Source organism: Pezoporus occidentalis, unplaced genomic scaffold (assembly GCF_034315485.1).
Source record: "Pezoporus occidentalis ecotype Australia unplaced genomic scaffold, CSIRO_AGI_Poc_V1 ctg61, whole genome shotgun sequence".
Lineage (NCBI taxonomy): Eukaryota > Metazoa > Chordata > Aves > Psittaciformes > Psittacidae > Pezoporus > Pezoporus occidentalis.
In genome coordinates this window covers 154965-443322 of record NW_026915955.1, presented here as the reverse complement: position 1 = coordinate 443322, position 288358 = coordinate 154965, and the positions used below count along the sequence as shown (strand labels likewise).

Genomic DNA, 288358 nt, shown 5'->3' with positions numbered 1-288358 from the left:
GCATCATGCACCTACTGTGGCCTTTATTGCACCATAATTATGTTGCAAGGTATTTCTGAGTCATAGTATAGCCTTGTCCTTCAACATTGACAGTGTCAGATGTTGCAAAGAGACAAAATCTTCAACATCTCAAACAGAAAGATAAGGAATAAGGATGGTGATTGTAAAGGCAGAAAACTTACATAGAAAAATCCCTTGGTCTGCCTTGGCTACGAAGTCCACTACTACAATTGGCTCCTGACAAGGGCTTATGTAGACTGAACTAGCTGTCTGTGGGGGATATTGGAAGACAGAGTGTGTTCACAACACTTGACCAGGATTATAAAAATCAAATCTTATAATCTATGAAGAATATCACATTTTCTAGAGGTCATCTCTGAAGATTGTTCTTCAGCGTAAGAAAGTCCAAGTCTTTTGTTACTAATGGTGACTGCAGGGATTGTGTTGCTATTGAAGTCAAATGGTTCCAGGATGCCACTTCTTTTGTGGGGTTATCTTTTTGGCTAATCTGTCTCATGCTAGCCCATAAAATTTGCAAACAGTCTGACTTCAATCTGGAAGAAACTAAAAGTAAAAAATTTCCCCCCCCAAAAGACAACAACTTTGTTCAATCTTTTTTGATTATCTTAGTCTCTGTAAAGGCTGATAGGATACACACATGCAGTCAAAAATAGCCTGTAGACTCAAGCAGATTCATAATGTGCCAATGCTTTCCTGAGTGGCTACAAATGAAACTAATTCAATAGCTTTTACTTGTTCTGTGGAATTAGAAATGGAATAATGAAAAGAAAAATACTCTGGGTATGTTACACTTGTGTGCAAGATCAGCTCCTGTAACATGATTCAGCTAATGGATAAAATATCAGCATGTTTGCTGATAATAGGTTGGAAACAGAAATCTTTCTCTCCATAAACCATCTGCATAGATTGCTCAAAATGAAGACTTTAAATGACTGCAAAAGAAATTACTTTATATTAAAAGAACAGTTATTGCTCAATAAGCTGTTGGAATACTCAAGATATAAAGGTCCTTTTGCAGCAAAGACAGAACGTTTAGTAAAGCATGGTGATTTCCAGTAGGGACACTATAAATTACAGCCAAAATAGAATTTAATTAACAGAAATCTTGCTAACTACCAGCAGTGGTTTATTCATCTTATGGCATTTCTTCTTAAACAAATTAAAATAGGTGTACTTTCCAATGGCACTGGCCGGAGTTGGAATTGTTATTCAATGGGCATGTATGAGCTGCAGTATTACATAGTTTGTTTACACAAAATTATTTCTATCAAGGACATGGTTTGGAGCTGACCACTACCTTAGAAACGACACTTTAAGCAACTCAGGGGTGGCTGTACCAGTGAGCTGATCAGGCTGTATCTAGAACAGACAGGCAGAACCATGCAAGAGAAGCTGTTTACTCTGCTATGTCATAGGAAACTGCAAATCCTGATTCATTTTATTACCTGAGGTCAAACCTGGTGTGTCTTGTGAATCAATCAATCAGAACATTAACATTAGGCCTCAAAACCACATCATAGATACTACATAGTGAAATTTATCTGTTAAACATTTCCTGTGTGTCTTAGGAGTGCCATTAAAATCGTCTTCCAGTTATAATGTAGCTATGCAATACTGTCCAGAAGGTGAGTCAGGAGCGTATGCATTTGCAGATAGTTTTTGAATGAACACAGCTGTATTGCTTAGTGATTCATCATGTTCAATTATGTTACCTAATTAGATGAAGCTCAAGATGAAGGCAAATACATTCTAAAAGTATTTGTTACCAGAACTGTTTAACAGGGTCATGAAAAAGGCTTTAGAAATTTTCTTCCAGGTATTTCAATATTTTATGTAGCATTTATTTTTAAACCTGGTGCGAATCTTTGTTATCCAGATTTTTATCCAGTCTTTTGTAGATTTGGTGCCGAATAAAATGTCATGTAGAAATAAAGAATAAGAACAAGCAAGGTACCTGTCATTGCTCATGCGTCAGCAACACCCTCACTAACCACTGCTAATCTTGAATATCATGAGATTCTTGCAGCTAAACCAAGACACCAGTTCTGTCTATGTGAATGAAGTAAGTAATGCAAATTATAGTCTCTGAAAATAGATGTCTGTATGAAACCCCTTTAACCCAGTAGTCATCCGTCCTGGTCTGAGTCTTGCTTAATCAAAGTAAAGAGGTATGCAGTTCCCAGGAACTCAAAAGAGTAGATACAGGGTCAGAAATGTCTCCATGGAGCCTTCAGCAGAGACAAAGTTTGTTTGTGGAGGCAAAGCTTTGTGTTCAATTGTGATGTAATTGCTGGGTGACGAGGGCTCATAGTGGGGGAATACATATGATGTGTAAAGTGTAAATAAATGCTGTTTTATGGAAGTAAGGAAAGAAGAGGTAGAAGGACTGCATTTTGATGAGTTATGGGAAAGGAAGATGAAGAAGAATGCAATGGTTATGGTGAAAAGCAGGGAGGGAGGTAAAAGGAAAAAAGAAGATTAAAATGATTAGAAAGGAGACACCAAAACTAGTCAGATAGACATTTTCAATTAATTTGATGCAATATAGAATCAGGAAAGTGTCATTCTTTCCTATTGATTTACCCATGTCCAATCTCCATTATCTGAATGAATATCAATTATAGTTCAAATTTTCAAAAAGATCTTTGACATATAATTTCACTTGAGATTACTATGAATCTGATATATCGAGAGAAAAGTATGCAGTTTTTTGTGGGCTGTTGAGAATAGCTTCCCTAGGCCATGTGCTGGCTACATGGCTAAGCTGGATGTGTTCAAGTGAAGGACCTGAAAAAAGGCACAAAAGGTCTAGAGCAGAGCAGGTGAGCAAACAGATTACTCTTGAGAAGGCCACACATGCAAAACCAGTTGGTGTGCTTTTTCTTAATTCAGGATGGTTCCTGAACCGTATCAGGATATGGAAGATTAACAAAGCTGCTAGCCAGCGTGCTGATGTAGCCCCTGCTCAGAAGTGAAATCCCTTATCAAATCATGACATTTAGAAAACTCCTAGAATTTATCCTGTGTCTGTAACATTTGGACACTGATTAAACCGGATCATCAAACAGGATCATCAGTATCCCGCTATACAGAGCAGTGTTTTCAAAAAAATAAGTCACTTCAGCTCACAACAGGTGGATTTGTGATGTGAGCTGCGGGAGTGAGCACTAGCAAAGAGCCTTGGACAGACACGTGAGCTCAGCAGCTACATCTGAAATACTGTATCATCAACTAGAACTGAAATAATTCGTTGACGTTCTCCTAGTAAGTGTCAAAAAGATAATATGCTTCCGAAAATGTATTTATTTTTTTATACTAATCAAGTATAAAATACTACTGTAATAAATAAATTATTACAGTGTGTCATAAATGATTATTAGGAAGCAAGTTTTTTAATAGAGAAAAAGTCAAGGATTTTGGGGGATGCAGGTTACTCCGGTGTATGTTTCAGACTGGCATTCTCTGTGCAGAGCCAACTGTGGTAGAGTGATTTATCGTCACCCCTGCCATCTGTATGATGTTTCGAAATGACTGTCGCATGTGTGTGTGCACATGTATGGAAGGGCCATCTGGTCACATCCTTACTGGTCGTAGAAGCTTTCAGTGTACATTCATAAAAAGAAGCTGAATATGCAGTTTCCACAGGAAGGTAAACGTGCTGTGGAAGCCTGTTGCAAGCTGCTTTGTTTGACAGGTCTCTCAAAACATTTTTTTAACATAGTGGGTTTTTTTCCACTTTTTTTTAAGTTACTATTTAAAAATTAATTTATTTTGTGTTTTAATTTTTCATGCAGGGATTGAAGGAAAGAAGATCTTACTATGAATAAAGAAAGACTGTTTTCAGTTGCTACATGGTGCAAGTTTTGTATTTTTAAGGTTTTGAGAGGGCTCCCAAAGACTGCTCTCTACCGTGAAACCTGCTCCTCACTTAAGTGACTTTGTCACAGTCTCTGAATGACATGGGCACACAGAGTTCCCGCATCTTTGATGTCAGTGCCTATGGGTAGTGTAAAATAACCTTGGTGTAGGGTTTCCTCCGGGGAGGGTTTAAGTAGTTTTCTTAGGATTTCATGCATCCAGTTCTGTGACTGGATTTTGCCAGGCAACAGGTTGTACTTTCAAATCTTCAGTGCAATTAATTCAGTCTACAGTTTGTACTGTACAACACATCTGTAAAAACAGGTGCAGAGGGCTGCAGGTCATTCTAGGTGTAGTACAGTACATTAGAACATGTTTGTACAGTAATGTATAGTTAAGTACGCAAAACAGGGAATTTTTCCAATTTTGAGGTAGATAATGCTGCCACTTCAGCTTCCCCGTGCTCTTGGGAATCATAGAATCATAGAATAGTTAGGGTTGGAAAGGACCTTAAGATCATCAAGTTCCAACCCCCCTGCCATGGGCAGGGACACCTCACACTAAACCATCTCACCCAAGGCTCTGTACAACCTGGCTTTGAAAACTTCCAGGGACGGAGCATTAAGAACTTCTCTGGGCAGCCCATTCCAGTGCCTCACCACCCTTACACTAAAGAACTTCTTCTTTATATCCAATCTAAACTTCCCCTGTTTAAGTTTTAACCCGTTACCCCTTGCCCTATCACTACCCTCCCTAATGAAGAGTCACTCCCCAGAATCCTTTTAGGCCCCCTTCAGATACCAGAAGTCTGCTATGAGGTCTCCACGCAGCCCTCTCTTCTCCAGGCTGAACAACCCCAACTTCCTCAGCCTGTCTTCATACAGGAGGTGCTCCAGTCCCCTGATCATCCTCATGGCCCTTCTCTGGACTTGTTCCAACAGTTCCATGTCCTTTTTATGTTGAGGACACCAGAACTGCACACAATACTCCAGCTGAGGTCTCACAAGAGCAGAGCAGAGGGTCAGGATCACCTCCTTTGACCTGCTGGTCACGCTCCTTTTGATGCAGCCCAGGATACGGTTGGCTTTCTGGGCTGCAAGCGCACACTGAAGCCGGTCCATGTTCATTTTCTCATCAGCCAACAGCCCCAAGTCCTTCTCTGCAGGGCTGCTCTGAATCTCTTCTCTGCCCAACCTGTAGCTGTGCCTGGGATTGCTCCAACCCAAGTGTAGGACCTTGCACTTGGCATGGTTAAACCTCATGAGGTTGGCATCAGCCCACCTCACAAGCGTGTCAAGGTCCCTCTGGATGGCATTCCTTCCCTCCAGCATATCAACCGAACCACACAGCTTGGTGTCATTGGCAAACTTGCTGAGGGCACACTCAATCCCACTGTCCATGTCAGCAACAAAGATGTTGAGCAAGACCGGTCCCCTGAGGGACACCACTCATTGCTGGTCTCCAGCCGGACATTGAGCCATTGACCACAACTCTGTGTGCGGCCATCCAGCCAGTTCTTTACTCACCAAGTGATCTCCCTATCAAATTGATGTCTCTCCAATTTAGAGACAAGGATGTCGTGTGGGACAGTGTTGAACGCTTTACACAAGTCCAGGTAGATGACATCAACTGCTCTACCCCTGTCCATCAGTTCTGTAGCCCCATCATAGAAGGCCACCAAATTGGTCAGGCAGGATTTCCCCTTAGTGAAGCCATGCTGGCTGTCACCAAGCACCTTGTTGATTTTCATGTGCCTTAGCATGCCATCCAGGAGAATCTGCTCCAAGATTTTGCCAGGCACGGAGGTGAGACTGACTGGTCTGTAATTCCCCAGGTCATCCATTTTCCCCTTCTTGAAAATGGGGGTTATATTTCCCTTTTTGCAGTCATCGGGAACTTCACCTGACTGACATGATTTTTTAAATATGATGGACAGTGGCTTAGCGACTTCATTTGCCAGCTCCTTCAGGACCCGAGGATGGATTTCATCAGGTCCCATGGACTTGTGCACGTTCAGGTTCTTAAGATGGTCTTGAAGCAGATCCTCTCCTCCAGTGGGCCTAAGGTCTTCATTCTCATAGTCAATATGTTGATGTGGAACTGATGGAAAAACAGGATGACTTTCTGCATTGTATTTCAACTTTATGTTGAAAGAAACAGAAGCTGAAAATTATCCAAAGGCTAATACTTCTCAGTCTGAATTCTCACGGAGGAGGTTTTGTTTTCCAAATAAATCCCAGAGTCTTCTTATGCAGCAGAGACTGGTTAATGCCTTGACTCAGTCAATGAAAAAATTTTTCAGCAGATACATTTTCAGCAAAGTGTGATTTGTTTTTGTTCACACATTTGAGATGAGGTAAACAAGAAAAGGTTCTTGTACCTTCCCACATCCTGTCTTTAAATGCTGATTTTAAGGAATTAAGCAAAACAGTGTTTCAGGATCTGTTTCTCTGCATTTGCACATACTTAAGTGGTCTTACTTAAGGTTTTATTGACCTGTGTGAATAACAGGCTACTTAGGCCACACCCCACCCAATATTGGATATTTTATGACATATCAGTTAAATATAGTTAACATTTTAATAAAAAAAAAAAAAATCCAAAGCCTGAGCAGAAACAGATCTTTCTCATGCTTTTCCTGAACCATGCAGGAGGAGTCTTTTAACAAAGTTGTTTGAACATGCACAATAATTGACCAACACATGTGTACAATATAAACTTCAATGAAAGTAATTTCTGTGTGCCTGTATGTTTCTTGTTTTTTCTTGTATATGTGCCCTGTATGCATATATTATTTTGTCTGAAGCACTTAACAGGTGTTGATCTTTAATTATTAAAGGTTCATTCAATAATTTACACATGCAAGACACCAAATGATTCTGTGAAGGTATTTAATATGTCCTTAGAATAGAAGAGGTGAAGTTCAAACAACTATAGCTTGAAAATTTCGCACTCCTTCACACAGAAAAAATTCCAGTCCTTTCTGTTCCTCCAGCTTTGCCCTTGTCTTACTTCTGTAAGGTACTGTGAGGGTTAAGTGGCTATTGCAATATGGAGCCCATTCTCAGCACTGCCCAAAGAAAGCTTCCAGCTAAATGCTACATAACAAGCATATGCAGAATGTAATAAACCCATCTGTGGGCATAATGATAGACAGTCTAATAATTCTGTTCAGTATAGCCTAAGATTTTCACCCAAGACTGTACTTGGGCATGTTTCGCTTTGTGTTACAGTCAGCAAGTGGTTCCAAATATTTGCAGAAGAGACATTAAATCGTAGCAAATTTTTACTGTTATTGATTTGCAGAGTATGCAAGTTTACCTGCCTTTAATTCTTTTTAGAATGTGGAAAAAACTTGGTATCTTGTTAGAGTGTAAGCGGATAAGCCCTAATTTATGATTTAGGGAAAAAAGATCAGCCTTCATTATAATGCACAAGTCTGGATTCCACTCAATTACGCTGGTATAGATCCACCGTAATTCCATTAGTCAATGAAGTTTTTTCCAGATTAATGCCAAAGTGACTGAAATTCAAATGCTTCCCATAATTTCTATTGCCATCTTGAAGCAAAAGGCAAAGTCTCTTGGTCTTTTTCTTTCTTCTCAGACAGTTTTTAAAGAAGGACTGAGAGAATGGTAGGTGAATATGAATGGATTTTTATTACATGAGGCAAAATTTTTGGATCCCTATTCGACAATGTGGAAATACTGCATATCTACATTTTTTGTCAGGGAACAGGTAAAATCATGCTGCACCTATTCCCTTGCACTGCAAGAAAGACCTGAGCAGACCCGAGCACTTATCAGGCTGGAGGCATTCCCAATGGGCAGAGGATGCCTTCAGTTCCCTCTGCTTAAATACATATGCTTGTCCTTTTCCAGGTGTAATTATGCAGTATCACTACTACTACTTCATTCATGTACCTAGAGCTGAACAGGCACCAAAGGCTGATGATTCCAGGCCTTTTTCCAGATACCCATCCATTAATTAGATGTTTGCCGCACATTTCTAAACCAGTTACCCTGGAGCTGCCCAATTATGTTTTTTCTAAATCAATTATAAGCAATAAAAAAATAAGTGAGATTATGGCTGTATTTAGAATATGATGATTAATACTATCAGTATGACAGGAAATTTAGTCCTGAAAAGCTGAAAAGTACTGTTAGACATAAAAATCATAGAATCATAGAATAGTTAGGGTTGGAAAGGACCTTAAGATCATCCAGTTCCAACCCCCCTGCCATGGGCAGGGACACCTCACACTAAACCATATCACCCAAGGGTCTGTCCAACCTGGTCTTGAACACTGCCAGGGATGGAGCATTCACAACCTCCCTGGGCAACCCATTCCAGTGCCTCACCACCCTAACAGGAAAGAATTTCCTCCTCATATCCAATCTAAACTTCCCCTGTTTAAGTTTTAACCCATTACCCCTTGTCCTGTCACTACAGTCCCTAATGAAGAGTCCCTCCCCAGCATCCCTATAGGCCCTCTTCAGATACTGGAAGGCTGCTATGAGGTCTCCACGCAGCCTTCTCTTCTCCAGGCTGAACAGCCCCAACTTTCTATATTGCCTTTATTATGAAGAAGTAAATGACATTCTATGGCCTAAGGAGAGCTTGAAAAATGGTAAAATAGCTACTAAGAATATTTTAAATTTAACTATCTTTTTAAAAAGTATTTTTATCAAAGTGTATCATCTGTTAGGAAGAACTTTTTCTGCATCAAGCATACTTCTGCAATCCATTCCAGAAAGTGTATGTGCACTTTTTTAGAAATTTCAAGAACCTCTAAAATAGAGAAATTACAGATGGAGCAGAATGTGACATCATGCCTGAAGCTACATGTTTATGTCTTTGTCCATTATGCACTTTAAGGAAGAAAAAGGTGCCTTTAAAAGAGACTTTTAGATGATATATCTAAATTATGTCAAATGAATGCTCAGACTGGCTGCTTTCTTCATCGCAATCATGCATTACTTTATCATGCAGTTGTATGAATTTTAACTTCTATTGTTCACTTGGTCACAGTTTCCTGAGGTGAGCTATTTGGAGTTGAGGTTTGAAGAACAATCATGTCAGATTGCTTTGAAAAATCTGGTCAAAACTTTCTGATGTTATTATTGTCGTGAAAACTTGAGGGAAGATGGTTCAGTTCCTCTTCCATTCTCTGGTGCTATGAAGGAGAGAAATCTCTTTGCCTTATAATCAAAGCCATTGGGCCAGGTGTTGTCTCTGCGTAATATCAATCATAGAAGTAACGCGCTTCAAATGATGAAGTCTGTGTGCCAGTTCTTGAAACAGATGGACTTTCACATTTGATATGGAAATGGGAGAAGGATATCAGGTACCTGCATCTTATGCTATTTTCACTAATGCTTGCGCATGGAAAGAACGAAATTTGCACTGATGCTCCTTCATGTAAAGAAGATACATTTAGAAGTAACAGTAAAGTCAACAGGAATAGCTAGGTGCTTCAGGGTGCTCATTTATTCAGGTTGTTTAGATGATTTTAAAAACATGCGTCATCTTCACCTTGAGAGATCTGACATTTGTTAAAGACTTCTTCCCTACCAGTTGACTTAAATTGGAAATAATTTCAATTTTGAATACAATGACATTAATAAAAATATTCTGAAGCATAAAATTCAAACTGAAACTAAGAGTGGTATTAGAAATTTACTCTCTGTACAAAAGTTATACCAGTTCAGTTCCATCCATTTCTATCAGACCTAATTTCTGCAACACTTGTTTTTATTTTAATAACTCCTATTTGTTTTGATTTTGGAATGTTAAAATTGTATGTTGTTGAACTTCAAAGATATGAAGCTGTGCCAGTATGCAGAATGGACACTGTAGATAGGAAAGTGTTGTCTAAGCAGTGATTGGGAAGATATTTATAATATGCAGAATGAGCTACTGGCATCACAATTTGCTTCCTTTCACTCAGCATGTTTTCTCTGTTACTAAATACGATTCTTGCTAGAAAGCCTGGCTAGCTTTAGTCAACAATGTAAACAAACTCACGAATGGGTCAGTGGTCATTCTGCTCGCTGATATGAAACACAGCTTAATTTCCACAAAGAAGCTGTTGTCACTGACACCTACATTTGCACCTTTTTCATGTTTCATGTTTCTTTTTTTTATGTTCATGTTTCTCTTCATGTTCTGAAATTAACAGTTTATATTGTGCAGGTATGCAAATGGAGAGTCCCAGGTTCAAAATCCTGTCCAAGCAGAAAACTGGTAGGCAGCTTAGGGAGTTTTAAGACTTCTGGCCTTTTCTAAACATGCAATTAATGTTTCATTGTTGCATATTTACAATCTCTTGCTATTTGAACTTTTTTGGAGGTTTTGACTTCTAGCTGAATGTCTGAGAAATGTGAAAATAACGCTGTAAACAGTAAAAAAGTGGAAGGAGGGATTTTTTTTGTGTTTCTTTTCATTTTAGATTTTTATCTAAATTATACTTTGTAAACAGTAAAGTGACCAATACTATGTGCTTCAGCGTGAAAGCTTCTTATTTAGGAAATAAAATGGTCTTAACTTGGTGGTGGCACAGAAACCAAAGTCATTGACAGCTTATCTGTAAGAGCATCAGAAAAAGAATCTTCGTATTTTTCAGTCAGTAGATAGTAGGATTTTACATTAATTTTTGTCATTATGACCAAGTGAAACAGCTAGAGCAGCACAGCAGCATTTCCTGCCTTCATCTCCTAACATGTGAAATCAGGACAAGGTTACAGCCACATCTATCTGTGGTAATGAAAGGAGGGCATGTGTTTCATACCAAAGTATAATGTTTTACTACAGAATGAGTTGTAACTATGAGCAGTTGCTCTGATAATCTGGTTGTACTAGTACTTTCCTGCAGAATTAGAGAGAGAATCAGGTGAGCAAAGAGACAGAAATGCACCTTCAGCCCTTCTCCATCATCTCTCCTTCAACTCTCATTAAAATTTCACTAGAAAACAAGGATGCAGAAAACCCCACATGTATTCTATTTTCCATACTAAGCTTTACCTAATCTCTTCACAGACTCTGAGACTCTGGTGATTGATAAGCTTTCACTGATATCAGTTAGTGATGCTTAATGGGGCATACAGCTGACCAACTGAGCTGTGAAGCTCTCCCTAAGAGGTTTCCATCTGGGAAAAAATTCTTGTCAACCTCAAGCTAATATCTCAGTTTGCAGATTAATTTCATTTGGACTGCTGTCATACCACATTACCTCTCTGAACATGTCTGATGGTAGCAAAATACAGATTTGTGGTATAAAAAATGACATAGGAAGCTACGTATTTTCTGTTATTGAGTGAAGTATAATCATTGGATAAAAATATAATTTCCCCAAATTACCTAATTGGTATCCTTAAGCCTCTAACTCAAGATCTTAAATCATAGCTCTTTCTGCAAGAGACAGTGGGTGATCAGCCAGCAGCTGCTCTCATCTGAATCCAGCTGTGGTGGTGGGAGAAGTGGTCCACTTATCCCTCACTTTACTTATTACTGTTTCTTTATGAGAAATTACTGCCCATCAGACTTGGTGGCTGAACTGCTTGTTTTCTGCTTGGTGTGTAAGCTGCTTCTTGTGTAAACTGTGCCTTAACTGGCTTCAAGGAAAGTGAGCTAATTTAAATAGTTTATGTAGCTTTACTAACCTGGATCTGCTTGGCGCGGTTATCACATGAACCTCATGAGGAGACCACAGTGGTCAGGATCAGCCAGGTGTGGCAGCAGGAGGTAACAAAAACTCATCCCTCGGCTCCGACAGAGTGTACATGTGTTTGTGACTGATTATGGTTAGAAGAGAGCATTTTGTGGTCAAGATGTTGGTATGCTCTGAAAAAAAGAAACCAAAAATTTATTAAAAAGTCACTGAAATCAGTAGAAGCCCATGTACTGCAACTGGGGTGAGAAGATAATGTTTTGAAATTATGATTTACCCTATTTTTGCACTTTAACAAGACTCTGTTACTTATGAACAGGGATTTTTTGCACTGTTTGTGTTTCCATGCTATGGCCAGAAACAATCTTTAATTGCATCTCACTCTTTGCTGTAGATGGCTGGCATTGAAATATCACCACTTTCCAAACACAGTGTTTTACCATTAATTTTTTTCTGGGAGGGTGCCTCCACCTGCTCTGGCACATTTCTACCATTTTTGTTCTAGTCCAAAAGCACAGACACAATGGGGCAGTTGGAAATATGCAGTGGCGTTTCCCCACTGAGACCTTTCCTAAAATGTCTGTTTGTTTCTTCTTTCACCCCACAGCACCAAGGAGGTTCTGTGCCAGGGTAGAGCTCATCTCAGTGTCATGTAATATTCTGCATAAAATTTTCAAATTCTGCTTTTAATGACTGTCTTTTAAAACTAAGGTCATTTTTTCAGTCTCCTGACATACTGTCCCTGGTCTCAGACTTGTAGTCCTGATTTACTATCTTCCTTTTAATTTTACTTCATTGCTTTCCGATTATATTCTTCAAGACTCTTTACAAGTTCTAAAACTCAAAATACACTATCCAAACTAGATCTTTGCTCTGCAACAGGTACTGATGGAGAGTTCGAAGCTTCAGCTACATGAAAGGCAATTTTTCACACTTTTTTTTTTTTTTCTCCAAAGTTGTCAGATGGAATAATTTGTGAGAATTTGCATGTGACTCACAATTGCTTGCTCTTCTCAGCTCCACCTGTACTCTACTTATTTCAGCATGGTTACAGCCGATTTACACATCAGGCTCAAGTGAAGTCAATGGAAGCTGGCCTTCAACATATAATGCCAAACATGCTGAAAAATCAGATTCTAGGTATTACAGTGTGGCTATTCAGGGTTACTAAATGCTATTTACCTTAAAATTTCTGGCCTACATCCATAAGGGGAATCTCTGGGAAGATATCCCGAGATGTAGAATCCAGCTGATATGCATAGCTAGACTTTCTATTTTTTGCTACTTTTATGCAGATGACCACTGCCATCTTGGCAGTTTTGAGTTGCATGAATCCTCTTCCACAGGTTAGCTTCAGCTCGGTTCACAAAAGAGGCTAAACCCTGATTCAGAATTGCTTATAAGAAGGGAACGGTTCCTGATAATGAGGCTGAGCATCAGGGAGACAGCAAACATGGGTTGTAGTTCCTGATCTGGTGAAGAGGTACTTACATAAGTGAGCTTCATAGGGAAATACTGACAGCTTGACTTAATCATGGACAGTATACCAATGCCATAGTAAGAAATGTCTGCTGATAATAAACGTATCATATTCTGCTGTGATGATGAATGGTCAGCCATGCTGGTTGGATGCCCTGCACTGGGGTGCAGTCGGGTGCCACGCTGCCCAAATCTGACTTCAACCCTCTGTTTTTCCAGATGTAGTTGAAGCAGTGTTGCTGTACAGTAAAGCACAGGTCTCTCGTCTTCTGAATCCACAGCATAGCAAGTCCAGAAAAGGTCTCTGCTTGGTTTGAAAATCCCATTGCTCTGAGGGCGGAAGGAGGGCAGAATTTCCTAGCAAAAAATTTAGAGTCAGGTCCCAGGTCCACAGCAAGAACAGAGCACTGGGAGAGCACTGGGGGAGTGAGGACAAAAGTAACACCCTCTGAACCCCTGTCTCACATAAACCTACAAGTTCTGCAATACCCAGTGGTGATGTATTTGTTTTCAATTTCAGTACCGCCATATCCAATTAGGATTGATCCACATTAAATCTAGTTATGCAGAAGAAGGATTTGCATCTGTTTTCTGTATGGTAGATAAAAGCTATTACCTACAAACTACAAAGCACAAGAAGAATGGCACAGACTGCATCACCCTGGTGCTCTCTTAATTAACCACAGAGGTAGGTCCTTGGCTGTGAACCTTGAGGGGAATGGAGATCTCCCACTCCTGGAAAAACAGTGCTGACTCTGTACCCTTCCTGGCAGTATTTTTCCTTGGCTAGCTAATGCTGTTCTTTGCTCTGTTTGCAGTGGGCCAGGCACTAAATGGCAGGGTATTTATAAAGTATATGCTACAAATTACACCCTAAATCCTCCTAAGAAAATAATTCCCATGTCCTGGTTCTCAATTTTGAACATAATTACTTCCACCTACCTTGCATGGATGTTAAAGAAATGCATTTAGGTCTAAGGAATACCCAGATACTGGGGAAATGCAGAAAAGTGTATAGAGGCTAATTCCAACTTTGGAAGAGGCTATAGAGTGTGGTAAATGATGCCCGGTGAGCTGCATACTGAGAAACAAGAAGAAAGCAAGTATTAAATAGCTGCTAGCTGCATGAGAATCTTGGTCTGGATAGGAGGGAGGTTGGAAAAAAACAGTATATCATAAAAGTGAGCCTTAATTTACAGTCATACAGTGAAATAATTAATGTTGTACAGGCTTTCCCTAAATGTCAAATGATTGCTTTTTTAAATTCTAAGTTTTGTTCTGGTATATACATATGCGTGTTTCACTTTGAAAATGAAGTCATGTATTTCCCTAGGGAGTTTTTACTCACCTTGTCCTACGAAAACTTTCTTACATAAAAGTAAACCTGAAGGGTGTCCTGTTGAAGGAATGGGCTGATTTCTTTCATTCCCTTTTATTCTGTGTATGACAGCTTTCTCCAGGGCAGACCTGCACAGACAGGTCTCTGCTTGAGCTCTGTATTTCACGCTGTGCTCACCTGGGTCACCAGGCTCCTGTCCCCTACCCCTGTGTCCTGGGTTCAGCAGTAGCAGTCATTTTTCCCCTTCTTGGTAGCTGGTGCAGTGCAATGTTTTGACTTTCAGCTCCAGAGCTGATAACAAGCGATGTTTTGGTTTGGCCAAGGACTTTGTGAGCCTCATGCTCTGCCAGGCAGAAGTGACCCAAACTGACCAAAGAGGTATTCCATACCACAGCACGTCATGCCCAGGATGTAACTGGGAGTTAGCCGGAAGGGCTGGGAGACTGGGTTGGAGGAGGTATCTGCATGATTGCTCTCTTCCCTTGTTATTTCCTTTATCATGTGGTAGCACCTTTGTGTTATACCTTAGTTACTAAACTGTTCTTATCTCAACCCGTGGGAGTTGCATTCTTTTTGAGCCCTCCGAGAGCAGGGGGAGGGCAAGAAAAGGGGGGGAAGTGAGCGAACGAGTTACCTGACTGGGTTTAAACCACGACACCCTGATACCAGCCCATAATTTGTTAGATGTGCACCACTGCCTCCCATGCAGAAGTGTACAGAACCCAGTTGTCTCTGATGGCTGCATGATGCTTTCCTCTCTGCATGTGTGCACCTAGCAGCTGGTTGGAGCAGATCAGAGAGGCTTCTGCATGTGCAGTGCCTACCCTCCTTAGAGCTTAGCTGGGTGAGCTTGAGATAGCTGGACAGCCGTCTAAGTGCAATTAGCTCTCCATTCCTGCTGCCTGCTGAAGGCAGGGTTTGTATATAAAAAATATATGGATGCATGTCTATACTTATCTCTTCCCAAGCTACTGCTACTTGCTCACCTTCTTTTTCTGCTGTCAACATACTATAATTGATTTTCAGGTTGGCATTTGTCTAAACTTAGATTTGACCTCAGGTTGCATAGATCACAGCAAGCAAGTAGGTGTTTTCTGCTAATTAGCTCTCTTCCTGCTCCCTTGAAAGACTCTCACTTCCATTGTTCACCCCTGTGACCCATATCCCGGCAGAAGGAACCAACGCATACAGTAAACAGCCTTGCAAAACTCAGTGACTTTTTCCAGTCTGGGCAGACTTCATAATGCAGAGCAAGTGCAGTCTCAGCTTCTCTCTCTAGTTATATTATTTACCAAGTTCTCTTGCACTGAAAACTTCATCATTTTGCATCAGCATACCCAGGCTTTGGCCTTTGTCAACTTTAATTAACATTTTGAAGAGCTCAGTATGGTTTCCTTTTGAGGTTATCACGCTGATGTAGGAGGCCTTAAGAGATGACTCCTGCTGCCACAGGCAGCTCTAGGAACAGTTCTGGCTAACTGCCCTGGGAATCTGATGGAAAAGAGAAGCTCTTTTAGAGCAAAAGATGAAAAAGGGAAGAATAATTTTATATGTCCTTCCTGCATGCACATTGACCTTCTGTTTGCCACTGAAAAGCAGAAGCTTGGAAACATGTAATTAACTTGTCTTTGTATGACTTTCATTTTCAAGCCGTGACAGTGAACAGAAAACCAGAGATAATCTGCTATCTGTAGCAGATACATCAAAGCAGCTTTCCCTTTGCTTGAAACACACTGGAACAAAGCTTCCAGAAGCAGCATCAAGGTATGAACTCCATACACCATAATCAGTGTACTGTCATATGCCAACCCCACCTGTCCTAGAGGAATTAATAAATAAGCATAAATTAATCTGCCCAAGAAAAAAAATAAGGGAGAGGGGAATTATAGTTTGTGAAGTGTCCCACACTGGCTTTAAAATCTTTTCATGTCACTAAGCCCAGACCTATGTTTTATATCAAGCCTTTCAAACCATTTATATTTGGATTAGTTGCAGACCCTGATACAGTAGCCAGAGCACGATGGCCTTGTGATTCCTGTATGTGGCAGAAGTAGCTCATCTTCCTCGTGTAGTGAGGTCCACTGTTTGTAAAAATGCCTAGTTTACCAAGCTGTTTCCTATGGGCTTAAGTGGAACTGGAAAAAAAGTAGGCAGCTCAGTTTTGGATTTACAGAAGATACAGAGAAATTATGCTTCAAAATTGAAAGAAAAATGATGATGAAACACACAGCTCCCTCCCCCACATACTAGACCAGCCTTATGTAGCACAACATGACATTATTACATGGTTAGCTGGCTTTTTGGCACTGAACATATTGTGTTCAGAGCATGGAGATGGGGAACTCTTTTTCATACCTTATCCATTGTGCCACTCTGTCACTACTGAAATGTGAGAAGGCTAAGAGTAGCAATGACTTCAACAACATCTGTGTATAGAAGTCAGTGAGAACCAACAGAAATGAAGACTTCATCTTTAGCATATCTAAAAGTATGTTACAGCATTAAAAGTTGGATTAACTACAGGGAATATGAGTAGATAGATAGCCACATGTATAATTTTATTTTTAAAGCTTTGGTAACTTCATGAAATAATGCCTTGTCTTGTTAGTACTATTCAGTTATTCTAATTTCAGAAGTTTTCTCTTGCTCTCTTTATTCAGGCATATAGTCTTTCAAGGCTTCATGAGGAGACAAATATTTGTGGTTGTGAGACAGAGCCAAAATTACTTCTATGATCTTTTAGGAGAGTGGCAAGTAGCATTCTTTAAGATCAACTCAGTTAAGAAGAACCTATAGGTAAGGGGTGAAGTTTTTCCTCACACTTTCTTCATGAAGTAACAGAGTTAATGCAGCTTTAGAGGGGCATATCTAATGATCTTTAACAACAAGTGGTAAAACTCACCCAGTTTAACCAATTTTGGCTGTAAATGAGGGTCCCTCAGGAGAACCAGTTACAGAATGGTTCACTTTTAATAATAGCAACCTCTGTTTCTATGGAAACAGCACATCATGTTTGCTGCTTGCAAGACATGTGTTTAGCCCCTTTTAAAATAAACTGTGCTCTCTTTACATTGTTTTTGAGACTGAAAGAATCACTCTGCTTCCAACACACTGAATTGTTAATGCCTTTCCCTTCCATCTAAACAAAAAAATAGTCATTGGACGTACAGCTTGTAATTGTTAATTACTGTGAGAAGTCATGGCCTTTTTGTAGTTTGCTGTTTCTAAGAACAATGGGTAGCTCACTGCTTTATGGCAGGGCATTAGAAATTTTGGAATTGCAGCAAAAAAACCCAAATGCTATCCTCTTAGAAAGGGTAACTGGTTGGGTTCATTAAACACAAGCTCCCCTGCACGCTTTTCCATATGTCAGAATTTGGTGATTTGCACCACTGCACTTTGAAAGTGCTTGCTCTTCATATTGCTAGATATTGGAAGATAGTAAAAGACCATCTGCCAAATACCTGAAAAGATATATGCGTGCATGTACTCACCTATATTTGTACTGGTCCTTCAGTTTTTCAGCTTGAGTGACTACTGAAGTTAATGGGGTTTTCCTCCCAGACTGCTGATACGAAGCAGCACTAGGTAATAAACAAAATAAGATGTTAAAAACTTGCTTATATGTCATTGATGGATGCTTAGATCATACTGAAACAATTTAATAATCTGATGAGTTTACCATGGAAGCTGTTTTTGTAGCTTTCCATATCTTGAGCGGTGAAGATAGACTGGTCTGTTTCAAGCTGTGATGGAATGAAGATTTACAGAGCTTGGACAGTGAAAAGGATGGCATTATAGGGTTGTCAGAGTAACAGGCCTTGGGAATCTGCACTGTTTACATTTAAAGGGAGAAGTCAGCTGGAGGCAGACATCTGAGGCATGTTGGATTGATTTGCAGCTTAAAAGCAGAATGTGTTTGGGGAGAGAAGAATGGAATTCTGTTTCGCATCTGTTTCATATAACGTAACAAAAAGAGGCTTTCATGAAAAAATGGTATTAATGCAGCCCCGGTTCAGCAGCAACTGTTTCAAACATCCAGTGAAACACAGCCCAATCTTTGCACTAGGTCAAGAAAATTGGTGTCATAACTGACATCAAAGCAAACCAGTCTAATCCAGTTAAAAATTAAACAAAATAAAAACAGAGAACTATTCAAAGTTTAGAGAAAGACACATCAAGCAGATTTCATACACCACTTCATATGGTATTTGAATACTGATTTTTGAAGTATGAAAGAAATTTGATCCTACATTTCTCACTCAGCAAGCTACCCTTTCTTCAATTATCATGTACAAAGTATAAAAGAATAATTTGCATATTGAACTTAAAATGGCATTGTGGTGAATATAGGTTGGGATGAGAGAAAAAAATTGCAGATGCTGTAGGGCATTGCCAAGATCAAATGAAGGATTTATGAAGTCTATATATTTACTCGCTTGATTCACAATACAAACATGGCTGATAGCAAGTCAAACGTCTCTTTCTTTTGTGGAAAATAGGAGTTTTACTGTGTTAGGAAGCTTTTTATGCTTCTGTTTCTCGAGTACTTCTTAGAGTTATTTGCTGCAATTCATTATTGAAATGGAAATCCTTGCCTGTTAGTTAAATAATACTGCTCCTTAGACAATTGGTGAAGATCTGCAATTTCCTGTCTGCTCTTATTGTGCTAAATTGCACTTCATCCCTTATTACTGTAGCATTTTCAGCACTGTTGAACAACATGGCACACTGTCATTTAAAGGAAACTTCCCTAGAGTTGAAAAGGTTTTGTACGGACACAATAATTTTCTCCCAGGACGAGTCCTCTTTCCCTCTGATTTTTCTATGCTATTTCTCTGGATCTTCCCTTTACAGAGAAAAATTTTAATATGAGCTTTTAAAGATGCAGGATTTGTCTCCATTACAGCTGGAACTGTTGATTAAATGGGTAGAGATATCATAAACTTTTTTAGTCAGTTCCTCATGGCTATTTTAACCCCCAATTCCACATAATACAAGCTACTTCCAGCAGAAACTTTTTAGTCTAGAGTAAGGTCTTTCAGTCTCTCCATTCTTAGTTACCATTTGAATGAAAGTATTTTCTGGAATCATCCAGGTATTTCTATGTAAATCCTGTGCTGGGGGATACAGAGCACCAATGAGCCTTTTGATTTGCCCTGATCTTTTCCAATATTTTTTTTTTCAGCTTTTTTTTTAAGCTTTTTTTTTTTTTTCATAGGTGCTGGGAAGAGTTGTGTGACTTGTACAGTGCATCTTCTGTCGACCCTCTATCAAACAGATCTATGCAAGAGTCAGTGACAGTGCTTTTATGTTCACTGAGCAGAACCTAAAGCATTAGAGCAATGCACTTTTGTGATTGATACATTGCAAACAAAACGAACAGGGCTGCAGGAAGGAGGAACCACACACAGCATGAGCTCTCTCCTCACACAGGAGAGCATCCCATTCCTGCCTCACTCTTAAGTGTCCCCTCACTGCAGCAGTTCCTCTGCTGGTAGCACATCCCACTCTTCAGCCACACAACCCTCTGACGTAATGGATGTTGTCAGGCTATGTATCATCTTTTCTAGCACAGCTATAGCAGTCTAAATCTTGCTTCCAATCTGGTCTTTATTGAGCCGACAGTTTCTCTGCTGGTATCCAGGATGTCAGAGAGCACTCTCCTTCCCTCAACATCTGTCTGAAGAGTCAGGACTGGATGCAGAAGGACTAGTACAGGTAGAAAAAAAAAATGCCTTTCTCTCACCAGCAATAGCTAGAGTAAAACACTTGGCCCCAGTTGTTGAAAAATGTAAGCCACTGAATGAAATTTTTCCAATCAACAGAAGAGGAAATACTGTTTTGTACATGTCATGGAGAATTATTCTAGGCTGTAATTGTTAAATTATTTCTTCTGGTTTCTTGATCCTCAGCAAATTTTGAAAGGCTGGCATGTGGGTTTTGACACACATTCAAAAATACCTCAAGTTTCACAAAGTCATTGCTTTAACACCAAGAGGTACTATGATTATGTTGATGTCCTGTGTAAGGTATACCAGGAAGATGGACCCAGTAAGTACAAATTCATGCTGAAAACCATCAGGTCTTCTTCAATCTTTCTTACATGATTAATGTCGATACTACGTGTTCACTCTCCAGTAACAATTGCAGCAGTGAGAGGATTACTTTTCGTATTTAAAATCTTATTTTCTTAAATCTCTACAATTATTTGACATGTTATGACAATGTTTGTTTAAACTCAGAATTGTAATTTTTGTGCTACCTTTGCACCAGTAATTGTAGTAATAGCCGTTTGTCCCATCCATGGGCCATGGCACAGCTGAGAAGCTGTAATGAGTTTAGAAACTGTACCCCTCAATGACCAAATGTGATTCTAATACACAGTTTGGGAAGGAAAAGGAGGATGTTTCTGCATCCGTGTTCACCAAAGAAGACAAGGAAAAATGTGATCATTAAAATGTGATCAGTGTGATCAAAGTTGTATGACAACACATAAAAGGCAACTTCCATTATAACAACCATTATCAAAATCTAAATTTTCATTGACGATAAGAACACAAGAAGGGAGAAAACACTGATGAAGCATTTAAATACAGATTTCTCTGATCTTAATAATTTTCTCATTTCCTTTTCATTTGAGCTATGTGAAATATTGCATGGGATGATTTGCAAGGACATCACCAGCTATTGCACTTCCTTGCAAATTATTTTGAAACAGAGACACTTTTTAGTAGTGCTGCCATGTTCATGTTTTCTTCTAGGTTGCCTTTATGGCCACAGCATCACAACACTGATCCAAACAGCATTACTAGAAACCCTAGTATGAGAAGATGAGTAGACACAGGGAGAAGTAGAGAGAAAGGATGCTTCCAGCTTTCCCTTCATCTCCTATTTAGTGAAAATGAGATAAACAGCATTCAAGCACAACAGTATAATCTGGATAAAATTAATTGCTTCAAACACAATCTGGTGATTTCAGCCACAAGATTTCTCCCATTTCTAGAACCTTTCAGATTTTTTTTCACAATCTTGAAGACCTTTCCACATAGCCTTTGTAACATAGGTTGTCCATTTGGCCCTCCCTTGGTTTTTCAGACTGGCCTACATAAGATTGTTTCACAATACCAAGTATGTTTCTGCTATCTCAGGCAACTTAGAATAGAAGTCCCATTCTCTGAATCTCATTTGGACCATTGGACACAGCTCAGCAGCAATTCCCAAAGCTAAATGTCAAGGTGGTGCTGTGAGCAAGCTGTGAACTTGATGAAGAGAAGAGACAAAAAATATGACATCCACCACTGCTTCCTATGTCCAGCAAATGCACCCAAGCAACTAAATCTGCAATTCTGTACTTCAGTTGTGCTCCCTTTTTCATTAATTAGAATCTTCCAGTGCAATTTTTGTGGTACTACTTAGTATTTAGCCTGGGTAGTGATGAGCAAGCACTAGGATTTAAAGGGGGAGAAAATTGAAAGTGTAATACAGAAATCTTTCAAGACAGTAATGAATTCATGAATATGGAATTGTGATAGTGATCAGCTTTCTCTAAATGCATGATTTCAAAACACTAGATTTACTTCAGAGTAGATTTCCTGTGGGAATACAAAGCCAGAACAGGCCTCCTGAATCATCAAGGCCAGTCTTCTGTTTTGTCTGCAGTCTCAGGCAATCACATCACACACTCTTAATAACTGTTTAAGTGCTGTCTTAAAGTTAAGATGCACTTAGATGTTTTGTGCATTAAGAGATGGTCCCAAAATGGTTTTGGGCTAAAATCTAATAATTTCTTAGTCTAACCAGCTAAGTAAAAGCATTTTCAATTGGATATACACTTTCATGACACAATAGGCTGTAGACTTCATGGGCTCCCTGAGTTAAAATCAGTCTTGTTTCCACCTCAGGCTGGGTCGCTCTCATTCCTATTCTTCACCCAGCCTTTGGCCTGCTGTCCCAGTTTTCATATTGGTCCTTTCCCCTGTCCTGTAAGCTCTTTTTGTGTTCTTAAATACTCTTCTTTTTTGAGATGGCTTAAAGATTTTCTGCAAATATTTCCCCTTATTGATGTGACTGAAGTTCCAGATATGTCGTGGTTGAATCTTTGACTGCAAATATTTGCTTTTAATCCCTTGAACACTCCAGGTTCCTTCACAAAATTTTGGATTTACCTCCATTGGCTTTGTCTCCATTCCACCCTCATGATTACTTCAAGAATTTGAAGTTCAGCAGAAAGGGTTAAAAGTGTCTGAGCTCATCATGGCACAGGCCTGAACGTGTGAAGTATGAAGTGGAATAAAAATGCTTGAGATAAGTATATGGAAGTCTGTCAACAACAAGAAACACAGAAAGTGGACCAGAAGATTTGGCCAGATTTATATCCTCATGACTCAGCTTTTATGCTGGGGAGGAGGAGGTTTGTTCCAGGGGAGAGAATAAGGAGGGCTGGCAAAAGGTCACACAAAGTCTGCTCAGGACAGCACGCAGTTACTTCCAAAAGCAGAAATTTTATGACTGAGCTGAGGGCATCTGGTGAGAAAGTAGGTGAAAAATGGTAAAACATGTAAATACAGAATACAATCAAATTGTAATCTAAGACAGCTTCTGCAATGTTCACACTGTGGATCCCACTGTGCCCACAAGTGATCAGTGGCACAGTCTGCAGAGGTCCAGCATGCAGTCAGTTTTACACTATGTCCTCTTCTAGCCTCTTTCTTTCTGTTAATCACAACAGCAGCTACTATGTTTAGAGTTGCCGGATCCTTTTCAGTGGTGCCCAGAAACAGGACAAGGAGCAATGGCCATAAAGTAAAACACAAGAACTTTCACCTTAACAGAAGGAAGAACTTCTTTGTGTTGAGTGTGCCAGAGCACTGAAACAGGCTGCCCAGGGAGGCTGTGGAGTCTCTCTCTCTGGAGACATTCAAACCTCACCTGGACATATGCCGTGTAACCTGCTTTAGGTGGCCCTGCCTTGGCAGGGGTTTTGGACTAGATAATCTCCAGAGGTTCCTTCTGACCCTAATGATTCTGTGATGAACTTGGAGCTACGTAAGACAATTCTGTAACTAAAGAATTGATTGAAATTTTTTTTTTTTGCCTTCATAATAATCTGTGAAAAAACTGAGCTGCACAGTACATGAGCATGCCTAGTACATAGTATTAGGGAGGCTTTGCCTTTTTACATACTTACTTAACAGATAGGAGACTGTGGGGGCCATGTTTTCTATTGGCTGAATTCAGTTGTATACATCTAGTGCATACCATCTGGCTGAAGGCATACTTACAATAATGATCCTCCCCAAGTAGTCTATGTATTCTTTAAATATTCAATTATTTTGGGTGTTTATGGTAATTATATGTCTCAGGCTCAGTACTGTGAGATGAAATTCACTTTAGTGCATGATTCAGTTTCTTAGTTTGTATCGCTCTAATATTTAAACATGGGAAATGAGTTGCTGATTATATTTCAGTCATTACTTTTGATTCCTTGGTTTTGTAGATTTAATCAGATCCCATTTATTTAAATACCCAAAATTACCTTGTGATTTTAAACAAGCAGCTAGTTATGCTGGTTAGTGTTTAATACAGTGAACAAATCACTGCTTTTTTGTGTTACAGTTTTTGTGATGTTTTATATCATAGCTAGTAAAATGTAATAATTTTCCTTCAGTATTTTTCATTTTAAAGAGCTGTAAAGTCATATCACAAGTATAATAGCAATGTGGCTTTTTGTATTTCCTTCATTTTACAATAGTAAAATAGTATGAAATCTGTTGGCACAATTCCAAGTTATGACTTTTCCAGTATATGCATATGTGAACTACTTTATGTATAGAAAAATCTCCTGTATGCACTGCATGCGGTCTGCTTAAATCGGGGGGGGGGGGGAGGACATCTTTAATGTTTGTCATACCAGTGAAAGTTTTATTCTTCCAACATTCTTTCTCTCCCATTAATCATTGTGGGAGTGGCCCTATAAGTAGAAAGCATATGCCACCAGCATCATAGTACCTAAATTCTTCTAAATGGCTGTGCTGTTGAGACTACCAATACAGATCCAAGTTTGATGAATTCCTCCAATATTTAGCATTCTATTCAAATGCAGTTATAATAGCTCAAATTAGGATAGATTAATTTTAAACTTTTGTCGTCTGTTTCATAAAATGAGGAAGAAAGTAACAATTCTGTATGTGCCTTAGTATGTTGTGCTGTGTTTAATTTATGGGATTTTTTTTTGCAGCTGACCACATCAGTGACAGGTAAGTCAATTAGATGAGAAAAATAAATCTATCTATCTGAGGCATCCTTCCCCATTCCTCCATACACAGCCGGCTTTGTCCTGAAAAATACCAGTAGCTAAGTACTTCATCCAGTTCCTGACTCAAAGGTTTTATATTAATAAAGAATAGATTCCTGTGTATGTGAGGATTCTGTACTCCACAGTAAACCCAAAAGACAATGCATGTGGCAAAAACATGATTCCCAAAGCATAGCGTAGGCAGCACTTTATTTTTCACAGCACCTGGTCTGTTGATCATTCTCAATCTTTTCCCATGATGATGCTTCATGAATGGGTAACTCAGGGTACCATCAAAGAACAGGCACACCAGCAGAGAGGAAGAGGAGGTTCAGGAGGTTCAGGAGAAGAACAAACCAGTAGCACCACCAGTTAGCCTGGGCTCTTATGCAGGGCTAGTGTTTTGCTCTGAACAGGTTCACCAGGAACTTCCCCACCTGAGAGGCCCATAGCTCTTCCCCATAGGGATCCCAGCTGTTTTGCAAGTCCCTCAGAGGGTTCGCTCCTCCAGGAGTCGTCCACCTTCACCTTTGCTAACAAAACACCACTAGGAAATATGAGGGAGGCCACATAACCCACATCTCTGACACAGAACATATGGTAAAGTACAACCAAAGCAGTGAACCTGGAAGAATGTGGTCTTCCCCATTGCAACAGTTAACAGAGGCAGCAAAGACCTGTGCTGCATAGCAGGCATCGCTGCAGAGAGAGAGATGAGCTTACCCTGCGATGAGAAAAGGTAGTTCTCCAAGAAATGCACAGAGGATCATTCGACTTGTCTTGCCAATATCTTTTGATGGTAAAACTATAAAGAAGCTTATGACAATGCAAGAAGCTGTTTACAATATTCTGGCAATAGAAGTTTTGAAAAATGGAGTTGAAACAGCCTGAGAAAATATGAAACAAACAGGTGCAAATGTTTCAAAGCAAAGCAGAAGTGTAAAAGTCGATACCTCAATCGGGAAAATAAACTCCACTCCATGAAGCAGCATTTTTTGCTGTAGTTTTAGAAGTAATCATAAGGATCCATGACTTTTTTCATAATAATACAATTTTTCATAATAATATAATATAATTCATATAATAATAGAATAATAAAAAGGTAATGTTTATATATCCTTTTGAACTAGAAATTGACAGAAAACAGGTTTTTCAAAAAAATGGCTAGCTGTTTTTTCCTAGCCCCTTTGAAGAGTAAATGATATTTTCAATTGTTTTTTAATCTTTTTTTTTTTAATGATGACCAGTTACTCGTTGTGTTTGTAAAGCATAAACTGACCAGGTTTGAGTTAGGGTGCAAATTAAATCCCAACATTGAAATTGTGGATTTATCACTAAGTATGCACTGGGGAGCAGCCACAGCCCCATAAGCATGAAATCACTTTCTATTTGCATTCATAAATCTTAAAAGTACTATTTTTATCAGCAAGAAAGATAAGTGATGACTCATTTTGACTTTATGCATTTGTATATAATCTTTTCTTTGTTTTTTTTCTCCTCTGCATGTATTCTTTTCAGGTGTTTAGAGCATTGTCTCTACCTAATTTATTCTCTAAATGCCACCAAAGCATATAGAATATTTAAAGTAAGGATTAAAAGTCTGTGCTTAGCACAAACTAAGATAGGTCAGTTAGCCTATCAGCTAGCAAAGGTATGGACAGGGTTCCCAGCAAAAAGTGCAGGAGCAGGAGATCAGGTGGGGAAACTGGGGATTTAATGTAGGATTGCACAGATTTACACGAGCTATGTAGCTCCTGCTCCACATGCACACCCCAATGTGATACAGGAAAGGCTGCTGAGGAAAAACTGGGAGCAATGGGGCAATTGGGAGCAAGATGTTAAATATTCCATATTAATGCATCCTGCCTGAAGCTGAATGTCTAAAGAGGCAGCCGGAAAGAGGACCAGTGGGCCAGATGACAAATTTTCTCAGGGGCTGGATTTGAGTCATAGACTGTGGGCTGGGTGCTTCTTACTTGGAGTGCTCATTTAACTTCACCACAGGCCACTGAAGGTTGGATCAGTTTCAGCTCACAGGAAAGAGGATATTTATGAAGTCAAAAGTACTGGTGTTTTTTGCATGATTCACCTGCTGTATATTCACTTGGTAGAGATGGCAAGGAGGAAGTGGTTGTAGGAGTGCTTCCTCACCAGTGCTGAGAGTGCCTTGAAGCCAAGCTGGACACATCCCCTGTGGTCTGTTTACATCTACATTTTCAGTGTGTTTGCTATACCTGCTCTGTAGTAATATGTACCTTGTCTGTCTCCAAATCTTTCTCTGCAATTGCTTATTGCTCAACATATCTGGTCTTCAGGTGTTAATTTAATAGAAGAATAATCAATTAATACTTTTGATAAAGAACAGGCTTTCCAGCCATTGCTCAAGCCAAACACAAATCACATTTTATAATTAAGGTGGCAGATGAAGAAATTGAACATGCCAGGGGTGAGCTCTGCAGTGAGCAATTCTAGCACTATACTTGTGTTTTCTTATTGCCATCCTCACATTTTCTAATTTCATTCCCCGGGATCTTTGTTAATGTCCAGATTATGATGTCATTGCATAACGTAGGTTGGAAGGCATCTCTGCAGGTATATCGTGTTGTGTTCTCCTTGAGAAAAAAATAGCGAGTGTCATTTTCAAATGTCATAAAAATAATTAGAGTGTTTGTTTTCCCTTCCTCTACACACAAGAAAAAGTTTCTTCAGAGCAAACTGTTTCTTAGTGATTGTACTTGGGTTCAATAAACGAGATCACTTGCTTAATAGAACCATCCCATTCATTCCTGGGACTACTAGGTCAAATGTGGTACTCGGTGGAGAAGTGCAAAAGTCATCAATGCTTCCTTCCGTCCCAGCCACCCTGGAATTCCTGCAGTCAAACATGCCTGCAAAACCAAGTGCAAGCTTTTTCACCAAGCAGATTGGTACTTGATTTATATGCTTACATCACTTTCAATATCTGTATATTTTCCAGCTCTCTTCACGCACTCATCACTAGCATAATATTCTCCAGGATAAAATAATGTCTAATTTGACTTGGAGTTTTCTATTTTCCTGTCAAAGAATCAATAAATTTCTAATAGATGAACAAATCATAATCTTAAATCTAGTACAGGAGCAATCCTAAATCCTCAAACCCTTTCTTCACTTCCCACCTTTAAAAGACAAGAAAGACAATGTGGTTATTCTTGGAAAATTTAGAGAAAGAGATGGAGGGAAATTAAACGGAATGATAAATGTACCTCATAGGATGTGTCTTTCAGTTCCAATTTAAGTCAGTCATTGCATCTCGGGGAATTTTCAAGGCTGTTAACCTGTTTTGGAAAGCAATCTCACAGATACAGTCACAATAAATTAGTTTAGTTTTGTACTTGCAAGGCTGCTTCTTCATACTTGTTAATATTTGCATTGTATCTTTGCTGCCGGAGGGACACAAGAAAAGAGAACTGGAAGAATAAAAGAGTTACCAAGTGACCATAACCTTAATAAGCATTTAATGATGCAAGAGATCCCCTAACAACTACCACTCCTGGCAGCATGGAGAGTTAGAGCCAGATCAGATTGTTCTTGCTTAGAACAGCTAAATCCTAAGCACTCGCAAACATCTCAGACCTAGCAAGTCTAGGAAGTCGAAGTGCAGGAACTGCAGTTTTGAAGGGGCTGCAGACCACAATACATGGTTTTTGATCACTTTTGCCACAGCTCGGCAGCAAACACCATCACAACCACTCTACTATTTTTACGGAGTCAGGAATACAATGTGAAGTTACCAGTTTTATTAGCACTGCAGGAAAGCATGATTTTCCCTAGAAGGAACAAGCACTTAAAGTGTTATCCTGCACATCTAAGCTTGGCAATGTCTGCCATTTTCTCATTAATCCATTTCACATGCCATTGTTTGGAAGACCACAGCTACTCAGCTCTTACGTGTTGCCTGAATTTCTCACCTTGCATCCAATATATAGGTAAACAACTACAAACACACAAAGCAGTAGGAAACAACCCACTTTTTATCTGCAGTCCTACTGCAAGGCTCATGACACTGGTGGATTTTTAATTTCACTTGGGTTTGTAAATACTTGTTGCAGAACTGCAACAGTCATCCAGAGAGGACAAGGGAGGACAAGGAAGGACGTAGTTTGCAACAACCATGAGGCAGGCCAGCACAGCAAGTGCTCCTGTAATTGCCATATACTATCTGAGTAGCATGAATTGATAACTACTGGAATTGTATATTTCCTTTTAGATATTTCTGTATTTTGTTGTTGAAAACTTTTTTAGTTAAATCATAATATGCAGTTCATTTTGCTATGCTGATGGTGGGCTACAGAACAATCCACCTTTCCTGCTTGCTTTATTGTACAAATCAAATCGTATTGTACTGTTTTACTGCTGCTTGCCTGATTTCCAAAATTCTGATTTATGATTATTTTCAGAACCTGGGCTGAGTCACACCTCTATTATCAGTAGTCACAGTACAAAGAATTTTGAATTGAGCATGTCTCACTCAGAAAGATCTCTGTTTCCCTAAGTCTCCCACAAGTTTGCACAGTGTCTGTTTAATTCAGCCTCTTCTGTTTAGTCCAGGTTTTTTTTGATTTCAATGGGATAAATTTTTTTTTCAGAAAAAGAGGACACAGAGTGGAATTGTTTACGAAAAAGGTCAATATAGTATTTTTGTAATAAATCCAGTGTTCCCAAGCTGTGTGGGAGCAACAGCGTATTTAATGACAGGAGAGCAGGCAGCCAGGAGAGCTCCCATGGGACTGGGCTGCCCACATGGATATTTCAGAATCAAGAGGCTGAAAATGCTCACATCAGTGAAGTTAGTTGGTCAGGAGAAACAATGCTAAGACAATTCCTAACTAGATTTGCTGCAGGGCCTCACAATAAATAGATTAAGGCTGGAGGGCTTAGGCAGGACAAAAATGGATACAGGGCACATGTATAGTCCTGGAGATTTTTTTTTGGCATATGTTTAGGGCAGCGTCCCAGCAGAAACCAACTCTCATGTCAGCTGCCTCGCATCTGCACACAAGAGACATAAGGTTGGGCTCAGCAGCACTCTACTGCCTGCAACCAGAGGTGCATTCCAGCTGATGCAGCTTTTTGCTTCTTGGTCTCTGCCTCAAGAAGAGGGGATGATTTAAAGAAGTTCTAGTTTTTCTCCATCTGATTTCATGACGGGAAATCTCAAGATAAAGAAGCTGTTTTGGAAGAGCCAAACTATTTTTGAAGTAAAGATCTTCAGCTCTGTTACTGGTTCTGTGCCTGGATTATCTTTATTTGTGCATGAACTTAAAGTCCTTTCAAACCCTAACTATTCTATGATTCTATGTGTAGAACCCAGGAGTTAGTAACATTATATTTAATCATCAGAAAGCCCTTTTGAAGTTAAGTTTATTTGGAACAGTGTCTGGCTTTATAACACTGATTTTACACGTCACTGGATTGATTGCTGTATTGCTATAGAAGAACCACAGCATTTTATGTATAATTACTTGGCAGTGTTGGGTTAACAGCTGGACTTGATGATCTTAAAGGTCTTGAAAAGCAGCTTTAAAGAATATTTCATCCAACTCCCTGCAATAAGTAGGGACGTCTTCAACTAGATCAGGTTGCTCAAAGCCCCATCCAACCTGAACACAAATGTTTCCTGTGATAGGGCACCTACTACCTCTCTGGGCAACCTATTACAGTGTTTCACCACTGTCATTGTAAAAAATCTCTTCTTTATGCCTAGTCTCAATCTACCCTTTTTTAGTTTAAATCACTTCCTCTGCACCCACCCCAACTTTCCTGCTGATCTTTATGACTTTTGACATGAACCCAAACATAATTGATAGTATTTGATGTAAAGTGCTGGTGTTTTCTTGTCTCTATATTAATATCCAGCACCAGTGCCTTGGGATCAAAGAGGAAACACAAAACCCTGAAGAGAACTGGCAAGAATAGAAAGTTCTTCCAAACAAAGCATGTCTATGTTTTCTTCCCCAAACCTCCCTCACATACCAGTTTAGGCAAGGAAAATGCCAGCTGATGTGTAGTACTGGTGAAAGAGTGTGGCTTATCCAAATAACAATGCATGAGTCCTAACGGGATTTAATGTACCTGTTGATAGCAAACTATCCTGCACCCACTTTAGCTAACTCATGTGGGAGGTATGAACATAGGCACAGGGACAAAAAAGATCAAATATTATTCCATACATTGTTCTTCATATGGTTAAAGGGGAAAACAGCTCTATTGTGCATTTTGATACAATGTATTCATTGAAGTACACAGGCACACCCCTGGAAGAATAGAAACGGTGGTTAGAGAGGGTAAAATAACAGAAACACTAATAAAAAAAATGCTTATTTTATTAATACTTTAAAAGTAACCTAACCAAAACGATTTATGTGACCAGATTTTGTTACCAACATAGTAATGGCTGTTTTTCTCCTTCTGTCCCTAGACTCTTTGTTTATTCGTGTATAGGAGCATTTTTGGGATCAAATGCCTTTTGGAGGCAGGTCCCATGTCTAAGTTATGCAAGTACATAAATAATAGTCAGGCTGTCTCTTTGAGCAAACAGCAGTGTAATAGGATGTGGGGGAAAATTGGGAGCTTGGAGATACTGTTGTTGAAGGGAGCAAAGCCTCTGCCTTGCCCAGAAGGTGAGGATGCCATACTCCTGAGACAAGAACAGAAGGTTGTGGGGTGGCTGGGAACTCCAGGATATATCCTATATGGCTCTTCTGCTTTCTTTTCTGTCTGCCAAGAGCTATTAGCCACGCACATACACAAACAAACCAAGAACAGTTAGACATGCTTTTAAAACTCTTGCACTTGTGTTGCCTCTTAAGAAAAGGTGTTGATACAGCTAACAAAGCCAACAATATCCCCCAGCCGGTCAGATGTACTCAGTATTTCTTGAAAATACACTTTACATACTTCCTTGCTCTCCCCAGTCAGCCCTCCCACACTATGGTGGGGGACCACTGTTTACATCTCCCTGCCATTGCACCCTGCTTTTGACTATATTCAGGCAGTACTAGAAACGTCATGCTCCATCTTGTCACTGGGTTGATCTCTGTACAGGAGCAATGGCATTTCTCTTTCGTGCAGCGAGAAGCAACACCCAGTTCTAGGGGGAAGAGGAAAATAAAGTTTCAGGTCCAATACTTTCCCATGTAAATTCACTCACACACCCAATGCAAAACTTGCTGTGGCTGTATCTGGCAGTGTTTTGTGCAGAAGAGCACCTTTGTGAAGGTCTAATAGGCTCCTGAAACATCTGCTGCACTTTAAAGTTTAAAATCTTTCACTGGGAAATAAGTGAAAAGTAAAGGATTCATAGGCAGGAAAACACTGAACAATTTGCAGGACACAAGAGTCACAGCAGGAATTGACTGAAGGTTTGATTAGGCTCATTAGTCTATAGATGTTGAAACTCACTAATTAATACCGAGTGGTGATTTCGATTATTTAATTAGAGGTCTCCAATGCACTGCAGCTCCTGAATTTTGTATTGCAGTTATTTCCTACAAAAGAGCATTGCCTTTCTTCCTTACCTCTTAGAAACTCAGTTAGGAAAAAACAGAATTTAGTGCAAAGTTCCAGAACAGCAATTCAAGGGAATCAGGTCTCCTTGATTATCTAAAGGAGACTTGATTATTTAGCCAATCTAAATTACCTAAAGCACTGCAGTGCAAACTTTTCCAATTGCCATGACAATGTGTCTAACACTGCCAAGCAGAAACACAACACAAGGTATTGAGTGGGTGTTTCATACTCCTTCATTATTAAAACCTTGGTATCTGCTCAAACTTCTACCAGGTCTTCCAATTAATGCCAACTGTAGTGATGGTTTCGACCATGTGGATGCTTTTCCTCCAGTAAACTGAGTGAGGTCCCACTGCAGATCTGAAACAAGAATTCCTTGGTAAGAAAACAAATCTAGGAGTTCTAAGAATAGCATCTCTGAATGGAATTTAAATTACATATATGCAGTGTATAAAAATCCTTCAGAAATCAGAATTATAAAAATATATTATGAGAAAACAATGATAAATAATAGTAATACCAAAATATATTCTGTTCTTTAAGATAGCAGTAGTAATTACTTTTCAGAAACCAGAGGAGAGCAGTGATAGGGAGCAGTTAATATTAGTGACAGGCTGCAAATGTGAGATAATTTTACACAAAGCCAGTGCTATCACAAGTTATTACTTAAATTATTTGTTCTAAAAATCATTTGGACCAGCCGTACCTGACTCTTAGTGCATATCAGCATCTGTTATTATTAAAATTCATCAATTCCCAAAAAATATTGTTGAAAGAACTCTCTGCATTTCAAAGAGACTTTGAGCAGTATTTCTTGGTTTACTTCTGAAATTAAGGCATGTAAATGATGAGCATTTCTATAGAGACAGAATGACTTGAGGTCAATGCAATTTTGTTTCCACCAAAATTCATTATACATGTGGGGAAATGTAACAATGAAAGAGGACTGGGAATCTTCAAATGGAATAGAATAAAAACAGAGAAACAGAATGGAAGAAAACTTCTGCATACGTGCATGCTAATCCATGTGAGCATGCAGAAAGCCGAAGTGGCAGCAGGGAGGATGTTACACAAGTACAGATTTCTTTGAAGATCCTTCTCACAACCAACTTATGCATCCCTGGATCTCCCTTGCCCTGTTAATCCAGAAACCTCATAGCAAAATTACTCTTGTAGAACACAAACTTCATCCTAGTTGGAAATACCCTGATGACTATGAGTAGTCATCATTTAGATATCGAGGACAAGGCAAAAGGCATCTCTGTTTCCTACTTCAGCTTATTTCTTGAAAACAGGATGTACTGTTTGTTGAACTATTAGGAAGATCAGTCACAGCAGGAAGAAGGTGGTAGCTATGTCAATGCACATGGAGAAATGCTATATTTTTTTTCTCTGTTAACTTTTTGTAACAGGAATTGCTTTGGTATCAGCATTTATGTCTTCTCATGTTCACACCACATACTCCCTCTGCATTTGAACTAAATTTGGCTCAGGTGATGATTTGGATTTTCTATGCAACTAGTGAAAACAGTAACAACTGAAAAAGAATGATGAGTAGACATATGTTCTGGAATAGATGTAATGTAGAAGGATGATTGAAAGACCCCTGTAATAATACTTTTTTTTAAATATTGAGGGATGTCCTGTATTTTCAGCTTCTGAAACATTTTCATTCAGCATCTTTCTGTTGGTTTAATGTTGTATTTATTGTTTTCACCACAGGCTGTTCTGAAAAAAAGTTACGGTTGGCTTTGCTTTAGAAAATCTAAAACCTGCCAGAGAGAAAGAAAATTGATATTTCCACATATTCAAGAGATGAAGTGGTCAAGTAATTGGATTTATGTGCTGTTAGCAAAGAAATGGGAAGTTCAGCACATACAAACTTCTGTTCTACCAGGGTGGCCAGTTCTTAGCACATAATCAGCTTTACAGCTCAGTCTGTGCCTGAGCAATACATAAATTTGGTCTTTCAGGCAGCAAAATCTATGTTCAGTCCTCTTCATATGTTGTAACTCTGGATTGAGCTACTAAGCAGAATTTGGTCGTCTTATTTTTCTTCCAGGAACAGCCAGCACAGTGGCAAAATTCTGCAACACATCAGGACTTCAGCTTACACTAGATGCTTGGAAAGAAATATGCTCAAGCTATTGCTCATAAACAGGAAGAGATTTCTTCCCATCTCATCCCACAGGGATCTCATGTGGCTGTTTATGCTCTTGTCACTGCCAGGCTGCTTCATTGGTCTTCAGGCCTGAAGGCCTCTGTCTTCAGAAAAGCATGAGCAGCCACAGCTGTCCTCTGCTGTGGATTTTGGTGAAACAGAGCTACGTTCAGGACGTTTGGAAAAAGCTGGGAACTTACATTCATAGTGAGTTTAGGCCTAGTATCCCTCTCCTAATTGGTAGACAGAGAAGGTTTCTGAGGTGCTCTGAATTGCCCTTCTGTAGATCCTGTTGTTTAGTGTATCTGTCTGGGTTGGAGGGAGCTAAACTGGGTTTCACATATGACTGAACAAGTGCACAGGGGTGAAATTCATTGACATCTACTAGACACAGATGCCATCTCTGATTGGGCTGCAAAACATCAAAAGCTAGAAGATTGTTCTAGGGAAGTAATTTTACACGTTTGCTCTATTTTTTTACTCTTTCTGGGTCATTTTCTGATGGTTATTTCTCTGAGTACTCTGCATATACTTACGTGTTACCTTGTGCCGCAGGCAGAACTCAGACAAGATGAAAATCTTCACCTGCCCCCAAAAGATAAATGATACACTGTAGTATGACTCCCCAGCGTACCAGAAATTTCCACAACAGTGATAAACCTTGACTATGGGGCTTTTGAAGATTGACTTGCACATACATCTCCTTCTCTAACTGCTGAGCAGTCTGATCACCAAACTTACGGCTGTGAATCCCACCAGCTGTGTAGATGCTGATGTACTCGTGTTGTGTATTAAGACTGAAGATACAGCTTTGTCTTCATCTCAGAAAGGCAGATACCAGAAAAAAAGAAAGTTGTAGGCACCCTGCCCAATAAAGTCTTCAATAAGCAGCCTGCAGGGAAAGAGACAAGAGCTCTAAGATGGAAAAGGATTAGCGCTCTGGAACATGCAAGGACACACGACACATTACTATGCTCAGGACAAAGGATGTGGTAGGCATGTGTTTCAGGTACTTAATATACAGTAACAATCTATTTTAAGGAAAAATGTTGTAGTTATTTTCTACACTTAGAATCCAATCATTTCAGAGTGCACTGAAGATAAAGAAGAAATGTTCATGAACTTTTCAGGGCTTTGGATCAGGCTGTTACAAACATCAAAACTTCAGAAAAACAGGTCACGTTGTGTTTTAGCTGTGCCCAGTGCAAAGGACTGCTTCCTTTTCTAAGACATTTTTTGGTATAATGAGATCATAAAGAGCATGCTGGGAATTAATTTTCTAAAACAAGACAATCTATTATATAATATAGATGACACTTTCAGGGCCTTTAGTGGCTTTCATACTTGGCTGTAAATCAGTCACTGCTGAGATGACAGGAAGGTTATAAAGAACACTGCAGTATAGCAAAGCTTTGAGGTGTGTTGATGTGTAGAGCAAACAAGAGCATAGCTGCAATATTCCTTCCTGAGTCAAAGCAGTGTTTCGTGTTCACATCGTGACCTACCTTAAATTCTCCATCAAGAAAGGAGGAATGGGAAATGGATAATTAAAATCTTCTGGTTTTATTACCACTGAAAATTGAGGGGGGAAAGACATTGAACATACCTCTTTGTATGCCATCTGCATTTTTTTCAAGCTCCCTTACATCTGCAAACCAACAATGCTCAGAAAAGTCCTAAGATTACATCTCAGAAACATTTTACCTAAAGTTGCAATGGCTAATTGTGTTGTAATGTAAGTTAAAAAGAATTCTTCCCACACCAGGCAACATATCATGCCAGGTTTATGAACCTTTATAGTATGTTCCCTCCACATTTGTTTCTCTGCCTGGGGACTATCAGAATAAGCTTCGTAAGGAATTCTGGCAACCATATTAAGTCAAGGAAAGGGAAAGTATGTTTTGTTGTGATGAGTGTCATTTTAGCCCTGCCATATGCTCAGTTCAAGGAAATATTTTACTCCTTCATTGCAGTTGTACAAAGAGGAATTTTTAGGTTATTTAACACTGAAGATTTCACAGACTAAACTCAAATATATTTTTTCTCCATTTTGACAGAAATGTACACCCACATGTGAGAAAGTATATCCCACAGCAAGAAACATTTATAGAAAATCCAGCTATACATATCGTGCTGCATCAACAATGATACCAATGGAAACAAAAAAAATCAAGTTCACATCTATGCTTTGCTTGTGTCCAATTATTGTCCGAGCTGAACAGAATGAAAGTTTGTAGCAATTGCTCAAAGCATACTTTGCTTCATGTCAAAGAGAATTGCCTTATGCAACAAGAACAGGTTTCAAGAAAATCTTGGCAGTGTTATTTAGGAACAAAAAAAATTTGTAAGCCTCTTGCATCCATCCTTACCCTGAAAACACAAATGAGTAGGTGCTTATAATAATAGATCTTAAAATAGAAAATTAAATACTAACTCAGAATAAATTAGGTCTGAAATGAAACAGCTACACTTGCTGCAAGCAGCTTAGATCTTAGCCTTGCTCCAAAAGTTTTCAGGTTTTGCTAGGCAACTGTACATGTAACTTTCAAATTTTAAAGACATTGCGTCTGTTGTCTGTGAGAGTAAAAAATAAATGTTTCACATCACTTGGCTAGCTGAGAAAGGTTTTATGTTGAGAAATTAACTATGTATGTGGGGTCAGTTTAGAGTAGCAAGGGAAAAAGTACAGAGAATTAAGCTGGCCATTTTCAACAAATAAAATACTTCAGACAAAACAGATTGGACAGCCTAGTGTAAATTAAGGCTGTTCATTTAGTATACGGAATAACACAGTCTGCAGCACTTCTAGCTCAGTGTTAGTGAAACATTTCTACTAGTTATGAAAAATAACGCTCTCTAATTAAAACTAGTATAAGTAAGATGTACACATACAACTTCGCCAAAGGAGAACATTCTGGTAAAATTCTGAAGAATTCCGATCAGAGGTAGTTCTTAGTGTGATTCTGGTTGTGAAGTCTTGGTTTACCAAATTAACTACATGACGAACAAGTTTGACTGCCAAATCCATAGTTTTTCGCTGAACATGGCATTAACTCTGAAAGGTTTCATCTGATTTAAAAAAAAAAAGAAAGTATGCAAGGTAGGACAGGTGTATTACAAGACCTTGCACTCATTATGTGTATCTTTTCGTCAGGCAGGAAACGGAGCAAGTCATTAAAGCCATGTAGTCCCATGAAAGACAAGACATGGTCTGACACAAGTAATGCAACAGATCATTTGAATTGGAAACAATTTATGTTCTAATCTCTAAATTACATGCATATTGATGTGATAGGATTAGATCTTCTTGCCAAACATTTTAGTGGTGTTTGGTTTATTATTACTAGTATTAACATTAATGGAGTGTTTGCAGGTTCTTATTCAGACTTCACACTGGGTTAATGCCAGAAATTCCTTACCACTGGTTTAAAGTTAACATTTTTTACCAGCTGTATTTCTTAGTTGTTTCAGTGAGTTATGAACCGAGCGCCATCATTAGTTTTCATCATTCTTTCCCTGGTTTCACTCTGCCTATTGGAACAGACCACTTAAATGTTAGAACAATACTATTACTACTACCATTTTGGTTATTAAGTTTGTTTAAAAGCAAGACCAAAGCATAATTGTCACTGTGAAAATAAACGTTGCAGCTTATTCTCACAATAAAGAGAGAACCTGAGACAGCAAAGTTTTATGTTCCTTTGAACAACAACAACAAAAAAGTGTATTTCTTTCCCTTCTGTTCCAGCAAGCATGAATATTCTCCCTCGCCCACAGTGGCAAGTGTGGGAGTGCAGAAGCTGGCAATTGCAGCTGGAATACCTGAGTGACTGAAGACATTGCTCTCAAAATAAGTTTGTTTTACCAGATAGCCATGAGATGATGAAGTAGATTTGCCCCTGACACCCACTAATGACTAACTCTCAGCACAATTAGAAAGCTTAAAGCTTTTCACTTCTAAAATTAAATGTCTGCAGGACCAAGCCTTAATAATTATGAAACTGGAGGAATCAGGCATAGTGAGTGGAAAATGTAAATGCTCCAAAAGGTGTCCTGCAGGTAGCTGAATTATTTTGGCATGCCTTGTTTAGTAACCACTGTGGCTGTGAGGAGGCTGCAGGCACTCAGGTCTGCCAGATGTGTTTCCTGAAATCAGTCACGTAACTAAACAGGAGGAGGAACCTAGAGAAGAGGTTGAGTTAGAAATTATACAGGAAGGCTCTATGTACCTGTCACCCCCTCAGATGCCCTTCAGACAGGAGTCTACAAGAGGCAGATGCCTTCAAAGCCTTGCAAACCATTTAGAAACTGTTCTCACTGAATCCATGCTTCTCTTTTGTGTACTTTCACTACACTGAGCTGAAAAAGTAAATGGCTTCGAATAATGGCTTGGAGTTGGCTCAAGTTCTAGAAAAAATACTGGTAAAATCATACTGTGCCAATTACTGGTGGGCAGATGTTTAAAGACAGAAGCATAAATAAGGAAACGTGCAGCAGTCAAGCATTACAAAATCCACTTAGAAATGCAGGCAAACTGGTGTCTAAGAAGACAGAAATTAAAGGTGAAATTTGATGTATAAACTAATTAGTCAACGTAGGAGTAATACATTGCAAAGTTTCACAGACTTTCAGAATCAGCTAAAGGCTTAGACACACTTTGTTCTATTGTATGATCAATACAAACACAGGCAGTTTCAGAAGTCACAGTGTTTAGTTACTTCAAATTCTCAGTGATGAATTTTCAAACCGAACTAATTCTGCATTAACAAGCAAGAAACCTGAAAGGTTTCTTGTTTATAAATTAGGTTTGGTTTAATCTGGAAGAGTTCAAAGAAAGCAGCTATGACTACTGAGGACATTGTATAGTTAATGGCTGTTTAAGCATTTCAATAATAAAAACATCTGTTTCCTTTCAGGTCCAGATTTTGGGAAACATTGCAGAAGCAACTCCCCACAAATATAAAAAAAGTATCTCAAGGGCAGAATCTCCCTCCGCAGGACACATTAAACACTTGCTCTAAGTTCAGACTATGCTTCTGCAGAGCTCAGAAGCCCTCATGAGTGACTGAAGATAGTTCCATTGTGCTATGTGCTTTGTGAATGCATAAAAATGACCATCCTTGCCTCTTGAAAACCATGACAACAGGCCTCAAGTGTGGGAGAGTACACAGAACATATGAAAAAATCTTTTTTACCACAGAATATGGTGACACCAGCAATTGAACCACTGTCAAGATTGGTTTGAAGGCATCATGACAAAGGAGATCCTACAAGGGGGCTTTCATGGTGATACCATGGATCTTTGGTTCTCAGGCAGGAGGGTCAACCATAATAATAACATGGCAAGGGAAAGTGGTCTTGCAGACCAGTTTAAACATGTAGGGTAAGGAGGCAGTGTGCACATGTAGCCTTCACAGTACTTAATGAGAACTTCAGCATCCCACTGTGTTCAAGAAGATTTTTACAATCTTTACTGAGATCAACTTCAGCAAGGCATAGATGCCAAATGGAGAGGTATGAGGACCAGGGCAGCAGTCCACAGGACACCCAAGGAACGGACACATGGATGGTAGGAGGGCAAAAGGGGCTGGAAGGGGAAGTGGATTCACTGGTCAATTTTAGATAGATTTGACTTGTGAGTGAAAAGTGTCAACTAAACATGAGTAGTAAAAGAAATCTGCAAATTACTAGTGCAAATGGAGAAGAGCCAAGCAAAGGAAAGCAGCCAATAAATCTCTAACTCTGTGTATTTCAGAAGTGAGATGAAAGAGTTGCAGGAGAGGAAGTTTAAAAAGGGATTAGATGAGAGGAAAGACAAGTACTCTGTCAACTTTCTCTTAGAGGAAAGCTACAAGATCCTATGCAGGAGACAGAAAAGGAAGATGTAAAAGAATTAACACAAACATAGCAGTAAACCAGCAGATTTACTAATCACTACGAAACAAAGATGCCTGGGACTGGGGCTGCTCCCATCTCCTCCCTGCCCTGCCCTTCTGCCTGGCTGGGGATGACCAGGCAGGGCACTGGCAGCCAGAGACCATCCCACCATCCCCTGCCCACCTGACCTGGGCTGTAGACACCATCATTATTGCCAGTCAGGTCAGGGGTGAGAAAGAGCTAGGGGCTTCCTAAATTTTGTTCTCCTTCAAACTTCTGAATTTAAACTCTCTCCAGTGACATTCCTTAAGTGTTTTTAAACAGTCTTTAATGTTTAAAGAATGTTTAAGGAATGCAGTGACTCCAAGTCTCTCACCCACTGCCTTACATAGTAGGTTCAACCCAGTGATCCTCCCGATGCCCCTGGGGATGAAGAACTGTGAGGTAAAATAAGGAAGGAGTTACCAACTGCATGATTTGGAGTTGGGTGTCTCAATTCTATCAGCTTCCTGCTTTAGTGGTCTGGCCTAAGTACCTTAAAATAGAGCTGCTTAAGGCCACATGTATCCCCCAAAATGGTAGCCTAAATTAGTCCAACTGAATCAAATAGTATGCCATTCCCTGGAGACACTGTATCTTTGTCATCAGCCAGAATTCTTATGCCACTAGTTATGAAAAATATAGGAGATTGATCATTATCAAATAACTTAAATTGAACTTCAAAGCTATATTTGAAGCTTTAAAATGTGCCCCTGTATCAGAAATCAGGATCAGAGTATATGTTGATTTAAGAGAGTAGGAAAAGAGTAATAAAATATGTTCTGGAAGTATATTACGTAGTTTGAAGGCACAACAGACCAACTTATGAGGCAGTGTGTTATCTTACTACTTCAAGATCATTATTATAGGAAACAGCACATTTGTCATGGGGTGTGTAGTATTTCTCCCAGGAAAAAGCGAGACAAATTTTCAGCAATTTTCCTTTAGGAAAAAACATAGTGTTCTCTGTTACTCCTTGAGTAATCACTCCTTAGTCAAAGCCCTACAAATAATGCCAACAGTTACAATGGGTGAGTTGAGATGAATTTACGTTTCTAGTAACGTTTGTCCAGAAAGCATTTCAAATACAAGCCCAACCCAGTTCTCACCAGGTGCTTTTCTTAAACAGTTCTTAAAGTATCTAATTCTTTAAGAAGTGTCTCCTGTGAAGTACTGAGTAATGTCAGTTTTCAGAGTCATCCATCATTTCTTCCAGCACAGAAATTCAGGATGCTTTCCCCTCTAAGGACCATTAAAGTCAATGAGGAACAGCAGATGGGTGAAGAGAGAGACAAATGCATGCAGAACTGCCACTGCTGATCTCAGGAACCAGGTACAGGGAATAGGAATCTAACTACTAAAGTGGTCTTTGTTAAGAAACCTGCTCTAGTACCCCTTTCTTATACCATCAGTGTCACAATTTTTTGAAAATATACTGATTGCTTTTGATACTCCCTGTGACTGCTGCATAAAACATTTAACCATGCTGTCTCTTAGAGCCTCCAAGGCTTTCACAGTCAGCTAAAGGCTTCAGTGCTTTCATTTGTAGTGTATGAATAATGCATACAGCTTTAACATCTCAGAAATCTTATTAGCCCTCCTGTAATGTGGCTTCTTATTAGCAGAACCAAAGTTTCTGTGAGGTTTTATGTGTGATAAAAGTAACAATGCTGTGTGAATCACATACCTCCCTGCTAGAATCAATAATCACTCAAATCTGTGCAAGTGAAATCTACATATAGAGGGAAAAGAATCCCTGCCAGTTTAAAAGAACACCTATCTTAACAGCTTTGTAATTACAGAAAATGGCCATCATCACTCATCTTCTTCCTTCTAAATGTGCTTTCACTTATGTATTTATTTTTTAATCCATATGATGATTACGGCACATCTAGTGCTGGCATGTGTTGTGAGTTTAAACAGCAAAGCCAGAAGCTGGTTACCACTATGTGTCTCCAGAACAAGGAATCAGTGATCAAAACCCTGACCTGAAGCTAGACTGTATGCACATAGAAATGGATCACTAAGACACCCAGCATCTTTTTATTTTCTGTCCTAGACTAGCAGTCAAATGTAAGCAGGTAGACTGGGAAGCCAGAGAGAGCAGTACGGGGTTCTGCTTTCTGTTGTAGTACAGTGGAATCCCACCAGATATGGCTGTTGCCACGTGCAACCATTTTGTCTGCAACACAGGTCTTTAACCCCTCCCAAATATTCTTTTTATTCTGGACCTGGGTAGGCATTATAAGCATGATAATATTCTTTTACTGGACTGTGGTTTCATGAAGATTTGGTAAATTTGTATTTCAGTTCAGTGCTTGCAACCCATGGATTAACACTAGGAAAATAAAATATTGTTTAAAATTCAGTCAGCAGAATCCACACATTTAAACATGTTCAACTAAATACTTCTAGTGTTAATCAGCTCTATCAGTGAATAAACAGTCTTTGCTGTAGACAGTATGAGGACACAAAAGAATGAAAAATGCTGTAAGAAAAGAATTTTCATCAAGAAAATATGAACAAATTCTTCCTGCATCTGAGTGATCTGTCAATAAATGTCATCCTGTAGAAACCATGGTTTGAGTACTGGCATCTGCCTTAGTACAGCTTATCTTCATTAAAGTCAGTGAGGTTTCTCATGAGTGGACCACAACATTTGATTTAAACCCCCTAGAAAGCAGCTGGGGACTGCTCTTTGGAGCATTCAAAGCGTCAGCAGATAGTATCCCTGGAACAAAGAAGATTCATTTAATTTTCAGTTGATAAATCATACTTACATGTAAAAAGTTTATCAGCCTTAAGAATACATTTTCATATTGACATACGGTTGTATTTGCCTAAGTAGTTTTCCTTCTATTTTTCAAAATAATACACAGAATCAGTTTTCTTCCCTGTTACATATTTGTTATTGAGTTCTAGGATGACATTCGGAAACACAGAACATTGCACAAGACCTTGATTTATTTTTAACATGCTATGTATCCATTTATTATACAATTTGAATTACTCTCAACATAATATCATCCCATGACTCAGCAAGGGAGCTGTCAGGAACATATGAGCAGATAACTCAATTTTTCTATGTAATTTACGATGTTTAGCTTAATTATTCACAGAACTTCTGTAGAAGACAAGCAAATTGATTCATGTCAGTCAGGGCAGGGAGAAACTAGAGAAAAACATTTGTCTAGTGATACATTCAAGTAAACATATATTAACAATAGCGTTTGAAGAATTTATACTGTATATATGCACTGACTACAAATTGATCTCTTCATGAGGCCAAAGGCAGAGGGTCATGATGGGAAACTTGTTAATAGAAGGTTTGAAGAAAACCTATTGATCTAGTTTGGTGTCTGTTGATTAAAGTATAAAATCATTCACGTTTCAATTCTTTGCATGCAAAGTATGACCAAAATTCTGCTATTCTTGCTTTGACAAAGTGTGTCATGTCACCATTAGACTCTTAGCCAAGCCAGTCTTTGCTGTTCAGGCACTACTGAGAAGAGCATAACTGTAGCCAGGTTAGAAATGTTTATGCATGTGCTTAATTATCTCCCAAGAATAGCCCTGCTGAAGCCACTGAAGCTATTCTCATCAGCAAAGTTAAACATGCACAAAAATGTAAGTGGTAGCAGGGATCCAACCTGAAGTTACATTCAGACAAGAACTGAAGTGGATTTAAGCTAAGTTTAGGCACAGGTGTCAAAAATAGTCAAAAATAGTTTTGGGATTACATTTCTGACTTTTCAGCTCCAAAAAATATTTACAACAACGAGTAACTCCTTTGTGTTCTCTGTATACCCTCAAGGAAAATATTTAGCAAGACTGTTATAAATGACATGATTTTCAAAAACACAGAGAGAAAAGGAGGGTCCTTTCTGTCATGCATAAGGGAAGGAAAGGAGAATTTCTAAAGGATTCCCTGTGCTGCAGAATGAAATGATAAAAGCTTGATTTTGAAAGAAAATAGACTTTCCCTGATTTGGGGGGGAAAGGATGCTTAGGTCTTCATAAAGCTAGGATGTTTGCGACTTGTTCCAGTGAAAGATGAAAGAAGAAGTAAGAGTAGGCTCTTGTGTAGAATTTCTTGTCCTCTTACTTACACCTACAGCAAACCACTGCAGTGCATGCATGCCTCGGTGTGGGATCCTATTCATGCATTCCATAGCCAAGAAAATGTAAGGCACTTGAGGAATAAACTGCAAGCCTCAGGGTATGCTTAGAAATCGTAATTTAGCAAAATCAGATTTAAATATGGCTCCAGATATGGAGCACATGACTGGTTCATCATACTAGCTTGCATTGGAGCAACTCCATTGAAATAAATGAGGTAAGATAAGGCAATCAGAAATCATCTACTATCCCCTTCTCCCATGCACAACTGCAAAATTAGATGAAGGGTTGTATTAGTGAAAAACTTTTATGTAGAAGCAATATGTTAAAACCTGTAATAACATGTAGACATTCACCAAAATATTCAGGATAGATACTCCATTCTCTCGAAAATATATGACCTTCATTCTTGCCATAAAACTTTTCATTATTTGAGAATTTTGGTGAGAGAAGGGGTACCTGTGGTAAAGAACTTCGAAGACTTTTGGTACAGGAAGGCACCAGTCTTATTCCCCTCCAGAAAATCCAGCATTTTGGATAGAATTAAATTTAAAAATTGATGGGCAGAAGAAAGAGACAAATCAAGGACCTACAGCCTTTCCCAAGATAAGTGTTTACTTATTAATCAGTAAGCTTTCCAGTTTAAGGAAGAATTACATCACATGGAACTACACAAAAGTAGAAGTGGAAGGAATTTTCAGACAGTGGCATTTGTCTCCCTTCTTTGTAGTAAAAACAGGCATGCCAATATCATTCATGACAAAAAATGAGTATCCTTTTCTTAAAATTGCCATCAGCTGAAAACCTTCAAGCAGTGTCCCTTGGATACAGAGGCAGGAAAAGTGGGAGATTCATGAAAAGGCATCAAGCATACCGCAAACCACTGAGCAGCAGCTCTTTTTCACCTGTAAGTGAGAACAAATTGTGACCACTGGCTGTGGTGGTTCATGGGAAACAGAGAGCTGGTAACCAACATTAAACACAGGTATATTGCAATTCTTCCCAGGGAGGAAAAAATGTTTTCAATGCAAGGCATCACATGGGAGCAAATGATCCAGAAAAAACACTTCCAAAAATCTGGAGAAGCACTGTTTTCAGATATCTATTTTCTATTTGAATTGCTAGCTAGTCTTTTCCACTTAATTGTAATACAGATCTTATTTACAATTTAATTGCAATAGAGATCTTATTTACAGTTTAAAGCTAATGCTTTTTATTCCATTCATACCTCCAGTCTTTCTTGATGAGCATTCTCACTGCTGGGTTCATTTTATTGGTCTTCATGTCTCTTAAACCGTTTTTCATACAGCTATTAGTTTCAGTGAGAATAAATTTTCTTGGATGGGTTATATGAGTACGTAATGAAACAATTCCAATACACACAAGGCATGGACTACTTTTCTCCCACTCACAAAGTATATTATCTTGTCCTAAAAGGAGTTTACAGTAGTCTGATGTGATTTGTTCTTGAAAAACATTTTTCTCATTTTCTGCTAATTCTCACCCATGCTTTGTTTATTTATTCCAGAATTTCAAGAGATGGAAATTTATTTGACCAGAGCCAGAACTCTGGCTCTTCTTTTCCCCTTTTTTAAGGACTACTACATTTAGATTTTTCCTCTCTTTCACAAGCCTACCCATCATCCACAGGTTTTTAGATCACTACTCTCTGTCCTGAAGTAGCCTTTCTCCATTCTCATGCTAGTGTAACTCATCTGAAACTGCTAACCAATTAGAAAAGATCTCAAAAAGAGTAACACAAACACCTAAATTTCTCATCCAAAACCTAGCCTAGTTTTGTACTCTTTTTTACTCTCATTTTATTTATAGAAGTTGACTGTTTATTGTAAGACTTTCAGAACGATATTAACCACTTCAGACTTCTTTCCTTCACCCATTAGTATAATCCATCAGTTCCTGAATAGATGGCAAATATTTTGTCTTCCTCTTAAGTCCTAACATGCCTTTTAAAGGAAGTATTTTTAGCTTTTCTTACTCTTTCTGTCTGCATAGCCTTTTATAACCTTCCATTTTTTCCATGTATGCTACAATTACTTAACTTTTAAATGAATCTTTCAAATCTAACACTTTTTTCTGCCTCATCTACACTTTCTCTATTTTTGTGAGGCCATTGCAGAGTTATCAATGCAGTTAGCTTAGTCTTCTAGTACCTTTCCATTGCTCCTCTCATTGGGACAGCTAGGATTTGGAGTTCTGGTGTTACTACTTTCTGGAACAACCAGTTTCCCAAAGTCTGGTCTATCCAGCAGTTTCACTCATAACTAATACAAGCTGAAAGTTGCCATAGCTATTCTGATATTTTAACACTTCTGAATGCTTTTTTCACTTGACACATTGAAGACCACATCTAGAAGTGGAGAAAAGCCAAGGCTGTTACACTTTTGATTCCGGATGGGAAAATGTTCTCTAATTGTACTCCTGAACAGAGAAATCTCTTCATTCTTTACAATTTTCTAAAAACAGGTAAGCATAGAAATTTTTTTCAACATTAAAAAAAAAATAGCCACAATAAAAATCTGTGAATACTTTCTTATTTCAAGGTTCAAACTTACACAGGGGAAGTTTAGATATAAGATTAGAGATAGATATAGATGTAAGATTAGGTTGGCTATAAGAAGGAAATTCTTTCCTGTTAGGGTGGTGAGGCACTGGAATGGGTTGCCCAGGGAGGTTGTGAATGCAGTGTTCAAGGCCGGGGTGGACAGAGCCTTGGGTGACATGGTTTAGTGTGAGGTGTCCCTGCCCATGGCAGGGAGGGTGGAACTAGATGATGTTAAGGTCCTTTCCAACCCTCACTATTCTATGATTTACCTAAAACCCTGTTTTGCTCAGCACTGAAGAAAAGTTTATACTATTCAAACAAAATTGACAACTGGTGTCAGTAACAATGCTTTATGCTCATTTTGGTAAATGCCATCTCTCCTACAAGGCACTGTTAAATTTTAAACTTTTCATGTATCAGGGAAGTGCATGAAAAACTGATCCTTAGGAACAAACAGAAGGAAAACTGGATTTTATACTCATTCAATGCTAATAGTAGGTCTTTGTACAGATCTAGCAGTACCAGGCAAATTCTGCTTTAGAAAAACATATTAATTTTGATATTCAGTTTTTATTAATGGATAACCTCAGGCTGACACTACAACTGTTAGACTGGTGACTGAGGCACAAGGAGTGATTTACTCGTAGAATACCTAAATTCGCTGCTGTTAGTGCTAACAAGATTAATTTTTTTGTATTTTAACTTTTTTTTTCACAGACTATTGTGAAATTAACATTTTATTTTGCCTAAAACTCTAAAAGCTTAGAGTAGGATTCTGTTTATAAATTTCCTTTTCTGTAATGGGTTGTAAAAATTCTCCTAGCACCAGCTGATGTACTTGGATTAAGCACGAAAACTGTCTATGGTTTGTTTGTTTAGAAGTTTCTGAATATTCCTGAATAGTCTTCAGTGTATCTATTTACAACCCACTGTGGCATGCATGACTCTGGGATGTGCTATATGGTTTTCTGTTTTCTCTTAGCAGCAAAAAATAACCAACCCACAAAAGAATATCCTTCTTGGACCACTGTCAAGAGGTAAGAGGAAGAACTTGACAAATATGGAGTTATTTTTTTCAGGGATGCTCAGCTACATTACGCTGGGCCATAATTAAATCAGCAGAAAGTGATATCTCTGGAACACCCATTGTAAATCAGACTGGTATTAATCATCTCCAAGGTGATCCCAGTTACTATGGGAACTACAATATTTGTTTGTGTTCTTAGCACTGGCTGGTTGCTGCCAAGTTTGGCAGCCTCCTTGTAGTAATCCAACAGATTAGAATGTTAAGTCTCTGTCATGAATTTTTCATTACTGCTGTCAGTATGAATCTGTCCTTTACAGAAATAATTACTAATTAATAAATCCTACCCTGTGTTCAGATAGGAAAGGTCTGTGCTAAACCTGCCATTTTATAACCAAGCTGTTTAAACTCTTTTGGATTTTGTCAAGAAAAGAAAGCATATTTTTTTTTCACTTGCTAAACTCTTCTTTCAAAAATGTGTAAACCCCTCACCATTCCTTTTTTTCGCCATGACTTTCAGAAATATTTGCCTGCTTCAGTGGGTATCTTTCCTCTGTGTAGATGCCATGCTTTACTTCCCTTTTTATTTTGACAGGAGGAAAATGAACAGCCCTTATAAAGCCAATTGCACTTGGATTATGCAAAAAATCTTATCTCACTTCACTATGAAGCAATATAAACTCTAAAAGACACCTTCATTGCAATGGTGAAGTATGGAGATATCACAGTGCCTCATGTTCATATGCTTCATTTTTTCTACAAAGACATGCTTACCCTGAAGAAATTGCAACCACCCTGCCCCTTCTCTTTTTTCTTTTATTTCTTTTTTTTTTTTTTTTTTATGTTAAAGGGCCTTTTTCAGCACCCATATCTAAACCTTACTCCAGCCTTTCAATTGATCTGAGCCAAAATCAGAAGAATTTCAGGAGCTCACTATAGAGATGTCTTGGAAGAATGGGGCCTTAATGACAATACTGGAGAGTAGTTCAGACCCCTAACAGGATGGCAAAAAAATCAGAGAGCAGCACACTGGAGCCAGGTAGAATGAGCTAGGAGCCAGAGTCAGGGCTGCTCTAAAGGAGAGCACTTGTAGGCAAAGTGGAAATTTTCATCTGAACTCTGTTGCTGATGTTCTGATGTAGCCAACTAAGTTCATTGGCAGCATTAATTTGTGCTGAGGAATTTGCATCTTCACTTTAAACAGAGCTGCCTTGCAAAATATTACCTGAACTCAGGATGTGTAAATGCTAAGGAACAACCAGTCAAGTGTTTAGAGCCAAGTGAAAGAAAACTTTGAACATCTGAAAACCTGTACAAGCAGCTTAAATAACCTAAACAACCTATATCACACACACAAAAAAACCAACCAACCAACCAAACAAAAAGGCCAAAAAAACCCAAGACACTTTCAAGAATCCCAGAAATAACAGTGTCAGGAAGTGTGGATTATTTACATTATGATAGAAACTCTTCGAAGTATGACTGCTCCACTCTACAGTTTTAATATAACAATGTATAAAGCTTATTGAAGCATAATAAAAATTGAGATATTCAGTAAGAATGAAGACAAAGAATTTCATTAAAAAATGAGACCCAAACCCAAATCTATAAAACTAATCTTGTGAAAACTTTATAATACTTTTATCATCATTCTGTAGAAATAATAAAATATAAATTAAAAAGGAGAAATTTTAACTCAAAATAAAATTTTCAGGTCCTTAACAAAGGATAAATTTTTAAAAGCATTTTATATTGAAAAATTAGCACAAAAAGGCTCTCTATTCTGTCACACCTTTCTAAATATTTTAACAATAAAATGTGTGACATGACATCCAGTAAGAATCACTGCAAATATTTACATCAACTTTGTAGCATCACAGAAAAACATCATCATTTGCAGCTTCAGAGACAAGGAAAATAACTGGTGAATTAATTGACCAAAATATTGGCCAGGGAAAATTCTACATTATTCAAAAAGCCAACAAGTGCTATCACAGTTCTGAGAACATTGATTCTTTGCGTATCACAGAGAACTGAAATCTTCGAAACCATAGATCTGTTACAGAAGTAGACAATGTTATGGAGTTTCTAAGTACGTAATTTACATTTCTCCAGTTATCTCTGCCATATATTATGGAGGTTGTTCTTTACTCCTATGAAATATTCATCATGAAGATTATTTTATACTGTCCAGCATTCACAGTTATTATAATTTTTTTTTCTTTTCTATTAAAATAGAATTTTATCAACATGAGTTTGATTTAATTTGCCTTGTTCCTTGGAGAAGGAGCTTTCCAAAGATGAAAAAAGCAGTAGCCACACAGACAGGCACCTAATCCAAGGCTCCTGACCTAATCCAATCATTCATCTAATATTCTGGCATTCTGCACATCACTTTAGATATAATAAATTAGAACTTTTGACACTCTTAATTTGGAAAGGCAAGGCAACCTCATAGTCACAATTCACTAAACTTCATGCTACCAGCAACTCAGTGCTTAACTGTACTTACCAAAGAAATGCCAAAGGTTTATACAGATGTATTCTCACCATCAGTACTTCAGCCCGATTTTAGCTACTTTAAATGTACATAGAGTATGTGAGTCAGACATGTAGATAAGCTAGAATTAATTAAGATCCTTAGTCACACTGAGTATGCCATAAATCAAAGCAAAAGTGAAAGAGAAAAACAAACTCATTTCCAGGTTTCTCTGACTGGATACTACACAGTATGAATTAGGAATTTGGGTTATTCTCTGCTCAGCCTACCATATTTTATGCCTGCGTTCAGTAAAATACTCACAGAGATTCAAAACTCATTTATGAGGATATTCTTCCCCATCAAAAATGAAAAAGCATATTACATGAATAACAATGAGACTGAAATTAGCTCTTGCTCTTCAGAGAACCACGAGCTCTGTCTAGTTCAGAGAAGTTATGGAAGAAAGGAGGTCCTGGTGTCACAACTGTTTTTTAAAATTCATGTTGTCCACAGGGTATGACCACTCTCTGTGCATCACTCATGCAAGACACCCTCATGAAAAGCACCCTTTTTCTGGGACTTCCTCATGGAAAGAAGCTGCTGTGAAGGGGATGATAGCTAAGCTGTTTAATCCTTTCTTAATGAATTTAGTACTTGTGAAATGTATCAGATGAAAGGGTCTTCAGAACTGCCTGTGCACATCATAGGTACAGCCAACCTCCCCACAGGGATCTGGCAGTGTGCCTTGCTTCTCAGAAAAAGCATCTTTAAAGGTAACAAGGCAGTTCAGCCTCTGTATCCAGCCACAATTTCTTTCCTCTGCCATCTACAGAGACAGTCAACTTGCCTTCCTGCAGCTCAGGCAGGGGAAACCACATCTTCCAGTAGTGCATCAATCATAAAACTAAGACTGCGTGATAACTCTGACACTTAGTATAGACATTTGAAAACTGTTCTGGTGGTAATTCAGTGATGCCAGACAAATATTTTGAAAAAAACCCTGTAGGTTTTGGTTGCATAAATGTATAAATTTTGGGGAGTTACTGTTCTTCATAAATGCCAGTATCTTTACATACAGAAAAAAAATCTTGTGTATAAAGAGGATTATTCAGTATTTGCTTTTCAATGTTCTTCTATTTAAAAAGCTTCTGGCACCTAGGCAGACAACAAAAAAATATTATGTAATGTAGGGCTGCAGTTGCCAAAGGCATCTTAGGAGTTAACTGACTGACATGGGAATCTGCAAACTCTCATGAGCTTCATTTAGAATGCCAGCTTGGATGAGCATTCAAATGTCTCTGCTATTGTACAACAACCAGCAACACAGAGAAAAATCAGGTTGCAAAAACCTCCTTGGGGCTAAACACAAAGGTACAATTTAAGTTCGACTAACCTACATTCAAATTATATGCTGAATTTTCTGAATATCTGCTGCTGTTAGTTTGAGTATTTCACTGGGTATCTCTTTTCCAAATCAATATTTCAGAACAAAGTATTTTTTTATGAAACTGCTAATAGACCTCACTGCAGGAAGCAGATTTTAAAGATAAAAGCTAAAAAAATGGGAAAATGGGATGTTATTTAAATCCTATCAGGAATCCTGTAAGTGTTTGTGTGAGTACAGGGCTTTTGGTGGGAAGGGAAGGAGGAGTTATGCTTTAGTATAGCTGTTCATGACAGAGAATTAACATTTAAGATTTACTTTTTTGTATTTTTGTCACCCCAAAACTGAAAAGAGAGATGGATATTTCATTTCAGGTCTGTTAGTGGACCTCTCCTGAAAAAGTACCAAATGGAAAATTGACCCTGTCACAACCAACCACGCTAGAAATAAAAATAAAAGTACTAGATGTATTGCATGTGTAGTAAGACAGCTCAGATATCAATCTCTCATTCTGATGTCTTTCCTCCACAGGAACGCATCATTCACTGTTCTCAGCAAAGACCAGCGTCGCATTGTGATGGATGTCAACTTGATGGAAAATTTAACTGAAGGTAACCTGGTGAATTCAACTGCTGGCTTCACCTGACCCGAGGTGCTCACCCTAGGATGTGCCTATCAGAGCCTCAGCTTTTCATGCTCACCAGTAATGCCTGAACTCCATAATGATATGAAGCTGCAGAAGACTGCAACCTGAGAAGCACTTCTGCAACTGAACAGCTCATATTCTAACATCAGCACTTTTAAAGATTTGACCTTAGGCAAAACTTGAAGTTGTATCTATCTCCCTCATTGTTGCCCTTTGGAAGGAGAAGAAGGCTAGGCAAAGTTTCTTGTAGAAAGTGTTGTGCAAGGCTTGCCATCCATGACTAATTTTTAGAAGAGCAGTATGCTGCCTTTGGAGAAAAAAAACCTCAAATTTGTCAAATACATTAAAATTTATTGAAAATTAAAAGAACAACTAATTTTGTTATTGAATTTAGTTTATTGGTTTAAGGCCAGTATTGGCCTTATGTATATTGGCTTATAGCTTAAGCTTGTAGACTAATGATCAATCATATGTAGCTAGATTAATTTTCTGTGTTTTTCCAGTAAAGGTGTAACAAGATGCAGTAATGGAGGAAGAGAGGTCACAGCTGAAGAAATCTGCTTCCACTGTCCCTGTTGCAGTGCAGGTCACTGTAAATCCTGATAAAAAAGCAGCGCTATGACCTGTGTATACAGTATGTCACTTCACTTACAGATGGATAAACCCCATGTGATATCACTGTTAGATGAACAGAACTCTTGCCCCAGTGATATCCTCAATAGTTAAACTACCATGTAAGATCTGGCTTCTAATAAGTTTTAAATTTCTGCACTGCTTAACTAGGGAGAGTAATTCTGAGGTTCCCTTCCCCACCAGCAAAAGAAATAGGCTCTTCCAGAAAGTTACTGGTGGTTTAGATATGCTGGATCACATCCTGTAGAGGTTTGTTTTGGTGGTTTTTTTTTCATTTATTTATTTAATGTAAAGGCATTGGGCAACTTAACCTCACTTTCAAGTTTGTTTACATGGAAGGGAAAGGAAAAGGTTTCAAACTCCTTTGCGTACCAAATAAGCTGCAATAGTTTAACATTACAGTTTATGTTAACTTCTGCAGCTATCAGCAGGAGTGCAAAAGGAACTTACAAGCTTGTGAATGTTTGTCAAGAAAAGTAACCCTCAAGCCAGTCTTTTTTAACCTTTGTGGATCATTTGCAAAAACATGGACAGAATTATTGGGCAGTTGGGATGCAAATCTTTTTTTCATTATAATATCATTTATCCCCACATTTTAGCACTCTGACAGTCAGACTGAATGCCACTAATAAGGGAATACTGTCAGAATGATAACAATGCAGTAACAGCACAGATCATCCAGAGAAATTAATAACAGAATGGCTCGCTTTTTCTTTTAATTGCTTTTCCTTTTACTGAAAGATTGAGGCTCTGCTTTCTATCCAAATCTTTTCACAAGTAATTACTGGGTGCAAACTTCTGTCAGAAGTTAATATTTTTCCATAGTCCTTAAACCAAAATAGGCAACAGAACATTAGGTCTGGCATTTCTAATTACAGCTCTAATTATATAAAACCTTTTTGCCCAAAACAGCAAGAAACAGTTCCTACTGCTTAATGAGAGTAGAGCTCTCACCAATCAACATTCTAGTACAGTATTCATCTATGTAAAAGTCTATTGCTATATACTACCCACTGCCTACTGTTACCCACATGTCGCTTGAGTGGCAAAATCCACCCAGCAGTGTATGATCCTTCCAGCTTGCTTTAAAATTCTGCCTCAGCATGGTGCTTTTCATTTTTTGGTAAGTATGTTATCAACAATAAACTAATATCAGAAGCAATAGGGAATCTCGGCTACAAGCCAGTGTTCTTTATACTATCACACAGAATCATAGAATCATTTAGGTTGGAAAAGACCCTTAAGACCATTGAATACAAACGTTAATACAGCACTGGTAAGTCCACCACTAAACCATGTCCCTAAGCACCACATCTACACATATTTTAAATACCTTTAGGGATGGTGACTCAACCACCTCCCTGAGCAGTCAGTTTCAATGCTTGACAATCTTTTGCGTGAAGAAATTTTTCCTAACATCCAATCTAAACCTCCGCTGGCGCAACTTGAGGCCATTTCCTCTTGTCCCATCAATAGTTACTGGGGAAGAGAGACTTTGTCCCAATCATTGATAAAGATACTAAACAGAACTGGCTGTAATACTGAGCCCTAGGGAACACCACTCAGTCTCTCAGTTCTATAGCAATTTATCACTGTTTCTGCATCTTATAGCCTGAAAGGCCACTGGCAGCTGATATTGCTCACAGATAAATACCATATAGCGTTACTCACCAAGACCTTTCACCCAGAAATAAAAAACAGGAATGGAACAAAATTAAACAAATACCAAGAATACCCAAGTAAGATGCCCTAAGAGGGAATAGCTTGCACTGTATGGAAAGGAGGGGGAGTGGGTTAGGAGTCTCATGATGATGCACTCTTGCCTACATTGTATCTTGCCTCCTCTAACTACCTGAGGAAACATGGAGCACTACAGGACAGAAAGATATCAGCAAACAGCATCATAACCAGGGTTTCTTCCACTTTTTTTTTCCTTAATCATATGTAAAAGAGTATTTGAGCTCATATAAGTAAAAGACAAAAAGAGAAGGCAAACTTCCCAGCAAAACACAGCTTTCTGCCATTAGGAAATGCCAAACAGCTGGCCAGGAAAGAAACACATCTTCCTAGCACAATAGACTCAGAAGCAACTAGCAAAAGTGAGTGACAATTTTATGCTCTTCATGTCCAGTGTTTGGATACATGTGAACTGCCTCAAGCTTATGCTACCTCTTACTTGCACCTAAAGACATAAGACCATACTCCTACCTAGATCGTTGTGCCAGGCTGTAATGCTGGTCATGTATAGACCAAAAAATTCTTGCAAAGAAGCAGAAGTGTCATTAATGCTGCCTTTACTACACACAGGCATCCCAGCTAAAGAGTCAGAGGAAATCTTCCCACCTGCTTTTGCAGAGCTTATGCTCAAATTCTGGAGCACAGTTTAAATAGCCAATTCTGACCAGAAGTTAATTTTTCTGGTATTCAGGTACCTGTTTCCCATTGCTGCCTTAAAAAAAAAAACCTACAGTGAACACTATAAACTTGGCTTCACCCATATACAGACTATTTTGCTTCCTGTGCTTATACGACATCAGATCTGTGGGCACATTTCCAGTGGTATGTTTGCAATTTCCAGCTGTATTCCCAGAGGCTCTGTCCTGCAGAAAGGCTTCTGATAAAAAATGATGATAAAATGGAAAAGATTCCATTGCAGTTTTGCTGTAGAGCTTCCACATCAAACATCTTTCCATGGGCTAAAAACAGACCTTTGGCCTCTGCTGGAAATAACAAAAGTATAGCCCCAAGTCTTTGTCTTACCAGCATAAATCTTTGTGTCAAGCCACTAAAATTCTCATGTTCACAGAGGTTGCTGAAGCAGTACAGAATGTTCCTTCGTTTGAGAAAACACAGAAAAAGAGAGGAATAACACATTTTTTCTTGATGCTTGAGGTTAGTGGTTAGGATACTATAGGTGTTGCCTAGATATCATTAGAAAAATTGGCAAATAGGGTTAGCAATTAGATAGCAGATCAGCACATACAACCAACTAATCTGAAAGGTCTCTCTGATGGAGAAACAAACACAGAAGAACAGCAGTGAGAGGGAGCCTTTGACAAAGGAACCCAGCAGCTCCATTCCCAAAAGACAGAAAGGCAATTCAAACCAGGAATGCCTGATCAATGCTATCAGTTTGTTAATTGCATTGTGTCGTGGTTTAAACCCAGTCAGGTAACTTGTTCACTCACTCCCAGTGAGTGGTGCCAAGCGGACAACAATCGAGGTCCGTGTCCCCCCCACCGGGGCTCTCCCCTTCCCCGCTCCCGGAAGAACGGGGAGGAGGATCGAAAGAGTACAACTCCTACGGGTTGAGACAAGAACAGTCCAGCAACCAATGTACAACACAAATCACCACCGCTACTTTCAACTACAATGACAAGGGAAAATAACAAGGGAAGAGAATACGATACCACCGGCCAATAAAACGAGTTCCACCCGTGTCCTTCCGGGTAACTCCCAGTTACCCCTCACCCCGGGCATGACGTGCTGTGGTATGGAATACCTCCTTGGCTAGCCCAGGTCAGGCGCCCCGTCTCTGCTTCCTCACAGCTTCCCCTCCTCCCTGGCAGAGCATGAGCCTCACAAAGTCCTTGGTCAGGGTAAACATCACTTAGCAACAACTGAAAACATCGGCTTCACCAACACTGTTCTCAGGCTGGAAGTCAAAACACAGCACTGCACCAGCTAACACAAAGGAAAAACATGACTGCTACTGCTGAACCCAGGAAAATTGTTCCTTACCCAGATCTCAAATATTGCCTTTTACATAAACCTCTGCCTTGACTGACAGGCTGAAGATGGTTTCTCCCTTGAATTTTTTAGGATCTCACCAGATTTTCTCACTTGCCTTAGTTATAAGAACAAGATATCAAATGCTTAACAGAAAACAACTGTCTCTTTTAGCTGGTTAAAGCATTTCTTCCTCTTCACCTTTTAATTTTCTTTTCACTTAAAAAATCATAATTATGCCTCACCATTATCCTTATGACTTTTTCTTCTCCAGACTGCAGGGGAGTCAGCCCCAGGATTGGTTTGGGAACACCTGCAGGGAATCAGCTTGCAGTGAACACTGCCCGGGTGGGAGGTTGCCTCTGGTCCTGCAAGAGCATATGAGCCCTTCAGGCCTCTGCCATGCAAGAAAGCAGCCTCTGTTTATGCTTTGGGGTGTGTTTGCTGCTATGCTCCCCAAATAAGGACAGCAGCCGTCTTCTGTAAATGGTGCTTTCTTGCATTCTGTATTTGCAGGGGAAATCAAAATACAAATTAATTTATCCTGCAAGTTATTCTTCTCACATAAGAAGCATCCTTTCCAATGTTGATTGCCCCAAGAGTCAGCACATACCTAATCGTCTGTGTCCCAGGGTCTCACAACTATTTTTGCCACCTTTGTGTTGTCTCTGTGTGGTGGTGTTTTCCATGTCCACGGGTGGTTGAAGGCTCTGCTGCAGTCTTCAAGGCAGGATGACACTGAGTGGGCAAGAATGTATATTTAGCTGTCAAGCACAGTTGTTTTGGAGCCACTCGGTCTGTCAAGTGCAAAGGAGGGCCAGATTTCAGGGCAGTGTAGACATAAATGGCAATGAATACATCTATTTAAGGGTGCTTACTCCACTTGCATCAGTCTTCAGACACCAGCACCAGCTGAAGCAGACAGTTGACTTGTGATCTAGGAGAGAAGCAGAACAGAGCCCCTTGTTTCCTCAGGATGTGGCCCCTTTGCAGGCTGGCAGGCTTGTGTATATTTGGTGTGTACATCAAGAATACGTTAGGGTCACACGTCTGGTCCCAGGCAGATTTACCCACAAAACGTTAGAGGCATATGACTCCATAGGATCCTTGCAGATTCCTGCATACCAGGTAGCATCAAAACAAATACTGAGACACCTTTTCTGAAAAGCTGATGAACTCTAGACACTTATATAGATCTATATACATCTATATAGATTTACAGGATCACAAGGATCTATAGACACTTACATATTTCTGCTGATCTTTGGAGTCATGCAGATGGACCCACACATGGAAGAAGAATGCTGTTCCCTTTTCCCAACACACATCAAATGACCCCTTTTCACATTGCTTTGCTTCAAAAAGATGTTCAATAAATAAGGGATCAAGAAGCCAAAGAAAGAAAATGAGAAAATAGACATCTAGGAAATCCTCAGCTTTCAACTTTTTCTGTTCACCAGCTCTGTGTTTTAATCCAGGACTCACTGAATTAAATGGTTCTTAGTATAGGTCTTAGTCCTACCAAATTCTGTCATCAGCCACTTCAGAGTAAAGAACTAGATCTTTCTGAAATCCAATATTGAAATAAATATAGTGTCATGAAAAACATCACTTTTTTTCCTATCTTTAGCACAGAAACTACGTTTTGAAATGAGGTTCCTCTCTCCTGCTCTCTCTTTCATATTTTCTTGTAAGGACACTAAAGAAAAAAAAAAAAGGCAAAAACTGGGGAAAAATCTGTTATAGGAGGAATCTCTCCACATACACCTGCAGTTGTGTGGTTTATTCAGAGGTTACAAACTCATCCACCCAGTTAGACTTTATGAATCCACTTTTCAGCTCCATATGCAGCCACAAGAGAGATTCAGACTCACTGCCGGGGTAATTATAACCTTTTCCACATCAGGTAGAATCATAGAATCATAGAACCATAGAATAGTTAGGGTTGGAAAGGACCTTAAGATCATCTAGTTCCAACCCCCCTGCCATGGCCAGGGACACCTCACACTAAACCCTACCACCCAAGGCTTTGTCCAGCCTGGCCTTGAACACTGCCAGAGATGGAGCATTCACAACTTCCTTCAGCAACCCATTCCAGTGCTTCACCACCCTCACAGGAAAGAATTTCTTCCTTATATCCAATCTAAGCTTCCCCTGCTCAAGTTTTAACCCATTACCCCTTGTCCTGTCACTACAGTCCCTAATGAAGAGTCCCTCCCCAGCACCCCTATAGGCCCCCTTCAGATACTGGAAGGCTGCTATGAGGTCTCCATGCAGCCTTCTCTTCTCCAGGCTGAACAGCCCCAACTTCCTCAGCCTGTCTTCATACAGGAGGTGCTCCAGTCCCCTGATCATCCTCATGGCCTCCAACAGTTCCATGTCCTTTTTATGTTGAGGACGCCAGAACTGCACACAATACTCCAGGTGAGGTCTCATGAGATGAACATGTATATTTTCTGCAGGAGCACACACCCTTACAAATAGTTCCCTGTCTCCGCAAGGAGCTAACCTTCCAAAAATGAGCCCTTCTACCTAGCCCAAATTCTCTTCAGGCTGAGGTCTTCAAAACTGGGCAAAGCCCCCAAAAAATCAAGAGCCTCCCTTTAAAAATTCTCAGATATTTTACAAATCACTTCTTAAACCTAAGTCTTTGCTTAAAACTTAAGGTTTTAAGTTTTTTTCTAAAACTTAAAGTTTTGCAGGACAGAAGGCAAAGAATGGAGTGGTTGTCGAGGGTTTGTTTTCCCCTCTAGTGAGAGCATGTATTCCCACAAACAGCAAGAAAATTAGCCTCCAAAATCCAGCACGATTTGCAACAAACCAATTGGCAATACGGTAAGACCAGCTACAGCAGACAATTATTTGGTTCCTGCTGCTTTCCAGGACTCTTTCCAGTGGCCCTCAACCCCCCACTTCCCAAAGTAAACAATTCCCAACATGATACTGGGGCATTGTCTTTGACAGAGCCCCTTGAGCTCTGTTCTCGGCCAGCTTGCCCCAATTCTGTGGAGAGCCACCCCTCTGACAGCTTTCTTGCTTACTCAGCAACCTGTCCAGTTTACTGTCACCAGACTCCTACCCAGTTCATAATCTAGGGCAGCCGAAACCTCAGGCATTTCTGCTATCTCTGGGCTTGAAATTGCCTGCTGACACTGATTTTTTCCAGGCTGAGCTTCTGCAGTGATCTGTTCTATCGTTGTTGATTCCCCAAGCTTACTGCCTGGCTGGGGGAACCGTAGCTCTGCAGTTTGCGTTTGGATGCAGATCCAAAACAACAGCATGCAGACCTCCAGCCCTCTCGAGTTCAGGAAACATTGGGCAAACTGGGAGGTGGGTGATTTCCTCTATGCAAGACTTTGAGGCAAAACAAACCCTAATAGTTTGCAAAAAATATGCCTATCAGACACTCCTTACTTAAAGCCCATTTCTTGGTGTCCAAAGCATAGATGCAGTTGTTGCTGTTGTTTGTTCCTGAGCTTCAGGGATACAAGGGCCAGCAGGAGGGCTATCTACCTTCCTTTTTTAACTCAGTTGCCTGTTTTCTCTCTTGAGGGATGCCACCTACCTCTAAGTGAAAAAAAGTGGACATTTCCTGCAGTCTGTCTATCTGTTAATTATTCCATTACTTCTGATCCTTTCTGGCAATTTTCCCTCCATTTTCCTTGGCACTGTCCCAGCAGTGCCGCCACTGCTCCTCAGCTGGCCGCCACAGCAGCTAGCTCCATTTGTCACCTTTTATGGCATTTATAGAAAAATGTGTATTGAACTAAGCAAATGTAGTGGCTGAAGTGTAGAAGGGGATGTGAGAGACTAGAGGAGTGCAGCTCCTGTGCCCCTTCAAAAAAAGAAAAAAGAAAAAAAGAAAAATAATGCTAAGTCTCCCTTTATTTAATAGCTTTTTGTGGGAGTAAAAATGAGAATTCACCTCCATTCTTTTCTCTTTCAAAATAAGCATCTTCAGAAACTTCTACTTTTCAGTTACTCCATTTTGAGATTTTATCATTTATTTTTCTTACTTTCACTCTTATTTTCATCAAATGAGTGAAGGAGAATAAACGTATTGTATGTGGAAGAAGCAAGGATGATTCCAGTGATGAAGTAACCAGCCTCCCTCTGTCTCCTGGTGCTGGTATATTCAGAGCTGTGGTCACACTCCAACAAGGCTTGATGATGAAAATGAGGTCAGACTGTGACTCCTGCCCTGCCAGGACTCTCTGTGGAGTTGAAAAGGCTGTTCCATCACCACCTTCCCCATGACTATTACTGAGGTTTGTGTTGGGTTTTTCTTTCAGGATATTAATCAGTGCCAGGCCAGTATCTGCAAGGGACATTAACACTAAGCAAAACACTTTCCATCCCACACGCAACATTTAACCCAAGCAAGAGATACATAAAACTGCAGGGACTTCTGTCTCTTTGAACTCAAATGTGAACAATGCCCTGTTGTGTGCATACAAGGTCTTTTTGTGGCTGCTTTAGAAATATTCCCAATAACATCAGTTCCTGGTTTCATAAGTGTTCGTGAAGTTCTGTGAACCCAACAGAAACTTGGATTTAACTTTCTAGAAAACCTACAAAGCCACATTTTTTCCTTTGCTCATTTCTCTAAGAGCAGAATGGATTTATATTTGGGATTCTACAAAGAGATGTTTAATAGGGATTAATGTGTTTCCAGCATGCACTGGTTTTGGTGGCACCTTTGAGTTTAGGAAATCTGTAGTCTGAGGCTTGTGACCTCCTTGTTGGAAGATGTGGGCTATGAAGGATAAGCAGAGATCCTGCAACAGATTTAGAAGGACATAGGGAAAAAAAATCAACTGAGCTGTTATTGCAATGGAAAGGCTGCAGGAAAGAAACCATCTGCAGAGGTATGAAGAAGACCACAAACATTAGAAGTAGAATGGAAACCCTAGTATATGCATAAAGTAACGCTGGGATGTGAAGTCCACTGTATAATAGGAAGTAATATCAGTTATGGACACCAAACCTTGCTTTTTCCACCCTTGTTTTGAGTCTGTATGTGGGCAAAATGAGAATATTTTAAACGTGAAAAGGTTTAATGGAGAAAACAGAATGAAGTAGGTGTACACTTTTCACTGCATGAAGGAGCATGTCAGGCACACTGCTCTGACTGCATTTTCTGCCATAACCCTGATTTTGTTTCATTCCCTTAAGTATCCAGTAAATCCTTTCTCCCAGTGAGCAACTAAAGATGCTGTTCTGTACCTGCTGAAAACAGCCACAGTTTGAAAATGACCGACAAAATCAGAAGAAAAAGTCAGTTAATTTTAAGGGTAGAAATTGGAATCGCAAGTGGCTGAAATAGGAAAGATTTAGACAATCTGCTGGGCAAAATGATTCTCTCTCATTTTCTTATCTATTAAAGCCAACAGTCACTGTGACAGGAAACATGGAGTAGTGACAGGGCTCAGAGAAAAAGCAATACAAATCTCAGTTCCTACCAATAGAAAATTGAATTTCTGTTACTATAACTAGTTAAACTTCTGCTATATCCAACCACATACATACTGTGGATGTTCATATACTTTCCAATATGTTATTTATGTTCCTTGGGGAAAGCAAATGTTGTTTTCCTTTTAGATAATATTATAGCAGTTATATATGTCCTTTGTCAGTATTACTTGTGTAGGAGAAAAAACAGATGGTTCCTTCATGCTGAAAAAGGCAAGTACTACATTCTGAGCCTTAGGATAACGCCTAGAGGCTTGAGTAACAGAAGAATCCTGAAGGAAATGATTGTAAATTAAACTATCCTGATTCAAAGAGAGATAAGCTTCAGTGGAAACTTAATGATAATTTCAAGGTTTCGATCCTGCTACTCCTGTTGTTGATTGCCTTTTCTGATAGTATTCTACTTTTCCCATGTTACTAGCTTGAAGTCCAGAAAATAAAGTTTTTATCAATTCTACTAGCCACTAAATGTCATTTTAAAATAGCTGAATCATTTGTACCATCAGATACTGGAGTTGCTGAAGATACGGCTGACTGCATGAAGATCTGTGCCCAATACTGACACAAACCTTATTATTAAAAACCTAATATTCAGTAAAAGCTTCTTTTACCTTGGTAAAGTTCCCAATGTACCTAATGTTCCTAAGATAGCAAAATGCTATTATCCCTTACGGTTTAGCAGCATATATAAGATAAATAAGGGGTTTTCAATCTGGTTTAGACACTTTCTTTTCACCATGACATTTTTGCTAAGTTTAGTTATTTTTTTTTCTACTGTTCCTACTACTAGTTCCTACTATTATCTACTAATAGAGATTCTATTAAAAGAAATAGAACACTTCAGTACTCTTTATATTCCTGAGAGGCTTTATTTTAAATAAAGCAGATGCCAGTTGATGAACAGATATGGAATGGCCTACACCTTCATGAAGAGATACTGCTGACCAGCTCCAAAAATCTAACACACAATATATATTTTAGGCAGTTGTATGCAGCAAAATATTGGCCAGAACACATTTCTTCAGCAGCTTCTGTTCTATAAATAGGAAAAGGAGAAAAATCCTTATTTCAAAGTTGTCCACATAATTTATATGCTCTCTAAAATGGCATGCGTCTAATTCTGTTAGCTGATGATATTTATGTATTTCCACTATACCAAATCTATTTAGAGTTCACTCAACATTGTGGGCTTTGACAAGAAACAAGAGAGTCTTTCAAAACGATGCTCATTCAATTTCTACAAGTTCTTTGACAGATTCATCACAGAGAAGCTGGGTTTGAAAGTTATTAAATTTTTATTCCTGTATGACATTATTTTCTTCTACACCCTTCAAAAAATAAGGCAAAAGACTACAACACCTTAAGGGAGAAAGAGTAAAGACAATGATAACAGGACCGTGTTTGTTCTCCAAGTGTCTATAGTTTTAAATTTATGTGCAATTTACAATTTTGTACCAGCAGACATAGTTACTCATGCAGGAAGAAAGCCATCTATAGACAGTAAAAGCAAAGCACTTCTCTAAACCAGTCTCTTGGCTGCTTAGGAGGATATTTTTGCAGGTTATAGTTGAGCTGAGATTTCTGGACACCTAGAAATGAACCATCATCCTTCCCACAGCACTCAAGCTGGATGACATTAAGTAGTTGCAGAGAATCTATCCACTTCAGCAGATTTAATTTCCCCTCTCAAGAAAACCAGTATCCTCTTCACATGTCACTGTGCTCAGGCTCTAAATGATTCATATCCTTTTGCCTCCCATTGTATGTGCTTGTTTATGCTGAACCTATATTTTAGGAAATAGAGAAGCTTTCCTTAGGTAGATAACATGAAGAAATCGAAAGTGAATGAAATTTTCTGCAGATACTAATTTGATAAATAAGGTCAGCTGAGCTGTGGACACGATCTGTGTATGTGCTTGCCAAGAGTACTGACACATTGCTTATCCTGGCACCTGTGATGGAAGTAATTTTAAGCATTGATATTATCAAAAGCAGATGTGAATAACATCCTTGCAAATCAGGTTACCTATGATTAATTATTTGTGCAGTTCAGTGAAAACTAGCCTTTCATTACCCTGACCAAATTTTAGCCATGATCCAGGCTACTGCATTGCATCTCACAGAGTTTGTCAAGTCACCTTCCTAGACTGCTTCAGGTGAAGCTGATACCTCCTCTTTACCTGATACTTTGCATTTGCAGATCATAGTTGAAACAAGGACTATGTCTGAGGCTTATGTAGCTATTTCTTGTATAAATTAAACTTTTTATGATGCAAACCATTGTTCTTTTACAATATGGGAGCATTTAAATGCCTTTCAAACTGCCAAAGCCTAAATATGCAAAGACTGGTGTCAGCATCTCTGAAAGTACGAGCTTCTTTACTGTTAAACAGATTCCTGATATCAGGGAAGAGACAAAGAGAAATCAGAAAGGGTGTGCAATTACAGTATTTACTGTTTATGTTGGTCGGTATTAACTCTGCAAGAACTCTTAGCCACTGACTTTCTCAGAGACCTGCCTCAAAGAGGCTGCAAATCTCTGTCACAGAGTCCAGTAGCCCTTACTGGTTTCAAGTCAACACACCAAGTTTCAGGATATCAAAAATAAAGAGTGAAGACAGGCTGAGAAAGTTGGGGCTGTTCAGCCTGGAGAAGAGAAACTGCATGGAGACCTCATAGCAGCCTTCCAGTATCTGAAGGGGGCCTACAAGGATGCTGGAGAGGGACTCTTCATCAGGGATTGTAGCGATAGGACAAGGGGTAAGGGTTTAAAATTAAACAGGGGAAGTTCAGGTTGTTACAAAGAAGTTCTTTACTGTGAGGGTGGTGAGGCATCGGAACAGGTTGCCCAAAGAAGTGGTAAATGCTCCATCCCTGTCAGTGTTCAAGGCCAGGCTGGACAGAGCCTTGGGCAACATGGTATGAGGTGTCCCTGTCCGTGGCAGGGGGGGTGGAACTAGATGATCTTAAGGTCCTTTTGAATCTTAACTATTCTATGATTCTACGATTGATTCTCCTATGGGGAATGTGGAATATTAATAATGCTTTATACTACATGTTAAGGGGGTCTTTCCTTCTCAAGGAATTTGTTCTTAAGGTGTTTTTTTTTGTTTGTTTTTGTTAATAGTGTATGATAACAGTACAACTAATGGACTATTCAAATCTACTGCCAGCAATAGATCACTTTGTGATTCAGTGCATTAACCTTTTATTTTTTCTGAGGTTCTCCAACAATGATGACATCAGAGTCATCACCTTATTTTTTAAAAATCAGAGAATCTGATAATGTGGTGGCCTGGATCCTTCAAGGGTCAATTTGGTGATATATTAGTCTGCATCTTCACAGACTCATTTTGGCAACCTAGCTTTTTTCTTTTTTTCAATTTTTTTTTTTAATCTCATCAATAATTTTCTCACTTTTCTAAGTCCTTGTTTAATGATTTATATTGCACTTACTTCCACTGAGGCAGGAATGGATGAACGCAACCCAGCATTTTAGACACAGGCATTTTCCTCTCCCCATCCACTTTGCACCATGCTGTTTACCTCTGCTGGGCAACAAAAGCAGAATGCTCTGAAGTAGATCGGCTTCCAGTTCCAATAAGGAATGTTGTGTGTATATACATATATACGTATGTATGTAAAAATACATATGCATATATGATCAGGGACATGATTCAAATTAAACAATTTCTTTAAAAAATAAACCTTTCAAGCTGTTTTGGAAATCAGTAAGACATACTGATGGCTCGGGGGTACATATTTTTCCATCTGTCTTAGGTTTGGAAAGCTACTTATAACATCAACTAATTATGATCTAAGGACCTCACCTCAGAGGAGAAAGTAAAAGACTGTCATAAACACAGAGTCATTAAAAAGCACCCCTGCTTACCTTTAGAAACAGAACAGAAGCTGAATTAAACATCTTACCAACAATACAGATCAAGCAAACTTTGCTCTTTTCTCTTTTCAGGAATGGATTTTGATTTCACCAGAAGGTGTGCCCATTCATATGCAATAACCAAGAAACTGGCTGCTTGAAAGACAACGAGTAAACAGAGACCAAAAAACATAGATAGGTTTTACACAGATTCACAGGGATTCATTACCAGAATGGATATTAGAATCTACAGATATGTTTCTCTAGAAGTCATTAGATATAGTGGTGTCCAAAATCACAGTTCATCTGAGTCAGTATGATATTATGAAGACAGGGTGGGGGTCACAATCAGCCAAAATCAATCTGCTGCCATGGCAGTCTAGCTCTTCCTCTGCACTTACACAGGTAAGTCTTCAAGCAGACCAGCTCTCTGATCCAGCTGAAATCTCTGAAGCAGTCTACCTCTCTGACCCTGTGCCTTTCTGCTGCTGCTGGTTCCTGCAACAAGTTGTTGCCCTGTAGTTGGTTTTGCTGAGGGCTTTTTTGTTTCAGTTCCTGACCTGGTTGATCACAGCTGCTAAGGGAGTAGGGGGAAAGGGTGGAAAGAAGGAAGGGAGTGGGAATCTGTCCCTTATGTTGGCAGAGAAGATCTTAGATCAGTTATGAGACTAGAGACGAAAGCATCACTGTATAGGTGCTACTGTAAACATCAGAGAGTGCTTAATGACTTCCAGAAATGCCCTAACCTGCCCTACCTGCAAAAGGAAAGTGCAGAGTAAAACAAAGTATTAAGAAATGAAAACTTTGCAAAACTGACAGTCAGAATAACTGAGATAGATATCAATGTTATAAGAATAAAAACATTCATTCAAAAAGACAGTAGAGAAACAGGTGTATTTTCTCCCTTAGAAGAATGACCAAGACCATCTTCTACAATAATAAGCAAGAATCCTCCATTTCAGTGTTAAGTTATAAGGCATATAGATTTAGAAAGTACAGTTTAATGAGAATCTAATGTCCATTTTATTAATTCTAAAGCCCTCCTAATCTCTGTACTCACCTGACTCCTCTACACAAGCATAAAAGGGTACTGCCATCTAATTAAGTTGTAAGTCTAATCCTCTTCCTAGTCACCATAGAGATAATACAGAACACTTGTTTGCTGGAGATAAAAAAATATGCTCACTTTGTGTATCACTGCTTCCTCTTCTTGAAAACTATAATGAATTCTCTATAGGTGCAAGATGAATTTAACTATATTATACCCTCTGTGTGACAGTAGCTGCTTCTCCATATTATTCATTCACATATTTTTATCTGAATCTATTGATACCCTTGAAAAACTAGTGACTGCAATAAGACAGTAACCACAACAGATTGGAGCAATATTCCTTCAAGGAGGAATAGAACGTGTCTAAATTGATAATTTTTTTCTGAAACATGCTACAAAACGCACCTTGGAAAGAGTTATGTGAAGTGCTTTTGTATGGTGATCATTTCAAAACTGCACTAGCTCTTCTCAGTGAAGGCAGCACAGATATATATGTTCAACAATCAGGCTGAAAAATGAAATTTTGGGATTATACTGAGGAAACTATAGAGGTTAATGCTGAAAATGCTATATTCCCTTAAATCTATTTCATTAAGTCCACATAACAATGTTTGTTATACTGTCATTTCAGATACTCAGTTTCAGCTCACCTTTCAGAATTATATTGCTCAAATATTTAAGACCTCCAGACAGTCAAGATAAGTAGCTAAAAGGCACAGGAATATTTTAACCTTGTGACAGTTGAATTAAAAAGCAGCAGTATATTGATGATTACTAACCAAGTTAAATATTGCCTTTAACTTGAATTTTTACCTTTGCCTTGTAGGAAACTTAACTTCCCAGAGAAAAAGGCTGTGAACAAATGGTGGTTGTGACAACTAGGCAGAAGAGCCAGCAGGCGTCTATCATAAACAATTGCCGTAGCAAATACTGACAGGCTTTTGTAAAGCACTGACTGTGCCATAGATAAGATGCTCCTAGAAACTCAAGTGCTCGTGAGCTGATCCAACGAGCATTAAACAAAAAGCATAAACTACAGTGGGACTCCAAGTAAAGTGCTGATTTCAGCTGAACAAATTTTGGTAATTTCAGGAGAAAAGTAGTTACTGAAATCAGCCAGGCAAGAAGGCTGCTGCTCTGACTCTCAGGTCAGGCAGAGCATTTTTTAAACCAAATGCGCACAAACATGTACCTTGACTGTAGAAAGCTTCTGGAGATAATTCCAGGTGTTGGTTAATGACAGCATCACCAAAGCAAAATAAATTAAAAAAAAAAAAAAAACAACAACTAACCAACCACCCAAACAAAAACCAAAAAACCCCAAACCAACCCAAAACCCACAAAGGAGGAAACGAAGTGGGGAAATGTATGTTCAGGCACACTTTAACCCATGTTAAAAATAAACAGCTTCCCCCAAACCACTAGAAGTGACTGGTTAAGTCTAGATTAAGCCTATACACTAAGTGAATACTTTGCCTCAGCTTGGTAAACTGTATTAGAAACAGATGAAAAGCAAGGTGACAGCAGGAAAAAAATAAAAAAGTCTGGAAATGGGAGATAAGAAAGTGTGGAAAGTGAAAGAAAGTAACTGTGAAAATGGAAGCTGTGTAAATCCTCACCTGTGAGAAAGCTAAACTCAGGTCCTGAATGCTCTCATGGTCTGGGGGCACACAAACTCTGCTACAGTAGCCTGAAAAAATTGGCATGTGAAATACATTGTAGCAAGGAATTCCAGTAAACATACTGAGCTGACAGAGAGAGGGAAGGCAACGTGTATTAAAAGTAGCAATCTTTTAAACTGTACTTATGAAATGGCAGAAGAAAGGAAAGGAGGAATTATCTGTTCACTTCCAAAACTGTCAGTAAGATACGGGTAGTATGGAAAGCTTCAGAAAAAGTAATTTCAAGGCACTAAAGACAAAAATGAAAATGGGAAATAGGATAAGATGCTGAGTAGCAATGCTGACGATAGATCATACCACACCGAGGTGATCTCTCTTTTTGAAATAGCTTTCTAGACAAAATATGCAGTATATCTCATCTACTCTGACTTCAGTGAAGCATTTCATACAGTGGCACATGTGAAATTATTAGCTGAGATGAAGAAGAGAATCAGAAGGAAAATATATGGAGTATTAACCAACAAATGAGGAGGTGACAAGTTAGTCTGGTAGGTGATGTGTAAGGCATGGAGAGGTTATTAGTGGAGTTTTTTTAGGATCTGACTTAGAATAATCTTACAAAATGGCATTTATTACCACATTGAAGAAAAATATGTATGTGTGCTGTTCCAGCACTCAGAATTCACTAAGGGTGCTGCTAAACATTTTCCAGGTTAGTACTGTTCTTTTGAAACAACTATCCAAGTTGGTTTCACATACAGCTCTTCCGTTCATGCCAAGGAGCAATCTCATAGCACATACTCAGCTCCTTTCAGAGGAAGATAAATGGGGAGATGTCCCATTTGCATGTTCCACTTGCAAACGGATGTTCAGTCCAACCAGCCCAGGTAGGAGCTAGTGAAATGAAACCAGTATGGACAATGAGTCCTTGGCACAAAACACAGACCTACTCCTCTTGGGCTGCACTGATTACCCATACAGCCCAAGTAAGTGTTACCAACATAAAAGAGATCAGAAGAAAAACTGAGTTGGCTTAATGGACTGGAATGAAATGGAATTTAATACTACAAGTGAAAAAAATACACCATTTGAGGCCAAAACACATGACATCTTGCCTACAAAGTTGGAATGTATTCTGAGAACAAAAAGATCTAATTGCTAAACTGGTTGTACAGTGAAACACAGCATAACTCTGAACAAGCAGAGTGATGAATTCCTTTAAAAATAAGAAAAACAACCCTCCAGAAATATCAATAAATTTACAACATATATCAGGTTATTCCTGATCTCTTATTTTTAATAGGAGAGCAGTTGGCTGTTGCAACAAAATTAAAATGCTTATAAGAATTTCCAGCTGATAGCAGAAATATATTTATTGGCAACTCATACTTAATCTGCAGTAGTCTGCAAAAAACAATATTGGTATTAGGGTTTAGTGGGATTTCAAAATGGATTAGCTGTTTTTATGAACGTCATCCTGAATAATTACACTAGCTGGAGTAAAAACCGATAAGGGACAAGAATGGTTCTATGATGCTTCCTACGGACAACTCACAGTCATTGTATGTTATTCTCCTCCAAAGCATTATCTACCCGAATTAGAACCAAGACAACAGATTAGACATACAGCTTTTTCTTTAATACAGTGGGTTCTTACATTTCAGTTTCAACAAAGTGTTCTAAAATAAAAGCATTGTAACTATTCTCTAAGAGTCTCAGGGTTGTAATTCTGCCAACTGTCATTCAGACAAGTAACACTATTAAAAACCAGGGTTTACTGAATGTGTAATATACTCCAGTGATCTTAATTTGAAATACCAAGTCCTAAAATATAAAACATCGCCATACATAGGACATTGATGTAAGAGTCAACAACTGTGACCTGAAAGTTAAACATGTGGTAGCTCTGTTAAGTACAATTAATTTGGTACTGAGTTTAATATGAAAAGGTTTAAACAAAGGGCATGAACTTGCCTTTCAGTGTTAAATCATACTAATTGAAGCACTCCTACATCCATCTGCATTCTCTTACACACCTGCACAGTCTCACTAAAGGATTTCTACTTGCTCATCAGGCTGTATTTGGTAGAAAAATTAACGAAAAAAATGTAGCTCTGGGAAGATAAAGGCAGAAGTTCCTGGTAAGGGTCAAAAAAGACTCATAAAAGAACTTGAGTGTGAAAGACTAAGGCAATCCAGGAACTCTACATGCTGCCTGAAAATGTTTCGAGAGAGAAAGCTGCTGCTGTAGGTTTAAACTATTACCCAAATTTCACTCAGCAGAAACCAAAGACAGTAATGCTGTATTTGAAGGATGCGTAAAATCAGGTCTAGGACCAAGAAAGGCACTCTGATAGGCCTGCACAAAAATACAGCCTCGAGAATTCTGCTCAGTTGTAATGTTAAAGTTAACTTTCTTTCAGAGCCAGACTGGTGGTGCTAGGTTGCCTTCCCATTCCTTAGAGTAAATGGTGCTCCCCAGAGGAGCAGTTAAAGCATCAGCCTGGCAAAAATCCAGTCCCTGTTTCAAGAATTTTATCCAGCAACCATTTTATGTAAAACATAGAAATAATCCCCCAAGAGACAACATCACCCAACATTTCTGCTCTATCACTGCAGAGCCATGCTCTTCATTTACTGATGAAACTTGTCCAATAAATGATCAGAGGGAAGCAGCTTTGCCCAGGAAGGAGGGACAGACCTTAACATCAGTCTAATACATAGACAGTGGTTAAGATGCTTACCTGAAAGGTTGGGTTTTTTTAATTAGTCTTAGTCAGCGGAAGGAGCAAACTTATTTCTTGCACAATCTAAATTATTTCTCTTTTGGAGTTATTACATACAGAGGATTCAGTATTGTAACATTTCCTCTGGCTAGATCTAGTGTTCAGCTTCTCATTCCAACAAAAGGCTTGTGGTGTGCCTATACAATTATTTTGTTTGATGATAAAACTAGTTTAGAAGGTCCTGTCTTTGGCTTATTTTTCACCCTGCAGTTGAACCAGAGCAACTCATTGTGGGGCTGCATAGAGCGCTGATAACAGAAACTAAATTAAGAAAAAAGTCTGTGAACTGAATCAGCAAGAGACTGAATATGATATGGGTGCCCTAAAGACACAATTTAAGACATGTTTTTGTCTTCACCAGTTTCTTACTTGCCAACTGTACATGGCTCCCATTTTGGCCACTGTAAGGTTCCTAACTCTCCTCATGTACTACTGCATCTCTGCGTTGGTGCAGTTTCTGACTTCTGTACATGAAGACTAGTGTTCAGGCCTTTTAAACTGTCTGCAAGCTTTCATGACTAGCTTGAGCTGGAACTACCAAGTAATATGGAAGGATGTGATGTCCTACATTACCATCAAGTGAGGGGATCCTTTCCCTCTACATGGCACTAGTGAGGCCACATCCGGAGTGCTGGGTGCAGTTCTGGGTTCCTCAATACAAGAGAAACATGGACACACTGGAGATGTACCAGTGAGGGGCCACAAAGGTAATGAAGGGACTGGGGCATGCTCTCCTCTGAGAGCAGGCTGAGAGACCTGGGAGCACTGCTTAGCCTGGAGAAAAGGCTTAGGGGGATCTTAACACCATATGTAGGTGTACAGACACCTTAATACCTAAAGGAGGGGGCAAAAATAAGGAGCCAAGCTCTGAAAAGAGCCTGGTGCCCAGTGACAGGACACAAGGCAATTGGCACAAACTGCAATACAGGAGGGTCCCTCTGAACATCAGATAACACTCTTACTTTGAGGGTGACCGAATACTGGCACAGGTCACTCAGGGAGATTGTTGGGTTTCCCTCCTTGGATTTACTCAGAAACCACCTGGACATAGTCCTGGTCAACCAACTCCAGGTGACCCTGCTTGAGCAGGGGATTGGACAAGATGACCTCCAGACATCCCTTCCAACAGCAACCATCTTGTGATTATCTCAATTAAATATTCCATTTTGGGGTTATCTGGGAATGTTTTGGTCTGTCAGCCATGGAGTTTCTTTGTATGGTATTATTTTGATTTCTTGCTTTAAGTCAGTAGCCTTACTCTGGTCCCCCAAATGGGTAATTTTTCCAAAGTGAGTATATTTTTCAGTAACAAGTACCTATGTTGAAATTAAAAGCTCATGCCCTGCTGTCCTTAGAAAAGAACCACTATTAAACATATGATGGTACCCCAAAACCAGTCTTTTAAGCTATGATTTAGTATAGCTATTAGGAAAATAAAAGCTTAAATCATTAATGTCTTTAATAGTGTTTTCCATTTTTGTAAGAAACCTACTGCAAATTAAAAAGAACAGGATGTTCTTTTTATAAAAAAATTCCTTATATCAAAACCGTATTTCACATTACATGAGGAAAAAACATCCAAGCCTTTACATCTACAAGGATGTCGTTGAAATCAGTTAGTCATAGACAAATATCTAGTGGCAAGAATATATATTAAGCACAATGTTATATACAATGTTACGATACCCAATTATACTTTGGTATGGAAGATTTGAGAGCATAGAGGAAAAATAGGTCTTAAACCAGATATATGTAGATAGACATTTTATTTCAAAAAATAGCAAATGTCTTAAGAACACAAACCAGAAAGTTATTAAAAGCTTCATAGCAAAATATTTAGCCAACTCTGTTACAATATATAGGCTTGAGGTTCTAACAGTTAACACTATGCCTCAATTCACTGAGCAAGTAATGCTCCTGATACATAAACATCACGCATCTGAAATACGGAGTTCAATATTAAAAAAAGAGAGAGGGTATTTTCATCTTTGATCTTCCATAATCAAAGTAAATGAACAACAACAACATTTTAACAGGTTTTATTCTTTTTGGGAAAAGCCATTAAAAAGAATTCCTGAGTATTTAGGTTAAGTAAAAATATCAAACCCAACCAATTAAGACCAACATCCTGTTAGGTGAGCCTTGCAACAAATGTCACTTGAAGTGACATTCTCTAGCATGGCTGTTGTGGCAGGACTGTGGACTAAATACCTTAGTGAAATACATGAAAACCTTCTGGTATGCACATTCAAATTTTCATTTTCTTTAGTAATACAACTGTCAACTGTGAAGATTGGTTTGCTGAGAAAAACATTGTTTTAAATGTCACTTCCTTTTGCAGAATCTTGTAATGCAAATTACCGCAGCTAAACCTTCAGTGAACTATCACACCAATAATTATGTGAAATACAGAAATCAAAATCTAGGCAAAGGTCTTTCATACTATGTTAGTATACATATTGAACTGTATGCTTTGTATCAGTATTTTGAACACAGAGATCTAGCTATTTAACTACTCGCTATTGTAATGAGAGGCAATATATTCATTTTCCATTATTCTCTTCAGATGCATGTCACAGTATAATCCTATTATACACTATGTTTCTAAAATCCTGCTGGCATTCATCATGTTCCTATGATTTTAATTGAATATGTATATTTTTATTTTAAAACTGCTGCCAATCAAAGTGGGTTAGATAACTAATCCCAGAAGAATTTTCAGATTTCTTACTTTATATATGCTTTCCCAGAATTACAAGATTAAATTACAATGGACGTAGAAATATTATTGTACAAAGCATAGTTAATAATTCACAACACTGGTATTCAACTCGACCGATTACAATGAATTTACAAAAATGGTTTTAATTATACCCACTCTTTTTTATCCACCCATCCCAATATGTAAACAAGTTTCTCACAATGACAATGGCAAGACTGCAGTTACTGAGATGTACCATATGTAAAAGACAACACCTAGGATATAGGCCTGGATTTGACAATTCCAGGGTGTGCTCCTGTTCACTTCCCATTCTAGACTGCAAGCACTGTTTTCAGACTCTTGCAGTTATTAAATAGATAGAATTTACAGGTAAATGGAGCTTTTTTCCTAATGCAGACTTCTGGAGTCAATTGATAAAAGATAGCATGCTTATATAGAACAAAATAATAATGACTCAGGGAAAATTAGAATCAGTTCTACCAAAAATCTCTGAGCAATTGATAATGTACAGTATTGCAGCTGTATGTTACTAAGACAAAAAACCTGGCATTAAGGTTGGTTTTTTTTAAGATGAAGATCTCTGTTCACACAAACCAGTTTTGATGGGCTATATTAAGCATTTGGTTAAAAACAGGCTAGTACTAGTGTCACTGAAAAGGAAACACTTGTCAAAATGTTTTTTTAAAAAATACTGTGTGACATCTTCTAAATTGCAATTTAAATATTAAAATCTTGTTTCAGATGTTCCTCTCTTCAGGTTGTTACTCAAAAACTCATCATGTTCAAAACTCAAATTATTATGAGATCTTGATATCATAAGAAGTTTTTCCTTATTAGTAAAGTCTTTCTTGACTGCCGCTTGTGGCACAAGTAACCTATCCATTGGGTCCTCTTTGTTTTCTAGTTTCATATATCCTTTACTGTTGCTCCGATCCAGTCTGGGCCAGCTAGGGTGCTTCCTTTGTTCAGCTTGGACAGTGAGCATAGACGGACCCCTGTCCAAGTCCAGGGACTTTGAATGCGAAGACAGAAGATGCAAAGATGTGTTGGACCCAAACTGTTTCCTGGCAGCACCAGGTGATAAAAGCTTTCCTGTGCTTGGTCCAAGAGTCATAGAAGATTTGAACTGATCAGATGGACTGTCCCCAAAAGAATTGTGTCTTGGCAGCATGGCAGAGGCTGGTCTATAAGATTCATTGGTATCAGTTAGTGGAATAGCCAGAGAATCCATCGACAGATTTCTAGACCGACTCCTAGTGATCTCTGAGTCCTCAGTTATGTTGTCTATATTGGGTTCATCAATAACACAGTTATTCAGTTTAATTACTGGCAGTGTGAAAGCACTAATGGAAGATGATACAATGGATTTTGTTTCACACTTTATAGAGCCAGTGTTTTTGTCATCTGAAGTCTTGCTGGAGTGAGGGTAAAGTCCAAAGACTGAACCAGATTGCTCAGTCAGCAGAGGTGGCAGGAGGCTACCAGTGGTCCTGTCTTCATTTAGGGTAGTCTCATCTTCTTCAGCAGAACTATCCATTCTAAAATTACTCTTGAAGCCAGAGAAAGGTGCAACTGTGTTTGCAGCCAGCCGTGAAGCACACAAGCTCCCGCTGTGCCCAAGTTCTCCTTCCCCCAACAAGCCAGTGAAGGCACCACTCAGCTGCTTTTGTTCCTTGATCCTCAGTGTGTGGATGTCTATTACAGTGGAGTATATGTCTCTCATGTGTATGATTTTTGTCTCCTTGTCACGGTTTTCATGCAGAATGGCATTTGCGCAAATAAAAATGAAGATTCCAATGCCCATAGTAAAAGGGCCCAGCATTTTCATCTTATCCGAGTGCACATGCTGCTCAAAGAAACGAAGTAAAATGCTTCCTTGGCTTCTCAGGACTTGGGTTTCATTTACAGAGAGATTATCTTCAGATCCTAAAAGCTGCTCCTTTTGGGGCCAGTATCCAAGGATAGCCATTGCAATTCCAAAGAATGCAATAAGCACTCCCAAAACAAGGAAGAATCCCGATGGAGAATAGAGGCGGATTTTGCCCCTGACAATAACTACATCTGCCCTAGGTCGGCATCTAACTGGTTTCTTCTCCTCAGTAGCTGGAGCTGTAGAAAGATTTACATGTTGCTGAGATCTTGCAGAGTCTTGCCTTTTTAAGGCAGCTAGTCCTGTTATGACTCCTCCGGTTGCTATCATAGTTCTATATTGTGCCCTGGGGAGGCAAAAAAAGAACAAAAAATATAAATATTGAGGCAAGCAAAGGCTGCGTCTGCAAATGAAAACAGCACTTTGTGAATCTGCAGATATTTCTAGATGATAATAATATTAATGAATTTTAAAAAGCTAACATATAAGAGCTAGTGCTCTTACTGGTGATATATCAGTATTAGAGATTAAATACTCAGAAGAGAGAGTTGAGAATTAGAGATTAAATTCTCTTAATAGACAATTTATCTCTGGATTGGTCTGCAGCAAAATCAGTAATATAGTTACCTTGTATGCATTTTAGACAATCTCAGCACTTTATTAGTTCTTTTGAAAACTTCTTTTAAAAACTTTTAAAAGACTATGAACATGGATTCACTCTACATAGGCCCTTTAGGAGATCTTTCCTTAAGGATTTCAGCATATATTAATACATATTTATTCCATCATTTAAAGATGTTTTTATTAAGCCTATTCAGATCACCTGAGTCTGAACTACACAGAGTAGTTCAAATTCAGAACCATTTTTGTCTTTCCTAATAAAGCTGATTCTCTTTTATGCATGTATAGATTTTTCTTCTCCCCTTCTTGGTTCCTCCTGGACTACAAGTAGCTGTAGTCCACAGTTTAATTTACCAGACAAGAAATCTTCATAAATTTAATCAATTCAAAGCTTCATCATTTATAAGGAAAATTATTCATTTTAGACATAGTTTCATGTCTGGCTGTCTATGACACAAGAAATATTAATGAGCATGTGTTTAAAAAGAGAAAGACATGTTTGACAGTTTCATATGAGTAAGAGTAATAAATGGAAAAACACAGTTAGGGTAACGGGTTCACACTTAAACAGGGGAAGTTTAGATTGGATATAAGGAAGAAGTTCTTTACTGTGAGGGTGGTGGAACAGGCTGTCCAAAGAAGCGGTAAATGCTCCATCCCTGGCAGTGTTCAAGGCCATGTTGGATGGAGCCTTGGGCAACATGGTCTAGCGTGTGGTGTCCCTGCTCATAGCAGGGGTGTCGGAACTAGATGATCTTAAGACGCTTTTGAACGCTAACCCTTCTATGATTCTGTGATTTTATAATTGTATTTTATTTTATAAGGCATCTTATAATCAGACTCAAAAATAGTTTCTGAGCTTTATTAATTAATATTAGAATGAATACTAGATAATAGAGTAAACTTGAGATATTGTAAGCCAGGTATGAAAAAATTATGTTCTCTTCAGTGGCATTACTAGGCTCAGAGATAAAGAAGGCTGACAGTCTGTTGCAGAGGAAAAGACTGTTGAAGCTGGGAATGGCTTAATGAGCAGACAGAGCTAAAGTTGGACTAGGTGAATAATGTGAGAGGCTGAAAAGCAGAGGCAAAGCAAGTCAGCGACTGCTTGCAATTCACAGGCCTCAATTTTCATCAGATCTTTTTAAAAACATATTTTAAAAAATCCCAGTAGTGCACCCACGGGAAAAAAACAATTAGATGTACCATGGCATGAGAAACAGACAGAGGTACATTGGGACATTAGCATAGATTTCCAACACTGCAAGCAAGTGTCACATAAGCATATCTATGAACAGAAATAGGTCCAACCCACCCCATATGAACTTGATTATGAAATTAACAGGGAATTTGAGAAAAGGGCCAAGAGGAAAGGCTAATAAAAAAAAAATAAAAATCCACTGTTCATTATTACCTGTTCAGTAGCAATTTAGATGAGAGACAGAAGATGTAGCAACCTGAACTCCCTCCCTGCACCAACTTTATTCTAGGACAGAGCACTTCCTTTCTCTGTGAGAAACCTTTGCTTTATGAAGAAAGACCTGAAAAAAGGCCTAGGGTGCTAAGTATACAGCATTTTCTAAACTTCTGAAGGAAATTCATAGCATTATTCCAAAAATCTCTGATATTTCACTCATACTGTCATGTTTCATGTTCCTCTGGAAATTCTCACCCTTTGCAATTCTCTTCCATTTTTATGCTGTCATCTGGGCAATTTCCATAGTTTGATGCCAATTAATCTCTTGAATGCTTCATGAAAAGCCTTTTTTTATGTAACAACAGAAAATCCCCCAAAGAAAGTTATTTGACATTGATAGACTTTAAAAATTAAGCCAAAACTTTCTCATATGCTGATGTGTTTAAGGGTTTCTGTCAAAAAAGAAAGATCATTATTCTGCAAAACAATGTTTTGAATCTCTAGACAGAAATAAATGCGACTTGTCCGTTATAAAAGCTGTTGTGTTTTGTTATTACTCAATTAAATGTAGTTATTTTTCTCTATGAAATAAATTTCAATAATGTTAGCATATCTTTACTGAAATGAATAATAATTTAGCTAGAATCTAGTTTATTCCATTATTCTTTTCCAAATCCCAGACCTCTGGGTGGGGGGGAAAAGGAGTTTCCATATTCATGTGGTATTTTACAGGCACACACCAACTCACCCTGTCCATTCTCAGGGCTGCCAAGGAACTCCACAGGTAAGGCAGGTTAGGGCTAAACCACACAAAGATTTGTTATTTTTGTTTACTGTACTGTGCTTATCACAGCTACCTGGATTACTCCAAAGGATGAACACTGTAAACTCACATTGTCTTGCTAATTATTTTAAACAAACCTCTAGCAAGAGCTCCTCTCTAACTCTGAAAAGAAGAACCAATAAAAACATTCTTAAAAATTACGTCTTGAAGTGTCTTTCTATAGAAAGTTCTCATTTGCAGATTTTGCAAAAAATTGCAGGAAAACCACATCTCAATTTCATTATTAACTGAAGGACATACAGAAACTGAGATCTCTTGAAGTAAGACAGGAAGCAAGATCTCTCAAGCCATGTGGCTGACTTCCTCCCAGCATTTCAGGAGAATATGTTGTTCCTCTGTTCATTTTACCTGCATCAGAACGTGAGCACAAGGGAGAGTAGGTCTGGCAGTAACAAGGTACAAGTATATTTTATACACAGAAAGACTCCTTTCCAACCCTAACTATTCTATGATTTTATGATTCTATATCAAGATGTAAACCTTTTTTTTTTTTAGGAAATGTTTAATTTAGAATAACGTGACATTGTATACACATTTGATTTATTCTGCAAAGCTTTTTAGTTTGCCCACATAACAGCCATAATGGGTGCCAGCAACAAATGCTGCTTCTATTATTTAACTTAGTACAGTGATTACATTTCATTTTACCCTCGAGTTTGAATTCAAACTTCTGAACAAGCAAAGACTTAAAAGACTGACTCAGAGGTAAATAAAGATTGCATGAAGAGCTCAGACAGCATCTCTTTGGTGGCACTGTGAATGACACAGGCTGGCTCTAAAACAAATGACAAAATGGATGTGGAATATAGAACAAAAAGGAAGAGTCAAGCCTGTAACTCACTTTATAAAACACAACTGTCTTGCTGATACAAAAGCACCACAGCTGCCAAATTTCTTTTGAACAAATTTTGAGTGACTCTCTAACCTCATAGCTGCTCTCTTTGTTTCATCTTCAACAAGAATATCAAGTCCAAAGGCCAGGACAGCTTAGTGTTTTAGTCTCGAAAGAAGCAGTGGCCCAGATTTACCTCTAGATTTAGCTTTGCTTTGCAATGTGGTGTTGTTATGGAGTGGCCTTGACACCAGCCCTTTCAGCCACTCAAAGATCGGCCAAGAAAAGCCTGTTTTGGTAGAGATTCTGCAAATCAGCTCCCACTCACCCTCGCTCTTAAACTCTCTTTCCATTGTTCACACAGGAGAATGACTCAGGCTCTTGATGCTTCAGCTCTAACCTCTTCAATAGCCATCATCAAGACGTACTTCCCACAGGCTGCAGTTCATCATGCACTGCTCCAGCCTGGGTCCCCCATGGGGTCACAAATACCCACCAGCAACCCTGCTCCAGCATGGGTTGTTCTCTCCATGTGCCACAGGTCCTGACAGGAGCCTGCACCAGCGTGGGTTTTTCATAGGGTCACAGCCTCCTTCAGACATCCACCTGATGTGGTGTAGGGTCCAAAGCTGGATATCTGCTCCCTTATGGAACCTCCATGGGCTGCAGGGGCACAGCTACCTCACCATGGGCTGCAGTGGAACCTCTGCTCTGGAGAATCTCCTGCCCTCCTTCTGCACTGACCTTGGCTTCTGCTGTTTCTCTCACATATTCTCACTCCTCTCTCTGGCTGAAGTGGCACAGCAACTTTTTCCCTTCTTAACTACATTATCCCAGAGTCACTACCATCATCACTGGTGGGCTCAGCCTTTGCCTTGTCCAGTAGTGGGTCTGACTTGGAGCTGGAATTGGCTATAACGGACATAGGGGAAGCTTCTAGCAGCTTCTCACAGAAACCACCCCTGTAGCTGCCCTGCTACCAAAACCTTGCCACGTAAACCCAGTACAATAACACCTGAAAAAGTACGGGTGGGTAAGGAGTCACAGGAGGGGCTGCAGACCACCTAACAAGAAAATAGTAGAGCCAGAGGACTAAAAGTTCATCCAGGAAAGGTTTGCAGACATGATGCAAAATGGGTAATGATAAAAGAAGTGTCACCTTGGGATATGGAGTGACATCTGCTTTTTCCTTATTTTACACTGGCTACCCAAGTCAAGGCTGCCAAAGAAGCTGAAAGGTATTCTCCTTTATTACCTTTCCATATGTTGCTCAGACGCTCAAGGAAAGGCTATCATAAAGGAAACATAAGAAAGAGGGTAAAAAAAGCTTCCACAAAACACTTTGTTGTGAGTAACCACTAGAATTGCGTTCACCAAGCAACAAAGTCAGGAGGTCAAACTCAAACCAACAAAGAAATGGTAGATTGACTCTGTGATACAAAGGTAAGGCATAGGTAAATTATCATAGACAAACTGCAATTTAGCACAAGTGGATGAGGATCCCTCTTTTCTACCAATACATCAGGCTATCACTGGTGATCAGACAGAAATATGGTGCATTTATGCTGCCAGCATTACCCACACCTGACTTTGCCAGCCTAGAGAAAGGAAGGGAGGCAGGTAACCTGGGATCTCACTAGAGTAGCTGCAGCACACAGAGCAACCTGAACAGCTTGGACATGTCCACAGGGAGGTATGGCAGATAAAAGGAGTGACTCAGAGTCCTTTTGAAGCTATGAATTGTCTGCAGAAGTAATACCCAGTTATCCTTTGGAAGCTAAGCAAATGACAGTGGGTGGGACAGGATTTCATGAGTCAATCAGTTGACTCACTGATTGATTATCCCAGATATAAGAGATGTGTCAACTGCAAGAACCAATTACAGACTGCACATTTCTGTTTTAACAGCAACTGAGGCAAGAGCTGCTATTTAGACAATGGCTCCAGTGCTAAGCAGCTTAGGAAAATATGGAAGATGTGTGTGCAAGAGCACAGATTCAGTGGAAGGAACTCCAGCGTGTTCTAGTGGCTCCAGCTAACTTCTCCTGGTTCCACAAACTATAAGCTACTTATCTTTTTTACCTAAGAGACTGCTACCTTAATATCCCTCTTTCTTAAAATCCCTATTTCTTCCTTAATGAGTAGCATCATCTTAACTGTACTGCTGTCAACTAACTTTTTTTCAGAGACATGACTGAAAGTGACTCAATTTCAAATTTTAACAAGAGGACAAATTTTAACATCAAAGAAAGTTTCTTTTACCTTTGAAAAACCTGGATGTCTCGAAATGAAACAGGTATGTAAGAGACTGCTTACTTATAAAATATTTCTCATAATCAAGAATGCAAATGATAAAGTAGTAATAGAACTGATAACATAACTGAGTAAACAAATCAATATTAAGCTGTATTTAATACATTCATACTTTCCTCCCGATTCACAATTATACATATCAATGTTATCGATGCATAGATGTTGTCATCTGGTACAATCTGTTCTTTTCCAAAGATAAAAATACACAACTTCTAGTCCCAAGGGAATTAATCATTCTGGTAGAGATGATAAAGCAACAGCAAAAAGAGGGTAGTTCCACAAGAAGCAGAAAAAAATCACCTCAAATTACATTTTTATTTAAAAGTTTAACAAGCAGCCCCCTTCAAGTGCCTAGCATACCAATGGGACTACCTTATAATGCACCTCTACTCACATCCATTCCTCAAAAAATGACCTGATGGAACAGATTAAAAAAAAGGAAGCAAGAATACAGATTTCCTCTGTATTCATGCTTATGGGGTATTTTAAATGTACTTTAATTGACAATAGGTGAGAAGAAAGCACGTGAAATGTGGTATCAAAAATCTTCATAACCTCAGCTGGGGTTTTAAAGTCATGCTAGCAAAAGGATAGGAAACGGCATGCCTATTTAAAACATTAAAGCTTTGACATTTTCAGCTGAAAAGTTCCTTTTTATCAAAGTGACTTTGATACAACTCTGAAGGAGCCACACTCAATATATCAAATCTCTGTTTGGACTAACATTCATCCTATTTTATTAGCAAGCCTGGGGCATGACATTGCCTATCCTGACCTTTAGGACTGCCCACTGCCTTGTGTTAAAACAGGACTCTCACAGCTAGGAAGATCCAAGTATGACTATGAGTAATACAACTTCCTAATCTAGCCTTCCTCAAGCTGTTACACTAAGTGTCTGCATAATGACTCAGTGGAAAGGTTATAAAATTACCACAATTCATAAAAATTACATTAAAAAACCAGAATCTTTAACCCTCTGTTATTATTGGGGGGGGGGGGGGGGGGACCAAAACCCCAATCAAATCCAAATCCAAACCAAAACAAAAAACCCAAACCCCACTAACCCATTTTTATAAAATCATACTTCATTACTATTAAGTGAACCTCTCAACTGGACAAGGAATAGAACTTATTTACAAAGATACAACTGATTGTTACCCAACCTTTCACAGGTAATCAGTTTGTGTCAGCAGCAGTGCAAGCCTTTCCTTCCTTTAGAAAACGCATGAAAGTGAGCTTAAAGACCATCATTTTATTTTTCAAACAAAATTTTGGGACATACTGTCCAAGACAGCTGACTCAGGAGGTCAGAGCCCTGGTTCATATACACAGTGTGAATATAGGATCATAAGATACTGGATAATCCAAGCTAGGCAGGAGCTGGGAGTCTCTAGTCCAACCTCCTGCTCACAGCAGAGCCAGCTGCACAGTCACACCAGGTTGCTTAGGGGTGTGTTCAGTTTGGCCTGGAAATGCCGCCCCCAGGACAGAGCTGGCATAGCCCTCTGGTCCCACTGCCCCACGGGCAGAAAATTCCTCCCTATATCCAGTCCAAACCTCTCTTGTTGCAACTGGTGTCCTAACACCATGCGGCACTGTGAAGAGCCTTTCTCTGTCTCCTCAGGAACTTCCCTGTAGGTACTGGGAGATGCTGTTAGGTCCTACCAGAGCTGTCTCTTCTGCAGGGCTGAACCAAACCCACTTGCTCGTTATCTTTGCTGAAGCTCTCTCAAGAGCTTCAGCTTCGGACCTCCCCAGGGGCTCCATGCCAAACTCACTCCAGTCTGCCAGTGTCTGTCTTAACATTTTATTAGTGTGAAATTCCTTTTTTAAAATCACCTGAGATTTTATTTGGCTCTAAACTGACTTGAAATAATCAACCAAAAACTATGAAATTTCAACTAAAAGTTACAAACTCAGAAATACTGATAAATATAATTGGAAGCTAAGTGAAGATGTCTATTACCCAGACTTGGGGAATGCTGTGTCTGCATTCTTGAAATCACACCAAAGAAAAATCCCTTTTGGATTCCTTCATCATTTACAGTATCTCTCATATACTTTAATTATTCCAACCATTATGCCAAGGTCAAAAGTAAGCTGAACACCCAGCAATATTGCACAAAGATGAATGCCTGAACTGCTTATCCTCTTTGCTCTTATTTCCTCAGCTAGAAAGTTTCAGTGGGTCATATATTGTAATTCTATGCAAAATCAGCAACATTCAATATTGGCAGCATTACACAGAGCTCGTTAGCCACTCACAAAAGCACAGAGCACACATCAAAGAGAGAAAGAAGGAACCTGACTTTCTATATTTGCTTTCAAGACACTGCTCTATGACTTGGCCTAGATTTGGTGTACAGGCTTTTGCCTGGCCCAGTTGCACTCACTTTTGAATTTGTTCCATCCTCAGATACATCTATAGCAGGCTGCAGTAAATCAGGTGTGAGTCTATAGAAGTTCATTAATTTTACCAGCATAAACCTCAAGTAACATGAGTTTGGCACTAGGTCTCTTATGTCTAGAATGGCTCCACGGGGGTCATGCACTAAAACAAACATGTTTTTGAGGCCACAAAACATCTGTCTCATGCAACCTAAACCCACCTGCCCCACCATTGTCATGTGGGATGTCCCAGATTTCCAGCTGTCCAGCTTAGGGCAGCTTTACCAGCTTAGCTCAGGTCTTTGATGACAGACTAAATAAATACAAGCTCTCAGACACTGGATGTATTTGTTTGTGGAATGCCTCCTGTAATCTCTGTATCCACGGTATTAAATTATCAATAAATTGAGAGCTGTAACTTGTTCTCAGATGTGTGCATTGGTAACTTCTTTACTTATGCATGGAAATTTTCACTTATGCACAGATACATCATGTCCTGTTCTGAAGTATGTTACAGAACTAAGTAAAAAACCAATAGGGAGCTAAAAATAAGACTGGAGAAACAAAAATTGGAAGAAGCTTTATTAAATTTGCAGACAAGGTGTTTAAAAGGTGGTTCCTACATGAAAAAAATAGAATATGCATATAGGAAAATAAAAGCCAGTATAGTAGGATTTACTTTTGCTTTTATTTGCTTGCATTCTCCAGTTTGCCTGAGTTTTTCCACTAAAAAGCAGCTAGGGTGTTTTGTTTGCTTTTTCTAGCCTAAACTGAATAAGGTGATAACTCTCCTGTATGACTAAAGTGACAAAACCTGTTTCTAAGCTATTTTAGCACTTCAGTTTGTCCATTTTCTAGTGAAAATCAATATTACAAGTGGAAGCAGATACTGGCTGTTTAGCCAAATATTCATAATTATTTTAGACATATTTGTCCATTCACATTAGTACTGTTCATATTTAGCCATTTACAAAGAACCTGGGTTATAGAATCATAGAATCATAGAATAGTTAGGGTTGGAAGGGACCTTAAGATCATCAAGTTCCAACCCCCCTGCCATGGGCAGGGACACCTCACACTAAACCATGCCACCCAATGCTTCATCTAACCTGCTCTTGAACAGCCCCCGGGATGGAGCATTCACAACCTCCCTGGTCAACCCATTCCAGTGCCTCACCACCCTCACAGGAAAGAATTTCCTCCTTATATCCAATCTAAACTTCCCCTATTTAACTTTTCACCTGTTACCCCTTGTCCTGTCACTACATTCCCTAATGAAGAGTCCCTCCCCAGCATCCCTATAGGCCCCCTTCAGATACTGGAAGGCTGCTATCTCTGTTTACAGGTGAAACAAGTAGACTATTTTAATTTTTTTTATGCCACACAATCTACCTGGTTTCAGTGTTAACAGAAAGTAAAGTTTTTCATTGAAAATAATCACTTTAGAAGCACAATCTAGTTTAAAATGTGTAAAATAAGCATCTGGATCTTAATGCATGTCTTCAAGTCTGCTTGTTTCACTTTTTATCTTTTAGACATTACAAAAAATTAAAAGAAGGAGCTTCTTTTAGAAGAAAGGAAGTGAAAACTGTGAGGTAATATTATAGCTAAGCAGCCCTAGAACTGAAATCCAAAATGTGCAGATCTAATAGGAATTCTAAAGCAAGCTCGAAAAACACAGGTCAGAGTATTGATCGGCTATCAACCACATCATAAAATAAATTTTATAAAGGTCTCTAGATGTTTCTGAAAGAATGAATGTGTAAAAGCAGAGTAAAAGGTATGCTCACTGTCATCTACTGCATGCCAAGGAAAGGCATGATTAAATACTCCAGGGCTCAGTGTGCCAGCTAAATTGAATTCCTAATACAAACTGAACATGAAACAAGATTGAAACTGTTAGGAAATATCTTCATTTACAAGTATTAGCATTTTGGGTTCTTCAGTCCTTATGCAAAAAAAATTCAAATAAAACTGTGGCAGGCACTTGGTGTGGAGGTATAAAAGCGCAAAAAATGCTGGAGTGCTCTGGCCACCATGTATACTCACATCATCTAGCTTAACTAGCAATCTGTTACTTGATTTAGTCAGAGGCAAAATCTCCAGCCTAGACACACACTTTTTACATAGGCAGTGACCAGCTGTCAGGAGACCAAACAACTGTCCTTATCTGCACTACATGCTCAGTTAATCATGTCAATTAGCAGGTTCTAACAACTGTAATTTCCCACTGTATACAAGTGCAATGATTGCAAGATCAAATAATATCGGGAACAGTTAGGCAGTAGGTATTTTAAAGAGGGTGTAAGTAATATAGCTATTAGATATGAAATAAAATCTATTTGCTCCACAACAAAGATGTCTGAGCAAAGCTTTTCCGCTGACCAAGGAAATACTTCTTGTTCTATAAAATGTACAAACTCAAAGGAGTAGAAGCCAGGATGCTCTGTTTACTGTCAGAGACCTAGAACCAATCTTTCAAACACACTCAAATAATGCAACCACAGTGTGTGGTTCTATTTGAAAATCTCAGTGCATGATAGAGGTACAAAAAACATGTGAAGTGCTCAACTTAGCAGAACTTAAGGACCTAAGATCAAAAGTAACTGTGAAAGCCACAGGCTTAAACCTGCTACTTGTCCACTAAACCTGGCAACATAGTTTTAAATTAGCGGCCAAGACATTTCCTGGTTCCCTGGGTGCCCCCAGCCACAAGGTGAGAATGTTTATATGGCCAAAAGGAACACCTGCTTCAGCACAGCTGAGCCCTATGCTATTGTTGCACTCATCTGCCCTGTCACTGCCTTCTGAAATGCTCTTTCACGCTATGATCTAAGGAACACTTACAAAACATGGCTCAGCGTCAGGAAGTTTTTCACACTGAAGACCTTTGTATGAGTTAATTCGCTCTGCCAAGAAGCAAGACAAATCAGCCCCTTCTAAGGTCTCTGTTCCCATAATTAGCAAAGCCATAGTATCTGAGCTGCCACATTTAAAGTCAGTTCCAGCACCTCTACACTCATGGGTGCAGGTGAACTCTCAGATAGTTACAATATAATTATATTAATCCATAGGGGCATAATAATCAGTGTATGAGGTTTAGGTTATTCTATCCAAATAGATTTTAATAATAAACCAAATAAGGCATCATTATATTATTAGGACATTAATAATGGAATGAAAATTTTCTTGATTCTCAGGAATCCCCTGAAAATAAGTAAACTGGTTAGTGTGATGCTATTCCCAGTAAGTCAACAATAGTTTCAAAAGCTAGATACAAAAAAGGGAGAGTCAAGCCCTGTTTCATAGAGAATGGAAGGCCCAGTTCAAAAATAGTTCTGGTATCCTTCACATTCAAACTTTTTTGCCCATTAATGGATGTCACAGAAATAAATGATGATCAAATTAACAGTAAAAGTCAACCATGTCTTCAAACGCAGGCTACAGTGATCGAGACACGCATCCACATGGGGGCATCAGTAGAACCTGTAAGCATCCACACTGCTGCTCAGCTTGTTGACTAGTAAACACAAGTTCCAAAGTACATACAGAAGCAGGAGTTTCAAGACACAAAATAGTATTTTACGTGTATAAAACAATAGAAATGTCAATATGAAGGCTTGAGATCACTCCCCTTATGTAAATTATCCCTCACAATTTCTTCTGTACTTCTAATCAACTCCATTTTCACTTCTGTTATAATAACCACTCTCCTTGTGCTGTAATACCCAAAACTAAGGATACTGTGAAAAGGAAGAACCCACACGGGGCCAAGTAACCCAAGAGTAGTGAGATGCTAAGAGAAAGACATCCTGAAATGCTGTGGGTCACATTTATAGAATTGTATCTTAACCTTTGATAAGCAGAATTCACTTACACAGATAAGTGGTTTGCTTAGTAAATCCTTTTTTTCCCTTTACCATGAATAATATGTGAACAGCATTGAGAGTTAAAGCCAAATAATTCCTTGGTAGTACACAAAGTAAGGCCAGTTAAGTAGAGCAAAACTGCTACCTGCCCACTTTTACTTGCTTCCAGAATGCCCAGGTGCTGTTCACACAGGGAACTTTACACCTAGCTCAAAACTTTCTTTCACAACCCTTAAAAGATCTGCCTCCCTCACCTCAAACATCTACACTCCATCCTGTTGGCCTACATTTCAAACATACACAGCTTTTCCATGAGACCAAAGTCTCTGAAATATGGCAGAGTTGCTGTTACTTCATTTTGCATCTGTGAATCAGCATATGCTTGTCCTGCTGTTTTGCAGAAAACCAGCTCCACCCAGTTGTTCCAGTTAGATTGAGTCACTTACAGAGAGTTTGTGGAATAACAGGCTGCCAGGCCTTAATAAAAAAGAGACTATTCCTTATACATGAGGAATGATTAATGGTACTGCTAGCTAAAGCATGGTGCCCTAGTTAAAGACCTATTAATGGCTGTGTTGCAGAGAGCATGATGGCTTATCCAGTATGTTGCACAATTTCAATGCCTTCCACTCATAAAGTCTATAAATCTCTGTTTTAACATCCTTGAGCTACCCTGTGTAATTTAAAACATCATCTGAGTTGACCCATATGATCAGGACAGACGTTAATACTGACTGATACTAGGTAACGTTTATTTTAGCAGATGACAACTTTTATTAGCATGTATTACAGGTTGCAATTTATTCACAAATGACTCACAGGACTCTTTCTTTTAGTTCCTTGAGGTGGTCACTTACATTGCTATTGGTACATCTTATACGCTATTAATATTTTACTTACTTTTAATTTGCCTGGATATGGTCACTCTTAATTAAAAAGACAAGTATCAGTTTATTTTAATGAATATCCTCCTGACTTATACAAAGCCAGCATAATGTTCAGAATGAAGCACTTATAAGTAAGGCACATTTAAACTAAAATCAATACAAAACTGAAGCTATTCGAGGTACCTTGTTACAAACTGTTCGTTGATCTGTGGCACATATAGATGGCATGAACAACTAAGAGATTATTTCAATCATGATTTTAAAGTCAAGACAGAAAATATACTGTCAAGTTTTTCCAGTTAGTGTAAAATTTACATTCTTGTCATATGTCTTTAGGGACTTCTAAACTCATCACGGAATATTTTATAGGTGTCAGTCAGTCTGGTATGCCTAAATCTTTAGCCTTAATTCTAAATTCACTGTTGAGGAGAAAAGAAAGTAAAGGTCAGTAAAACTCAGCAGACTACCGAGTACCAACAGATACAGCATGGGTTACTTTATTTTAATTTTAAGAAACTTTTGACAAAATGCCAGCTCTGTGTGTGAAAATCAGGATGAAGAAATGAGGAGAAGGAGGTAAGTCAAAAATATATTTATGGGTTGAGCAGCAGGAGGTTGCCAGCTGTCCACCATAAAGTTTTAAGTTCAGAGTATATGGGAAAGAATGAAATACAATATCACCAGTTACTTATTTTTCAGTAGAAGGCTAGCAATGTGTTAGCAATGTACCAAATGACTTGAAATAGATTTACTTAGACAGATAAAGCAACAAGAAAAACTAAAATGAAAATTATCCATGTATAATAGAATGTATTCTATAAAATTCATAGAAAATAATCAGAATACTTTTTAACTAATGTTTATTTATGATTCTTCTTCTCTCACAGTTGTGCTTAAAGGTTACGGTTCAATCCTTGTCCCTCCTAGTGGAAAGGCAGCAGCAATGTCAGTGAAAGTATGGAGTAACAGGCAACAGACATTAAAATACAGCAAACATTATGAAGTAGTTGGGACTATCCAGTTTAGTGAGGTTAACACCAACCAGCACATGCCTGAAGTGTAACCAGTCTCTAGTTTTGTTGAGATACTGTCCTAAAAGTTCAGGTCTTAAGACAGGTACTAAGTTAGCTCTTTTACTTCTTTGGGGAAGCCTTGAGAGCTTTGATTCTGCAGAAAAGACACTTCCTAGAAAACCAAGGGTAAAGTAAATGGGTTAGACAGCTGTATTACTATATATATGTACACAAGTTCAAGTTCATTATGTGACTAAAATGTGAATTAAGTAATTACTACTTGTTTAAGACAATGAAAGTACTGCAGCAATGTCACAGTAAGCCAGATACACAAGAAAGTAAAAGAACAACTGTTATTTTTTTCTAAAAATATGTCCAGGAATTAACAGAGCAAATATTAGAAGGAAAAGGTTCTGTACAACATGAACTCAGCTTGACATTTGAAATAGTGGCTGATAGAGCTGCAAACATTGAGGACCACCCAACGTGAATAAAGAGGTAGAGGACTATACAGTGATGAACCAGATAGTGCAACTATGTGCAAACAGCCTGGAATGTCACAGATAGAATGTAATTTAACCAATGCAAATGCCAGAAAAATGAAGATAATGAATGAGAACACACTAGGAGGCAAGGAAAACTCAAATCAACAGAGAGACCTATGCAAACAGTGGAAAAACATGACAGATGAGAATGAAACCAAAAGGGAAGGTAAAAGAAGCATCTGCTTATGAGAACTGTTTTATTCATAGGAAAAGTGTAGGGTCTGTGGGAGTTAACTAGTTGGATACATTTGCAGCTGCTGGCAGATTTGGAAGCTGATCACATCCCCCAGGTTCAGCTGGAGGATAAGACTACAGAACAAAATCCTTCTTCTTTCACATCACACTGTTGTTTTTCCTCTACAGAAAGGATCAACCATCACCTGCTCAGTGGCTGAAATAACCACTTCACAGGTGCTTCATTTAAGGCTTCTCATTTACCCTTCAGTTTTCCTTACCCTAGAGCATTGCTAAGATAGCAAGAAAATTTCCTACAGTCCTAGAAGTCAGGGACTGCTTTATACTCAGTATAACCAACTAGCATAGCCACCATTGGTCAGAGAAGTATGCAGTACTCTGAGCTGTTCATAAGCACCTAAGCCTCAGTCACTTGTGCCAGATGGCTCCCTTGGAAACATGCCTGCATTGCCCTGGTACATGAGTGCAGCTTCTCACACTGCCTTGACACCCCAGGGTGTGGTTCTAAGCGAGGCATATCCCAACTGAGAGTGTTCCAAATTCCAGCCAATTCTGACACTTCTGCCTTTCAAATAACTGTGAATTTGAGAAAAGGTTTAACACAAGCCCCCTGCAATTTTTCATGGCTGATTGCTGAGTGGGTGGAAGAATGGGTCAGAACAGAGCACTCACAACATCTCTGCTGTACCCCTCAAAAGCTAAATTCAGCAGACGAAGATCCAAAGATAAGATATCTACTACATAATTAGAAATATAATATCTGTACTTTCAGAAAATAAGATCGATCATGTTGGTTTATTTGTTGTTGTTCTTGTTGGCAAATTTCTGTTTGTCGTAATGTTTTATTTAGGACCTTTGAAGGAATTCTGGTCAGCTGCAAATGGCAACCATGAATATCCCCAGCTTTTCAGATTGGCTGAAAGCTGTGTTTAGATTTTTCACTTGGACAGTCCATCTCCATACAGTTCCAAGTCACATTTTCCAAGCCATGGAGAGATGCTTGTAGAGCAGACCTCTATTATGTGCTTGCTGATAACACACAGCAGTGTTTTTGTGCCACTTACACAGAAGAAGCTTTCCATACACCTAGGAACAGTCAGTGACAATACTGAACCTGATGGTTTCCCAAGGGCTCTTAAACATGCCTTTGCTGTTAACAGGAGCACAACATTTAGCTCACTGCTGCCAGACATGCTAAAAGCAGGAACACAGTATTATGATCTTAATGCTCAATATTTGTCTGCTTTATTTAAGCTGACTTAAATCTGCAAACAGAAACCCAGCTGAGCACTCTTTTCCTAACTTTTCAGTTCATAATCCATACATAGATCCATAAATATAGCCTGAAGATGTCACATCTGAGAAACAAACTATGACCCATTTTACATAAAGCTTTTGTGTGCACATCATATGGAGCCACGGTAGAATCTTAGCAGAGTGTGAAACCAAAAAACCCCAGATGAGTAAGCCTGCTTTGGGACCAAGGGAGCAGATTCCTAAATAATCCCTAAAACTGGAAGGAATTATTCCTTCTCCAGCTCTTACCAGTCATCTTAACAAAGATGACTCCCTTGCATGCAGTCTACATGCAGAAACCTTCTTGATGAAATATTCTGACTTACACTGAAATCATTACAGAAATGTCAGTAAACAGTTTTAGTGTTAATGAAATCATCATCCTCTGGTGCCATAAATATCATCCCATGTGATCCTGGCTCACAGAGCATCAACGTATGTAAGGAGATTCTAATTTTCTTTCCACCTAAGGTATGATAAAGATCACACAATTCCTAAAAGCAGCACCATGGTGTCACCTAAACTGCTTTCAGAACTGCTGGAACATTGATGTCACTCTGAAAGCCTCATGTCCTGTGAGCTGAGAGGTGGAGAAGAGTTGAGACAGCAATGTGCCAGTTTTTTCCAGCTTGGAAACTCACAATCCATGCATGACGTGGCACCCTATGCCACCCCTATTCTATTCTACTGTTGTTATACTCACAAATAAATATAGTGACACTTGTCCTTGGTGAGTGTCATGTAGTCCTAACCACGTAACACCACTGCGTAGTACTTGTTCTGAAAAAGCATTACTGAAGCACATTGATGAGGTGCAGTACAGCCAAGAGAGTATTTCTATGAAACCTTCAATTTTCCAGCACTTCCTGATTATCTTCTGATTTGAGCCATGTGACACAGCTGAGCATTAATATTGATTTTTGAATTTAATTACAGACACTTTGGCTTGGAGAGCTGTGACATGCTGAAATTCAATTGAACTGGGCTTGCCCTGGACTCCTTCAATATGCACTGTGCTGATTAATCCAATCCTGTTCTGATTTTCTGCAATGCAGGCTACACTTATTTGTTCCCATTCCTTCACAATGAATGCTGTCCAGCATTTGCATCCCTGATTCAGCACTGGTTAAACATATGCTCCTCCTCAGCTTGCTATACTTTGTGTTAACTGTTATTACAGAAACATATTGCTTCAAAAACAGGGTCAATAAGAACAAGACAAAGGAAGGGCAGATAGGCACTCCACATGTGTTTTAGGGAGGAACTTACAGATTTAGATTTGCATAGGCTGCAATAGACATATATTACTCAGAATACCTTTATTCTTCTACATCTTTATCCCTACCCTTTCCTTTTCAGAGCACGTGGTTGTTTTGTAGCTCTGTTTTTAAAAACCTTTATTTCACCAAAAATGTAAGTAGATTACATCCACTTAGTGCCAGCTCTTCAGGATTGATGTTAGCTATGGGATAGTGACAAATACTTGCTTACTCTGTTGGCTTACTGACGGGGTAAGGATGTTAAGAAGTCCTGATTCATGTTTCTTACCTATAAAATCATACCCAGACACCAGCATACTGGAATCTCCTTTTAGTCAATATCAAAATAAAATGGTGTTTCACGATGTCCAGAATACAGCTATAAAAATTATGTCATCAGGAGATTACTACCAGTAGAATTTAAAACAGTTTAAAAAGCTTAATATCCATTTCCTCTTCATAGAATAGCTAATGCATAAAAAAGCTTAGGGCAAAATTTTCGAGAGTCATTCAGAACCTCTTTCAGAAGTTACCTGGGAACCCTAATTCAAAATGGAAATTTTGTTCCCAAATTGCTTAAACGTTTTTGACACTTTCACCCTTAGGGTCTGAACCTTCAATTTCAGAAAGGTTCACCTTTAAGCATTTGACGATTAGAACTTCGCTGTTTCCGTTAACTGGGCCATGGCTCTTTTGCTCTGACCCTACAACACCCTCTTTAAATTCCTATTTACTAATCACCAAGTAATTAAGTTATAACTGTTCCCCCTAGACAGCTATTCCTTCCCCGTTTCTGCCTTTTCCTCCACATACATCAACCTTATAAAGAATCGGGTTTAAGACTTTCAGGCAAGCTTTCAACCAATGAATTCACATCTTGCTGTCTTTAGGTATGCAGATCTGTAGGGCTCTACAGTCTAATGCTCTTTATTGATGGGAAAAGGAGGAGAACCACTTCAAACAAGTATACCCAGGCCATACTGTTCACTGCCCTAAGGTGTTTATAGGATGGTGTCTGTCATTAATTTGGGACCAAATCTTTGCATTTTCCACTTTTATTTCAGCAGTTCACTCTGCTTGAGGTTTTGAGTTTTACACAAAAAGCAGATTTAAATGCTAAATGATGTCCAAATTCAGTAATACCTCCAAATTACAGTAGGCTTTATACAGCAACAAAATATAGGATGCATGATTGTATTAATGGAAAAAAAACAACCCAACCTGTTAATTCCAAAGGCATTCGTAAAGTTACTATCAAAGATTTACCAGTCTTTTGCTTAAAGGACCTTTCTAATTATAAAGTCTTTCAACTTTGCTTTTTGAAAATATGCTTCCTTGTAGTTCACAGCCCACCTGCGAATTTCTGAAGAGCTCTTCTGTAGAAAATTACAGGGGAGGGGGGAACAATAATAATATCCCATGAACGTACATGGAAAATATTATTTATTATAAAATATTAGTAAGACATATGGGCAGCAGCAATAGTTTCCTCAAAAGCTCTCTGTCAGTTGAGCATCTAACCTGGGGACTTAGCATCAATATTATTAACATGCTTAATAACAAAAATGCTGAAATATATGTAAATTCAAAATCATGTGTCTTTCTACTGTTGTAGCAATGATTATACAAGGGCTACGCTACTGAATATACCACACATTCGAAATTGATTTGTTTACACAAACAAAAAAAAATAACCATATTAACAGAATAAACAGATTATGTAAGGATTTGTGAATTTTTTTCCCTATATAGTCTGCCTTGCTAGAACACTGAAGCTGGTCCCTAGACAGTATCTTCTTCATAGGGATCATTTAATATTCAGCTGCACAGTAAACATTAATTGTGTTCTTCCTCTACACAAAATTAAAAAGAAAGCCATGCTTTGTACCATGTCAACTGCAGCACTTTAACATTCAAAATACCTTCTACAAATATAAACTCTTGCCAATTAGGTGAAAATGTGTTGTTGTTGGTTTTTTTTTTGCTTATTTTTTAATTACTCTCTCTTCAATTCTGATCTTAAAGCCAAACTAAAATCTAGGGAGAAAACAATTAGTTTAGTCCCTTTACCAATGGTAAAGATAGCACCAGATATTGTTTTAAAAATATAAGACTGGAAAAGATGTATGCTTCATTACTTTACAATCAAAACCCATTTATAATCTTTTTCAACAAATCTACAGCTACCACTTTAAAAGTGAAGTATTCGTTCCCACTGTCTCACTGGGATCACTTTACCCCAATGTCTAGAAACATTATTCTCACTTCCAGCTCCTTTTTATTCCTGGATTATGCTCATTTTATGCTCATTTGGGTTTGTGTAACATATTCTGAGGTAGTTGAAGACAACTATATTTTTGAGACGCATCTCTGTTGTTGAAACAACCCACTTCTGTTCCTCTCTCTAATGAAATAATTTGTTTCAGTACCTTCAGAATAGCCAGTAATACTAAACAGGACAGATCCATCACTTTTTACATTCTCAGAGCACTTGTTTGACCAATCAGTACATTTAAATGTATGCTAAACTTTATGAATATGAATACTGCGGCTGACCTTGACAGCATTACAAGTGTGCTTCACATTTTTAAGCTAAAATGCTCTGTGCACTGATGGGTTGAAGCAATATGCTCCTCAAATTGCAGACTGAGGCCAAGGGAGCAGGAGGTCAGGATCTGAAGCAGCCAACACAACAGCAGAAAGAGCCGATGCAGTGAGGACAAGCTTGTGCCTCAGTTACAGTAAAACATTTGCAGGGAAAGGAAGCACTGGTGACACAGTAACATTTATTTCTTTAATCATACTTACCTAATACTACTCTAGCAATCTATACCATATTCACATATAATTCAGATGCTGAATTAGAAATCAAAGAAGAATAAAGTACTCTACGTGGTATCAGTGAATATCTGGTGAACTGTAGCAGTGCAGCACCTAATCTGCATCTTCTCTGTGTCTGGTAAAATGTGCAAGAACTGCGCTGCCAGTTGTAAGGCATACTAACCACAGAAAACAGATTTACCCCTAGATGCCTTTATTATAACAAAAAGATACTTTAATTTTCATTATTATATAATAAAAAACTGTCAGCAAATATTTAATCTTTTGAAGCTTACAAAGCTTTTGATTTCAAATATGAACTGTGAAGTCTTGTTCCTTTTGATTTTTTTTTTTAAATGCAGTCTGGTTCTCATGTGGGTGAAGACAAAACACCCACATTCATTACACTCATTGATTTGTAACCCTTCACCTTATCTTCTATTGTATGTTACTTGTCTGATGTCCAACCCTTTCAGTCTAGTTTCTTCAAAGAATTTTGTACCTTATGAGAACAGATTTGATTAAAATTCTCCCATTGCCACTCTAAAGCCTGTTACTTATAGTCTTCTACAGTCTTCTCTTTAGTATTCTCACAGTCTTCCATGCTCATCAGCCACAAATGAAGAAAAGCTGAAGACGCACAAGTTATAGTGTAAAATCTATAGGGCAGGTACATTGTAGATGATTCTTTTTTGTCTTCCATGCTGTGCAGAAGTTCACCTTGATGTACACACAGCAGGTTATGTGGCAAGGCATCCCTTCCTGTTCCCTCAAGTCAACAGCAAAAATCTAAGTCAACTAAATTTTGAATAATTTTTAATTAACAGAAGATTTTAAAGTGTTTTCTGTTGCTAGAAACATCTCCAAAATTAAAGCAAATGCTCTGACTGAAGTTTGCTTTGACACTAACTAATGAAATCCTTTGAAAATACATAAAGCAAAACTTTTGGTTCAGTTCTAGTCACTGGGAAAAAGTGGCCTCATTGGAACCATCCTGACAGACACTTGCAAAATCTTGAGATCAGATTGTGTACTATATTCCTCAGGGGAACATTATTAAAAAAGAGATAAACTTGCAGCCAGTGAAATTTAGATGGACTGTGTGTACTAAGTATAAACACAGATGTTTTCTTGAGTCACTGTCTGCCAGGCACCCTCTATTAACAAAATTAAATTCTCCTATCCTCATAGACAAAACACAGATAAAGAACCGCCTGTGTACTCTCATAAGCCAAATATCATATACTTTAGAGTATCTGTTGCTCAACAACAGTGAATTTAATTATTTTGTTTCTACAGCAAATTTAATTATTTTGTTTATCTGTGAACATTTATGTGAAGATACATATCTTCGCATTTGCATCTTGACATGACTAATGAAAGTACAACGTTTTTTCTGCAACTAATTCATTTCACTTAATATGGCAATGACTGATTGATTTCATTTTCTGGTGTGGAGGACATCCTGTGACACAGCCAATGTTGCTTCAGAACCTCTGAACTTAATTATCTCAAAATAGAAGGCAAAGTAATAGATATTATTTTTCTGTCTCTTTTTATTTCTGAAATTACCTGCTGCATATCAGAAGATTTTTCAATGATGTTATAGTTAAGCAAATGCTACTGTTATTGGTGCTCAATTCACACCAGGAACTTTGCATTACTAAGGCATGTAAAATTATATCTGTAAATGTCTTTTAGGATTATGCTTAGTATAATTTATTGAAAACAAATTAGAAAAAAAATTCACCTACAATTAGAGGCCTACTTTTCTAAGTACATATAAAATTGTGATTGGCTTTTATGGAAGTTTTGAACATGCAAGGAATACAAAATGATATTAAGTTGCCCCTCTGAAACTATACAGGATTATGAATACCACATAATTACGTTGTGATCAAAGGACCCTGGTGATGAGATCTTTTAAATTTTGAGAACACAAATTTGCAAACCTGCCCTCTCAATGTAGAATGAAGTTAGGTATTTTAGTTCAATTTCTAATTGTTTTAAACAGCATTCAGAGACTTTGCACACTGTTGCCGAAGTGTCTTTCCACTTGTCAGTACTGGCTTAATGATTGGACTCAAGATTGATCTTGAAGGTCTTTCCAGCCTAAATAGCTCTATGATCCACAGCATTTCTTTCACACACAGTACCATAATTTGGAAGCTACACAAATGTGGGCAACACCATAGAGGAAATAAATAAAATATAGTATGAAAGAATTACTCTTCTTTTTTTTTAACAGTGCTAGTTTTTCAAAACCAAAATATAATTATATCTAATATTTTCTAGAGGATATTCGGTAACATACATGCCAACTCAGCATTCTGAATTTTAGTTGCTGATATGCTGGGAAATCTTAGGCCCAGCACCCTTGCAGTGATCCTAAAAATGGAATGATACAGAAAATTGTTTGGATGTGAACATAAATAGCTTTTAGCTTTCTTACCAAAATCTTAACTACGCAGAACTAGTTCTAGGTCAAACAACAGATTTTTTTCTATGTTTCATTACCATTTTTAAAAAAGTTATTTTTAGGGTGATTTTTGACTAAAAACATACTTTTGACAGGAAAAAAAAAAGAAGACGTTTCAGTTTCAACACTCAAAATGTATTTTGGCTGTTTCAACGTCTGTTTTCCATCATTACTGATGATTATACGGGTGCCCACACAAGGTATGTCTTCTTTTAATCTATACAGCATTTTTGCAAACAGACTTCATTAGCAAAAATGCTGTTCTGATATATATGTAGTGTATTCTCCATTTCAGTTCCATCCTACTTCAAAGTTTTGACAATTATTAAATAAAAAATATGATAAAAAGAAACTTTACAGCGGTTCTTCTTTCATATTATTGTCAACTCTGAGTGGGAGTGAAATGTTTCACATGTAAAAGTGATTTTTTAACCAAAATATTGCACATACAGAAAATGAGTCATATTATAAATCACACAACTTCTGTCAAAAGAAAGAAACACTTCACATAGAGCTGACATTCATCTGGTTAAAAAACTGTTTTTATGAAATATGATTTTGAACACCACAAATCATGCTGCTCATAAGAAACTTTTATACAATATGCACACCATTTTCAGATCCATACATTACCAGATGTCAGAGACTGCAGCCAGGCTGGCCCAGTTTTCCAAATTCTTTTCTTTGCAATGGAACATCCTACAAGCCTGCCAAGAGCTTAAAAGTTGCTGCCCAAATACAGGAGACTTATTAGAATTGAAGATGTTTATGGCAACGACCACTTATTTCCCCTTACTGTATACCATTGTTCTCTCACCAAAAGCTACTCTTGGTTGCCAAAATTTTTGGTTATTCCTGTTTGCTGAGGTTTATGAAGAATGGACTTTTAAATGGTAGCTGCAACGCTACTTTAAATCGGGAAGCTGTAGCAAATGGATATTCTCTAAGGGCAATTAACTTTCTGAACCTTATTTTAACTACAGCTTTTTGTTAGACAACATACTACTTATCCTAAATAGAAGCTCAGTCAGGAAAACTTCCTTGAAGGATATTAATCCTATTCATAGCAGCCCTGTTGCATCTTCCTTTTTGCCAGGCAAAAGACTGCATATATCCACAGAAGCTCCAATTGCTGCCTGGGGACTTCAGAACAGCATTCACTGAACTTCTACTGAAGTGTCCCCTTTGTCAGGCTACCAGCCTGGTATCATACATATCTGCTGGAATCTGCTTATCATAAGATAAGCAGAGAAGTAGAACAGGTGGTGACAACAGATGCCATTGCTTTAGACAGGTGAAAGGATATGGTTAAATTCACAATCACATAACTCCTATCAATCCCTCAACCAATGTATTGTTACTAATACAATTTGTCACTGGCAGTAGTTCTCTGTATGCACCCCAGCTGTAACTAACTTCCGTGCAATCTCATTTCCCAACTTTGACACTGGTTACAATAGTCAGCTTCATGATTAGCTTCAACATTCAAACTACTTAAATTTCTATAAAACATCATGTAACTGATTACAGCTGGCACTGGATAAATATTAACACATAACATGTAATTTAGAATTGAGATATCAGACACTGGTAAGACCCTGCTAAGACACTGCTATATGACCTCCAACTGAATGCACTAGTGAAATTACGAGATTTTTTTGATGCAGGATCAGCCTGTAAGTTGCCAGGAATCAGTACTGCAAGGAATTGAGCACTTTGGCATCCAGTGCTCTGAAATAAATTTTTTAGCCTGAGACACGTTATCAGGAGAGCAGGTTGCTTAACACCACATTCTCAGACCCACACAGGAATCTTCCAATTCAGAACAAAGCCAACACCTTGATCTGGCCTTACTCCACACTTAAATTTACACATATCTAACTAAAATAAAAACAAATTTCAAATACTTTCTACTGTTTGCATTACTTGTTGCAGCAACAATTGAGAGCAACTAGGAAAAGTCCACATTTTACCTTTTCTTATTTTTGTTTATTTGCCAAGTATTTTTTTACAGCAAGTTTCTCTTAAGTGTTTTTTTTTTCAACTGTTATTTTTAAGAGTCTTTTACATGACAATATAGAAAACAGAAAATAAGAGCATTAACATTTTCAGGAGCACTTGGAAGTCTAGCATTTGAAACTTTTATTAGGTACTGATTTCTAATGCATGTTGGCTTTTAATATTCTTTAATACACAGATAATACATACTTAAGCCAGAAGAACTTTACAATTATTTGCACTAGTCCCAACACCCAGCCATAAAACTCACAATGAAAAATAAAATGTGATGTCTTCCAGGAAAAGACTTCAAGAAAATTGCATCATGCCACCAGCCAAAAGGCAAATATCAAATTCCAGTTTCCAGAGCCAAAATGCCTAGGAAAGATTAAAAAGCAGAGGGCAAGCCTTAGAACCTGTAATTAAGCTAGCAAAATATTCATATTCTAAATCAGTGATTTTTCAAACTTCTGATGTTTGTAGGCACCTAAAAAATTTCCAATGCAACCACTGTATAGTTAATATATGTGAACTTTTTTTCCTCGGTCATATTCCAGAAGTAGTCTTAGAAGTTGTTCACAGACCACAGACCCTTCCACTCTCCATGGAGCCCAAAGATCACATTGTGAAAGCCAGACAGAAATTCAGCAGCCAAACGAACTCTCTTTTAAAAATAACTGACATCTTAGAAGGCAGGTTTGTGAGGGGAAATTACAGGGAAAAAAACAAAACAAAACAAAACAGAATCAAAACACGTACATAAAATGTCTTGATTGTACCTAAAAAAGATTCCATAGAGGTGTCTGGATATTGTAGCAAACTTTTTGACTTGCTATCTTCTCATGGTCAAACCCTATTGTCCTTATCCCACAGTAAGTTCAGATCTCCAAATTTCTTACGTCCTTAATGGATTGCTACTGAAAGTCAGTAGCTAAGTCTCATGTCGACTGACTTCCCGATGACAGAATTGGGGAGTGATCATATACCAAATCTCTTCATGCCTGTTGTGTCTCTGCCAAATAACTCCCTAAATCTTCATGGCAAACTGTTATTATAACAGCCAGATGTCTTAAACAGGCACACTTGTGCTATGAAGCAGATCTTCCACACAAGACAGGTCCAGGTGCTCCATGCTGATTCTGACTAAATCAGACATGGCAACATGTGCACTCCCTACACTCCTTGCTAGGAAACCCTTAGTTTCTGAGATAGCCCATTTCCTTCAGCCAGAGGGTGATTCAAATACATGTAAATGTGGGGAGTGTTATGACAAATTAAGAAAGATCTCTGCAACATAAAAATAAGTAGACCTGATCAGAAGTAATGAAAATAAGAAGCTAGAAGAAATCAGAAGAAACAAAATGCCTACTATGCCTATTCATAGGAAGGAAGCAACCATACATTAGCCTAAGAACTAGAAGGGGGGGGGGATAAAAAAAAAAAAAGAAAGGAAAAAGGGATAATGTCTATCTTTAAGAAGATTAGTTTTCCTGGAGTTCATGGAATTTTCAAAATATATAAATAGGCTGCTACTTTTGCACAAATTTTCACATTGGTTGCTTATTATTCAATTCATCTGTGTTAATGATTAACCCATCATAACTGATTTATCATTTTCATTAGTCTCAGAATTCAACATTCCACTCTGCAAATGCTGAATGGAAAAACACTTAGGCAATAAAGTAAAAAGTCCCTGGATGCTGTTTATCAAAGTAGTTACATCTGAAGATTAATTCAAATACAGAACATCTGCTGCCCTGGTGTCATAAAAATCCACAGCTGCATTATGAGCCACACACATTCTCTCAGGGTATCTGCTGAGACAGGGGAAAAAAAACCCTAATCCCACTAAGGAAGACCAGCTAAAAAAACTTCCGTCTGTAATCAAGATATTGATACAGACATGGCATCAACATAGAGCTGAAATTCAGCCATATTCTTGAACGCAGAGTAGCGACTTGCTGCCTACACTTGCAGGCATTCTTGCCGCAATCAGTACTTTGCTGTCTGGGGCTAGAATCTGTTGCTGTGACTCATCCGAGGTGTCACCACACCACAGGAGAAATCCTGCTGTGATCTACAGCCTCTTCAACGTAGGAGTACTACAGTAGCTCACAGAAATCACTCTGGGGCCCTTACAGACACCAACTAGTACCTTCTTCCGTTAGAAACAGTTCAAGTGGAAATGGGGCTACTTATTTAAGTAGAATTTTATTTACTGTTGGTACAGATGCAACAGCTAGACCTTTATCATTCTTAAGAAAAATCCATTTTCTAACACACTGTATAAGGCAAATTCTAAAATCCTTGAGGAGACTTGAGCACAGGCCAAACAACTAATACACTTGTCAATGTTCCCTATGAATGCTTTTGGTACTTCTGTAGAAGGCGGTGTCTCCTTACTCCACTGACAGTCCTAAACTTTCCTATGGGCCACTTTCTCATTAGGACCTGCCCACACCTTCCTCAGGCGGGACTTGACTGCCTCTCACTTGGTCACCAAGGGTCCCTCAAATCATACTGCTAGGCTTCCTTGCTCTCCCTTGCACTGGAATTATGGTTCTACATATCTCTCCCCACAACTCTGTACTTGGATATGTGTTCCTCTAGCTCTTCTCCATCCTATCTGTGCTAAATGTTTTCTTCATTCACTTTATTCAACCTTCCTCATTTTTTTCCTATTTAGGAGATGAACCATTCAGGATGTTAATTTTACTGGAAGGATTGTAAGATCTGAGATAAAGATCTGTTATGCCAAAAATGCTAGCAGCTGGCACCAACAAGCTCTTTGACCCACTGTAATGTTTCCCACACTCTGATTTGTGCACAATGGGCAAGTGGAGATCCAGGGAACAGAACAAAAACATTAAAAAAAAAAAAACAACCCACTCAAAAACAAACTTAACGAGATAAAACTCTAACGACAATTAAGAAACATGTAGATCGGATATGTTCACAAGGCTACTAAAACAGTGGCTGGAGCTCTTCTCAATTAAGCTGGGTCAGCTTCAGCTCAGTAGGGTTGGGTGCTGCTACCAGGGGAAGTACCCTCATGCATGAAGTCCAGTGGATTAAGTGCTTTGCCCTGCTACATCCAGCCCTAGAACTTCCCAATTCAGCCTTGCAGTGCCCTTGCAGAACATGAGAAACAGATGTGCCAGGACAAAATTACTGCAAGTTGCAGTGGAATATATGAACGCTTTGTTACTCTTCATTAACAACTCATGCTAAGACACTAAAATACAAACTGTAGCAAGGGAGGAGTCGGGTTCACCTGCTACTTGCAACAGAGAAAGCCTTTAATAAGCACAGCGATGGACAGTTTCAGAAGAAATATCTTAAATCACCATAGCTACATTTGCTACTGAACTGGGGTCAGAGGCCAGAAGTGCTGTCTAACCAGCCAGATGCCTGCTGGATGGAGCACAGGCTACTGAGCTCAAGTTGTTACTCTACCAGCACTGCATGAAGCCTGTTTGTGTAAGGACATATAAAAGGTGAGACTATCTGCTTTATTAACTTTATCCAATCAAGGACCTTTCCAATACATCAGGGGATAATAAGCAAAGAAGGAAGCAATAAACAAAAGCACACAAACTGATAGACAAGGGATAAACAGAGACAATGCCAAAGACCTCTGGATACTAATAATGATGCATTACGAAACTAACTCAGCATGACTGTGTATTCACCCACAACCTTCAAGTCGAACTAGTCAGTGAGTAGCAGGCTCTGGGGACCTAGTAGGGGTATCAAGTGGGCAGAGGGTTCATGCTGGTATTTGAGGGAGCCCATGAGTGCAGGGTGCCTGTGGGACAAGTGTGCGTACATGTGACTGCAACAAGCACTGAACTAGATCAGCTGGTGAGTGGCGTACCCAGGAGGAGGGGCTCCACCAGTGCTTGGGGGATCCATGAATGCATGTGCGCTTTCATTCACTAGGGAACGTCAATCCTTACCAGCCAAAGAGAAGGGGGACTTGGTTGTGAGCTCACTCCTAGAAGCATTACATGTGGGTGCTCCTGAAGGAATTGCCTTGCTTATGGCAATCTGTGTAGCCAGCCATGCACAAGTCCTCTCTCTGTGTGTGGCTCTGTGGTACATGTTTTGCCCCGCTAGTGGTTGAACTTGTAAATGGAAAAGTGGCAGCCATGCCCATCAGTCTGGGACGGAGACCTCTAGGTTTCAGGGCACCCTGCTGGGCTCCAGCAGTCATGCAGGAGGCATTTCCAGACTCTTGGAGCTGCTGGAAGCAATGGCTACTTATAGGATCCCTTAACTGTGCTTAAAGCTGATGTATATTTGGCTTCAATCCTATAGTCACATCAACATTTCTTAAGTAACAGCAAGGTCGTCTTTACATGCCCCATAATACAACTTCCCATTAAGAAAAAAATTTAATCCATGCTGATAGGTCTTAGCTCACTGCTCCTGGAAAACTGCTGAAGATTTTGAAATAGATGACAAAAGAAGTACGTCTTATCCATCCCAGCGGAAAGACAGTAAAGGTATGCCATAAAGATGAAGATAAGCCCACACTTTGTTTAGCCATTTAGTCCCAGAACTGTTACATGCATTAATCTTTAGTCGAGCAAAAAGTTTAGCAAGGAAGATGTATTGAAGCCACCAAATTCTAAGGTTAGCTTTGTTCTCCAGGCTTTCTATCGTTCATCTATATTTCCCTTTGCTCTGCATAATTTTCAGGTCATTGCATAATTTTCAGGTCATTTGTCTTATCAATTAGGTATCAAAGGCCCACATATGTGCTTTGAAAGTGTGTAACAAAACAAAAGGTTAAATCCCAGGTTCAAGCAACAGGAGGCTGGCATTAGTTTAAATGGGATCAGAATGTTATATGTGACTTCAAATTCTTTTTTTTTTCCTTCTCTTCCTGGTGTGCATTTCGCTGCCTTTTCAAAATAACTGCTACCATGTTTTATTATTTGTATGCTTTTGAGTCTTTGGACGCTGTCCATCTCAAATCTTAAGAGATCTGATCTTGTTATTCAGTCACACTTCAGTATTAAATTGGCTTATTAAACAATATGATGATAATTACCTTGGAACTTTAAAAAGCAAAAGACGCATTGTAATGGACCCACAGGAAGTACAGAAACTTAAATTATTATTTCTATAGTGACAAAACTATGCTTTATGTTTACAAATTTAACAAACTTCTACAGACAGCCTGATTTATAAACATCTGCTTACCTGCACTTTTTTCTTGATTTTAAGGTCATAAAGCTTTTACAGTAAATTCTTCAGAGTTATTGCACCTGTATGCAAAATAACATTATAATCTTACAAGTTGGATGCAGAATTTGTTCAGAAAGAAAATGCCCTTACTGCACCTAAATCCTCGAATTCCCTCCATTACAATTGGTGCAATTTTTCATGAAACTAATAGCTGCTAGAACTGGCAAGAATTTTTAGATCTGAGGCCAGAGTACTACAGCTTTTCATTCTGCTGCTTGGCAGGTAGAGAAAAATTCTGTCATTCCACATAAACTGGCAGATCTAATCATTTGTGTAATTTCATATGGTTTTGCTTATCAATGAAACACGAGCTGTTTAATTTTTCTAAGTTTGTATTCTATTTATTTGCAGGATTGATACTTTGACCAACTAGAATGAATTAATAGGAGACACATCACCAAAAAGTTGAAAAACTATTTTTTTTTTAAAGTAGTTCTGCTGTGTAAAGTTTCTTCCATTTTGAACTTAAGAAATAAAACTACTTCACAACTTGTCAGCAGCAGGTCATACACATTAACAACAGGACCTATGAGTTTCTTCAGCAACCAGGACCTTTCAGCAACACATGCTATAAAAATACAATGAATCAGTCCACATCTCAAAAATATTTGTTTCTTAAACCTTAAACGCGTTAATTTTCCTCACTGCTTTATACTTTTTATTTTCCTAATAAGTTCAATTTTGGGGAGAGAAAAACAGACAAAAAAACCCAGACAACTACTATGACCTCCCCATTTCCTTTACCTCACCTAATTGACTGCAGAGAACAAGCACCTTCCATCCTCCAGGCACATCTGTGTATATGCTCTCACCAAATGTAATATTACTATAGCTGCCTCAACTCCCCCTAGATTTTCACTTTCTATTACAGCACATCAACTATCCTGAGACGCTCTTCCTCATATTAAAATTAACTGAAATGTGCTTTCAGCAGTATATTTTCATGCTCAGAAAGCTGACTGCAGTTAAGTATGGCATGACCACAGAGAAAAATATTTTCTCTGAGTATCTTTTTAATCTAGGCTTGTCATATGGTTCTGCACAATAAAAGCCCTATTTTGGCTTGCTCCCAACCTTCTCTTGAAACAAAGCCTGATCTCTCTTTGGTAGATTACTTGTCAGTATGTTAGCATACATGTTCATATCCTAGAAATAAGGCTGGTTAAATTCTTGATTCTATAGAGGAACCAGGAAAACGCATGTGCTAGTTTTTATCAGTCAGTCTAAAATGCTGACTATTAGAATGATTGACATTTCCACTGAACATCTACTATTGCCTCATCTTCCCTCAGAAGCACTTATCGTTTCAGAGAGACAATAAAGGCCTCATCCAAAGCAACCTTACAACAAAGTAACCACTTAAGTCCACTACATGTGCATGATAAAGTAGACCACATGAAAAATAAAGAAAAAAAAAGATAATATGACCAAGTAAAAGGAGATAACATTACAGAAAGAACAGGAATTAATGAAAGTACTAGTTCACTTTGGATTATCACTGTTCGCACTAGCTCTCCCTGCTTCTCTTTTGCTTTTACTACATGACTCACTCATTCATCTCGAGACCTTAAGAGTTTCATGCAGCGCAGCACTGGACAGAATTTTTTGGTAAAGATAAATCACAGAATTACCTGAATTAATGTATGCTATAAGGGCGCAGAGTGGTATAGCTTTTACAGAAGTGGAAAAAGATGTACTTTATCTTCGGTGCACATGTTCTAATGTACACTGTGTACCTGTACATTAGTACAAATGTACTAATACTCAGTGAATGTGGAGACTGCAATAAATAAAAAATAGCAAATTGTTACTTTCAGTTAAAACTGGAAGTTTTATGGATAAAGCTAATACATATTACAAAATCTTTGGGTTTACAATGTTAATAACATTTTTACAACAATCACCGGATACTCCTTGTTGCCTGGCCTTTGAATAGAGATGCAGGATCTTTTGCATCTCTAAAAAATAGATTTTTCACTTTAATTATCAGTTAGAATTGCAGACACTGGGCATTATTTACACTATGCAATGAAGTGGGGTAAACTGAACTGAGCTACAGCTAAGGAAGCTCAAAACAAAGCACCATGCATGGGTGCTCAGTGTTACCTAAACTTGTAAGAAGCAGCTCCTACTGCTTTGGTTGCAACATCACTTTTCTATTTCTTTTTGCAGAGGTGCTACTTTCTCCAGATGGCATGATGCTGGTTAAGCAGATAACAAAATCTCTGACATTGCAATGTGTAGATACAACCAACTTTGTTTTGAAGAGCTAGCTATTAGCTGAAGGACTCTCACAAAAACTACTAGCCATGCCCTTCATACACTGGTATCGTGGTTTGCCATTTGTCTGAGGAAGCTGCATCCTAAAGAAAGTGCAAAAGAAAATTAATCCTCATGTCTGTCCTCGCATTTTGAGAGCCAGTGCTTGTCCTCTGCGTTCATCCAAAAGGAGTCATCTTTTAGCATGGCTCTGTGGGACTGACAGAGGCTAATTCTTTATAAAAACATATGACCAAGTTGAATATGAAATAAACAGTTTTAGGGGAAGATCTTTACGCAGAAGGTCCGTTACAGGCCACTTAGTATTTTGCAACAATCTGACATTAACTTAGATTTTGGGATACTGTATTAAGACAAAGTATGTCTGACTGCAAAACCTGTCATTCACTAACAGATAAATGAAGGATGAGAGTATACAATTGTAAAAATATTTAAATGATTGTGTATTATACAAATTCTCAGATTTTCAGAAAACCAACACAAAAGTAGAGCTTAAAGATGTATTTTTAAATTATTATGAAAAATCTGAAATCCCCATATCACAGCTGTTTGACATCCTCTCTGTAAAATCTCCTGCTTTCTCTGTTATCAGCATCTCAATTTAAAATGTAACCATTGTTAACAATTACTACAGTTAGATATACTCCAGATGAAGAGCTTTTGCAGATAAAGTCAAACTGAGCATATGGAAATCTCCCATAGTTCATTGAAAAAAAACACATACAGACTATGATTCATCCTCCTTTCTGCGACCTTTATAAAGAAGAAATGGTTATGAATATTTGTAATCCTTTGGCAATTCTTGTCTTCTTCCTGCTGATATTTGTCAAGATTATCCACTAAAGATACTCTGCTTCCTGAGTAGTTTTCTTGTACCTCACTGAAACCTTTGGTTTGCAGGAAAGATGAAAATTGGAACTAACTAGCTTAGAACCCCAGATCTAAATTATTTTCAAGTATTTTGCTTTAAAAGATAATCTGAGCCTCCAACTTTTAATGCTTCTTTTAATTATGTGCCAGGTATGAGAATGAAACATCATGGCTTGACAGTACCCAGTCCAGAAGTTCCGGCTGATTCTGCCACAGACCACAAGAAACCATAAAATGACCATTCTCAATGTCACCTCGTATCTGATTTTCTGTGATATATTATACTGTGTACCACTGCAAAGGAAACAGTTTCCTTCTCCAAAGTCCATTTAAAATGCTGCCAAGTTACCCAGTTGTCTGGTTATTTTCTTTGTAAATTCTTGTTTGTAATTTTACCAGAATTTAATAGCTATGGCCTTTTATGGAACAGGGCAGCCCTGCGTCTGTGATGCTTTTGAGAAAACCTCCCGAAAACTGGTTGCTTGACTACTAAATAAGATTGGGGAAAAATATACAGCAATGGTGATATTCATATTTGTAATTGTTTATTTCAAAATCTGCAACTCCTTACACATATGTAAATTCTCTGCAGACTGTTGGTATAATTTAAGTGGGACATGTGTTCTCTGATGTCAATTTTGTTCAGACTCTGCAATAACTTGAAAGAACAGGATACACACACACACACACAAAATATCTGTTTTGACCAAAATTATAAAATACTGTTTAAAGGGAGGGAAAAAAATAAAAAAATCATAAAACCTTTCTTTATATAATACAGATTTTGCAAATGAATACCTAAGATCTCCATTATTAACAAACTCACCTAGACAAGAACGGGAATAAATTTGAATGATTCATATAAAAATCTGTCAACCTTTCCTATAAATGATTCTTTTTCCTCAAAAAGGATACTTCAGAAAAAGAACTGTTGAATCATATTGAGTTACAAATCTGAATAATAGCAAAGTTTGCTCATGTAATTTTTGAAAATCAGACTTCGGGCCCAGCTGTAGAAGTTCTGCAAATATAAGGCTTTGGTGAAGTCATTTTGGGTAGCAAATGCAAATTTTAGAATTAACAAATCATTTATGATATTTAATTACGCATATGAAATTCTGGTCCCACTGAAATTAACAGGCAAACTGTTAATGATTCTTTGAGACCACCACACATCATGCATTGCTTTGTGACATGAATGAATATGAAGTGAAGAATATCACCCACACTTTGGTCTAAGCTTGCAAACATGTAAGCAACACAGTACTTCCGCTTCACAGTACCATCAGCAAGTGCTAGCTGCAAAACTTTTTCAATCTGTTAATTATCCCATAAACACGCCAAACCAATTTCTTCACAAAAACTGTGGCTTGTATATTTTTATACTCTTTGTTAGAAGAGCCAAAGTGTTATTTTGCTTATGAAAGCATATATTTCTCCTTAAATGAAGTATTTTTTTGAGGTAGTATTTATATGAGATTCTAGAGGGATCAGTATGTTTAAAAATAATACTTCATTCATAGTTATCCAGACCACACTGTCATCCAGCTTGTTTCTGTCTGGGAAGAACTGGAATGTCCAGTTTTCCTTCTCCTAAGTCTACCAATGGAAACAGTCCAATATTTCACCAAGAACAAAATACAAAGGTCATAATGCCCTGTTTCCAAAACTGTGATCCATCCTGATCGTTGCTTTGGGCAGAATCTCCAAATCCCACACCTGAGGCTTACCAGGAAACAGATACCTGTGACTCAGCCCACAGGCAAGAGGAAAGGTAGTCTTTTACAGCAAAAAAGACTAGCTTCCTACTTTTGTGTGCCAGTCACAGAGCTACCAAGGGTGCTAGCCCAGATAATATCCCCAGGAAAGGAAAGGAAAGAGCCTCCTCACTAACTGGACCACATATGCCATCCTCCCCTTCAGGGCAAACTTCCCATATAGCAGACAGGGTGTCTCCCTGCCTCCCCAGGCAGACTTGTTCCCAAAATTTCAGAAAAATACAGAACCTTATAACCTAAAATCTCTGACACTTGATATTGTGGTGATAAAATATACTCTTAAGTATCTCATCACAAATTTATTTAATTAAAAATTAACCTTGCAGTTAAATGGCCATAGTAACCAATTGTTCTCCTGCCCAATGCTTTTTCTGAGCAAGACAAGCAGTTAGCTATTGCCGCTTACTGGCAGATGTTTCCTGACAGTCAGAAGCCAAGCCAGGATATGGAATTAACACAAAGACCACACATGATGCTCCATCTGTCAAAAATCTATCAGAAAGGTAGCCCTGATAGACTTCTTGCAACATGAGGTAACACTGGGCATGAAAAAAAAAAAAAAAAAAAATCATATTCCAATAACAAGAGGTTTTAAGACACAAAAGTAGTGCCTGCCTTCAAGCTATTGTTCCTTTAATTCCCAGAAGCAAGGTCCAGGCTTTCCTGATGAACTGCTGAGACAAAGAGCAGCTGCCGAGAATTCAAGCAGAGAATTTCACAAGGCAAAAGCCATAACCTTCACAGAAGCACAATACAAACACTAGACCTCATCTCCACAGTCAATAAGGGTGTCTACAGACTCATCCACATCTGGAATGGCTCCAACTATATACATATACATATATGTGTATCTGTCCAACTATATGGCCCTGAAGCATGCAGACTCATGCATACAAAACAAACCCACTCTTAAATCACAGAAGTATAGAATAATTCAGGCTGGAAGAGATCTCCACCACTAACTCCAAACTCCAAAATATGCAATTCATATTTATTTTCCTATAAAACAGCAAAGGAAGGCAAAAGACTGTTATTTCAACTTAGAAACAGTTCAGAAAGTTCTGAGATGATCTAATCATGCGCTATATATGACACACAATTCTTCGTTCAGCCCATTAAGAATATTACCAAATCGCTTGTATTCGGTATTGTACATTAAACCTTGCACTTGTAGTGTGACAACTACTCCTGAACTCACAAGGTTTGTGTAAATTACCCAGTCTTATTTGGAGACATCTCCATATAGGAGACATACATGGAGACATATAATGGAGCAGACATGTAATAGCCATCCAATGTCTGTTGCCCCCATTAGCTCAGGCATCATTACAAAGTACTAAATTTCATTAGGCAGATTTACCAATACCCACCCTACTTTTGCCACACGAATAATGCATTAAAGGCATGGTCCGTCTGCAGAATTGTACCCCTGTGTAGACACGTTTGTTCCATTCACTACACTGAGCATGTGCATTCTAAACTTTATCCAAGGAGTTGTATGCTGGAGAACCACATCCAACTTCTCCAACATCTATTTATCAATACAGCTGGAGAGAGTTGCCTAAAATAAACAGCTAGGCCATTATGTTTATCTAAATAACGAGCTTACATTATACATTTCAAAGCAATAGCTTTGATGGAATTTAAATCCCTCTAGAGAAAAGCAGTATTTAGCCACAAGCATATAACTGTTCCACCAAAATATATATATGCATGAATATTTTAGGACAGAAAAGATCATTGTCATCTGCACACTGCATACATAAACAAGGAAATTCATCTCTGATTTCCACATCACACCTGTAACTCCTCAAGTTAGATATTTCAGAATGACAGCCTTGATTTTCAGAAAGCCAGCTCAGCTTTTGGAAGGTACTTTAAGAATTAATTCTTCTCACTCCTAGAAATGTTTCCAATTTCAATTGTTATTTTATTTTCCATTTCAGTATTTTAACTTCCAAGACATTTTGGTACATTAAGATTCCTTCCGCCATTAGTGTCTGCTCAGACATCAACATTCTCAGAGCTCTTCACTCAGGATATATAATACAGATTTGATTTTGCATAGCACCTTTCATTCAAGCATCTGAGAAATTCCTCATGTGTATTTATGAGTGTTAAACCGCCTATAGAAATATCCCCATTTTGCAGATAAGCAAACTGAAGGAAAAGACACTAAAAATAATATTCTTCAAGAGGATGAAAGTAACAAGTGATGAGACCAAGGTGCTTATGTATTTCTGGGAAGGCAGGGTCAGGAAAGCTCTCTGAAGTCACAGAGTGCCCCTGGCAGAGCCAAGAGTAAAACCCTCATGGTCAGATTCTTATACCTGGAGTTCTATAGCAAGGTCATTATGATTTGAATACATTACTTCTAGATACCATTGTATAAAGTTGAAGTGTACAAGTCTGTATTTAAAACAGCTCAGAAAGGCACTACAAATTTAATACTAACTTTTCAATTACATTAAGGGTACAAAGTATCCAGCACAGGAATGCAACAGGCTTTACACTGCCTAAGCAACTGGCTGTTTTCACCCTATTTCATACAGTAAGGCACTTTAAGCCTAATAACTCATAAACACCTGTACTTGCAGCAAGACCAAATTCGCCTTGGCAGCTGCTGAAACTTTGACCCATGGCAGAGACAATGAAGACCTCAGCCCAACAGTTTAGTCCCCAGTGACTCTGTCTCAACGGAAATGCACACACTCAGCTGCTTCTTTTCACATTTGAACCTGGAGGAAAGCTTTTTCTGGGTCAATGCACATTACTGAGTAGATGAAAGAACTTAATTGGCTTTCCCCAAAATGCAGCTAATAGCTATCAGAGTATATTTGGAGAGGAGTCTTATTAGGCACAGACCTCTTACTCTCACAGCCTTATGTCATATAAAGCAGTAGGTCAGATCATAGTAAGAGGCAGAAAATGACGGTGTCTCCCATCCCAGTAGATGGGATTGCATAACCAGAAGAAAGTAAATTTTCAGTACATTTATATAACCTTTCTTACAACTCCAATATTATTGCTCAAGCATGCTGGGACATAAAGGTTACTGAGATTTTACTACTATTTTTAAACTGAGGGACATGGGCTTTCATAAATGGCCAGCTTTATACAAAATGAACATCTGTCCTGAGATTTACACACCTCATAAAGTCCTTTCTATCTGCATTAAGGCATTTCTGAAAGTTCTCTAAAAAGTGTTTCCCCTTGACTGAAGATACATCTTCCCTATTGTGCTTCCATTAAGAGTCTGAATATCACTAATAAGAAAACTGAACATCTACTCCAAATCGTGATTAACTTAATTAACCTACCATACGCTTTCATAGTATTCTATTATAATCAATGCAATTAGATGGGGAAAAAGTATCTCTTACTTCCAAAGATACTCAGACATATTAGATATGCCATTTAGAGATTTTGAAGACAAATGTTTTAAAATGCAGACAATAAAAGCATATGTTTAGGGATGTTAAAACAACAACAGAAATACCACCTGAACATGGCTCAAATAAACTAGAAAGTCTTCTCTGCACATCCTGGATGGCTTTGGAGGTTTTTCCAGGATGGCAGCTTATTAGCTGTAACTGATTGTCACGGCTTTGAACTAAAACTATTCTAGCTCCTGAGAGCAGTTTTGGTTTGCTAGTGTAATAAAGGCATGATTCACAGAAAACATCTTTGACATTTCTGGGCTATGTAAGAACTAATACTAGGTCCCTGACCGCCTCACACACTGAAATCCTAACATCTTAAGGTCCTTTCCAACATGAAATCCTCATCTTGTTGAAATATGTAGGAATTCTGCATTTGATTTCATATGGTCAGGATCTCACCACACTACCAGAGCAACAGTAAGCAAACAAGAATAATTCAATCTTTTACAGTGTTCTTGAGACCACAGCAGGAGAGGCCATTTTTTACATCATCCAATTCTATCTGTAACCCTCCACCAGTTTTGTGACATATATTAAAACTTCCATTAAAATCAAGGATTTATACTGATACGTTAGTAATGATAGCAAAGAATCCAAATTCTTACCTCTTTGCCAACGTGAGTAATTTGTACAACTCTAAAAATTAATTTTGTAGGAGTCATTGAGTAGTCCAGTGTGCAGTTCCTGGCTGTGTGCACCCTAGCTATAAGCAAATCTAAATACCATTCACTTCCTGGCTGCTCTGTTGTAGGAAAAAAACAAAAAGGGAGAAGCAAAGCAAAGGAGGAGAGGATGGATCTCCTTTGATATAAATAGAGGAAAGACCATTGCAGAGACACAAAAAAAATGAAGGATTTAAAGGACTGTCTCAGGAATAGAGTAAGTCAGCTATTACCAAACCTTTCACATAACATCGTGTCCATGAGAATCTTATGTGTTGTACTACACTCTGGTATCTTGTCTATATCTATACAGGGGTGTGTCGGGTTCACATCATAAAGTAGGGCTACAGCATTAAGGAGCTTTACTGCTATCCTTTGAAGCACACAACAAAACTAGAGCCTACATGCCTCCATACGAGTCAAATACACTACCTGATTGGAGTTTGGTTTGGATTGTTTTTAAGAAAGAGAGGGAAAATAGTTCCATGGACTCCCCACTCTGCTTCCAAGATTAAATATGTACACACATATGCATACACAGCAAGTCCAGAGGACAGCCACAAGGATAAGGGGACTTGAGCACCTCCCATACAAAGACAGGCTGAGCAAATTGGGGCTGTTTAGCCTGGAGAAGAGAGGCTGTGTGGAGACCTCATAGCAGCCTTCCAGTATCTGAAGGGGGCCTACAAGGATGCCAGAGAGACTCTTCACTAGGGACTGTAGTGATAGGACAAGGGGTAATGAGTTCAAACTTAAACAGGGGAAATTCAGGTTACATATAAGGAAGAAATTCTTTCCTGTTAAGGTGGTGAGGCACTGGAACAGGCTGCCCAAAGAAGCTGTGAATGCTCCATCCCTGGCAGTGTTCAAGTTCAGGTCGGACAGAGCCTTTGGTAACATGGTTTAGTTTGAGGCGTCCCTGCCCATGGCAGGGGGGTTGGAACTAGTGGATCTTAAGGTCCTTTCCAACCCTAACTATTCTATGATTCTAAAACAGAAATTACTGTCAGATCAGACAGAAGAGCCATAGCAATTCAGATAAACATTTAAATAATGCAATACTGTCTTGGCTACATAGCCATGCTTTTTTCATGCTCTCTCTACATGAACTATCCAGGCAGAATGGAGAGAGTTGCTGCACTATAAATATACAGACTGTTTCAGTAAAAACAAACAAAACCTATATTGAGAACAAGCAATAAAAAAGTTCTACAATAAAGTATTCTGAAAACCAAACCACAAGCCAAATATAGAATCATTCACACAAGCCATTTATCAACCTCAATTTTATCATTCTCCCAAAGCCGTGACATGAAGTCGTATAATCTTTTGGGGTTTTATGAAATCCAGGATGGTTTCTCTGGCTGTTTTTCAGACCTCTGCTGTGGCTCTTACCTTCTTTTTTTACGGTTTGATCATTCTGACTGAGAGCTCTTCTGAAAAAGCAAGTTACACTCAGTCATCCTCTGGCTTTTGCACACAATGAAATTGTTTAATCACAGCCACCTGGTTTTATATGTGATGTATGTGAAAGTGATTTTAAATGCTTTTTAAACCATTTCTATTGTTTTGAACCAATCTCAAATTCTTTTCCTTCACTCCCTCTCCCCTCCAAGAAAACATGACTACGTCTAAAATAGTAAGAAATGCATAAAGTAAGGTCTGTAGACAATTGCTGTCTTATTCACCTCATTGACGTTTCCATCTGAGATAATTTCCTATCCAGATAGGATTTTAGGCACAGGTATTGTAGAAACCTGCCCAGCACCTTAACTTCAAAGTTCATGTGATTACATGGGCAAAATCTCATCTTTTGAAAACAAACTGCTTCAAGATCTTGACAAAAAATCTTGCAAGCCTGAACTTAGTGCTCATCTCAACAACCTCTGCAACTACCCCTTCCTCTTTTGTCTACCTTCCACACCGTGAAACAGCATATGTGGGCTGGAGCTTGTCTAGAATATACCCCTAGGACACACTATACATGATCAAGAACATCATAGTCTAAAAGGCAGAAGAAGTATGGTCAAAAGGCAGACAAGAAGCAGTACAAACATGCATATGACCATGCTAAAGGCAAACTTTCTGTACAGTGCATCTGCTACTGGAGAAGTTTTCCAGTTAAGTGTTTGTGAAGAGTTCAAAAGCCACAAGCTTCTGGAAAATAGTAGGGCACAACAGCAGATCAGACCCCTTTTCTAGGGCCTTTTAACTGCTGCATGTCAAAGTCTCTGTTGTCACTGCTGAAAACTCCAGTGTTACCCCACCACATCTTTTCTAAAATTTTAACCATGGCAAATGGCAATGACTCGCTTCATTGTTCCTTATGGATTTACTGAAAGACAAGAAGGAAAACAATGTTATGATATTAATGCCACACGTACTTCTAGTTACACTACTGCTTCTAGACCCGCTCCTCATACTTCCAGTTATTTACATAAGAGTCTCCCTACTACTTGTCTAAGACATTATTTGCAAAAATACAGTCTTGCCCCTACAGAATAATCAATGTTTGTGGTTGCTGCTATGCTACTGACCTATCTTTCTCTCTAGCTACCATCTGCTTTCATATCATTATATTCACAGTCCTGCAGTTGTCAAGGAATGAATAGTTTGCCTATGATTTTTTAGAAAAGTGTAATAAACTCTGTCAGTTTCAGAGTTTTCTGCGCAGCACAGAGCTACTGAATGCGTGCAACTGAATCAAATGCAGGCAGTTAGGCATAACAGTATTATTAATATAAAGCAACAGAAGAATCCACACAACAAACATTACCCAGACCTCAAAGCACCAAGTCTAGCCTAGGAATCTCCAAGCCTCCAAGTATTAGAAGCGTTTCAACCACATGCTGTTGGGAATATGGGTATTCCCAGACAAAGCCTCACTGTCAAAAGGCTAATTCCAGAGCACATGACTCCTCAGAAAAATCTTCCAACCCAAATTTCCGTAACATCAGCACTCTCTCACAGGACTATCTCTGTGTCAGACTAGTTTACCAGCCTGTCTCTCTGCCTCTCCATCTCTGAATTCACAGTTTGCTGTACTGGACCTTCATTTCTTTTTTCCTCCCCATTTTCCTCAGTAGATGCTTCTTGAACTGTAAAGTGGGAACAGCTAGATTAGGACAGAAGTTTGGAACTGAATTCTGAAGTCCATCCCTTCAGCCACAAAGTTTAACAAAAGCACACTTAGCTTGAGGGTGATGCTGATACTGGCTTCTCAAGGAGTCATAAGCAATGTGCTAGCCATATTTCCAAGGCAGTCAATATTCTGGGCTGAAAATTACCCCCTAAGCTCAAACCTGAAAGACATTGATGACAAACCTTATTCAAAATGAAAGTGTACCTACTAACAATTGGAATAGTCTGTACAAAAGAGAAGAAGTTGTCCTTGAGACCAGGTCTAAACTCTGGAAGGAGGGACTGCAGAAACTAAGGATCACACAGACGATCTTCTGCTCCAGGTTCCCCCTTTGGACTTTGCCTTCCCAAACACAGAGTAAATGCCTAGTAACATGCACACTGACAAAAACAGTTGTAAAAGCAAAGATTAAGTATTCCCAGAATTCTTTAATGTATGAAAAACAATGAATTTCACATGTCATGAAGTCATGTCACAAAGCACAATAATAATGTATTTGTATGAACTGCTATAAAGGCAGCACAAAAATACTTTGGTAAAGTTACCTAGAAAACATTACCAGAAAGCTATACTAGTTCATCTGAGCCCAGCTTCTCACAATGCAACCCTGAGTTGTGATAAACTTAGCTCTTTTACAGGAATTTTATACAATACCATCTAGTCATAACCTCCAAATCCCACTGGAAAATAAAAATAAAAATCTAACTGAAAGAAAACATTCACAAAATTAAGATCTAAAAAATAACCACAGTCTCAGCTATAACCTATTTTCCATTCCCATTTAAAATCTACAGCCAACAGGACAACGAGAAATTACAAACTGGAGTTTTTAAATGCTTCTGTGTGTAATGTCATTGGTATGACTTCTGTCTTTCTAATACAATATAGCCTATTGAACTATGTTCCAGCAAAGTATGTAGGACCTTGAAGATATTCTACCACAGGCATCAATTAATGAGGCCATGTCCTAGGAGGATAAAATTGAATTAGAAAAAGAATGGCAATAAATTCAGAATAGGCATCTGTGAAGTAATTTGAAAAGAAATTTCTTCCTGGCAAAGAACAAAGCAAACATTTTGCAGGGGTCATAAGAAGGGTTTGGGGAAAGCACTTTGTTACTCAATTAATGCAAAGTGATTCTACTGCTTTAAAATCTATAAACTGTATTAATAGCCAAGCCATTACTTCACAAGAAGCGTCTGTGAGGCCTCTGGATGTTTATTATTAATATTATCCTGGTCCAAAAATGGCTAGCAATTATTACCAGGCCATTAATTGCGACAAGCTAGTTTTATTTCGTGCGCAAGTCTGTGTTTGTTTGGTAAACCTCTTGTAACCCTTTTGGGATTATGGTGTCCCAGTATGTTCCACCAATTCCACATATATTGTGTATCCAAATACAATGTTCCATATTCCAGTTTCCATAATACCAAAGTTACTACTGAGATAGAAAATTGACATCAGATTTCTTTAAATGTAATTACAGCAAATAGTGGCTTCCAAACATAACTTTTAATATCTTACTTCTATTTCAAATCCAAGTGTATTAGAATTATTGTAGTAAGACTGTTTGGGCTGAGGTGGGAAATCATTTTAACACATCATGGATCTAGTGCCCAGTACCAGTTGCTGTGCCTGGGCATGTGGGCCCAGGCAGTGGGACTCCACCATGTCTCTTTCATACTATCAGAAGGATGACAGAGAATCTGTGGCTAAGGTCAGCTAGCACTCTCTCAGGCATTTAGCTGCTTCTGTCGAGAAGCTCCTTCCAATCAGGCAGTTGGGATGTGACCAACTCAAAGATGGTTTAATACCTGCACATAGCCAGACCATTCTGGCTCATTCCGGCTCATTCTGGCTGGAGAACAGATCTTTGCTTCATTAGTATCCTAACAGAGACATAGCTAACATGTATCAGAAAGAAAAATCTGTGCCAAGTACAGTAGGTAGCCAAGTATTCATTTGATAAATGCCACTTAATTATCCACCATTTTGAAGGAAGTCTCCAGTGTGCTTATTGTGCTCGCTAGTCTTCCTCTTCCGTGAGACAATGACAGATTACATAGATCTGCATGGTAGTAACTTCTGAGTTCAGAGTATTAAGCTGTTTGCAGATGGAAACAACAGTTCACCTAACTTGCAAGCATTTCAAAATCCAGTTTCTATATTCATAAGCGAACTATACTACCTAGATGCCTTTCCTTTCATATGTCTGAACTGATTTGCTTACAAGTATAACTTCTGTAAACAGTGTTTAACATCATTTTTGCAGATCATCGTTCTTTGACACACAAAGACAAATAGTTTAAAATGCATCTTAGAGAGACAAGAATTAATCTCTTAATTTTCCGAAGTCAAAAGACAGGAACGCTTAAAAAAAAAAAAAAGAAACACTACCATGTCTTTTGGTCTTACTATTTTATTCATTAGTTACATTCAGGGGTATAAACAACTTTCATCTTTACAACTGCAACTTGCTATACCTCATCCTTTTTCTGCCTTCCTTTTGTTTTGGGTTTGTTTTTTTTTTCCTATCTTCAATATTCCATTTTTACCATTTGCTCGATTTTCCACTTTCCCTTCTCCCCTGCCTTCTTCCTTGGTTTTTGTCTGTTATATGTAATTTAACTTCTTCCTACAGAAATAAAGTCACACTTCAGGTGAAAAAAGTTAACTGTTAAAAACACTGTAATTTATAGCAAGAAGTACACAACTGCCAAGTCTCAGACAGTGTATCAGCTTTACTCAGTTGACCTCCAACAGCCCTACCATGACATCCATGTCTCCAGAACAGCATAGTTCCATGGTGCATCTCTTTTTCTGAGTCCAGTGGGCTGCCTCATACTTTATGCACCAAGACTGTCTAGCACAAGATAATGCAAAAAAGAGAAGCTACAGCAGCTAAGATATGTACACCCTGTCCAAGTAACACTTCCTCAGGAAAGCTAGTCTGCTGCAGCAAAATGCTGCCCCAAGACATGATGCTGCCTTCACACTTTTCATAAAGGAACACAATGTACATCTAATGTACAGTGTCAATACATGCCAAATTTCACATTTGAGTAAAAGATAGTGTCTTTAAAGTATCATATCTAAAAATACAGGTAATAGGATCAAGTCAATTGCCAGGCTAGAATACACTTGGCAACCCTGCCAACTCGTATGAAGAACAGCAAGCACTACAAAGGAAATGTAATTCTCAATTTATGAGTTTTTCCAGTACAGAGGAAAATAGTTTGATATCCTAATAACTCTGAGAGCTATTGATTTATCTGCAGTGTCTTGCACACTGAACCCTAACAAATCATAAGTAGATTTTCAATAATAACAAACAAAAATTGGACTTTTTTTCATTACAACCTACCTTCTTCTGTATTTCCTCTGTATTTTAATATGTGATATGCTTTTGTTAGCTTGAATTACACAAAGGAGAGTGTACACTTCAGTGCTTTTTCAGCTGCAATTTTACACCTGCAACTAAATGGATGGACAAGTAATAGCACTTTTTTTTTTTCATTTAATACATAGCAAAATGTAAGTGATAAAATTAATACCATACAAACTCGTTCTTCAACAATAGGCAACTGGTTACAGATAAGCAGAGCCATTTACCATTTATTCAGGTTCCATTCAGATGGAGAATGTGAAAAAAAAAAAATCTAATTCTATTACTGTTACCACTAACACACCAAATTTAACACAAAAAGTGAAGCTTTTTAACTGCTTCCTAATTAATCTGCTTTGAAGGTGGTTTATATTGACAAAAACTAAAAGTACTTTTGGAATTCTGCCCTTTATTGGAAAAAAGTAGCATGGCTATCATTGGATAGATGTAAAAAAGCTTGTTTTGATTTCATATCCACTCTCTGAACTAAGGCTACAGATCCCAGCATAAGTTAGAGGCATCAAACTATAAACCCTTACCATGCTGAGTTAAAAAAATTAAGCTCCACTAACCAACTGCCAGAATGAGTAGGCTATTAGTGTCCAACTGTATCAATGCTTCATTGAAAATGTCTTTCCCACTTTCCAGCCAGAGTGAATTACAGAAGTATGCAGTTTCAACAGGCTCAAATTTTAGCCCTTTTTGTTGATGGGTTTAAAAACCATTGCACTGGTGTGCAATTAACTGTACTTGTGAAACAGCAAAGGAAAATAACAATGCATATAAAGCCACATTTTTTCCTCTTCCTCTGTAGTTCTTCATCTTTAAACTAGTTTCCCTGAAAAGTAACCTAAGCTATATTTTATACCTCTTGTGATTTTTAAAATCTGTTTGATTATATGTACCTAAAGCATTTTTCATTGAAGTGACAAAATCCTAATTTCTCTGATTCAATGAGAGTTTCATCATTTCGCTCAGTGGGACAGAATTAAAAGCAATGTAAAAAAAGTCTTTTGTTTCTACTTATTTTAGTTGGAGGAAAATGGTCACACTTCCAACAAAAGGAACAACTGACTAAAATTCTAGTGGGATATAAATAATGAGCCATTTATATAAATGCACACAAGAGTAAAGCAGCAACTGTCTTCTAAGACTTTTCAGAGACCTTATACACAAAAAGGTACTTCATTGTTTCACTTTACACGCCTATTTTCCTGAAAATCTCTGCTACATCATTACTTCTCACTGATGGTGTTTCTCAGATGCCCAGTTTTGGTAAGGTAGCCCTGCAATTCCCTGTCTCTCTTTTTTTTTTTAGGTACTGAAACATGGAGAATAAAAAAGAACAATAACCTTCCCCAGCGTGAAACACAGAAGAGCAGAGGAGATTACTGAACAACAACAACAACAAAAAAAAGCTTCTTTCTCAGGTCTTTTGGTCATTCTTTTCAAAAAATGCCAAGTGCTCCTTTTAATATTTCTGTCACCAAAAGACCAAAGTAAGAAAACTGAGCGATACAAACATGTTCTGCTACTGCTGCAGATAAAAGGTTTCAAGTAGCTCTGTATTACAGATATCCATCTCATTTGGCTAGCTGTACAAAAAAATAAGATAAAATTGATTTTTAAGAAAAGGCACCGAGGCAAAGTCATGAAGTTTAAAATTATTAATCCTGTAATAAAGTTTGGGAAAGAGAATGTAATTCCATTTATACTAAGAGACCAGTATAATCTGACTACTTCAGTACTAAGTTCAGTCATCAGGTCCACTTGAGCTGCTCCTGACAAGATTCACCCATGTGAAAAGCAATTACATATATACACCATTACTGTGGCGTGTATAAATGGTTAATGGTGGAATAGAGTAACAACTTCATGCTGCACAGTTACACTGAAGTCTCACCATGGAAGTTTAGAACAGCATTTATTCTCAAAAACTTCACAAAGAGTGGACACCCAGGAGCTAATCTAACTAGTGAGTAGGATAACAGCTGTGCAAAACATCTGTTCAGTAGTTTAATTCACTGATGTTGTCAGCATTTCACCTTTCCACACAATTGATAGTCCACTTATTACCTTATTACCCAGAGATTGTGGGGGGTTTTGTGTTACTGAGTAAAGAAGAAAAGCAGAAACTTTTCCTTACAATATTTTTATTTTAAAACCAAAGTACTAACTAAAAATAAAGCACTAACTGAAGCACTGTCTGTGATTTCCTCTTATTTCTAGTCAGCTTGGAGAGCATACACAGTTCTATTTTAAAATAAGTATCAAACTTCTCTATGAAGATTTCTAATTCTTAAACTATTGGTTAGTATCTTTGAGTAACTCAAAGGCAGTAACCAGTTAGCAGCACAGAAGTAATACAAGGATTCTGATGGTGAGTATCAAGAATGGATTTCTCTAAATCCTGATAGTAATAACATGTTTGGGATGTCTTCCCACATCTATCATACTCCGCTGCATCAGAAATCTTGACGACAATGTTTCAGAGAACAGGTTCAAGTCCTCTTAAAGGTTTTTATGTAGAACTGTAGTACAAACATTACCTAAAAGGATATTCTTCCTAGTCTTCTCTAGAAGTCTTTGGGTTCTTCTTGGGCCCTGTTTGCCAGCCTCATACATAGGTCTGAAACACCTTAGAGTGTCTAAACTGGCACACGATGCCTATGATTTAATGAATTAGCCCCACTTTTACTCTCTAATATTGCACGAGAAAATTATGCACAATTTCCTCTTTGTTCCAGTATCACAAGATCAAACATGTAGACTAAAAGTAACTGATCTGCTTATAAAGCATAATGGCATCAAATCAAATGGGACGCATCATCATAAGCTAGGGTATCAAGCTCCTCTTACTTCTACATTCTCTACCATTATCATAGACAAGACTGACAACATTCTTCTGTTAAACAAAAAAAAAAAATCATGACAGCGACCTTTAAGTTTCAGATTTTTTATACCATAACTTTGTCTGGTTTCAGCAGTTTCAGTGGGAGTTTTCACTGGTTTTCAGCATTTCAGATTTTTGGCTCTTAAAATACACTGAACAAGGCACAAGAAGTTGCAGTTTCCTCCTGCTTTTCCATACATGCACTTTACTCCTCAACCAATTTTCACTTTTCATTTTCCTCTTTTGCCCCCAGACAGGTAGGAGTCAATCAAGAATATATAATCTGTGAGATGTAGCCAAGGTGAGAATCTGCTTATGGCATAGGTAGTCTGTGTCATATACCCAGCATTCATGGAAATTGGAGCAGAACACACTGAAAGACTGCTTGGTTCAGGAAAAGTCCAGCAATGCAGTTAAGGCAGTGAAAAGTTTCACTGAAGTTACTAGGACCTATTGCTATGTGCAATGAACTCTCACCATAGGAGATCATTAGGGCTGGAGGTTGGAACTACACACCTGCTTGAGCATCAGCACACATCAGTGCTTTCTTAGAGCTTGCTTAGTCCATAGTTCATAGGATTAAATTCAGACAGCCCAACTTTTGTAATGTGATGACTGAGCTTCAATAAAAATGAAATTCTGTTACAATTCCAGCAAGGCTGTATTGGGCAAAACCATTTCTGTCTATGGAATAAAATAATTCTAATATGCTGAACTCTTGCATGGGTAGTCTTTTTTCCAACTTCCATTTGGATCATTGTTGCAATCCAACAAAGGAGCAACAAATAAAATGTGTTTCTATGCCGACAAAATATAAATTATATAGGATTTTATTTTCCAGATTACTACTTAAGTACCACATACCTTTTTCCATGAGGGTGTCTTTCTGTGCTCAGGACAAAAATCTAATTATAACTCATGTTTCAAATTACTAAGAATTGTCATATAATTATCTTCTAACAAGTATTTTGCTAAAAGTACATTTCCTGGCAACAGAAGAGGTGCATTAAAATGTTCCAAACCTGAAAGACCCTTTGGCTTAATTATCAAGTAATTTAAGTTATATTCAATGGAAATATAATTTTCTGATATAAACGGGCTTTTTTCCCCCCACATCTTCTGCAAAGCAACACAGACACAACTAAAGGAAAAAAAATGCACTATTTCTTTCTATCTGGACACTTACTTGATTTCCATCACATGGACTGGAAGTACCACCTCCTTGTAGAAAAATAACGGAACAGTTGCTAGTTGATCTAGCACCAGGGTTAACCACAAAAGGCAAAACCCTTGCTGATAGAATTTAATTGAACAATATAGTCCTTGCATCCTAAGAGCACTCTGAAGTGCAAGTCCACTACGCTGCTACAGGTTATTTTGTAGTTCATGTTACACAGAATGCTACACTAGAGGATCACTTTCGCCTGAATGGTTTTGCCTTTAAACAGGAAAACCCGTTTTATTTTTCACAACCACTGCATAAAATAGACTAGCAGCGGTTAATGACAGTTAGTCTTAAGTGTCAAGTAGATGCAGCAATTGCAGTCCCAGATCTGCAGAACAGCTGCACGCATATTGAACTGAAGCACAAGCACCGACAATGGTTATGTTAGGAAGGTATGAGAAGCATGTACCACGCACCCAAGCTGTTTGCAGTACTTTTGTTTCAAAGTCTACCTCACCAGTAAACTGATGTCTAGCCGACAGTGGATTTATTTAGCAGCGAGTTATTTCTAAACGCAAGGGAAGAGGGCAACCCCCGTGTAGTCCCCATCTGCCTCATCCATCCAGTTAACAAGCACACCACCATTTTTTCCTCAAACAAAGGTTAAGGAAAACCCAACTTCTATGCAAAGAGGAAACCCGCGGGGCGGGAGCGGCAAGGGGGGCGAAGACCGGGGCAGCCTCTCTGCAGGGCAGGGCAGGGCTCCCGTCCGGCGGGGCAGGCGATGCCAGCGCGTAAAGTACCTCGGAGCCGAGAGCAGACAAAAGAGGGTGTGTAGCAGCCGCACGGAGCGTGGAAGCCCGCGCCGCTCGGAGGCAGAAAGTCCGTTTCCGGCAGGGCAAAGCCCACCTACCCGTGCCAGCCCGCATCCTGCCCCCAGTCGCCCCAAGCAAGGGCGTGTCTCCCCGTTCCCCGCCACCGGCAGGAACGGACACGGCCCAACCCCTCCGCTGCCGGCCGGCTGCGGGCGGGCTGAAGTTTTGAGGCGACGGGCGGACCTCTCCACACACACCCCCCGCCCCGCCGCTTACCTCTGGGGAGGCGCGAGGTATCGGCAGCCCTCCGCGCCCGGCGGGGCTGCGCGGCACCCGTACCACAAGGGGCTTCTCCGGTGAGGCGGCGGCTGGCTCACGGAATGACAGGGCGGCGGCTCCCCTCGCCTTTCCCCGGTACCGTCCTCGGCGAGACGCGGGCGGGGGTAAGCATGGTGAACAGGCAGGCAAAGGGGCCGGGGCGGTCACTGCCGGCCGGAGGAGGACGCCCGCCGACCGGGGACTGCGCGCCCCCCCGCCGCCTCTGCACGGCCAGCCGGAGGCGGCCTCCCCCTGGTCGCCCCGCGGCGACGGGCGGGTGCCATAGCAGCGGGCTAGTCGGGCCGCCGGGAGCTGCGGAGGGGGAAACGGCAGTCAGACAGCTGTGGGCGGGCGGCTTCTCCGCGGAGCAAAACTTTCCCGGCTCCTCAGGTCGGTGCCCGGCCGCCGCCCCGAGGGAGGGCAGCGTGAGCCCTGTCCTCACGGCCGCCCCACGGGCCCGGGCCAGCCGCGCCCCTCAGCACCGCCAGAGGCAAAGTTTCACTCCGAGACCTCCGGGCTGCGGCCCCGGCGCCATAGGCACGACGCCCCCATTTCCAGCCACGGCCGGGAGGAGGGTGACGGGCGCCAGCAGAAGCGGCCCCCTCGCCCGCGGAGGCTGCACCCGGAGCTCTGAGGGGCTAAGCGGGCAGTAGGCAGATCTACTGGAACTAGGGACGAGGAGCCCCGCGGTGGGACATGACGGGACGGCGGCCAGGGAAAGGGGCAGGCGGAGCCGCGGTGTGGGAGCGTGGCTCCTTCTCTACCTCCCGGGGAAGTTTCCCTTCTCCCTAGAGAGAAGCGCGGCGAACACCCGAGACCAAGCGGCTGGGAAGCCTCCCCTGCGGAACCTCCATCCACCGCTCTGCGAGCAATCCCGCCGGAGCGGCGAATTTGTAGGGCGCCAGGTCCCGCCCCGGCGGGATGAGGGGCCGCGAGGGAGGAGTCGCCGGCAAGGGCGGAGGGAGGAGTGCGGGCTTGGAGGGGGCGCGGCGGGGGCGCTGGGGTGCACCCTTCTCTGCCTTCCCTTTTTCTCCCTTATGTGGAGCCGGACGGGAGCCATGGGAGCTCAGGGTGATTCACCGAGATGTGGGGGGTTTCACCTCAGACGCAACCGCACTTTTATGATTCAGTTCTTCTCTTTTTTTTATCCTTTTTTGCTTAATTTTTGTCGGTTTGGGGGTTTTTGTGATCGCCCGCCCACTCGTCCTGTCCAGCTAGGGAGCTGAACTACCTGCTGCTAGCATCTTCATCAGATGGGGTTGGAAGAGGTAGAGACTCCGGTCTGCATGGGAACTCCACATTTGTAAGTAGAACATACCTTTTTTGTTTTGGGAAAAAAAAAAACAACGCTTTGCACTTGCTTTTAGTTGGGAGGTTTTATTTAATTTTCAAAAATTGGTTGGACTTAAGCATTGCCATTGCCTTTTGTGTGACTTACCAAAATTCTACCTAATGCACCTCCCCAGAAGAGGTAAAAATGCTGAACTTGGCATAAGCATGTATAAATTTACCTCGGGTAATGCTCTCCTCAAGATAGGTAGTGGCTTAGTAGCTTCCATCCACCCTGCAGTAGGACTTTAAATCCTAAGTGTGTACTGTGGTTGTACAGTGTGTTGTCAGTTCTCAGTGTACATTTTGTAATGATTATACTCCTGCCTCATGGCTGCAATGGCTTCCACATTAAATATACCTTCTGTTACCACCTTATTCTAGCAAGGAGACACCCATGTCAGAAACTCTGGACTAGCAAAGAGAAGAGTAACATTCCTCAGAAGTTTGAAACATTTCCAGCTGTTCGGCATATTTTGATTCAAGGAACGAAGAATCACTTTCAAGTGTCAGATTTCTCTCTGTTCATTCAGGTATTACTGGATCTGTAATTTGGTTTGTGCATAATGTAGCATGTATTTGATGTCAGCTAGAGCAGGTCTTCAGGCATATGTGTACTTCAGGGATGTCAAACTCCCTAAGGCCCAGCTGTGCATCACAGAGGGAAGGAATAAAAGGATTATATATGCCCGCCAAATCCCTTTTAGATGCAGTGTCTTTACAAGTAAAAAATCAGAAATTTTCTCTAGAGTTTATGGAAAATGCCACTGTGGAAGAGATGGAAACTTCACCCTCCGGTGCTGTCAGTAGATGATGAAATGTGGACCAAAGGTGTGATGTGAACCAGTACCGGTTTGATGACTGCTCTTGCACTCTCTCTTGAAAGGCTGGGACTTGTAAATCTGCAAGGAAAGTGATCTGTTCAGTTCTTGCTAATGACCTCTGCTTTCTCTCCAGTACTGGATGAGGTACAGTATCACCTGTTAAATCATCATCTCTGCAACTAAGCCCCACACAGCCATTTGCTCACTCCCCTGAGGTGGGATGGGGGAGAGAATGACAGGAGTAAAAGTGATAAAACTCATGGGTTGAGATAAAGACAGTTTAATAAGTAAAGCAAAAGCCACACATGCAAGCAAAGTAAAACAAGGAATTCAGGCAGGTGTTCAGCCATCCCCAGGACAGCAGGGCTCCATCACACATACCAGTTACTTGGGAAGATGAACGTCATCACTTCAAATGTCTCTCCTTCCTTTTTCCCCCATCTTTATACGCTGAGCACAGCATCATATCATACGGAATATCTCTTTGGCCAGTTATCCAGCCTATGTCTCCTCCCAGCTCCTTGTGTACCCACAGCCTGGTTGCTAGTGGCATTAGGGTGAAAAGCAGAAAAGGCCTTGCTTGACTCTGTAAGCGCTGCTTCAGCAATAATGAAAACATCCCTGTGTTATCAGCTCCGTTTATAGCACAAATTCAACACAGCCCCATACAAGTTACTATGAAGAAAATTAACTACCCCAGCCAAAACCAGCGCACTTCTCTATTCATATTTTCATGCCTTCTCAGATAAATTTTATCCTTTTGTAAGTGCTGGCTTTTAAAATAAGTCCTCAGATGATTTATGCTTTCAAACAGCCACCCTCAAAAAAGATCCTAGGCAGGTGACGGGAAGAGCCAGTGTGATTTTGGGGACAGAGTGAGTAAGTTGCAGGACCAATTTCAGTAGCGCTTCAGGGTGAGAAGCATCTCTAGGACAGAATTACCCTTGCATTTACTGTGTGTGCAAAACCCATATTGCCACTGAACAGCAGGGTTGTTGTTTTTACATGTGGCCCATAAATTCTATGTAGGAAAATGTGACAAAAAATTTAAATGACTGTGGGCAACACAATTATACGGGAGATTGCTGTGGATTATGGTACGACAAGAGGGTCTTCCTGTGGGACAGACATCTGGGAGACGTGTCTTTCAAGCAGTGATTTTCAGCTTTGCTTGTTACTTGTGTTGCCTGGATTCTTCTAAAATTCTATCAGTGAATTTTTAAAGAGGGGTAGTGCCTGTTCCTTTTCCTACTTACAACAGTTTTATACTGATCTTAAGACCATTGATTTAAGGAATTTACTCCTCATCTGCAGTAGAAAAGATGACAGCACCCTTAACTCTTCAGATCTGAGTTGTCTGCACATCTCTGGAGAGTCGGCCAATGTCAAGACCAATATTTCAGGCTTTTAAAGTCAAAACTGATATTGCTAATGCCCATTAAAACAAATATTATAATGCATTAATTATGAAGGTGGTTGCTTTTGAGATTATAGCAAGAATCATTAATAGGCCTCATGAGTGAGATCCTCCCTTTTAATTTATTTAAAAGCATGGAGTACTTTTATTTGCAAGTTGGGATGTTAGTAGTGTTATACTAGTTTCCCTTCCAACCCACACCTTTCTGCTCATAGTATGAAAAGTCATTCATTTGCTGTATAAGCAAGGCTGTGGGAGGATTAAAGTGTAAGCCTATCTTCTGTAAATTTAATGCAATTAAAGAGAAGGCTGGCATTTTCTTTAGTTCTTGCCTTTGGACAGGAACTTCTTCTAAGATCTAGACTCCTTGCTACTTTGACTTTGGCCAGAATTTGACTAGAAATTATGACACTTAACTATCCTGTGTGATAAGGAGGTAAGTGTGAAATGTTCTAAATTTGGAACACAAATGAAATTGAAGGTTGGAAGGATCCCCACTAGAGATGAAGAGGTCTGTCAAGTCTGGACTATTACTGTTTTTATTTTTGCTAAGACTTAATGTGAATAGTACTGAGGATCAGTTATCTTACGCAGCTTACTTTCCACATCATATTAAACTTTTAAAAATACCCTAAAGCTGTTATCTCTTTAATTCTAATTAAGATGTAAAATGAATCTTCAATCCTTCATTTGTTCATACCTAATTTTTTACAGTTTAATCAGTTAGAATTTGAGCTCTCTAAGCAGTGAATATGAGTACCAAGAGTTCCTTGTTGTTAATAAATGACATGTTAGTCAATAAATAATAAACATGTAACTGCAAAATATGCCTAGGTCTTTGGTTTAATGGCTGGTTCCTTCTCCTAAACATACAAAATCTTAAGATCTTTGATCTGTACATGAGAAAATGCTTAAGCAATCAAAGCTCTAAATGGTGTCTAAATATTAAATCACAAGCGTATTATGTGTTATCAGGAAGTACAATCTAGTAAGCAAAATTCAGTCATAAAATACCTGAATCACTCCAATGCTTTCCATCAGGAAATGGGGTTAACAGTTAGGTTTTTTCTGTAATATACTTCTAGAGCACACAAAATGGCATTGTATTCCTTGCTGTATTTTTCCCTTGAACTAAGTGAAATTATTATTAGAGAGGAATGATGCCACAAAGGCTGTTGTTTTAACTTGTGATGCTGTCACTGCCTCCCGCTATCTGTCTCTTTGAAAATAAACAACCTTTCCTCTCCATCAGAGGTCTAGAAGCTGTGTCTTTCTTATCCTGTGTCCTTTTCTTATCCTATGCTGTACTGATAGGTCAGCTCCTGGCCAACTGCTAAGGTGTGTAACAAGCAATTAGCTCTTTATTTTACGGTGCTCCTGCCTATCAGGAGCTCATGGTAAGTGTTATTAGAGCTACTTCACTGGGTGTCCTTGTAACACTGGTGTGGAAGTCATTTCTATATTGCCCTAAAAAATCTTGAAAGTGGCTAAGCTGCTGCAATGTCGAAACCACCGACTCTCAGGCTGATGAGTTAATTTCCTGATACTAATGTTATATGCCTTCTTTACTCAGCCAGATACTTTTCATGGCAGATAGCATTTTTGGTTTGCATGTGTACGCCACCGTGAGAAATCAGTGAGGTCCCATTCAGCAGAATTATGGTGCAAATGTTTGGTAACAGCAATGTAAGCCGAGAAACATGGGGCCAGGAAAATGTCATAATCCTCTAAAATGATCCCGGCATGTGTCACTATCTTTATAATAGTTAAGCAGCATGGAATACTATGTAATTTACCATTTACTGAATTGAGCTTTACCTTGAACACTTTCTGAAGCTAGTGAGAATACAGATAGAAATGGCTGCTTCCAATGATTTGTGGGGTGTCAACAATATTTACAATGCTGGTTTAACTTAATCTTTTCCTGCTTTCCTGCAGTCTTAACTTTTTAAAAAAGAATAGGCGCTCTGCTCTCCAAGTGTGTAAAAAATGTTTATGTATAAAAATAATCCTTTGAAACTGTGTTACTAGTTTCTGTAAATAGAAAGTCAAATTTTTATCTGCTCAGCATTGAGAATATGTAGGGCTTTTTGTATATAAGGAATTTTCTGGAATATCTGTTCTCTTGTGAACAAGTGAAGTATGAACCAAGAGTTTGAGTTTAGTAGGTTTTAATCTGTCTTGAAGTGGTTTAAGAAATCAGGCTTTCTTAAACATGTTCCAACTCTGTAATAAAAGTTTATTGTGCCTTTATTTGAAATGTTTGTCTGAAGAAAGTGTTGTTATATTCTGAATAACTGTATATGTTGGATATATATGTATAATGTTGGTATCTGATAAAACCACACAGAAATCTTACCTAGAAATAGAACCATTATTTTTTATATCCACATGTAGGTGAAGAGACTCTGAATAGTACACTGAATAAAGGAAAGAAAGTTAAATGCATATGTCATGGTTTAAGCCCAGCTGGCAACCCAGAAGACCATGCAGCCGTTCGCTCACTCCCTCCCCCTTTCTCCCTCCGCTCCTGGAGAGATGGGGAGGAGAATCAAAAGAATGTAACTCCCACAGGTTGAGATAAGAACAGTCCAGTAACTAAGGTATAACACAAACCACTGCTGCTACCACCAATAATAATAATGATAAGGGGAGAGAATACAACCGCTCACCACCCGCTGACCAATACCCAGCCCGACTGAGCAGTGATCTACCCCTTCTGGGTAACTGCCCCCAGTTCTACATCCTGGGCATGACGTCCTGTGGCATGGAATCCCTCTTTGGCTAGAGTCAGGTGTCCTGTCTCTGCTTCCTCCCGGCTTCCCCTCCTCCCTGGCAGAGCATGAGACTCAGAAAGTCCTTGGTCAGACTAGACATTACTGAGCACCAACTAAAAACATCGGTGTTATCAGTGCTGTTCCCAGGCTGAAAGTCAAAACCACAGCACTGCACCAGCTACTAAGAAGGGGAAAAAAGACTGCTACTGCTGAACCCAGGACAGTATATGAACTAGAACTCGTTTAAGGCATAGGATGGTGAAGAAAAAAATTATTCCAGAAAGGTGTGTCTTTTATTTTCACCATTGCAATTTAAGCTTTGGTCTATGTCTAGGAGACTTTCTTGAGTTGGCATCTTTAAATAGCAGCACCATCTTGAAAGGAAGATGGAGAGTAATATGTAGCTCTTATATCCATTATAGCAGAAGCCCTCAATAAAAAAAGTACTAGTGGAATTTTTATTATTTTTTTTTAATTAAATATATAGAAAATGTAATCTTTTCTCAGATTACTGAATTGTTTGCAGCAGGCACTTTTTCTTCCCTGCATTAAAGTTTCCTGATACTCCATCATGAATCAAAACACACAGGTCTTCTCTTCAGGCTGTTTCAAGACAGGTAAGTGGGATGCTGCGACCACAGGTAGTATCTTTCCTTCTTTGCATAAGGACTTGTCTTTTTTTTTTTAAATGCTAACAGTAGTGCCAGCAAAAGAGAAGATGGCTTACAGAACTGCCGTCTTTTTATTGTGCATTTCTGGGAAGATAACAAAAAGCAATATTCTGTGTGATTTAAAATGCTAGTTTTGTAACAAGCTTCCCATGCAAGTGCTGTCATGAGCAGCAGTCATACTATCTCCATGTAAGATTCCACTGGGGACATTTGGAAATTGGAAGCAAGTGAAGCAGAACTATCTTTGAGAAAAGCATTGTTGCTCTTTTGAATGTAAATCTAAAAAAAACTGGTAAAATAGAATTTCTTCATAATTTTGAATGATGCCACTGAAGTATTTTATATGTCACATTGTATTTATCTGTGGTGATTTCAGTTGTGAGGTCAGACTTCATGCCATTCCATACCATCTCAAATTCTTCTCACTATCATTGTGGGTAAAAAGGTATGGAGCACTAGGAAAAGTGAACAGATGAGTCCCATTTGAATAAATATATCCCTATTAAAATGCATCATTAAGGAAAATATCAATTATTCCTCCTGCTGCCTACTTATGCAGGAAAAAAAAAAAAAAAGATCGTGTTATGTAATACATGTAATTAATTACCTACAGGTGCTACCAATGAGGTTCCTAAATATTACTGTTTCTTGAAAAAGAAACTAGAACTGAACTACAGCTTCCTTCATCAAGAAAACATGAGGGTGTTAAAAGCCTCCTGTGACATGACCAGATATGCTAGCTTTGCTAAAGCAGGAATTTTACAAAGTGACAGGTACCTCAAAGAAGGTGCTCCTCTCCCATAGTCATTAGCATTTTATTCCACATAACACATGCGATTACTGTCTATCCTTGATTAAAGAGCTAGATCTTAATGCTTAAATTACAGGAAATATTTTAGACAAATATTTATGTTCCGAGGAAAATAGCTAAAACATCTTCAGCAGAGAAAACTGTCACAAAATCATCTTTATAGATTCCCATTATGCTTAAAGATTGTTAGGATGGGTTTTAGGATTCCACATAATAGTGGAGTGTTGGAACATATTCTAATGGGGAGAAGTGTGTTTGTGCTAAATCTAGACTGATGTCATGAGGATCTCCCTGTCTGACATGATTATGCAAGTCTTCCAAATAATCGAGTCCTGCTGACAGTCTAGACAGTTGTGTTTTATTCAAACAGTTTAAGATGGTGCACAAAATCCTAAGCATCAGGTCTTCATAAAATGTACTGTAAAATGTAATTCAACAATTCCAAGCTTTATGAAAAAGAGATTGTGATTTGTTGTTCTGTTACTCTTTATGCCTCTTTCTGAAAGGCGAATGCTGTCTGTAACAAAGACTACCAAATGTGGCAATTAAAAAAAAACTCATTGATGGCACCAGGAAATTTACATTTACTATGAGAATGGTTATGAAAATGGTATTTATGCCAACATTTTGAGTGTAATCCAACATTTTATTTCCAACACAATACAAATCTATAGTCTATGTTACCTGGTATTTCAAGGACTTAACCCCATATAAAAGATCAGTCCATGTAGATCTTGTCTCAATAGTCTTCTCGTTGACCAGTTTTAGCCACCGTGCTCCCTGTTTTTTAATTCCAGTGAAGATTTAAGAAGGGACTGTCAGTTTACTGACAAATTTTTGCCTTAGTTTACTGAGGCAAATTTTTGAAGAAGCTCTGGTTTTGTTTTTTACATTTGAGTGGTGCTAGCAGCTAGAGTATGGAGCCAGAGAGCAATGGTCTTTGATTAAAACTGAAGGAAGAGAGTAAAACTAAGAATAAATGCAGTAGAATGAAGTGAATGATCCCATTTCTGTTGAAATCAACAGCAATGTTCCCTTTACATTTAGTACCCCAAATATTTCTTTTACTGAAGTGTTGCTTGAGCCTCCTGAAGGTGCAGAGTATTCAGCCACTATGCAGTAAAACATTTCAAGACATATTTAACTTTAAACATGAATAACGCAACTGAAAAAAATACCAAACCCTATTGCTGTTGGACAGTGTTCTCAGTGTCCTGCTAAACTGACTCAGTTTAAGCCTACAAAGCTATAAAAATAATAAGAGTCATGCTATAAAAAATATTGGAGTCTTACTTTATATTAGAAATTTACTAGAATATGGGTGCTAGATAAAAACTACTATTTTGTAGTTTTCAGAGTTCAGTTTAGCTCAGCAGTAAGGTTCATCACATAATCTGCTTGTTCTTCTCAGAAGGCATTCTGAAACAGTGGAGAAATATCCTAAACCACGAGTTAAAGAAGACAGGATGACTTCATGCATTTTTCATTTGGATCTCTATGGGAGATACTTCTGTAGTCATATGCCCCAAAGACAGATGCATGGTAACATGTTGCAATAACGTACTTTTTTTCCAAGCTCCTTAGAAAATGTTTTGGTTTTTTTTTCTGGTATGGAATTTGTACATGTAAATAGTGGATTTTTATTACATAGATACATGCATATATACATACATTTATATATTATAATTACTGGTTGGAAAACATGCATTATATTCAGGTTTCCCTCCTTTCAGAGAAATTTTGCAATGCTTAGGGATTTGAGTTTTCCCACTAGAATCAAGGAAAATATACTGGGAGGTGCAGTACCTTTAGAGGATTGTATACTAAAGCAAACCAATCTGAAAGATATGTCCTACCTCACAAAATTAAATGGAAAGACACCTGTGACATTTTTGGCCCATTTTAATGTGCATTCCACTGTCTTATCATTTTTGTAGTCATGAGTGAGAAGTCTGTAAACAATACTTTCATTTCTGAACACTGCAGATTCTCAGAATAGTTTATATCAGGAAAATATTTTAGATGAGACCGTGGAGGAAGCTACGATGCTAAAATGTAAAAAGAAAAATTAAGAGATAGGGCAGACCTCTATACAAACCTCTATACATCAAGGGATTTTCCTTATGTTTTTAAAGGTCGCTGTTCTGCTTAAAGAATTGTAAATGCCTGTTAGTGATGATCTAGATATGAACATGAAATCTGCTGCGTATTTCCAGTAAATTACTGGCATAAGATGCTTAAGAGGACAAGAAAAATAACAGTGGAGCCATTCATTAACGTCTAAAAATTTCTGTTATTAATAATTATGTAACAGTCATATCAATCTACCACTCAGCATATTTTATCACAGCATTGCGTCAAATCTCATTTATGAATGGGATTCAGTTATAACTGAATAGTTAGTTATGAATATTTGATTTGCTTAAATTGTAATTAACATAGAAGCTTGATAAAGGGGAGCCTGTTATTCATTATTTCCATATGTCTCCCAGGATTTATTATATCAAAATCCTGAGTACAGCAGAATTACTTTCAGAGAAGTATTGCTAACTTGTGATAATGATGGAAAGGGATCATGTCAAAATGTATTAACCTGATACTAGGAGAAGAATGCTTTAGAAGAACTTTCTTTTAAAGGTATTTGTAAGCAATTTTCCAAACATTTAAGTTAAAGGAGATACTCTGTAACAAAATGCTCAGCAGGATGAGCTTGACTGTCTTAACATATTGCTAATTGCTTCATCACATCTGCAGATGAGCACACAGCAGGCTGACTGGAGCCTCTGTTGATGAAGTTTGCCAAAATATCAATTTATTCGTTGTGTTGAAATGAAGCACAAGGATCTTTGTCAGTTTCACTTTGATTGTTTTACTGTCTGTTCTGAAAATATCTTTTTTCTTCACAGCTTGACCAGAGCTGGATAACATCTTCCTCAGGAGAGCAGTTCTGTTATGGTTATTTATACCTAACTAGACAGTTTGTTATGTACCCATCTGCTCCAATTCTCATTGACTTCAGTGTGAATTTATGGCAGAGGAGGTACTGCTTAGTGCTTACTTTCATTTTACCTATCAACAAAAGCCATCATGTTTATGCACAGGGTAATGACATTCTCTTTGTGGTATTTTTTCCGTCTGAAGAAATCTACTGATGTTAACCTTGGTCTCCAAGTTACATTCCAGCACACATATTTAACCTTTTTTTTATTATTATTATTATTCCCTCTACAATTTCCAGTTGTCACAGTACTCCTGTTTTCGCCAGAGCTGTTAAATGGCATGGCTGTACACTGCTGACTGAAACATGAGAGCCTCCTTTTTTCATTTAGTCATCAGCTGTGTTTCAGCTGTGTTTCAGCTCTACGGTTTACTTACCATGGGGTCTGAAGCATCTTACTATTCTCATAGAGTTTCTTCCATCGAGGGAAGCTTAAATCCGTATATTTAGGGGGAAAAAAATGCTTCTGAGTTGCAATAAATTTTAAAATCTATTCTGTTACTAACTTTGTTGGTAAACAGTTTAATTCAACTAAAATCCCCTTATCTGTGATGTGATTCTTTAAAAGCACTTGACTACACTGAGACCAATGTCAGGCATGCTGACCAGGCATGTTTCATAGTGTTTCCTAATTCGGTCTCTTTCACTGTGAGGTTAGACTGTGGTCCTCTGGAGTCACAGACTGTCATGGATAGAATAACATGGAAGAGTATGATTTCTATGAGTATGCTTTATATTCATTGCCAGGGCCTTTGTCTTCGGACCTTAAGACATGCAGTCTTGTGACATAAGTGTTCAAGTATGCTGGCTTAGGACCATGTGGAGTAATGAACTTTCATTATAAAAATGTTGGACTTTGTTAGTCCAAGTTTTTCACATATAGTATTAATTAGAGGGGTTTGGGTTGAAATGAGCACTCTGGAATAAAAGACAATGAAAAGGCAATACTCGAAAATGCAAGTACCAAACATAAAAGCATTACAATAGCAGTGGCATCAGGTGCAGCGAATGTTTGCCCTCCGTTGTTCAGAGAAGCCATCTGTTGCACAATAGGAAAGAAGGGGTGTTAGAAATCTGCTGGTATAGGAAACGTCCCAATTTTATGAAGTGCTTTGAAACTGCATCAAAGTAAAAATGTCTATGTAAATATAGGCACTAATTTATTTAAGGGCAATAAGTCTCCCATGTCATTCTAAGTGCACATTTTAGATAAGAAATGGCTGTGCAGCTGAGTCTGCAACACCTGTGCCAATCTGATTTGAACCTGCTCTTGGAACCAATGTTTCTGACAAAAAAATGTTTGAAAAATAACAAAGCTATTTTTTACAGATGTCTTTTTCAGGCCTATGGTGTGTTGAAAGGGGATGTTAGAAGTACTAGCAAAGTAGCTACCTTTTGTCCTGTAATGATGCATATGAACTCTACAGATTTGTGGATTCTGGAAATAGGAAAGCCTTTTGCTCCCTGAAATGCCTGTACACCAATCCACGCAGCATGGGGAATAAACAGGAGGAGTTAGAAGTCTGTGTGCGGTCTAAAGGTTATGATTTGCTGGCAATTGCAGAGACATGGTGGGACGGCTCACATGACTGGAATGTGGTCATGGATGGCTATGTCCTTTTTAGGAAAGATAGGTCAGCAAAGCGAGGTGGTGGAGTTGCTCTTTATGTGTGAGAAAGACTAGAATGTATTGAGTTCTGTTCAGGGGCAGATGAGGACCAAGTGGAAAGTCTGTGGGTAGGAATTAAGGGACCGGCTGGTATGGGTGATACAGTTGTGGGGGTCTATTGTAGACCTCCTGATCAGGACGAAGGAGTTGATGAGGCTTTCTACAGGCAACTGAAAGCAGCCTCACGACTACATGCCTTTGTTGTCATGGGGGATTTTAACTACCCCAGTATTTGCTGGAAGACTTACACAGCCAATCATTCACAGTCTAGGAGGTTCCTCCAGTGCATTGATGATAACTTCTTAATACAAATGGTGGACAAACCAACTAGGAGAGGAGCGCTGCTGGATCTGGTACTCACCAACAAGGAGGGTCTGGTTGAAGTGGTGATGGTCAATGGCAGCCTTGGCTGCAGTGACCATGAGATGGTGGAGTTTAGGATCCTGTGTGGGAGGAATAGAATACCTAGCAAGGCCACAATTCTGGATTTCCGAAGGGCCAACTTTGGCCTCTTCAATCAATTGCTAAGGGAAGTCTCATGGGAGAGGGTACTAGGTGGTAAAGGGGCTCAAGATAGTTGGTCAGCATTCAAGGACCACTTCTTCCAAGCTCAGAATCAGAGTGTCCCAATGGGTAGGAAGTCAGGTAGGGGAGCTAGGAGACCAGCATGGTTAAACAAGGAACTGCTGGGCAAACTCATGCAGAAAAAGAGAATCTATGGATTATGGAAGGAGGGGCTGGCCACTTGGGAGGAATATAGGACAGTTGTTAGAGAATGTAGGGAGGCAATTAGGACAGCTAAGGCATCCTTGGAACTTAATCTGGCATGTCAGGTCAAGGACAATAGAAAGGGCTTCTTCAAATACGTAGCAGATAAAACTAACACAAGAGGCAATATAGGCCCACTGCTGAACGAGGTGGGTGGCCTGGAGACAGAGGATATAAAGAAGGCAGAGGTGCTGAATGCCTTCTTTGCCGCTGTCTTTACCCCTGCAGACTCTCCCCGGGGGACCCAGATTCCTATAGCCCCGAAAGGAGTCAGGATAAAGGAGGAGTTTGCTTTGGTGGATGAGGATTGGGTTAGGGATCAGTTAAGCAATCTGGACATCTATAAATCGATGGGTCCGGATGGAATACACCCACGGGTGCTGAGGGAGCTGGCAGAGGTCATTGCTGGGCCACTCTCCATCATCTTTGGTAAGTTTTGGGAAACAGGAGAGGTGCCTGAGGATTGGAGGATGGCAAATGTCATGCCAGTCTATAAGAAGGGCAAGAAGGAGGTCCTGGGTAATTATAGACCGGTCAGCCTTACCTCCATCCCTGGAAAGGTGATGGAACAACTTATTCTTGACACCATCTCTAGACATATCAAGGATGAGGGGGTCATTAAGAGCAGCCAACATGACTTTACCAAGGGGAAGTCATGTTTGACCAACCTTATAGCCTTCTATGAGGAAGTAACTAGATGGCTGGATGATGGTAGAGCGGTAGATGCGGTTTTTCTTGATTTCAGTAAGGCATTTGATACTGTCTTCCACAGCATCCTCATAGATAAGCTAAGGAAGTGTGGGCTTGATGTTCAGGTAGTGAGGTGGATCAAGAACTGGTTGGAAGGAAGAAGGCAGAGAGTTGTGGTCAATGGGGCAGAATCTAGCTGGAGGTCTGTGACTAGTGGAGTCCCTCAGGGGTCGGTGCTGGGACCAGTGCTGTTTAATATTTTCATCAACGACCTGGATGAGGGAACTGAATGTACCCTCAGCAAGTTTGCTGATGATACTAAACTGGGAGGAGTGGCTGACACCCCAGAGGGCTGTGCTGCCATTCAGTGAGACCTGGACAGGCTGGAGAGTTGGGCAGGGAGAAACTTAATGAAATTCAACAAGGGCAAGTGCAGAGTCTTGCATCTGGGGAAGAACAACCCCATGTACCAGTACAGGTTGGGGGCTGACCTGCTGGACAGTAGTGAAGGGGAAAGGGACCTGGGGGTCCTGGTGGATAGGAGGATGATCATGAGCCAGCAATGTGCCCTTGGGGCCAAGAAGGCCAATGGCATCCTGGGGTGCATTAGAAAGGGTGTGGTCAAGAGAGGTTCTCCTCCCCCTCTACTCTGCCTTGGTGAGGCCGCATCTGGAATATTGTGTCCAGTTCTGGGCCCCTCAGTTCAAGAAGGACAGGGAATTGCTTGAAGGAGTCCAGCGCAGAGCCACAAAGATGATTAAGGGAGTGGAACATCTCCCTTATGAGGAGAGGCTGAGGGAGCTGGGTCTCTTTAGCTTGGAGAAGAGGAGACTGAGGGGTGACCTCATCAATGATTACAAATTGGGTGAGTAAGGGTGAGTGTCAGGATGATGGAGCTAGGTTTTTCAGTGATGTCCAGTGATAGGACAAGGGGCAATGGGTGTAAACTGGAGCACAGGAGGTTCCATGTGAACATCAGGAAAAATTTCTTTACTGTGAGAATGACAGAGCACTGGAACAGGTTGCCCAGGGGGGTTGTGGAGTCTCCTACATTGGAGATACTCAAGGCCCGCCTGGACAAGTTCCTGTGTGATGTACTCTAAGTTACCCTGCTCTTGCAGGAGGGTTGGACTAGATGATCTTTTGAGGTCACTTCCAACCCTTGGGATTCTGTGATTCTGTATGAGACATTCTGAAAAACATTTGAAACACTGGACTTCTTGAAACAGCTCTGTTTTTTTGACCTGTGGAGAAATTTGAAGTCTTATATCCATAACATGAAAATAACACAAGGTAAGCATGAATTTAAACTTCATTTGCTGTTTTACAGTCTCCACATAGATAAATTTATTTGGATTTAGGACCTCTATAGGATTCAGCTTAAGCCTCTTCTATGGGATAGATATTCTGCCTTCACTGTAGTGTGTCAACATGGATAGCTACTGCAAAACATATATTGATTACAGTGTCCCTTTTCAGTGGTCCTCAGTGACAGGACCAGAACTGATGGTCACAATGTGAAATGCAAGAGGGTCCCTCTGAACATGGGGAAGCACCTTCTTACTGCGAGGGTCATTGGAGCACTAGCAGAGGTTGGCCAGGGAGGCTGTGGAGTCTCCATCCTTGGGCAAATGGCTCTATGTGTCCCTGCTTGAGCAGGGGGAGTTGAACCAGATGACCTCCGGATGCCCCTTACAACCTCAATCACTCTTTGATTTACTCATTGCAGGAGGATTTATCAGATGAGGAGAGGGTAGAATTATTTTTTGTCCACATTACAGAAAAAAGGCTGATGATTTTCTTAACTAGTGAATGCTTTTTATCTCAAGTTAGCAAGCTGGAATTTATCCTTTGCAAAAGCTAAGGGAAAACACTGAAGGTAAGTTGAACCTAATGTGTTTCCAACAGGCTGGCATTACATATTTTCATATCAATTAAAGTTAATTGCAAGTACTCAGCATGGATGCACCAAGTTCCCTAGGTGAACTTTATCAATATATAATGTATTTATAACAATACAGCTGCAGCCACCTTACTGATACACCCATTTGGCTTTCCACTGGTTTCTAAACTTAAATATTATATTTCTCTTATTTTCTAATATCTCTGTCCTTACTGTTGTCTCAGGTTCCTTTAAAACCTATACACCACTTTCACTGTGTATATAAATTAAATTAAATTATTTTAAAATATTAATAAATAATAAATATTAGTAATAAGGGATAAATAATAATATATAATAAATAGTGAATAATGCTAATAAACAATACATAGTAATTACATTATAAATAAATAGTAAATAAATAATTATTGACAATTATTAAATACTGTCCAGCACTTTCCACAGCACTGATGATTTTGCAGGAGCTTCAACAGGAAAATTCTACATTTCATTAAATATACCTTACCTTACAAAGGTTTAAGTACAGCTTCCAAACTCGATGGCTTGCAAGTAACAATACAGAACCTAACACGTGATCAAGCACTTTCATTTATACAAAAATACCCCTTAACTTCAGAAACATTACTTGAATTGGAACACGTTGCCAGGGCCATAGCCTTACGTTTGAAGTACATGTCAAATATTAACATGTGTTTATACTGTTCAATGCCTCACTGATTTCCTAGCCTGTCCACTCCCCTCTGAACAAACACCTGGTAGTTTTCTTGTGTGAATGTTTGAATTGATTAGGCTTTTTCCTAGTCTTTGGGACTTCTAAATTACAGATTGATTCAAATCAAGCTTTAAATACTTTACCTATAACTGGATATCTCACAAAATCAAATCTCACTTCAAATACTCTTGTCCAGTGGACTGTTTTTCATTGGTCTCTAAATCATGGAAGTTTTTTAAACAACGATTTGTCTTTAACTTTTTGAGTTTGATTGCTTTCAAATTGAAGTCTCTTATATTTAGCAGTAAAGCAAAATAATACATTTCCAGCTCTCAATACTTAGTAGCAAATTGTTGTTTTTCTGTTTTTTTGTATTATAAATTTAGGCAATTTTATGTAGAATTATTTTAAAAACCTTCATCTTATAGGCCAAGGAAAGAAGGCAAAGAAGGGAATAACTTAATATTGTCATTTATGGCTATTGTGCAGTGGTAATCAGTGATATATATTTCAACTAATAGGAAGATAAATGGGTAAAGGAGATAAGAAAGATAATAGCAGAAAAATAATTTTATCATTTCCTAACAGATGTTTACTGAAAGAAAAATACCTTCTTTTCTTCAAACAGATGACATTTTACAGAGCTACAGATTCAGAGCTTGAAAGCAGGTGTGTGTTTAATGTTTCTTAATCTAAATTGTTTATACAGTTTTAGAGCTATACCTTTTGGCAAGAGCCTTTTACAAGGTGGACGGCATGCAGTTATTCTGCTTTCACAACACAGGAATCATATTTCCATGTTTCTCCCTTCTACAAGGCAAAAAACCGCAGTGTGTTTCCTAATTAGTTTTCAGTGGACTCTGGGTTTCTGCCGAAGCATGCTTAGATTTGACACCTGGCATGATAGAGAGTGGGCCAAGTACATCACTAGCCTGGCCCTGATCCATTACCCTTACTGAAAAGGAAGCATCAGTTCCTTAGCTAAAATACTGGCATCTCAGAATATTGACTTGTGAGATGCAGAAAGCAAGGTAGTATCTAAGTCCTGATGAACTGTCGCTGAAAGGAGACTCAAAGAAGCAAGAGAACCTTTCATGCTAGTTTGGTAGCAGCAGCAATACTTTCATGCACTTCAGTCAGAGTATCATCAAGACTTGAAATTTTGAGAGCTGATCTTCCAGTCCATGCTTAGGAAGAAAGGTTGATGATAGAATCAATTTTCCTCAAGAAAATGGATCTGAACAAATTAATTAATGTTTATATATCACACACCAGTTTATACAGTTTATAAAAATAAATACACATATTTAGGTGTTATATTTTATCTTTGTTCTACTGGACTTCACTAATTATGGTTACTATTTAAGCTGTGTTATGCTTAATTTGAATTAAAGTCACTAGAGTTTCTCTGAATACACTATTTTCTATCCCCTGAAATATATACAAGCTCTCTAAAAATACAAAATCCATTTCATTACAAACAGCAACATCTGCAACACACTACACATAATTTATGAGCTGTAGGTCCTCTGCTTGCCAAAAGTCTCAAAGCATACGTAAATCCTGATTGAATGAAACTGTAATTTCATCAGGGGATGATGCTGAGATCCTAAATCTCACATGCACAGCTCAAGCAGTTTGTGAACAGTAGTCAATCCCTGTGATTAAATTCCAGGACTGGAATTTAGCTCAGGACAGTGTTACTGTCACCCACCATCCTTGTTCCTTTCCGAGGTGAAAGAAAGGCACAAGAAGTAACTGTGAACGATACTGCAAAATTACCTTACAGAAACTGTTAAGAAAAAATGCTCATCTTGGCAGGGCAGGGATTAGTCCTAAAGACTGGAATATAAAGTAACCGATCTTGCAGCCATTAATGCAATTAATTGCAGAGGAAATTAGAAAGTCAAATAAAAGGTTGTCTGTACAGCTGGCTTCCCCATGTGCCAGCAGTGGCATTGCAAAAAAACCTCAAGTGTAACTGACAGACAGCAGCATGGCAGAACAGAGATTATTGGATAATGATGTTGATTCATACCAGCAAAGATCTTGCTTGCAAAATATTTTAGTAAGTCGTCATTATCCATTCTGAATTTATGATTGTTGATTGTAAGGTATGTACAGAGGAGAGAAAGGCCAATCAGTGCATCTGAGTCTTTAAAGTTGAATGGACTGAATTATTTCAGTCCATTTACTGATGTACTTTCATATCCATTTTCCCTGCTGAGAAGGTTTTAACCTAGTTTTTCCTCTAAAGACAAGGAAAAAGAAACTAAAAAAACCCAAACTGTAATTTACAGTAAACCCATGAAATCAGAGAGGATCTTGCAATCAGATGAGATCCATTTTCAGTCTCATACCCAACAAGACAAGGTAATGTCAGTTGTAAGTTCTCAACATAGCTCAGAAAATGGTCAGGCATGGAGGTAAGCTTCCTTCTCTGCTCTCTTAGTTCTGTCTGGCACAATATCACACATATATGTGATTTATCTCAGATACAAAACATAGCCTTAAATTAATACAAGTTCTGAAAGAATCATGTATTACATTTTTTTTCACTATGTTATAAATATTAACTCTCTTAGAGGCTGTTTTTTTCTCTGTTTTCATGTCCAGCTTGGCCAAAAAACGCCTAAAACATTCATGGAATATGAAGTAGATTTTTTTCAGAAAATTACTAACTGTGCTGCCACCTAGTGAGCCTGTGCTGTCTCTGATAATATTTTTGTTCATAAAGAGATTCAACTCCCATTTGGGGGGCAGAAGAAGCTTTATTTTAAGAACTGTTTCAATAAAATAAGAAGCTAGAAATTTATAAAATTAATTACAATTTGGTTTAAAATAACCAGATACAACTAATCCAAAATGCCAATGCGTTGAGCGTGGGCACTGTTGTTATTCATGAAAGATCCTTTTCTTGTAGGATCATTCCACAGAATTCCAAAAAATCTTAATCCTGAAGTCAAAGGCCACTCTCTAAGGTTTAAAATGTCACCATTTTAGCAACCATCCTGGGTTTATTCCTACACAACTAAACTCAATGTGCTTGCCATTTACTTTATTTGAACTTCATTCTTCTGTAGCTGCAATACTTAATTCATATGTTTGCCAAACTTACTAATAGAAATTATCTGCTCAACAATTATACCAGCCCCTGTTTGCAAACACTTTTTTAAGGAAGAAAGACTGCTTGGATTCATCTAAGGAAATCACACATTCAGATGGTTTGAATGTTTTTTTTTTTGGCTGCTATGCATCTTACTGCAGGAAAATGCTGAGTAAAATGATTATTACTGGGAAACAACAGCAGCTGATCCACAGCAAAATCAATTCTTGCTAACAGTAATTAGCATTCCATAAGGAAATTCATGGCATAGCCACTTATTATCTAACATTTAGAGTCTTTCCCATGTAACTGAATGGGAATCTGTGCAATCTTAATGCCCTATTCAAAATCTAGAAATACATCCTGAAACTTCTCATCCTATACACTTATTCTCCTGTCCTGGGTTCAGCAGCAGCAGTCATTTTTCTCCTCCTTGGTAGCTGGTGCACTGCTGTGTTTTTGACTTTCGGCCTGGGAACAGGGCTGATAACACTGATGTTTTGGTCTGGTCAAGGACTTTTCTGAGCTTCATGCTCTACCAGGGAGGAGGAGAAACTGGGAGGAAGCAGAGACAGGACACCTGACCCAAACTGACCAAAGAAGTATTCCATACCACAGCACGTCATGCCCAGGAGGTAACTGAGAGTTACCCGGGGGGGCTAGAGGGACTGGACGGTTGGACGAGGTATCGATTGGTCCTTGGTTGGGCTGGGGGGTGGCGAGTTATTGGTCGGCGGGTGGTGAGGTGCTGTACTCTCTTCCCTTGTTATTTCCTTTATCATTGTTATTATTGGTGGTAGCAGCAGTGATTTGTGTTATACCTTAGTTACTAAACTGTTTTTATCTCAACCCATGGGAGTTGCATTCTTTTCAGTTCTCCTCTCCGTCCCTCCAGGAGTAGGGGGAGGGCAAGAAGGGGGGGAGTGAGTGAACGAGCTGTCTGGCTGGGTTTAAACCATGACATCTCCCTATTCTGTACCAAAATAAGCCTAGAAAAACAAAGACAGTTGATCAAGGACTGTATAATACACATTTGTTTCAAGGCCAATTTTCTTCTTGCCAACCTGCAGTTAAGGATGTGCCTTGTTTGCCCTTTGTTTTCATAAAACTGTGTTCCACTTTGGCAAAGGGAAGTACTCTCTGGCCTCTGGTGCTGGAGCTGACATGTCCTGGAGAGTCTTACACCAGGCTGTTCCACAGCCTGGTAGTCCTACTGCCCTCAGATTGAAGATGGTCTAAATCCAGGTCATCTGTTTCCTAGATGAGTTACTGCACACTGTTTTTCACTTATAAAGGACAAACAGAAATGAATAAGGAATAGTCTGAGCAGGTCTAAAATGCTGGGAGGTTAATCCAAATTTGGATGTCATCAACTACCTCATAATCCTAATAGCGTTCAGATGTGTAGCTCCCCAGACCAAGTTTCATCAAAACATATATGAGCATGCACACAACGATGGCTCACAATAAAATCATTTCATATTGAAGATACATCTCTCATAAGTATTTTGAGGCTGATGTTAAGCACGTCTACAGCACAGTCATGAACAGGGGAGCATGAGCCAGCATTAGATTTAAGTCGGAATACTGCATAAGATTGGAATTTACATGAAATATAGGTTGACAGAAGCTGCTTCAATACTTTTCAACCCCTGTGTTTTATTTCCTAAATATATTATCACCACACTAATTAAGTATGTCTGTATAGTTCAGGCTGCTCTAATGAAGTGCAGGGCATGGCCAGACAATGCACTTTTAGCTCACAAAGCCTGAAGTGCATTTGATTTTACAGATCAGATGTAAAATGGAGTTCTTGAGAACTTATAGTCTTTAAAGGACTTTGCAATCCATTTTTATAAAAGTTGTTACTAATCATTATATCCTAAAATTTATCCTAACAAAGGTATCAACTGGTAAAGTTATTTTTCATCCTGTGTCTGTTAAAAAGTATCTATCTGTGGTATTAAAAAATATTGAAGAAACACTCCTGTGAACAAAGGCTGCACTTTTCTATTCAAGGTAGCTAAAAAAAAATGAATAGGAGAATGAGAAATTATCATGTAGTTAGTCAAACGTTGGGAACCTTCAGTACATAATGTAAGCTGTTCTAGGCATACCACTTTCCAATAGGCAATTATCTGCTTTTATTTCTGGTAAATCAGTAGCAGAATGCAGCGTGTAATCCTAAATGCAGAATTATATGATGTCCTGAGAACCAAAAGGCATAGTTTATAATAGTTCCATACAGTATGACATATATTTCCTGCTTTAGAGAGACTTTAGAACTATTTCTGTACTTAAAAAAAAAGCTATCAACTGCACAAATTAGCAGCAATAGCCAAGCAGAAAGCCTTAACTATGCCACATTAAATGATGTCTCAATTGACTATAACTTATTTCAGAATGCATCCGTAGTAATGTTATTTATTAACAGTAATGTCTTACACATGTATTTCTCTTGAGATGCAGTTCTGCAGGTGCATAACTCCTAAGGATAGTGTGCACTTAGCCACATTATCACTGTTTCTTTCAGAGATATATATCGATGCATATACTGATCTTGCTTTAACAGTTAAGTCACATTACTGCATAAAGCTAGTGTCTTATTTAGTCTTCAAAAAATATCATTAAAAGCACCTCCAGAATCAAATTTGGCAGCAGAAGCAGGTGACTACTGGAGGTACTGCAAGTGTAAAGTCCTGGCCATGGCAAAGTTTCAGTGAGGATTTGGTGTACGGTATACTACAGCGATATGCTTGTCACCTGGAAGTGCCAGTCATATAATTACCTAATGATATAACTTTGGTGATACTTTGCAGATTCCTCTAAAGGAATGAAAAGGGAGAAAGGTCAATCACGTGAGAACACAAAGTTAGTCAGACCTCACAGAAACCTTTCTACGCTGAAAACACACAGAAGAGGCTGAAAGGCAGGTAAACTGAGGCAGAAGGAAAGCTACTCCCTCACTGGTAAAAGCATGTAATCTGAATCCAAGCCATATTACCATTTCTGAATAGTCCTGTCAGGGTCCCTAAAAGCAATCTTTGTCTGGGATGCCTGGTAATGTAGGTTCAGTGCTACTGTTCTGAGAGTGAGAGGGAAAAGGTCTTTGGGCCATACAGCTCAGGGAAATATTATTCCAAGTTTTCTCCTGGTTATACTCAAGAGAGGGAAAGGCATGGCAGAAATTTGTATTGACATAGCAGCTCAGATGTGGCATTATCTAAGTGAAATTTCTGGGTAGGAGGATCTGTGGTTAGCAAAACTTACATGAGTAAGAGGTATTCAGTGCCATATCAGATGGAGCCATGTAAGGTAGGAGAGCTTCTTTCAGAGGAAAAAAATGGGGTAATATTGCATGTGTTCCAGAAGGCTTTTAGACTATTCACACTTTCCACAAATCACATTTCTTCATTGCCTAGCCATGAACCTTTCTGTCCAGTCTCCTTGGATATTGCATACTGCCAGCACCATGGTCACAGAGCCTCTCTTCTCATTCTCAGCTTAAGAGTCCTCAGCCTCTAAAAGACTAGCCAGTCTTTTAGTAGCTCACCAAATATTCCTCTTTTTACACGCTGATGTTACGATTTGCAGGTGCTGGATAAGGGTCATGTTACCACCACAAAGGAAGGGCAGTGAGGTGGGAGGAAGGAGCATCTAGCAGCCACATTTTTTATACTGCTGCAGGAGTCATTAATGAAGAACCAGGACAAATGCCTATTTTCAAAGGCCTAAAGGGAGCGCAGTGAGGAACACACTGACATCATCTACCAGCATTGTCCCACCTGACATCCTTTGGGTTTGAAAGGCCAGAGCTACCTATTCTGAAGTGAAAAACATTGACTTTCTGATGCTGGAGCTACAACAGAGTACTTTTATGCACAAAAGTTGCACTTTTTTACCCCCTGTAGACATGCAGAAAGTTTCTAGTGACATGAAAGGAGTTACAATTTTTGAAACTATTAGAAGGTGCAGTGACCTGTGCCTGTCACCTTACCGATGCCTTATTATTTGTGCCTGCTTAGGCATACAATAAGCAGAACACCAGAACTGCCAAGTTTTGAGTGAGACACCACCACTCCCTGCATGCACACAAAGCCATGCAGCTGTCCTGCTGAAACGCTGTGCTTTTGTGCTAAGAAACGTGAAAAGACTCGGTGTACTATTCCACTGAGCTTTACAAATTACTTTATAACTTTCTATGCAGTCTTAAAAGAGCACTGATTAAGTTTTGAGATAAATACAATTATTACCATAATTCAAAGTCTGCACTGTACATAGGGCAAGCAGGATCCAGCTTGCACACTGCATACATAAATGCATGCATGCATGAAGCATCCAGCTCCTCATAAGCAAGAATAAGTGTAACACAAGAAAGAAATTATTTCTGTCTGGAGACCAGGTTAGGTACAGAAAATCTTTTAATGCACAGGGAAGAACTTTTAGGTTACCCAGTATGGAGTCAGGATTTGGACTTGATGATCCTTGTGGGTTTCTTCTAATTCAGGATACTCTGTTATTCTATGATTCAAGTTTATTTTCTGAAGTAGCCATGAGGGTTTTACAAAGGGGTTTTTGTGGGGGTTTTGTTTCATTTCGATTTATGTTTTTACTTGAAATGAATGCAAACACTCATTTGCTTTTAACATAAGTAATATTTGAGAGTAGACATTATATGTATATATTTTTATTCACATATAAAATTACTGGAAAAGGTTTGTGAAATGTTCATTAAATATGCTGTCCTTGGGCTGAAGGTAAATCACAGTTTCTGATAAACTAGTCAGTCAAAGCTGTAAACACCCAGGAGCACTAAGAAGCCTGAGCTAGCTAGTAACAAATTGTTTTGACTACAGTTGATGTCTTAGTATGCATAAATAACTTAATAATAGCAACCCACTGAGATTATAGCAAAAACAGTTAATGCGTAACTTTGCATGGAATTAGAAAAATATCAGTCATAGGAAGGATAACTGACCAGTGTCCTGCATCAAAGCTTTAACAAGTTGACAGATGGCTTAGTTAACATATTCTTTTACCAGTCTACTGGACCAGTTTCCATGTCTCCATGTATGTTAGGAATAAGTGTAACTAAATCTATTGCTTCACATATAGCTTGAACTATAGATACTGATACAGCTATTGAATTGATCTCCATTCTTTCAAGCAGCTGCTTGTATCCCTTTTACTGGAGGAGCATAACTTAAAATAAAGCTCTGTTCTGAGACTATTTAAAGCATCTGTATTTTTTAAAGTTTGATCTCTTTCTCTCTCCTTACCCAGTAATGCAGTCATCAGGGTACTAGATACAGTATATGCTACTGGAAGATTAGATTATTTTAGTGTGGCTCAAACTTTTCAAAAAACATAAGGGAGAAAATCTATTGCCAACCAAATATGATTATCAACTGCTATGATTTCACACCAAGGTGAATCAATCACCACCATTTCAAGGTGTCACATACTTAATTCCTGGACAAACTATTGTGGCATAAAATCCTTCGTTCTGAGACATGCAGGTTGCCTATACAAGTGAGCAAACCATGTGGGGTATCAAATGAGGGGGTCTGCATAGAATGCTGTCAGCAAACTAAAAGCAGCAGCTTCATAGTGCTCCTGGCCAAACTGGGTTAGCCTGACCACAATGTTCCCTCAAGCAATTTATCTGTTCCTGGCCCCCAGGATTTTTTTGCTTGGAAGTCAGTCGAGCCCAGCAGTTTATTATTGCTGTCACTTGCAAAAGACATAAAGATGTCTTTCAGTCATACAATATCAGAACTGGAGAAAAAATAGCTAGCAATAATTTGCTGTCAATAAAAAACAGAAATAAACCCCGTTTTTATTTCCTGCTTATGTTGAATAAGGCTGGTAGCTCTGAAAGTGTTCTATGATGCTTTTTACTATGCTGAAATGCTATAAAGTTTGATCACTGTTTGGTCAAAACCAATGATACATGTGAGACGTGCTTGGCACAAAGGAGCACATTAATATTTTTGGCTATAAACTTTTAAACCCAGTTTTGTTCTGCTTTGTTCTTGTAGCTTTTGAATAGTTGGAGTTGTTCTGCTTGTTCCTGTTGTTTCCAGCCACAAGTATTTTGTTTGTACTATTTCAGCTCCTCTACTAGGGTCAAAATTCACACTCTCAGCCACCAAAATTTCCTTTGACTTCAATTCTTTTACTTTATCCTTCCAAAAAAGCCTACTGTAACAATATTACATACATTACACACACACACAAACACAGGCTGCAGGGGGGACTTTCCAGGGTTTCTTTTCTGAAATTTCCTGTCTGTATAGAAATGAAGGTTGAGGTGGTTGTGAAACAGTTCTTAAACTAACCTATTTAATAGCCTGGTATTTTAAAGTAATGCAGAATTAGCTGTGGCTTGCTTTTATCATTCACTACCCTAGCAGTGACATGCATTATAGAAATACTGATGAAAAGCTGTTTATCTCTTTGGAGGAGTTTGGTGTAATTATTTAACATCAAAAGATCCTAACAGTCAAAACTGGGAATGCAGCTAATTATTTCCTCTCAGTAAAACAGGTTTTGCAGACAGCTTTGTAAAACAAAATTGATAATATACCTTGTACCTTTACAAGCATTTATAAAAACTATAGAATAAGTATGAGAAATAGTTATTCTATACTTTGACCCAGGGAATTACAGACCAGTCAGTCTCACCCCTGTGCCTGCCAAAATCTTGGAGCAGATTCTCCTGGAAAGCATGCTAAGGCACATGAAAATCAACAAGGTGCTTGGTGACAGCCAGCATGGCTTCACTAAGGGGAAATCCTGCCTGACCAATTTGGTGGCCTTCTATGATGGGGCTACAGAACTAATGGACAGGGGTAGAGCAGTTGATGTCATCTACCTGGACTTCTGTAAAGTGTTCAACACTGTCCCACATGACATCCTTGTCTCTAAATTGGAGAGACATCAATTTGATGGATGGAGCACTCGGTGCACAAAGAACTGGCTGGATGGCTGCACACAAAGAGTTGTGGTCAATGGCTCAATGTCCGGCTGGAGACCAGTAACGAGTGGTGTCCCTCAGGGATCGGTGTTGGGACCGGTCTTCTTCAACATCTTTGTTGCTGACATGGACAGTGGGATTGAGTGCGCCCTCAGCAAGTTTGCCGATGACACCAAGCTGTGTGGTTTGGTTGATACGCTGGAGGGAAGGAATGTCATCCAGAGGGACCTCGACACACTTGTGAGGTGGGCTGATGTCAAGCTTATGAGGTTTAACCATGCCAAGTGCAAGGTCCTACACCTGGGTCAGGGCAATCCCAGGCACAGCTACAGGTTGGGCAGAGAAGAGATTCAGAGCAGCCCTGCAGAGAAGGACTTGGGGGTGTTGGTCGATGAGAAAATGAACATGAGCCGGCTTCAGTGTGTGCTTGCAGCCCAGAAACCAACCCTATCCTGGGCTGCATCAAAAGGAGCGTGACCAGCAGGTCGGAGGAGGTGATCCTGCCCCTCTACTCTGCTCTTGTGAGACCTCACCTGGAGTATTGTGTGCAGTTCTGGTGTCGTCAACATAAAAAGGACATGGAACTGTTGGAACAAGTCCAGAGAAGGGCCACGAGGATGATCAGGGGACTGGAGCACCTCCCGTATGAAGATAGGCTGAGAAAGTTGGGGCTGTTCATCCTGGAGAAGAGAAGGCTGCGTGGAGACCTCATAGCAGCCTTCCAGTATCTGAAGGGGGCCTATAGGGATGCTGGGGAGGGACTCTTCATTGGGGACTGTAGTGATAGGACAAGTGGTAAAGGGTTAAAACTTAAACAGGGGAAGTTTAGTTTGGATGTAAGGAAGAAATTCTTTCTTGTTAGGGTGGTGAGTCACTGGAATGGGCTGCCCAGGGAGGTTGTGAATGCTCCATCCCTGGTGGTGTTCAAGGCCAGGTTGGACAAAGCCTTGGGTGGCACGGTTTAGTGTGGGGTGTCCCTGCCCATGGCAGGGGGGTTGTAACTAGATGATCTTAAGGTCCTTTCCAACCCAAACTATTCTGTGATTCTATGAAATGCCTTACTGTATGGTAGCATTTGAAACTTCATTAGGAGTCACTGTGCTACCCTTTGATTGCCTTAATTACATAAGAAACAACAGTCAGCACTGGTTATTTTTAGCTCTTTAAGGTATAGCTGAGTTTCAGATACCTCATAAACTTTAAAGATGCAAAGATACATTCAACCATCTAATCTTAACATCCTCATATGACTGGCAATTAAGAACATGGACAAACCTTAGTTGACACAGGACAAGGCAATATGAAGGGCAAAGCAATCCTGAAGCTGTTAGAGTTTTTAAATAAAAAAAAAAAGAGAGAACACAAACAATTGCCAGGACCAGTTTTGAGGCTGCTTGTGCAGCTTTGCTTTCCCCACTATATCCCCTTCTCTGCACCAGGCAGGCAGACGAAAGTGCTGCTAAACTCTCTCCCCAGGTTCACCCAGGACCCCACAGCATGGACTGGAGGGATAACCACAGTGTCTGTAGGTCATACTGGATGAAATCAACCCTCCTCCATATTATGCAGAGATAAGTACACCCATTTTTGCAGGCACGCAGAACCTGTCCTGTGCTACACTCTAGACAGAGCCTTGCACAGTGCTGGACTTGCCTGAGCTACGACAGGACATCTGAGCTCCAGCACTACAGCAAGAAAGACCTCATGCTGTGGCAGGAAGACTCAAGGGTTTGTGGGTTTTATTAAAAATCCTAAACTCCCAGCTGTACTTAGACAAGAAGATATGAAGAAAAAAAAAAAAACATCTGTCTGCACTTGTAAGGAACACAAGATTTGCAAGTGTAATGTGAGAAATTCCAAATACAGCAGTCTTAAATAATTCAAGTTGCCTAGTAATGCTGATTTCCCTGTTCACCCTTCATCTATTGCTAAACGTTACCTCATCTATATCAAAATGGTAGTGAAACCTGTCTGCCCATCAGAGTCAAACAAGTTAAACTAACAAAGAGGATTTGACTTTATACTAAAGTGGCCATGAATACATCCTCTTCTACTGAGTGTTTGAGACCAGCGAATAATGAGCTGTCAAGCAGCAGTAAGGTGCAGCCAAATCACTGACTTCCTAAGTGACTGTCCCATCCATTTCTGCTGCAAACATGTAAATGGAGCTCCCTGGACCCACATCAAACCTAAAGACTGAATCTATTCTGCACTGAATTTGGGTCGATGAACACTCAGTTTCAGAAGACTGAGCCTGGGCTAACACCAGCAGCAGCATCACCTTCAGAAAAACAGAGAAACCACTGTACCAGCCACTGCCCAGGGCTCCAGGAGCAGTGAGGCATGGATGAGATCTGAGAACCCCAGAGAAGAGCCAGTCCCTAATCTACAGGAAATCCTTATTCACCCTTTACCAAACATTCCTACCAATATGATTTGTAAGAACTGCTGAAAATATCGAGATCTCTAAAGATGATAAAGGCTCACCCACTTGGCATCTGATGTTTCAGTCAGACTCATTGTGGAAAACAGCTGTAGTGATTTAAGGTATCATGCCTACTGTATCAGTGATTACCTACTGCATGGCTAACCTATGGAATACAGGAATACCCAAACAGCTCAGTTTTAACAGCTTTCCAGCCAAGAAACAATAAGCAGCTGGATGCAACACTTCACATCAGGGCAGCTCTTTCCAAAATGAGTGTTTGTAAACATTATTATTTAAATCAGGCACCAGTTCAACAGATATTTTAAGCCAACACAGTTGCCAAAACAAAGAAGTCTTAATCCATAAACCCTGGTAGCTCATTGCCACCTTTGTGCCACCAGCTCATTTTCATCAGCTCAAGTATTCATACAACTGTACAATGAACTGGATGAGGGACCAGATGTGACACAAAACTCACAATCTTCTCAGTTTTCAGTGGTGCTGGTCCTCTGATGTGGCTTATATGCCAGAGAGCACTTGTGCTGGCAGGGAGTGTGGAGGCAGTGTGGGCAGGAAAGTGAAGAGGTGGAAGAGTGGAGAGGGACAGCTTCTTTCAGTGTACTCCCAGTGTTCATACGAGCTGAGCAACAGAGCATCCAGAAGGGAGCTGCCAGGCAAAAGGACTGTGTAGGGCTTTTTATTTAATCAAACAATGAGAAAAGGGAAGAAGATAATGTTATTCTTTTTTTTTAATAACTTGAATTAGCATGAAACATGTTAATCTCCAAAAATTTTTTTATTCTATACTAAGCACTAAGTTTTCACATCACAGTGTCTCTCGTAAATGCCGTTTCAAATATTCAGCTAGGCTGCATGTGGCAGCTGAATTAGTAACATCTTAGTTCCTGAGTAGTAATATACCTAGTAACATACACATACCATATACAGTGAAACACAGGAGCAGCAAAAATCCCAAGCAGTTTACTTACTTACATACTTACATAAAGTTAATATAGTATTTTTAATTAGATCTTGGGTGTTTGGGGAAATTATTATTCTGCCCTTTCATTCAAAAATTAATTTTAATAGATCTTTTTGCATTCTCATCACAAATGCTATAATTCTATTGTGTCCATAAATACTATCTTTATATTACTGCATCCATAAAATCTTACTAGTATATCTGTGTGTGACTGTATATATACTGGCTGTGTGACAGTAAGCTGTGCTATCTTTTGGACAGATCCCAAGGATGCAAATGAGAGAAAAATGACTGGAAATATCAATATGACAATGTTGTTATGGAAAGAAAAAAGTATTACAAAATAAAATATTCCTGGTATTTGTCAAAGAAAGACAAAATACAGAACATGGCAACATTGACTGTCTGTCACAGAAGCACCCCCATACCATTTGCTGGGTAGAAATGTGCCTTCATTCCTGGTTTTATTAAAGCTAGACGATGTGACTTTGTGGTGTGTGTGTCAGGAAGATCTTGGCATACTTCTTATCCTTGACTGCTGAACTATGTATACCAAAATATGTTTTATTGTACTTGACCAGTGTACATAACTAAATACAAATAACTAGCAATGTGTGTAGCTGTTTAGGATACACGTTTGCTTAAAATTATTAGCATTTTAGCAGTGAAATGATATTTTGACATTAGCACTCTAATGACACACATGCAGAAGAATTTCACACCTCTTTTGGTGTTTTACTACTTCAGTCTGACTGTCTGCAGTGCAAACAAGACCTACAGTCAGAAAATATTTATTCTTATACTGTAACTGCCTAAGATTGAATCACAAAGCTGATTTCTTTTAGCTAGTTTGGGAAACAAGTTTAACTTCATTAATTCACCATACAAGTATAACACAAACATTATATGGATGTTTTGAATGCACAATATCTACCTATCTTAAGCCTGGAGCAAGGTGTTTTCTTCCCCCTGAGATCCTCACTCTAGGCCTTTCTCCTGCAGAAGAAAAGGTCTATTAACTAAGCTTGTGAATTCTTTTACTTATGTCATTACTACAGTATCACAACATAACAGGAGTGCATAGGTGTTCAAACTTTACAGTTCCCTATCTCCATCACGCAGGTAGAGATTATTGATTTTCTTTCCACTGGTGGCTTGAACTAGCGTTCTTCTACCAGATGAAGAAGTCATGTAAACACCCCACATCTGGATATGACAAGGAGACAGTAACACAGAAGCATTGGGCAGAAATACCAGTTTTGTATTGTAATACAGTAAGAAATTGACTGTGTGTGTCCTAAACATCGATGAATTAAATAAATGCAATCACTCTGTCCCTAATCCAAAACAGATGTGCAAACATCTATTTTGGATTAATACTGTTACTTAGGTCATCCTTTAGAACACCTTGTACATAAAGAGCTTGCACCAATGGATGCCAAATTAGTTAAGCTACTGCTTTTAGTGTATAAAATAGGTCTATGAGACAACCTGTTTTTTTTTTTTTTACCATCTAGCTCAACAATACCCAGCTCACCTGGTTACATATGCCAACTCTGTTCCTTAACACAAAAATGGATCTGTCATTATGAATTAATACTACAAAACCAAAAACATACATCATGTGTTAGAACTTAGTTATTCATCATTGCTTACATAGTCATATGATGGATAAGCTGGAGGAGGAGTACTGTCAGTGGTTAGTAACCATATAATTTAGGATTCCTCAATCATGCTGAAATAGAAATCCAAAAGTGGTAGGTGGCGGCTTGCACTGCTTAGCAGCGGTGCTCCACTCTGACTCAGTGATTCCTAAAGGCTATCAGTATTTCTTACCAAGGAGGTCCTGCCCAAGGGTGTCCTGCCCAGCTCTCTGTGGAAGGAAGGAAAGGCTAGTGCAGGAGAGACATACTGCGCCCCCAGCCTCCCCACGTCTGTCTAACTTCAGCATGAGCCAAACAAACCCCAGAGTTGTCTTTGCCTGATCTAGGCAGACCTGGGACCTTTGCTTCAAACACATTCACTTGCTTTATTCTTTCAAAGTGCTGATGAGCTGTGAGCATCCTACTAACTACTCATAAGGCGTAGCAAGCTCTAGTTTTCCTATCAATACAGTGAACGCCTGAAAAGGGACCTCTGCACAGATTCTCATTGGCTGAACAAAACTGATAGTGTGCAGTCACCTGTCTTTACCCATGAGCGTAGTTTGCTCCATTTCAGGGTTTCCTCCTATGTCTCTTCCCAGTAACTGTCACTCTTCTACCCGGCAGATTCATCCAGCTGATCAAATGCCAGCAGAATTCAAAAGCCTTTGCTAAGATTCTTGTTTCTTTGCTGTCTTGTAAACAGTTCTTGATCTAGCTAGTAGCTCTTTTTGAGGTTGAGCTATCTCAGACATGTGGCAGAGAGTAGTGACAATATATTTCATAGAGACTAGTAAAGACCGTTCTCAGTGAGAGGTCAGATCCTGACTTTGGGCACGATTGAGTCGTTGCTTGGCAAAATCTTGTGTTGATGCAAGACTTGTTTTAAAGATGTGCACTTGTTTGTTGCGGTCCCTGTGAATCTGGAAAGACAGTGCAAGTACAGAGTTCTGAGGGACAAATCCTCAAAAATATTTTTTTCCTCTTTAAAATTTATTCCAGCTGCACTGGTAGGTTGTTTCACTGCTCAAACGTGGCCAAAAAATTCTTACTTTGAGTGCAGGTTGTATTACAGACTAAAACCAATTACAGCAAATGTACAAAATTTAGGTGATAAGTTTCGTAACCCCTCTTAGGTAACGAAGGTGTAAGTGTTCTGTAGATCTGGGAAAACCGTGTAAATGCCATATATCCATGTGATTCCACATAGGAGACCAAATTTATGTCATAGCTCAGCTATGCAGACTCACTTAGGGATATGTATCTCTTTCTAGATGTCACCCAGGCTAAAAAGGTTTCTGTATTCATCCCTTAGGAGCAACAGAGTGGCTTTGTCAAACATTAGCAGCTTTGAGGTGCCAACTGAAGCACTTACAAATTGCCACCAACCCTTTTTTATCAGAATAGGTTGGGTAAGCTGTTATTTTTGGCTAACCTTAACCATTTTTTGTAAGGTCATGAAGACTGACTACTAGTTCAGCTCTCTGAACTGATTAATGATTCTAAATCAAGAATGGAGCAAGCAAATAATAGAAACTTACACCCATCCTTCTCAGTAATTAATGGATTAGCTCCACCACTATGAGTATTCCACATGTTATTCACCAGGAAAGCTTGAATGGGCTTCAAATGGGAATGAGAGTAATCCTGCAAGAAGCAGGGCCAGTATAATCCAAGAAAAATTATTTGAGGGAAAGGAGATGAGGATATTTCCCAATTGTTTTTGGAAGTGGAATAGTTGCTACTTACAGTTTGGGTTTCTGGCCTAACTTTACAAGTCAGTGGTCCATTAAGACAGAAATCTTTGTTGTTATAATTGATACAGGGTTAACCAATGTACGGGGGGGTTGTACAGGGGCGTTGTACAAGGGGGTTAGATGAATTTTCTTGCTTAAACAAAAGTATTGTCTGTACCTATCATGCCTACTAAGCAGAACAAAGGCACTAACCATTGGTAAGGAAAAGCAGACACCTGGTTCTACTGACAAGGAAAAGCAGAGGCCTGATTCTACTGATAAGCAGCTATTGATAAGGAAAAGCAGATGCCTGAAGGGGGAGATGCAGAGGGTTTATGGCTGGGACACCGACCAAACCCGAAGACTAAAAGATGAAAAGTTCAAGAAGAGGAAGACTCATTTACTTCATCTTGAAGACCCCTACCCACAGGAGGAAGACTCAGTTACTTCGTCTTGAGACCCCTGCCCATGACCAGAGGGGGCACTGCACAGGCGCAAAGGACCTTCTAACTCATTATAATACGAAGCAGGGATAGGACATGAATATGTATAGGCGTATTGTGCAACCTTATGAATATATATAACTTTAGAGAATAAATGTAGCGGGAAACAACACTGAGACATGCATGACTTAGAGGAATTATCCCCGCGTCTCAGCGCTGAATAAAAAGCATACCTACTTTACAACTTTAACGAGTTGTGGAGTCAATCCGCACATCATAATGCACTGTAACAATGATCAGCCTGCACCTTGATGACTCTAGGGATATAGTTCCACCACCTATTTTCACTCAGTTGGCCAGGGAGTTGTTTAAAGGCACTGATCCATTCAAAACCCACCATACCAAAATAATTATGTTTTCAGCTTAGCCTGCACTGCTGACTGCATGATCACACAGATGGCTGCAAAGAAGAGAGCTGGATTGTGACTGTTGTGATTTAGGCTGCTGTGAAATCACACTACAGGGCTTAACTATCAAATATCTCGGCATCTCTCAGTGACAGGAGCTGGAGTCCTTTGCTAAACCAACTTTGAGACCTGGCCCTTTACAATACGCACCACACAGCTGTGATGTATAGATATGCACATATCACATTCCTCAGTCTTGTATTAAAATGTACTAAAATTAACCTTAATTCCAACCTCAGTGACATTGACATGGAGGCCTGTTAAAGGCTGTGGTATTTGTAACCTGTGATGGCATAGAGTCTCTCACATATCAACACATATACTAGATATAATAATTCACTTTTCTTTTCTAAAATGTTTTGATGTATAGGCTTATTCATTTAGAAGTGTCACTTCAAGTTGATGGTAGCTCATCATATCTTCTCATAAAACAGCTGCACAGTAAATTAGTGCATGCATAATATGCCTTTGACAGCACAGGTGTGCTGGTCAGGAACCTCATCTCTTGCTATTGTGTAGAAATCTGTAGCATAGACGGTCTTTAGCTTGATCTGATTAAAACCACCAAGATTTTCACAGAATCATAGAATTAACCAGGCTGGAAAATCAACTACTGGATTTTACAGTAAAAACAAGTGTTATCTTGACTCATCATAGGGAAAATTAATTTTTATTAATTTCACTACTTAATTTCATAAACCACAGCTGGTTAAATCCTAATGATAAGCATTTACCTTAGGTGTTTGAAGAAATGGTTCACAATATTTACTATGGGCTGTAATAATGGGCTGTATTTATTAACAGACAGGGATCACTTATATGTAGAACTATTCTGAATTTTACTTTTAAGTTATGCTGTAAATACTGTGTCTTTAAAATGTTGCCATTGACTTTTAACATATTCAGATTTTTAAAAGTTAATTGAAGAATATAAATAATCCTGTGTTTTACTATGCCAAGCTCAGGGAACACTTCACCGGGTAGTCTTTTGTTGTTACTGTAATAAATAGAATCATTAATGAATACAAATCTCAGTATCCATGCTCAGTTTTTCTCGTTGCCTCCATAATGCTGATAGTAGTCTGATGTGCCCTTTTATTATCTCCTTTATCCATAGAATATGCAAGTAAGTGAAATAACTTTTGAGAAACATTTCAAAGTATTTGTGGGTAGTGACCCTTAACACATATTGTAAACAAAAATGCTGAGTTGTAAATTGGGACCACCCTGTTGAGAGCAAGATGTTAGGTAGTAAATTGGGACAACTTTGTTGAGAGTAAGATGGGTCGGTGTGACCTTGGGGTATGTATAAAACAAGAGTATCCTGTTAAGGTAAGAAAGGAATGAGGGAGACAGACTGGGTTCTTCAAGGAACAAATCAGAACAAACTAACCTAAAACACAGACACAATTGTTAAGTACTACACAAGAGTCTTTTCACATGCATAAGCACAGAGATCAGTCAGCAGAAGAGTATTGACGACCATCAGACACCCCTCGAGACTACCACTCGGCAAGAAAAACGCATGAATAATTAAAATGCAAATATTACAATTAGTTCCAGGAAATCTAATGAATATGTAAGACATTTTCCGGAAAGGTTGTAAATATGCATAAGTTTGTTGGGTTTGGATGCTGCTTGTAGACTCCAGGGGTGCTCACCTTCGCGAAATGATTCGCACGTGCACCCAGGGCTACAATAAAGAATGCCTACTGTCTAAAACTCCAAATCGAGTCCTAGAGAGTTTCTTCTTGCAGGATGAAGCAGGACATTTTCCATCATTTCAATGTATCTTGCTACTTTCACGCTGCTTGGCTGATAAGGCAAGTATCTTTCTGCTTTGCATTTGGTTTTATCTTTAAAGTTTTGGGAGCCTTTTCCTTTCCTTTCCTTTTTTTTTACCTTACTCTTTGCAAGGAAGTAAGAAGTGTGACAGGAAGGTGTGACTTTTAATTTACACCAGACTTCTCAACAAATAATGACTTTTCACACCCTGTTATTGCTGTTTAGCCTGGGGGAGGACTTGTATGGCTACTGTTGTCACATCAAATTAAATCCACTCATGTAATTCAGAAAGACATTCCTCTTAAGCTTAACCCTTCTAAAGTTGCTGAAGTCTAGTGGCACAAGAGCATAAGCTGAAGTGAATGTGTTTTGGGGGTCTCTCTTGCTGAAGGATGAAAACGAGGATGTTTTTATTCAAGAATGGTGCACGGGGCTTTTTCGGAGATTAGTTTTGGGTTTTCATAGTGCAGTGAGCCAGATCTTGGTGAGGTTTGTGTGGATGAACCCTCATGTTAGAGCCCACTGCAGGCTCAGAGGTTGTGCATGGGTACATTTCAGGAAAAGAAAGGTTTGGCCAATGATGCCAGACACTCGTGTTTTCATATGAAAAAAAAAAAAAACAAACAAACCCCAAAACAACAAACAAAAACCCAACAAACCCAAAAACCAAACAAGCCCTTGCCTGAATAAGTTCCTCTAATATTGTTTGTTGTGAATTGCAAGTATAGTCATAGAGCATTGGATGCTCCTTTATGTACTAGGGCTAAATCACCCTCAGAGAGTTTTCTACTGTCAAGAAGTTGGCAGAGTAGGACAAGCTTTGGCTTTGTAAATCATCTCCTGAGGTTGCAGCTCGTTTTGGTAGGCGATGTGCCCCCCTCACCTCTATTGAAGCAAACCCCTCGGGGAGGTTCACACGAGACGGGCTAAATAGACTTACCGGGGATAGGAACCGGGGTCTAGGTCCCGTCTCTGCGCCCTCTTCCTTCTCGGGGCTCCCAGAGCATTTTCCTAAGAAGCGCTGGAGCCTCAAAGACAGGACTAACAGGAGGAGCTGCCCCCTCCCCTACATTTTCCAGGAGCTTTATTGCTCCTAATTGCTGGTAATTGAGGGTTAAGTATTTGCCTGAGTACCTGCTTGGTGGTACTGAAAGGGTTAAGGTGCTTGATTGACTCTAAACATATGTGTGATAGAATCTTATCTGATGGTGGGGTGGTTTGGTTTTTTTTCTCTCCGTAAAATGTCAGCCGTTTCCTGAGGAGCGTGGTGGTGGTGAATTTCACACCTTTACTCTCCTCTGTGTGGAAACCTGGGTGTTAATGGTACTGGAGCAGGTCGTCTTTTACAAGAAATGAGACTGTCTTTTAAAACAGAGGGAAAGCAAGGAAGGGAGAGGAGGTGAAGGAAAGGATCCAGGGAGACTGCCACTTGTAGCAGGCATTAGTTGGATTATTTTGTGCTGGTTTTATTCAGAGCATGTAAGTGTAACATTATTTGCTAAGTACATTTTTTTTCCGTATGAAGTGTTGGAGCTTGACATAAAAATAATCCTTTCTTTTCATTTCATAGTGAAATTTTGCATTGCAACACCTGAAGATGGAAAATTGGTCGGTTGATCAAGTCTGCAACTGGTTGAGACAAAGAAATTTAGGTGAACTAGTTCCTAAGTTTCGGGGTAAGAATTTTTGTTGTTTGTGTGGGGTTTGTTTAGTATTTCTTTCTGTGCCTTTAAATTGGTACTGCCTACCTTTATTTTTTTTTTTTTTGGGGGGGGGGGGGGGGGGCGGCATGTGTATGTATGTATTAGCTTCAGACTTACAGAAGTTAATTATGACTAACATAGATATGATAAATCAAAATAAGTGTGCAAACTCTCTGAGAAATCCTGGGGGATGAGATTAAGCCTGAACGTAAATAGGTACACCTCAAATCAAGCTGCCAGTTTAAAAAGGCCTATTTTATATCATATTTATCTTTTGAAATAATGCAACTGTACTGTGTAAATGTTTTATGTCTGAGTATATAAACGGTCTACAAAAGAGTGCATGACCGTCTGTTATGTCAACAGGCTATTTTTTATGTGTTTTCTTCAAAGAAAATTTGCTTTTCTTCCTTAATCAAGTAACAGTCTGCTGTGGTCTAAGCAAGGCCTGATTTAAAGCATTAAAATAGCGCCCTGGTTTTTGGCTTTTTGTCAGGGGAAAGCATCTGGCCAGTGATTGGGACTCCTGGTGCTGCTAGGAAAAGGACAGTATCTAAACCAGCTTTTTAACAATTGAAGACCATCAGGAGTAGAAAGCAGCCTTGCCTCTGACCTGTCATGATGTTTTTAGGCATATAGAAGTTACTGTAACTGTAAAGTTATTTTTCAGAAATTCTTTAATTCCCTTTGCAGAAGAAGAAGTAAGTGGAGCAGCTCTTCTGGCTCTTAATGATCGTATGGTGCAGCAGCTGGTGAAGAAGATTGGGCACCAGGCAGTGCTGATGGACATGATCAATAAATATCAGCAACAAAAAAGTGGTCTAAAATCCCTTACATATGATTCTGAAACAGCTTCTCAAAAATTTCCAGAAGTAATTAGTGGGTGAGTTCATATATGGCACAGAAAGTATCAGTTTGGGTATAGCTGTATTCTTTCTGTAACACTTTAAAACTCACATTTACTAGCTCTTCAGCTCTAATATGTAGCTGATTTTTGTACTTTGAATACCTCTAACAACATGTGAAATGCAAAAAAAGGTTGTTACTTTGTGGTTTTAAACAGGGCAGCAGCATTCCTGAACAACACCATTAATTAAAGCTGCTCTTCATTTCCAGTTCTAGGACCTAGTTTGCATTTGGATGAAGCATCATCAAGCTTCAACTATAGCTAAAACTTTCTGTATTTGTGATATTAAGGTTGTGAAGCAGTTCTAAATATTTGCAAGTCTGGGGGTAAAATCGCGATTTAGCCAGAGATGGTATTTGTGTCACGGGTATTTAAACACAGTCTCTCCAAAAAAGCTCTGAATTTGCTCTAGGTGTAAGCATTTAATGATCCCACCATGTGGAACTAGATAGATTTTTAGAAATAAAATTCCACAGAGATTGTCTTAACTGGGCATGTTCTGGCTTTTTTTTTTTTTATTTCTTTCTTGTCTGTGGTTTCTTTCGTGGGGGCAGAGGTTGGTGGTTTTGTGGCTGGGTTTTGAGGGGTTTTTTGGTTATGTGTTTTGGTGTGGGTTGGTTGGGGGTTTTGGGGTAGGTGGGTTGACTGGTTTCTCCCCTATCCCACCCCTTCATTCTGATCTATTGTAAATCTTGCAGGATTATTTTTTTTCTGATGTATTGGCTGAAGAGAGACATGCTGAGCTCTGAGTGCTCTCTTCTAAGCCAAAGAATTCTGACAGCAGAGAATGTCTTGTCATGGATGCAAAATGCCCTTTTTTGAGGGAAGGACTCTAGCTCTAAGTCTGTATTAGTACACAGTTGTAGCCAAGTAGGAATAGATCTGTAGAGCATTCTTTGTTGCATTTGGCTTGATCCTAAAGGAGTCCAGTTTGTGCATTCTGAGATGACTCTATGGTGCAAACCAAAGCATGGTAAAGGATGACTGGGTTATTTCCAGGCAAATTGCACTCGTGAGCATAACTTAACTTGCTCATACGATACATCCTCTTGTCCTTATATTTATGAAACCCCTTGGGTAAATTGTCCTGCATCATTACAGGGAAAGAGGGTACAGGAAGAATATGGTGTTACCGCATGTATGATTTATCAGAGACCTGAAGTATGCAATCACAGCCAGTCTTGTTTCCCTGCTCCAGGGTCTTGCCTCACTTGATTTACAGGAAGCCTCCTCTTTGGAGGTAGAGCAAGTGTCTGTTGTGAAGACTGCTGCATGTGGGCCCTGTACTTCATGAGAAGGGTGGTAGACGCATAGTGATTTCAGCAGTGAGATTCAGAAGAAAACCTGTCCTTCTGTTTAAGGCAGTGCGAATGCTGCTCTGAATATTTAGATTTTATTCTTGACTGTCAGAAAAATTTGACTAGACTGTATCTCAGATGTGACTGTTTCCTGTGTACTTCTCAGCTCCTGTAAATCAGGCCTTACTGTCTCACAAAGGGCATAGAGCTGCAGCAGTGTGAAGGCACACCTTTTCTGTGAAGTTCTGCAGACTCCAAAAAATAAAATGCTGAAATTCTCAACTATTGGTGAATATAATAGAATATACCTTAAAATCTGTCTTACCTAGAGGTCTTGCCTGGAAAAGAAGTTGCTGGTATTCTTCTGTTTATTGGGAAGAAAAGTAAATAAGCTGCTGTTTCTGAAATATTTTCTGTGTCAGAGTCAAGAACAGTAGAATAAAACTCAAGCAAGTTTAAGAAATGCATTGAGTCATGTATTTTTGGATGAATAAAAAATCATGATATTCTATGCAGCTTGCAGTATAGAGTGATGCAAAAGCTCCTGTGGTAAACCCAGTATTTTTTTATAGGCTGTATCTTCATACGCAGATGGCTCTAACTCTCATTTCTTAACTCGGGAGTGCTTGTGTTTGTGATGTAGTTAGAAATTATTTTGTCTGGTACATCTTGAACAAACTCTCATAAGAATAATTCATTTTGACCTAATTCAAGGACTCATGACTAGAAGAAAGTGTATGAGGCACTGTTTTAAAGTAGCTTTTATTTTTTTTCTTGGTATGCTGCTTTGACACAGAGGAACAGAATATACAACAAAACACAAAATTAATGGATCCACAATATATGAGAAGTGAACTCACATTTCCTTTGTTGCCCAGTTATGTGAGGCTGAATTGCAGTCTTGGTCCCTGTCACATTTCTTACATGGATGCTATCTCCAGTGCTTGTTGGTGCACCCCGGGCTAGTCACTTCTTTATCCTGCTGTCCTTAACATGTCTTCTAACTGCATGCGAATTGTGCTCACCTCACCTTTCTTCTAGAAACAGAAGTCATTGGCTGGCATGGAGTTTTGAGTATGGTAGGTGAACACTTTCTGTGTGGAAGTAGCAGACTTGTGAAAGGACACCAAATGTGACTTGCCTCTCCAGCAGTTTGGATTAGGACATAGAAGAAACATCTGTCTTGTGTCTCTCTAGTAAGTGGAAGTGTTCTGGGTCATGCAATAGAAACTGTGTTTATGTGTGTCCTGGGTTCAGCAGTAGCAGTCATTTTTCCCCTTCTTGGTAGCTGGTGCAGTGCAGTGTTTTGACTTTCAGCTCGGGAACAGAGCTGATAACAATGATGTTTTGGTTTGGCCAAGGACTTTGTGAGCCTCATGCTCTGCCAGGGAGGAGGGGGAGCCAGGAGGAAGCAGAGACAGGACACCTGACCCAAGGTAGCCAAAGAGGTATTCCATACCACAGCACGTCATGCCCAGGATGTGACTGGGAGTTAGCCGGAAGGGCTGTGAGACGGCAGGGTTGGAGGAGGTATCGGTCGGAGCTTGGTCGGGCTTGGGGGGCTAGTTATCGGTCGGCTGGTGGTGAGATGATGTATTCTCTTCCCTTGTTATTTCCTTTATCATTATTATCATTGGTGGTAGCAGTAGTGATTTGTGTTATACCTTAGTTACTAAACTGTTCTTATCTCAACCTGTGGGAGTTGCATTCTTTTTGATTCTCCTCTCCGTCCCTCCGAGAGCCAAGAAAGGGGGGGAAGTGAGTTACCTGACTGGGTTTAAACCACGACAATGTGCATATGAGGAGCTTGCCCGTAGATGTTACCAGGTAATAGCAAGATCTTTTCCAATTCAAGACTGATTGTTTCTAAAACCAACATAGAGAACATACTGGATTTTTTTTTTTTTTTTAACTAGAAAGCTGAAAAATACTGATTTGTGAAAAGCCTGTGGCTTCCAATAGTAATCTTTCATGTGTGAGAGCAGCTGAGGCTGGAACAGTTTATAAAGCATCTTTGAAGTTGGGAGGTTCTGAGGAGATGAGGTTCAGAAAGGAAGCTGTATCATCCCCCCCTCCCCAGATGGCTGATGACAGCTATGAATTCTTGGCAGCATAACAATAGCCCCTATCTTAGCTCTGCCTTTCCCCCAGTGCAGGGTAAAAATGCTGATGTTTGCTTCTACCAACAAAAGGAGAAGAAATAGATGGGAAAATGAGGCTGACTTGAAGGTTTAATATGGACTTACTTAAACTCCGGAAGAAACAACACTTCAAAGTTCTAGTTGAATAGAAACTGCCTTATAATACCATGTAAATCACTCTTTCACCCCTCTCCTTGCATATTGTAATGTTTAGTTATTCCCAGAGATGCCAGGTTATGAAGATGGCAGTTATCCTGCAGCTCTGAGAAGGTTTATTTTCTTGGGTTTTGTATCAGTATAGTGATTACTACACTACAGAATATTATTAACAATTTTTCTTTTAACTTCTCAGAGTCTGATAATTGAACTGAAAGGCTGATTAAGAGATATCTGCATCACATAAAATCATAACTGTTCAATAAGTATGTTAATTTCTCTCCTTTTCTATTTCTGCCACTAGTATTTTAAAAACCTAAAATATCTTTTTCTATAAGTTGCTCAAAATGTGGCAATGAAAATATTTATTTATTAAATAAATTAATAATAATTAATATTAAATATGTATTTATTTAAATAATTTATTTATTCATTCTTTCAGGGTTACTGACAGACAAATGTTAAATTCTTCTGGTCCTGTAGAGCAGAAAAAACATCTGTGCTCAACTGAAAGGGAAGAAGGACTAATTGATCACAGAGTGCTAAAGCAAAAGTGAGTCATTTCTAATGCATTTACTAAATCTTTGTTACCTTTCAAAACCCACATAAGCACTTCTTTTTTCTTTGTTAAGACTAAAGAGATAATTTTTCATAAAAATAATCCTAATTATTGGAGGACAGGTTCAAGTATATCCAGGTATATTTAGAAAACAGCCGAAGCAGGAATTTATTAAGATCTTACTGAATTAAATAGTCTAATAGTATTTTTTCTGCCCCCCCCCCCCCCCCATCCTCAGCCCTTGCTCACTGTCTCATATGTTACCTTATGCAGAGGGTAATTTATAGGTTTGTTTTTGTCTAGTTTTTAAAAAGCCTTTTTTGCAGATGTGTCTTCAACAGCAATCTGGTAAATTAATCACTACAGAGTGGAATATGGCTATAAAAATATTCACACTTGAGTCATCTTAAATATAGCACTTGGGAAGATAAGCAAGGCAATTGCACTTGTATGCTCATTTTCCTTGGGCATCAAAATGAGGCTCCCTAAAAACTGGAGGTGAGATGAAGTGCTGGGGGTGGTTTCTTTCCCCCTTTTTTTTCCTACATACTCTTTTCTCCTTTGAGATAGGCACTTAGTATTGGAAGAGCCCCATTCCTCTTTCAAGGCAATCGTTTTCTTGTTTGCGAAGCTTAGTTATCCCCCCGTGTTCCCACCTTCTATAATTTCTACTCCTGCTATCATTCTCCCGCCCCCCCCGGTTTGACTGATATGTTCACTATACTGGTATAAGGGAAGGTCTTCTTGCAAAAAGAAGTCTATTTTTATAACTTTAAAAAAAGTAACAAGGAGTTGGGGATAAGGCTGTCTGGGAACAGAGTAGAGAGCTTAGTGAATCATAGTTAATGGTTTTAAAATAAAGTCCTGTGACGAGCTTCAAAAGAACAAAACCAAAACCTCAAAACCTAAAGATCCTGTCAGCATTGTTATAAAAGAAGCAAACCCGAATCACTAAAACTGTTGGAATAAACCATTAATATGATCTTGTAATGATGGATTTTAGCCTGTGCTACTAAAGAATACTTATTTTTAATTAATGATGTGTAATTGGCTTTGTGCTGTATAAAGAGTTTTAAATGAGTTATATGAATCAGTGAAACCCAGAATAGAACAGCTTTAGGAAATGTTCTCAGCAAATGTTGTCAGTACAGAACTTTCAAAGGCCTATAATGGCCTCTTAAGGGAAAGGGACTGCAGAAGAGCAGTGCCATTTCACTTTGGGATATGGAAGCAGGGGAGGAGGGAAGTCTGCTGCTGTAAATGAAGTGCCCCTTCTCAGTGAAGTAGTAGATGCCCTGAAAGTCAGTGGAGCTGTGATGATTTGTAGTCTTGGAGACCTGAGTAAATTTTATGAGGGCTTATCTTTAAAGGTCAGATGAGAAGCTGGCATATGTCTTTCTCAGAAGCAGCTCTTTAACTGACTAAGACTGAGGATGGAATTGAAGAGCCCTTGCATCATTTAACTGCTGAACTAGGTTCATCCCAAGCTAAATACTATTTTTGGATGTGAATGCTGTTTTATCTATGTTTGTGACTTGACCCACACTGACAAACACAATATTATAGAGTTTAGGTTTGATTTTTCACACACACCTCCCCCCTCCTGCTTGCCTTTCCCTAAAGTACCCACTCAGAGCATTTTCAACAACTAATGGAAAATTTAGTGTTTTATATGCTTGAGGGGATTATGCCACGTATAAGCAGGTTGTGAAGGGCTGAAGAAGATGTTTTAGAAATTTGATCGTGGGAGCAGAAAAAGTTGCTTTGACTAGAATATAATGATAAATTCTTAGTCTGGAGTATAAAAGTAAGCTTGCTGTCTGCTCTGCTAATATACTTTGAAAGCTAGGTTGGTTGGTTTGTTTTTTCACTCAAGTTCCAGTTTATGGATTTATGCGAGGTGGTGAAGAGTGATTTTTCACATCATGTTAAGGGTGTCTATTTATTGCATTTTGGTATAATGTTAATTGATATTTCTGTTAAATCGGGTAATGGATTTCTTCCCTTACTTTAAATTCGTAATGTTTAAATGTCTGTGCTTTTGCTTCTTTCCCCTAGTCTCTCATCTTAACTTATGAGGAAAGGGAAAACGTAGTAATATAGGGAGGTGGTTGTACAAAGAAAACACTCTGGACTGTCATTCCAAGTAAGAAAGAGGGTAGGTACCTGGCCTCACTGTTGAGAAACGGATTTGGAAGAGCAGCTAAGAACAATGATGGCTCCCACTCTTCCTTAGTGAGTGTTTGTTCCCCCTGGCTATATGGCAGCAGAGCAGTTCATATACGCTCTTCTAGAGTGAGTTCTGTCAGGGGTTAGTTTCATTCAGTAGGGATGTTTTAAATGTACAGTTCAAATGATCGATATCCAGACAGTGTTACATTTGTAGCTTCTGTTTTCTCATTCATTTCATCTATAAAAGAGCTTAGAAGTTGGGATGGGTTTTTGTTTGGGTTTTTTCCCCAGAAAACACCCATGCAACTATAGCTTCAATAAGTGTCACAGTTTTTGCTTGAAATGACTTCATGGGTGCTTTTCTAGATTATTAGCACTGTGAACTGGCTAAAAGTGTCTCTGTTTCCTGTGGAGGTAGTCCTAACAGCTGTGTTAAATACACTCTTTATTACTAAATATTACAAAAATCAAGGAAGATTGATAAAACACAAAAATAGAGTGCCAGTCGAAGCAGCAATTTTATAATTTCATTTCTTTTGCATTGAAATTGTGCATATGTGTAAGCAGATGAGGTTTGCAGGTTACTTCTGTGAGATAACTGCTAGCAATTACAGAAGTAAAAATAGTCTGTCTTTTTGTCAGTCTCCCAGGAAGATTAATCTTGAAGCAGTGCTTTTCTGTGAAGATAATAAAATAGCTACAGAGGATGATTCAATAAATATGCTTCCCCTATACCTGCTTTTCTGTATCAGAGCATCAGCAGTTTGATGTCTCCTGGCAGCCTGGTGTTTATCTTGTTGCTAAGACAGAGGCTGTCATTACTTATAAATACCTGATAGTTCTGTGAAAATCTAACCTTTTATTGGTTGGTTTATGCATTCTGTCTGCCTTTCCTCAAGATGTTTATCAAATGACATCCCTAATGTATCCTCTTTTCACTGTTTCCAATATAACAGTCCGACTGTTTCCTTCAAGAGTGATGTCCTGATACAGCTTTATTTGTACATATATTCTGTCTGTAAAAATGTGTTCTGTAACTCTTGAGTGTTGTGTAACAGATTTACTGTTTGAATGCCTTGCAGTAATTTGCTCAGAGAAGGCTGATGTGCACAAGCAGGATAACAGGTGTTTTAGCCAGCCCTGACAGCCTTGAGTTTTTCTGTTTGCTGTGAGTTTGGAAGATATAGTCAGTGCCCAGCTAAACCTGGGCCTACTAAGTGTTCATATACCAATAAAGCCATTAGCAGCATTAACAGTATATTGGTGCTGGTGTCTGCCTAAATTTGAGCTGATAGCAAGGATGATGAATTGGAAGATGTAGTTGAAAATAGACTTATGTCCAAGACAGCCATGTATGTATGCTTGCCAGCTGTTGTTCATCCATTTCCTCTATGCAGGTGGCTTTCCTGCTACAATGAAAAACCCACTGGTAGGGACTGGAGGTGAGCACAGCATGGAGCCACAGTGACAATGCCGTATGACTCCTTAGCTAGGGCAGTCTTGCGTCTAGTTTGGTCTAATTAAAGGCCACTGCAGAGACTACTGCGTAGGTGCATCTGAAGTGTGCTTTAAAAAGAAGAAAGGAAAAATAAATAAAAAAGAGCAGCTAGCTTGAGAAATTGTCACTTGGTTCACTATTTCTGATGATTTTGTTTCCCTTACAGAAAAGAACAATTATTGCTTTTATATGTATGTATACAAAAAAAAAAAAAATCTCAGCTTCACCATGCCTTTGTACATATATATATAACTGCTGAGTTTCCTAGCTTCTATATAGAAATTTTATTGCTGATCTAACAGAATTATTTCTAGTAGATGTGATGATTTTTATTCAATTAGTTCACATTGACATGAAAAGAAGCCAGAACCCCACCCCTATGTTTAGTCTTTGACAATATTTGTTTTTTGTGGGGTGTTTCGCTTTTGGGTTTTTTTTCCACACCAGTCTTACAGATGACTTTCAGGAAATACTAATTGTATTGTGCTGTTTAAGTTTAGCAAAATCATTAAAACAAACAAACAAAAAGAAGTTATTTGGATGCAGTATAACGCGTCTTACATGGGTGAATGCAAATAAACCCTGTTTCTTTAAAATAGCCTGATTTAGCTGGCAGTTCTGTCAATCAGATTCCCCAAGGAGCGTTTTCTCTCCCCCTGTCTGTAACCTACAGCTGCTGCCCTTGCATGAGATGGAAGTGCAGAGCCTTCACTTATATGACGCAGCTCCTCAGAATGGAAACTGTCAAAAAATGTTGACTCCCTCTAGAAGAAGGTTGTGTCTGCATCTCTCCAACTGTGTTTTTTAAGCTGATTAATTTTGTCTGGAACTTTGTGCTTGTCCTGAATGTGACGGTTTCTATTGCAAGAGTACTGCAGGACAAACTGAAACGGGAGCTGCTCTGAGAAATAGGCAGCTATGGTGTGTCTCTTTGCTCCTGCATCCTAGCTTACCTGGAGCTAACACTGCTGCAGATAACTCCTTGTTCAGTCTAAAAGATACCTGGCCATACGTTTAGTGGGAACTGGAAAATTAAAAGACCTCATCAAGCACTAGTAGACTACTAGTCCCAAGCTCTAGGGAGTAATTGGGAAACTGTGCATTTGTCCTGGAAAGTAGGGATGGCAATGAAGCACATGAAGAAAAAGGCGTAAGAAACTTTCAGACACTGATCTCAGAAGTGTGAATAGAAAAAGGGAACACTATTTTATCCCGCTATTAAGACGGGGAAAAGAGGTTTTTTTTTGATATTTCATTTTCATAATCTTTTCCTTTTGATGAAATAACCTTTACAGCCTTAAACATTGTCATAAAGTTGAAAACATATTATATATGAGCTGGGGAAATGGAACATTTTCTACAGCTGCAGACTTCTCCTTTCCTTCACATCTGCAAGTTCCATGTTTTCTCTTCTGTTTTTTCTTGACTTTGTAGACATAGGCTTTTTTCTATCCGACAAATATTCAGACAGGAGTCTCTTGCTGCTGTGTGGTGTAGACACATGAAAGGTTAGGCCTTAACCTGCGAAGCCCGTTGAGGCTTCACTCGTGCTGAGTTTTATCTGGATGAACTGAACATGGGAACCCGTTGATGTCAGCAAAGTTCTGCTCAGCTGTGATGTCCTCTGATTAACTGGGGCCTGAGCTGATGCGAGGTGTAGTAATGGGTGCTCTAGACTCATGAACTTCATAAAGCAGGTAATATAAAAGCTAGCTGCACACAGCACGTATATGCATGTGCTCAGTTAGCTTTTAAGTCACTTTTATTCCTAAATGAACTGAAAAGATACAGGAAACTGTATCCTTCTTACCAGTATGCTCAAGTAGCTTAAAATTGACAAAGTCTAATTATGATCTTGTTTCTAGGACCCTACTACACTTTGCACTGCTATCGCTGTCTATACTGACACCAAGATTATTTTTACTGCCTTGTTACAGCTAGGACAGTCCTTGTTGCACAGGACAGTGAGCTTGGAGACCATGGTGATGTGTCCACTCACTGCTCTCCAGTGAAGTCTGAAACCTTGGGACTGGGGATGCCAGGGATTATACAATTCAAATAGGTAGGGACTTTGGGGGGTGGTTGTTTTGGGTTTTTGGTGTGGTTTTTTTGGTTGTTGTTGTTGTTTTTGTTTTTTTTTTTTCCCAGCTGAGGGAGCCAAATGGCTCCTCTCAAAATGATGTTACTTTACACTTTTTTGTCTTGGTAAATATGTTGTGCATGAGCAATGTAATGGAGCCAGAGGAAGAAATAGTTGTGTGAAACAGTGATGTGACTTAGCACAGTAAGTAAAATGGTCATCTACAAAAGCTGAGGGGTCAACAGCGCTGTGACTAGTTGTGGCCTTGCTGAGGAGACGATTCTATTCTTAGCATGCAGTTCCATATTGCAGTTAAACATAAATGTTGCTTTGTTTGCTTTCTCTTGCCTCATGGGGAGGCATTTTGGGAACCTAAACTGTGAGAAAACTAAACTGAGAGGAAAAATTAAGAACTCTTTCACTTGTAGCTTCTTGAAGTAACTTGCCACAAGGTTAGAGGCTTCCCAGTGCCAATAAGAAAGGGGTAGAGACATATGACAGTGAGAGAGAGGGGGCTGACATTCGGCAGGAGCTAGCCATCAGATTTAGTTACAGCATCAAAAGTCTCCAGAACTGAGAGGTAAATAAAAAAAAAAAAGTGGTAATTTGCATTTTGGGATTTGGATCTTATGTCTGTCTCAGGTTAGCTGGAAGACCAGGAAGGGTTGGTTAGAAACAGGCTATGTATGCTTGTACCTAAATCTCCAACTGTTGTAATCTGTTCTTCACAATCACAGAAGGTCTTGGCTATGTTCATAAATCCCAGTGCATGTACAGTTTAACTGAACTCTTCTTTCAGTTAAACAAATTTGCATGCAAGCTTTTCTGGGGATGTAGTGTGGAGTGGTGTCTCTTTTCAAATAAACTTCTATTTCACTGTAAAATATTACTGCACATATTTAACATGCCTCCAAAACAGCAATGATTCCAGCAAACCTAGAAAAATATTTAATCTCTTGCACTGTGGAGACTAAAGGAATTTTTGGATTTTATTTGGACAGAAATGAAGTCTTTTGTATTGGGTAAAGCTGAAGTGAAATGGAATTTGGAGCATATTTATTGTACTGGTAAATGTGAAGGGACTGGCAGAGGGGAGAGTTCACATGCTTCCCTGGCTGTTAGCTATCCCAACTGCAAGAAACCTTTATTTCTTCAAGTAACTGGGTATAGTTCAGTTTGCCTGAACTGAACCTGCTAAAATATGAACTGCCCCCTCAAAAAGGGGCAGCTTCACTGATGTTAGCAACAAAAGGAATTTCAGTGCTGCTCAGATACAAATTACCAAATACTTAAACTTCTGTCCATCTTTGAACTAAATGATATATCATGTTGAAGAGCATGTAGTAATTTGCAGCCTGTCTGCTACATCACTTTCATCAGTGAAGTTGGTGAAAATACAGGATTCAAACTTATAGGCTACATTGCTCCTCGATGCTACACTGAACATCTGCACTTTATTTGCATAGGAGGGATTTCCAAGTGACTTCAGAATCTGGGCTGGGTTATAATTTCCCATTTGTGTATTAGTTTATCACCAAATAAGGACATGAATGTGTCTATGTGGATATGTTGTCACTCTTGCACAGCTTTTCCTTCTTTTGAGGCTGCAAAGTACTATTAGAAGTTCACTGCAGTTTGCATCTACTGTTAATCATCTGTGTCCCATACAATCTGGAGAGCTTGCAGTGACAGCAGCCCTGACTATTTTGTACCTGTTTTACATGGGGAAGTGGTAGTGCTGTGAGTACTGCTACTACTGTGAATATAACTGTGAGGATTAGATGAGGTTTCTTTTGGGTTGACTTTTTTTTTTAACTGTCTGCACTGCATAGCAATTTGCCATAGTGCTGGGTTTGGTGCAGTTGTGCCACATCTGCAGAGCTTTTGCTAACCTGCAAGTTACATTAAAAGATGCCAAGTTGTTGTGGCAGTATAACCAGGTCAACGAGGTTGAAAGTCACAGTCTAATCCACTCAAGAAGATACTAAGGTTGTAACTGGCCCAAAATGAGTTGCCTCCCAGGTATATAGTAGTTTTTCAAACTTGTAAAAAAATCTATTGCAAATGCTCATTCATTGGTATTGCAGTTCATTTTGCCAGCTTAAAGATATTGGCTTCCATGGGTTTTGTTGCTTTTCTTTTTGGATGTTGGTTGTTGTTGGTTGTTGTTTGTTTTTAACATCCTTACCCGGAAGAGTCTGGATAGCAAAACCTTTCAGTGAAGGCCTTGCTAAAAAACTGTTCACAGCTCTTATTTATATACCTAACTCTCACTTACAGGCTACAATAGAGACCTTCATTTATTTATTTAAGGAATGAAAACTTATGTATGTTGACTGAGTGAAATTTAGCAGTATTTCCCTCCATAACTTTCATAGACTCAAAATCTAGTACAGCTTGGAAGGGACACCAGAGCACGCCTAGTCCAGCCACAAGTGTTTGTGTGGGAGGTTTCCCTTATATCCCCCAAGTGGGTAATTCTTAACTTGAGGCATAAACAACACATATTTCAACAACTTTAGTACCTATCTTAATTTCCTTCATCATTAGCAGAGGGAAATATATAAGAGAGAACATCTGGTCTGATTTAGATGTCTTTGGTTGTTCTGCCATCCTTCAGTGGTGTTTGTTTCCTTAGTGAATAGAAAGGGACTACAGATGATTAATTTAGATAGACCATGTAAGCATCTACATTTTTCATCTATAATGATACTATTTTATTTTTAAAATTCTTTAAAAAAATCTACTATTTTTTTTCCAAATTGCTTTCTGCAGTTTTAATTAAACATAAAATGTAGTGATGCTACCTACGTAACAGGACTTTTTAGTTGTCTTTGTTACTTCTCATTTGAGATTTCTTTGTTGTCTGGACCATTATGACTGGAAAGCCATTTAAGCCTGCCAGGACCATTCTATCTTGAGTCAAGGTGGCTCTTGATTGACTTCCACCTCAATTTATCTTTATTTTTCCCTCTGTTCCTTCAGAATTAGGGTTTGGTAGGCTTTCTGGAGGTGGGAAGCATTTGGGTAACCAGTGGTGATATCCTGCCTAAGGCTCACCCCAGCTGGGGTGTGACATCTGTAGACAGTGTTGATGGTGGTCTTGGGAGAGGAGCTGCAGGTACTTAAGGATCGAGCCTGCTTTATTTCCAGCCACGTGCTGATGGTAATTGCTTTCATTCCTTCCTTGCTTTCCCCTTCGGGAGGACAGTCTTAGCTAATGACATGGATAATATTTTATTCAATTAAGCTGTTCGTCTTACTCTTGCTAGTAAGTTAGCAGAACTGGTAGAAAACTTACAAATGATGACAGATAAAGTAATTTGCAACAGTAGCAAGTCCCCAGTGGCTTCCTCTGCTCTGCCTTTTGCTTTCAGATAGTGGCAACCTTCTAGTATCTGCTGATTATAACATTTCACATTTGACATCTGGTTTTAATCCCATATTGATTGCAGCTTTTGTAGATATTCTTTATGTAGAAACCAAGAGAGGAAGATCTGAATTTCTATAGCAACAACTTTCCTTTGTGTTGAGTTTTTGCTTGTATTTTATTTGCCTGTCTGCATCCCCATAGGAGAAGGATGTGATCATGATGGTATAATCTTTTTCCTTTACAGAAAGAATCTGAAATCATTTTTTACAAGATACAAGACGTTGCAGTGGACAAGTTCTTATGCTTTGCCAGACTTTCCTTATGATGTCAAGTGCATATTAGCAGAAAAAAAATGCCCTGATCACAGTATGAGAATAAGAATCATTGAATTTTTACAAGCAGACATGACAAAATACCTAGACGGATCACTGTGAGTAAACATTATTAGATTTATTTGGGGGTATTACCTATTGGCTGCAGAAACAAGTTTTTTTCAAATGGATGTAAAACCATTCTTTTTAATAAGCTTGCTTAAATAGAGGAGACTAAGGGCCTGAAACTTGTTGAAGCCAACAGGAAGATTTCATGCAGAACTTAAGGCTATTCCCCTTGTTATTTGGAGGGGAATCAACAGTCTGAGAAATAGTCAATTTAATGTAGCTCAGTAGAGACTCTAGACAGTGTCTGGTACTGTCTAGAATACCAACTATTCCTTTTACGTCTCTGTCTTGTTTGCACAGGTATCCAACCAGTCAGCAATATAACATAGTTGTCAATGCTCTGCTGCAGGCATATCCCTTCCTTGATGAAGATGGGAATGGCTTTGTAAGTATTGTAAAGAGTATTTCATCTTGAAAAGTACAGGCTTTGTTTGGGTTTTTCTATTTATTTGTTTGGGTTTTTTTTTTCACATAATCACAAGAAAATAACCTACATCAGAGGAAATCAATATTGATTTCTTATGTACTGGCTCTATTCAGAGCTGTAAGCTTTACTTTAAGATGTTTGGCATATTACATTCTTCTTTCATGATTTTAATTAAAAATTAATCCAGGTATATCCATTCCTCAAGGCCACTGTGAGATCATGCAGACCTGTACATGAAACCCCTGGTTGCTTGTTGGGTACCATTTTTTTGCTGGATTGATTTTTCCAAAAAAGATAAATTTAAGTAAATGCGACTTATTTTTGTTCATAAACAAAGAAGCTGAGTCTTTAGGAAATTGCATGAGGACTAATATGACTGAGGCTCTTGCAGTTTACTATGATCGCTTGTGTGTTAGATATCTAGCTACAGTGTGTAGTAATACCAGAGGTTTAAGTATGTCTGGAATCTAGGCCTAATTTAAAAGAAAAATAATTATTTGAAAACACTGGTTGTGAGCTCAGTGGGGACAGAAAATAAAGCAGTGGAAGGAGATGACTTAAATTTGAACTACTTTTTTTCACTCTTGTGAACTCTGGTACATATCTGTGGTCTCAGAGGACAGTATTCACCTTTTGACTTCACGTCATTGCTTTGCCATGTGATTCTTTTATAGCATCTTGTAAAAGCTTGTGAGACTCAGTGGAGACTGTTAGCTTTAAATGTATATAAATATATCTCTTGTGTGCAGTTACTGCAGAAAGCCCAATAAATAATTTTGAAAATAAAACAAAAAAAAAATGGGAGGATTAAGGGGTGGCTATTCTAGTTCTCCCCTGAGTACAGGCAGTGGAGGAGGGAAGGGACTAAAGAAAACAAGCACATCTTAGCGAGGAGAAAGGGAACAGAAGGATGAGAGCACAACAGTCCACCCTTATTTTTGATCAGGATGCCAGTCTGAATACACCAGTGGGGGTCCTTGGCCACTGTCCTGGGTCATGCTAAGGCTTCATCTGTCTCCCTTTGTGAAGGGGAGCTGCAATGACATTCGGGTCAGGTCCAAAGACCTTTTTACAGCCTCTAACTTTTAAAAAATATTTTTAAGCCAGGCTTTCAAAGGGCTTTATTTGCAGCAGGACCATAGAGGGGGTGAAACTACTTATAATTCCCTTGTTATAAGGGCTCACCATTTTCCAGATTGATCCCAGAGCTGGTGCTGGCAGGGACTTCCAAGATGTTGTTCTTTATATTTTGATATTTCTCTCATGCTTACTAGAAAGCATATCTGGAAGGAACCACCGTAAGTAAGCAAGGAAGATGGAATTAGCAATTCTCAATATTGCTAGTCTAATGCTTCTAAGTTGGCCCCTCTCTGTTGCCTTGGTTGAGGTACGAAAAAAGGTGTATGGTGTCTGTATACTTAAGTTTAGAGGAGGGGGTGAGAATGAATTGCTATTTTTATTTGCCATACTGTTAGACATTTTGTTCTTCCTTCATGATCATAAAGGCTATAAATACTTCTTTTTTCTTGATCAGAGATAGCTGTGTGTGACAAGAAAAATAGCTTAAAACAAACCCTACAACATTTCCAGAGCTACTTACCATGAGGCTTGCAGTAAAACTGAATTTGTATGCTTTTAAGAAACAAATGAACAACAGCAGCCAAATTGGCTAACCACCATTTCTTCATCTGTTCTCAGAAAAGAGTTTTCAACAGCTGAAAAAAGCAAAGTTTTTGTAGGCTTTTCTTTCAAAATTGCCCCAGGCTTGCACGGGACTCTTAAGACCCACGGCTTTCTGGTCCTGATAACAGTATTGATTCACAGGTCTTGTAAGATGTAAAATGTTGCTTATTGAGAGGTTTTGAGTGCCTTAAACTTGATTATTTATAATAATTAGACATTATAACAATTTTTAATAGTACATTGAAAGTATATAAGAAAAATAAAATAATAATAAAATATAATAATTGACCACCCTCAAGATACTCTTTTATTTGTATTTATCCTTTTTACATGGGTTACAACCAACCATTTGGAAAGAGTCACTGCCCTTATTTCATTTCATTTCAGACAACGTGTTGAAAATTGTGCGGTTTAAAGAATTTATGTTACATGAGGAAGAAAAGAGAGGGCTCTCCCACCCACACAGCTTGCCAGTGGGCTTTGCGTAAGCAGCTCCCTTGAGCTTGGGGCTGCCAAGGGGTGCCGTGACACCGGTGAAGCCCAGGATGCCTGTGCTCACTGACATGCCTTATTTATGTAACTGCTGCACGCAAAAAGATTATTCACTCGTAAATTACTGCTTTTAATCTGCGTGTAATCCTTTCCCTCCTATGTCAGACAGACACAGACTAATCCTTCTGCTCCCTTACAAGCATTGTAAACCTTCCTGGGGAGCTTTGGGTGGGTTGTTTGGGGTTTTTTGAGTGTGTGTGTGTGTGTAATTCACAGAAAATAAAGGTATCAGCTAAAATATGATTACAAAGGCATCTCTTTTAGAAGACACGTTACCCACTAGGATAACCCCATAAATGTATGTGCTCACAGTCTCATTCATGACATAGGTATGTGAGAAGGGACTTGTCTAATCTTATGAGAATCCTAGTACAGAAATAGATTTAGTTAGAACTCTTATTTTATCTGAGGGTGAGAGGATGAAACAGATGAATGTTTTGAACTTTGAGGGATATTTAAAGCTCTGCATAGGTGTCAGCATATTCTGTCTTGTGGAAGAATAAGCAAAAATGTCTTCTAGCCAAACAAAAGTTTTCAAAGGAAAAAAACTATGTAAAACTCAACTAAGGGGACATTTAAATTGTCAGCTGCTAATATATTCTGGGATGATCATGTTTTAAAATAATTTAACACCTGTTGAACACTTCAGAGAAGCATTAATCTAAGGTTTTTGTTTGCCTGCTTTTTAACAGCTTTAAAATAACAATGTTCTAAATAAAGGTTGCTAGGCATGTCATTTTGGGGTATTTACATCAAGATGCAAATGCATAGGACAGAACTGTAAACATATTTAGGACTCTTAATGGTTCAGGCAGATAGCAAGCAGGATTTTCAAGGCGTGTTGTCACCTTACTGTTTTTGGAAACAGTGGCTCTTTTTCCTTGTGTTCAGGATGGTGACTTCATGACTCCTGTTCTGGCAGAATCCAAAGTCTGGAATTTACGTACTAGAAATGCAGATGGATTTATTTCCAGTTCTTGGATGTTCAGGTGTGACTGGCAGTGAGAGGATACTTCTGTAAGGGCTCATTGGTGGGTGGTAGAAAGCATCCCCCCAGGAAGGGCCCTGGTTGGCCCAGGTCTGCTCAAGAAGAGCCAAGTTAGATGCTACAGGAGTTTTGTCCTTGGAGCTTTTCCACTGTCATTTTTCACCATTAATAGAGGTCTTGCTTTTAGGATTGAGGGCCTGTAAGTCATCTAGTGCCCTAGGGAGGTGGGCACAGTATGTTCAGCAGGAGAAAGACATGGTCATGCTGCCTTCACCACTGTCTGTTAAGAAACCCTCCTAACCATATCCTGTGGGTGAGAAAGGCAGGCATGTCAGACTCGCTGCAAAGAGACATTATTTCTTAGTCTTCTTTTACTAAATTCTGGTTTACACCTAAGTTAACCCTTGAAATAGTGTGACCTTTATTAGTAAAGGTCACAATATTGGCAAGAAGTTTGGGGTAATCCTTCTTCTCTTTAGTTTCAGTTATGTCAGCCTGTACAGGCTTGAGTGTAGTGTTAAGTGAGCATAGTACTGGAGCTGATTTTAGAAAATGAGGTAACAGATGTTTGAATATCTCTTGCCATGTCCTGTCATTTGAAGTCACTTCTCTGACTAATTTTTGTTCACTCTGACTGTTGAAAACCCCTCAGTGACTGGAATAAGCAGCTGCTTTTGAGGAACCGATGAAACATTTCCGATATTCACAATTGCGGTTTTGCATGCAGACATGTTTAACAGTCATTGCTTTGTAATTTCTTCTCCGTGTGTTGGTAGTTAGCGCAGCTGGGCCCCACCACAGGATGCCCAGCCAGGGACTGCAGGTAAACAGGTGTCTGTCCATAAGGATGCACAAGGAAGTTGCTGTCCATCCAGTTTTCAGAAATGAATTTTCAGTACCCAAGTAAAAAAGGAAACAAGTGTGATTGATAGGAGCAGTGGGACCACATAAACTCCATCTTTAGCTGCCAGGGAGTGCTGAATGGCTCCATTAAACAGGGTCTGCATCTACTTGCAGTGCAGAACTGCTTTTAAATTGCAATTTATATGTCTTGAGGAGTCTCACAAACACTAGGACCTACTTAAATGATCCTTTTAATTCAGAAATTTTGAGTTCTGTTTAATAATACGCTTGATCCAGTGCAACTGTAGGCTCTCTGCAAACAGGAGCATCCCCCTGTGTCTTTCCCACTCCCTTGTGTTATATATAATAATTGTACAACTGCACAACCAGGCAGATGCTGTCAGAGGAGGAGAAAAAATAATCCACTCAAAAAAAACCCATTAGTTTTCTGTGGCATCAGTGAGCTGATCCAATTCACTGTGTAGTTTCATGACCTAATGTCATGAATGCAGCATCCCAAAGAAAGAGCTGAGAAAAAGAAAGCAAACTGCAGTTTCACAGGCAGACCTGATTATATTAAATCTAGCCCTTAGGTTCAATTGCCATTATCCTTAACAAACTAGGGTGGTGCCGGTAGCCTGACTGTTTAGTTGCCATAGTCATATACCGCAGGTGCTTGTGTTTCCTTCAGTCCTGAAGCCACAATACGCTGATGCCACCCTATAGAGTCTTTTTCTGCTTAGTGGCAAATGCTTTTTTATAAAGTAGAATTGGATAAACCACAGTAACCTGCTTTAGGAATGGGACAAATGTTAGAAAGATACTGGTAATGACATAATATTTTTTTCCCATGCAGTTGCTGTGGAAACGGGCCCTTAAGGATCGTTTCAAGTATGTGCGGAGACCCATTGAAGATGATGAGCAAGTCCTGAGGAACAAATGCAAATTTGGCCACAGGAGAGGACAGACCAGGAAATGTTCATTTGCTGAAAACAAACCTGACAATGTCCAGGTGCAGGTAGAGGTAAGGTTTTTAGTTTTGGTGCTTAACTGGGTTGTGTGTCTTCCAGCTTTTCTGCTTACAGTAAGGCCATGTGCCATTAAAGGGGAGAACAAAGTGATCTCATCAATTTAAACACATTTTGTATTGAGTTTGTCCTATAGCCAGACCCTTGACAATTCTTTCCATTTCTGAAGAGCCAAGTATGAACAGTGGAGCTAAACCCAGGATGGAATGCCTTGCAGAGTTGTTGTCATTTAGAGTTGTTTCCAATTGGACAGAAAATTCTGGGGCTTTTTAAATGCAGTACTACCAGTCTGCTTTAGGTTACACACATTCCAATTAGTGAAAAACAATAGAGGCCCATGTCTAAGAGCTGAAACCACTGTATAAAAAAGAATGCAAAGTGATACTTGAGCTGGTAGCAAGTGGCCATATACTACACATTGCGCTGTTATATAAAAACTGTGTTGGTGTGTGATATACATAGGGATGCTTATATGTGCAGTTGCTGTATTTCCCTTTAGTTAGAGAATTTGGAGAATTATCACTGTCCAGTAAGTGCATGAAGCATTCGAACTAATCTGTACACTTTCATAAATACATTATGGTTCTAGTTATCCTTTACCAGTCCTCCCCACACTTCCTTGTGCTGCGGTTAAAATGTGGTAAAACTAAAACAGTTGTAAGAATGGGATAAAGATGATAGGTAAGCAGATATTTGACTTTACTTGTCCACCCTGCTCTTTAGGCAGACACATGATATTTAGGGGAGCAAGAGTGGTTTACTGGATGCATTTCTCCATATGTTGCCCTTGTGTTTGAAGGCAATTGTAATTTTCTATCCAAAATGCACATATATGTTTGGGTTTGGTTTCTCATTGTATTTTTTGGGGGGGGGGGGGGGGGGGGGGTGGAATTTTTGGTGGTGGGTTGTTTTTCTTTTTCTTTAGGTTTTGTTGGGTTTTGCTGTGGGTTTGTTTTTTGGTTTTTGTTTTTTTTGTGTGTGTGTGTTTTGTTTTGTATCTTTGTTTTGTTGTTTTTGAGCTTCAGTATTTTCTGTTTATCCCCTTTTGGCTAATGTGTGCAGGAATAAACACTTCCCTCTTTTTGCCTGCTTTAATTGAATGGCTTGCAGAATGTGTGAAGTAAGAAACCTTTAATTTGGGTGCAACACAATAAACAGCCTTGCATGCAGTAAAGGAGAAATGATAATTTCCTGAGTTTCTGTATGCATCAAGAGTTGGCCATCCTTTATTCACTGATGCTCGGAAAGGGGTGGGTCTCTTTTGTCACATCGGGTAGTTGAGAAGAGCTTTGCAGTGATCTTGTAGGGACTATGTGCTCAACTTCATTTTTCTATGGAGAAGGTGTAACTGCATTGCACTGTATCTGGAATCATCACTCTTTTTAACTGCACTGTCCAAGGCCACCACTGATCATTCCTTGTTTGCTTTAGAAGTTGAAGAAGAAAGTATGATCAATTTCTTCTAAAGTCTAGGCATTTTCTGCTAGTGTTGATGTTGTAATCAAATAAGGGTTAAACTGGAAGGGGGCAAGAGGATACTGAGTACCCCTAATCATAGAATCATAGGATCATAGAACAGTTAGGGTTGGAAAGAACCTTAAGATCAAGTTCCAACCTGTCCTGCCATGGGCAGGGGCACCTCACACTAAACCATGTCACCCAAGTCTTTGTCAACTCTTCCTTTCTCTCCTGTATCATGATTTTTCCTGTATCATGACTATAAATAAAAAAACAGTATAAATGGAAGAATTAACATTTATGAAAACCTATTAATGCTTAAGAATGAATCCCACAAAACTGGGGGAGTCATGACTTTCTTAGTTCCAAATGTGTTTCTACTTTGAAAGCAGGTGTGTCTGACTCTAAGGTCCTGAATTATGTCATTACAAATGCATACAGCTGAATAAGATGTCTGTTTAATATTCGTCTAAACAAATGCAGTGTTGGTGTTTTCATTGTGTATGTTCAGGGGCACACATAAAGGCACCTTTCTGCCACTCTTGGCACTAACTGCTTTGTGGTAAATTTAAACTGCTAAACAGAGTCTTAGCTTCAAAAAACAAATGCTTGGTCTAGAAGCGCATACCACAGGCAGAACCAAATGATTCTCAGATTATCATTAGACAGAATCCCTTGCCTTCATTCCTTTTCCAAGTCTGGAAGAGCAGATCAGCCTTCTGTGGACTAGAAGTCAGTGCATCAGGATTATTTAAGGTAAAAATGTGGGAAATGAATTCCAGCTTAAGGAAACCTTTGGAGAATCATCAGTGAAGGATTTCTAACCCCTTTGTGTCATCACACTCTCTCTTAGCTAGCAGAGTAGAGCATTTAGGGCATTACAGGCTGAAGTCAACTGGCAAGCAGTGCAGATGAAAGAGCACATCTGTTCCCAACAGATGACCTACTTACCAGCCACACAGCTGACTTCTATATTGAGCTTTAGTTTCTGAACAGTCATAAGATGTAACTGTCAAATGTGTTTTGTGTCAGTATAATCTTGGATTGTTAATGTTATCAAACTGATAAAAAGATTATTTACTAGTAAGAAATGCCTCACTGGTATACCTGGCATTTGGTTTCATATAAAAAGTAAAGTTCTTACTACTAATGAAATCCTTAACCACTCTTTCTATTTTATCATGCAAAAAACCAGTTGCTTGCCAAGACCTGCTTCCTATGTTGTTCTGGGATATGCTCAGAGCCACAGATGATGTCTGCCCCTTGGCCTGACCAAGCCCCATTACCAGCCAGCAGGCATTCCTGCTCCAAACACAGCATGAGTGTTACTTTGCTTCCCATGTAGGGCATTTCTTCCACATGTAGCATCTGGCATTTTCCCCAGTTCCTTTAAAACATCTGCTGATGTGTTCCTTGTTACAGAGCATTATACTCAAGCAAGATTGAAGAGTATACTCATTTTAGAGTGCTAGCATCACAGCAAAGGTCTTGAGCACGTGCAGGGCTGTAAAATAATGGTAAGCACATAAACCTATGCTTTAGGTGTCTGTCACTGAAGGATGCTTTGCTTAAAATGATGCTCCCTAGTTGAGCCACCACTGGAAAAATTTGCACATTAATATGACCCTCCATGTCTGAGGGATATTTAGAACTTGAAAATAAGGAAAGCCTTCTTAATTAACGAACTTTCTGGCTATGAGGTGAGAATCCTTCTCATTCATTTTCCAGTCATACAAATATCCTGGAGCTGCAGTAGTCCAGGGCAGGGTGCTTTGTAATCTTAATGACATTCATCTGCAAATGGAAGGTACTTTCCACGAGAGGGGTGATCAAGCCACAAAAATGAATAAGGCAAGCCAGTCTCTCCTCCACCGCCAGAGTGGGGTTACTTCAAAGTCAGCCATCCAGTGGCTTGTTCTGAATGACCTTATTCTTTTTTTTTTTTAACATCGAAATGGCATCTTTATGAAATTACTGGGCTTCTGGTCCTTCAGGCTATGAGAGAAACCACTTCTTGCCAGTTGTAACTAGGGGAGCCAAGAAAGCAACAGGAAGATAGCACACTTTTGCTGTGCATCTTTGGCCAGAGGATTATCAAAAGGCAAAAGGTGATGGAGAGGAAAGAGTGGTTACAGCTGGTGATTGGCTTCCATATGATGAAAGCATGTGGTTCAAATGCTAGCTTGGTCATCACAAGGGTGGTGGTCAAAGAGCAAATTGTCCCTTTCAGAACTCCAAGTTTTGTAATTTTGTTAGTCTCGAAAAGTGAAATACTGGTTGTCCCTTGGTAGAGGAAACAAGATTTCACCCATTTTGCTTACATTGTGTATTTGTTAGCTTACAAATCAGAAGGTAAATGTGATCAGATATGAACTGACTTACGTGGCCTTGAAAGTTTGCAGTTAGCATTAGCACGTAATCTAGCTCTGAGAGTCTGCCTGGCGCAAAAGGGTAAGTATATGTAGCTAAAGCACAGCCTGCTTTAATTAAACATCTGATTTGAGTACAAGACAGTATGGATCCTGCAGAAGGTTACATGGTCAATTTTGCATGAAAGCAGTCTGCGCATGTCGCTTCACCTGTCTGTGTCCAGTGTTTGGATATGAGAGGTGGCACAGTTGCAATGCCTTCTCAGTTCTCTGCTACCCTATGGGACTAAGATGGATCCTGAGCAGTATCCAGCTTACTGCCTGCTTTTCAGATTCAGACTTGCTCCAGGTCAGTCTGCAGCATTTTGTTTGGTTTTAGGGTTTGGTTTTTTTTAGCAAATCACACCTGGTTCAAGCGTTTATCCTGATCTAAAATGCTTCAGTGTTCAGAAAACTAAATGTCAATATGATGAACCTGAAAGTCACCATGCAAAAAAAGTCTGTCCCTTACAATAGCGGTAATAAAAGCTGTTCTGTACACTGTGTTTTTAAGATACCTTGTGTCTCTATGTGTTCCAGACAAAGCAGTAAAACACACTTTTCAGTATTCAAAAATCAAGATACAAGATTTGCATTATGCTTACTTAACTACCTGTGAAAGCTGTTTATCATCCTGAAGTAGTTATAAAACCCAATTAATGGAAAAGATTATTCCGAACAAGGAAACAAGGGTCCTACTATAGTCTCAGTGGGAGTATTCAAGCATCATGTTCTTTGTTTAGGCAGATAGAAGACCCTGAAACTGCTACTGTCAGGTTTTCTTGCATAAGTACCTTTAACATTGATGCTAACTCTGATGCAGGTATAGACTCAGAAATCAAGGAGTGTTAGCAGCAGCAGTAACAGAACTTGGCTTATACGTTGGCATCTAGCCAGAAAAACCTGAAATGTTTTTTCAAATGAAATATATTTAGCTGCTGCTGGGAGCTGACAAGAGCAGTAATAATGACAGTCAATACAACAGCTGTACCAACACTGCTACCTATCAGCAACCCAGTCCCAAAGTATGGTGTAAAAGGAGCTCCCACTCAGTGCCAGCACCACTGAACCTGTCTATGTGGCTCTGCTGTTGCAGGAGATGGTTCTTGCTACCATCGCGTGGCTTCTGCCCTTTCCAGCAAGTAGATTAGTCTCCATCCAAAGGAATTTTGTCAAAGAAACAGTCCCAAAGCATCCCAGGTGAGGAACCTGAATCCATGGTTGGCGTGAAGAGACCAACAGCATGCAGTGCAGTGTCCTTATATCCATCCCTTTAACTCTGCTGGTCCTATCTGAATTCAGTCTCCCAAGCTGAGGAACCGGTAGGTTCTGCTGATATTCTTCAAAAAAAGAGACCTTGATCTTTGTTGGTAGCAAAGGGTAGGCTACATTTACCATTCAGGAACTGCTGTAAACCCTCGTAAAGCAAAGACGTTCCTGCTGTCCTCACGAGAAGAGCTTCCATCACTGTGATTAGGCAATCATGTTACTTTGTTACTGACACTAATGACTTTAAGGATTTATGATGCTGGCTTTAAACAGTAACTGAAAGCTTAGACCTTGGAGATACACATCATTCATAAGAATTGCTCCATTTCTCCCCACAAAGACATGTAGCAGTTTCACTTCCTTGGTTGCAGCACTGACTCATAAAAATGTCCCTCTATCTTGGGCTTTTTACAAGAGTATGGTAATGTAATCTCATATCATATGTGAAAAATCAAGATCCGTCAAAAAGATATTAAGGAATTTGGCATTTATTTAAAAACCTGTCTCTGACCAAATGACTAATGAACCTATTGCTTCTGGAAATGGGAGGCATGAGGGATTTGGAGGGCTTTTTTTTGAGTTTTTGGTGAAAAGAAATTATGGTTTTTGTATGTATGCATTCCTGTTTAATGTGAGCGTCTTAACACAACCTATTTGTGTATGGTTCCAAGTAGAACTGGGAGTATCAATTGCGGGTCACTAGGGAAAGGCAGCTGGAGTGTGGGCAAAGAGCCCTACAACCCATGTGGCTTCTAGATCCAGTGTCTTTAGTCACAGATATCTGAGACGCCAAGAGATTTAGGGAGCTTGTGGGCATGAGCACTCTGGGATGGGCTCCCTGTTGCTGTCACCTGTTGTGTGTGAATCCAACAGAAGGGCTAAGAGTCTTTCCAGGACCATCCCTCAGACAAGGTCTAGCTTACACTGCCATGCAAGTACTGGATCCTCTGCTTACCTCATTCACTCCCTTTCTGCTTCCTTTTGACCTTTTTCTTTATTCTCTATTTCTCATGAGCGTGTGACATAAAGGCAGCATGTTTTTTAAAGGCATTGAGGTAAATACTCATTTGTTCCAGAAGGATATTTTTAAAATAAGTAGAACTTTTATGGTTTAAGAAGAAAGGAAATTCTTTACATTGAAAATGAGGTTAGCATGTTGTTAAATAAGATAAAAATCTATATACTAAAATAATTAGAGATCACCAATTAACACTGGAGGTTGGTGACCTGAAGAATGAATGATTCCTCATTTAAAGCAGCTATTTTTTAAGTTGTGTCCTGCTTTGGCTTCTTTTCTTCAGACCTGGAGACAGGAGCTCCTGACTTTGGTCTAGATAGGCTTGCTTTTCTGAGTACTGAAATAATTGAGCTAATAATTGAGCTTTAACCTTACTGTCAAAATTCTGATATATTGCTGTGCTCTAATTGGCTTTCTCACTTTGATGGTTAAAGTGAAGAGGATCTAGAGTCCTCCCTAAATTAGCGTGTGATAGGCTGATATAATGGTTCAGTAACCAGCTTTCCAAACCCAGATTCTTTGCAAAATGGCATCCCACTGAGATAACTTCTTTCCCCCAGAAGAAAGTCAACTTTTGGTTACCTTTCCATTTACCTTAAAAATTAACTTGTTCACAAATGAAAAACTAAAAGGAAAAAGTTAAAGCATTTTAAGTGATTCCTGCATTTAGGTGTGGCTGAGTTAATATAATTTCACTGCACTTTACTAGAAAAAAAAGGCAAATTTGCCAAATAGAAAGAAGGTCTGAATATAATGGGAATTGAGTTACAAAGCAAGTTACCAAACACATTCTGCTGCAAGCATAGTATTTTGTAATTTTTCAATAAAAGCATAACTTTTTTTTATGTTAGAATCTAATAAATCCTGAGGTCAGAAATAGTTTGTGTAGAATTCAAGTAATGTCAAAATTTCTGCTCCATCAAAACCCTTCAGATTGTATTTCAATAAAACTATGCTTAGAAATAATGAAGAGCATAAATCAGAATGCTTTTGCCCTTTTCAGCTAGTTTGACTGAAAACGGCTACTCATCCATAAACATCTAAAGTCCCTGTTCTCCAATTCCACACTAAAGACAGCCACTGCCATTTGACTTGATGTACCAGTGAAGTCTTATTGCAGTGTTCTGTTCGTTTACTGATAAACATGGATCACTTGCATTAAGTCATCTGGAATTAGAAATATGCAATGATGCAGTAAACCTATCTTCCCAATTATCAGCTGATCTATATTTGCATAGCAGTATATACTACAGTATGTTGTTTGTATTCCCCAGTAGGAATGAAACTGTCCAGGGACAAAATGAAGTGATTAGATATATAAGGCATGCTCTGTCACTGTATTAAAGCCATCATGTATAGTCAAGATCAGATCATAGCAACTTTGGTTGCTAATGCCAACCCTAGAATTGGGTTTTCACAGGCTCTTTCACTGCATGCAGCATTGTTTTACAACACCCCAAGTATTTTACATCATACTCATCATTGCCCATCCTCAAAGTACGTTAACTTATTATGTTTCCTCTGCACTTTAATAAACAAGAAGTAATCTCTGAAACAGCAATACCTACTAAGGCCAGTAGAAAACTGTCATTAATTGATATCCAAACAATGCTACCAGGGATCTGGGACATTTCTGCAGTTCTATTACTTGCCTGAATTTTTAAGATACGTTTTATGGCTGGAAATATACACCTGTACGCAGACTACTAGCTTAAACAAGCTATGTTAAAGAGCTTACACTTCAGAACTACCTTTCCTCAGCCTACAAATGGAGCTTAAAAAGGTGGAAAGGTTACAGATGGTCATTGCTCTAAGCAGGCTGAACATTGCAAGAAAACCAATTCTAATGCCGATTTCTACTTGTGTTACTCGTATGTAATGGATGATTTACACAATGAAGTCTGGCCTTCCATCACATTATTTTTTTCCTAGTAGATAAGTTTGACAGCAATTCTTCCTTATACTACTGCTGTATTTCTATTGGTAGCTTGCCACTGATGCTTACAAAAATGTCAAATAGTCTCATTTAGATAGTCAATAATATCACTAGCTAAACTAGCTCTCAAAGACAGAGCTGACTATATTGCGAGCTTGAGCTGTATTTGCCTTGACAAGGGGGATAGAAATTAGCTGGAGTAAAGGTCATAACTTGCTCTCAGTGTTTGTTTCTAAGCAACCCAGTTGGTTTGTCTGTGGTTACAGCACACCAGATTGAGTTTGTTTTGCTTTCCTGCCTCTGTAAGTGAGGTGCTGAAGGTGATGGCCCCTCTGGAAATGAGCCACAGCAGGTGCCTGAAGAAGCTCCTGCTCTATGGGTAGGAGGCTTGGAAGCAGACCCAGAGCAGTAATAACAGCTCTTTGGAGTCAGAGACTTCAAACTAGCTTTTGCCTGGAGTAAAAAACACAACAGTAATTAAAAAACCCAACCATCTGTGTACATGTGTGAGAAAGCATGAGCATCTTGAGACTGACAGGAGTAAGCCAGCCCTTGGTTTTGTGCAGTGGTCATACTGAAGCAAGAGCCAGTCCATCCAACTTAGAGCAAGTTAGCAGTTTAAGGAACAGATGAACAGCCAACTTGGAGATGTGTGAATACTAGAATGGTATTCACAGTTGGTAGGGACCATATTGACCAAGAAAGCTACTGTCTTTACTGGCCAAATTGGCAAGAACTGTAATGCAGAACCAAGAGATGAACACACTGGGAAGGAATCAACAAAGTTCCAGTGAAAAGAAGTAATTCTTCATAAATTCATTCATTCTTTGAAGTATTCAACAACCCTGAGGACACAGGAAATCCAACTGATAGAATTTACTTTAACTTCAGAGGAGTTTTCACCACCTGCCTTTCAAAGACTCTTAGAGGATATAATCTGAAGGATAAACAAAAAGGTAAGCAAGAAGGTCCTTGCATGAATAAATTAGAACAAAGAAGGCTAGGCAGAAATAGCTGTTTTTTACAGCAGAAAAATTATTAATGCTTCGTTTAAGCAGTTTAATATGTTTCTAAATGGTGTGGGAAAAGGAGGATAGTTGGCTGACCACACTGGATGATGCTAAAGAGGGTAGTAACAACCAAAGACTGTCTGAAGAACTGCAGAAGGACCCCATGCTACTGAGTGACAGGGCAAAAAAACAACAGATAAAATTTGAGTGTTAGATGAAAACTAAGGCATGAAGAGAAAACTCAGTCCTAACAACATTTACAGTGATGGGCTCTGAGCTTATTCTTACTATTCACAAATGATATTTTTATATTATGCCAAAGAAAACTTGGCACAATGCTAAGTAGCAGTACAAAAATGTATATTGAATGCTCAGAATTATGTAAGAAAGAAACAAAAGGGAGCATGTTATTCCACTGGATGCACCTGTGGTGTTTCAACATCTCAACTAGCTAAGGGCTGTAGTGAAATTACAGGATATGCAAAGATAGTAACAAGGATAATTGAAAGTTTGGACCGGGTTTTCTATGTGGAATGATTTGACAGCTTAGGACAGTCTCGGCTGCAAAAGAGGTGGCCGAGGACAGAATATAACATATCTATACTACAGTGGCAAGAAGATGGTGAATAGGTTTTGAATCCGGAATATTAATTAGAAGGCAGAAGCAGCAAGAGAAAAATAAAATATTTTCCAACAGTGCACAGTTAAACCACTGAATTTAATGCAGGATGTACCATTTTATGAGAGTTGGAAAAGTGTCTGGGAAAAATAATGGAACAAAAAAAATCTACTGAAGGCTATTAAATATAAAGCCATAACCCTTGGGAGTCCACAAACTCCCGTTCAGTGGAGTCTTCACAGAACTCAGGGGAGATGCCACTACATACACAACCTTACTTTATATATCATGGAGCAGACACTTTTGGAAACCATGCTAAAGCACGTAAAAAACAACAAGGTGCTTGGTGACAGCCAGCATGGCTTCACTAAGGGGAAATCCTGCCTGACCAATTTGGTGGCCTTCTATGATGGGGCTACAGAACTGATGGACAGGGGTAGAGCAGTTGATGTCATCTACTTGGACTTGTGCAAAGCGTTCGACACTGTCCCACACGACATCCTTGTCTCTAAATTGGAGAGACATCAATTTGATGGATGGACCACTCGGTGGATAAAGAACTGGCTGGATGGCCGCACACAAAGAGTTGTGGTCAATGGCTCAGTGTCCGGCTGGAGACCAGTAACGAGTGGTGTCCCTCAGGGATCGGTGTTGGGACCGGTCTTGTTCAACATCTTCGTTGCTGACATGGACAGTGGGATTGAGTGCGCCCTCAGCAAGTTCGCCGATGACACCAAGCTGTGTGGTTCGGTTGATACCCTGGAGGGAAGGAATGCCATCCAGAGGGACCTTGACACACTTGTGAGGTCGGCTGATGCCAACCTCATGAGGTTTAACCATGACAACTGCAAGGTCCTACACCTGGGTTGGAGCAATCCCAGGCACAGCTGCAGGTTGGGCAGAGAAGAGATTCAGAGCAGCCCTGTGGAGAAGGACTTGGGGGTGCTGGTTGATGAGAAAAGGAACATGAGCCGGCTTCAGTGTGTGCTTGCAGCCCAGAAAGCCAACTGTATCCTGGGCTGCATCAAAAGCAGCGTGACCAGCAGGTCGAAGGAGGTGATCCTGCCCCTCTGCTCTGCTCTTGTGAGACCTCACCTGGAGTATTGTGTGCAGTTCTGGTGTCCTCAACATAAAAAGGACATGGAACTGTTGGAACAAGTCCAGAGGAGGGCCACGAGGATGATCAGGGGACTGGAGCACCTCCCATATGAAGACAGGCTGAGAAAGTTGGGGCTGTTCAGCCTGGAGAAGAGAAGGCTGCATGGAGACCTCATAGCAGCCTTCCAGTATCTGAAGGGGCCTATAGGGATGCTGGGGAGGGACTCTTCATTAGGGACTGTAGTGACAGGACAAGGGGTAATGGGTTCAAACTTAAACAGGGAAAGTTCAGGTTAGATATAAGGAAGAAATTCTTTACTGTGAGGGTGGTGAGGCACAGGAGCAGGCTGCCCAAAGAAGTGGTAAATGCTCCATTGCTAGCAGTGTTCGAGGCCAGGTTGGACAGAGATGGGCAACCTGGTTTAGTGTGAGGCAGGGGGGCTGGAACTAGATGATCTTAAGGTCCTTTCCAACCCTAACTGTTCTATGATTCTACAATTCTTTTTCCCAGCACTCAGACAGGTAGAGGAGGGTATGGGACTTAAATTGTCTGACCCATCACCTCTGTTCCTGTGCAGTGAGGAGGAGGGTAGGAATGCCTACTCAAGTTGGTCATGAACAAATATTACCCTTGTAATGCAATCCAGATTAAAGTCCTCTATTAGAAAGAGTGCAGACTGTGCTAATACAGCAGCCTAGCGCAGGCCAAGGGAGTACCTGCAGGGTCACAGTAGGTACCTGTCTTGTATGTAAGGCTTATTTTCTTCTGTGACCCGTATGGTTATTGAAATCCACAGATATATACTGGGAGAGAGACAGGTATTTTAATTGTGTATGTTGTGCAACCATTCTTGGAATGCCATATGCACAATTTAAGAAAGGATGTTAATTAAACTGGAAAGTTTATTTGCACGTACAGAGCACTGCGAAGCACTTTTGGATGTTGTATGTTTCGTAGCTCTGTGTCTTAAATGGTCTGGGGAACAGGATGAAGTGTTTCATCTCCCACTGACATTGACCCACAGGCCACCACTGACAGAGACAACAGCTGCATCAGTGATAATACATACGGGAAAAGCCAGGGTAAATGCAGCCTGGGAGCAGTAGCTGTACTAACAGTGTATCTGTACATCACCTCAGCTTGTGTCAACGAGCAAATTCGCTGCGTCCTTTGATAGAAACTTAACAGCTCCAGGCTACTGCCACTGATTTACTACTCCTTTGGATAGCCACTCCTGTTCTTATAAATTACTGGGTTTGGAATTAAAGCATGGACAATAATAGTAATTTTGAAGAACACTGTTAACAATCTTCAAGTACAAAATAACTTTCTCAATACACTAACAGTCAAACTGCTTGGTCATGTTTTCCATTAAGAGTTATCTGAGTTCAGCTGGTCTCCTTGGAGGTAAATACTTCAGTCGCATAAATGTGAAAGTTTGTTGTCCTGCTTTTAGGACCTGTGTGAGTAAGAAGAAAATACTATTTCTTCAATTAGACAAACCAGACACAGGCTTAGGAATTTCACTAATATCCTTAAATATGTAATTTAAGCTTGGGAGACTTGGCTGATATCTATAGTGTTATATGAAAACAGATCTTCATTTAACTATCAGAACATGAAGGCAAGTCCACAGAGCTGGTACTGAAATAATACCACAGGTACTTTCTGCTGAGGGTGTCTACACTATGACTACACTCAAATCACACAAGCTACATCAGATAAAAATTGTGATTTGTCACAATTCTCTCCTTCCTTTCTTAATAGGAAGAACCAGTTTATCTTGAAGACAGTGCAATGGATGTACACATTCAGTGGCTTAAGCAAGAATATCTGAAAACTCAGAGGAACTGGAAAGAAGTGGATAACAGAATGAATGTGACAATTGAAATGCGGAGAAAGATGATCAGTGATAAGGCACCCTTAAAAGACATTCTTAGACTATTTCCTTTCTTAAGATGCCCTTATCAGGTAATAGTTATTTTTAATAATGACGTTGCATTTCGTGTTATAGATGTGATACAACCATAGGTACATGTTTTACTGCATGTTTCCAGTGAAGTATACAACATTGTTCTCTTTAACCTAATTCACATTTTTGCTGTCAACACCCCTTTGAAAGATTCACCAGTCCTGTGTTAAATATACCAAACACAATACCAGTGCATTATTTGCAGTATTTTGGTGTTACTTGATGTATTTCTTCCTTACTTTGAAAAGAAATTAAACCATCCCCTCTGATTTATAAACTTTTTTACTGAGCTAGTTTTATTGTGTCTTCAAAGTGTGCATGTTGTGCTGTTTTCAGCTCCCAGGACTGCAATAATACCAAATATTTGTTTCTCTTTTAGCTCTTTAGGGAGTTCCAGCTTCTCACACACATGGACATTTATAAGAAAACAGTTGAGATTTTGGAGATTTATTCAGAAAACATATTATCTTTGTATGCGGTGAGGAACAATCCAATTAACGTTATGCTGCAAGAAAATCTGAAGCGTCACACAGAGCAAGACATTCTGAAATGTCAGTACAAATCTTCTATGCTCTGAATATCAGAGTTTTGTTGTAGCTAATTGTTCTTACTTATGCAACTAAACTAGCTCAAATTTTACTGCAAAAACATATTAAAAATGTCACATTTGCCTGAAAAAATACACAGCGATGAGGAAGCATTAAGAATAAAAGCTAATGAATTACTAGGAAAATTAAGTCAGGTATTGAATCTCTTAATTGAATGAAAGACTGCAGGATAAGTATAGCTAGATGAGCAGTTACGTATTTCTGGATCTGCAAAGGAGTGCTTATTATTTTCTAAAAATACACACAGAAAACTAATTTTCTGCTTTAGAAATAGTCTCATAAGAAGTGATCATTTCCTTTAGAAAGAGAGTTACTGTTTCTATGGGTGAACTCTTCATCCCGGTGAAATAAAACTAGTAATTACCACTGTGTTTCAAGTGCCTCATGTCTGCAGACGTGTTGCGGGAATAAGTGCACAAACTGGTACCTCTGGTGAGCAGGTACCACAGCCATGCAAAGAGGTCCAGGAACTTCAAAGTGTTCAACTTCCTGGCTGTGAGGGAGTAAGCGCCCACTGCCGCTCAAATTCTTTCAGTCTGAGAAGTCTGAGGAGCACAGTTCTGCAAGGGCAAAACCTTTGAAGCAGTTACTCGAAATCGTTATTCTTCCCAAACTGCAGCTGCCAGTGCCTATGCTTGAGCTTAGCTCTGTGAGAAGTGCTCCTCAGACTGTCATTTTCTATCACACAGGCATAATGCCAGGATGTCAAATCAAAAGTGACACAGTAAGAATACATGTGTTTCCTTTAGCAGTTTCACTCCTTTTATTACCAGGCCATTTCTTAAAGAAGCCAGCACAGTAGGTTAAAATACTGGGGTTTTCTTTCTTTAAGCTTAAAGCCATGAGTACTCAGTAGCTCATGGTAGATAAGAAAGTGTCAGCAGGCAGCCTAATCCAGAAAGCGTTTATGGACTTTCTACTCATACCTTTGGCCTTAGAAAGTTATGGATGTAAGTAATTTCCCCTTTTCTTATACATACAAAGTTTTAACTCAACATCTTAGTAAAGTCCTAAGGCAGTTACTTTCCTGTTTTTCTATCACAAACAACTTGACCTGGCACCTAGGTAATAAATGCCTGACAAGACAGGTTCAGTGAAACACATGGCACCTGAAGCCTGACCTGCAAGAAAGATGTTAGAGTCAGTAACAGCTGAACCAGAGGGTAGCACATACCATGTCCCAGGAGGTCCTGCCGTGCCAGCTCATACCACAGCCTTCAAGGTGGAGTCCTCTGGCACCAGGACTCCCCAGAAATGCCTGATTTACTAGGGAGAGGAGAGTGTGGGCACGGATGGGGGGTGCAGGAGGTCTACTCAGCTTGCAGACTCCAACAGAAGCAACCCAAAGGCCTACTTACTTATTGTGAGAGAAATTTAATTGTAATACTGAGTAGCAGTGCCATGAATTATTTGAATACCCTTTGCCAGCTGAGGTGCCCAAACCTTCACTGTGATACAAGCTACTCTTCAAAATGGACTGAACAGTTCCACTGCTGAGCTGTTAACTATCATGTAGGTTGCAATCTGCTTTTCCAGGGCCATACTGAGGTGCTAGAATGTTTGCATTTGTAATTTAGTAGAAATCCTTGCCTTTGACAGATATGAAAATGACTGCTGCATGTCTGCTCCTGCCAGATGTCTTTGGAGATGATTCCAGTCTGTTTGCTGCTGTGAATGAGGAGGTAGGAGACAGAGCATAGCAGGCTTGGCCTCTCTTCCTTGTATCAGTTGCCTGGGTGCATCACTTGGCCTTCTGGTTGCTCAGCTTAGTTCCTGGAAAAGGTTGACATCAGTCTGTCTTTCGGGTAGATGGCAAATATCCATAGAAATACTAGCTAAATTTAAAAGTTTCGTGTTAGTTAATTCTCTGACCTGTTCACCAAAGCGATGCTGTGGCATCATTTGAAATCTCCTTTTTTTTAATTTAGGTAAAGGCAGTGACACCAGTATTGGAAGTAAAAAATCCTTTCCACGTGAATTCATGTGAGTTTGTGCTGTATGTAGAAAGAGAAGAGCTAGCCCAGCTCCATGACTGCACCATGGCCCTGGCAGCACTGGTGGCTGCATTTCATGTGTTTGATATCCCGTGCCCAAAGAGAATCCACAGGACACTGAACTTCCTGGAGTCCCTGGTCTTTGAAGTGAGGAGCCCAGCATCCCTGTTCACCCAGGTAAAGAGAGAACTGGAGGCACCCAACTATCCCAGTATCTGATGGTGTACACAACACCCCTCAGAAGCATTTGACAAATTTATTTTGTCAAAATAAATCCCTCTGTTGTGAAGATAAATCAGTGCCATTCTTTCTGGTGAAAATGTGTGTATATTTATAACAGTTACGTTTAATAATGCCTTTTTTTTTTTTTTAAGTTGTACTAGCTGCTTTTTACAACAATTTAAACCGAAGCATTTTCATTACTTTAAATGGAAATTCTAGAGCACTCTAGAGGCATTAGAGATAATAAAATTTTCTAGACTACTGCATGTGTCATGGATTATTTTTCCATACGGAGCATTTGACAAATTCAGATAATATTTTGACCCTCAGAATGTTAAAAACCACATTGTGAGCGAATGTGAGCACTTCACTGCTTCAGATGCTAATACAGTTAATGTTTTGAAGTGGCACAAATTAAAGATTTCCTTTTTACCATCATTTCATTATACTATCATCACTAAAAGCCTACTATAATAATTTTTGTATTTTAAAATGGTGGGCCTGATTTTTAGTTTGCAGGAAGATAAATTTCTAGTATTCTCTCCATGCATAACACCTTTTTATTTTTACATTGCTCCTGAATTTGCTAAATAAGGTTTCTAAGATGAGTTCTCAAAGTAGCAAGAATGACTTACCTGGGATGCTGCCATGTGTGTTTGTAACCACAGCTTTGGCGCCAGGGAGAGAATGCCTCATTTTCCTGAATTTGTTCCCCAGAACAAATTGGCCTTCTCCACATGGCGACTATGTCTGCCCCCACAGAGCGGAGGCCCTCTCTTCTATTCTTCCACAGCCTCCTTTTCTCCCTTACACACTCCTCCTAACTCCTGCATGTCTGGAAATCCCAGGGACTACTGCCTGACAGTGCATGGCTTTTGGACAAACACCTAGTGATGGACAGTAGCAACAGCCCAAACACAACTCATTGCATGGAATTAGAAATCAAAATGGATTTTTATTAAAACATTGCATTCTACCAGAGATCAACCTCCTACCCGTTCTAAAAATGCCTGTGCGGGCAATGCAGTGTTTGTGGTCACCACCATTCTTTAAACACTCAAACACACAGCCTGGAAGACCACAGCTGTCTTGTTAAAGCTCAGCTGTGCAGCCGTGACTCCAATGCAGAGACTATGCTGGGAGATCCTCCAGGATAAGGGGAGCTCATTGCATCTGATGGCCAGGCTCTCCTACTGAAGTCTTAGTATTTTTCATGTGGCTCCATGGAATTAGGGGACAACTTTTACCTGTGTGACAGCTGGGCTACCTCCAACACAACATACAAACCAACAGCTGTTTTAAAAATTCAGTAGGTGTCCTGAGTGGTTTTAGTTTCTAAGTAAGTAAATTTGTTGGGTATAGTTTTTGTAAGAGAGGTGGTTACGCTCTGCTACTTCATCGCATTGGATACAAAAGTAAGGATTATGCATGTCCTCACTGTTGTGATAGCTGTATAAATAGGTTGGTCTCTGTACCGTTTAAGTGAGGTTTATTCTAAATTTTGTGAACAGTACTAACTCAAACCCATTTCTTAAACCACAATACTTTGTAAGTAAATATATAAAAATTCAAGGAGCTGCTAACACCTCCAAATAATCTCTGTCAAGCAGCAAATCTCTTCACTGGTTCTCACTGCAGGCTACGGAGCTGGCTCACATGAGAGACACTGAGGGTGAAGGAAAATAAAACTATATGGAAAGACAGAAGAAAAGAAAACAGAAGAATGTGGCATTTGACTGATCTGCATGGGCAACTTCAGGTGCTGCCAGTGACTTTGTCCAGGTCCACAAACGGCCTGTTAGCCTTAGGAGTTAAGCGTTTAGGGGGAGGACAGACAGCAGTAGACAAGTTCCTTTTTTAACTCATGGCCACATTGAGCTACAGTGAGGAATTACTTGGGTACAGCTGGGCTCATCTGAAAATCCTGGGCACACACACATATAACAGACAGCTCCAGTTCAGGTTTTATTTGTAATGTAGTACAATAAGAGTGCAATTTGAATGTACAAATATTGAACAAAATGTAAAAAAACATTAATTATGCAATGCTATGGAAGGAAATTAACAGAGCAATGCAACTTACTTCATACTGACCCTGTTTTACCTCCTATTATGGCAGGTACCAGTCACTTACATGATCTGGAAAGGGCACAGAGTGTTCTTGAAATCTTAAGGAACTCCAGCCAAAGAACAGCCAGGCAAAATCTGTGGGAAGATGCAAAATTCTCCCAGCTCTGTGCAACGGAAATGCTGTTTGTTCTCAGCTCTAAAGGCTGAGCAACTGCCCACCACAGCACTAAGAGGGCTGCCAAAAATCCTGATCCAACTCTTCTCTTTCTTGCAAAAGTAGTATTCTGGAACAGTCTTCAGTATACACATAGCTAGGCTTTCTCCCATTTAAAGTGCATCTGGTTTACATCTTATATATACCAAGTGCAACAACTTTCCCTGACAAATCGTTATAATAATCCTCCAAGAAGGAAGGTTGCCTCACCTAAGTACTTGCTGACAGCATTTGCAGCCTGCTAATGACCCAGTAAAATGCATGCATTTTACACCTAGAATGTGCTGATGCACCATATGCGTTTAAGCATCCTTTTCCTCCACGCTTTATGTTTCCCCCTATGCCTTATTTGTTTATAATCAGACTTTCCAACTAGGAAGTAGTGGGTGAAATAATTCTTCACCATTGGGAAAACAAACTTATGTTGAATATGAAGCCAGAGTAGCCATCCTACCTTTGGCACCCTGGTTTTCTCCACTGTTGTGGTAACTACACTGGAGACTGGCACATGCATACATGAATGAATCTATCTTCTTTTTTGCTAATGTCCTTACCTCAATATACATGTATTTTCCTTGATGGGCTGAAGGACTGTAGTAAGTTTCCATGTGAAAGGCTGGGACTCTATTGTGCAGCATTAACAAAAAGTCTTCTATGAAGTCAAAGTTTATTTTTCAGTTGCAGCCTTCTCTATACTGATATTTTGGTAAAATACATTAAAGATGCTGGTGGAAAAACTCACATAACATTTTTGTAATCGTGCAAAAGTAAAAACATTCAGTTATCAAAAAAGCATTATAATTTCAACCTCAACAAGGTTTGTTTTGTTACAAGCAAACGGACATTTTTATAATCTGTAAAGTTATATGCTGTAGCATAAAGTGTCACGTATGTAACACTGTGTTTCATTTTTAAATTATGGCACATAGGTATTAGCCATAACAGTCTCATCTGGCTACCTGTAGCCTAACTTTTGGCTATTCAGGTTTTATTTTATAGTATGAAGTAAAAGCTTCTGAAAAGTAAATGGGTACATGAAGTAAATTCAAGAATTCTTATAAAATATTAACATTCCCTTATATAATACAGCATAAATAATTCATGAAGGTTTTCTTGATGTCCAGAGAAACTTAGGGATCCTAACCGTCATTGGAGAACTAGCGCCATCAGTTTGGTAAATAAGACTAGCTGACTCGGTTGTTAAACAGTACCTTCTCAAAAGCTTGAACAGTTCCCAGAAGGATTCAAATGTTTACTGGCTCCAGGAGAATATAAACAGTTCACCAGTGCTGAACATACGTTTCTTCCTTTCTGAGAGTCCTTAGTCAATAGTTCTAGCAAGTCTTTGTGCTTTGAATAAAACATGAACTCCAGTGGAGAAAGCTGACTCGTACACATTTCCATTCTCTTCAAAGTTCATTGTGTGAGTTTTTCTCTGCAGCTTTGAACATCAGAATGGAATTAAAGATTTTTAGGGCTGGTCCCAGTTTAATGCTCATTATTTTGACTATGTCTGATTGGGTCATTAGCAGAAACGCTTCTCCATCAATTTGCTGGAAAAGAAAAAACACACAATGCTATCAATAGGTCTGACAGTGCAGCAGTACAGATGTTTCAGGAAACATGAAAATTCTTTAATTTCAGACAGCGTAAAGGAATGGCTAAATACAAACACTTTGAAATGCTTTCAGGATAGCTTTGATTTCAACCTTTTAGAGAGATCAGCTAGGCTAAAAGAACAGGATGATGATCATCTTTCTGCCTGAAAACAACTGTTTGGCTAAATTTTAGCTAACCTGCTCTTATTTTCATACTGACAGTATAAAGTAAGAGCTACTGACAAAATGGATAAATGAAATTATAAATTCAACTGTACGGCAGCATACTAAGGCTTTTTAACATCTTAGCTACTCCTTTTATGCAAGCCTTTGTAAGAGAGCTTCTGGATTTCACTCCCAGCTACAGAACTGGAACCCCCTTCAGGCCACCCCTTTCTGTTAATTAAATAGCAAAATAAAACAAATTTGGTCCCAGATGTAAACAAGGGCCAGGCTAGGTATAACTGCTTCTTTGACACAAACACAGCTTGTCAAAACACTGAGTATTTTTATTTACAGCTTTGTAGCGTTACTATTTCAATAAATGTTGCAAGTGAATACTCTGTAAGCAAATTTCTCAGTCGGCAGGAGTGATAAATCTGAACATGAAGAGCCACAAGGCCCTCACATCCAAGGGCTTCAATGGGGCCAGCACATCTTGTGTCAACTTCAGGTCACTTCAGGTATCTATAGTAAGTTTTCAGTGTAACCTAAGCAGGATATCATAAGTGGTTATATCAGGAGCACTGCTTAGTCTTAGATACTAATCAGGAGCACTGCTTAGTCTTAGATACTAATTTGAGATAAAACCAGTGTAACTAAGTTTCTGTAGGACTGAAAGACAAGCTTTCAGAATCAGGCACGATGCAAAGGGAAGCCTGCTAGGTACATCCCAGCACTGTAAGTCAAGGAGCACTGAAGTGAGAACAGCATCACGCAGTTACCACAATTAGTTACTACTCATTTTGTGCACAAAGCCAGACTGGGTGGGCTCTGAACCAGAAGTGTGTGAATGTGGGAGTGCCCAGCTTTTTACAGCAATTAATACAAGGAGGATAAGGCTTGATTTCCACAGCGAAGTTTGAACCAGCACCTTCTACCTATTGAAAGAACTACTGATGCCAGCTAGTCCATACCAGTTAGTCTCACTGGTAGAAGTTTAATCTACTACCCACAGACAAAGCATGAGAGGCTGAATCCTGAAGACGGGAAGTATTTTCTTACACCTCTGAGAATAAAAATGTTTAGGATTTATCCGTCTCTCTGGCACTTCCCACCATGTGACTTGATTAGCTATATGCCAGCTTTTATTGATCTTAAATTAATTGGTGAAACACCCTAAATGACACAGGGGACAATCTAGGCCTGCATACCTGCTGCAGCTGTAGAATGCCTAACATCAAAGCAAGTGCAAACAAAATGCCCAGAAATCACCTGTCAATCCTTTGATATGCAACTGTAAGAGTCATTCTGATTTACAGCACAGCCTGAAAATTTCTTGAAGGAGATTAGCAGGGCCATCTGTATGCATTTTCCTCAGGAGGTGCTGAGTACCAATTATTCTTCAGTTGAAAGGCTGGCTGACTTGGGATACTACAGTATCAGACTCTGCCCATTCAGGTGGTCTGGCTGGAATAAACACCTGAACTATTCACAACATAGAATCGTAGAACAGTTAGGGTTGGAAAGGACCTTAAGATCATCTAGTTCCAACCCCCCTGCCACGGGCAGGGACACCTCACACTAAACCATACCACCCACGGCTTCTTCCAACCTGGCCTTGAACACCGACAGGGATGGAGCATTCACAACTTCCTTGGGCAACCCGTTCCTGTGCCTCACCACCCTCACAGTAAAGAATTTCTTCTTTATTATTAACTTATTAACATCCTGCAGAACTAAAGTAACATAAAACTAGATAAGTATCAGATAGGTCTCTTTCTGTTTTGAGAAAGTTTACCTTACTTCCTTCCCACTTCATGCAAACCAACCTAACCTTTCATCTATTTGCGTTTGACTTTAAACATGCAATTCATCCTACTACTTTATATCTGTTTTTAATGATGACATAAAATTAATCTTTTCACCAAGATCTGTACTCTGTGTCTTTTTGAAATAAAATTCACCCACCTCATCTTTGAACACCTTCCCATGTTCTTCACATCCCGGTAAACTCCGTATAAATTCAGAGACCTGCCACCAAAGTATACAACAAAAGATACAGTGAGACTGATGTTTTCTCAAAATAGTCTCCAAGGCTGACAATCATTAAAGGTTTTCAGCTGCTGTTTCACAGCCTCATGTTAGGTGCTCCACCTTCTTCTGTAAGTACATGGAGTCATGCAGCTGGTTGTTTACGGACAGGATTCACAAAATCCACAAACTAGAAGAGCACATGCCACTTTTTTCCACAAGACATCTAAGAGTAGGATATGGCTACTCCCTCAAAATTACTCATATTGTTCTATCCATGCAGATCCAGAACAATGGATCTTCTCTCAGTGAACCACTTCTGACAAAACGTTTGCTGCCTTCCTCTTTATTTTCCACTGCACAGAGATTAGTAAATCCTTTTTCAAACTTCACACTTATTTTTTCTCTGATTAGAGAAGGTCTGACTGTCCCAATGGAGAGAACTGCCTTAGTTACAGGTAATTCTGAAACTAAATCAGGGACTGGACCCTGTCTGTCCAAGCATTATTACATACTTGAACAGCAACAGAACTCTAAAATCTTGAAACCATGATTTTAAGATTTTAATGAGAGTCATGGCCTGACCATATCCATGCAGTTCCCCTCTGCCCTATATTCTCACCCTCCAAAACAGTGTGCCACATCAAAACTATGCACCAGGAATAGCTCCTTGGTCCATGCTGACACTTAAACTATATCTCCAGAATACCTGCGTGGGTACTAGATGTTTTTAGTGTAGACCTTGGGCACCTGATCTGCTGGGCTATATGTTTAGCTTTTTCTCTTTTTTCTTTCTTTTCCTTTTTAACCCCAGTGAATATATATATATATATATATATATACACACACATACATATTTATCTCTGGCTATACAGAGATGAATTAATAACTACTGATTCCAGGGCTGAATGGCAGCCACTGGGGATCTGTTGTATTAGGTCTGGCTGACTCTAATCCTCTGAAGTACTAATTCATTATTGCTAATCTAAACCTCTCAATCAACCAAGACTTCCCCAGGGCAGTAGTAGTGAGACAGAAGATACAGGCGAAACCTACCTCATCTGTACTCCACTTAGAAACTTTACTGGCTGGGATTCCAGCTACACTTGGAAGGAGTTTGCTCTGCTGTTCCCAGCGCAAAGGTAGCCCAGGGATTTGCAACTTGGAAGACACAATAACTGGTTGAGAAAGAAGCCTCTGTGTGCTGGGCTCTTCAACATCTTCAATAAGAGAAAGCAGCAACAAGCATTATATCACTCAGTCAGTGATGTGATCAGTTACAGTAAAAGCGTGTTCATTTCTGTTGGTACATATGGGCCTCCTTATACAGGCTGTGCAGTTTTGCTTACAGCAGAATTAGAGTAGCACCATGACTGTTCTTCCACTAGTATGACTGTGATTACATTGGCTCTATATAAACGTAACTACTCTTACATGGAAAAAGTCTCTTCCAACACAACACAATTCTATGCCAACACAACTGTTGGTATACCACACTATAGGTCAAATAATTTTAAATATTTTGATACATTAAATCACACCTACGTTTAATAGCTGTACAGCAGTACAAGAACTAAGTTATTCCAGGGTTAAGCTTCTATAAATTCATCAAAAGCAGCACTGCACTGTTACAAAATTCCAAGTGAATCAGTTCTAGCCCACACAACATCTATGCCTCATCCACAATAACATGCTTTTCACTGCTCCTGAGAGAAAAAAAAAACAACACAAATGTCTGTAAATTCCCTGCTTCTACTTTAACTGTTTATTTGGAAAATAACATTTAACTCCTCCATGCTGCTCTGGGCTGGATTTTTTTTTACAAGGTCATTTCCCTTTTTATCTCACTTATCCATAATGGAAGGAATAAGCTCCCATCTCACTAGCCTCAAAGGTAATGTACTGGTGGGAGGGTGGCTTCAAACACATGCTGCTGTTGCTGTCTGGAGAGCAGCAGCAGTTGCAGATGTGTGTAGGAGGAAAGAGTGAAAAGGCATGTCTCCAATGATGTCAAACTGCGTAAGACATCTACAGTCATTTAGATCCATGGCAGATACAAAAGCAAGATGCCTGAATGTTTCCCAATTGCAAGTAAAATTGTGGAAAAACTGAAATTTATTTCTGAATGAAACAGCCAACAAAGAACCTATGCCTAATATTCTTTACTAACATGGCTTCATGCAATCACTCACAAATCCCTGCACTATTTTTGTTTGGATCGTTCATGTCTATTACAGCTCCATTCTATTTCCATTTTTGGGAAGTTTCTATAATTCACAGTTCTCCCTATCCTTACTGATCAAGTTTTCTTACATTTCTGTCCAACAAGTAGGGCACAAATTCCTATTACAGAGTTTTCCCAGCACAGTGGGACTGATCTAGAATATGTATCATGTGGCCAATATAGGATATGATTACATTCATTTGCGTTATTCTGCTCCTCCCGCTTAAATTTTTGTTACTTCCAGGATTTATCCTCATTACATATGAAAGTTGATTATTCAGAAGTTGACCCTTAAGCCATTTAGTCAGTATTGTCAGCCAACTGATTAAACTTTTTTAGAAGACTCATTTTTTTCCTAGCATCATACTCTTACCACTAATAATGTTCATTCCCTTCTGTGTGTTTTAGCTCCTTCCATGTATCAGGTTAAGCACAGGATTTGTGTCTGTAAAAAAAGCTAGTATGAAGCTATGATTTCAGTGGAGTTCTTCAGCTCCAAATAATTTTTCTTCAAAAAGGGTAGAGAGCATTTTACATGTACACATTTTACAAAGTATCAACAGAGAATTGGTCAAGTAAGTACAGCAAAAGTAGTTTGAAGAATAATGTGACATGCAGAAAAAAAAAAGGGCAAAAAGCACAGGTATCAGCAGTCACAGTTCAAGAATGTCTGCACAACTGCAATTATTTTAGCTTGACCCTTCCACGACTATGGTAGCAAGAGCTCAATAATCCCCTTTCATCCTAAAGATTAAGTATTGTGGCACATTTAAACAAATAATGGCACAAAATTAAATGTATGAGAAGAGGTTAAAAGGATAACTTTGTTAAACAATAATGTACAAAAGTATTCTAGTTTTATAAATATAATTACGCAAGACTCTACACAGAAAGGTATCCAGACCTTGTTGGTGAAACTTTAGCCAAATAGTCAATTTTGTCAAACTCAAAATGCTTCACAAAACCAGGCCAGTTTTCTTAGAATAAAGAAAAAATTGCAGACAATATGAAATGCTCCAAAGTATCTGATTTTAATTTTTCTTTATTGTGTTATATAACATAAAGTCAAGATCAAACCAGTATATTTCCATTCTGCTGAAACAAAATACTTCAAAAACCCCAAACTCTCGTTCCTTCATCTACTTTTGAGAGATTCCTCTTTCAATGCTTCATTTTCTCCAGAATTCTGAACTACATGTTTCAGAATACTGTAAAAACTCGGATTTTTTTACACCTTTTGCACAGCTCTTGTAATAGACAGTCTTTCATACTTCACATACTCTTCAAAGTGCCTCTTAGATCTATCTGAAAAGTACTCACAGACAAATGATGATTTAAGATAAAAAAAAGTATCAGAGTTAAATAATTAAAAATAAAATGCTACCCTAATTTCATCTTTATGCAAAGCTCTACTAGCCTTAAAGAATTTCCTAAGCTTTACAAGACTGAGCTCACTTAAAAGGTAAGAAATGCAGCCCTTTAAGAATCAGCGTTACTCAAATCAGCAGATTTTTCACAAAAGCCTTACAAATTTTATGTTGCACAACAAATTGCTGATGAAAACAATCTAAACATTTAAGGAATTAATTATGAAATTAACAAATTTAGCTTCTCGCTGAACTTGCATGAGTTAATAAAATTACTGCAGGAAAAGCTGCACTGAAAAAACGCATTGACTCAGTCCAATAACTAGTCTGACATACTAAGTTTCACACATGCAAAGTAACTCTTAAGACTGTGATAATTGTTAAAGACATGTATGACTGAGACGTTCTGGATTTGTGCTGTATTCTGTCTAAACAATGAGGATAGAAATGAATATGAACAGCTACCTCAATCTGTCCAACTGGATCACTGAACAGCCAAGACTTTGAACACAGCAGTCCACACAACCAGGCAGAATCACTGAACCAAAGAAAAGTCCGTGTTGGAAGGGACCTTTGGAGACCATACAATGCAACCTTCTATTAAGAGCTGGGCATTAGGATAAGTTACCCAGGGCCCTGCTGAGTAAAGTCCTAAATATTTCCAGCAAGAGTGGCTCTCTCTTTTCACAGCAGCCTATTCCAATTGTTCTCATGTTGAGAAGTTTCTTCCTTAGATTCAGACAGAATTTTCCCTGATGAAACTTGTGTACATTTCCTTTTTTCCCACCACTGTGACTCCTAGAGGAGAGGGTACCTCCCATCTTCTCTATAACTACTTTTTAGTTACTGGAGGACTGTGACTAGATTCATCCAAGCCTTCCCTTCCCAAACTCCTTCAGGCTTTCTTCATATGTCAAGTCCTTCAACAACCTAATCATCCTGAGGGCCCTTCACTGGACTTTCTCCAGTTTTTCAGTGAAATAAAAATCTTAGCCATCACTCTGTAACACATTAAAAAGAAAGGGCCCATTCTGCATATCAGCTGCTAGAAAGTATCAGACTGCACAACAGGCTGATGCTGGGTTGAGTAAGTCACCTTAATTTTGCATTATGCCTGTAATGTATAAATGCTTTAACTTTCAGTACACATCTGAAGCAGTAAGTGAACATTACACCTTTACAACTCATACTAGTTTAATTACCTATTTTTAAGTCAGTGGAAAGCTATTCTTGAAATTAAACTTTTTATATCAGTACTTATTTTGCACTTATCTTTACAAATGTGATAAAGTTTTTGGCAAAGCCTTTAATGATTACAAGATAAAGAAACATAGCATTAAAAGTGTGGCTGTCAAGAAATTTTGGACACAAATAGCGAATGTGGAAAATAAGTTTCAATGCAGTTTTATAGAGACTTTCAAGAAATATCACACTTCTTTAGTTCTGAAAATTTCAATATGAAACAAAAGAAATACTGCCAATTTACCTTTAATTTCATTTGAAATGAGCAGCTTATTTTCTGTCTCCTCCTCTTCACATTCTTTGTTCTTTATGGAGTCCTTCATTTGTAGTACTCCACTGAGGAAAATATAATGTTCATTTTTTATTAATACATCATAAAAATCACTAAGCACGATGACATCTCTTGCTAATAATGCCATTTACAAAACAGGATTCCCACACAAAGAATGTTTTATCATCATAAAGTAAAAAAAAAAAAAACAGAGAGGATCTAATTTCTGGTAAATGGCATGACTACTGACATGAAGTTTGCAGTGAAGGCTTGAGAACAGTATAGATTAAGATTATGTAAATCATAGCAACACAGAACTTCATAACTGAAACTGGAAAATATACAAATGAAGGCAGGGGATGTGTCCATAGCAGAAGATGAGAAGAGTGAAGAACACACATATAGATCCATCTCCTACAAAGCCTTACTGGCTATCTGGGCCATTTTCAGGAGATGCCTGAAACAACATTTACTCTTTTTCTCTGCCCAACCTTCGTCTCCACCCTACCCCAACTCCTGTACTATACTGACACTGTTGTGTAACTGCTAATGATACTGCTGACATTATCTGTATTCGTTACTGGTTTGGCATTACTTCTTACCCAGCTAAAACAATTGCTCTTACCCCTGGTGCCTGTTGCTGTTCCCTCAGCTTTGCCAACCTAAGCATTTCAACGAGGGAATGCCTTTCCCCTACTGAGAAAAATAAGGCAAGAGAGCTGGAAATAAGAGAATTTCTCAAAGGGGGTGTGGGTGTATTTGCATCTTAAAGTCAGTTCCTGGGAAGTTCCTCTTCAAACTCTGTCTTCAGAAGTTATTTCCAGCCTTGTTTCTTACAAAAATTAAGCTTACATGAACTTGCTGACATTATGTGTGTATTTCCTTCTGCTCTGAAGAACCTGATAACACTTTGGACAATTCTTACTAAACCATCACAGATCCAAAGCTCTCAGAGATAGTAACTGCATAATGAACATTCTCTAAAACCAGGCACCAGACAGAATGACGTTAAAGTGTAGACTGCAAGAAAGCCCACTACATGAGCCCCATGCTTTACTATCTACCAGAGAAGCACTCAACAAAAACCCCTTCACACATGTCCCAAACACAGATAAAAAGCCAAACTAGAGCTAACACTTTGCTAGACATCAAGATTAGCAACCCTCAAAACACAAATCCACAGAAGAAACAGGCCTTTTTAATTCAATTGCTTACATCTATATTATTAAATACTATTTATACTATTAAATATAAGTAAATATTTGGGAATAAATCAGCAAGTTCACCAACATCAACAAAAATCTATTTAACACACTATTAATGGTGCAAACTGAGCACAACAAATGGAAAAATACAGCCTTTGTAGTATGGTAGGATACAAATAATAAAGGTGTGACAAGCAATGCCAGTGGAATGCATACAGTGGCATGCCTTCTTGTGCTGCAAAGGACTTCTCCACCATCACTTCCTCAGAAGTACCACCTCATTTATTTACTCTGAAATTATTTCCCTAAACTCCACAGACACAGAAAACTTTTAAAGTAAGATGATACAAAGTAGTGCAATTAATTCCAAAGCCAAACAAAATGATTACTGTAATTCAACATAAAGAAGAGATATCACCAAAACCTGTGAGGAAACATGTATCCTCCAATTTTCTTTAGGACAATTTTCACAGCAACATATAACCAGAAATTTTATCTCACTAAATACAGGACAGTGTCATGAGCTGAAGGTTCTAGGGAAGGGGTTGGAAGATAAATGGTATTTTCTTTTAAGAGGTAGTACCATTTGATTATCAAGCCTAAGTGTTCACCTTCCTTCATTGTAAGCATTTCCGCAGTGGAAATATTATAACAGTGAAATTCTTTTGCTACTCTGAAGATAGCATAAAGATACTTTCAAATTAAAATTGAATATGCTGCAGGCATGTGATTTTTATCTTGAATTTTAATCTCAGGAACATGCCAGAGGGACAGACTGCAGTTTTTACACATGTATTTTTGTAAACCAAAATTTTCTGGTATAACTGCTTGTATGTACAGATACCTCTGACTTGTTAAAAAAAAAAAAAGACAAGAGAGACAAGGAGTGAACTGGAACAGATTAGCTGAGTACCATTTAGATGTAACTCAAAAAAGTAAATCTCATGGTTGGGTTCATAAGTAGTTTGTTCCTCAAACAAGGACTTGTAAGAAATAAAAGATTACCTGGAATATGAAGGTATACACAACTGTAATGAAGTCAAACATAATTAAATCCACACTACAAGCTCAGCAGCTAAAGAGCACACAAGTTATCTATGTCTTCTATGATGCATGTGTACTTTGAATATACATCTAAAAAGATCCAGAGTATTGCAATAACTAGATGTTAAATATTTGTATATGTGAACTTTAGCAGTTCACATATACCTAATTTTGTGAACACTATTTTTCATGTCTTTTTCAAAGGAAGTTTATTCAACTGGAAGTCCTTTCTGACTATACTGGATACATAAGGAATGTGGAATGCTAGATGATAAAATGCGTAGTCATCAGTGTATTCAAACAGTTCAAATAGTGACTGCAAAGCCTCTGGGGAGTTCAAAGTTGGCACAAGGTTGTTATTCTCTTAATGTAAACGACTCAATACAGTAAATGACTCAATACAGTGAACAGACAGCACAGATACTGCTTATTTTAGGTCTTCATAATGATACTACCCTCAAAAAAAATGAAACAGAAAAAGAATTGTTTTTCAATTAAATTTAAGAGATAGTCTGTGAAGTCAACTTTTATTTCTAAAAAAAGGTGAATTTACTACAACTGTTAATTTACTACAACCGGTTAAAGTGATGAACAACAACTGCTATTTAATACAGGTTTTCAAAACTGCACATGAAACTGTCTTTCCACTGTTTAAATTCACTTGAGTATGACAAGTGAATGCTGTTTATTTGACTTACGGAAATTATACCAACACTGCTTGATGTTCCTACTAGATCTTTTCCAATAGAACTTTCAATATGAACTCTCTCAAGTTTCTCAAGACACTACTACTGCTAAAAACTACAGTTCATATATTATGAATGTATAAAAACGTGGCCAACATAAATATGTAACAAATGACACTTCTTGATCCAGTGTCTTCTATTTCTGCATTAAAAAAGCCAATAAAATAATACACTGATATTGTAACTAATTAAAAACATAGAGAATCCTAGTGACTCACATATCCCCATGAAAACACTGAATTGCATCTTTCTAGTTTCAAAAATAGTCTTCTTATACCGTAAATATTATTTTTCAGTGAAAGCTTGGAAACTATCTCATGTCATTTTCTGTCAAAAAGATACTCCAAATCCTGAGAGTTAAGGAATTACTTTTCATTTTTAAATATATGTATATATCTGTACATATACAATAACATTTCTAGAAAGGTAAGGAAGAAAAGGATCTCAACTTCCAATACTTTCTCTGTCTTGAAGTATTTTTTCTCTCCTCTCTGATATGCATTTCTTATTTCTTAAATACATTGTGACACTCCCTTCCCCCCTATTTCTAATATAAAGACAGCTGAAGAACATACATCTCCTTCCCCACTGCTTCCAAGAGTCCCACGGACAAATATCACTGTATTGCATTGCCTGGTAAGTTGCATTTTAAACTGACTGACTCAAAACAACCCATACTTTGAAAGGAACCAACAGTTACCCAGGTGCCTTCTTTTCTTTCACATCACATAGTAGGGACTTCTTGCAAGGAGATTTACTTTCTGCTTCTTCCTGCTTAGTTGTTTCTGGCATGGTTTTTCCAGATGATCGATTGTGAGCTGAAGATTTCAAACCTATGTGACCAGGGCTGGGGCATTTTCTATCACTGTTTAAAACAAATTAACAAAATGTTTAAACTCCAGCAGTTGAGTTGTTTTTCACCTTATTTTCTCTATGGGTAAAGTATCATTCATGTAATTGACATAAAAGAGTTTCGTTCATTTGTTTTAAGAAATACACAGAAGTTTTTCATCTGCCACCAACAGAAATCACAATACAGAACTTTCTTCTCCATGAAATCAAAGGTAATACATGTAGGCAATTCAACAGGAACAGAATTTGCCTAATGTCATTTTTGATAATAAGCTATCCACTTCAAATATCTGTAACACAACTCGAAAGTATCATTTTCATCTATCCATTCTCTCCCTTCCATGATATAGAAATGTGCAGCCACAACACATGTAGTCTCTTACTTGCGGCAATGAAAAAAACAGCACTTGACACAGTCCCTGCCACGCACAGCACTTCCCACTCTTACTGGCTTCACTGGGATGGTACCTGGGCTACCTGTCAGAGTGCAATTAAGTCACTTCAGATTTCTACAACCCTACATTTGTAAGAACAATCAAACCAGGCAGCACTTTGACAGATGAATATTTTGGTTTTTAAAGCATGAAGCTGAACCTGCGTCCAAGAATGTAATTTAAATTACCATCTATTGAAAATATGTGGTCATTACAATAAGAACTGGAAATCTTCAGTATAAACATTCACATTTACATTAATGCAGCACTTTAAAAGAATGGAGAGACTCTCTTCTTTTCCTTTTCTTCTTAAATTCAATATGCATCCTCACAGTCCAAAATAAGCACAGGACTCAGTGTCCGTAATTTCTGATAGAAAATGTTAATCTGAAAATCATTATCTTGATATCACATGCCTTTTTTTCCCAGTGTTCTTCCTAAAAGCTTCAGCTACAGAATTTAACATGGTTCTTGCAAAACTAACTCCCAGTAATTTGATTCCCCACTTCCACAATAATGACAAAATTTATAGTGACTATTCTTCAAAGCGCAACATTAATTTACAGTCATGTCAATAAGTCCACCCCAGCAAGCAAAAGAAATTCAAATAAATAATTTTCTTAAGTGAAACCAATTGGCAAACACTCCATTTTAAATTCCAATCAACCACTTAGTAGTCCAGACAGTTATACTGAGGGTGAAACCGAATACTTGTTAAATCATACACAGTAAAATCAGTGCCAGTCTTTGACACCTTGGTGACCTTTTTGATAAGCACTGAGGAAATAAGCAGGCCTTTCTGAAACCATTTAGCCATTACAGAACCCAAATTACATTAAAGAACACTGAAATAAAGTACTGTGTTAGTCACAGTCAGTGGTAATTACTTGATTACAGGAGAAGTGGATCTTTCACTTGCTTCCACTTTTCTGTTTCTGGGGACAGGACTGGCTGCAGGCATCTCCCCGCTCAACCGATCAGGTAAGAGGCTTTCTTTGTTCAAGTTCATCTCTGAATACGGGCAGCTGACTGCACTAGAAGTTTAAGAAGAGAAACGCCTCCTTATTGTCAGTTCACTCAGTTCAAATGAAATAACATCAGAGACCAGTTTTCTATAAGCAGTTGCAATCAATTAATATAAAGAAGATGAGGGGAGAAGAAAAGCAGTAAGTAGTCATACTTTAAAATGTTAATAAACCTCGACCTGAAAGTTTTTCACCTTTCCTTTCAACAGCAACTTATAAGTCAAACTGTATTAACTTGTATTACAGCATACAATCTGGAAAAGTGATGAATGTTTAGCCTGGTTTTTCATACCTTTAATAGCATTATATACATAAAATACAGGTTGCCTTTGACTATACCCACCTGTCTCCAAATAAAGTCATATTCCCATGGTTACTTTTGCTGTGAAGGAGGGTATTTCTATTTTGTATGTCCACAAAGCAGCTGTAGCACAAGGGCACAGCATGAGGAATGGTGCACATCCTCTTACTGCAGTGAATGCCCCATCTTTGCAAATGCCATTTTGTGATATTCCATCAAAAGACACTTATTTTCACAGTCTTTCCTATCATCCAGCACCCCCTATTTCACTGCACTCCAGCTAGGGAAAGAGAAAATTTGACACTGTGCATTGATGTAATGACTTGTAAATGTGGTGTACCTCCTAAAGTCAGAAAACCTGCATTTGCACAAAAGGTAGGAAAGGGGAGAACAGAAAAACAAAACACATGGGCTAAACTAGGATCTTTTCTTTAAGAAGAATGGAGTGTTCAACTGATCAGTCGGGCTACCTACTCTCAATTCAAAGATAATAGCCTAAACTCTGAAAGGGGTATATGTGCTACAACAGTGAATAACAGCATGCTCAAGTTTTTGGATCTCTGTTTAAGATACAGGAGAGGCTGTACTAAACATGATGCTCTGTTTAGTACCTGGCTCATGAGGTATGACAGGAGCTATAATGTAACATCATGCTTTCCTACTTACCTGTATTATTACAATGGTAAAACAAAAAAACAATCAAAGAAAAAAAACAACAAAAGCATGTCCTAAGATATTGCTTATTTTCTACTTAAGAATGTAACTACTTGCCTTTCCACAAACAGCCATGTTTTATTTGTTTTACTGATTGTTACATGCATAATTTCCAAACAGAACTAATACAAAGTCTACCTAGCCAGCCATATGCCCTGCCATCTCCAATTTACAAAAAACAAATAGAAAACCAACAGCTTTTATAATCATGTTTTATAAAGCACAGCATCTAAAAAAAAAAAAAAGCCTATAAAAATATGTTGCACATTCTCAGTTTCCTTTACTGATGAAGCTTGGGATTCAGAGTATGAATCAACTCCTATCACAAGGTTGAACCAGTACTGGTGGTCTAATTTTGGTCTAACCACCATAAAAAATGTTGGTGGAAATTTACATTTCTCTCACTACTAGCATAAAAGGAAAAAAATCCTTAAGGTTACTACAGGTGTTAGTCCCCAGCACCTCCTCTGAGATAAAGGCACTGAAGAACCTTCATACTGAGACAAGGAGGCACAAAAGTACAAAATGTAATCAGTTCTAAGTGATGTTAAGTTTGATGGCTTTGTAATGGAAAATAACTGCGGTGCTTGGAGGTAGTTGACATAGTTTCAGGACCTCAGGACCTCAGTACAAAAGGTGTGAGAAAAGCAGAATAGAAGGACAGGACCTGGGGATGGGGAGTATCTGGGACTAGCAGATGTCCAGGGTGGGCACAGATAAACTAACTGATAAGTAAAAGGACAGGATGATTGCTATGCTTGGGGTGTTAATAAACCCATTAAACTGGTGTAAGCATCTACTAGGGAGTATCCCGGCCTAGCAGATGCCCAGGATGAGAGCAGTTAAACTAACTGATAAGTAGGAGGCCAGGATGATTGCTATGTCTGTAATGTTAATTAAGCTTGTTGGGAAAAGTAAAAGACCTTTAAAGACCACCACATTTTTATATGCATGCCGGAAACGTTTTGGAAAATAATGTAATATGCTCAGTGACCATATAAGAATGACCTGTATAGCAATTCGGGGACACACGTTAGGAGGAGCTATCCCCGTGTCTCCCGGCGCTGCAATAAAGAATACCTGCTTGTCAACTTGAAACTCTGCTGGCAAGTTTGTTCCTGGAGTTTTCTCCGAATCAATACCAGGAGTTACATAGCCAAATAAGATATAGCTAAATGGGTAGCCGGACACCAAAGCACTGCACTTTACATTGCGTACTCTTTTGTTAATGAAATTGTTTTACAGACATGGAACAGAATATACAAATAGTAATAAAAAAAAACCAAACAAAAAATACCACCTCTGGGCATTACCTTTTACTTCTAATTTCTCTTAAGCAGCATTTGACATTTTATTTATATGCTTCTACTTGCATTTATTTTTCAGCCTACTGGTTTTGTCTTTCATAAGGCTAGACTCTGCCAGATGTCTTAAAAGAACAAAAAGAGCCCATTAACAGATATATGGGAAGAAAACAGGAACAGCAGGAAAGAAGGGAAATTGTTTTATGTTTTCAATTCTTACTGCTGCATCTATCAAAATGATGTGTTTTTCCCTTTCAAATGAACTACAAGATGAAAGATACAGGCTTCTCTTCAGAAAAAGGTTTTAAGGAGCGAAAGCTAGTGGCAAATTCTTGCTGTGTCAAACTCATAACACTGTGATGAAATACAGTTATCAGAAACTCAGGAATATATTGGTTAATCTCAGTTCTGCCACTGCTATGAGGCAAAACATGTAATCTTCTTTTGGCTTCCTACGCTTACAGGGGTATTTTGAGGCTTAGTGTTTTTAAGTAGTTAGAGGGTTGTCTCAAAGAAACACTAAACACTACCACTGTGCTATTTAATTTCAGTTGCATAGCATTAAACAAGCCATACACCACAATGAAATCTGACAATGCAATTTTGTCTCCATCAGGTCTTCTATTCACAAACACCACTAACATGTTTTAAATTAAAAAAAAAAAAAGCCTCAAAATTTAGTCCTTCATTAGTAGAACTTGCCTGCTTATACAGTTTTTCCTTTAGTGTTTTCTGGAAAAATGGAAACTGAATGACAATTTCAGTCAATAATAGTTATAATATTGCTTTGGAACACTAGATTCTGATGAGGTTTTCCTTCTAATTAATCGTTTGAGTTGTTGTATGATCTATTTTTTTTTAAAAGAAAGAACCCTCATGGTTTCCACTGTTGGCTTTGTTTCAACAAAGCACAGCATGAATGAGCCTGTGTATGAGTTACATGGCTTTGGATCGATCAATAAATCCTCCTGAATCTCAATGCCTTCAGCCTTCAGTCCAGTTTAACTTGTCTACTACAAAGAATATAAGATTAATCTTGTTATTCCTACATAACGTAAGTATTTGATTTATACAGGACTGTAAGTTTTAAGGACTTATCTCAAGGCTCAGGTTAATTAACACTGAATTAGGATTTTTAGCTCTTCTGTCAACTTAAACCTGCATTTCTGCTTATATTTTGCCTTAGCAAACTATCTGCAAAACAGCAGAAGTTCAGAAGGCAGTTTCCAAAATAATCATATGTCCTTGACTTGGCGGTACCAAGGTCTGCCAGAGGCACAGGGAGAATATCAAGCAGCAGAAACAGCAGCAGGTACTCAATTTGAAACCTCTGCTATACATCGACAAGGCTGTACATCCCCAGCACTGCTCCACAGCTTTGAAACCAGTCCAATACAATGATATCAATTATCATCTGAGCTGCTTCAGTAGGCTTCAGTAAACAAAACACCCACATTAATACCACCTGACCCCCCTGCACAGGAAAGTAATCAGCCACTTCAAAATGGTGAAGGATCAAGACTGCACAGCAATTAGCTGTCTGCAATACACTTTGCATCCTACTGAAATCGCATTAGAGTGTCTGGCAACACACGTCCATAACAGTTTTCTGACGAAAGGGAGCCACTGTTTCCAGAGTTCCACATAGGCTGGGTACAAACTGAGAATTAAAATAAGCTTTTGTTTTTATCAAATCATGATACCATTCGAAGAATTCTCAGGATCCCTTGTCTGGGTTTTTCCAGGCAACAGAGGTTTTATGTAATTATCCCTTTCCAGAACCTAAGCACTGAGGTAGCATACCACGTTTGTGGTTATTTTGCAACTGCTCTTCCATTACTCTCAAAATCTATCTCTAGGTAGGGTTACACACAGACCTTTTTTCACTAAATTTCAAGGCTTGTAGGATAAAATTGGGCTGCTGATGGATAGGCATGGACCTTAGCTTTCTACAGACATCTGGAAATGCTCCTATTTTCTAGTAGTATGCAAAGTTTCTGAAGCACAAGAGTCCAACTGAATTACTCAGCCTCAGGTACACATAACATCAAAAGGGAATACTAGCCAGGGTTCTCTCATAACCTGAAGAAGAACAGTGAGGTGGCGATTTCTTTGATAAAAGAATGTTAACATGAAAGTATTTTTTTAATATAGATTTGTAGTCTTTATGACTGCTTGGAATATTTTGCAGCCTGTGTGAAGCCATGGACAGGTCTCCTGGTTTAGCTGTACTGGCTGGAAATGTTATCAACCCCAGGTCCGCATTACCATTCAGGTGCAGGTTTTTGCCAAGCACTGACAAGGGACGAGGTTGTATGGCAGTTGCAGGACAATTCACTCAGATTTGCTCAAACTGTCTTCCTTGAAGTGAGGTGAAACTCATACATTGGTTTAACTAATGAATTAGACTTTATCTAGAGCAGCGTATGTTGAAATGACCACATCCACTAGTAGTGGTAAGTGATTAGCAAGAAACCTCAAGCAAAAACAGTCCTGACAACATCTGGGGGATGTATTTTTTTTTTCCCTGTTGGATTTTTGTCAAGTGATCACTTCAGTTGACTTTATGAAAATATTTTTAACTAGTCTGGAAATAAGCAGTACAAATGTTTTCTTTCACAATTTACAACTTAATCAAAGCATTCTTTTTCAGATGAAAGCTGTTTCATTCAACAGTCTAAAGTTGACTCAAGAGTAGCTTGTAAGAGATTTCATTGTGGCCAAATGACTTTACATAAAAGATAAAATGAAATTTGAGACTGGCATCAAAATCAGACGAGTGATTTCAACAGTCACTGAATGAACAGATGTGACATTCTGCTGAGCTGAGGTTTCTCACATTTTTGCATTGTTCTTTTACAACACATCTGCCACCATGACACATTCAGTTCATCTCAACTTACACATAACACATGTCACATTTCTGGTAAAAATCTTCATTCATGGACAGCTTACCCAAACCACTAATGGGCTGTTTACAATTGACCACTTTGCATTACTGCTTGAACTTGAAAATTATCGCATACATTAAACATCAGAGAACATAAAATTCACAATGATAAACATGAGGATAATAGGCATAATGCTACCAACCCACATATCAGTCTCAGTTTCAACTGTGCAGCATAAAACTCTAGATCAACTGGAGATAGATACCAAGTCCTTATTAATATAAATTTTTTTGAAAAAGTAAATGCTTTAACCCCTACATAATCACCAAGGCTTTCATCTGTTTCCTAAGTAGCAAGCTCTCAAAATTATTTCAGAACTACTTAACATTTTAAATTATCATCTTTTCTGACACACTGGCTTTTTTTTTTCTTTTTCTTTTTATTAAGTTTCAGCCTTGGACTAAGAATTGGTATGCTCACCTGATTCTAAGTAACTGAGATAGTACACAGTAAGGAATTGGAATTTATTGCCTTACAGATCAGGTGTGTTAATAAATTAGATAAGACTTAGTCTACTGGAATATGAAACAAAATGGATTTCAGCTAAGCAGCCAGGAAATATTTTAGGCAAGTCATATTTTCAGTGGACTAAGAAATGAATGCAGTAGGTTACCATATGATAACTGAAGGATGGAAGTGTTCAAGGCCAAGTGGAGAAGGCCTTGAGCAACCCGGTCTAACGGAAAGTGTCCCTGCACATGACAGGGGTTAAAACTAGATGATCTTTAAGGTCCCTTTCTACCCTAACCAGTCGATGATTCTGATTCAATGGTAATGTCTTAAGTACTAACTTGACTGTTTAAGGAGTTATCCTACTGATTGAGTGCAATAAACCTCCTCAAAAGGGAAGGTGGAAAAACTGCAAAAAATAAACCAAAGTAAAGAGAACATAGTCAGAAAAAGACAAAAGGAAAAGCATTAGAATAATCTAAAAGACAGCAATGCAGCATACTGTGTCATGACAATCCACCACAGTTCATGCTGCAACAAGTTTTGTCGCTGGCGCTAACCTACACACATACCTTCCTGGAGATAAAGCTCATACTAGCATCAGGAGTTCTGCCTCCTAACAGCATAAGGACAATGCCTCTGCTGTAGACAGGAAAAACCTTTCTGCAAAAGATGCCTTTTTTACACTAAACATGTAATGACACAGTGAGTTTTGCTGGCAGGTACCTTTGTTAGGGATGAGTCAGGACTTCAACCAGTGCTGATACACCATCAAAACCTCATAGCATAATTCAAGTCCACAGGACATAATTCTCTCATCAAGAACATGAAGAGACTGCAGAGCTAATTCTTGGATCATGGCAGTTTAATAATATACTTAAAAACCATGAATAGACAAACTGCTGAAGAGCAATTCCCTAGCCATATATAAAAGCAGAAAGCACTAAGTGATGAGACATTGAAGAATTGTATGACTGTGTAATGGAAAAAAACTGAGAAAACTTCTGGAAGCCCTAATTTGCAAAAAGGTAATAGGATGACATTTCTGATAACTGATTCTCAACTTAACATGAGACTTTAACTGTACATCCCTTACTGAAATTCAGGATTCACCTCACACTGCAAATATTTTAAAAATAATAAAATTCTGACTCAGCAAATGTTTCCCATTTCTCTGACATTGTCTCTCTGTCCCTCACTCCATTCTCCTGTGCTACTGCTCTCTCTGTGTCAACTCTCCTCTAGGACAACTTAGGATATCCGCATTTCTGTATTATATTTTCAAAGGTTTATAACAAAAGCATCCTTGGAAACACTATGTGCAAACAGTAAATTGTTCAGCTTATCACTTGGGAGCATGTCAAACTGTATTTCCTTTCTACCATCTTTCCAAGAGAACAAACAAATCCTTACATCTACCAACCAAGCAGAACAAAGACACCAAGCTATATTAAAATTAGTGGCCTCATATTTCGAAAGAGTCAAGAGTTATTGCTTTATACATATTTGTTAATAACATTTTGCAATCTGAACAGCAAGCCGAGGAATCTGAACAGCTAACTACAAATTGTGACAATGATGTTCAACAAATCTGATCTTGGCACACACTGGTGAAATGGAGTTACAGATTGCTAATGTTTATTTCAGCATGCTCCCCATGGCAACTGAAATCACTGTATCTTTAGGTTTACAATATTTCCTATTTTGTTCCAGCTTGTATCTGTTTTCTTGCGAACAAATAAAAAAAATAAATGTGCAGACATCACTCAGTTGAAAGAATAAAATTACAGTTTCACAGCACATACCTATGATGGCCAATATGTCTTGCCCTTTTAATGTGTCCAACTCCTTTACATCCTGTTATGGGACACCCTCCATGCTCTAAAGCTTCCACCAATTCCAAGGGAGCTGCATGTCAGGGGAAATCATGTGAGAGATTAAAAAAAGTATCTAAAAGTTATACAAATATGCAGGAATACCAGACTATCATAGTAAACATGATGAATAAGTAAGTAAACAATATCTAATTCTAAAGTACTTTTAAAAAGCATTCTGCAAAAGCATGATGGACATTCAAACAACTTAATCCACTGCAGAAATTTTTTTTTTCTGTGTGAGTACATCTCTACAGGAGAGGAAGAACTATATGACTTCAAGTTTCTCTCCTATTAACTACATGTAGCTGCAACCTGGATGTTTTGCAAGAGCACTGACAAACTTACCCTACTGTTCCCAAAGACAGGGATCTGTTTGCAGTGGGTACTGACCTCCATTTTTAGCTCAAATTTTCCAGGGAACAAGACATGAAAACAAAAGCTGAAAATACTACTAAAAAGAAAAAGCCATCAGGAGATTTATTAATCTCATTATTACGTATCTGAATTTATGTGTTTATCTGATTTTCATCAACCTGAAATGATGCCTGAAGAAACTTTAAAGCACACAGCTGTCAAAACAGGCTTTAACTTTCCAGCTAACATAGTATATAACCCATAGTTTCATAGCAAGTGAGACACAGACTTCAGTACATGAAACTGAGAACTCCTGCTGCAGATCTGCAAAGATGCACTGTCTCTCTAGTACTGGTTTTACTTGCAAATTCTATGAAATTGTATCTCCCCTTACAGTTACAATACTAAATAAAAAGGTCTATAAATTTTCCTAGATGAAAGATTCTTGCTCGCAGATGGATAATCAAAGACAGAGAATTAATATGTTAGGACAAAACTAGGACAGTCCAAAAGCATTTTTTAACAAATCTTCCAACTATGCTAATGTTACAACACTGTGACTACACTGAAGTCCAAAGAATTCTATAGGCTTTAAAATGGTGTAGTGCATGAGAGAACAGTGCCTCCTATGCTACCACCTAGAGGAGATGACATGTTTTATGTGATGGGCATCTGTATTTTGTTTCTTTTAATGTCCCCAAGAAAATGAAGACACCTAGGCTAAGAATCTTTTTTCTTTGCTATCTTAGGTAACAGAAATGTCACAACCTTATTCATCTCTTTTACCATATGATAAGATTTTTATTTATGTGTCCACAGACCACCTCTCCCACTGGACTTTTCCTTCATTCAGTATGTAAGATGCACATCTCAGATTAAGAAGTAGATAGGCAGCATTCTATCTTCTCCTCATTATTCACTTCGTGCTTTGGCAGTCATGTCACTCTATTCAAACTCTGCTTTGAAGGCAGAATGATTAACTTCCTAACATGCAGTCATCACTGTACCACTGGAGTGCTCAGAAAACTCATGAATATACTCTGATCACGCTCTTGATAGGAAATATTTCTGCTTGACATTTTACAGATGCAGAATTGAGGTACTGAGGCTTTCAGGTATCATGTTCACACAATCTGTGTGTGCCTTATCCCTGTTATTTTACATTTCATTTTTTCAGAGTACTTGGCATTGCTCAGCATTTCTTATTTTCCAAGTGCAGCTTTTTCTGATCTCGGTCACAGCTGTGAACACTCAGCAGTCTTGCATACCTCAGAGTCACAATATAAGCACTCAGTTAAAAATCATCCGCTACAAGTTTGACTAAGGTGATTTCACCACCATTATCCAGAAACACAGTGGCATAGACAGGTGCATACCACAAAAGTCCCTTCTCCCTGCAACCTTCAGTCTCACTTATAATAGACAGCACACTTCAACAAGTAAAGCAAAATTCCCAGAAAGGGCAAGCTGGTAAGTACAGTATTATTATTGACACCATGGTCCTGTTTAACTTATTTTCAATGTGGGCACCATTAACCCCTCTTTGCTCAGCTGCAGAAAAAGGAATTTAGCTGTTTTTAAGGATTTGCAACAGCATTTAAAAGGAGTGCCTTCTCAGTGAAGTCTGAACTATTCTGAGATAAAAGCACACTAACCTTCAAGAGGCTGTGGACAGAGGATTTTAAGAGTTAATCATCTCTACTGAGTGCCAGAGCAGTCTTATCAGTGGCTTCAAGAGATCTGTATCATTACTTCAGGTTTTGACCCTGGCTCTTATGCATACAGAGAAACACTGTATTTCCATTACAGTAAGGGTCAATAAAGCAATCTACTAAAAAGTGATTGATCACCGATGGTTGATTTTTGCACTAAATGTCACATTTACATTGTTTTGCATATCCTAGCTGCTCCTCTTTCTTGGATGGCACTGGCAGCGAAAAAGATAGCATAGTGCACATGCCTTTTAACATCATTACATTATAATATGATTTCTCTTACTAAGCGGGGGCTGAAGAGGGTGTCCAGTTTTTGTACACCAGCCTGCAGGATGGATGTCAGGGCTATCTACATCAGTCCAATAATCATATATGCTATCCCAGCCATCAAAATGGACCTAAAATCAAAAGGAGAACAAGATTAGAAAAATTCTCTATAAAATCAGTTTCCCTAAGTAATCTCTAAAAATTACACGTCCATTAGAGAAGTCACTTAAAGAGAACTATCAAAGTTACACAGAAAATACATGTACATTGAATTATGCACCCATGCATACTCTCACTAAGAAAAGGCAAGAGGTGTCATTGACTGTTTACTAAGTCTTGAATCAGCAGTCTCAAAGCCCAGGAATAAAGCAGGACAAGTATCGCTATCCTGTTATTATTTCAGTTAAACGTGAGTTTCTGCCTCTTTTCTCTCTCAAAAACCCTGCAAAATCCAAACATTTTTTCAACTCCTGAACAGGACTTAAGAATAGCAGAACAGTAAACCCTAACACACACTAATGATTTACTACAGTCAGACTATAAAGGGTAAGGACTTGAAACTGAAGAGAAAATGAAGTATGTGCCTTCCCATAAAACCACCAATACATGCTTTTTTTTCCAAGTGAAAACTAAATAACATCAAATTTTACTTGACCTTTGAACCAGTAACTAGCTCAGATCTCTCATGTGCACACGTATGGATGAACATACACACAGATACATACGAACAGAGCTTTATCAACATATGCTACAGTCAAATTACCACCCTAGAAGCCACAAATCCTGTAATTTTAATAAATAAAACTGAAGCAGTTTTGGTGTTTGGTTGGGTTTTTTTTGTTGGTTTGTTTGTGGCTTTCTTTTTTTTTTTTTTTTCATTAACAACTAAAGTTCAGATAGAAAATGTGTAGGTATGAAGATACTAGTTCTGATGGCTCCCTACCACCAGGTAATTCAGATTCAAAATGAAATGTCAGGTGCATTTCCTGCTTGAAATACCAGGTATGCCTAATAAATCTTTACAAACCACGAACAAAAGTATCCTTCATATCCATCTAACTGGACATCCAGAATATTCTAGGCCTTTTAACAGTTAAGGGTTTCCGAGTGTAAACTGGTTTTGTACAATAAAAGAAAAAGAATTCAAATATACAACTTCTGTTAAACAGCCATTTCTTAAAAATACATTATCTGAGATTAATCCAATCTAAAGTCCATAATCAATATAAAATTCAGAATTGCAAAAGTCACTGACAAGGCACTAGAGATCAGGATTATTTTTTCGTATTTCACTTACATCTCTCTCCTACCTGGAAGTTTATAGAGACAGATTCAGTTAACCTAGGCCAAATATTTTATGGGCCTTAATAGAAATATCACAGCAGGCCTTTGACACTTGATGTTAAATCATATAATTTTTTGATAGAATAGACAACTGTCTTATATCAACTATTCCCAAAGCAATTTCCCAATATATTCAACTATGCTCTCTAACTACCTATGTCAGCAAATGTAACTAAAAGGACAATAAAACAATCCCTTCCAAAGGAATTATGCACATATAAATCAGTGAAAAGGATAAGCAAAACCTTATCAGGACACAGCAATGTGACTCATTTCTTCCTGTGCTTAGTTTCACAAGTATGGTATTTTGGTTTTAAAGAGTACCCATCAGTCTCTCAAGCAGGATATTACAGTAAGACAAAGAAACTTACTTTTATTCTATAGTCATCAGTATCTACAATGGTTGCTACTCTGATAAATACTGGATTTCTCTTGTCAACCACTTCAAGTTTCATGTTTTTCTGAAAGCCATGAGAAGGTTTCTAGGCAAGAAGAACAGTATTATGTGAAACAGAAAAAAAACTCAAAAATCTCACACAATTGTAAAGTATATAAAATCCATAGAAAACTTTCTGCCTTCATTTTCTCAACTCTGCCTTTCCCCTTGAACAAATCCAAACATAAAAGCACCATTCAAACCAGTGTTATTGAAGTAGAGAAATAAAGTAACTACTTTGAGATTCCAGGTTCTCCTGGAATGGGCTGGATTCAAGCCATGCAAAGAAGTGGGGATTTTTATTCTGAATCAGTTGGGGTTTTTCCTAAATTCTGTAAAATATTTTTTCTCAGAGATATTGGCCAACAGTTTCAAAGCAGTACTGAATTAATTATTACATACCAGCAGCCTGAAATGTCTATGAAACTGTCTACAGGAAACATACTCATGGTTTTTAATATGTGTTTTCACTTTGTGAATCAAACTTTCCTTTTCAGTCTCCTACTGAAAACATAACTAATACACGGTATGAGAGTAAATACTCAGAACAAACAGGACCAAATACCTGTTTCATAATACTATTTTGGCAAAAAAGTATCTTTGTTAGGAGTACTAAATTTTGTCTTTGCCACCTAGCTATGAAATCTAATAAAAAATTACTGCCATTTTAAAGGAACATATGAACAAGACAGTTATATTTTAGATTTCTAGGAAAATAATATATCTGTCCCTCTAAGACTTCCTATAACATTGGTGCTTTTTCCTCAGCAGCAGCTTAACTCTCTTTACTTCCATAATACAATATAAAACACTGTGACTGCCTCAGGGTGACTTCAATAAAACTCCAATACAATCAGCAATTTATTCCCATGAAACCTGATTTCTTACTGTTTAAAACAACTCATTAATATGCTTACCTTAATATTAGTATAGAAAGCAGGAAAGTTATTTTTTCCGGTTGTGAAACCAAAAGACAGAGCACAGCCAACCCCCCTTCAGTCATGCTCTTGTTCCCCTCCATCCTCAAAGCCAGATAGACTTGTCTAAGCTACCTTTTGGGATCTATACCATCTGCAGATGCTCTCTGCTCATATGCTTTCTGGAACAGTGCTGAGCCAGGCCAGCTAGCGTTCTCCTGGTTTAATGCTGTCAATGGCTGCATGCCTGTGGTATGTCCTGTTCAGCTCCCCAAAGCAGACACAGCCAGATAGATCTTGCTACCTGAAGGACCCTGTGGGTCACTAGTGGGGCATTCCCACTGCTGAACGCTGCAGGGTGGCTGGTCTCTCCCTGAACCCAGGGAGGGAGAAATTAAAACATGGATGCTCAAAGAGGAAAAGGAAACATTTGCTTTTAGCTTGATGTAGTCAAGGTCACAGCCCTTCACTGCTTTGCTTCTCAGATATAACCACACACCTTCCTAATCCTTGCTCTGAGTATTCTTGCTGAGAATGCAAGATTGAGACATGTTATTAGCCAGATGCATTTTGAGGTGATCAACTGCATGTCAGTAATAAACTCTAGTGATCTGCTGATCCCAGGAACTGCTATAAGGACTACATTTATTCTGCTTTTGTTAATACAGCTCTTAGCAAAGCATTATTCAGAATTAGCGACATTAATCTGTAAAGATGAGAAGGCAAACCAGCTTGAGTGAGCTGCGAGACAAGGGGCTGGCTCTTAATGGCAATTCTTTCTGCATTACTGACCAGTGCACTTTGCTCCCTGAAATCCTAGGAGCTCAAGAAAGATGAGTGTCACTGGAAGAAACTAGGAAGTACAAAGCTAAAAGAAAAGAATGTTGCCCACAGACACCATAGTTAAAATGGGGAAGTGCCTATGGATGCTGCCCATGTGCCCTAGTCACAAGCTCACGGATGAAAAAGTCCACTGAAGGGTATTAAATTCAAAAGCTCTCCTGGCTACAGCCAGAGACAGTGGACTAGACGGACAACTGGACTGATCTCCAACAATTTTACATTCTCTCTGCATTCATGGCATCATTTAAGATGTATGGATAGAAACACATATGTTCAAAGTATGTTATGATGAATCCATAGCTATCTCATTATTTCTAATAACTAGGCAGTAATTTCCCCATAGCAAATTATATTCATTAGTAATATTTTGTAGCATTTAATCCCATTTATAATGATTAAAATGAAGTGATAGTGATTTATAACAATTATTTGATTTCCAACAGTGAACTGCAAACTTGCATTAAAACAAACCAGCTATTATGCAACTGATTAACTGGTTACATTTGGAAACACAGGAACACCATATATATATTCTTTTACTTTTTTTTTTATTTTAAACTAATTAATTATAAGCACTTAGGAACATGAAAAATATAGGCATTTTCTCACCACTTTAAAAGCCCTTGCAGGGGCAGGTAATGAACTGGTTTCTTCCAAATACTTCTCCCAAGAGAAATGCTTAGCATGTGGATAATCTGGCACAAAAGAAATATGAACAGAATTAAACACAGCAGTGCAAAAAGCAAAATTGATGGCTAATTTACAGAATGCAAACACTTTCATAATACTGTTCTGATTTATGCTTCGCATTTATAAAATAATTACAAGAAAGGGTATTCTAAATTGTCTCTGACACATTCACCGTGTAGGTTAAAAACCCCAACAATCTTCTCATCCACAACATTGAGTAGCTAGCGGAAAAAGTCACAATTGCTTTGGATATGAGAATATAAATAATGTGGACTGGAAAAATCTGTCCACTTAATTCATGAAATTTATTCAAGTATTATCAGCCTAATCCTGTCTTTTGTTAACAATGATTTATTGGTAACACAATCTAATGAGTAATAACTTTTTACCACAGTGGAACACACCTGACTATTTGTTACTCTTTTAGTGAATTTAAGTAAATTGAAAAAAAAAAAAAATAGCCTGGTCATTTACTGTAACAATTTACTGACATCATCAAATAAGATGTTGCCATTTTCCAAACACTTTACGCAAGAAACACAAAGACAGCTTTGCTCTTAAAGACAAGGCAGTGAGTGTCCTTCACTTTTACTCTGCACTGGAAGCTTATCTTCCAAATTTAAATATCATGACTTACAATCCAGGGGACAACTAAACCAATTCTGACTCAGTATAGAAGGGATTTCACTGAATAATAGGCTGTAATTAACCTCTTGACACATTGCTTACGACTTTTCAAGATCGCTGGCTATGAGAATTTCTGTCAAAGTTGGTTTTAATCAATTAAAATCTTCCAAGTTCTCAGACCACAAGTGGTAGTTTCTGCAATAGGACATTTAGATCATCCAGCTACACACAACAGCCCTGAAAAACAGTGCTAGTCTTGTAGTTCATACTAATGAATACACTGTCATTCTTCTGTATCGTCTTTCTCATTGTGTCTTCCTTCCAAAGAGCCCTTACAAGTTTGATTCCTTGATCACCTAAGGCAATCTTATCATCATATGCATGTTATCTTGCATATTTAGTTCCCATGAAGATGTTTTTCTTATATAACAATCTCATACACAAGAAATTTGTTCTACCAGCATTTTCACAATGTGAGTCTTAAATAAGTGAATACATTCAGCTAAAAATACAACCTTGTTCAGATTCCAAGGGTTATCTTTAATGGATAGATGTCTCTACTAAAGCAGGACACATGTGCGTACTTATAACCTAATACCTATTGTAATTCTAATTTCAATACATAGTGTCCTGCAAAAAAAATTTAAACTCCCCAAATACCAATATCTAATTACAGAAAGAAAAATTCAGGAGAGGTACAATAAGCTTATTGTAAATTTTAATGCTGCTAGCTGACTATAACCTCCTTAAATCTTTCAGATGTATAGTAAGATACAAACCTGGCGGGGTGATGAGAGTTCTTTTATGCTCTTTACACCATCCAACAGGATGAATATGTGGGCTAGCTGCCTCACACCTGGAGAAAGGGAGAAAAAAGGGGATTGATAATGCAGTTCTTCAGATATCCTGTTATGCTTAGAAATCAAGACATACCAAAAAAGACTTAACAAAACCCAATTAACCTATTACACTTTCAACTTACACTTAAACTGCAAAACTAACCTGAAGAACACATTTAATACAGACTTGTTAACACTTAAGCAAGCATAAGGGGTTATTTTACTGGAAGATCAAAAAGCCAACTCCTTACTGGAAGATAAAAAGATCAACTCCTTTAATTCAGTGGTAGATCTTCACTGAGAAGCTATAACATTGGACATGAAAAAATCACATGTAGAGATTCATGGCAGAAGCCTGTTGGCTTGTTGCAAGAAGAGTAATTCCATCAAAAAAAAAACCAAAACATATAAAAATAGGGTTTTGCAATGGCAGGATTGAAACTTTAAACCAAAAGCTTAGAGACCTTGATTCATGCTCCAAGGTGCACCTGGAGACAGATTAGAAAATCATGCATAACTGCAATGCACTGCCAGTAAACGAGTAAAAATGCAAAAGCTTATTTTGAGTGCCTTGAATGAAGCTGTAAACATATTATAAACCAGCAGCACATACGCAAAGTAGATCCAAGATACACTGTCACAAAAAAAAACAACAACAAAAAAAGGCATTTGAGTCCCCAGACTGCCTGAAAAAATATGGAACTGATCAGTGATCCAAGACAGCAAAGTGCTCTAAAAGAACTGATCAAATTCTCCTACTCAAGGGACCAACAATTTCCCGTAATTTCTGTCATCAAATTTTGCATGACTGCTGTTGTCTGTGGCATGCCACAAGAACCACAGAGGACTAACAGAGGCAGGGTGAGCGATACTTGACATGTGCTGGCATCTGTCTGAAGCAAGGAGAGATTGCTCTCACTTCTCTTATGGGTTCTGTTACATTGTGCTTAAATGAAACCAGCAGCAAGCACTGGCTATCAAGTTCCGTTAGCAATACAAAACAAAAAGACATACACTGCAAAAATATAATTGATATAAAAGCAGATGAGAGAAAAACTGTTTAAACATTCAGTATTATGAAATTATTATAAATAGAACTGTATAATTTTATTATATTGTATTATTTCATAGCATAATAAATTATGTGCAATATAATATATATTGTATAGAATATGTAATGTATCTACTATAAATATTATATTATTACTCAAGATTATTAGGGAAGGCAAAAAGTAAGACCGATCTACTGGAAAAGTAAAAAGCCATCACTCTGCTGTGAAACATGCACCATCTCTGTGCCTGCATTGATACTTAATGATTGTTTCTGAGTAGTCTGAACAATTAACGGTGTTTTTAAAGAAGCAGATAGTACTTATGTAGTTAGAGTGACTAAGGAACATCACACTGACGCAAAAAGCTAGCATTAGTCTGCACAGCATTGCACTACACTGCAAACACATCATTTACTTCTATTTAGCTAGAAACTTGCATCTAACCATGAAAATCCCCATGTAGATCTGTCCTTATGGACTTCATTTCTCTTGGAGTCTGTCCCACTGTATTTCTTCTTTAGTTAGTTAAATTCAATATTACAGCACATTATCTCTCTCTTACACTACTTCCTAAGCCTAAGGGTGCTTCAGTAGCTGACATTAAATATTCTCAGCTATGTGCCCTCTCTCTCCCAGAGAATCCCATGAGCATTTCCATCTCTCCAGAGGCCACGAGCCCAGTGCCACACTCACTCCAACAACCCACCAAGGCCAACAAACTGCTGTCTGAGTAAGCTGATGTAGCTAAGATCTTCATTCCCCAGGGATGATCAAGAAACCAAGCTTAAATAGCCAAGCAGCAGTTTAAATAGAAAGTCTCTCCCTCCTGCTGAATGCTGTTTTCCAAACACTTCTCAAATATATAATGAGAAAAGAAGAAAAAGCAGAGAGCATCCATGCATAAAGATGCTTACTTCATATACAATAATCATTGCATAAAATACTGAAACCCTCATTCTGATCCAGTTTCTATTTAATCCCTCTCTGAAGTTAATGTGTCAGCCATTAGGCTGGAGAGTAATATGCATTCCCTTCCTTTCTCCTCAACAAGGCAAAATACCTGAACAGAGGGTCTGCTCTCTCTGATTGTTGTAACATAATCATTATCAGTATCTACCTAGAAAGTATTAGCATGATGGAAGTTCATATTAATTAAGTTCTTTTAATTAGCAGTGGTACTGTATATTTTTTAAAAAATACCATGTTGATAATCTGTAATACCTAAGAAGGTGCAATGAATTGTGCATTACAGAAAAGGAAGTCAAAAGCAAAACAGCAGGTGCACTAACATCTTAAGTCTGCAGATCTTGAACAGAAACATGTTTTAAGGACTGTAAAGGGAAACACAACACAAAAGACTAGACTGAATCCTGGGCTACTCCCACATTGCAGTTTTGAACCTCTGGTGCACAAAAGAAAACCAAAGGAAAACATCATATCTGGACTATACACAATAACACCAATCATTTCTAAAAAATCTGAAAAGCAATTTTACATAATGTCTAACATTCACCATGGAGTATGGGTATACCTCAATAACAGAAATGCAGGATGGGTGTCTCAGAAGCATTGACTCACACACAACAAGCACTCCTCTAGCCTTTTACCTGAAAAGAGTCAAGCACTAATGGTGAAAAATATTGGCCAACCTACTATAATTATCTTGCAGCTTTATGTATGGAAGAGCTCTGCTAGTATTTCTTTCTAATGATGCTGAACAGATCAACTTCTAGCAGATAAAACCTACCTTTGACAGACTCTGTAATGGCTCAGACAGCAGCCAAGGATTCAACTCACTTCAAGAAAATGAACTTTTTGTCCTACTACAGTATATAAAGCTATAGAGTATGTAACTAGTATTTATAGTATCACAGCAATTACTCTCAAAATCACTGAAGTTGCCACTAATAAAAGCAAGCGAGAGGACTTCTGTGATAATTTTGCACTGTTAAAATTCAGCATCTGACTCCTAGAAATGCTTTGGCCCAAACAAATTAAAGAAAAGGTGAGTGCTTCCCGCTCCCTTTGTCCTCCTCCTTTCACTTTACAGTAACTCTGAAGAGAAGCTAACAAGCAAGAGGGGCAGCATTTCTCTGTCCTATCCCGCTCAAGCTGGAGTTTTACATGGAAGAATTTTACATGGATAAGGTATCCTCTTACTTCCTGAAATGTTTTGGAGTAAAGTCCACCAATTATTTCAAAAGTCTCATGAGTTAAATTTGCGAACAAGACAGGACAAACCTTCTAAATGCATTTGTTCTGTTTTGCTTTTTCAAGCATAGTTTGAACATATATTTTTATAAAATTCGGAAAAGTAAATGCCACTGCACACACTTCATGCCTTGAAGATTCAAGAAGCAAGTGACCAATGTATGTTGCAATGAAAGATGCACTCCTGGAAGATGCTCTGACATTACAGCAATGGCAGTGAACATGGAACATGCAGTAACAAGTGCTACACATCACAGTACTGCAAAATAGCACTATAAAACATCCACAACATTCTGATTTGCTTTAAAAGAAAAACCCAGCCATTACAGCCTGTAAGAAACTCCTGTAACCATGGTGGCTTCAGGAAAAAAAAACAACATCCCTGTTCCAGCAAAACAAGGTCATACAGTCCATCTTTACCTACTGATTTCACACAGCCTTTTAGCTTGTAACAGTCCATTTAGCAATAAAAAGTAGAGATCGGTAGAAGTCATAAACAGTTTAAAACAAAACTCTTATGTTTTAATGTGTGTTGTTTCATGGATATATTATCTAGTTTGGAAGAACAATGGCTTACCGCAAGACATGTCAGCTGGAATGCTAAAGACTACTCTGACTTTTCACAATCAATTTGACACATCCCACAGCTTTTTTATCTCCTTTCTTCCAAAACAGAAGGCAGATCACCTGACTCACACGCTTCATAAAACACAATTATCCATGAATTATGAGGATGCATGCTAGACCAAAAAAGATTACCACCACCAGCTGGAGCTGAAGAATTTTGTACCTCCAAACCAATCTACCCCTGGGCCTCAACAGAGCACCACCACCTTCTACCACACAGTGGAGACACACACATGCTCAACTAATCAACCAAGATTGTAATGTTCACAAAATTCATGCTGCTTGCTATCCACTCTTTTTGTAATGTCAGAACATCCAGACAGAAAAACACATCTATTACCTATACTGGAAACTGAAGCTAACTCAGGAAGCTGAAGTGGAGCCAAAAGCAGAAGAGTGTGCCAGCTGAACCCTTAAAAGAGCCACTCAGAGGGACAGAACAAGCTGCAGCTCCACTGAGTTACAGGCAGTTTAACTACATCTTAGAGAAGATATCAATGCAGGGAAGAGCTGCATGACATAAAAGCCCAGGAAGAAGTTCTGCAATAAGGAAAGCTGAGGGCAGCTGACAGCATGACCCCCCGGTACACGCACAACTCTGTATGAAAGGAACATATATGCAGTCCAACAACCCTTAAGTTATGGCACAAGAGCACGTCCCAGTGGAAGACTTAGGTATGAAAGACAACTTAGCATTTTTTTATTGATTGCTTTCATCTGTCAATTTCTCCCCAAAATCTGTTTCATATATACAGTTCATTACATTCAGATCAAGAGAGATGGATAGTAATGCTCATTGCTAAAAAATGAATATTCAATTCTAGAAAAATATTTCCCCAAACAGGTCTCCACCTGAAGATCTGGACAGAAGTTTTATTTAGCAATCATCATTTTCTTTAAAATAAGCGGTATGTGTTATACTCATTTTCAGTTTTGACATAACATCTGATTTTCCCTTTTGGGGAAACAAACCTTCTGGTATTTTGTTTTTTTACTTTATTAAATGCAGATATAACCTGCAATGAAAATGTTATCTATTAAAACCTGTTCATACACACATGTATTTTACCCATAAATAACAGTATGCCCTCAAGAATGCTTATACAACTTCTTGATTGTGACATGTCAGTCATCTAACTGTATAAAGATTGAGTGCGCCCTCAGCAAGTTTGCCAATGACAGCAAGCTGTGTGGTTCGGTTGATACCCTGGAGGGAAGGAATGCCATCCAGAGGGACTTTGACACACTTGTGAGGTGGGCTGATGCCAACCTTATGAAGTTTAACTATGCCAAGTGCAAGGTCCTACACCTGGGTCGGAGCAATCCCAGGCACAGCTACAGGCTGGGCAGAGAAGAGATTCAGAGCAGCCCTGCAGAGAAGGACTTGGGGGTGCTGGTCGAAGAGAAAATGAACATGAGCCGGCTTCAGTGTGCGCTTGCAGCCCAGAAAGTATCCTGGGCTGCATCAAAAGGAGCATGACCTTTTGATGCAGGTCGAAGGAGGTGATCCTGCCCCTCTACTCTGCTCTTGTGAGACCTCACCTGGAGTATTGTGTGCAGTTCTGGTGTCCTCAGCATAAAAATGTCACGGAACTGTTGGAACAAGTCCAGAGGAGGGCCACAAGGATGATCAGGGGACTGCAGCACCTCCCATATAAAGACAGGCTGAGAAAGTTGGGGCTGTTCAGCCTGGAGAAGAGAAGGCTGCGTGGAGACCTCATAGCAGCCTTCCAGTATCTGAAGGGGGCCTACAGGGATGTTAGGGAGGGACTCTTCATTAGGGACTGTAGTGACAGGACAAGGGGTAATGGGTTAAAACTTAAACAGGGTAAGTTTAGATTGGATATAAGGAAGAAATTCTTTCCTGTTAGGGTGGTGAGGCACTGGAATGGGTTGCTCAGGGAGGTTGTGAATGCTCCATCCCTGTCGGTGTTCAAGGCCAGGTTGGACGAAGCCTTGGGTGGTACGGTTTAGTGTGAGGTGTCCCTGCCCATGGCAGGGGGGTTGGAACTAGATGATCTTAAGGTCCTTTCCAACCCTAACTATTCTATGATTCTGATTCTATGATAAAACGAGTAAAACATAGAAACCATTCTGCAGCCCCATCTAGTGCATAACTGAGAATACTTCATCATTGACAAGTATAAAACTGGTATTATTTTAGGTCAGAACTTCCCAAAACATGGCCCATGAGATTATTCATCTAGAGGTGATATAGTAAGCCACATTAACATATTTTCCATTTAAAGTCTAATAAGACAGGAACATGGTGATTTGCATGAAATTTTAGAGCTTTAAGATCAGATAATAGTCCATTATCCATTTAAACAGTTAAAAGCATGCACTATGTCTCATGGATGTTCAAGACTGTTTTACCTTCTTTTTAACGAAATATAACCACTCGAAAACCATTGTTCCTCTTAAATGAGAGAGTGGAACAAAGCTGACTACCTCAAAAAAGAAACAAGCTGAGCACGACTTTTTAGGACTTGGCTGCTAGCAAAGTAGCAAATGCTGGTGGAGAGTATAACTGGCCTCTTAGTCCTACACCAAAATCCAGCCTTGTTCCAAAACTCATAAAGATTAGAAAATGGTTCAGAAAATCAAAAGCTGATTTCTCTTCACAACACATCTTAAAAATTTTTCTATGCAAGACAGACAGGAACAGAATGGTGAGTGAAGCACGAGACATCACATTTTCTCACACTCCTGATAAGCTTATCCCAAAAGCTGACTAGCACCTTCCCTGCAGCATAAGATCAGACCAAACCAAGGATGAGGGCAGCCAGAGCTCTCTGACCCAGCGAGTGTGGGCTGCACCACATCCAGCACAGGCATCTCTCCACCTCTCCTGGGGGCAAGCAGTGACAAGCCCAAAGATTCCCAAATGCTATTTCCAAACTCAGAGAACCGTAAGAAAAATTAGAAATTCCACTAAGAGGGAATGTCTTTGGCTCTCAAAAAAAGTATTGTTTCATCAAAAAAGATGGAACAGATGAAAAAGACCTGATAGCTTGTATCATGTAAGTAAAAAATCTCCTTCCTGAAGGAGTCTTAAATTTCACAGTCTTGTTCACTTTTCTCCCTCTAAAAGCTACTGCCAAAGGACAATGTAATGGGATTTATAATGCCCAGAAAGTATCACCACCATGCATTAAAGTGTAGTAATGACTAATTCTAGCCAGGGTAATTATTTTCAACCATTAATGTATTTTCCAGTACCCTGAGGAAAGTCAAGAAGAGTTATCTATCTTCAGGCTGAAAGCCTGACACCTAAAAAAGCTTAGTTGATAACAATATTTTCTGTTGCTTGAAGTCCAGTAAAATCAGTCAACCGTCTTTCAGCTATCCAGAAAAAGGACAAAATATTTAACCTCAATGAAAAAATTCAATCTACTCAAACTAACTAAATCACAGAATGTATATGGAAAACAAAAGGTACTTGCTTGAAAATAACGGAGTATGTAGACTACATCATTTCTCCTTCATTATAATTCTGAAATTGAAACTTATATGCAGGCACAGGGAAACTGTGAGGCTTTGCTCTGAGTAATCCCAGAAGAACTTTTCATTTTTAGTTACAGACACCAGTTGGTATATGTGAAACTTATGCACCTAAGGTATTTTAAGGCCCCTACAAACCTGGCATCTAAAATTAAAAATGTGTGATACATTCAGGATGCATTTCCAGGATTTCTTTTTGTTGGACATTCAACCATTATTTTCATTTGCCATTCAAAAGAACCCCATTTTATTTCCCTCTTCTATTCACTCCTGTTTTCAATCACAGCAACGCAAAGATAGGTCATGCCACTCAGATTTTAATTTCAATGCACAGTATTTCCAGCAGCATTTTCTTGCTCCTTTGAGAAAGGTATTTTACAATTCCATCAAAAGAACAAATCTTCAGCTTGGCTTCAGTATAAATACAACTCCAGTAATTTCTCGAACACCTATACATTTTCCACTTCAATCTTCCTTCATCCTTCAAAAAGGTATTATTTCATGTGTTCTACAGACGAAATTCAGAAAACCCACTTCAGAATACTATGACTACAAAAACGTAAAGCCTGGTTATGTACTTAAAAAGTGCTTTCCCTTCTTCTGAGAGGATTGAAGGACAAAATTCCTGTTGACATGGGAATATTAACAAGCCTGAAATATAGTGTATATCTGCTATACAACAGTGCAATGTTTTAGAGATACCTATGGTACCATGGAACAAACTACAGGTTATATTGCATTATTGTTTCCCCTAAAAGCCTTGCCTAACTTTTGTCTTCATTATTAACTACTGGCATAAACTGTTATTAGTGAACATTCAAATACCAGGAAATTCAGAATACTTTTTCCCAGTCCCCAGTTTCCTGCTGCTTTGTAGAGGAAATGTATGTTCTATGTTACTTCTTAATGGAAATAATCACTTATCTTTCTGGTCTCTGACTCAAATGACCAATTATCTTGATATTCAGTTCTTGACTTCAGAGAAATGCCTTTTCATCACTGCTTCAATAATTTAGCTCTCCTACAGCTTATTTGTCAAGTAGCTCATACAATTATTATTTCAAGAGATAGACTCACAAAGTTTTGAAGTTACATAACAGTTTCACGTCATTCTCATTGATGTAGTGCCGAAAGCAGTTATCAATTACAGATGAAGAAAACTTTCTTCATTTATTTTTACAGGTTTGGCTATACACTTAAGTTGCCACTGCCAAACCCAAGACACAGACTTACAATACCCTACCTGTTCTGCAGTATCTTAATCTTTAAAGAATGTAAGTTATATTACTTTGCTCTAAATGATCTGTCAAAAGAAGAATCAAGTGCAAATACAAACTTGCACTGTGACAGCGAAAGCCTGAACTTCCTTCAGTATCTTTATGCTCATAGCATGTCCTGTTCCTTCCACTGACTTTTCTTTATAGATACACAAAGCCCTTCCACCATACAACATGCAGAAACATCATCTCTAACACAAATCAGGATAACCGGATGCCAGTTTTTACAGGAACATAGAACACAAAAGACAAACCAGATTTTGCAACTACAAAAGCCTACAGAATGCCTTCCTACTACAGATGCCATACAGAAGACGGTTACCTTTCAGTCTGAATAATGTCAGCAGATCAAGAAACTTAGGAAAAAAATGCAGCCTTTTTTTCAGTTTACAACAATATGTAAACCTAACTCCAAGTACGGTTAGTCACATTATCATGGTGTGTATTCTTCACTAAAGCTATCAATTCAGATATACTAGCTAATTAAAAAAGATACTATGCAATTCATAAAAATTAATCCACAGCTCCAGATGTAACAGCACATGCAAATACTCATTTAGTCCAATCTTGGTTTTTTTTATGTGCGACCTGACATGGGAAATTTGATTCCTCTAGTTGGCCACATACACTGGTGGCTATGATCCCACATCTAGCGAAGTTGGTATGGTAACTGTATCAACAGTCTGGAAAGTATCACAGAAAATAGTGCTTAAAGCTATCACATTTCTGATATGTCTCAGTAAGGTACAAAACAAAAACATCATACCAGTAGTCATAACTCTCATCCCAGTTGTCAAAATGAACCAGAAAACGATTGTCCACCATGTCTGTTACCGTAGCAACACAAATGAAAGTCGGGTTCTTCTTGTCTACGGCTTCCAGCTTCATCCCCACTCGAAATCCCGACGGAATCACTGTCTACATAGAGAAAGAGATTTAATTGAAAATAGATACTATAAATCCATAAATCACCCCCATGTCCACAATCAATATATTCATGTCACTTCTAAAGTTCACAATTAGCTGCCCCAACAGAGTTGCAGCAGCCTAATTAGCTGACGTGACAGATGCTTAAACACAGAGGCTCATGGTTTTTGAAATAAAAAAGCCCTAAACAATGCTGTTAAAATTAAATGTGTTGGGTTTAACTCTTAGATACTCTCTCTGGAAGACTGTGCTTGTTCCACAACATTCTGTTGCAAGACACAGTACTAACAACAAGTCTTATATTTCATTTAATATACTATTTCTGCATGTGCCAGATCAGATTTTTAAACAGATTAGTAAAAACTTAATGGATCAGAACTGCAGAGGTGAACTGGAGGTTGTTATTGTATGTGTTGCAAACATTTTTATCTTAAATTTCAGGTTTCAAGTCTGCCACTACCAAAATGTGCTGCAAGTCTGTACCACACGCATGAGCATACTAGCAATTTTCCATGCCATTAGTAACAAGTGAGTACTTACTGCATTCTGGTTTTCAAACAGTGATTTAGGAGCAGCTTGAGCTTTGCATGCCTTTAGGTATGAGGGCCAGCTGAATTCTTCTTCCTTATATCCTAAATGAGGATCATAAAAGAAGGGCAAAAAACAACAGGCGTGAAACAGAAGGTGCATGAAGGTGATCTGATCATAATTGAAGAAATTATTTTCCCCATCCAGTTCTGAACTGCTTCTTAAAATTTCAAAACAGAAAAGACTATGTAAAACTAACTATTTATTCTAATTTTATATGACTATGCTGGGGAAAGTTACTTTAAAACTACCTATTAATTCTGCCCCAATATAAACTCGATGAGTCTCTGAGGGAGCATCAATTTGGATTATTTGAAATTTTAGGAGGACACACTTTACAGGAACTTCTAGAGTTCAGAAGAAAGTTGACGAAGCTTTTCTATTTTTATTTGGTAAATAAAGATATTTTATTTACCAAAAATCTGGTATTACAAAAAGGAATCATATTCTTTAGGGTTGGCTGAGCTTCCTTACCAAAATGTCAAGCTTCCTTTAAACTAACTGAAACTAAACAAAACTGCGTCTTCTCAAGCTGAACATTACTAATTTCTTATAGCTGTCTAGGAGTTTCATTTGAACTGCTTAATTTTCATCTGGGAGGAAGACGAGTCATATAAACAAAACTCTAGGACAGAACTCAGGAGACTTCAGTTTGATTTTGATATCATGTTCAAAACAAGCCCCTTCTAGTTTCTTAAGGAAAAAATAAGATATTTGTAATATATTGAACTGCATAAAGTTCATTCAAGTTATACTGAACTGCATAAGGTAATTCACAAGGAACAGTTTGTATTTCTAATCTATAAAACAATCCTAAGAGTTGGAAGCAAACAGTCTTCCTCCTGTGTTCTCCTGTTAAATAATAGTTACAGAAACATCTACTTTAGTTCCTAAGTTACAGCACAGTAAAACAAGACCAAAACCACAAGGAACTTCAGTGGCTGACTGCTTTTTCTGAAATGTGTCAACCTCTTGATTATTTGAAGTGTTACTCAAACATGCCACAGACATATTTGTGGCATATTTGCTCTCTTTAACCTCCGGAGAACCTCATACTTTCCAAGGAACTGCAAGTAAAGAATCCTTCACCTTCTCTGCATCTGGCTTTCCCACTTATCATTTTAAATACTAGCCAATATGCATTAACCTCTAAGTCCATACAACAGTACTTTATACTTCAATTGCCTCGTCTTGATACACTATAGCTGTAGATCAACTGTAACCATTTTTAAAGGAATGTGGTATTGAGACTTATAATTTTCCTTTGTAATTTTAGAGGATATTCAAATCTGACTCAAAGTTCACAGGCAACACCACAAAACTCCCACCTACTGCGTGTGTGATGAGATCAGGTACTCATACTGCGACAATGTCCATGGAAAAAAAAAATGGCTTCAGTAGACCATGAAACAGTTTCTGGACAAGGGGCTCTTTCTGTCACTAAGTGAGATAGGGAGATTTCTAGCTCTTACCTCATCTCTCAAAAAGGGCCAAAGGTGAATTTGATTTAGTCACTGTAGAAACAGAACAGTCAATGCAATTTTTTACTTTGGGACCTTTGGTGACAGTTTTCAAGGCTCTTCCGCTCTCTGCTAACTGCAGAGCAGCTCCTCTAAAGTGGTTTCAGAAGACCATGCAGCCTCTGCTGCACCAAATTCTCCCTTTTGCATCCATATGATTCTTGGCCAATTCAGGCAAAACCGGTATTATCACAGCAGAGCCCGTGATAATTCTAGGAACACACACACAGCCATTTCCTCTCTGCAGGTCTCACCCACATGAGACAGAAATGTGACCTGCGCACACAGAACAAACAGCATCTGAAACACCATCTTTTTTTCCTTCCCATAAAGCCCAGTTCAATTTTGCTGCTCCACTCCCTGTGCCTGCTGACAGCCCAGCAGCAGCCACCTGTTGCCTCTGCTGCCACAGAGGATGGCAGACATCCTGCTGCAAGGTACCAAGACTTACCCATCCTTTCCATTTTAATGATCAACAATAGAAATATCTATCAGAAAACATCTAGAATGATATTCTTCCATTCTCATATCCCTCTCACCACCCACAGTCCTTTCCCATGATAATAAAATAGCCTCAGAACACTCACCAGGGAAGACCAATTTATGCCTGTTTGGAAAGTTACCCAATTTCAACCCACTCAGAAAACAAGGAGTCAGTTACTGAGCCCCCAAATGCCCCTGAGCATACACCCACCTTACAAACCACTCCTGTGAAGCAGGACACTTCTGTCCAAGCTTGCAGGAATGATTAACCAGGGCCACACTGCACAGAAATGCAGTCAGGATTCTCTGCTCCTTTCTCAGGCCACTAGGTTCCAGACTGTTTGTGATTTATACCATGAAGGTCATAAACTTGAATTATATCTGGAAAATGAACAGCTACTAATGCAAATCTTTAAGTTCTTCTCTAAGTGGTATTTTATATAAGATATGGTGCCCTATGTCATAACAAGTATAGCTTTAGCGTCCATACGATTTGCACTGAGCACTAAAGAGAAATCATTAAAATGTTATACCACAGAGAAATCTAAGCAATCTGTCCAACCCAATAAAAACACACAAGAAGCCCCAACAACCTAAGATCAGCATGTTCTCCATCCCCTTGGAATAACAGAACTCCACAAATATCAGTAAAACTAGAAAAAGTATGTATAACTAGTGAACAGCTGTTTGCCCTCAGCCTCCTTCCAAAACATGACACTTCAATACTGCTTGTTCTTTCATCCCACGCGCAAGATAAGCTTGCACTGGGCCAATTGAAGAAATCCCCTGAGTACAAAAGGAGGTTTTGCATTCAAACCATATCTCATCAATGATAAAACTGTTTACCACAGAGGTGAAGCAACAGCCAAACCATGCAAAGGGGACAGTATTTTGCAGGTCTTAGATAAAAATATCAACGAACAATCTTGCTATTCAGAGTCAAGAATATGACTTGGAGATAGTACATGGCTGTGCAGGATAACAACCAGATTCCTCACAATCACCTTCATATACCCCCCTAACTTGTCTTCCTCAACACCTCTGACAGGCTCCATGACTTGCCTAATTGAAAGACCCCAATCACTACTTCAGTATGCTGAAAAAAATAAACAGAAAAGAACAATCTTCCCACCAGATTAAAACTAGAAGAGAAACTAAAGAAATCTTTCATAAAAGTGACTCAGAAAAAGTCAGTAACTTTCCTACAGCAGCAGTAATTCATGGTTAACAAAAGATGAAGCTTTCTAAAACAGGCATTTAAGATGGAAAAGATTATATAGAACTTCCTAAGCATGCTATTAATAACGTCAGTACTCTATAACTGGGGACTACCCGTTTGCTACATATAACTTACTACTTCAGTGGAGGCTAACCTTCTCAGAATTTCCAATTTATGCCCAAGAAACTGCTATTCCTACGCAGTTATGCAGAACTGCACCTCAAGAAAAACTCCTGCATGGGGGTGGCAGCACTGAGCACTCCCTGCCCTGTAGCCAGAGCTGAGCTCACAGAGCGCTTATGAGCAGCACACACTCAGTCATATTTCTCCAAGGCTCAGCTGGAAAACACCGTGTTCTGCCACAATGGCAGGCCCCATAACTCTACACTTCCAGTGGCTTTACCCTCGCTTTCCACACTTGAGTGCTTACATCCAGTTTTATAATCCGTTACACATCCTCTTGACCCTGTACACTCATCATTTTGAAGCCCTTCTAAACCACATTATTCTACCTTCACTGTGTACATCAAAACACCACATTCATCTGCTTCTCACCCTCTTTAGGATTTGCTCCCTTCATCCCCACATATTCCCTTCCCTGTTTCAAAAGGGAGCCCATTCATCCCTTTTTCATGGTACAGTTCAGTGCAAATGGCCTCCATCTGCCAAAATTAAAGTGTTAACATGAGTAAATGACATATTTCAACACCTGCGCACTGTTTACATAAGCTATGTACAAATTACACTTTCAGGCTTGTAGTCTTACCCTTTTTTCTCCATCCTTATCTGTTCATTCCTCTTTGCACCTCTATTTCAAGCTTACTCTTTTTGGAAAGAGCACAATCTTTATTAGTGTGTGCCAACACATGTACAATAATGACGATCGGTATCTAGTAATGCAAATGTCTTAAGACTTTCCACTAGAGGATTCTCAGCTGCCTGTGAGATGTCAATTTAAGCACACATGTCACCAGAAAGCTGCCATTTTACTTGCAATAAACCTTCATTTGGGGTCTAGGTTTACTGCTTAACTTTCTTTCGTAATGCCTTATGAGTGACTCTTACAGTTCATTTTCTTCTCTATGAATTTCCACCAAATAAAAAAGGTAGGATTTCAAGCTTCAGATTTTAAACAAGACTTAAAGAGTTTAATTTGCCACATTCAAATACTCTGACTAAACTGAAAGATTTCTGCCAAAACCAAAAATTACAGTACTATGCAGACAGACTTAATCTCAGAACTATGAGAAACACACGCATTTCAATTAAACAATACCTTTCGGTGGATGAAGCTTGTGACCTGTTTTCTCACACCATCCAACAGGATGAATGTCTGAAGAATCAGCGTTCACCCAGAAATCATAACAATCTGGGTATCCATCAAAATGGAGCCGTATTCTGTAGCCACAAACCTAAAAGAAGAATGTACAACATACAACGCTGTGTTTTAAAATGTTTGCCCTCCACACAACAGCTTCTGTTCAAGTATTATGTATAACAATAGTGAGTTTTCAGTCAGCCTTTTACTTCTGCTAAAGCCAATACTGGATGAGTCAATTCATTTGATAAAAAGAAAATAAAAACACAAAGGTATTCTCAGTCCGAGTGCCTCCTCTTCCGGTAAAAAGAATTAACTAAAAGCTGGATGTTGCCATTACTGTCTAAAAACTTGAAAAACATTCAACCCAACATCAAAACAAAGCAGAAATCTGACAGAAAAACATGAATACATCCAATACAATCATGGACAAAGCACAGATAATGATGTTCTCAAGCTATCCCAATTAATATCCAAGGGAGCACTCAGCAATAGCTATGCTCAACAGGCTCTCCAGAGAAATAATGAGAACACTGAAGATGAGAAATGAGTAGAGGTATCACCCAGAACCTTACTGTTTCAAGAAGTAATAAGTTAACCACTGAGAGCAGGAGAAAAACAGGACAAAAATTCTCTGCACAAAAATTCTCCACATCTTCCTGAGTTATGAGAGTCACCAGTGAAAATCTCATGACATCAAAGTCATCCTGTTTTGTATTTCATTTATACTCTGACATAACTTCCAGTTTGCCATCTCAGAATTCTCTGGAATCCAGGTCACTCATCTACTGACATAACAGCTGCAAGAAAATGTAACAGACATCTGCAGAAATGGGATATGACTATGGGCCATGAAGAGATCCAGAAATGGGAACACAAAAGCCTAGACTATTAGAATATGAACTGCAAAACTGCTGTTGCCTAGAATACAGTGACATAGTACCTATCTACTCCTGTTTTAATTCTAATTTTAATTTTAATGTTTCCCTGTTTTAATTCACAAAACAAAACCAAAAAAGGATCCTTGGTTAAACTATTTAAAAACTAAAATAAGGTATGTTTGACAGGCACTTAAAATGTAACTGAAAAACAGGTTCTCATTTATACTCCTAAAAGCAAAGAAGATAGCCCTGAGAAAAAATATTTCATAAAGTGTAGCAAAACCACAAACTGCATTTATATTGTACATATTGTATACTGTTTATATTGTATATTAACTTGTAGAAGTTGCCAATACAGGCAATTTTGGAGGCCATCAGCCTGGAAAGATGATCGCAACTGTAATACAAGAAAGTGCCTGGTATTTGCATCAGTGAATGCAGCAACTGCAAATACTATCAAACATCTATAAAACTACTATATATCAGTTGTGAACTTATGTTTTTCCTGCTTATTTTGTCTTCTAAATATAGATCTAAACTACAAGATTACAGAAAAATCATACACCATCCAACTAGTGTAATGCTGCTTCTTCTGGCTGCTTATGTTAAATACATGTAGACAGTCACTGCTGTATGGCATTGGATAGTCTTTACATGCCTGTCAGATAAATTTAATACAGCATTATTAAGTTAAAAAACATTTTCCCACATACAATTTCTGTCTGCTTGTGAGGGCTGAATGAGCTCTTTCAGCTACTGCTGGTTTGGTTCAGTCTCTCCTGTAATTGCACACCATGGTTGCTCGCAGCCTCTACTTACCTCAGCCACTGTGAGAACACAGTATATCGACTGGTGCTCAGGATCCACACCCTCCAGCTTCATCCCTACTTTAAATCCATTTTTGTTGTATGGGAAAGACTGATACTATAATGGAAAAGAACAGTTTCAATACTTCTGAAACCGTAAAAGAGAAGGAATACCTTTACAAGGAAAAGAACAATGATTCTTATTCATAAATCACTGTAAAGTAAGTTTGATATTTTTAAAAACACAGTGGAAAAGAGAGAATGATTGTTTAAAAACAACCTTGATACCAGAATGACTTAAAACTTGAGAGTATGTAAGAAAATTATAAAAAAATAGCAAAAAGGTTAATTAAGGGAAAGAAGATTACATGATTTACTCTCAACTTTTTTCACTAGTTGTCAATAAAACATTTTAACAATGTAATATTTAAACCTCATAGCAGCCTTCTAGTATCTGAAGGGGGCCTATAGGGATGCTGGGGAGGGACTCTTCATTAGGGACTGTAGTGACAGGACAAGGGGTAACGGGTTAAAACTTAAACAGGGGAAGTTTAGAATGGATATAAGGAGGAAATTCTTTCCTGTGAGGTTGGTGAGGCACTGGAATGGGTTGCCCAGGGAGGTTGTGAATGCTCCATCCCTGGCAGTTTTCAAGACCAGGTTGGACAAAGCCTTGGGTGACATGGTTTAGTGTGAGGTGTCCCTGCCCATGACAGGGGGGTTGGAACTTGATGATCTTAAGGTCCTTTCCAACCCTAACTATTCTATGATTCTATGATTTTTCAGCCTGCTCAGTAACATTTTGACACCTTTCTGTCATCTTTCCCATTATAATAACAATGATGCTCTAGTTTGCCTTTCAATTTCTGCATCTCAGGATATGATAAATGAGCTGTTTGGCAGAAATATGAGACTTGTTTGTATATAGGGATGGCCCCTTTGATGCCATTTTCCCCTTTATATGCCAAGTCCAGATTAGCTAGTTTTTCAGGAATACATTTGCATCACAGGAACACGACTACCCTTGTAACCCATTACAACAAACCCAGAGGAATATCTTTCAAAGAAGATAAAGTGAAAACAAGGCTAAGCAGAACAGTTTTTTCAATTGGAAGGCATCACCATCCCATGTATCATGCTCCCTGCCCTCTGTTAAAGAAGGATATTAATGTTAAATTGGAGGGATTATCAGAAAAATAAACTGAAGAGAGAGTTTCTTTTCACAGGTTAACAAATTCACAGCCAGTTTTATGTCCCAAAAGGTTACAGCAAAATATGGGAGAAGCATCTTATGTGCCACTCCTTTCTTCTGTTCCTGTCTAAAAGCTATGCATGCTCCCTAGCCATCTGCAGTACCTCTGCAGTCAATGGAAACAGAATAGTACGAAGGGAGGTACTCAGAGAGGTCTCACCTACTCGGAAGGAAGCAAATCCTCTCTTTGGTAGCTTTGGCTGCAACTGCTATAACTGAATAATAAACCCAGAAGAAAAAAAAACGCAGTGCATGGCAGAAGAGCAGGAATACAGTCAAGAGAAACAGAAACGGAGAACCAGACTAGTTTAAATAAGCCTAAAGTGGCCAGCTAATAGATGTTTAACCACAGCTCTAAGTCCCTGTCTAAAAATAGCTTAGATAGTTTTGTAGACCTCAGTTAAAGCATCAGAGTATCTGACTGCAGAACGTGCATTTGAGAAGTTATTTCACCCAAACACCACCATACTTCATTATTATCAATGAATGTTTAATGAAGTTACACTATGCATAATTCCAGATGCTTCCTCAAGAGGAAATGTGAAATGTGAAAGCAGAGCATTTTTTTTTTATATTAATAAACTCAAATTTTTAAAGTTCACCTTGGTACACAGACTTGCAGTTAATGCCATCTGTATTGTAAATACTTCACAGATAAAAAAACTCTGGAAAACTAAAATCCTAGAAATACTGACACACTGCGGAACAATAGCAAAAAATGTAACCAACGTTTTGCAAAAGCAAGCACAAATAAAATGACAAAGGAAGGAAACGGTTAAGTCAAAAAATTGTTTATCCTTGCATTATTATAATAAACATTACTGTACAAATACTACAAAAGTCTACAAACAAAACACTAAAAATTAAGCCATTATCACACATGTATTTCCTAAAATTTAAGACATGAATTAATCACTATTCTTTTCATTATCAAATCTAAAACTCCTAAGGCAACACAATCTGTTTTTCTGTTACAGCAAAATAGCAGGCAACTTTTAGAAGACTAGTAACTTTAACATTCTTCAAGAGATTTCAGTTTTGTGCATTACTCTCAGCACATCACCCAAGATAAAGCTATGGCAAACTTAGTAATCACACATTACCTTCACAAGAAACATTTAAAGACACTTTGTTAAGGAGAGATACAAGAACAAAATAAGAGTAAAGGTAATTAATGGCAGCCAGCAAATGAGGAGATGTCAAACTAAGGATCACAAATGCTTACGTATGGTGCGAGAACATACACAAACCCCAAAAGATTACACAAGGGGAGCTGGGGATTGAAATACCAAAATTCAGGGGTCGATAATTTTTTTACTGAAGCAGAAACAGCTTGTCAGTCACAGCGTAGAAATAACTCTAAGATTTAAGTACCAAGAAATGGCAAGGACTCCTACCCTGACCATTCCTAATTAAGGATATGGAAAAAGCACAATGAAAAATACTGCTTTCTAACTGGAAAAATAGAGAAAAAATAAGAATAATTCTCACAATCCAAATGGAAAACAATGATTCAAAATCAGTGGTGATGTTTGGGTTTCTTGTGTTGGTTTTTGGTTTGTTTTTTTTTTTTTGGGGGGGGGTGGGTTTGTTTTATTTTGCTTTGTTTTTTTTTAACTTTCCTTTTCCTGTGGCTTGTTTGTGCACCTGTAGAAAATTACTTGGACACTTCTGAGTGTTATTAAGAATTCTCTCTTCACTCCACACTTTAAATACTGCACACTACATAAAACCCTAGAGTTACCCAGGAGCTAACGAATTTAAAACAAAATATGAAATGATATGAACTGAATGAGAAAGGTACACTGTGGAGAAAAATAAAGGAAACAGTACATCATCTTGTAACTCCAGACTTTACTACTACAGTGCCCAGAAAGGCTGGTATATGCCTGTGTGCCATCAAGAGCATTTCATGGAACTTCAGAGAGGCAGAGCAAAGCTCTGTAAATCTGCCTTCCAGATAGAGGCACTACATATCCAGATTCTTTTTCTTGTTAAATTTTCAACCAGTAAATAGCACAGGGGTATATAACTAAGGATGGTAAGCTAAGTGTCCTTCTTGCACTACAAATCTATGGACTCTTTACACTGCTATCCCAGTTCTTTATTTTTGTATGTCAGTAATGTCTAATAGTACCAATTAAAGGTCAGCATCACATGCACATGTAAATTGAAAAGCTAATCACTGCACGAAAGATTTAACAGTTGAAGCATAAAGCAAACTAAGAAATGGATACAAGAAACAGACTACAAGTTTGAACAGAACTATCAAAAAATAATACGGGATATAATAGCAGAAGTACAGCAGCTGAGACATGTTCACGTGTTTTGCAAGACAGGAGAACAGAATGGAAGCTTTGAGAATTTGCGTACAGAATTCTCTTCCAAGCAAGAGAGGCAGCTCTAGAGAAAGCACTGAAATGACAAATGACAAAGACTACCACAGCAACCAAAGGACAAGCAAGAGATGATGATGTGACATCCAATCAGATGACAGACAAATGGGAACAAGCCAAACGAGTATCTAATGTAATAACGTATGTCAGCAGGAGCTGCAAAAAGACAGGTAATATAATCAAAGCAACAAGCCAAAAGATTACCTTTGTATCCCCTTTCTAAATATGTTTGAAGAGAATGATATGAAATTAAAAAATGACTATGTTATTAGATGCTTAGCTTCAGAGATTAGAAGGAAAGGCTAGAACTTGCAGATTTTGGAAAAGCATCTGCTTTCTGTAGTCTCAGTTGACAGCATTCATCTGCAACTACAGAATTCTCTGAAAAAGCAAAGAAAGGTAACTAATTTCACATGTTCCAACTATCTTGATAATTGCTGATAGATAGCATTATTTTAATCATGTAGGGTTTTCCCAAGGAATTTTAAAATCTCCAAATTAGTTTTTTTTTAATTATTTCCGAGAAATTTCGTGATCTTATGTAGCTGACTGACTTAAACTTTGAATGTCATACCTCTTTAAAAAGCTTAGTAGGTACTGCAATAGCTTTTTCTTCCTCCAGATAGGATGCCCAACACCATGCTTGCCTTCCTTTAGAGGATATAGCTGTAAAGAAGCACACAACAGCAAAGGAATGCTGTAACTGTTACTTCTGAAGAAAAACAAAAAAAAACCCTAAACACCACTTCAAAGTTTATAATATACCTATCTCAAATCTACATTTTATTAAATGCATTCATGGAGTTTCTCAGTACTTATTTCTAGGAAATAAGTATTTCTATGCAAACCAGGAACCTTCGTGTTCCAGGTGCTGTTAAACCTACAGAGCTACTTATTTCTTAGAAATACTTATTTCTTATTAGAAATACTTATTACTTATTAGAAATATTTCTTATTAGAAATACTAATTACTTATTTCTTATTAGAAATACTTATTTCTTATTTCTTATTAGAAATATTTATTTCTTAGAAAGAAGTAGCTCTGTAGGTTTAACAGCACCTGGAACACGAAGGTTCCTGGTTTGCATAGAAAGATTTCCGGCAACAGAAATTTGATTAGTAGTAAGAAAAAGGTCTTTCAGGTGACAAGAACAACTTATGAAGTCTTGCCCCCTGCCCTTTTTCCCTTATTGCTCATAAGAAGCATGAAGATATGAAATTTGCCAATGTGCCAAAAGACCAGTTAAACTCACAAAGTAGCTCAATATTTTACTTTTTTTTTTTTTCCTGAGAATTTCTTTGCCAGGAAAGCATTTTTAAATGGATGGAACTTGTGACTTTTTTTTTTGTTTTTTTTTTGATCACAGTTGAAATACTTGATTCTTTAGCCCTATTCAGAATGCTTCTAACCTACTCCATCTTTATAGTTTGATGGTTTTGGGTGGAGAGGCAATGATTTAACAGTAATTCCTCCAAGCCATCAAAACAGTCACCAGTGCTTTCTTCCCCCCATCATGTTATTACCACATGACAACAATCTCCAGTTTCAGGTTTGCTTGTATAGTATGAATACTCACATACACTTGCATGGAAATTGTAATATTGGTTACAGTCTACCTTAATATTGGCTACAGTCACATCAGTGAGTAACAGCTTTTAGGCCTTGAAAATAAGGAACTAAGTACACTAGCAAAAGCCAGGAACTTCAAAACTAGATGGTTTGTGAGACTAGCCATGTATGTATTTACTTTCATACACCTCTGCCTTGCTCTACTGATCTTTACCTAAGATGCTGCCTCTGCACATGCAGCTTAGCATTTCTGACCATAAGCTTATGCTGCCAGGAGGATTCCTCACAGTCCACATTATGATTTTGGATCGATCCTGACCATGGACTACTCAAAAGAGAAATAAGACCCTTAAGTAACAGTCTGGCTAAGTACTTTTATAATTAAAACATGAACCATAACAATAACAGTGTCAAACTCTCCCGAAGAAAGCTGATAATGTAACCAAAAGATAACAAAATTCAAAATGACAGTGATCGCTCAACACTATTAAAGCACATTCATCTTATTTTATGTGTGATTTACCCAGTTTTTATCTACACCATTTAAAAGATGTGTTGCTCAGCACAACACAGTTATGTGCTTGGTTCTGAATATAAATTGGTCTTTTACTCCAAATCTCTTGTGCTGAACTGACATTTTCCCAAATAAAAACAAACAGAAGAAATCTGTACAGATCATTGTCAGTGGACAGCAGTGATTTCCATAGAGCATCAGCTTTGTGCTTGCATCTCACAAGCTTCTTATCACACCTCAGCTCTAGAAACAACTGTAGAAATAATATTCTTATTTCAGGAGTAATTCTATCTCAGGGGGAGATCTTCCATAACTTTTATGTGCATCTTCAATCAGTATTTCATCTGCCTAGTGTGCAGAAGAGTTGTTTGGAGCTCTGCGATGATTAGTGGCCCAGCAACTTCTGGTAATGGCTCCCAGTCTACCATAAGAAACACTTTGTAGGGCAAGATGTAGGTTTGTGCTTGGTGTACCACTGAGGTATAATAGCTACTATTCTCTCATTCTTCCTAAAAGTATCTATCAGCTTGAAAAAACTGCACTCATTTAAAATATGTTTTATTATGCTGCCTGATGCAGTGTATGTCCCTTTGGACTGATTACAGCAATTATTCCTAAACAGTTCCACTAATGTGTCTCCTTCCAGCACATACGGTAGATACAAAATTGATCCCCAAGGAAACAAAAGTAAACTTTCACTTCTACTTTAATACATGTCTTTCAACATCTGGGAATTCAATGGGCCTGATTCCCTTTAATATTGACACTCTTTAGAAGGATGAAAAAAAAAAAACTAAAATGTGTATCAATTACACTTACACTCACTATATCCTCCTCCACGCTGCCAGAGGTATATAAACTGGTTCTTTGTAAAAGGTAATCAACCTCCAAGTGATGGGCTTTTTCCCTAGAATTCTCTCGGCTCTTGCAATTTTTCAGTCCTTAAAACTTAATTGCTATAAGTAACACTAATGCTCTCTTTTTACAGAACTGAACTGGAAAAAAAAATGTATTCAATAGGGAATACAAATTCAGTCAAACAACTCTGGCAATTCACAATAAGAGATGGATACTACCTAAAGAATTGATAGCTGAGATTTTTATTTTGTAATCTAACTTACTTTGCTTCAAAACTGTTATTTCCCCTTTTCTTTTTCTCCTGGCTCTCTGTGAGACTCTCAAGATCCTTCCTTCAGGTTTGTCTTCCTAAATTAAAAAAAGAATATAGTAACATCATTAGTTCAGAAGTCTAGTACAGTAAAAGTGAAGACACCCAAGGTCTATGACTTCATTTAAATGGCTACTGACATAGCTCTCTGCTATTTCGAACCAACCTGCAGGTGCCTAATAAAAACAAAGCAAGCCATCAGTGACAAATCACAGCAAACACAATGAAAATGACAGAGGACTCTCAACTCCCAGCACTCAGACAGCCAGCCTTGTCTAGACCAGGGACAGATCACAAAGCCTGCAGCAGGCCTTACTGCACCAGAGATAAATAGCAGTATCTTTGGTATGTTCATGCTGCCAAAATAATTTAAAAGAAAACCCCTTACAGCTTTAGTCTGTTCTTTTCAAATGTACAATTGCTTTACTAACTATAAAATGGCACTGATCCTTTTTATTTATTTCACTGCTTGTGTATTAACAGTTTTGTTAACTGCTGAATAGATGAAGACAGTAAGTACCCATTTAGGAAGGCAGACACATGGAGGCAACAGAAGTATCCCCTGACTTTTGCCTAAGATACTGCTGTACAGACCGCTACAAATTCCCTTCCAACAACCCTACTGTCTTCAGCCTTTTGACAATTTGGCACTTCTAGAGCTCTCCTCTTCTCCCTCAAAACTGTGCTCCTCCCAGCAGTATCAGAGCTACTGGGAGGAAAACAAATATTGCAGGAAAACAAACATTATGGGAGATACTGTGATAAGTTAATTCTAAAATGAAGAATAAATCCAAAAGGAAAAAACCAAAAGGTACCCCAGAAGACATTATACTAACATAAACCAGAATAAAATCTTTACCCACAATTTTCTAAGGCAAATTTCACTGAGAAAACCAAAATTATTCTCTTCTTAACTGCAATGTAGCTTTCTTTGTAAATAAATTATTGGTCTGTAGTCATTTATTTATATGCAGAGTGACAAAGTGACAGGTGTTGGCAAATATGTACTCCTATTTTTCTATGCTGAACATATAACAAGTCTTAGGTTAGTATCATTTTTCCTTTAAATTCTTTTTGTTGTTTTCTTAAGAAAGGAAGGAAAAGAGTTCAAAACCAGCTCTTATCAGTTCATTGTCAATAATTACAATTTACAGATGAGGCATAACTAAATTGGTAAGTGAATCAACTAGTTATTGTGGTGCTGACAGAGTGATGCCCTCACTTCTCTTTGTAGACTGATGACATTACTGACACTGCAATATAAGGCAAAACTCCCATTGAAATACTTGCAGGAATGGGTTTATGACGCATACTAACAGTTTCATCAGGATTCTCTTTCTTCTCCCCATTATCCCTGGACTCTTCTCTGAGAGGTAACTTTGCTTTTCTTTTCCGAATGCCTTTGGAATCATCTTCCCCATTGCATTCCACACTGCGCTTTTCCTCCTTTGGTTCTCTATTACAAGAGTAACACAGTGACACAAAGCCAATATTATTTCACTTCTCATATTCATAAAAAAAGTAAACGGCGAGTAAATGTGAAGGTCAAGTTGGTCCCAGAGTATTATACCAAATATATTTTTAGAAATGCTACCAGAAATTACATCTGTCAGATGAACTAATCTGAAAGACACATAATAGCAACTGGAAAAAGAAAGCTGTCAGGTTACACCGAACAAGTTCTGCATGTTTTAAACAGTGTGTCTTTTCCCATGTACCATAAAGTCTCAAGGAGAAGCAAACTGTGAAATGCTCAGGACTGCAGGGCAGCTTACAGACAGAAAAGCAAAGGTAATTGTTAAGACTGACAAATCCAATTGGAGAAATTTGGTATATGATGTACAAATTGCTAAACATGCAATCAGAACAGAAAACTTTGAAGCAATCAGTTTATTTTGAACACTTCAAAGCAATTTAGCAATTAGCTAAAAATGAAGGAAAATGTACAAAACAAATCATAGATGTTAAAAACTGCCATAATGCAGTAATATATAATACAAAACGGACACACTAAGACAAGCCTTCTTTTATGACGAGATTAACAAGCTAAAAGGAATTGAGAAACTACAGTATGTCCATGTTTTCACTCACTGTCATCTATAACATAGCTCTTGCACTTAATTATAATTAAGTTACCACACCAACCATCTCATTACTGATTATCTTAATTCTCATGATTATGAAACAGGGTAGGAGTCTGACACTGATTCATGCATCCCATAGACTGTTTTACCGCTTGCATCTGACAGTAGAACACAGCACACTGAGCAAAAAACACTGCCTTCAACATCACTGTTTGACAAAACCAAATACTGTTAAAGCATTTACATAAAAAACAGTGGAAGAACATTAGAAACCAAAGGAAATTCACCAAAATGTGTCTGCTTAATATCTCCCTTTGATTTCATGCTGTATTTATGTCAAATTCTTTGTTTCTATGCATTATAAAAGCACCTACTTGTTTTTTACTTGCTGGGCACATTTCTGGCTGCAAAACTTTCCTTCGGAAACAAATTCTTCTATGGTACCATAGTGGTAACAGTTTTCACAGAAAACAAGTCCATCCATTTTTGCAGTTTCCTTCAACCTTGTGGGGAACCCTGTCTTTTCTGAAAAGGCTGTACAACGAAAAAAAAATAACTTCACTTAGGTAGAGGTGACACACTTCCAACCATTCTCAGCAGGCCTTGCCAAGCAAACAGGAAAACAGAAGTCACACCACTCCTAACGAATTAAGAACTGAGATTTAGTGTCTGTATGAGATCCATATTCCTGACAAGCAAACTGGGTTTTCATATTGCAACACAAGAGAGAGGAATCCACCAATTTCATGCTTCTGCAATCAGTGAAACATTGACACTGCTTGATGTGACTGCTTGTGGAAGGAGTGAATTTTGTGACAGGTACTGCAGTGACTGTCCAGCCATCACTGCATGGAACCCATCATCTCACCCCCTGCTGACACACCTCATTTTTGACCTGTATAAAAGGTCATTTGGGAAGAAGATTTGGAGGGGAATTATCTTTCAATATGTGAACTTATTTCTGGAAGTAAATCACTGACTAAATCTACAGTCCCTCAGAGCAGTAGCTATTGCTCAACCTGCCTGACACCCACAAGAATTAAAAAAATCACTGATTTGTAACAATATTTTTTTCAAATACAAAGTTACTCATCCTAAACTACAATTTCTCCACAAGAGGTGTGTAGACTGAGAATGCAGTTTCTTTCACTCAAAGGCAAGTACGAAGCGCTGTAAAATTCTCCAGCTTCCCTATCAGGTCATTGACTTTGCATTCTCCCAAAAGGCAAATTTCAAGTCATAAGTCTTTATTTTGCTTGAGCATCTCAAATGAACTCATCTGTGTAGACTATCTCCACTAGAAGAATGTATCATTTATTGCTTTATTTTCACGCCAGCATCATTAGCGGTTCAAAACAACTATTTCCTCACAATGGAAAATTTCAGCAATATTTTTACTTTTGGAGAGCATTAAATTCATCAAGAACAGTGTAAGGCAGGAGCAGGATGCTTACTTGGCGTATTTATGTGTCCATAAACATACTTTAATTCAGTATTAGCATTATTTGTTTGGGTTTTTTTAGGATTCCCAGACCAGAAGTGATAATAGTTGTGCACTTTACTGCAGTTAACTGTGACCTCTCAATCTAAGGAGAGAACCTGTTTTGTCCTATGTTATCACACTGTTGCTACTCTCATCACAGATTTGAATCTTGAATAACTGTCACTGCCTTGGAGACAGACCTACAGAACAGAGTAGCTGTGGTCTGAAGCTGAAGACCTCACAGCTGAGGTCCAAACTACTTTCTCACTGGTGTAAATGTTTTGCCTATTCACAAAAGACAAGACTTAATGGTGGGAAAGTAGCAAAGGAAAACTATCACTGACTTTGCTTATCATGTTTATACTGATAATTATTAAATCAAAATTTTAAAGTCTGCTTTTCAAAGACCTTACAGAATGTGTATTTTAAAAGCAAACTGGTAAAATACAGTACCAACAAGGAAATAAACTAGGTAGTTGTAAGTAATCACAAAACCAGTTGTGATATTCTCTTTCTTACTACTTTTTCATTGCTGGAATCAGAGTATCAAGATTTTCAGAAGTTATGACCATGTAAAATCAGCTATCTTTGAATAAAAGAGGTGTTTCCTTAAATCAGAATTTTAAATCCAGGAAATACCTTATTTGGCAGACAGATACTACAACTATTAAAATTTTATTATTCAAGCTAAACATAAATGGTTACTACACACTAATTTTAATACTGTAAAAAAGCATAGTCAGCAGGAGCAAGGCAAGAGTGCAAACATACATTGACATCAGTGGTAGCAGCTGAGCAGCAGCCAGCATCATGTGAAGGAAGTTTACAGTGCACAGTATTTCAGTCACAAATAAACTGTAGGCAGTTAGTAAAGTCTGTGGGCAGACTGGTGAACTGGTTCAACAAAAATAACTTCTGAAAAATTCTCAGTAATTTAAAAGTAAGAAATTGATTATTTTGCAAATCTGAGAGAGGGGAAAAAACAATTCTAAACTTAGAAAAAGTTACTGTTAGAAAAAAATGTGACAGCAATTGAACTTCAGATGTTTAACAGTGGAATTACTTCCTTTAAACTTAAAATATACTTCTTTTCATACTTATTACCACCCCAAGAAACAAGCAAAATCAGAGATACCCTTTGCATTAGAGCAAATAAGGTTAGGCTTGTCCATTTGTTTGTTGGGTTTTTTTTTGCAGGGCAACCTTTCAAGAAAAACTGATATATTAAAATATAGTCTGGCACAGAAAATGCGTATCACCTCTTAACTGACCTTCTTGAGCAGTTGGAACCATCCAGGTAGTGGTAGCAGTTGCTTTTTTAACACTTTCCATCTCAGTTTCATCTGTAATCACTTCCAGGGCCCCAAATTCATTCACTCTAAACTGTAAGAAAAAACAAATGCCATAGAAAATAGTAAAAATTTACTAATACACTCTTTTGGCATCTTCTTCTATTCACCCAGATAATTTTTACAGTGTCCTCACCATATTACCTAATTTCTATGTGTATCTGCTTATCCCCAAGGAATTGGAAACAAGCCTTTCTTGTTTCTATCAAGCAAAATGCAAAATCATTTTGTTATCTAAAAATATTAATCTGCAATAGATAATGCTATAAATTGCCCCCACATGCATACACAATAATCCAAAAATCAGTAACAGAATTTCATGGGAAAATCTCCTAACTGTATGCTTTTCATTGCCAGCAAAACAACACACTCCACTCACTGAGTACTTTTGTCGAGGAAAAGGGAACTGAATGTCAAATACAAATGCTTCACAGAGTACAGAAATTTCAGCATCGTCTGAAAAGACAGTACTTCTCTGCTGTAAAGTGCGCATAAATAAACATCTCAAGGCAGTTTATGAGCTGTTTAATTACATGCTGAACGTGGTGTTACTGTCAGCCAGAAGCAAGGCTCAACAATACCCCACATGCTGTGCTGCTTACACAGGAGCACCAGGAGTTATAGCCATTCTGCTGCCAGCAGAAAACCATATTCCAAATGCTGTAATGATTACAGCACTACCAGATGAAAATAAACATCAGCTTTCCAGTCACTATGTTGTTTACAGGCCCAGCTGGTTACACATGTTGAACTCAAGGCAGCATTCTGCCCAATGGCCTGCTCTAAACATTGAAGGGGTTTGCCACAGAGGACCGGTCTCTAGAAGTGTGATGCTATCACCGATGGAGATCAACAAGAATAATTACGCCTGAGAGTCTTCTCAAAGCTCCACAGCACCCATCTGTAAGAATATTCTTTAGGGGCAATAGTATGAAGCCCATTTCTATTTCTCTGGTCAGGCAACTTTACCTGGGGAAAATGAAAAGGGGAACAATTGCCTGGCATTATGCTGACCTTCTCTGTGCCTCTAGAGGCTGCAGGTTGAATTGGACCCTGCTAATGTATAGTGCTGAAAATAAGGCATTCTGACTGAAAGCAAAACTAAGCCCCATGTGTATATACCACAACAGCGTGCTTTCATTAATACAGTCCTTCCAACTTCAGCATTTGCAAAGAACTGCTGGCTCCTAAGGAATGTGAACTGAGCTAAGGGGAGCGAGAGGAAGAAGAGGAGGACCTCACACAGTCATAAGACTTCTGCAGCCAAGATTTTTACTTCTGATGACAATGCTCAGAACAGGTATGCAAGTGTGGGTAAACTGTTGATACACCCATCTGGACTGAAAGTCCAGTTTAGCCTTGAACTGAAGGCAGCAACACCATATGTTCATACTCCAGTTTGTGGAGAGACAATCATGCTGTTCCACCCAAAGAACAGCAGTTACCATTCAGAAGAGGATCTTTTTGTGTCTTACAGTTGACTTTCGTACCCAGCATGGTTCCTACTTTGGTTATGCTCATATTTGCTATTTGTTTACGCTCATTTTTGTTATTGGTGCTTTGCTGCCTCTGGAATAAGTGGATGTCAGAAGCAAAACCTTCGTTGTTTCCAAAGGCTCTAACTCTGCAAGAGCTGGATAAGCAAATGGGCTGTGAGCACAGACTAAAACATGGCACTGCAGCCTACCAACTGACAGGACACAGGAAGATTACTAACTGGCTTCTGGAAACACTTGCCTGCACCTTCATACATAATCAGCCAGAACATGTGTGCACCAAAGGTATTTCTAAGCAGTCCAATTAATACCTATGATATTTCTGTATGATCTGATCGATGTTCAGCCCTGACACTAGACATATGTTCCTCCTTCACTGTGGTCCCCTGTGGTATGCAAGGATGTCACTCTGGCTACTGCAGTGACCTACCGGCCCTTCTCGCTTCAGATGACTGACTGACAGGCATCAAACCTGATGAAAGGCTCATGACTGCAGGGAAGCCTGCTCCCAGCTACCCTTTCACTGGAGCGTGTTCATGGCAGCAAGAGCCAAACCATTAAGGAAGCAGCTCTTTAACAGCTGGGCTACCACACCAAGATGGGTGCAGCAATGGAGAATAACCAGTCAGCACTGCCTTAGCAAGCAGGAGAACATAACCATGCGGCAGCATGCTGCCTCATCTGACCTCTGTATCTCCTGCTTTTGCCCACAGCCTCAGTGTCAGAGGCCTCCAGCTCCTGTTTGGACACAGACTCGAAGGAGATATGCCTGCTTTCCTTCATTGCTTCCCTAATTAAAGCTTTAGCATTACTGTGCATGCTGAGCTCTCCATAGCTGAACAGAAAAATGCCTCAGACCTGGGGAATGGGACTCTGGCTTTAGCTGGTGAGGAACAGCAATGAAAACCTTGTGACAGAGGTTAATTGCTTAAAACCAGGACAAATAGAGGTACAGAGCAGCATGCTGCATAAAGCTATCACATGGTAAGAGCTGCCAGAGCAATGTGCCAGCTAGTGTCTACTGTTGGAAATGTGACAAAAGGGAGCTACAGTAATGGTAGTTTATGTTTCTATGAAAAAAATTAGCACTTTTGTAAGCCTCTTCTATTTAGAAAGTAAGGAAAAAAAACCACAAAACGTTTCTTCTATTTTTGGTGACCCAAGCCAAAATATATTAACAGCAGTGCTCCCATATATTTCCTTAGGTGTCTTGACAGTCTGGAAGTTTGCAGCAGGTGATACAGAGGAAAGAAAACAGTGACATTGAGCTTACTTCTGAGGATGGATCCATAGCTTTCTGAGAAGTAAAAATTTGGGTTTAAATCACAGAACTCCTTAAGTAAAAGTGTAAATTTGCACTGGATAAAGGGATTTTCTTTAAACCTGTCTTCATTATGGCAAACAGTAAAATTTCCTTTGATGGAAACAAACTCAGGCCATTATCAAATACTTTTTAAATGATCTCACAAAAAAACCCTGATTTTTGTCACTTCAGTGTTTAAAAGACAGTAAATTATAAAGCTTATGGGGTATGAATTTAATCCACTTGACTTTTGTCAAATACTTGTTTGCAAATTTTAAGTAACCTCTTAAGAAGATAATTTTCTATGCCACCCAATTAAGTCAATGGTCTTTTAACACAAATATAAACTGAGCTGGCAGGATGAATCCAACTGTGAGTTAAGTATACAACACAAACTTACTTAGCTGCCTTGTTTAAAAGTTTCCACGAGGACCAAAAGGGAATTAAACAGTAGTTTCCACCTAAACATCATTAGAGAGTCTTTCCACTCAAGAGCTGAGATACATTTTCACATTCTGAGGAAATGATGCCCTGATATACCAGGATTTCAGCTTATATGACAGTTAATTTCATCCCCAAGAACATTTTAATATTCATAGAACAAATATAGAACACACTGAGGGAAATGAAGGCTTAAATAAATAATAATCAAACATTACACTTTCTGAACAATTTCTTTCTACCCACATGGTAAGTTCTTCTACAGGGATCAAAATTGCTATGAATACAACCTTAAAAAAACAATTAAAATCGTGTTAAAATTTACACAGGATAGGAACAAGTATCATAAGTCACTGAGATTAAGCCTTTGTTTACTGCAGGCAATAGTTCCACATAAAGTATTTCATAAATGTTTCAGTTGCAATGAAGGAACAGCCAGTTTTCTGTTACCAGTGCCTCTACTGAGTGTCCATTCCTGAATTTCTTTCTCAGAAAACCTTCTTCTAACTTTTTACATAGCTCTAGTACCCCAGCACTTACTATAGGTATATATTTGAAGCAAGGAATTATTACCCTGAAACTTAATTTTATTAGGCTGAGCACAAGCTCCTTCTGCTCTTCTTGAGGACTTCTGCTGTCCCTTTTCCTGTGTCTTTAGAACCTTTCCATTTCTAATGGAAATTCTTTGCCTCACCATGCAGACTGGAAGGCACTCCATAGTTTTATGTAGGGGGAATTATATGTTAAAAGGGCTTTCAGTTCTCTTTCTCCACATTTCCAAAAATACGCTGTGCATTTGTCACTAAGTGGGATAAAAATATATTTGCAAATAATGTGAAATGTCTATCATATTGCAGATTAATTCTTAGAAACTCAAACCTGTTGGGAAGAAATACATACAATCTAGTTTCAAATTGAGTCTCCGCTGCTGCATATCTCTGTTTGCTGTTACTTGTGCCCTTTTAACAGTATATAAGGCCTCATCAGTACCCACAGAGATCAAATCAGAATAAAGGCTGCTACTGTTTCATACAAGATGAAAATGCATTTTGGGAGTAAGGAAAAGGAATAAAAAAGAAGAACAATCAAAGTGCAAAGGACAAAAAGGAAGAGAAAAACCAACGCATCTTAATGCATTGCTTTAAAATAAATTAGATAAAACAGCCAACAGTACCATCTACTGGGCAAGTTAAGGACAAAGAGTGCATTGCAATGAAGACAATTGTTGCTGCATTCTGACAGTAACATTTAAGAACAAAACCCATCTTGACCCCCGCAACAGTGTGAGTGTGGACTAGCTCAGAAGGGCCCTGCAAAATTTGTATTACACAAAACAAAAGTAAATCGAGTAAACACTTTTATGTCCATGAAGTAACTACACTTAAAGAAGCAGAGTTATGTAACAGTCTGCCAAGAGGACCAATAACTGGGACTCCACAGTGATACAAGCCAAAGAACTACACTCAGATCTCTGGTTAGCAAGCAGTTACCATCACTCTTGATTTTAATCACCATACAGTGATTTCAGTAGGACTGCTCAGATAAATCAGAGCCTTTCAGGCACTTTACAGCTCCTCCTCTCTTTAAAGCAAAGGAATTGCCTATAGACATTGTATTGTCCAACCACATTCTGCTATAAGCCAAACTATTTTTTTTTACGTATTACTTAAGTTGAATAACTTAGTAAATGCCAGAACTTGTCCATTCAACCATTCTCGTCTTCTGTGTATGTGTGATAAAGTCTTCAAAGTCTTCATTTACATGATCACATACTATTTTTTTCCAGAGAACCCCTGCCTCAGGCAGGGGCTGGATAGCATTGAGAAAATGAAGCAGCTGTTGGGTATTTCTGTGTTCTTTCTTCAAGCAGTAAGGCTAGTCTTATTTACTCTACACAGTTTGAAAGTAGAATGACGATTTATTTTCTTTAAAAAAAAAACAAAACAAAACACTGAAATAACAAAGAGCATGTTTCTAAAAAAAGATTTAGGAACTCTAGCAATTACTGTTACAATGCAGTGCAAAGTAATTCCTGGAACAGAATTTGTTCTCAGCCACTTACAAAATAAAAGTATCTCTTCCTAGCTCTTCACCCTTCTCAGTACCCTGCTCCCAGCTTATTTCAAAGCACGCAGCAAGCATGTGACCACTCATGCCTGCCTGGTCACAAAATTTTGACTTTTTCAGGTATAAAGAAGGTTAGGGGGATGTGTCCCTGCACCTGACTATTCCTCTTCGCTAATGATGAGATGGTATCCTGCAACACACTCCTGCTCTGTAAGTATGGCTAAAAACAAACAACTTTAAGTAGGATCCCCGGCTATTTAGAGCTCCTTAAATCATAACTGGCAGAGATTAAAATCCACATCATGACCAAGGGGCAGGGCCAAACCTCCTCTCACTGGGCTGATGCTGAAAGAAACAATCTTGGATTAGTTTTAAGATGCTTCAGTTACACTGCAATAGGCTAATCCTGAAGTAACTGAGTAGAGAGAACAATTTGCATCCAAAAGAAAAGATTTCTTCCTATCCGGGCAGGCATAAGCAGGAAAGGATTATAATCATATTACAACCTTAAAAACAAACAAACAAACAAACATTGTCTCATCACTTTTGAACTTAAAGCATAGGTACCATCAGGAAATATACACCGTTAGCAAGACACTGATGTTTCCCTAGCAAATCGCTGATAGCTCAGTTGTCTTTGCAGTAATACTTGTCTACTTACCAGGCTCCTTCAATCTCCGCCCTCCACCCCGAATGCTCAAGAATTATTTTAGTACTAGAGGGCTTCTCAATGATTTCTCTCCATTGCAAACTCAGTCTGCCTTATTATCTCCACTTGAGTGAGAAATTGCAGCGAAACAGACTTTCTTAAGGTGACATATATATCAGCGACAGAGCCAGAAGTCAAGGCCTGCCAAGATGACACTTACGGATCCAGAAATTGACCTACAAAGCAACCCTCTCTGAGTTAATTTGGGCAGAATATTTCTAAATACCAAATACTAATACCTCATGGGGAACCCAAGCAAGTTACAAATAAAAAATGAATGGCTACCTGCCAAAGTTTTGGTTTCAGAAAGTTGTTCAGCCCACACAGGAAAGCTGTGATAGAAGCAAGTGCAGCACTAAGCTTTCCTGTATGGGATTTACCTGCATTAATCATAAAATTATTCCTTTTCCTTTCTGAAATCCTCTGCCTAGTTATTTACACATCTAAAAGCATCCACAGCAAACGACACAGTACGTTTTGAAGTAAAATAGCAAGTGATCCCTTAACTGAAGACTCTACCATGACTACACATGAGGAAGCCCAACTAAAGATCCAAAGGTAAATCTAATTCTGGCATTTCTGGCTTTGAAGTTCTAGCAATTTTAATAGTGAAACTTCCTTTCTTTTATTTTTTAAAATAAGGCAAAATCATCTTATGACAGTACAAAGTTTTATCCAGAAACCTATGGCAATGAAATACCTTTGCACTAAAAAAGCACTATGCTTAGTTACTGCTTGAGAAACTACCGATATTTCTGACATATAATCCTGTGAGAAAAAAAGTGTTTTCAAGATGTTAATTATCTCAAGCAAGCTTGAATGCAATTTCAGAATGGGCAGGTGGAAGAATGTATCTTACGCCCTTGAGTCGTTGCACGTATGCATCCAGAAACACTCTGAATCACCATTACCTTCTTTACAATGCAGCTGGAAATACCAAACACCAGCGATCATTATTCCACCATTCATGGTCCACTATCATAGTTAGTTTCCTATGGTATCAGCTGCCCAGCCTTATTTATTTCTTTAATTTGTTCATCATCTTTTCTTTTTTTTTTTCTTTTTTTTTTCTTCCCCTTCAAGCACAATTTGCAATCTGGAAATAATGACCAAAATTCTGTCCATGCAGTATATAATAGCTCACTTTCCAAACACAAGTACTAGAAAACTCATTACGAAATATTTCATAAACTTCTGTCACAGCAGTAGGAAGTGACTGTAAATTATTACAGCTTTTCCAATTTAATGAGTACATTTAAATCTTGAAGTGATGGTGTTACTGTGTGCACTCAGCACAGAGTTTAAAAAAAAAAAAAAAGAAAGAGAAAAGAGAAGTGTATTTCACATTTACATTCACACCATGCAGAGTAACTGGTAAGCACTGATGTTTTTCAGATGAGCATACATTACTTAGCCTGCCACATGAAGGCATTCTGTAATTTGTAAACTATTTTAAACTCTACTGGAATTCAAGTTTTCTGTTTATTTAAACATCTTCAAAGAACTAATATACAATCCCAAAATTTTTGTTCTCAGTCTTTGGTGCATCATCCTGTACAATTTTTAATTCTTCCTATCCCTCCTGTAATTAGAAATTCTAGTGTTTTCCACAACCTGTCACACAGCATGCTCAAAGCAGCATTCAAAAAGTATTAACTATTTTATGACTATTTGTGCTAAAGAGTTTCAACAAAATCTGTGCGAGAATGTATTTCTACAGCCTTCCCCAACAACAGATGACAAAAATCTAACCATTAACACTGCCTAAATTAACAGGAAAAGAACATTTCCAGCATTTTATCAATGTGGAAACAGATGTAGGCACAAGAGAATATAGAATGGCTGAGAATGGAGGTTTGGTATCTGACTTGATTCCCTTGCTTTGATGAGACTGGGAAGCGAGTGCCCCCTGGTGCAGAAACGTCTGGTAGGCATGAAACCGCCTATTGGACTTTGTAACAAAAAGTAACTCATTTTCTTGTTTCTGATTTAGTTGTTCTTCTGTATCATAAGAAAAGCTAAATTTAAGCAATAAGAAAACACTGAGAAAAGTTATTTATGTTTCAAACATTTTACTTGCTTTAAAATAGTTTTTCATTCATAGATGAAATAATATTCAAAAAAATGAAGTGGTTCTTAAAAAGAATGGTTGCTCAGATAGACCTCCCTGTAACCTGACAAGGCTGGATAGTGATACAGCACACAAGAAAGACATTTCTTTAAAAGTGCATTATGTAAAAAGAAGCACGAAGCTTCATCCTGCAAGCAGTAAAGACAACCAAACGCCATATGACTTACATGACTAAAGATAAAAAGTTCAAGTAGGTAAATCCCAAAATGTCAATATTAAAAAGTAGCATTTCAAATTATTGGCGTATGTTTAACTTAAAGCATGCTCACAAAATGCAGTTTAAAAGACAGTTTTCCCCAACATTCTGTGAAGAAAAGGGACTAAATATGAGAATGTAAGCAATACATTGTCTGCAATGAATAGTTCAGCTATTGCTTATTATTATAAAAAAAAAAAAAACAAGCACTCTAATCTATCACCAAGCTGTAATCTTTGGATTTGTGCATCTTGCTAGTAGTGTTTTCACTGGATTTTTCAATTGCATTTCAATGCAAATACATGGCAATGGTTTAATATCTTTACTGGAATAAGTCTGTTATAATTTTTGAAAGGCACATGCAAGCTTACAAGAACTAACTGCTATGTAAGGCCATTTTCTTTAGGTTCAGGACACAGTATTAAAATACTCTTGTTATCAGGACAGTTCAGGTAAATCATCTGCACTAACTCTTCTGAGAATTCCACAAAGAGCAGAAAATATCTTCCACGATCACATTTACAGTTTCAAGAGATTAGTCACCCTTTCAACCATCAGTATTTCAAAGCAGCCCTGAAAAATGAGTTGTTACAATTATCTCAAAAGCTTAAAAATCCTTACTATTTTAACAGCTCAAATTATTTTGCTATCTATATAAATGCCTAGTCTTTCACCGAGTCTTGGTGCTCCCTGGTCCAGTGATATCTTCAGGCTAATTCTCCATTGTTAGAAAATATTTTTCCTTCAGTCAGTGTAGGAATGACTCAATTTCAATTTCATCCAATAAGCCCTTGCTTTAGAAGACCAGAATGAGCTGTCTGGCCAATTCTCTGTATCTTTCATCATTTTGGGTAGATTACCATTGCACCTCTGACTGTGTCTTCCCTAACGGCTGGATCAAACAATCTCTGTCCAAAAATACATTTTATTTCCAAATAAAAATGAAAAACCAAAAAACACCACAAACACCTCCCCAACCTCCAAAAAACCCAACAAAACAAACAACAGAAGAGCAATCTTAAAATGAAGCTCATGCTTTTCCTTGAACAGGACATTAGTAAGAACCTTCTTACACAATTTCTTGACGTTACCCTAAGCTACATCTCCTGATCTCTTCCCTCACTTTGTATGGAAGCTTTCCCATTCCCAACCTAACTAATGACCTAAACTTTGCTTTGGTTTTGTTTCTTTCGACACAGAGCAACCAGAGCTGAATAAAGCAGGCACCAGTGATTTATATGTGATTGTTGTATCTTCCCACATTGTTCCGCTTTGTAATCCTTTCAATATTTGCCCTTCACACAACGTTGCTTATTAAAACAGAAAGAAATTTTAAAAAGCTGGACTTTAAAAAAAAAAAAAAAAAGGCCAGAATTGGTCAGGGATGTGGAGGCTGGTAATAGCCTTGGCAGCAGTGACCAGGAGATGGTGAAGTCTGAAATCCTGACAGAAGTGAACAAAATGAATATTGAAGCAGCACTGGACTTCAGGAGAGGCATATTTTGGCTTTTTCAGAGATCTGCTTGGCAGGATCATACTGAAGACTGCTTTAAAGGGTAAAGAGGCCCAGGAAATCTGGATATCTCTCCAGGGAGTTCAAACCAGCAGAATGATGCATGCCAATGTGCACAAATTTAAGTGAAGACAAGTTAAGCTAATATAGATGAAGGCCAACAAGAATTAACTAGCGACTCCTGACTTAGTTCAAATAGAAAAGGAAGCAAGCAGCTGGTGAAAGGGGAAATGTTATGCAGAGCAGGTATATACTGATATTGCTGCAGTGTACAATGATGAAATTAGGAAACCCAAAGCTCAGCTGGAGAAGAAACTGGCAAGGGCAACAACAAAGGCCTCTGTATGTGTACAGGCAGCAAAACAAATCACCAAATTGGAGGGAGTTGCTGAAGGGCAGGTTTGTGATTCAGAAAGCCCTCGACACACTGAAGAAATGCACTTCAAGATCTCATGAAGGCCTGCAAATGCACACGCAAGGTCCTGCACCTGGGATAGCACAGCTCTAGTACAGTGCACTAGTATAGCCTGCGGGGCAACTATCTGAAAACAGCTTTGCAGAAGACAACCTAAGGGTTGAACATGAGTCAGCAATGTGCCCTGGCAGCAAAGGTGGCCACAAGCACCAAAGGCTACTAGCAAGAGGGTAGCCAGCAGGTCAAGGGAACTGATAATTCCCCTCTGTTTAACACTGATGGGACCATACCACTGCGTCCAGTATATGAGAGACACTGACATACTGGAGCAAGTCCAGCAGATGTCCACCAAAACAAGCAGGGGCTACAACAGATAACATGCAAGGAGAAGCTAAGCGAACTTGTTTGCTTGGTCCTAAGAACAGGAGAGATTTTACTGCTGTCTTCCAGTAGTTAATGGGAGGATCGAGAAAGGATGGAGCCAGGTTCTTCTCAGATGAGCACAGGAAATAGAATTCACAGAATTCAGAATTCACAGAGAATTCAAATAAAGTATATAAAAAAAAAATAAAAATCACTATGAGGGTGGTCAAATGCTGGAACAGGTTGCCCAGACAGACTATGGTATCCCCAACGCTGCAGATAACCAAATCTGTACTGGACAAGGCCCTGAGGTCCTTATGGTGTCCTGAGGTCCTTTCAAAGAAAATTATTCTGTGAATGTATTCTATGGTTCTGTGAATAAGAGAAAAACCAGCAACAACAACAACAAACCCCCAACACAAATACACACTCGCAAGACATATGTACTGATTTTCAAACTTTTCTGACTCTTCAACAGAACTTGTATCAGGCATCAAGAGATAAAAAGTTGTTTTAAAAAACACAGATTTTCTTGTGAGATCCCTTAAAAAAAAGAAAAAAAACTATGATAAAACCTCATCAATGTTAGTGTAAATGAAATTATATGAAAATATTGACTATAATCAACAGGAAATAGGCACAAGAAAGTCTCTAATATCGAAACTGTATTTTTAGCTAATGCATCAGAGGACATCTGACGACACAGTAAAAAGTATCAGATAAATAAAAAATATTTTGAAAACAAAGCTGTTATTTCTTAAAAAAATAAAACCAGAGTGAAAAATGTAACTGAAAGTACTATTCCAATGTAATTCAAATTTCTAAACTATATCAAAATCAGAAGCATTCACTTTATTCATTTTTCTAGGCACCCACATGACAAAAGCACAGGAAAAAAAAAAATATTTTTAGAAATGAAAAGAACTAAGAATATGAGATGTTGAGAGTCACTAACAGTATAAAGATTCTTAGTGATATGGTAATACAATGCTCTAAGTGGACTGAATTTTCACACTTTTGAGATTTCTTCTGGATTTTGTGCACTTGATTACTTCTGTCTATATAGTGAGGCAGCGCTAATTTATGCCTTCCTACGGGGATGACGGCTGTCTGTGCCAGCACCAGAAACTGAATCAAGAAACTCCAGAGCTAAAAGCTAACAGGCTACAGGCTCTTAACTCGAGCTGCAGATTCATGTTTTATTCATAACACCAGGTACCTACACACCAGCTTGTGAAATGCATTCTTTCAGCATTCAACATTTTTATTTCACTTACTAAAAAAATTATGTATCTTACCTTTAGGTCACTTCCTGGCAAAGTACCTATGCCATCCTTCCAGTCCATAGCACTAAATACATCAAACTCTTGACCATTTCCACTAGAGGCAGATTCGTTCATGATGCATGTACTAAAAAAAAAAAAAAAAAAAAATTAAAAAAATGAAGACTTTTATCTGAAGATGCTGTAAGTGTCTTAATTCTTGTAACACCAGACATTCTTCAAACGCACTTCATAGCCTAGTATCAAATGTTTCTGTCAGCATGTTGGCAATGTGAACAACTGATGACAGTGCTGATAATACACATTAATGAAATAAAAGGAGAAATCTTCGAAAACCTTAAAAAATAATACCTGTTTAACACACTGGGAGGCTATTAGTGAGGCTATATTGAAAAGGAGAACTTTCAAACTGCAGATAAATTGACAACAACTAAACATACCTCAAGTAAACCTAAAAAAACCATTTGTTCCTGGGAAAGCAAGACCCAAGTGCATGCCTAAAATAAATATATTAAGCACTGACTAATAGACCTGCATTCCCTTATTATTTGGTAACATGCTGCTGTGAATGCTTCACCCAAGTTCTATCTGAAATTTCAAAATTAATTTGAAATTGTCTTTCATTTTCACCATCTGACTCAGGAGACTCAAACATTCCTTGTACATACAGTTTCACTAGATCTTGATTTGCATTTGTAAGATTTATTTACATGGAGAGAAGCACATATACACCAGAGAAAACTACTACTTTGCAAGAGTTTATTTTACTAGATCCCTCTGTTTCAGACCAGTGAAAGGAGAGAATATTTATCTTCAGAAATACTGGATTTGAACATCCTTTTCTGTAGGCAGAGTTTAAACCAAATAATTTGCACAAACAGAAGTATATAACACTTGCCACTGACCCCTGGCATTGGCCCACCACTTGACAGCATCAGCTGCACTGGATTGTAAATGTTTCTAGCAGCCAGTTTTGACTACCATCAACTTCTTCCTTTCCACTTCCTACAAACCCAGCAATCTTTGAATCCGTGGCCTAGCACCTAATTTACTGTCTGTTCAATGTGAAATCTGACTCATTCATTTTCGTCCTGAAGAACTTCTGTGCTACACCTAGAAGCCGAAATAATCTGCAGAAAATTAGCTCCATCTTTGGTTTGTGAACTATTAGCAAAAACTCACCCCTCCATAAATTTACACTTTCTGAACCTTTTCACAAATGCTTTCTAAGCCTCATACTCTGTCTGTAGACTGCAAACTTTTGCTGCAAGTATCGGTATTTGAAATTCAAATAGGTAGAGAGCTTCCTCAGTGCTTGACCTTGTTTTCTAAAATCTAATTTCTAACTTAGGTCCCAGTCCCAAAATCTGTAAATATCTATTAATACGCTCTGGAAATCTGGAATTTCCACAAAAAAAAAAAAAAAAAAGACTTAGTGGTATTTGTTCACTCACAGATAACAGAAAAAGATGCAAACTAAGCAGAAGTAAACTCAGGTCATCTAGAAGCCTTCTACTGAAAGTCTGAGGGGAAAAATGCTTAGCTAGTTAACCCCGTTGCATGAAAATATAATCCAATTTACATTATTTTAATCAGAAAAATTGTACCAAACGCAGTAACACCACCACAACAGATACTACTCTAGTTTTGGGTCTACAATGTGGACTCCCTTGTCTTTCTCCTAGGTTTCCTCTGCATTCCCAACAGAATTCTTTAAAACCCTGACCACCACCTTACTCCAGGAATACTTTGGTTACACTAGAGCTGCTACACAGTATCAAACAGGTAACAGGAGCTGGATCCCAGTCAGTAACCACTGCCTAGGGTGAAAGCTTCTACATCCCCCTTTTCACACAACAGTAAGGGTTCATAGAAGGCTCTTCGAGAAAACTTTGTGTATTTTACATGACAAGCTTGAAGTTAGAACCACATGATTGTGTCTTCTCCATCTCCAATTTCAGTAATCCTCTGTGAGAAAGTATTGAAAACCATACCGTTGATGCACAAAAATTTATTTTAAAATATGTCAATAAATCTGAACAAACTCAGTGCAAACTGAGAAATTCCCAAAACCAACAGACCTTATTTTTAAAAGCACTTCCAGGCAAGATCTGCCACCCTACCTCAGGGCAGCTCCTGCAATACAGCTTGGGCGATCTCTAATCCAAGAGCATGATACATTGCAGAGCTCAAGCCCACCAAGCATCCAGGCTTCCACACAGCAGCAGACCAGCTCAAGCAGGCTTCCACAAAACTGAACTGCAGCACAATGGAAGAGGTGCAGGCCTTCTCTCAAGAATGCAAAACCCAAGCTGCTAAGGAGTAGCTGAAAAATTGCATCTATCCAGAAACCTGTGAAATTTTGAGGACATGCTGGTTTAAGCACAACAGTAAACTAGTGCTTATCACGGGTAACAAGCTCCCCATGATTACCCTGGCTAAGGAAACACAAAGCTGTGTTCTGTATTAACTAAAGTTTCTAGGTAATCTTAAATTACCACCCTATTTAGAAGACACTTCACTCAATCCTCCTGTAGTTTATTCGTTAGAGAAAACATGTTCCAATGGTTTCTGCAGAAAGCAGGACAGAAGATGGGAAGAGACCCGGGAGGCTGTGGGAAAACTCTTCCCAGCAGTGGCTGCTGTCCCATGCAGCAAGGAGCAGCAGACAGGCACTCCATCAAATGCTGGTGTCTCTCAATAGTGACAATCTTGTTATAGACACACTCTGCAACAGAAAAACGCCTACAAAAAAAATGACATGGGGAAAAAAAAAGAAAATATAGAGCCCAGCATACTTAGGCAGGATGCGAACTGTGAAAGTAAAAAAAAAAAAAAAAAAAAATTAAACTGAAAAAAGTTCAGGGCATACTTCTCTCAAGAAAATATACAGATTTTAACTTATTTACACCTAACAAAGGCTCCTCAGGTAACAATCAGCAATAATAATCTATTCCAGTGTTTGATAAGGTACTCATTAGTGTTTCCCTTTTAAAATTAATTCAACATCAAAGACACAATCTGTACTTTCACACACTACAGCCTTCAGAAGTGTTCTTGGTGGAGATGAAAAGGTCATAGGGCAACACAGATAGAAATTAATTCACCAAAAGGAGTAATATTTAACAAAATATCTGTTTCCAGCTTTGTTGAGTTTAAACAGATAAAAGATAGGACTATTTCCCTCTGCTAATGATAATGTGGAGTGAGATAGAGACCAATTAAATTGTTACAGCAATAAGGTACTAAAAAAGGATGAAATCATCGCAATATATACATCTAAATCACAGAACAAAGAAAACTACCGAATGTCTTACCTACTCTTTTTTTTTTCCTTTTCAAGCTCTGATGTAGTTCTTTGAACCAGTGTAATTCTTTCCATAATGATTTCATTTGCTATCCTTTCTGTTGCTACACTTCCAGAAAAGCAGTAAAAACATTCAAATAACTAGATAAATAATAATAATAGGTTAACAAGGCAAAGCAACTACAGTAATGTTCCTGTGCCTATCACTGAATGCCACCTAACGTGAAGGAAAGGACATAAAAGTAAGAACTTGGAGCAGTCATCTTCCAAAAGCATCTCCAAAATCTATTAGGGATGTAGCTGTATCTCAGTCTTCACAGCCATAAGCTACAAGATTTATAGAGGAGTTTGATGCATGTTAATATTTCAACATCAACTTTGGTTTAGACATATGTAATAAGTGAATTAAAATAAGCAAGCATGTAAAATAAAATTAGACACATCTCTTAGAAATAACTTTATTTTTGCCAACTGGTTCAACAGTAAATGAGTCCCTCACAGAGGACATAACAGCACTAAAAATTAGACACTGTTGAAAGACTCTCCAAAGATGTAAAGCGAAGAAATAGGAGAGAATATGCCAATTAAGCTTACAAGTGGTTTTTGAAATAATTACAGGGTTACGTACTGAATACATAAAAAAGTAATAGGATACTTTTTTTTTCAGTCAGTGCTTTAAAAACTACCCGATACCTAGCCAAATTTTGAAAATCTAAGGTGCTACCTGTGAAATGTCTGTATGATTTCTAACCAGTGGGGCCAACGCAATACCAGGTCACTGGGCAGCAAAGAGAGGAGGTTTCAGCAGCAAAGCCACCAGTCAGCACTGCCAGACCGGCATAACTGGTCTGCAATGGCATGTCTTTTCTTTTCATGCATCTCTGTGTACTTTTATTTTTACTTTAGAGGATTTCTACAGCCACCATGACAGGACAGCCTAGCAGATTTCCTCCATGCTGGTCCTTTCCCCAGACAACAGCTCTTGTGAGAAGAGGCAAAACTGTCTGTGGAGCCAGAGGAGGTCTTGGTAAGTGGCACCAAGGGTGAGGTCCAAGGAATAAACAGAGGTCCTTATGGAGCAGAGACATGGTCCCTCTTCCCCACAAGGTTCGGTGACACCACCACTGATGGATGTTCAGAAACAAAGGCAACAGGTGAGTTTTATATCCTAACATCACAGATGGTTATTTTGGGCACCTCCAAGGAGGAGGCTGCTTGGTACAGCACCCATGGGCAGAAAAGCCACATTTTCCCTAAACAATAAATCAGGAAAATAAAACAGATCACAAGGGACAACTTGGTGTACCAGATCTGCAAATATACTTACTCTATACTTCTAGACACCAAGGGACAAGTGGATGCTCAGCTTCAGCTTTACTTGACATGTAAGAATGTGAATACTTACCAGGGCTCACTTGTTACACCGCCGAAGCCACACAAAGCAGTAGCTGCCTCTACTTCAGAGAGACTTTGTATTAAGCTAGCTTCATGATGACAGCAAAACCAAAGCCAACTCACTGTAAACCCAGAGGGGAGAGCTCTGTTTTTCTTCTCACAATCCCCTCTTTGGCCTGGGTGCACCCAACACTTGTTTTTTTTTAATCACCCTTCATCTTTTTGCACCTTATTCTTCACTGAAAGAAAAACAACCACAACAGGAACAGTGCAGGAAACAGTAAAACGCTTTGAGGCTATTCACATTTTAATATACGCTTTGCTTTATACCTGTTCAATGATTCAACTATTTTTTTTATTTCATTAAAAATGATACCTGTAGATGACACATTTCCTCCCAAGTCTCATTTTTTTTTGTTGTTTAGGAACTACATTACCAGTTCTGCCATTTTTCTGGTCTGTACGCTGAAGAGCTGTTTGAGTAAATTTTACTAATTTGCCAGTTGCTTATGATGTTTATTACCAGTAAGTTAATTTAAAGGTACATAGCTTCTATACATACTCACAAAGGGACGACAGCCTAAAAATCTTTGCCATTCTTAACACTTGTTACAGAAAACGGACCAGATTTCCAGTTGATGATGTCCCTTCAGCATTATTTCTTCTTCTTTATCTGTTGCTACTCTTCTGCCTGCTAGATTCTTCAGGGGTATTGTGTCTGTTTGTTCCTGCTTCCCAATACTTTAGCTTAAAACCTTTTTCCTCACAGGATGAATCTGGACATAGATGCATTCAAAATGCTGTGAAGCCCGAGTCTACACTAGTGCTAAAGGAGATTCATGCTGTTCTCACCTGAGTCTTACCTTTGTCAGCAAGCTAATACAGGTATTGCTGTAGCATCGCTAGAAAGAAATGGGGTAACACAGTTACATGTAGCTTCATCTACCACCTCATTTTCAAATATCTACAGAACTCTACAGTAACAAGTTACCCAATATCAAAGCTATCCCATCATCTAATGAAACAAACCACTAACAACTTTCATCTTGTTCATAAAGAACCTGCACTTCACACCAAAAATTATTTTCTCTGCAATGCTTTCATGACTTTTATTTCTGTTACTGTCTGTGCAGGCCTCGGTGGAGGTTTAACCTACTCAGATAGCAACACCTGAGTACAACAACTCTGAAAAGTCTTGGTTTCTCTTAACTCCTTGAACCAAGCACAGAAAGTTACAGAAAATTTCTGCCTTTGTGTATCTGTGACCCCTTTCCTGTGCAGACACCTCCTTGAGAAGAACTGTGATGCACCAGATCTTCTCACAGAATATCTATCACCTGACCTATTTCATATTGTTATTTTTTACACAAAGTTAATTCAATGTATGTCTGAAGGCTCCTTTTGTCTGACTCATGCCCTGCTCTTCCTCTTCTGCCAGTTCTCAGAAGCTTCCATGAGCTCTGCTGTCCTTTTAACAATTAATTCATCTTTTTCTAGCTCCTAAATACACTCAACAGACTACTGCATTTAGAGACCTTCCCTTCTCCCTCATAAAGAGCTCAATTCTCCCATTGCAATGAGCAGTCTTACCATTGGACCACTAATAAGCTACAACTATGCACACACACTATCAAACTTCTCAGGAAGCCCCATGCCAGGTAATGACTGGGTCCTCACACCCACCACTCGCAATCCATCATCCTTACCAGCAGTATTTAAAAAACCCAGACAGTAAATGGAATAGCCCACAAAAGTGAACAGCCTCTCTTCACAGAATAGGCGATGCCCAATAAAACTGAACAAGTCAGAGGAAAAGGACTCATCACATAATCATTTTCTTAAGTTGCTAGAACTTTTGAAAGCAGCAGTAGAAAAACTCATTAAGCTGAAGGTGAAACATACACCACAACAACACACAAAACCAGAGTTCACTGCAATTGTCCAACTGTCAACAAAAACCATCCAAGATGATTGGTTTGGGCACCTTCATTAGAGCACCAGTTTAGGAGAAGACCAACTGTATCACAGTCAAAACTGCTGAAGTCACACCAGGAAAAAATGAATACCCGCACCACCCGATTTAAGCAGAGTGCTTTACTGCGTTCAGCTGCCGGTTTCAGGGAGTTTCTCTCTGACAGATATTCATCACACAAACTTCTGTGAACCTGATAACTTCCTTGGTAAAACGCACCAGTTTCCTGAACAGCTTTTAAATTTGCATTGAGAAAACTGTGCCACAATCCTGAATGCAGACTATTTCTGAAAACAGCACACGCTGAAGTTTTTGTATCCCGAGTTTTATTTATGCTCACCACCTGATTTTTAGCACCCACGACTAAGCACCCATTCATGAGTAGAAACAAACAGCAAAAACGGTCAGTCCAACGCCACTCAACCATAAGAGGGAAATTAAGAAGGAAAACAGAAAAAAGTGAAAATGGAACTCGTGGTACCCTTCACTGTAAAGCTTACACACACACCCATGCTATTAATTAAGCACAGGTAATTTAACACCATGGAAGAGACTGTGACCCCCGGCACCCGGGGAGGCTGCCGCATCTCCAGGGGCCTCCTTCCCCAGCCGCGCTACCCGCTGCCGCTCGCACCGCGCTCTCCACTGGGACGAGCGACACGACCACGGGGCGCGCCCCGCGCCGCTCCCCACGCAGGCCGTGGGCCGGGCCCACCCGCGGCGAGGCGGCTGGGAGCTGGCGGGCCCGGGTCGCGGCCGACCCGGAGCCTGCCCTGCCTCCCTCCCTCCCGCCTTCCTTCCCTCCCTCCCGGCGCGGCGCAGCGCGGCAGCCGGAACGCGGCGGCGAGGCCCGGCGGGCGCGGCCGCCGCTCCCCGGCGCCGGCAGCCCGCGGCCTACCACCAGAGGTCCCTCCTTGGCCAGTTTTGCGGCGTGTTTTCGCTGCACTTGAAACTTTCTGGAGAAAACCCGGGCTCAGGTCCGCGTCTTCCCCAGGCTTGGACAGAACCTCCGAGACAAAAGCGCCCGCACGGCCGAATCCTGCGCGGAGCGCTCGGGGAAAGCGGTTCTCAAGTTGTTCCGTTTCTCTCCTGAATTTGCCTTCCCACACACACCCCCACCGGGGGCAATTAAAGGCAGCGGAGGGGGAGTGCCCCTGCCCGGAGAGGGGGCGAGCGCCGTGCAAGGGGGTTGGAGAGGAACTGGGTGTTAAATGTTCCTGAGGAAGTTGCACAACGAGAGAGGGACTCTGCTTGTTTACCGGGTCCTTGGCTTTTTTAACTCCCAGCCCTCCCCCCCCCCCCCCCCCGCCTCCTTCCGCCCCCCCGAGAACGGAATCCGGGAAAAGGAGGCTCTTTCCTAGGGGAAAGGAAAAAAAATATATATTTGAAAATTGAAAAAAATGTTACCTTCTCCTCCCTCCTCCCCTCCCCCAGCGCGGAGGAGGAGGAGGAGGAGGGGGGCGAGCTCGCTCTTTTTTCCTAGGAAACTGTTGGGGTTTGCTCCCCGGCCGCTCGGAGCCGATCCCCGCGCATCCCTCGGCGGCGAGGTCGCCCCTTCCCGAGGGCGGGGCGGGCACACACCGCCCCCAGAGGGCTCGCCCCCCGCCAGCCCCGCAGCCGCCAGCGCCCGGCCCCGTGCTACAACTTTTTCTCTCACGCTCTCGTGTGCGCCCGCTCCGACGGGGAAAGGGGGAAAAGCCATGGCGGTGGGCAGCGGGCTCCACTGCGGCCCCGGCGCGGCGCCCCCCCCCTCGGGCGCTGCCGCCCCGGCGGCCTCTCCCGAACCCCGGCCCCGGCTCCGCCGGAGCGCCTTCCCGTCGTCCGCCTCCACCCCCCATCCCTCCAAAAATCGCTTTCCGCTTTCCCCCGGCCAACAAAACACCACCTCACACACGTTAGCGAGAACAAGTGTGCCCATATCCTGTTATGTGCACCGGCTGCGAGGACGGGGAGGGAGACACGCTTGTGCGCGGGGGCCGCTCCCCCAGCCCGGCCGCACTCCAGCCGAGAGCGCGCAACTTCACAGGAAAGCCGCGTCCTATTCCCTGCCCCCAGCCCTCCTCACCACCCCCCCAGCAAAATGCGCACTCACATGTATGTGCACTCACATACACCGCCGGCACCCCGGGGCAGCCCCCTGGAGCCCCCCAGGCCGGCCCGCGGAGCCGCCGGCGGTGACAGACGCCGGCCCCGCCGCCACCCGCAGCCCGGAGCGGGCAGGGGCCGTTCGCCGCCGCCTCGCGTGTCTGCCGCAGCGCAGCGAGCGCCGCGCACGCACCGCACAGAGGCAGGAACTGAGCACTCGAGCTAAAAGACTTTTTTTTTTGCCTCTTAAAAAAAAAAAATGCTAGAAGCTTTTTTTTTTTTGGTATGTGTATGTGTGTGCAAACTTTCCCCAAAATGGCGGAAATTGGGAGATGATTATATTTTAAATATCTCTCGCACACAATCACACAAAGTGCAGGAGCGACGGAAAACACAAACTCCGCTGAGCGCTGAAGAGGCCTTCGCACACGGGAACCCACGGCACATTCAACCGGTATATCCCGGCAGCCGCCACCTCCCGCCGCTTCCGACCGAAAAACAACCCTGGGCTCCTTCACACCCCTCTCCGGCGAGCATTGCCCCCTCGCAGCCCGCACTTCTCCACGTCCTTCAGTCTGTGTGAACAAAGAGCCGGGGCTGGAGAGGGGGGGCTCGAGTGGCAGCGAGCCCCCTCCCTCCTTCCTTCTTTCCATCCTCCCCTCCTTCGCTCCCAGTCCGGCGCTCACACGCACACCCGTGTCTGTGTCCGTGTCCGCGTCCCCCCTCTCCCCCCCCCCCCCGCCACCCCGCCGCTGCACCCGCATCACATTGTTCCCAACAGCGCGGCGGTGCCCCGTAAGTGTCATTAAATGGAGCCAACTGACAAGCTCATTGGTGGGGCAAGTCTGCAAAATGTCTCTCCCCTTCCCTTCCCCCTCACTTCGGAACCCACTCCCCCCCCCACTCCCCAAAAAGGCCCCCCCAACACATTTCCACAGCTCCCTCCCCCGCAGATAGATATATATGTACATACACATACGTGCGTGCGTGCCCGTGTGCGTATATAAATACACAGCGCATACATCTACCCATGTACACCCTTCGTGTGTTTGGGAAGAGAAAAAGAAATACCAGGCACCTCTCTCTTTCTTTTGTTCCTCTTTCACACTCGCACACTTATGATTTAGTGCGGTCCCCGGTGCCCCAGCCGCTCCCCAGCCACTTGCGAGTCACTTGCCCACTTTCCCCAGCATTAACTTCCATCCTCCCTGCCCGAGGTGGTGGGGGAGAAGCCCCCTCCCCTTCCCCAGATACGTTTCGTAAGGGAGGGAGAGGAGGTGCGCCTCTCCCTTTATCTCTCGCGCTCTCTCCCAACTTTCATCCTCACCGAGGGGGAAAATCAAACCCCATCGCCAGCCTTCGCCGCTGCCGCTCCCTGCCCGGCTGGCGGATTAGCTCGGAACCCGCCGCTCCTTACCCCCCCAAATTCTCTCTCTTTTCTCCGTCTCTCGAGTAGTTCTGACAAATATGGTCCAGGGCTGCGGGCACCAGTGAGCATGCGCCCGCCGAGCCGGGGCTGGGGAAAGGGGAAACGGCCGTCGCCGCGGCGGTTCTTCCTCCCTCGCCTGCGCTGCCGCTGCGCCCCAGCTCCGGCAGCCGCCACTGCCCACCGGCCACTTTCGGCAACCGTCACCCTCTCCAAAACCCCGGCCGCCGCCAGCGGCTCCGGCGGAGGTGTATCATCTTCCCTGATTTACTGCCGACGCCGGAGGAATAATAAGGAGACTTGTGCAGCAGCCGCGCGCTATTTTGGGCGCCTTCAAAAATAATGCCTCGCACTTTTAGGGGAGAGAGACTGTGAGGCTGGGCATCGGCCGCCCCGCCAGGTGCTGCTGAGGCCGGGGGCTGGGCCCCGTCGTATCCGTGAAACGGACCCGAGACAGCGGTGGGACAGTTCCTCCCCGGCGGCGGGAGCGGGGCGTTGAGGGAGGGGGGGGAGCTGCTCTCCCCGCTTCCAGTGAGGGGTCACCGGGGCGGGTCCGAGGCCGAGTCGTCCACAGCCGGGCTCCTCGGGCGCCCCAGAAACGCGGGGTTCCTCAGCATGGTCCTTAGGATGGGCCTCTTCTCGTCTAAAACCTAGCCTGCTTGCACACTAAAAGTAGTTTCCGATGTGCCACCTGCCTGGATTCTCTCCATCGTTGCCCTGCATTCTCAAATAAAAATACCACCTAGAGCACTTATTTTCTGTCACTTGTTGCTCAGAAAACAGTAAAAACTAAAGGCCCTCCTTATTTCATGGGATTGGCCTGGGTGGACTTCTTTCACCTACAACGAGGTCAGTTATGCAAAAGAACACTAAGCAAAATAGATCTACATGAGGCCTAGCTAGACTGGGGGGGTTGGAGGGGAGGAAGAGAGAAGGGAGGATCACAACCAGGTGCTGATATATATATATATACACTTTGAAAAATGTATGTCTATACATATATATATCATTTCAGGCAAAGTGTAAAACAACACAGAGCATAGCCTTAATTATACTAATCCTAATGGGTTTTTTTAGACCACAGAATATCTCACTAAGGGTGACTACATCCTTAAGTCAAAAAATGTCAAAGAGAATTTTGAATTTTTAATGGTTTGGCTTATTATTATATATCTCTTTAAATAACTCTCAAATCTCGATATATGTTTTGTTAATCCCAGTCATGACCAGTGTCCAAGCTTTCTCTTGATTACTACAACAGAAATATTAATAAACACTAATAAATATCTAGGAATAAGTATCAGCATTAAATATCAATAGAAATAAATACATAGCCAAAATGCTCACCTACAAAGTCAGACTCACTAATAAAATGGTCTATACAAGACCAAATGCAATCTTTTTGCTACCGATGATATGTGTTCCATTATAGTAGTATCCCATGATGGAGACAGCATTGCACTGGACACAGGCTAGAGGTGCTTCTCTGACAGGACTTCTGAGTCTCAGCTTCTGTTCAGTAGAGCATTTACTTCAGAATGTATATTAAAATATTTAAGAATCACACTTGGCAGCTCTCCTTGCTCCATGCTGAAACAATTCAGACATGACTTCAATTAGACTTTTACCATACTGTCTTGAGAGTTTCTATTTATTTAAATCAATTTTTCTTCACAACAATAAAATGGGGCTCATCCATAAGTGTTTGCAGCATTGGTGCTTAGGCAAAATAAATGGGAGTTATTTTATGATGAGCATTTCTCACGCAGCTTCAGCTCAAATGGCATATCATATAGGCTGCAATTTTTGTCAATGAACATATGTTCATTAGAAACTAATTACAGAAAACAGTATTAACCTAATTGTAATGATTAGTGATAACATAGATTTAAACTTCTAAAACACAGATGCGAAATATAGTAAAGGATGAGAAAATTCCTACTTTCCACCAGTGTACTGTCAGCTGAGGAAATTCATGGGTTAGAAACAAAGAATAAACTGTAACTGAAGTCATTCAGTATTTTTCTGAAAATTATTTCCCAATGTTATTGAAATGGTTTTATGCAGATAGTTGCCAAATAACCAGATTATACTATTGTAGCCTTAAATTAGCTGGGCTCTGCAGAAGACTGTTAAGGAATTATACAATTTGGTACTATTTAAAAATCTTTAGGATGTTCAACCTGTACTAATTATTTCTCCAGATGGCATTGAGGTTTTGGGGGGAGGCTGTGCCATACCCTGTTATGAAGAGACATTTCTAAGAATATAAATGATGAATTATCTGCAGTTATTTTATTTATGCTTGAAAGACTTTGTCCCTTTTCCTTTGAAAATCTTCAAGGAAAAGGTAGAACTTGTAAAACCCTGTTATAATTCATCTAACCTACTTGCAGAAGTCATAGGAGTATAGTCCCTTACAGGAAATGAAGACACAGGTGAAAAAATCTCCTTGAAGGATACACACTGGAAGTCAGAACTGAAACTAAGTACTTGAAGTTGGGTATAGTTTCATTATTGGATCAGTAGTTTCAAATGGATACCTATTTGATTAAAATAACCTAGGAAATTAATAAAGGTACTTCTGTTCTCCTATCCTTGCCTTAATTATATTGTGGCAGCTTGTGATGTATAATAAGCCCATTATTTTGTCAATAAAATTTATCATGTAAAAATAGATTGAAAGTTATTAAAATATGCTCTTTAAACATTAATTCTGTTGCCATTTTATTTAATGCTAGACTTCCGTCTGTATTCCAAAGATGGAAAATTTTGAACACTTGTTTTCTCTAAGTATGGCGTTTAATATGATTTTGGCAGTATGTTTAACGACAGATTTTGGCATAGCTAAACTTGATCTCTTAAGTATTCTCATAAGTGACTGAATAGGTATTTGTGCTATAGCCAGATACTGGTTATTTTTCTAAGAGCATGTGCATGAACATCCATATACATGGCTTCCAAATCCCAATTACTTAGCACTTATTGTTTTCTGCGGTACAGATTACGATGCCTTAAAGATGGCCTTGTTTCTCAAACACAGCCTGGACATAACATTTTCTCACCCTTCTAGCAGCCTGTGCAGCAAACTGTGTGACCTTTCTCACCAGTGACAAGCACCAGTCTGCCACTTGATTCTTCCAGAAGCCAAACCAGGGGGATAAGAAAGAGGCCTTGAGGCAAAAAAAAAAAAGAAAAACACATTGGCAAAAAAATGTTGTGTATGTTATGTTGGATATAAAACTCTAAGCCAAGAAAAAGGAAGTGCAAAAGCATTAAGAAACTGGGGATGAGAAGAGATGGTGTATGTGACTGTATAGTAAGAAAGACAGGCAAATTGCAGTCTATGGTGATTCCAGTCCCTCTCAATAGTGTTCTTTCCTCTCCAGGAAATTTGATGTTCCTGTAGATGTGAAGAAATAGTGACCGAGTCATTTTCAATAGAACTGGTTTTTGCCACTAAGCCCACAGTAATTATCAAAGTTGATTCAGATGCCATGCTAAACTGGAGAGCCAGTATTATTTCCTAGCTCTGAAATTTGAATATGTGCCCTGGCCACATCCCAGCTCCATACCAGAGTGAGACTTGTGTATGTAACAGTTTTTTTCCTGGGAAGGAAGCTTGAGCCTGAGTACTTGAAAGAAACTGCAGTGTTTTCCAGGAAGGTTTCAGCCCAGTATGCACCTGTATGCTCTCTAGGTGCAGCCTTGGAGAGTTTGTTTCTAGAGACTGGGAGTTTTGAGACATTGTGAAGTAGGTGTTTCAAAGATATCATCAAAGATGCAAGTCTACAAAGATTTCCAGAGGTGGTGTTCATCCTGAAGAAATTCAAATAAATAACCAAAGTTACCGGATTGTCATTCAGTGTGAAGTGAATCCAGAGACATATTGCCTATGAAAAGTCTGGGGAGAATTGGACTAGAATAATGAGGTGTAAAAGCAGAAGTCATTTGTGAGAGTGGGTCAAATGCAAATTAGGACTTCTATTGGGAATATTGATGAGGACTCTTGTGCCAGGAGAGGATTGAAATTGGAAGCTTGGACAGGCAGGTCAGGCATTAGGGAATGGCTTGGAGTACTGGCAAACTCTTGAATTAGTTGAGGGAAGCAGGAGACAGCACTGTTTCATGTGGTAGGAAGGAGGAGTACAAAGGTACAGCAGAGACTGTGCAGTCTGGAATGGATGGTAGGCCAAAAGAAATTGGCAAGAATAAAGGTCCTGTGGGAGGGTGAGGAGTACTAAGAGAGACTTACCACAGAGAAGGACAAATGGTGTGGAAAGAGGCAAAGAGAGTGTGAGGGGGCAAGGAAGGAAAGGGGGAGGAAGGGAGGGAATCTGCATCAGGAAAAGCTGGAACAGCAGGAGATTTGCATCTTTAAAAATGGAGTGTAATAGATGAAGTTCAAAGGGGTAGTAATGAGAAGTATCTTGATTATGGGTGGGGGAGCGGCCAACCACTCCAGAGCTCTTTTTGACATAGACCTCTATTCCTGCATGCTCTTTTCTAAGGTGTGTGGGCACATTCTGCATATAAGAGCCATTATGATTTCCCTTAGCAAAAGGCTTCAGCTCCAACCATGCATAAGATTACAACGGCTTTGCAGCAGAGCATTACATTGGAAAGCCTGTTCAAGCTGGATACTCCAGACCTGTCATCCAAAAAGCTAGTAGTCACTCTGAGAGCTAAGGCTGTATTTTTAAATAAGCACAAAGAAGGCAGATTGGTGAGGCAGCATAGGAACAAATATCACTCTTGGGAACAGAAGCTGAAAGAGAAAGGTTTGCAGCCTGCACTCCTTTTGTGAAAAACAATTCTGTTGAAATGCAACAAATGAAGGGGTTATTTTAATAATTGTTGGTAGAATTTCTAGATCCATAACTGTTGCTGAAAATATCTGGAAGGGAATAAATAGCTCACCCTGTGGGTTTGATTGGACAGCAAAGCCTGGCAGCAAAGGGAAAGGAGGAGGAAGTCCCATCCAAGGCCCTTAAGACACAATGGCAGAGTTAGAACTTGCTCTAACTTGCTCTCCCTGGAGAGCAATAGAACAGTTTTTAGAGCAACATGTGTCAGACTTAGTGACTCGCAGCCACATGTGGACATTCTTCATAAAATACGAATTGATGAAGCAGTAGATGAACAGGGAAGAATCCCAAATATTGCTTGTACTTGGCATAAGATCATGTAACTCAAAGTGTTCATGTGGACTCTTCTTTCTTTATTTTCAGTCCTTTTTATCTAATAGTGTCCTTCA

At 39.0% G+C, this 288358-nt stretch overlaps 3 protein-coding genes and 2 long non-coding RNA genes across 19 annotated transcripts; 1 reads left to right on the top strand and 4 right to left on the bottom strand.

Moving 5' to 3' along the window:
* Nucleotides 1-73431: 73431 nt before the first annotated feature.
* On the bottom strand, nucleotides 73432-127149 carry TMEM200A (transmembrane protein 200A). 5 transcript variants are annotated; one of them, XM_062639549.1, is made up of 3 exons: nucleotides 127016-127145; nucleotides 106262-106326; nucleotides 73432-76620 (listed from the first exon to the last, which is right to left on the bottom strand). In XM_062639549.1, exons 2-3 carry the CDS (start codon nucleotides 106288-106290, stop codon nucleotides 75129-75131), a joined length of 1521 nt encoding a protein of 506 aa, XP_062495533.1. In that variant the 5' UTR covers nucleotides 106291-106326; nucleotides 127016-127145; the 3' UTR covers nucleotides 73432-75128. The 5 variants fall into 5 exon arrangements, with proteins under 5 accessions (XP_062495533.1, XP_062495536.1, XP_062495534.1 ...); XM_062639552.1 differs by lacking the exon at nucleotides 106262-106326 and adding an exon at nucleotides 125276-125379 and having other exon boundaries at nucleotides 127016-127123; XM_062639550.1 differs by lacking the exon at nucleotides 106262-106326 and having other exon boundaries at nucleotides 127016-127149.
* On the bottom strand, nucleotides 116590-118819 carry LOC134174563 (uncharacterized). Its single transcript, XR_009968693.1, has 2 exons — nucleotides 118337-118819; nucleotides 116590-116775 (listed from the first exon to the last, which is right to left on the bottom strand). It is a non-coding gene; the product is annotated as an uncharacterized LOC134174563 (long non-coding RNA).
* Nucleotides 127150-128237: 1088 nt separating the features above from the next.
* Nucleotides 128238-201793, top strand: SAMD3 (sterile alpha motif domain containing 3). 4 transcript variants are annotated; one of them, XM_062639715.1, is made up of 11 exons: nucleotides 128238-128360; nucleotides 164766-164871; nucleotides 165592-165781; nucleotides 169843-169953; nucleotides 179327-179512; nucleotides 179823-179907; nucleotides 184872-185039; nucleotides 197628-197831; nucleotides 198212-198383; nucleotides 200040-200122; nucleotides 200369-201793. In XM_062639715.1, exons 2-11 carry the CDS (start codon nucleotides 164793-164795, stop codon nucleotides 200651-200653), a joined length of 1563 nt encoding a protein of 520 aa, XP_062495699.1. In that variant the 5' UTR covers nucleotides 128238-128360; nucleotides 164766-164792; the 3' UTR covers nucleotides 200654-201793. The 4 variants fall into 4 exon arrangements, with proteins under 4 accessions (XP_062495699.1, XP_062495698.1, XP_062495701.1 ...); XM_062639714.1 differs by lacking the exon at nucleotides 128238-128360 and adding an exon at nucleotides 164353-164674; XM_062639717.1 differs by lacking the exons at nucleotides 128238-128360; nucleotides 200040-200122 and adding an exon at nucleotides 164353-164674 and having other exon boundaries at nucleotides 200369-200571.
* An 815-nt stretch (nucleotides 201794-202608) lies between these two features.
* L3MBTL3 (L3MBTL histone methyl-lysine binding protein 3) lies at nucleotides 202609-283236 on the bottom strand. Of its 8 annotated transcripts, none has more exons than XM_062639713.1 (22): nucleotides 283093-283236; nucleotides 272932-273043; nucleotides 260922-261033; nucleotides 258542-258701; nucleotides 257401-257539; nucleotides 256037-256121; nucleotides 253406-253497; nucleotides 249197-249301; nucleotides 247455-247590; nucleotides 242909-243000; nucleotides 242208-242359; nucleotides 232711-232787; nucleotides 231224-231309; nucleotides 228790-228900; nucleotides 227091-227205; nucleotides 224667-224769; nucleotides 217004-217150; nucleotides 215531-215695; nucleotides 211809-211900; nucleotides 207788-207951; nucleotides 206669-206731; nucleotides 202609-204493 (listed from the first exon to the last, which is right to left on the bottom strand). In XM_062639713.1, the coding sequence occupies exons 2-22, from the start codon at nucleotides 273031-273033 to the stop codon at nucleotides 204350-204352; spliced, it is 2442 nt and encodes an 813-aa protein (XP_062495697.1). In that variant the 5' UTR covers nucleotides 273034-273043; nucleotides 283093-283236; the 3' UTR covers nucleotides 202609-204349. The 8 variants fall into 8 exon arrangements, with proteins under 8 accessions (XP_062495697.1, XP_062495692.1, XP_062495696.1 ...); XM_062639708.1 differs by having other exon boundaries at nucleotides 283003-283126; XM_062639712.1 differs by lacking the exon at nucleotides 283093-283236 and adding an exon at nucleotides 281683-281841.
* On the bottom strand, nucleotides 282001-282995 carry LOC134174574 (uncharacterized). The gene is made up of 2 exons (XR_009968697.1): nucleotides 282649-282995; nucleotides 282001-282250 (listed from the first exon to the last, which is right to left on the bottom strand). It is a non-coding gene; the product is annotated as an uncharacterized LOC134174574 (long non-coding RNA).
* Nucleotides 283237-288358: the final 5122 nt, after the last annotated feature.

Excerpts from the sequence above, each read along its gene's own strand:
- TMEM200A (XM_062639549.1), bottom strand. The coding sequence starts at position 106,290 with ATGACCTTAAAATCAAGAAAAAAGTGCAG. Across the intron at positions 76,621-106,261 it reads AAATCAAGAAAAAAGTGCAG|GGCACAATATAGAACTATGA; the intron begins GTAAGCAGATGT and ends TTGCCTCCCCAG.
- SAMD3 (XM_062639715.1), top strand. The coding sequence starts at position 164,793 with ATGGAAAATTGGTCGGTTGATCAAGTCTGCAACTGGTTGAGACAAAGA. Across the intron at positions 179,513-179,822 it reads AAATACCTAGACGGATCACT|GTATCCAACCAGTCAGCAAT; the intron begins GTGAGTAAACAT and ends TTGTTTGCACAG. Across the intron at positions 197,832-198,211 it reads TCTTAAGATGCCCTTATCAG|CTCTTTAGGGAGTTCCAGCT; the intron begins GTAATAGTTATT and ends TTTCTCTTTTAG.
- L3MBTL3 (XM_062639708.1), bottom strand. The coding sequence starts at position 283,025 with ATGGGGTTTGATTTTCCCCCTCG. Across the intron at positions 257,540-258,541 it reads GCCCAGCAAGTAAAAAACAA|AGAACCAAAGGAGGAAAAGC; the intron begins GTAGGTGCTTTT and ends CTCTTGTAATAG. Across the intron at positions 256,122-257,400 it reads AAGAGAATCCTGATGAAACT|GAAGACAAACCTGAAGGAAG; the intron begins GTTAGTATGCGT and ends TTTTTAATTTAG.